General features: G+C 41.6%; 7 protein-coding genes across 20 annotated transcripts; 2 read left to right on the forward strand and 5 right to left on the reverse strand.

Annotated features, from left to right (window-relative positions):
- Nucleotides 1–297: 297 nt before the first annotated feature.
- PAK1IP1 (PAK1 interacting protein 1) lies at nt 298–10,555 on the reverse strand. The gene is given in 13 exon segments (XM_055799889.1): nt 298–850; nt 1,469–1,595; nt 3,186–3,285; nt 4,055–4,152; nt 4,245–4,390; nt 4,876–4,928; nt 5,565–5,639; nt 5,734–5,854; nt 6,863–7,025; nt 7,744–7,994; nt 7,997–8,026; nt 8,029–8,109; nt 10,543–10,555. Coding segments are annotated over 13 exon segments (1,455 nt in total). The 3' UTR covers nt 298–653.
- On the forward strand, nt 7,508–20,818 carry LOC101920873 (tRNA selenocysteine 1-associated protein 1-like). 8 transcript variants are annotated; one of them, XM_055798563.1, is made up of 11 exons: nt 7,951–8,089; nt 8,971–9,156; nt 10,565–10,645; nt 11,631–11,707; nt 11,804–11,934; nt 12,530–12,661; nt 13,553–13,672; nt 15,744–15,939; nt 16,556–16,601; nt 17,387–17,555; nt 20,497–20,818. In XM_055798563.1, the coding sequence occupies exons 4-10, from the start codon at nt 11,678–11,680 to the stop codon at nt 17,521–17,523; spliced, it is 792 nt and encodes a 263-aa protein (XP_055654538.1). In that variant the 5' UTR covers nt 7,951–8,089; nt 8,971–9,156; nt 10,565–10,645; nt 11,631–11,677; the 3' UTR covers nt 17,524–17,555; nt 20,497–20,818. The 8 variants fall into 8 exon arrangements, with proteins under 8 accessions (XP_055654540.1, XP_055654538.1, XP_055654536.1 ...); XM_055798565.1 differs by lacking the exon at nt 7,951–8,089 and adding an exon at nt 7,508–7,655 and having other exon boundaries at nt 17,387–20,818; XM_055798561.1 differs by having other exon boundaries at nt 17,387–20,818.
- Nucleotides 20,819–22,847: 2,029 nt separating this feature from the next.
- Nucleotides 22,848–69,167, forward strand: NUP153 (nucleoporin 153). Of its 6 annotated transcripts, none has more exons than XM_055798443.1 (23): nt 22,848–23,166; nt 38,918–39,134; nt 41,308–41,556; nt 42,831–42,970; nt 43,054–43,182; nt 44,984–45,100; nt 45,223–45,267; nt 45,364–45,417; nt 46,754–46,870; nt 49,797–49,943; nt 50,401–50,453; nt 52,621–52,756; nt 54,333–54,470; nt 55,211–55,303; nt 55,528–55,618; nt 55,889–56,008; nt 57,618–58,232; nt 60,255–60,449; nt 61,057–61,899; nt 63,571–63,939; nt 65,638–65,910; nt 67,407–67,566; nt 68,036–69,167. In XM_055798443.1, exons 1-23 carry the CDS (start codon nt 23,062–23,064, stop codon nt 68,118–68,120), a joined length of 4,491 nt encoding a protein of 1,496 aa, XP_055654418.1. In that variant the 5' UTR covers nt 22,848–23,061; the 3' UTR covers nt 68,121–69,167. The 6 variants fall into 6 exon arrangements, with proteins under 6 accessions (XP_055654418.1, XP_055654421.1, XP_055654419.1 ...); XM_055798446.1 differs by having other exon boundaries at nt 55,531–55,618; XM_055798444.1 differs by having other exon boundaries at nt 52,624–52,756.
- A 1,938-nt stretch (nt 69,168–71,105) lies between these two features.
- FAM8A1 (family with sequence similarity 8 member A1) lies at nt 71,106–79,465 on the reverse strand. The gene is made up of 5 exons (XM_055798449.1): nt 78,861–79,465; nt 75,387–75,507; nt 73,034–73,157; nt 72,684–72,823; nt 71,106–72,373 (listed from the first exon to the last, which is right to left on the reverse strand). The coding sequence occupies exons 1-5, from the start codon at nt 79,432–79,434 to the stop codon at nt 72,229–72,231; spliced, it is 1,104 nt and encodes a 367-aa protein (XP_055654424.1). The 5' UTR covers nt 79,435–79,465; the 3' UTR covers nt 71,106–72,228.
- A 7,780-nt stretch (nt 79,466–87,245) lies between these two features.
- Nucleotides 87,246–155,788, reverse strand: CAP2 (cyclase associated actin cytoskeleton regulatory protein 2). Its single transcript, XM_005235062.3, has 13 exons — nt 155,509–155,788; nt 144,267–144,391; nt 140,861–140,961; nt 123,444–123,521; nt 110,744–110,887; nt 110,425–110,510; nt 108,538–108,643; nt 95,764–95,956; nt 94,717–94,892; nt 93,369–93,492; nt 93,069–93,151; nt 90,357–90,497; nt 87,246–88,791 (listed from the first exon to the last, which is right to left on the reverse strand). The coding sequence occupies exons 2-13, from the start codon at nt 144,388–144,390 to the stop codon at nt 88,708–88,710; spliced, it is 1,440 nt and encodes a 479-aa protein (XP_005235119.1). The 5' UTR covers nt 144,391; nt 155,509–155,788; the 3' UTR covers nt 87,246–88,707.
- A 29,200-nt stretch (nt 155,789–184,988) lies between these two features.
- On the reverse strand, nt 184,989–196,042 carry RBM24 (RNA binding motif protein 24). 2 transcript variants are annotated; one of them, XM_055800213.1, is made up of 5 exons: nt 195,459–196,042; nt 194,656–194,779; nt 193,522–193,576; nt 186,907–187,101; nt 184,989–186,281 (listed from the first exon to the last, which is right to left on the reverse strand). In XM_055800213.1, the coding sequence occupies exons 1-5, from the start codon at nt 195,624–195,626 to the stop codon at nt 186,260–186,262; spliced, it is 564 nt and encodes a 187-aa protein (XP_055656188.1). In that variant the 5' UTR covers nt 195,627–196,042; the 3' UTR covers nt 184,989–186,259. The 2 variants fall into 2 exon arrangements, with proteins under 2 accessions (XP_055656188.1, XP_055656187.1); XM_055800212.1 differs by having other exon boundaries at nt 184,989–187,101.
- Nucleotides 196,043–227,223: 31,181 nt separating this feature from the next.
- On the reverse strand, nt 227,224–235,285 carry STMND1 (stathmin domain containing 1). Its single transcript, XM_055799890.1, is given in 6 exon segments — nt 227,224–227,397; nt 227,399–227,452; nt 227,883–228,005; nt 231,871–232,025; nt 234,189–234,366; nt 235,202–235,285. Coding segments are annotated over 6 exon segments (768 nt in total).
- Nucleotides 235,286–253,872: the final 18,587 nt, after the last annotated feature.

A 253,872-nucleotide genomic window follows, 5' to 3' on the forward strand; every position in this document is an offset into this window, starting at 1 on the left:
CAAGGCTGAAGCACAGCAACACAATTAGCTACATGGATAGAATGCTTATTTTAGTCATGATAATTAGGGGTGTGAGAACCGCACGTGTTTAGAGACTACTAACCAATTATATTTCTGCTTTACGAATATGCATGTGTGTCGGTTCTATATAGTGTTAGAAACTAATAAAGTTGAGCAAGATGCATAATTCATATTGAGCAGACGTCTTCTTGACTCTGGCGAACCCTTCTTCCAACAGCATGACAAAGGCAGATCATATTTTAAGTCAAATGAACAGTAACTTTTCCAACACTAAAATTAAAAGGTGTACGTGTTTTTAATATGCATTCAAGTGAGACAAAAATGTAACTGGAGACATGCAGCTAATTTTATAATTTTGACTGGCTTTTCCAGAGCCAGTTTAAAAGTATATGCTATTGTTAATAGAAAAATATAAACATTACATATTATTATTTTTGCCTTATTCACTTAGGAAAAGTTGCCATCTCTTTTGCTACTTCCCACAGTCATCAGTCAATTTATCAGGGTAAAAACATTCATTACTTTTAAACAGATCAGTTCAGAGGTGTATGTCCTGTCAGAGGTTTACATTCTTGTAAAAACTACAGCAACACCAGCATTTACTTTTTATTCAGGAGAGAAAGTAGCTGCCTTCATGCTGAAATATTCTGTTTCTTTTTCTTCTTTTGCAGTGGAGTTTCCAATTTTTTTTTCTCTGGAATAATCAATGGAGCTTCCAATTTTTGCTTCTCTGGAGTAATTTTTCTCTTTCTTTTTGCTGTTTTATCACTTTTGTCAGTCCAAAAAACTTTGGTTTTCCTAACTATTGATAATTTTTCATCTTCATTTGCTGAAAAAGAGGAAGAAATTATTCACACTGATATTTATTTCCAGTCTTTGTTGTCTAAAATGGCACAGAGACTTGTATTTCATTTTAAATAAGGGGTTGTAAGTTGTTTTTTATTTACAGTGGAATGTGCCATTTATGCTAGTTTAGCCTGTGATACAAAAATATCTAAAGATCAAGTAACGTAAATAGATTACAATACAGGAAAACAAGAGAAAAAAACAACCAACCTGAGCCAGACTGCCTAAGTTCCCACAGCTACAGTCTGCCTGGCTTCAGACCTGATTGTTTATAGGAAAACAAGACATGCAGTTCTATCTGACTGTTTATTCTTTTCTTACGTGTCTCAAAAGCTTCACAGTGGCTTCCTCAGTATGTTACTCCAGGAAAGAGAAACAAAAGTTTCATATAATAGAAGTGAAAAGAGGTTCATGACCTCCAACATACATGCAGGGTTGAGACACTATCAGGTTGGTAAGGATATCCCTATCACTTGCCGGCATCACATGCCCGGTTCTTCAAGATACCAAAACTTTTTCCAGTGCATATAAAAACCTTCCCACTTAGTATATTCCATTTCACAGTCACATTAACAGCCAACGATAAACAGAGTTCTGTTACCTTGAGATGATGTTACAGCTTCATCAGAATTTTCTTTCATTTCTGGAGCCCGGTCAAGCCATACTGCAAGACATGTCAGCCTAGCTTTGGTATTGACTTCACACAGTAAAGATGGCACACCTTCAATCTGAAAATAATATAGAAAAATATTAACTAAACATTATTTTATTTCTGTTTAAATTTACTGAAGTATTTGAAGTGAGAAAGTATCTTACTGCCCACCTTCCACTTCCTTTCTGGTGCCTTACAAAGTTTAGAACTAGAGGCTGCATACCAGTTAATGGTCACGTTGTTACAGTCCTGTCCTGACACCACTCCTCAGTTGTGGTTTTACTAAAAGCTCCCAATGGCTTTAAGAATGTATCTTGACAAGCAAGATCAGTGAGTTTCAGGCACGTGGCAGTAAGTTTAACACGAGGAAAAACTAGATGAGTCATAGCACCCACCAAAAAAACCCGTCAATGGTTTCAGAAGTTTCTCCAGAGTAATAGGTATTTTTTAGTACAGCAAAAATAATTTGAATTAAGTTATTGCATCAGTTTCCTTTTCTCCCTCACAAAGACAAGGCTGCTGATTAAAAGTGATCTCTTCAGAGTGTGTTTCCAATTTCTTAACTGCTTCCCAGTCAGTTCTGGGAATACTTAAGCAAATACCCTATTACAGATACCGGGGGATAAAGCATCACAAACACACATGCACCGTAACACCATCAACCCATCAAAAACTGCTTGTATTAAGATATTCTACCTCCCAGAGCTGAACAGAGCAGCCCCCAGAGATACACAAAATTTCACAAAAGTTTGCCTGCACAGGAAGAAAATCACACATTTGGTCAAAATAAAGACAATGTTACAGCAACTGGCAAAAAGTTCTCTGATCCTATGTCAATTATGCACAAGGGGAACAGAAATTGGAGGTGAAGGGAAAAGAGGGATTTTCAATACTGCACTTAGAAGTATAAAAATATTCAGAGAGGGTGAAATAAAAATGGGCAAATTCAGATAACATCTATAAAGTGTCTAAATGTTTGTATTTATTTGAACTATTCAAGATACTTACAGTGAAATATAGTAGATCCTTTCTTTCTAGCCATTAAATTTTTAAAAAATCTAATTCTGATTTAAAAAAACCAAAAACCCAGAGCAAACAATAAGCAAGAGAAACTTTAAAGATAAGACACGATTCCTTGTTAACTGTGCTACTCAGAACTGTTTGAAAATACAGGAAAGTACTCAGTACATTAATGTGTTTGAATTTTTCAAAAGGACAACCTTTTACCCCCTACATGAACAACCACCACCCACCCCAAACCACAGAGTTTGTGTTTTTAAAAAGAGTAGCAACAGTCATCAACATCACAAAAATTTACAGCAGTTCTTAGAACATATATAACTGATTAGATAGTCATGAAGTTTGGCCAGGTAGGTCTGCAGGGAAGCATGACTTTATGTAAAGAGGAAATGAGATCTTCACCATATCATTAGTTTTTATAGTTTGTTTAAAAAAATTACAAAGATACTAAAATAGACAAATGCATAAAAATACTTGCATAGATATACACATCTGTACTGAACATAACATGGAGGAAGATCAAGCCATCCAGATTTCAAGTAAAATGTACTCAGTGATTTAAAATTAATTTTTATGACAGAACCGTCTGCAATTTTGGTTGTCTGACATTTTTCCATAAATTTAACAAGCAGTTTAATAGACCAACCTTATTAAGAATCAGATTCCACATTTTAATATAACCGTCACTGGATGCAGTAACAATAATATGTTGTCCTTCTCTTTCAAAACTATAGATATCTTTTACTCTGTGAAGAAAATGCACTTTGTTACTTTATAGTACGGCAGCTCATTTCAGAACAGTAAACTAACAGAAATTAAAGATGAACGGGCAACAGTTTGAAAAGAAAACCCACAAATGACAGGCAGGAACTTGGAACAGTAATCTGTTTTGAGTGCTGTCATTTACAGTGGGAACATTTGCCTTTGTTAGGCTTGTTAGGATTCAGTTCAGAACCCTATAATACTTTTAAATACACATTACTAACCACATCAATGACATTATACTTTTGTGTTTTGATTAATTAAAAGCAGCATTTGGATCAATAGTTGATATCAGACAACAACAGAGATGTGACTACTTTCCTGTTGTCGGGACTGAGTACAACTGGTTTGTTGTATTTAAGTGTTCTAAAGAGTCAGAATCTGTAAAGACTGGTTAAACATTCTTTAGATGGTCTTGCAGGAAAATGCTGGTACCCAGTTTCAGAAATGCATAGACCACAGAGAAGTGTGTACTTCTGTGTGTGCGTGCACACACACTCATAAATTTAGAACTGTAACATTTCTAATTTTATACCCTTTTGGTTTTGTAACATGCTTGGACAGCACAGTACTTGTGCTCACACTAAAAACAAACAAGTCTGTCCCAAATTTGGAATTTAGCACATAAACATATTCACTGTCTGCACTAAAACAAAAACAACAGTAAAATATGCTGAACATTACAAGTTATTGAACTTTACTGAGTACTCAGCATTGCCATAAATATTTTAATAGTAAACAAACATAGAATACCTGTTTTCATGAGCTTTAAATTCACATAGGCACTTCTGAGAGTCACAGCTGTACAGCCTTATAATTTCATCATCTCCAGCTATGGCAAGGATAGAATCCTTGGAATGGGAAAAAAAGAAATGCAAGTGTGATTAATTTCATGTGTTTCAAACCAGTTAATTTCTGAGTAACTTTCTTTTTTTGTACTTACTGTAACAAATCTAAGTGAAGAAATTCTCTTCTCTGTTGTGATAGTGCCAGTGATTGAAGCTGTGTCAAGTTTGTAGATATCCACTTTATTTGTTTTCACGGTCACATACCTCTCTCCGTCAGGGGCCCATTTAATTATGTGGGCATCTGTACACATTGATAGATTTGTATGCACATGTACACAGATTTTTTGCACTCTATACTGCATGAGAATCTAAAAGTAAGAACCTTTCACAGCTGATAGACACTGTTTCATACCTAAAGCTGACAACAATTCAAGAAAAAATCAAATAACCTAGAATAAACAAGTAAAACTATGCTCTTACATGTTTATTTCTGGTTATCAGAAGTGTATAAAGAAAAACAAAACACATTTATTTAAATGTCCTGACATCAAATTCCAAGGAAAAAAGATTGACTTTGAGCTCACTATGCTCACTATGTTTTCCTTTTGGTAAATGATTATTATTAAGGACATAAACTTACATATGCTTTCCTGCATGTGTAAAGACATTGTGAATACACTTTTCATTTCACTGACTTGTTGATTAATTCAGTCTACTTTTCTTTACACAAAACCCCAAACTATCTAATTCCACTTTTTTTTAGTGGATTTAGACCAATACACTCACTTTGCTTCAGGTTTTTGATAAAGGCTGATCGTCCTTCTACAAGATTCCAAGTTCTGAAAGACAACAACAGATAACGTGCATTCTGGTTAAAAACAGCACAGTGAAACTGAAGTCCTATCTGCTGACATGAGGCATCCAAAGGAAGCTTTTAAGAATGTTTATGCATTTTACTGCCGCCTTAATGCAAGAGAAAATGATGACTTTATATATTGCTTGCACACCATAAGGTTGAATTTGTGATGTTTGTTTTATAAACCAGTGCTTGCAACGCAAAGCTCAAAAGAAGTCCAATACCAATTCATACTGTTAAAATACCATTTTATATACTTAAAACATGTATATACAGCAACATGTGTACAGAAGTGAAAAATTACTTTTCTCACACTAACCAAAACCTAACAGCTTTCAGAAGTTTAAGGAAATTGTGTTCCAAAATGCAAATGTATTTACACATCTACAAGTGACTATAAAGAGTCAGAGCACAACAAGAAGCTAGGAACAGCCTTTAAAACACTGCTGGTACCCAGAACTTAAATAGACAAACCAATGGATCTTTGAAGCATTTAATGTCCAAACATGTTTTATCAGTGTTGCACCGTCTAGTCCCAACACGGAATTGTTGCTTGTAACAATTTACTAAGAGTTACTGAATTACGATTCTCAGCCTTCCTTCATCAGTTTCGACTCACCTTAATGTTTTATCTGTTCCTACTGACAAAGCTAATTTCCCAGAAGGATGAATAGAAAGAGATGTCACGTGCCCCCTGATAAAAACAAAACAATGTATTAGCCACATATATTATTTACAAGGAAAATCAACATGAAAATGTACATGAATATGCAGATTAAAAAACTCACTTATGTGCCTTAATGGATTTCAGGCATTCCCATCTCTTTGTGTTCCAGATACAAATTAGTCCGTCTTCAGCCCCACTCAGCAGATGCGTAGTACCATAGAACTCCAAACAAGTTATTGTGCCTAGAAATACACACCAGAGCTACTAACAGCGTTGTACATACCCAACAGTTACCACACAGAGAACGCATGAATTAACAGAGAAGCTTCTAGCATTAAAACGTACTATCTACTAGCATTAAAACGTACTATCTACTACCCTACCCTTGGGAAAACCGGAATTATTTCCCATGTTTCTTCACAACCCTCCCAACTTTCTTGTTATATTAAATCACTGATGTGTTCTATCAGCACCTCTATAGCCATACACATCAGAACTCCATCTGGTCCATTCTCTGCAACTGCACTACTCATCCACTGTGGCGCAGGTGACACAGAGCTTCCATCAGGAATGCTCCCACATCAAAACTCTGCTCTTGACACACAGCTGTATTTACTGCACATGCTGGCTTCCCATAAGCACCAGATTTATTGTATGAGTTGAATGCAGGTGCATGTTCAGTCTAGCTCCAGCTACTTCTTGGTTATCAGGAGGAAAAGACAACTGGGATCGAGCTACAAATGACTCAACCACGTTTACTTGGATGGTCATTAACTGATGTATTACACAGCTGTGATTCAGGGGGCACATAAAGTGGAAAACGTACCAGGTTAACTCTTTTGGCAGCAGCAGCCTGCTCTCACACACAAACTCTCTTTTGTGTAGCTCAGGTACATCTGTGACAGGACAAGGACACTGGGAAAGATGGCTGTTGGGAGCAGGCATGGTCTAGATAAAACTGTCCTGGTAGAAGAAAAATGGCTCATGAGCCAACTGTGGGCCATAACTTCTCAAACAGTTAAAACTATAAATAACTGGAAGGAGCAGCTATACCTGTGTGATAATATCCGAAATACTTTTTGGATTTTTATGCACAAAAGCTTACCTTGCTTGTATCCTCAGAACATCATGGCTGCAACACCATCACCATTAAAGACTTAACAAAACAATTTTCAATTTTCTTCTGGCAAGGGCCAGCTTTTCAGCTTTAGATTTCTATCATTAATGCTTTTTACAAAAAGCTTCCTTACCATTGTGCTGCAGCAGTGCCCCATGTTCTATCTTCTTTTTCATGTCATAGATTTGGATCGTCTCATCTCTGCTCCCAGTGACCACATATCTGTTATTCACTGCTACTGCTGACAATGAGGCAGAGTGGGCATGATGTGTAAAATCAGGGACAACCGTCCACGACTGTAGATGAAATACAAGATAAGCAGGTTTCTCTGAAGTAAAGTTTTTCTATTGTAAGCTTCAACTTCATCATCCTGTATTTTTATTTTTTTTTTAAAAAAGCAAAACCTGGAAAAGTCTATGTGTAAAACGTGAAGGAATTATGCCTAGCTGGAAGTATAATGGGATCTTACTGAGTTAATGTGCTCTTCGGAGATTAGTTCGACCGATTTAATTGTGCAAACCACTTCTTGTAATCGCCGTTGGGCTTAGCTGAAACCGTACGTGGAAAAGTATTGGCAGAGGGGTAAACCTCACGGCCGAGGAAGGCGGCTGCTCCCTCCTCCCCCCGCTGCAGGCTGAGGGACACGCCTGCCACCCGGCCCCCCCATGTGGCATCCAGCCCTGGCGCCGCCATTTATTCCCGGCTCCGCGCTGCCAGGCTGAAGGGAACGACCCTTCCCCCCCGCGCCCCGCGGGCCCCGCGCCCCTTCCCGCCCCCCCGGGCAGCGGGGTGTCCCCGGGCCGCTGCCACCCCCCGCGCCAGCGCTGAGGGGCCGAGCCTGCGGCTGCGGGAGGCTGCCCCGCCCCCGCCGCTCTTTAAAAGCCCACCCCGGTGCGCGGCCCCGCGGCCGCGGAGAAACGCAATCGGTGAGTAGCGAGGTCCCGCTCGCGTTGCCCGCCCGCACTGCCCGCCCGCGGCGGGGGAGCGCAGCTGCCGGCCCTCCCGCCCCGTTACCTCAGCGGGCCGCGCGGCGAAGCCGAAGAGGACCTGCTCGTAGCAGCCCGCCACCAGCTCCATCCGCCCGCCACGCGCGGCGCCACCGCGGGGCCCTGCCGCCCTCAGCCGCCGCCCGCCCGCCGCGCTGCCTGCGCCCGCCGCCAAGTGCGCCGCGCCGTGCCGGGCCCGCGGCTGGCGGCCGGCAGCGCTGCCCTGGGGGCGGCCCGCGGGCCCGGGCGGGGGGCGGCGGGGAGCGGGCGGCGCGGGGCAGGCGCTGCGCGGGGCAGCCCGCGCGGAGGGTCCTCGCGGGGCGGAAGCGGGGCGCGCGCTGCTGCTGCTGGCGAGGCGGCGGAGGAGGAGAGGCGTTAGTGCCGGGAGCGGGGCCTGGGGGCCGGGAGGGGGGTCGCGGTGACCGAGGCCGGGGTGGGTTGTGGGGGGTGAGGCAGTGGGGATGGGGGCGCGAACTGATCCGCTGCGCAACGGCACGGGGGGGCGGCCCCCTTCCTCCTTCCCTTCCCCCGGGGCCTCAGAGCCGCCGCCTCACGGGCGGCTGGGCCGCGGGCCTGCGGGGCGGGGAGGGGAGGCCCGGCGGCTGTGGGGCCGAAGCGCCCGCTGGCCCGCCTCCCGCCCTGGGCGCTGCTGGCGGGGCGCCGCGGCCTTCTCAGGGCCCCGTGGGCTTGCTTTATTCCTTAATTTTTTTTTTTTAGTTTGATCGCCTAGCGCGATAAACGGGAAGCGCGGCCTTGGCGCCAGCGGGGCCGCTGCGGAGGGCCGCGGCCGGGCGGGGCGCTCTTCTTGCCGGGCGCCGTGGCCCTTCCCGTCGTGCCGAGTGGCTTTTAAAAATGCGTCACGGCCCGGTGCGGCCCGGCCCGGGCCTGGCCTGGCCTGGCCCGCCTCGGCCGGGGTCACCCTCCTCGCTGCCCTGCCCCAGCTCCCTGGGAGCAAAACCAAGTCGGAGGGGGGCGGCTTGCCTTCTGCTCGGCTGAGCAGCGCTCGCACAGGCGATTTTATGCGTAAATAGCTTCATCCGCCTTTTTGCCGGTGCAAATATAATAATAAGAACGTGGAATCAATGGGCTGGTAAAATAGATATATAGTCCAATTAAGGAAGTGTTTGAATGCTGGAGGTTGAAGCTGCCCCACTGCTTAAATGGAAGCTAGCTGTGACTACAGTTAAGGCAAACGTGTAAAAAAAAAAGTTAATACATGCTGGTTTAACTGCTGTTTAAAATTTTTGCTTTCTAGTGAAAAGATCAAGAGGCGACAACCAAGATCAGACCAGGAACAAGTACAAAAACGCAGTTTTGCATAAAAGTCCGTGATAACTGTGACCGAGGAACAGTTGCATCACTTGGCTTCTGATAGTCTTTTGCAATAAAACAGCTTTATAGCGTGTGCGATCTTCCATTAAATCCACACGAATCAAGAGTGGTAAGTTAAAAAAAAAAAAGTGTTATGCAGCTGTGAATGCAAACATTAGTATTTCAGTGTTTCAAGCATGGAGGAGTTCATGGTTCCATTTATTAGAAAGTAATGCTTGAATTGGTGGAACATAACTGTGTGGATATTTTTATTAATAATGACCTTTAACGAAGCAGTTGCTGTTGATAACTCTTTATAATGAGCACAATTAGGTTTACTGAGAGGGCACACACTAACCTTACTAGTATATGCCTGTATGTAAGGGCTTGTTTGTACTTGACTATTTTTTTGGCTTCAGAATGGGCATGGGGATGAAGTGCCTAGTTACTCTGAATAATGCCCTGCATACGTGCTCTAATTATGTTACATGGCTGTCCTGTGTCAGGTTAGCTTAATCCATTTCCAGAAGTAATGCTCTGAACTGTTCCCCTGTGTGTGGGAAGCCTTTAAGACAATACAATAAATACAGAGTGTTTGTAATACGTGAATGTGGGTTTGACCAGCCAGTATGTTAAACACCACATAAATTCTTGCATGGAGATGGGAATTAAAACTTCAGCAGTGAAGTATCTGCATAGAAGGAGCCACACTGGATGTAAAAAAAATGCTGGTGAATGAACAGCTGTGTATGGAAGTAGGTTCAAAATACTTTGTAAACGTCACTGTTTTCTGCACTGATTTATACTAACAGATGACTAGGGAGAAAAAGCTTTAAAAAAAAGGATATAAAAATCAAAAATACCCCTTCAGAAAGGTGTATATACTGGTTTAGTGATAGCTGTCAAGGGTGATTTGTTGTTGCTGACTGGTAGCGAATGAAACATGTATATGGAGGAGGCAAAAGAGAGAAGACATTGAGAAAAAGTGCAGAGAAAGGTCATGTTTACCTGTACTGTGCCCTTGTCCCTCTCTTATTTTGTTCTTCAGCACATAGGAAGTACCACTGCTCGTTTTCAGCTATATAATTTGTGGTACAAGTCAATCAACTTCTAATGTGGCTGAAAGGGGGCAAAACTCAGCGGTTGTTCAAAGCATTTTGAAACATCTATTTTTGCCTTGTTTGTAACTCTTTTAGAGTATGGATCTTCTGAATTACTATATTACATGTAGGTATTTTAGAAATAAAGGTAAAATATAGGTGACTTAGAAGCTCCCTCTAATTTTCTAGTGCTTTGGACAATGGGAAGACTTGGTGGACTATGACAATTTAAGAAAGTGAACAAGACTTGTAATCATAATCCTGTTGGCCATGTATCTTTTTTTTATCTCCACTGCTTTAGCAGTGACATGTCCAAACTTAAATTTCTACGTTTGGAATTGTGAACATTCAAAATGTAAGGCAGGGTAAAAATCTTTGAAAGTAAGTAATCTCCAGGTTAAGATTCTTTATCTTACTGTTCCTCCACATCTTTTTCAGCTGAAAGAGCGCAATAGACGGAACCTGTGCAGCAGTGTTCTTCGAGAAAGGCAGAGGACAGTTTGAACAATGGCAAGCCAGGTAAGATCATTTGGTCAGGAATTCAGGCTTGCAGTGCCTAAATGGATTCCAGAACCATACTCAGAATTCCTAGTAAATGTAAAGCTGAAATAGCTAGGTTGCTCTGAGTTGGGTGTTCTTTTAGTCCTACCAATTCTTCCGGTACTGTGGAGTTTGGTGGCTGTCCTCTGGACACATAATCGCATCAACTGAAGCAGGTTGGGGGCATAACTTAAGTTTTGCAGTTCGGATTATTTGAGCATGAGTTCTTCTGAAGGACCTTGCGCATAACACCCTCTATATAAGATACATGTAGAGGTGTTCTAGAGGAAGAACATTAAAGCCTGCGTAAGTAAAAAATGCTGCAAAACACCATTCTTATTTTTGGAAGTCCTTGTTCTTCAGAATCTTAAGCGAGGGAGGCAACCTGTGTTAATACGGCTGTTTCCCTCCTCTTTTGTGTAGTCGCCCCACTTTCTTTTTAAACTGTGGGTTTTGGGGTTTTGGTTTTTCTTATTTTTTTTTCCCAAGAGGCACTTTTTTGCCTCTTCCTGGCCTTGCATCTGGGTTTGAGTTTTCCCTCAGCCAAGCTAGTGCCTGTTCCTGGTCTGCTTTCTCCTTACCTTCCATTAATTGGCCTCCTGTTGTTCCTGGCCTGGGAGAGTGACTCACAGCTGGGTAGTGAGGAGAGGCATCTCACATAGGAGAAGAAGAATTCCTAGGTGAGGGGAGATAGGGACAGCTGAGATCCCTTCTAGGCAAGAGTGATGATTTCCCTGCCTCTTCATCGCTCAGACTGTGCTGCTGCAGGGTTTTTTTGAGTCCTGGAGCGCAAGTGGAACAAAGTCCAGTCCTGAAGCTAATGAACATTTAGGATTGGCCAACATCGAAGGGCTACCTGGTTTTTCCCTAATTCCAAGAGGAAGCTGTCAATCCTTTAGCCAGCTTGACAAGTCAGGGGAATATGGCTGTTCATACAATCCTTTGGCTCTGTTATTTTTGCCAGGCGTTTTCCCCAGAGGCTGCTTTCCCTCATGGGAGGCGGAGGGAGAAATGGGACCCCAGGCTTCTTTCAAGGGCAAGGTGAATATGGGGAAATCACCTGTGGTGATGGGGAGTGGGAGGGAGGAATGTAAATAAGGCTAAATACTATAAAGGTGATTTTTTTTCTCCCAACAGGACTTAATGGCGAAAAAAAGAGAATGTCTCCAGGCCTACAGCTGGTGGAGGACGCCGCAGAAGAAACGGAAGAAAAAGAACAAAATAAAACCAGGAAGAATAGAGTTTGTCCCTAGTAGTAGTTCAGCCAGGTAAAGACTTTTTGAAAGGAGAAACTCTGAGCCCCTATTGAAGTTGGTAGTGCTCATTGAATGCCATTACTTAATCTTAAAACTCTGAAATGGCACATCTGGTACCTATACACCAAGTATTGCTTATGGAAATGTATTGCCAACAGAATATTGAAGGTTTTTTTTGTAGTTCATCTCTCTATAGTCACTGAGAAATGATGGAGCAATAGTCATACCTCTCTTGAATTGTGGCTGTAAATTGAGTTAATAGCTTTTCTTGTTGTTTTTGTGCCTTCTCCCTCCCCACCCCAACCCCTTAGACAATTAATACCCTTAAAGCCAGCTTCTAGAAGTTTTTTATAAAATGGGCTTTTGAAATGCTTTTTTTCCAAAAGCAGAGAACGGACCCAGAGAAATTGAGAACTCCATGCTGATGTGATTGCATTGCAGTTCTGTGTAATATCAGAAGAGTTTTGTAATTAATAATCTTTCTCAGATTTTTGTCTCCTTAACTTGTCCAGTGATAACTACCTGCTTATATGTTAGGTACCTTAATCCAGCAATCAGGTACCTTTAGTCTCAAAACTTGACAGTTCTTCTCCTTATCTTTTTAAAGACCGGATTATTCGATATTTGTTGGGGAGCTTACTCCAGAAGTGGATGATTTCCAGCTTTATGACTATTTCCTAAAGAGGTACCCCTCATGTATTGACTGCAAAATAGCAACAGACCTTCTGGGATATTCCAGGTAATGCCTGTGAAAATTTGTAATGCTGTTAGTATGTTTATTTCTAGAGTAATATAGAAGAACTTGCGTCCAACCTGTTCCTGCATTTTCTTCAGAGGCAGGAAGAGAGAGAGTAATCTCTAGAGTTATTTTTTTTAACAGCATAGATCCTTGTGTTTCTTGGTTAGTTTAAGTAGTTAACATGATACGTTTCAATTTAGCTATCTGCATGAATGAAATCAGGTGGTGGGAGAAGGGAGAGTGTGTGCTGAAGTTTGTGCTGCTGTGCTTCCATACAGCAGTGTGTCCGCTTAGCTGTCTGCAGTACTGAAGACAAAACAATGCCCTTTTTACATGTGGGAGAAAAGCGTGAGGCCTGGCAAGTCTTAAGGGGTTGGGGGAACTGAACCTGTTAATACTAGTAAATAAAGCCTAGCAGAAGCTACACTGGCCAGGCAGTGAGTCAGGCAGGGATGAGCGAGTTTGCTGTTCAGACGGTGCTGTCTGTAATAGACTTAACTCAAACTTAAGAGAAAGCAAATTTAAAAAAAGCTAGTGCTGTATAGTGGTAGGAGTGGGTTAACACTAATTGATAAATTAACTGCTGTAAATGCAGAAATATGGAATCTGATTACTTACACAGATAGCAATTAAATTCTATTGTTTTGCTGGCTCTCAGCAAGTTGCATCTTAATGCTAACAAAAACAAGCTTTTTGCTTCTGGCCCAAGTTTTTAATTTGGTGAAACATCTTCTGTGCATGTGCATATGCCAGAGAGATTGCTTAGGTAATAGAAGCTATAGTAGCTGCTATCTTGTCTTTTTTTTTTTTTGTAAAGACAGAAATTGAATTAATTAGCTTTGTAACTGTTATGCATACTAGAATTTATTTTTTCCCTTTTGAAAATTGTAGAGGGTATGCCTTTGTCAGATTTGGTGAGCAAGGTGATCAGATGAGGGCACTGCAAGACTGCCAGAATGCACCAGGTCTGGGGGGAAAACGAATCCGGCTGAGCATAGGAATTTCTAAAAGGTAACGAATGAGTTGTGCATTGATACAGTAATTCTAAATAATCAGATTCTTGTAGCCCTGCTTTTGTAAAGTCTGTGGCCCGTGCTATAATGGCTGTACGCACGATGCAGTCTAAAAACCAAAAATAAAGAAGCATTATGTTTTGACTCCCTGGATTCATCAGCCTCTTTCAGGATTGCTGGGGGAATGCAATTCTTTTAAGTCTAGCCAAACTCTTTGACTTTGTAACCAGCCTTAATTCTTACAAGTAGCAAAACTGAATGTATTCATAAATTTTTCCAGGTTTGGGCCTGATTGTATGCTTGGGAGCTTTTCTTCTAGACATCTCCTTTAGTTCAGGCAGAGTAGCATGTTAGTAGTTCTACAGTAGGCTGGCAGAGAAAGGAACTCTTAAATGGAAAAATCCAGATTATGGGGGGGAAGAAGCCAAAGGAGATGTTGCTGAAAGAGTTTACAGAATACTGTTTGCTTTTCCAAGTGATTGGGGCAGCAGGGAATTTAAAATTGACTGTTTTGAGAGGGTTTTTTACTCTGCCGGTTCAGTTCTGTCAGTTATTCAAGGCAATTCAAATCTCTTAACAGTTAGAGAATTGATAACAAATTTGATAAATTTTGATCCAGGATACAGGCAAACATAGAACTTTATATAAAACCATTCCAGTATATTCATGAAGTTAGCTTGTAGCTTCTGTTGAATAGTGAAAGTAACAGCTTTTATTTCTCTTTACCCTGGATAATTCTGCAAATGTTGACTCTTGGCTTTGGAATGGAAATGCCTTTACCCAAGACTTTGCTGTCCACAATTGCTCAGATCAGAGTATTTTGAAAACAAGAAGAGGTCACAAACATGTTTCCTCACTTGTGCTATCAAGAAGAATGTCAGCAGTATTTTCAGATTTTTCTTTCCTACAGAGATGTATGTAGGAGAGAAGTTGGAAGCAGAAGACTTGGAGACACTGTGTAATCACTTGTTTACTGCAGTAGCAAGACAATAGAATACCTATTTACTAGAATGTATGTGGAGCTCTACAGTATCGAAGCAAACGTTGCATAGGTACTAAAATATGCATCGGTAATCCGTATCTCTTTTTGAATGGCTGAGTGCTATGGTCTCCTAGCATCAAAATATCCAGCTAGCAGAGTAGTTTGTCACTAAGCTTCAGCTTGTGTTCTTGACAGAAAACCTAGATCTGACTTCTCTGTGATGAAGTGGAGGTGTGGAGAATAGGACTCTGCAAACACAGGAGGTTTGCCTATGTATAATCAGTGAGGAAATGTCTAAGCATAGAGGATTCTTTGGAATGTGCAGCTGGGTTGTCTGGATGTATTTCATGTAGTGTACCTCTGGTTTTGTACCTTTGTTTTAGTACAGGCGACACTTGTGTATTGATTCTTGCTATTAGTTGTCCCTGAGAATATCTACTCGGGAGAGGGAAAGTAGTGAAAACTGATCAGCTGGCCCTTCTGGTGTTAAGAACCAATGACTGTTGTCATTTTCCTGCTGCTTTGGCTTCAGACTGGATAGTGATGACACTGACTTCACCTGACGGCTCTACTTTGGCAACTTGTTCATGGACTAAAAATTGAGCAGGTGGAGGTAGACATGGCAAACTGGCAGGCAGTGTCAGGTGGTCCTCTGAAACAGATAATCTGGCTTCACCCCCTTGTTCCTGGAAATAATAAGATTTAGTATTAAGCAAACAGAAGGTAGAAGAGCTAATTAAGACTGGATGCATCTTTAAAGCAGCTGTGCTTGATAAAGGTCTCTGGTCTTCATAAATCAGTTTCTATCAGCAGGTTGCTTACACAGATACTAAGAACACTTCAAGTGTCATGGATTGAGTTAATCCATGAAAACAATTATTTTGGTACTGGTGAAGGTGAGAGCATTTGCTTCTCTATAAAAATGAGATCTTAACACTGTGACTTAGACTGTCGCTTAGGCAACTATTCAGAAAAGCTTCCTTTTAAGCTTTGAAATGTGTAAGCTGGCAAATTGTTTAACTTCACAACTGGGTTTACAGTTCATTGTTCTCAGACTCTTAACTGTATGTAACTTCTCATGTTTCAGACTGAAAGCAGAATTCCAGCGGTACCAGTCCTACAACTATAATGATTATTACCAAGATTATCAGAACTACTACTCGCAGTGGGGTTATGATCCTTATGCTGACTACAACTACAGCTCGTATACTCCCTATGATAACATGCAAGCTGTTGGAGACTGCTCTTTAGGAGATGCTGTTATGGCTCCAGCTGTTTTTGAGGTAAAGATACTACACGCTTCCTTGGAAAAAAAAAAAAATCACAAATAAGTTGTATGAATTATATTAAGTCAGAGCAAAAGAAGTCCTAAAACTGAAATGGTGCTTTTTGCATTGTGTGGAGGTTTGAGTAGCAGGCTTCACTGAGAGGTGTCTTCAAATGCTTTGGTTAGTCTATAGAACTAGAGATTTATACATCACTGTTTGCTCCTGTATGCCAACTGACAGCATAACTCTGTAGGTTTCCTCTCTTCCTGTTTTTCTGATGTACTTCGCTTAAAGCAAATCAAAGAATTACTGTAAGATGGTCTTATCAATTACAACTTTTAGAAGTTCATTCCAACCTGACCTATGCTATTGTTTTTTTTTTTAAAAAAAACAACAAACACCAAACCCACAAGAAACCCACCCCCCTAAAAAAAACACCAACCCAAATAACCAAAACCCCAAACACAAACCCAAACCAAAAAACCCTCAACCCTGCCAACACATACACCACGACCCCCCCCAGCTTATTTTTGTAGTTGTGGGAGGGAGGAGGAGAATGTTTTGGATTAGCAGTACTTTCCCAAATAAATTCTGATTACACTTAAAAGATTTTCTTATTTTTTGTTTCAAGGAAACTTCAGCTATGACTGAAATCAGTGATGACCTTATAACTGAAGGTAATGATGATTCTGTCACTGCAACTTGAATTTAGCTGTACTAGTGCCCTTTAACAATACAAGCCAATGACTGTTGGATGAAGAATGTCTGGGCAATTCAGGTGATGTAGCAGGATTCTGTACAGGTTATAGCTGAGATGAGGTAGGATTTTAAAGCTGATGGTGTGTACCCTGTCAAGTTGAATGGGACATAGTTAACAACGCTTCATAGTAGGTTTCTTAACTTTGCCTTCATTCTTGTTCCAGAATGGTCTAATACAGAATCTGTCATATCTTTGTGTAGATTCTGCTAAGCATATTCTATGTTAAACTCATTAATAGGCAGAAGCTTTGTTTTCCAAGCCCTGAGGTAAAAGCTTATGGGTCCTAAAAGGAGGATTCAACTTGAACTTAAAGATTTGGTACAAAAAATTGTCTGGCCTGGAAGGTTTGTGGACAGTTTCGTACATATAGACATCCTGTGTTCAGAAGCTTTATCGTGCCGAACTCATATTGTAGTAGAAATGAATTAAATGGATTTTGGGAGAGTTTTGTAGTTAATTAAGTCTGCTCTTTATCTTGAAATGCCAATACAGTCCTAGCATTCTAATACACAAATTCCAAAAAGTTAGATGTATCAGGTTTGTTAAATTTCTAGGTGAATAAACATCATACTACATTTACTAGTAAATGTCTGAAATGATGTAATATTAGCTAAAACACACTTCATTAGGCGTTTACTTCAGATTTTTGTATGCATGCCTTCCCAGGTCTGACACTTGTGCTTACCAGGCTTTTATTTTCAGATCCACAGCTTTACTTGGATGTTGATGAAATGAACAGGCAATTTATGGAGACAAGTGAAGAACTCTATGATTCCCTCATGAATTGTCACTGGCAACCTCTGGATACGGTCACTTCTGACATCCCCCCTGCTATTTAAGTGTCTTATATAGCATGACCGTTATGACCAAGGTGCTAAAATTACATTTCTTCTACATTACTCTAGATCATAAGTTTTAAAGCACAATGATAGGTTGGGTTTTTTTGCTATGCTTTTGACAGTTTCTGTAATCTTTTTTTTTGTTCATCACTCAGAGCATCTTGAAATCATGTAAATATTCTAGAAATGTAAAGAGTTCAATGGGGTCTAAAGATAGACTTGCCTGTGTAAATAAAATTTTGTTTCTGCAAACCTGCCAGCAAGGGATTTACTTATGTGAAACACTTTCTCTTCTGGCTTGTGGAATTTAGCTGGAGACAGTAGGGGTATTTCACCTGTCTTTGGTATGGGCATCAGGACACTGGCAAAAAACCCTAGCTCTTGTGTATTCTCAAGTTACCGTGGCAGTCTTTCGCAAGCTCTAATGTGCTTGCTTAGGTTATGTGTGTATTTGGGAGACGCTCCTGGGGCTTTCTGTGGGAATACTTGGCCCACTCTTTCACCGGCAGTCTACTGGTGCTAACTGTACTACTGTTGATCTGCTAGGTCAGTTAGAATTGCTTTATCTTACACTATTTTAAACATACAGAAGGGCAGACTTCTGGCTGCCATAGCTGCAAACATTCCGAAGACTAAGGATGATCCCTACTGACAGTTTTATTCTGCCCTTCTTACCAATAGCCTTCTCAACACTTGACAGCAAAGAAACTGGTGTAACATAATACATGTTCTTAAACCTAAAAATCCTTGGAGAAAACTTTCTGGTTTAAAGGAGGAAAAATAACTTGCTGTGAATAAAAACAACCCCAAACTATCCTAGTAACAGCCATTCAACTAAGTTGCACCCTATTCTAAACATTTCTAATCTGTTCAGTTGTCATCCTCAGGTGTTCTATAGTGACAAGGTTACAAAATTTTAGTAGGATGACAGGGTTTGTTTGTTTTTTTTAGTATTCAGGTCAAAGGAGATGAGGGGAGATGGCAGCAAGGAAGGTTCTGCTTTAGGCTAGTAAATTCTGAGTGGCTTCCTCTAAACTGTCCTCATCTGGAAGGGTATAAACTGTTTTCAAGTTGTAGGGGCTACTTAGGCCCATGTGCATGCAAAAATACTTACTACCAAATGTACAAGGTGGACTGGAAACAGAAGAATGCTTTTCCAAGAAAGAAGGTAGCAGAAATTATCATAGCTAATAGCTGTGGAAGCTACTAAAGCTAGCAGAGACACTTTGGTACTGCCATGTGTGTTGTGGGGGCAACCTAAACCATAATTGCTATGATGGCAGATAGGAATAAAGTGCTCTTGCTTTCGTATGACTTAAATACGTTAAAGTGGTGGTCATAATCTATATGCTATTCTTAAGTCTAAAATGAATACTGTATTGCAGAGTGATGACTCTGCTGGCAGGTCATTTCTAACTGCTGACCAGAATCGCACGCTCTTTCTCTTCACCGTTTAATATCAGCTAGTAGTATTTTCAGAGTCCCACCCATGAAAAACAAATGCTCTAAAACAGGGAAAAGCTTTTGGAGTACTATAGCAAGTTGATTCTTCCTGGATTTTATGCAGATGTACATGTAGGAAGAGACAGCAAAAAAAAAAAAATCCCATTTAGGCAGGGGAGTAGCATCACAGTTCTAAGCAGCTGTTCCCCTGCTTTGGGGAAAGCTAGTTGCAAGGTGGTTGGGAACTTGGATTTCTTGGGTGAGTGTTTCCCTTGTGTGAACTAGTGAGTCTTTAGAGCATGAGGGTAGGGACATGATTAATGAGGGTGTGATGGAAAATGAAAGCGGAGGATCTGGGAGGGAAGGGGGGTGTTTGTGTTTCAGGGGACTGCAGTAGGGAGGAAACTCAGGGTAGTGAATGCAGACCCCTTGAATTTGGATGGCCCATGTAGCTATGTGATTTCACTTAGTTTGGCACTGTATCAGCACAGCACATAAACCTCACTTGAAAAAAGTCCCAGTCTGTAGCCACCTCGTTCATGTAGATTTTACCTGTTGATAGGTCTCTACACTGCATTAGCCACTGTTTTCAGCCATGCATGCACCTTCTGTTCTGGTCTGTAAAGTACCCAGATAGTGAAAATAGTGGTTATGTAATGCAGTGAAGGAAGTTGTTTGGGCCAGTAGTTCTCCAGACCTGAGAAATGTTGGGGGTGTATTTTCTTCCAGTCGACATAGAAGAGAAATGAGGTGAGGAAGAGAGTCTGTTGGTTTGCAGCCCAAGTGATACCGTTCTAAAATAGCTTTCTGACCTCTTCTTCTGTCTCCTGAGCCTTACTAGCCTATTCCGCTTTCCAGTTAGGAGTACATACATGGGATCAAGATGGTGTGCACAGTGCACGTTCTTTACTGTAAAGGCTACTGAATGCAAAATTTCTTCCTGGATTGGTGTGTTACCTGTGAACCTCTAATACAGGAAAAAATGAGTGCATCAGAACTGTCAGAATGCATTGCTGAGACTTCTTACTGAGTAAATTTACACCTGTTCCAAAACTGCGTTAACTATGTTATGCAGAGACCTGAACTCATCATACAGGTGCTTGCCATCAGATCTACAAAGATGTGATTGCAGTGGGAGCATTTAAAAAAAGTCTTCGAAGCATCTTTCTCAACACCATGCTATTTCACTTTTTCCAGTTGTGTTTTGTGTTTTACCCAACTGAAATGTGGTTGGGTTTGTTTTTTTGTTTTTTAAACTTGATGAAGGGTTTTTTTTCTGAGAATATCTAGTATTGGTTTTATGAACTCTTTATTGCACCTGGCTGCAATAGATTGTGCCTTTACTCAAAACTGCTATTTTCTTCAGGAAGAGTAGTGTTTTTGTTTTCTACAGAAAGGATGGTTTGAGGGGCTACTAATCCTGCAGTCAGTGAACAGGGAGAAAGAAACAGGCCAAAAAGGGTAAAAGAGTACTTAAAAGGGTACAAAAAAGTTAAATGGTACTTAAGCCATGAATGTTTCTTTTTGCAGGGGTGCTCTTGGACCAACAGCTTCTTTCTAGCGCTACCTCAAAGTAACTTGCAGATATAACTCACAGGGAAGATTGATCAAATGGTGATGATCCCTATCATTCTGCTGGATATATATATATTTGCCTTTGGTTTTGTCTCATTTTTAATAACATTTATTTAACTTCAGTGACTCATGTCAATAGACGTTGTTTGACTACATCAACAAGTATTTCTGAGTCATGAGTGTCATTAAAGGCATGTCACCATATGGAAATTGTTCTAAATAAGTAAAATGGAAGTAAAATAAGTAAATAAAGCAGCACTTGAATTTACAGAGCAAATATAGTGTAGCTGCCTTTGACACGTACGTGGAAGAGACAATCGTGTTTAAGGTTGCCTTAATATACTTGGTATGCATCAGAAAGAGGGAATCTTGTTTTAAAGTTGCGCAGCTCTTAATGTCTCCAGTGCAGGAGTGATTTTAGTCAGTTCCCTACGCAGGTCCCATTTGAGAAGTCTGTGTTATAACTGATGAATGTCTTACTGGCAAAGGGCATGGTTTACATCCCTTTGTAAATACCCGTAATGCTCTTCCCATAATGGAAATGCATCACGATGCCCTTCCTTCCTCTTCCCCTGAGCTGGAATTTAGCATGATAATTGCTTCCTGGACAAAAAGAGTTACAAATTCAGGCTAAAATACTCTCTTTCTTTTATTTTGACCATTCTATTGGTTAAGATTTTTTTGACAAGCATAATTGTAGAAACAGAACCTCATCCTAAAATTGGTCCGCAGATGTAACACGCCAGCAGTTTACGCAAGATGAGGTGGTTCTTGCCAGGTGACTTCTAAACCCATGTGTTTCATGCCCTGGAAGGGATTATGTCACTGCAAGTCATCCCTACTGCAGTTAAAACTGGATTTGCAGTGGTAGGGTAGGAGAGGAAGAGACTGGAGTTTTGAAAGTGTACTTCATGAGGAGAAATACCTGGAAGGTAATTCCACACTGCTCGTGTTTTGGAAACTGTTCTCTCCTTTAGATAACCATGACAGCAGGACTGAGAAATTGAGGAGGAGCGAGTCATGTAGGAGAGCTGGGATGATACCAGTGAGGTTAAAAAAAAGCTGATAGGAAACAAAGACCCAGCAGTACCAAGCTCCCCATTAACTTTCCTTCTAAAAGCAGTTCCTGCTCTGCTGGCTGCCAGTTGATTTTTTCTTCAAGCCTTCAGAATTGCCCTTGTTGGTTTGAGTGCCCCCAAGCCCCAGAGTCTGGTACGTTCCTTTTTCAGGTGTGTGCTGTGACAAATGCATTTATTTTTGGTGGAAGGGATGCGCACCACATCACAGTTCTTCTCTTTGACTGTCAAGTACCTGTGTCAGTAATCTTTTTAGAATGTTCTGGGCGGTTTTTTGGAGTGAACATTTTTACTGACTCTAGATGGGGAAGGTGCTTGGGATTTTTGGTGCTGCTCCATCATTCCCTGGGCAGATCAGTGCTCTAAATAAGATGTAGACCCGTAGATTTTTCTCCACTTCCAGTCGAATATAAAAATAAACGTATTTCTACATTTTAAAAATCTGTACTAGAAATGCAATCTTCCTTTTGTTTTGAGGAAGGAAAAGCTGTGTCGAAGGGTTTTTTTTCCCCCCACCTGCTCCCACTCCACCACAGAGTGAGGACAGGCCTGCAGGCCTTCAGCCCCGCGGCCTGCGCAAACCCGGCGGCGCCCGGCGGCGGCCCCGGCCCGCTCCGCTCCTCAAGCTCTCCGCGCCCCGGGCGGGGCGGGAGGCCCTGGGCCTGGCTCGTCACCCGGCACGGGGCGGTAACGCCGCCGGGGCTCCCCCCGGTGCGGCCTAAGGCCCTCACCAGCCCGGCTCCGAGCCTGCGGCCCGCCCCGCGCCCATTTGCGGCCCGGGGGCGGGTTCCCGCTCTCCTCCGCGGGGCCCGGCGGGGGGCGGGGGGGGGGAGCTCCCGGCCCCTCCCGCGTCCCTCGGGCGGGCGGTGCCCCGGCGCGCGGGGGCTGCCGGGCGGTCCCGCTCGGTGACGCAATCCCGGCGCGCTCCGGTGACGCGGAGCCGCCCGGGCGGACGCCGTGTGGTTGGTCGGCCGGAGGGGGGAGGGGTGCGGCGGCTCGGCCGCGAGCGGGCGGGCAGCGCGGGGCCGGGCGGCGCGGGGCCGAGGAGCGCTCGGAGGGAGCGCGGCGGGACGTGAGAGGGAGCGCGCGCGCCCGCCCGCCCGCCCGCGCGAGCGAGCACGAGCGAGCGAGGGCGCGCGCGCGCCGGGGGGGGGTTGGTGCGGCGGCGCGGCGCGGCGCGGCGCGGGGGGGCGGGGAGGGGAGGGGAGGGGAGGGGCAGGCCGCGGAGCCCCCGCGCCAGGCCGCGCGGCGCGTGGCGGGCGGGAGCGGTGAGCAGGCCGGGCCGGGCGCATCCCTGCGGGGACGGTGACAGCGCAGCGGGCGGAGCCGCCGCTGGGCCGCAGGGGGGAAGCGCGCCCGCACACGAGGCGGCGGCGGCGGTGGGGGGCCGGGCCCGGCCCGCGCGCGCGGCGGGGCCGGGGCAGCAGAGGGGCCGGATCCCATCATGGCCTCGGGAGGCGGCGGCGGCGGGCTCGGTGGCGGCGGCAAGATCCGGACCCGGCGGTACCACCTGGGCGCCTCGAAGCCTCCCTACGCGAGGAGCAAGCAGGTGAGGCGCGGCGGCGGGGTCACCCCGGGCGGGCCTTTCCCCGTGTCCCCTCAGCGGCGGGGCCTCCCCTCCCCCCCACGTGCGAGGCTTCGGGCCGGGCTTTCCCGGTGGAGCGGCGCGGGGTTTCCCGCCGAGGCCGCGGGGATTGTGGGATTTCCGGGCGCCCGCCCCGCTCCCGCTCCGCCGGCAGCCGCGGGGGCTCCGCGCCTCCCTTTTGTCTGCCGCCGGGCCGGGGCCTCGGCCCGCTCCTCAGGGCGCGAAGGCGGGAGGCGGTGGCCGGCGGGTGGGCGCTCCTTCCCCCGCCGCGCCGCGGCCCCTCGGCTGCGGGGGCCCCCCCGGGGTGGCCGTTTGGTGTGGGGGCTGCGCGGCCCCTCAGCGACCCTGGGGTGCGCAGCAGAGGGACCGAGCGCTGCCTGCTGCCCGCGTGCCCCCGTCCGGGGCCAGCCCCTCCCTGCCTAAACCGCTGCTGCCTTACCGGGTGTAGTTACTTTCCAGATTTCAGCGCATCGCTTCAAATATTTCCCTCTCTTGACAAGTTTCAGATGTGCAAATGAGTTTGTGAGGGTGCTGGGTAGTTAGGCATCATCGATTTATTTTTATTTATTATTATTATTTATTTTTTATTGTCGGATGCTGTGTGCAGAACCCTCAGGTCTGCATCTGGTAGTTTCTTCAGGCTCTTGCCTGTGCCTAAATGTGCTGATGCAGTGCAAGTGAAATGTAATTCATAAGGCGTTTGTTCTCCTTTGTATTGAAGGGCAGAGGAGATGGATAACAAAAAACCAGTTCGTAAATCGGAACGCCAAAGTCCCATGCCGTTTAGAGGGGCTGGAGCCGGGGGAGAAGCAGAGGTCCTTCCCGATTGCTGTTTATTGCTGTTTACCAAGAAATTTCAAGATGCCCAGAGACAGTGCTCTGGAAATGCCCTCCACGTGTATTTGTGAACCCGAAGTTACCTGTGTGGCCAAACCCTCTGCATTATTAAATCCGTAACACGAGCTAGGGGATTAAATAATATGTGCAAAATTGAGGGAGTGTTATGCACGAGCTGTTGCTGAATTAGTTTTTATTATTTGGGAAGTACTAAGTCTTTTACGTATTATACTGATCAGCAGTGTTGTCCTTGTAAAGCTAGCACGGTGAGGCTTCATACAAAGGATCACTGCACTTGCAGAGCAAATGCTGAAAGCTCTTACGTGAATGATAGAATAACGATGAAATTGCCATATCTTGCACGTGTTGATACTGCGTAGATAACTGATAAACCTTACACACAAATTTAAAATAATTAGCATGGATGGTTTTCGGACACTTCTATTGTCTGTGCATTTTCCAGTAGGTTTATTTAAACAATGTGCCAAAGCAAACACGTGCTTCAGGATATCTGTGGGATTCTGCCCAGAGAACAGATGCTACAAATCAAATACACAGATGAAATTAACAGTAATATATTGGGGAAAAAAATTGTAACAATTAAATAAATAGGCAAACTGATAGATGTCAGGTGTGTGCTTTTGTTATAATGGATAGCTTTTTAACCCTACGCAGCTCGCTGACTTGCATTGCATAAGAAGATGAGCTCTGGATAGATAGCTAACTTTAAATTTGAATTAATTGACAAGTGTTTGTGTTTCCAATATAATAACGACTCTGCAGAAGTATTCAGTGGTTTAGTGTCGATTGTCTCAGTAATGAGTTTGGGAAGACATGAAGGTGCTCAATGCAATAATATTGACATGAGGTTGTACTTCAGATACTGATTCCCCTCTCCCCTAACTACTGTCAATAAGTAGGTTCATAGAACCACTGTAATTGAACTGTTCTAGGTGCTTGCAGTCAAAACTGCAGTTCTGAAAACCCTCAGTCTCTTACCATCAGGCTCTGAAGGTGCCTAAACACTGTAGGTGGTATAGCTTTAAAGTCCCTGGGATATCTGTTTGGTTTGGGTTTTTTTCTCACTTGTATGAGAGATGATTAGTGTAATGCCTGGTTCTTGATTGTCTGCTTTCTGGATGTTGTTGTTTTGTCATAGTCTCCTGGGGAGTTCAGTCAGGTGAGAATTCTCCAATTGTGCCCAACATGCGCTGCAGTGTCAGTCTTCTCTAAAGTACCGCAACAGCTTTAGAAGACAGTTGGAAGAGGAGGTGCTGCTGCTGCTTTTTAATGCTAAAGCATTTGTTCAGAATGTGGTAGACCCTTCTTCAGATTCCTTTTTTGCCTGGAGGGATCAACCTACATCTTCCACTCTCTGGGCGAGTGTCCCAGTCACCAGGCTGTGTGTTGTCTTCAGTTCTCCTGGCTGAAGCTGTGTTACTATCCAGAAAAAGAATGCATGATTCACTGAGCCAGAAAGAGGATGTATAAGAAGATGTTGCCCTCCAAGACTGGAGACATGCAGGCTCTGATCCTTGATCTCAGAAGTTAAATGTTTTATGTTAGATGTTCCTTGGAGCAAACATGCAAAGCCTGATATTTCCTGCCTTTTTCTCCGCAAGTGCCTGATAATTACACTTTAGAGCCATGCTTCATTATGTTTGTGTATGTGTTGTTTTTTTTTAAATCTAGAGCCTTCTTTTAAACCAGCCTCAAATAGCAGAGGTGAACAGCTACTGCCTGAAAGAGAAGGCTCTGACTTACAGCTTGTGTATTCTCCTGGAAGGTAGAGATGTGGGTACAGGCCCCCCCATTAGTGAAGGGACTAAACTGTGGTATTTTCCCTTCTGAGCTACCATCCTGCCTTAAAAAAGTATGCAATCAGCAGCTATATTATTAAACAAACTGACAAACGAGAAGTGGCAGCACTGCTAAGTAAAGATGGTATAGAATCACCCACTGTGAAGGTTTGTGGGGTGGGAATTGTATCTCAGAAAGAAAAGAGCCGGTTGGGTGTTCCGGGAGAATGAGGAGTCTCTCCATTGACTGCGCTTTCCTAAGTGTTGACAGGTCCATGCTGAATGCATTGACTTTAGATGATGCTGTGCTCGGCATGCTACCTGTTTACTCCGCCATCTCATGCTGAAATATCCAGCCTCCTTCTGTACCATGTAAGGGGCTTAGGCACTTGAGTTAAAATTATGGCTTCTTTTGAGACCGAAGCACATGCAAGTGAGCAAGTTCTTGTGTCCAACATCTGGGTTTCATCTTCCGGATGTGGCCCCGGTGCTTCTAAATGCGGGTTTGTCCTAGTCATTTACGTAGACTGATGACTGGAATTACTAGTGTGGATGTGTTAATGGGATGAGTGTTTACATTGTTGACTTATTAAACATCTTCTAGTATAGTATGTTCCTGTTGTTAATTTTATGTTTAATTTGGCACACGCATGTGTGTGCGAGTGTGCAGTGGTTTACCTTTTATATATCTACCTATATAAAAGGTAACATAGAGATTTCAAAGATTCTAAATGTGACTTAGAAGAGATGAGACTAAAGTTACCTTTTTGGTTATTTTTTTATTTGATAATTAACCATTCAAATGAAAACATCGGAGAACTTTGACTCTCCTAGACTTTAAAACTCATACAAGCAGATTCAAGCATGAGAAAAGACAATTAGCTGAAAAGTCTTTATAACCTTCCCATAAACATGTATGTTTATGTTAAGCTTCAGCTTAGAGCTGTTTGATAGTACAGATATGTGTAGGTTCTGCTGGGGAGCAATATATTTTTGTTTTCTCTTACATGTGTACGTGCCAGTGCATATTTATAATGTAGATGTGCTGCCCTGATATACAAGAAAACAATCTAAAGATGTTTCCCTTGATGAAACCAACGTAAGTTGCTGCATGTTTGTAGTTGGTCTTGTGCTGATGTTGTTAGGATGTTACCTGGAAGAGGGGACCAAACAGCCACCGAATGGCACATTTGCTGGTCCTGGTCATGAAAGCCCTTCTGGGTTGGTGATTTTAACAAAGTCACTTGAGACATCATGTAAGATTCTTCCCAGATGGAATAGCTACGGGATGGGGAACTTCAGCTATATGCAGCAATGTCTAAATCATGACATTATTGCTTGCTGCCGTCTTGAAGGTAGGCCAGTTGTAAACTATTGTTTGGTGTATGCATGGGATTTTCTTGGTGGGCAGTGACTGCAGGCAGAAGGAATCCTGTAAACCACCAGGTTTATTTTGGAAGGCAATTTTGAAACTCATGCAGAGGGAGTCCCTAGAGTATGAGATTGAGTATTGTAAACTAGATACTGTTTCATAAACCCGAAGCAGGAAAATAGTAATTTAGAAAAATCTTTATTAAGAATGTCTGTAAGGACCTACACAAGTATAATTGTATTGGTTTAACTCCTGTCAATAAGGTTGCACCATGAAGCCTGGTTAGGTGGTTGTATTTATATTTGTATGCATTTCTCTGCTTGTTTTGGTTTAGTAGTAGGCTAGCATACCGAGCTAAAATTTGAACTGCCCCTAGTAGTTAACGACAGAGGTTTTCTCTCTGTCACAGCAATATCAAATTGTATTAGCAAAACAGATGTTTACATGGGGTACTTGGCTTTCTACTTTTACCATACACAAAAATGTGTCCTACTTGGGAAGAACTTTTAAAACTGAGATAGTGACAGTTTTCTCTCCTTTAGGCTAACAGTGCTCTTAGTGGTATAACAAATCATAGACAATTACTGCTGTAGCATTTTATTAATATTTTGGGGTTTGTCTTTCAGTGTGTTGTCATGACAGCCTTGGAGGCTGTGAAGTATTAGAGAAAAACAGTGCTAGTGAGCAGTATCTTAGGAGAAGAAAAAACAGATGAAATAATTGACTGTGTTAGCTGGGACGCTGCAAATTGCCTTTGGTTGCTGGCAGCACATCGCTTCCTCAGAGTTATTTATTCTTCCAGTCAGTAATTAGAACCGGTTCTTGCTCCTCTGCCGCAGAGGAACTGAGCTGCTGCTGATCCTACAGACTGCAGGAGGACAGAGTTCAAAATCTTTTGCGTGCCTAAAAAGTTTGAGCAGAGCTATTTCAGATTGGTGCAGATGCAGACTACCGTGGCATCGTGTAACAGATTCATAACACAGCGGGATGACTGGCTTAGGGGGCACTGGGTGAGCAGTGGATGTCATTTACCTGGACTTCAGTGAGGCTCTCTGCATGATCTCCCCTGTTATCCCTGTAGTCTGGTTGGTGAAATGTGGACTGTAAAGCGATTGGAAAATGAGCGGGACCATTGGCCTCAAAGAGTTGTGATCAGTGGTACAGAGTTCCTGTGGCAGCTGACTGCCAGTAGAGGCTCTCAGGGGTTCATACTGGGGCTGATAATATTATATGTCTTTATTAACAACCGGGGATGGAGGAATGGCATGCATCCTCAGAGGTTCCCAGATGATACCAAACCTGGAGGAACGTCAGCTGTATCATATGATGAGGGGTAGGGCTGCCATTGAGGAATCCCGGCAGAAATGGGCTGCCAGGAGCTTGTTGAGGTTTGGTAAAGGCAAATGGTAAGTCCTGCATCTGGGACAAAACAACCCGCCTGCCTGCTGGACAGCAAGCTGAACCTGAGGCAGTAGCGTGCTCTTGAGGTAAAGAAGGCCAAGTGCATACTGAGCAGTGTTAGTGTGTGGGAAGGACGTTGAGGGAAGTGGTTTTCCCCCTCTATTTAGCACTTCTAGGACTGCATCTGGAGCGTTGTGTCCAATTTTGGCTGCTCCAGTACAAAAAAAGGTGGTGACGTACTGGAGTGAGTCTACTTGAGGGCCAACAAGATGATTAGGGGGCTGTGGCATGTGGCTGAGCAAGCTGAGTGTGTTCAGCTTAAGAAGAGTGGATACCTGACGAGAGTATAGAGAAGGTGTAGAGAGGCTCTTCTGGGAGGTTCATAGCAGTAGGAAAAGAGACAATGAATGCGCTCAAGCTGCAAAAGTAGAAATTTTGATTTCTTTTTAGGAAAAATCTTAACTGTGAGGATAGCCAATGTATTGGAAGAACTGCCCAGAGGGGTTTCCATCCCTGGAGGTGCTCCAAACCCAGGTGGACAAAGCTGTGGGTGACCTGCTGTTCTTGGTCCTCGTCTGAGCAGGGGCTTGGAGTAGGTGGCCTCTGCGGTGCCTTACAGCCTCTGCGTGTGCACAGTTCTCTTAGTGCTGCTGTTGGACCAGAGAGCACGCCCAGACGTGTTGATTCAGTGTAAATGTCAATGTTTCTGTGGGTTGGTAGTTCTTTGTTGGTCCACCCTCTAATGCTGTCTTCAGGACTGTGCTGCTTTTTGAGGGAAGAAAGAACACATCCATCTCGCTGTAGCATTTTATCTAGAGTAAATTGCAGGGTTGCCCTTGAGAATAGCTAAGAGGCTCTTCTCTAGGGTTACGGTTTTCCAGACAGTTTTTTTAAAATGTCTTCTGTTTTTTTAGTGATAGGTCACATGGTGCGCTTTTCCATTTTTCTGCCATGAAACTGCAAAAACTCTGGGTTTTTTGCTTTTTAATGTTCTTTGTAAGCAATCCAGTATTTATTTTGTAGCTCTTGTACATCTACAATATGTTGAATAGTGATATTTATATAGCCTTGATAGAAGGGGGAGGAGTTGTTCCTCAGTATATGATTCTTGGTGTGTACTACTAAGACAGTATAATGAAAACTCTCCTCTGTGCTTTTTGTAGCATACAATATAAGCCCTCAATGCTGAAGAATTAAGTGCCCACAATATTGTTCTAATGAGGAATTCTAGCCACTAGGCAGAATTTTTTAGTACTTGTTAGGGTATTAAATTATTTATCTATGCAGTTTCATGAACAACTGCCCTAAATTTGGACATATTATTGTTTTCCCTTGTACAGATCTCTTGTGCCAGGTATCTTCTCTTTCTGCTGCATTCCTCATTTTACTTATTTTAATTTATAGGGCTGCTTAGAAGTCTTGACTTGCTCTGTCCTTGCCCTTATGCCTAAACGCTACAGGTTTTATTTTCTTCTTGCAACTGTCTGAAAGGTACATTTTAAATGCCCCTTTTAAGCCAAAGAGATGTTAATTTTGCTAAGGGTTGAGCCACTTAAAGGTAGTAGTGTTATTCACAGCTGTTTGTCACCACCTCTGGTGGGAGATGGTTATATCCATCAGTTGTTGGTGGAAGGGACAGGGAAAGTAGTCTCTAAACCCCTTTAAGCCAAATCAGTTGGACCATCTTAAAACTGAGTGAAGACAAGTATGAACTAGCTTGTTTGACTTTGCCTGAAGCTTAAGTAGTTTTGCAACTTGCTGATACAGTATTTGTCATTGTGGTATTCTAGATTACTGTATGAAAATACTTATTAATTAAAAGACCTTCTCTTAACTATGACATTTGATTTTCTTTGCTTTTGTGTGAGAGTGTACAAGTACATTCCCTTTCTTTTGACAAGAAAAGACTTCAAGCCCTAAAACTTTCATATTGGGACAGCAGTACTAATATTTCTGAGGAGGGGAGTTTCCTTTGAGATTCAATAACTCATCTCATAATTGCATGTTGTGTTTAATTACAGTGCCTTTGTGTGTGTTTGGCTTGGCTGTGACCACCATGTTTTTTAAAGTAAACATAAGTTCATCTTTACATTCACCTTTGCTGGCAAAAAATGTGTATGCTAACACATGGGCACCAACATGCACTGAAGTCTTGCCGCTATGGTTTTGGCACACAGGCTAGCTCTGCGAATACCTGTGCCAGCAGAAAGTTTTCTTTCTCCTTGCGGAGGTTATTTCTTGTCTCCGTAAGGTCTGCTCTTGAAAAGAGTTGTGTGAGAGTGTCCTGGAGAGCAGGCTGACTTTGCTTTTAGTTATGGTTGTATTTTGAATCACTTTTTTAATTTTTTTTTTTTTTTTTGGAAGCTGGTGAGTCGCACGACTCCTGCCCCTATTAGAGCTCAAGGACTAGTGACTTCCAAGACTTAAGTAAACCAAGCAAAGAGTTAAATTGTTCAACTGGCATTTTCTTGGAGACTGGATTATGGGTCTGGTGAGGCACTGAAGTATTTACAATAAGGAAACCTTAAATCTGTGAGGAAAAACTATATCAGTATGCGCAAGCCTGTAGTATGGATGCATTTGTAGTTTAAGTCATCCTGTGCTAAGCAGATGTAAACAAGGTTTAAACTGGTTTAAACGTAGCTGTATTGGGGAATTACTGTGGTGCAACTAGATAACATGTTAAATTTAGCTAGAGCAGTGCACCTCTTCTAGTGTCAGCCCTTAGTATTTGTTATTAAACTTACTTTACAGAGTTGTAGAATATATACTGGTTTGTAGATGCCATTACCTTCAATCACTAAAAAAATAATCTTTCTGGACAAGTTGTGTGTCAGTTGAGCTGCAGTGAAAAAATATGGCCAGAAAGACAGTGCTTTATGACTGAAGATTACTGCCCTGCAGTAGAGGTGAGCCTGCCTTGGCTTTACGGTTTCAGAATCTTAAAGTGTCAGAGAATGTAACAGTAGTCACCACTGCTGCAGCTAAAGCAGCTGTGCCGAAGGGTTGGTGTTTTAGTTTCTTGTAGGCCCCAATTTTTAAATTTTTAAATCTAGTCCAGAAGTGTATGCAGCAGGGTTAAATGTATCCTATTTAAAGTAATTACAGGTTCTGCTGGTTTAGATGAATTGTGAGGTTTAACTTTTATATGCTAAACAATGTGAATGATACTCAAAAAGTGGGAAGGCTTTGAGTTTTGCTAAACTAAGCAGTATCACAGAGAATAACTAAAGGTGATTTGTTGGTTACTTCAACTTAACGTGTTCAAAATTGTTAATAAGATAACGTGTTGAATGTGCAACAGGATTGACATGTTACATTTTACAAAACCACTAGCATCTTGTGTTGTCAGCTCAGTTTGTAGATCAGCATGGAAAGGAGGGATACTTCAGAGGGACCATGAAAGTACTTTCCTATCTTTCGCTTACACCACATTTAATTCAAAACATTAATTCCAGTCATCTTGTTTGAAGATTTTGATTTACTTCGAAGTGCACTCCAAAGTGGCAGGAATGAAATTTTGTAGCAGAAAGTACTTTTGTAGAAATATATTTCAAATTATCTATAAAGCCTTGGACACTGGGATGGACATCAGCAAGCTGTGAGTCAGGAGTTGTTGCAGAATTTGGTCTACCCTTGCTTGTGTTTTGCATACATAATGTGTCCTCATTACTACATGCCATAAATTTGCCTGTGGTGCCATGTTTGCTTGTGAGTGCTTTTAGGTAAAGTGGCACTGAAAATGTTTAATTCTTTGCTAGGGGTCTATTTGTTCTATGGGATATGATACATGGAGAGCCTTTGTATGCATAAACTTACTTGCCATAAATGCAGGAAATAGGAAGGGTTTAGCATTTCTATTATCAGTTACATTTGGTGATGTTGAAATACTGTATTGAATTGGGCCTTACTATATAAAGAATACCTATAAATGAAATAGGCAATTTTATGCCTAAATATAAAACGTATGTTACTGTACTTTGCTAAGTCTGGTAACTTGTGCTAATGGCCTTGTAAAAACCATCTAGTGCTATGGGAAATGTATTTCTTGATCATTCTGATTTTGAAAACTTCAAACTTCCTGTCTGTGCAGTTATCACAGAGTTTGTTATCCTGATGCCATGTTTTCTTAGGTGTTGTGGTACTTGTTAAGTAAAAATTAGGGACTCTAGGATTCCCTTACAGGAAAATAAAAATAGCCTGAGCAGCATTTCACTTAATGGAATCCTATGCACTGTCTATGAAATTTAGCTATGCACAGGTGTGCATAAGGTGCGTAAGTGTGGTGGTCTTTCAATAAAAAATACTAACCGTACTTAGAGTCTCATCGTAGATTAAGGAAGAACTCCTTTAGAACTGCTTGTAAGTTGTAAGTGAAAGCAGTCTCCTTAATCTTTTTTTTTTTTTCTTTTTGATGCTGATAGATTTCTGTCTCAAAATGTAACACTGAATGTATGCTCAGTAATTTACAGCGCCCATCACTGATTGCTGCTGAGGGTTAACTAAAGCGAAGGAAGGAAGGTGCCTTATACTTCTTGCTCTCTTTTGTAATGTCACTGTGTCAAATAAAGGTGTGGGCAGAACCTGAGATAAAACGATTCAGCGTCACAAGGATTTAACCTAGCGGGTTAGGCACAGATTTATCTATCGGAGCATACGTTAGCATTTGACACTCAGATGGAAGTGAGAATGATGAGTACAGATGTGCAGGCAGTGCCAGAATGTAAAACAGCACCTGAATTTCTCTGGAATGTTTATTCTAAAGCTAACTAGATTAAGGAAAATAAGGCTCACTTCAAGCAATAAGAAGGAAATACACTGGCATTTGGTATCATAATCCCTTCTTCATGATTTTTAGAAATAAGTCTGAAGTAGTCTGCTTGCCTTTAATAAAATTTGTTTTTCAAATGTTACATAATTAATGGCATTCCTGTAACATATTGTTCATATTAAGTCATAAGTTTTATGTCTTTTTTCTAAATGAAGTATAAAACTGCTGTCCTACGTCCAGATTGAAACCACTCCCTAAACAGCAAAAGCGGAGTTAGTCTAAGCCAGTCTAAGTCTGCTGCTGCAAGAGACAATCGTGTCATGTTTCCATTTCTGCTCCCGCTTTTACATCAGCACCCATGCAGCCACAGCGTGAGCTGGACCAGCGATCTGATGCCCCTGAGGGGTAGTCCTTGTCATCACAGTCTAGACACAAATTTTTGGCTAGATCTATTTGATAGAGCCCTGATACAGTTTGTCACTTGGCTGCATATATGTGCTAGCGGCAGCACAAGAGAAGGGTGGATTGAAGAGGAGAAAGAGACAATCTCTTTAATGTCAGTATGGACACAGGATGGTTAAAAAAAAAAAGAGGGAGAAATTTTGTTTCTTCTTCCTCTCGTCCTGGCTGCCTGATCTTGCTTTCTCTCTTGGGCCAGTTCTGGTGCACTGAGCCAGTTGAACTCATTAGTCCGACAGAGAAACATGTACTTTTTGCCAGATTTATGGATTCAGCTAGTACGGAGAGTAGTCTGCTATGTGCCAGAGCTGACGTGAGGTAACTGTGGGGGATGGAGAGGGCACGGAAATTCCCCATTGATGGTTGGAAGTTGTTAGATTGTTCTGCTCTGTCTAGGTGAACTTCACCATTAGGTACAGGTTTTCTTTTTGAGGACTTACTGCTTTCTGTGTTTTAATAACTTGAACTTTGAAATGGGAAGCAAAGAAATCTCCGAGAGGCCTGGAGGTAAAAACTTGATGCTTTTCAGGGATGAGCATACAGTGAAGTGGAAATTAGCTCTTTTATCCGGTTGTGTGTTTTGCATCGCTGACAAATTCATGTTGGTGTATGACGTTTTCTGTAATTTCGGTATAATTTTTTTAGTACGTCCTGTGTTGTATAGTGGGATTTACTTAAGCCTCTCAGACTGAAATCAACTCAATGAGAAAAATAGATGCTTTCCAGTGATGCGTTATTGCTAAGTACTCCTGCCCACCCCACCCTATGCTATGTGAGAGACCCTTGCGAGGTGGGAAAACTGTCCTGTTCCCTAAATATTTTTGGTCAAGAAATAGCCTGCTTTTAAGTTTGGAATTTGAGCTGTGACTATAACCTATAGATTTTTCTTTCTTTATATTAATCCTTTAAAGAAACAGGATTTTAAAGTAGTAAATTGTGATGTGTTTGTTTACTGATTTGTGGTTCTAACTACATTATCTTTTGCTGAGAGCTGCATCTGAAGGCAATATGCCTTTGAGTAACTGTAGTTACTGTTGCTGTGGTGTTTGTATACATAGACTTAGACACATCTAGCAGAGCTGCCGGCACTTAGGATGATGCACAGAACTTGAAAAACTTCTGTAAATATCTATTCCTAAGCTACTGAATCTTTTTAGTGGTGTGTTGCTTGGGTTTTTTTGTTTTGTTCTGCTTTCCTGCTGATATTTTAGGATGAGCATAGAGTATGAGTGTATTTAAGATTAGCAGACAACTGTTGGTACTGACAGCAGTTCTAAATTCAGCCGGTTAAAGACTGAAACACATTCAGTGACTAAAACACTGCTATGTGTCATTGGAATTGCCCTGTGGCGTCTTCTGCCCTTTCACAATATTAAGTTTGGTGCCCCTGTGGCCTGTAGAAGAGTTTCTGTGCAGTAGTGTGTTTAGTGTAGCTGTAGTGACTGAAGATGTTCAGGAACCAGTCCCTACTTGTGGCATGAGGAGATGGGTTCTGAGCAGTCAGCACCGATTTTGATGGAGGAATAAGCCTGTTAGAATTGTCTTGTGCCATGTCTTTTGTATTTCACCTCTGAAGATCTGTCTGCATCAATGAGATGTGTAGCAGCCTTGTCAGTCTTCTAGAAGGATCTGTGAGGCCTGTGTGGGGAGGTGGTAGCACCAGGGAACCTGAGATAGGCAGAGGGAACCTGGGGTGGACACAGGACAGAGCTGGTGGCACTGGAGCAGTAGAGGGAGAGTGCTCGGCTGCTGACAGGGTAGGCTTCTTGTGTGTGCAGAGGGAGGGAAAGGGTGTTCAAATGCATATGCTGAAGTTGAAGAATAAGAAAACCAATAGTTGGGTGTAGAGGAATTGTAGAGGAATGAAGCTGGGTTAATTAACACTGATAACATACAGCTGTGGGCTGGCTTCAGGGGCGGTGGGTTGGCTGATGTAGATAAGGTGCAGCTGTGGCTGGTTCCTGCTAAGTAGTTAAATAGTTCTAAGGGGTATGGAAGAGAAGGACCAAAGGAAGAGGAGCATGGGATGAAGAGAGACCTGGAAAAAGCAGAGGGAGAAGAGGGAGTGCCCTGGATGTAAGGGGGCTCTGGAGGTGGATGCAGCAGAGGCAAGAAGTAGTGTGGACTGGCCTGAAGAGGATGAAGAAACATCATGGACAGTAGATGAACCTTTGAAACCTTGTGGGAGGATGGGTGGCTGTGCCGGGAAGGCACGGGAACTACTTATTAATCTGGTATGGGGTGGTGAAAGCCTTGCTGCAGTCAGCTAGTTTTGATAGTGCTGTGACAGTTATGTTAAGATTAAAATGCTGGCTTTAAAGACAGTGCAAGGCATGACCCTTTGCTGAAATGTCCTGGCAAGAATATGGAGTGTGCATGTTTCAAAGTGTAGTTGGTCAGTGGTACCTTTACTGCCCAACTTGGACAGGAATCCAGCCATGGTGCTTTATTGATTGGCTTCAGCTGTGATGGGCTGGTAGGAGATGCCATAAGGAGATTTTAATGTCCTTGATATTATTTTTTTTATTTATTTTTTTGTGAGTGGACATATCTGAGGTATGTGGCTTTTAGAGTAGAAGTGTGGTTTTTTTGGTTGGTTGTTTTTTTTTTTTTTTTGTAGTGAGATCTGTGTTTGATGATGGCTCATTCATAATGCCTGCATAGTTCTTTCACAATGCCTTTAATCAATATTTTCATTATGCAGGCAGAAAATGGAGGTGCATTTCCATGTATTTTGCTTTTCCTTGCTTTGTAGTTAAGCCAGCGTGCTGTCTTCTGGAGCACAAACCCATGCTTCTTGTCTTCCACTGTGCCCAAGCCAGATGGAGCAGGCTATTCGTACTTGCTGCAGTACAGCTGCGCTGAGCGAGTTCCAGCTCCTGGGTTGGTTGGGGGAGTCACCCTGTGTTACCCCGCTTAGTATTAAAGCGTTGATAATGTGGAGAATGCTAGCAAGGCCGCCATATGCAAGAAAGAGTCAAACCAGTCTGGTTTTAGATATGGATGCTAAAATGTCGTCCTGGTTAATTATTAGTCTAGCTAGATTCTCCAGTTACTCATTAGGATTACTAATGATTGGGTGTTTACTTTTCTGGATGCCTACAACTTCTTCCATCTTGAGTCTCGGGTAGCTTTCAGTCCTGGGAAGATTTCTTCAGCAAGGGAATCATACAGGCCTGTTATATGGCCATTAATCCCTAGTCTCTGATCGAGAAACTCTCTAGCAATACTACAAGCAGTAGTGCTTAGCTTTTTTGGAAAGAGGATTGCCTTGGATGCAGTTTGTGTCCTGACCATTTGCTCATTTTGGCAAATTCCAACTCATGTGAGTTTCTGATATCTTTTATTCATAGCAGCAAAATATTCTCCGCAAAAAAGGGGGACGGTGTGCCACAGGGAAAAGTGGAAACGAGGGGCTGGGGATAGAGTAGGGACCGTCTCTTCACTGGTACTGTGTGCTGAACTGTTTGTGAACTCTGCTATTACATGCAGTTAGTAGTTTTTGTTGGAAAGCTGAGGCTTAGTATTTATGTAGAATAGCAGCAACATCCTGAGCAGGGCATACTTGTGTGCATCTTAGTGTGGTAATTGTGATGGATGTGTTTATTACGCTGTATTCTATCTGGTGTAAACAGTCTCTGGATATTTATTCTGTCTTTGTGCAAGTACAAGATTAAATTACAAATCATTATGAAAATGTCAGATTGTAAATTAAGACTACTTTCTTTCTGTGAAAAGCCTTTTTGTTTTCTACCTTCCCATCCTCCTCTTACCCCACTCCCTTCTTAACTCCAGATTCAAGGATGTCTAATTTGTTTGTAACTCATGTAAGACTTGAATAAGTGAAATGGGCTACTGTTTTGTCTGTGTGCTAAATTTTTTAAGAAAGTTGAATACAGCAGAGTTCTTGTTTCAGAATTGTTTACTAGACTGAGAATATTCTTTGAACATGTAACAATTTTCTACAACAGAATAATAATTTTGACTTGAAAATTTTGTTGCCTAAATCTGGGAAAATGCCAAAGTACCTTGCCAGGGCCTTTGGTACATGTGTTAGCAAATGACAATGGAGTTCAACAAAAATCTGTTTAACTCATTACTTGTCAGTTTCCAAAGTGTTGCAAGTGTGGAGTTAGCTTTCAGGTTTGCTTGCAGCTTAAGGAGTCTGGCAGCGGGTTCTGTGGCTGTGGTCAGTGCGAGAGGGAGGGAGCTTTGTGCTGCAAGCGATTTGCTGCTGCGCGGGGTTGAGATTTGACAGGAAGGTGTGTTAAAATTTTGAAGGCATGATGGGGAACGAGTGACTGCCTAAAACAAAATGGTAAATAACTATTTCTTAAACACAGGGTGTAAGGATTGCAAATAATTGGTAACTGTCAGAATGGATAGGGCTTTTATGTATTCAGAAATTGCAGAATATTAAAGTTTGGAGATCCAAAGCTTTAACATACCATGAAGTTAAATGTATCAAAATGGATCTAATCGGAGTCCTGTAGTGAGGCATCTGTTATTCAACTGTAGCTGTTTCTGGGATTTCTTTCGGGATACCCAGAGTGTTCAGAGCATAACAGTTTTTTTGATACACAGTAGTCAGCATTAGAAAAATTAGAGTTATTTAAGTTCACTGATTCTAGCAGCTGTTATGGTCAGCACTGTCACTATAGATAATTGCTGAGTTTCTGTTTTTGATGGTTTTTCAAGTGAAGTCATGAAGAGGAGGAGTCCTCAAATAAAGTATGTACATCAGGTGTTAGTTAGAAATAGAATTTCCTGATGACCTTGTGACTTGACAAGCCTCTGCTGTACTTCGGCTGAAATTTCAAAGTTCTGCACATAGCCAAGGTAACCGTGAAGTACAGAAACTGGTAGGTTAGTAGTAAATCAAAGTTAGGTTAATTTGTCATTCATGTCCCAAAAGTACAGAGATCCTATGTCAAGGATCAATCCGCTCTATCTTATTCTTATTCAGAATAATTGCTATAATTGCTATCAGTCTGTCTTCAAGGTCTGTCCAAGGTCGCGTCCCAGCGTATGCTATTGACTGTGTTTCTGTAATTAACAAGTATTTTTCCTTTCAAGCAGGGAATCATTAGCAGAGTGACAGAATCAGTGAAAAACATGGTACCAGGATGGTTACAGAAGTATTTCAATAGAAATGAAGATGAATGTGTAGATGCAAATGAATCTACGAACCAGGAAGAGAATCCAGTAAACTATCACCATGATTATGCAAATGAAGATAACATAGTGATTGATGGGAGAGTGACGCCTGAATCAGCAAGAATTAATTTAGAAGGTATGTGAAAAATCATTTAGTATTCTGGCCATCTGTATTTGTTCACAGATTTCTAGTTTTGAATCTAAATTTCTAAGGGAAACTGGAAGGAGAATTTTGACAAAATTAAAAGAAAAAACCCAAACCCAACCCAAAAACCCCACACACATACCAAAACCAAACTGCTCAAAAAAACCCAAACAAAAAACCTCCAACAACTGTTTGTGAAACCACCTTAGCTTTAAACTGTAAACATATTTGTGAAACGTACTGGAGGTTGTCCCATAGCTCTTGGAAGTCATCAGTTAACTTCAGGTAGTCCATTAACCAGGTGCAAAATACTGATAATATTCATTTGCAAGTGCGCTGGATTACATTTTATTTTCAAAAGGTTTGCAATGAAAGTCTATCTAATTGCCTGAGGTAATAAAAACATTAATTTGTTTTGTTGTCCTCAAAACAGAAGACCAGATGCTAGAATGCCAGAGAAAAATTCCTTCTCATGCCCTGACTTTTTTCCTTTGAGCTTCTTCAATCAATTTAGTAGAGTTCCTTGTTAGTTTAATGGAGAACTTTGTAATTTGGTTTATGACGGTAATCTTTTTGAAATACTTGGTAACATTAAGGTGTGTGCATGGCTAGTGTGGGGTCTTTGAAAACCTGTTTGGACGCTTGGCAAAGAAGTTTGCAACCCCTCACTTTATAAAAGATTAACCTGTTTTATATGTGTGCCTCTCACTGTTTCTGTAGTTCTTCTCTGTAAATTTGATGCTATGTGAGTTTCTCTTAAATTAGCAGTCTTGTGGAACTTGATTTTTAATAAGGAGAGATTTGTCTGAGCACACATACATAACCGTGTGTAGAAATTCAGTTGCTTCTGTTCTTGGCAGAATGAAAAATAATGAGGAAATACCTTTGTCACCGAAGTCTTCTAAGTGTAAATAAGGAGCTGTATTGCTTTCTCTGTAGTTGTAGCTTGAGAATAAGTTTCGATAAAGGAATAGAGGAGGTCTTCATGAATGAGGAACACGTGTTGGCTTCCCTGGAAAACTGTCTGAAAGGACCTTTCAGTAAGAACAGCTGCACAGCAAACTTTCTAGCTCCCAAGAAATCAGGAGCAGATGGACACCCTAGAACCTTTAGTAGCTTGTGTTGCCATCTGTGGATGTTTTAGACCAATCTTTCTTGCTATAATTAATAAGATTTTAAAAATTATTATTATAAATTTAGAAAGCTTGTTTCTTCAGCTCTGTATTCCTTTGCTTGGTCAGCCCCTGATAACACTGTCTTTATCTCAGACAAGACAGTCCTAAAAAATCTACCAGTGCTTTGGAGAACCAATTGTTAATACTGTGGTGGTTATGAAGATCAAACTAGCTAGTTTAAGCTTCAGTGCAAATATCAAGAAGATAGTGACTTAGTCATGTTTATACCCAGAATTCCCAGGAGAGACACTGGACTTACATGGATGTCAGGCAACACATCCATTAATAGCTGTTCTGTTCATGTGACAAGTTGGAGCTGTGAGACCACCCCTTGCAGGACCCTGGCACTGTTTATGGACCCTTTGGTTCGTGAGGGAAAAAATGCCCATTTTGCAACTGAGACTATGATGCTTACTTGTCCTTTGTGCCAAAACCTCAAAAGTTAATGGATAGGAGGTAATATTTTGCCTGTAGCATGACCTAATATGTTAATTTTGGGAGGGGGGGATGACGACACCAAACCAAACAAACTCTCCCAAACTTTCTGCAAATACACATTTTCACATTATGTATTCAGATTAACATTGTCTTTGTTACAAGGTTGTATCAATGGCAGAGTTGTCTGTAATTTGCCATGTAATCTGAAATTTCGGAAAGCTTATTGCAAGCTTTATCTGCAGAAGAAAAGGAATTCATATATGTTTGATTTGCTGAAAGACCCAATGTTAGAGCATTTGAATGTGGGGTCAGAATCTGGTGGTGTTAAACTTTATCGTTTACTACTTTAATATGATGTTAATACTTTGTATTGCAAGCAGTGGTGCTGTTGTAATCAGATGAAACCCTACCGGAGTGAGGAAGAAGTTAAATTTGGCTTCTCTATTTTTGTGCTAAGAGCTTGGCAATAGCGTGACTGTTGATAGAAAACAGCTTTTGGCTTCTGTGAGCTTGCCTATAGGAAAGCTGATTGTCTCCCTGTTCTTGTTTAGAACCATCCACGAGCAGATCTGCATTGAACTTCTCAGATGTGTTAACAAGGCCCTCTCTTCATCGAAGCCATTTGAACTGTACCATATTGGATTCCTCAGTACCACATTGTCAGCCCTCTACATCTTCTTCACTTGGCATTGGCAGTCCTGGACTGTCTCTTGTAAAAGAAATAAAAGATTCTACCTCTCAGCATGACGACGATAACATCTCAACAACCAGTGGCTTCTCCTCTAGAGCATCTGATAAAGGTAACTTTCATCTTCTCTAGTTGATTTTTTGGTAAGATGAAGTACTTTGCAGTCTTTAATATTCCACGTTACCTTAGTAAATAAGTAGGTGAATGTCAGCTGTGGATGTTAGAACGAAATTTAAAGTATTTTAGAAGTATATAGTACTGTCACCTTTTTAATATAACCATGCTTTGGGATACGTTTATGAGACCCTGATCTTACAAAGAGGCGGTGCTGATAAATGCACTTTTAGCTAGGTTGTCTGCAAATCTTGAAATTGGATAGTGGGGACTGAAGATGACTCGCTGTAGCTTGACAGCTAGGTTGATTGGAAGAGTGGCTTGGAATATCTAACTGACAGCAGGTTAAATGTGAATAAATACAGGTGACAAACAGAAACACATGATGTTTTCCTGTGGTTTCACCAGGAGTCGGTAAAGGAACTATTCTGACTGAAAAAGTTTGGGTTGCTTTTTTGGCCTTTCTTCGTAGAAGGCATCAGTTGCCAATACTGCCATGTCTTTTGCTGAGTTCAGTAAGGAATGTACACCATCTTAAAGTAAAAAAACAAACCAAAACCATTATATTGATGTAGATGGGGACCTAGGTGATCTCGCTGAAAAAGGCAAACAGCAGGTTTGCAGCTTTTTCTAGTTCCCCATATAAACGGTGATTGAGGCATGCTCAGGAAGTTCTCTGGAGAACATACTTTTACAATTCAGAGTAGATGTTGCCAGGGTTTAGACTATAACCTGAATTTACTAGAGCTTTCTGGTGTGTCTCCATAAAATATACATGGGAAATAGGTGGTTAACTCTGTTAGTTCATCCTTTGGGGGAATTTTTCAGGTTTAAAAGCTGTGCAATTCTGACTTACGCTGGCCTCCAACCCTTTACCAACATGGGAAGAACTGTGTGTTATAGATGCACCAGTGTTAATGCAGTTCCCTTTTATTTTACCATGAAAGAATCAAAAATAAAATTGCTCTGTATTGGAAGTATACTATTGACTTATTGTGCATGCTTTTGAAAGATTACTGAAAAGTAACGAATCGACAGTTCTGTGAACAGATTTCAAGTTCAGAGTTGATACTTGGTTTTCATGCCATATGTGAAAGGGTCTGTTTGAAGAACTCTGAAGGTTAGGTTGCTGGAGAAATGAGTGTTAGGGGGGACTTCTTAATTCTGTAAGACTTCTTTTTCTGTATTAAGGAACTCAGGAGTTAGTGTGATCTTTGATATTAAAGTTCTCTACACAAGGCATTTACATACAGCATGTTACCATTTTGGCAGATATCACAGTTTCAAAAAATACTTCAGCACCACTACTCTGGTCCACAGAAGCTGAAAGATCTCATTCTCTCTCGCAACATCCTGCAGCTAGCTCTAAAAAACCTGCGTTCAATTTATCTGCTTTTGGATCTCCCTCACCTGTAAGTACTGCACAGTGTTAATTTTTAACAATTTGAATGTGTAGCCATTTTACTAACTACTCTACCATAATACCTTTCTGTAGTCACTTGGAAACACTTCTGTCTTTAAGACAAGCCAGCTTGGGGATTCTCCGTTTTACCCTGGAAAGACCACTTATGGTGGCGCAGCTGCAGCAGCAAGGGAGACAAAAGCGCGAATTGCTCCTTATCAGGTAAGAGGATAGTAGTGTGATGTGAGGGAAAATGTGGTACAGAAAATGAAATACAGAAGGGGTAGCACTGCCAAAAAAACTGTGAGCAGGGAGCTGGAAATGTGGCAACAGTTTCTATTTTGCCCTCTCAGTCTGCAAGAGCAGAAAAGAACAATTCTGTATAAATTTTTTTTAAAACAGCTTATGTAGAAAATACTTGCCATGCACAAGAATGACTATGGCACCTTAGCTTCTGGCTGTTTGTTTTTAGTTGGGATTCCCTCTTTCAAAAAACGCATTTTCTACCATTGTCTGCTTCTGATGGTATTATGTTAAAGCATGTAAATAAAAACAATCGTGGCATAACTTTTAAAATTTGTGTTTAGAGTAGCAAAATCTACCTGCATGATACTTGTCTGTACATCTTACACAAGCATGTCTACGCTCATGCTATGAATATATTGTATGAAACTGCAATCTTTACTAGTATCTAAAAGGCAGCTTTGCTGATCCTTTGCTCTTCTGCTACATGCAATCTCATGATAAACATGAGAGGGAGGCATGCAATCTCAAGATAAACAATAAAATGCTTTCTATTTTAATACCATTCAGGTAGCTCTTGAAGAGAGTTACTTGCCCTTGAGAGTTGTTCATGTTCTAAAATGAACCAGCAAATAAAAATGTTGACAACTCTCGGTAGTTAGGGTTGAATCTAAAAAGTTAGTAAATTCTGCTTCAGTTGGAATGTGTTTAAATCAAAATGGGCTTTATTTATTAAAAAAAAAAATCAAAAGTCAAAATGAACTTTATTTAAGGAACTGGAAGTAAAAAGAGTTTACTATCCTGGCAGTCCATTTCTGCCATGCAACAAGGGGACCTGCAAATTGCTGACTTAGGGGAACCCATGAAAACTTGTGGTTTGTTCTAACTTGGTGTTAAATCAAACTTCTGAACACTCAGAACCTCTTGTAAGCTTGGAGCCCTCTTTGGTCAGCTATTTTTATGTTTTTTATGAAATTTATGAAATGCTGAAAAGAGGAACCAAAATATTAGGCTTTTGAAGGAGAGACTAGCTTGCTTGTTGTTGCATGCTGTAGATTACAGCAAGTCTCGCTTGTGTTTTTACATACTGTGTGGTCTGCTTCCTGACTTCACATAGCAGTGTGGTAAGCATGATGTGGTTCCAGGAGGTGTTTAACATAAGTAAAAAAAAAAAAAAAAAAATTAACACTGAAAGATGCCTTTTCGGATTATATTCAAAGTCATGTGGTACAAATAAAACCGTTTACTCTTTCAGTGTAATGTTTAGAGCTGTTACAGTTCAAATCAGATCTTTATCTTTTTAAACAGTAAAAATCTGCAGTCAGCTAATCTTGGGGGAAGAGAGGAAACAAGAAGCAAAACTAGGAATGCCTGATGGTGATTGTATACGTTGGTTTTAAGATGGTACACATACACAGTCATGAAACTGAGATCTGTTTTGTTACTGAAAGTATTTTCTGCAGTACAAGTCTTTGCTTCTTTTCTGTTTTCCTGGTTACTGCTTCAGAGACCCTACAGGCCTGACATCTTCCCTTTTATGACCTTTTACATCTAAATATTTCTTTTGTTGCTTTATCCCATGTGTAAGACGTGTGGGGCCCCGTTCTGTAGAGTCACCAGAGTATATTTTTTTCTTCATGGCTTGAATGCCCAGTGAGTGCGTTTTTCTCTGTCATCACAGGAGTATTGGTTATATCATCAGTATAGCCATAGGGCATAAAATAAATGCATGTTTAATTCAAAATCAAGAATTGTAACACTTGCAATGCTAATTTTTCAGCCACCAGTAAGGAGACAAATGAAAGCGAAACAAGCAAGTGTGCAATCCTATGGCGTGACAAGTTCCACAGCGCGGCGTATCTTGCAGTCACTGGAGAAGATGTCAAGTCCTTTGGCGGTAAATGGCACTCCTCTTAATCTATTTCATGTGTTTGAGAAACGTAGTAAATGTGCCAGTATAGGATGAAGATCTTCCTTATGTAGCATGCAGTTTAATTTATTGCACTGTTTTTTCAACAGGATGCTAAAAGGATTCCGTCTTCTGTTTCTAGTCCACTGTCTTCTGTAAGTTGATCACAATCCCTCTGTTTTTGTTGGATGGAACCCTCTCTTACAAAAACAAGTCATCCTCTAATATTTAGGCTTTTTTTCCCTCTTTAGCCTGTGGACAGGAACTTGCTGAATATTACTAGCTTCCAATCCAAGCGCAAACAGGTAAGAACCAGTAGCATCTTTATCTAAGAAAGGTAACTTCCTATGATTTATTTTTAATTCAAGTTGATATTAGTATTATGTGAATTACAGTTGTCTTGGCTGTGTGGAGATTGCTAAAAGTGTCTTTTCTACCCACGCTAGATGAAGGACTGTGAAGATTACTCAGGTTGAGAATTACATTATTTTTTTATGTGGTGGTGTCTTGATGTGTCAATCAAGAATGACTTCTTTATAACACACAAATTAGTGTTTTACCTTGTCCTGCAACTTGGGGTTAAGTTGCTTGTTAATGTTTCCGTTTAGGAAAGATTTCTCTTGCAGAAATGATCAGAAATAGGAAAATACTGATTGAGTGATCATACAGACCTTGTGCAGATTTCCACGTTCATTTTGAGCAGAAGAGTAACACTTTTTTTATTACTGCTCAAAAAAGAAGAAGGAAAATTAAGTGTTGTCACTTTAACATCGGTGTTCCTAATTCCTATTTGGAGGCAGCACTGAATTGGTGATAATGCTGTAGTGAATCATTATCTCCTTTGTTAAAAAAAATATTAAAACTAGTAATGTTTTTAAATCACTTCCATTTGTAGTATTACGGAGTTTATTAAATTGTAAAATCCACAAAAGGCCACTTTAAGATGAGGCACATGAAGGAACAAAAGTGTGGGTTTTCTTCTGTGCAAAGTTTTCATCTGCTGTTTTAATGAGAAAATGGACAGAATGTCTCCAGAAGTTTCTATGCTAATTTCTTGATTAGAAGTATAAGTACTTTTGGTCACTTCAAAGTTTACAAACATCTTGGATTTCCTGTACCATCTTTCACCATATGCTAAATTACAAGAATGTTGAAAAGTAGAGCATGTAATTTCTGTACTGTAAATACTATCCAATTAATTGAAAACAAAGCTGGTACGAATTCTCAGTTAAATTGTGGAACTACACCTGTGATGAGGCATTAAGAAAGATCGACCAGATTTGCAGTGTGTACAGCCTGACGTCAGTTAGAAAGCGAATGTTGCGCACAGCTGTCGCTGGATAAAAGTAGAGAAATTGTCTATTCATAATAGTAGAATTCATAAGGTTTGGCAAGGGAAGCCCGTGATGAGAAGGGGAGGAGAGGGTTGTCTGTCTTCCTGCTAAAGCAAATGTATGGTTGACAGAACACTTGAGCATGCAGGCAAAATACTTTTGCAGGTATGTTTGGTTGACTTTTTCTTACTTCAAGGGTCTGCACCAGACAGAATACCTCTTAGTGTATTGAACTTCTAACTGGGTAACTTTTATTTTTTTCACTGTACATTCCTGTCTAACTAATTTGATATCCTTCTACGATAAGGTCACCTGCTTGGTGCATGAAGGGGTGGTGGATATAGTGTTCTGGACTGTAGGAAGGCTTTTGGTACTGTCCCTCACAGCATCCTTCTGGACAAGCTGTCCAGCTGTGGATGAGCAGGTACGTGGTGTGCTGGGTGAAGAACTGACGGAACGGCTGGGTGCAAGGGGGCTACGTCACCAGCAGTGTTCCTCAGGGCTCAGTGGTAGGGCCAGTGCTGGTCAATGTATTTCTCAATGGTCTGGGTGCAGGAATTAAATGCACCATTAGCAAGTTTGCTGATGATATGAAACTGGGAGGTGCTGTTGACTCTGAGGGCCAAGAGGCTTTGCAGAGGGGCCTGAATAGATTGGAGCATTGGATAGTCCATCAATGGCGTGAAATTGAACAAGAGACAATGCTGGATCTTCATCAATAGACAGTGGGATCCAGTGTACCCTCAGCAGGTTTGCAGATGACACCAAGCTGAGTGTTGTGGTTGACATGCCTGAGGAGGGATGGGATGCCATCCAGAAGGTCCTGGACAAGCTTGAGAAGTGAGGCCACATCAGCTTCATGAGGCTCAACAAGGCCAAGTGCAAGGTCCTGCACCTGGGCTGGGGCAACCCCCGGTATCGATACAGGCTGGGGGGTGAAGAGGTGGAGAGCAGCCCTGCAGAGAAGGACTGGAGGGTACTGGTGGACGAAAAGCTGGACATGAGCCGGCAATGCGCGCTTGCAGCCCAGCCAGCCACCCGTGTCCTGGGCTGCATCAGCAGCAGCGTGGCCAGCAGGGCGAGGGAGGGGATTGTGCCCCTCTACTCCGCTCGGGTGAGACCCCACCTGGAGTGGCTGCGTCCAGCTCTGGCGTCCTCAGCACAGGAAACACACGGACCTGTTGGAGCGGGTCCGGAGGAGGGACCACGGAAATGGCCAGAGGGATGGACACCTCTCCTGTGGGGAAAGGCTGAGAGAGCTGGGGCTGTTCAGCCTGGAGAGGAGAAGGCTCCGGGGAGACCGTACTGCAGCCGTTCCGTACTTAATGGGGCTTGTAAGAAGGATGGGGACAGACTTCTTCGTAGGGCCTGCAGCGATAGGACAAGGGGTAATGGCTTTAAACTAAAAGAGGGCAGATTTAGACTAAATGTAAGGAAGAAGCTTTTTATGATGAGGGTGGTGAAACACTGGCACAGGTTGCCCAGAGAGGCGGTAGATGCCCCATCCCTGGAAACATTCAAGGTCAGGCTGGAAAGGGCTGAGCAACCTGGTCTAGCTGAAGATGTCCCTGCTCGCTGCCGGGGTTGGACTAGATGACCTTGAAGGTCCCTTCCAACCCAACCTGTTCTATGATTCTGTGACGTGAGATGGAGTAATGTTGGGCACGGGTATGAACTGGGAGAGGAGTGCTGGAGAGCAGCCCTGCAGCAGGGGGTGGGGGTGCTGGCTGGCAGCAGGCTCAGTGCGAGTCAGCAGTGCCCTGGCAGCCCAGGGGGCAAACCGTGTCCTGGGGTGCAGCCGACACAGCGTAACCAGCCGGTCCGAAGAGGTGGTTCTCCTGCTGTACCCAGCGTCGGTGCGGCCTCGCCTCGGGTGCTGTGGGCAGCTCTGGGCCCCGCAGCATGAGGAGGATGTGAAGGTCCTCGAGTGCATCCAGAGGAGGGCAACAAAGCTGGTGATGGGGCTGGTGATGGGGCTGGAAGGCACGTCCTGTGAGGAGTGGCTGAGGACACTGGGTTCGTCTGGTCTGGAGAGGAGGAGGTTGAGGGGTGACCTCGTTACTCTCTACAGCTTCCTGGGAAGTGGAGAGGGAAGTGCTGATCTCTCCCGGACCCAGTGAGAGGGCACGTGGCTCAAAGCTGCATCAGTCAGAGGAGGGTTCAGACCTGACATAAAGAAGCATTTCATCAGTGAGAGGGTGGTCAGACACTGGAACAGGCTTTCTGGAGAGGTGGTTGATGCCCTGAGCCTGCTGAGTAATTAAGAGGCATTTGGACAATGCCCATATTACCATGCTTTAGCTTTTGGTCAGCCCTGAGCTGGTCAGACAGTTGGACTAGGTGATTGTTGTAGGTCCCTTCCAACTTAACTATTTTATTCTAATTCTACTCTGTTTACATTTAAAAATAGCAGTGCGCTATCTTTTGTTCAAAATGGGTTTGTAAACAAATAAATTGCATTTTACTCAAGGTTTCAAAATGAGTATAACAATTTTTAGCAAGAAATACTTTTATTCCCTTTGTAGATAGTGCAGCATGAATGTTATTGCCAAGATTTGAGAGAGATTGTGACATTAAAGCTATTATAAACATAGTTTTCTGTTGATACTAATTTAAATAATAGCATGCATCCTAAGTCTGATTCTTCTGATCCTTAAGACTGCAGATGGAGCCTTTGGTAAACCTTGTAGCCTTTTGGGGTTTGTCTTGTTTAAGGATTCAGTTACACCAGTTTTACAGAACGTACAGTGCTTTCTGTTAAAAATTAACGCTTGTTTTTGAAAATGCTTTGACAAGGAAAGTCAAACTAGTATTTTTAAGTGCATCTAATGCAAATCTAAAACACTGGAACATAATGAATGAGACTTTTAAAATTATTTTACAACTTTTTTTTTTTCAAGTGTAACTTCAAAGGAGGAAAATGTAGGAAAACTAAAACCCAGAAGCCTGTATGATTGGCTGCTTAACACTTTGAATGGTTAATTGGTGGATGAAGCCAGTAAAAAAAATACCACAATGTGGGCACAGGAGAGGAAGAGATGGAAGTACATTAAGTAACATGAGTTATTGTCATTATAGTAACATGAATGATTTTGTCTGTGAAGTTTACTGCCAAATTTTGAAATGTGATTCAGTCAGACTTCGGCTACTTCTATAGCTTTTTAGATTTCATAAATGGTTTTCTGGTGGTTTCTCTCTGCAAGCTGAATGCAGTCAACACTTCCAAATAATTTTCAGTGGGTGCTGAGACTGATGGGAGGTTTATAGTTCTGTAACTTTTTTTAATCAGTAAATGCTGTGGTAATTAGGGCCAGTGTAAGGATAAATTGATCTCTGCTTCCTTTTCAAAGATGGAATCACAGCACCCACCTGTCCAGAAACTCGTGACACCAAAGGCGATCTCTCTGCCAGGGAGTCGGACCCAGTATTTTAAACCATCTCTGACTCCAGCTACTGATTCCAGCAAAATTCACCAGAGGGTGGATATAAAGCACAAAGTAAGTAAATCTTCTGGTTGTTATCTGCCTGCTTTTTACAAGCTTGGAATGTCTCTAACCAGTTATTCTACTAAGTGGCTCTTTTTTGGCAAAGAGCCAGAAGCTCTGAGTGAGATTTCTGACAATTACCCGTTCTGATCACTTTGGTGCATGTGGAGTCCCTGATAAACTTTACTTAAAACAAGATTGGCATCTCTTTCAGAAAAAAAAATTAAATCTATGGTTTCACTATCAATCTGAATGTAAAAATGGCCAGGTGTTGAATCTGTGGGCTTTTTAGGCCAGAGATCAAAGTGGATAGTCATAGTGGTTGCGGAATAAGCTTAAGTAGATGAGGTGTATTTAGTGGTATAAATAAAAACCAGCACAAAACATGTGTGGCTGGTTGTCTTTGCTTCGTATATAGTTTATAAATACATTCAGGTAAATCTTGTAATAAATCAAACTTAACTTGCAGGGCATGAGAGAGAAGAGTTCTCCTGCAGAACAGAGAATAAAACCATCTGAAAGGTATGACAAATCTATTAATTTAAAATACTTGAAAGAAGAAAGTGCTCTCTGGTGCTACAGTCTGCATGCCTGTCGTCTTTTGAAGGGCAGTAACAGTCTGTGAGTTTGCATGAAAAAATGGGTGCCCTCTAGAAACATTTGAGGCCAAATGCCAACTTGTCTCTCAAACACAAAATTCCAGGAGCGTTAATTGTTTTTCTTCTTGAGGAGATTGTCCTGCGTTACACTGCTTGTTTGGTTTAGGTAGAACAACCCACCTCCAGATAACACTGATGGCTCTCTCTTCTGGGCCACTAGTCTTTTGGGTACTGCTTGAACTTGAATTAAGACACTCTGCATTCAAAGAGTATATTTTCTTGGATGATTTGTCCCTTTCAAAGAACAATACCAGGGAATCATATTTTGTTGTCTCTGTTCATCTTCCAAGCAATTCTTCGGTTGCCTTCGGCATTCTTTGGTTTGCAAAAAAACTCCCAAACCAACCCTTTGTTTTGGCATCTGATAGTTTGACTTCACAGCAGCGACTTTTTCAGGGATGTAAGAGATCGGCTTTAAAGTTTGGGCGTAGGTGCAAGCAGATGTCGGGTTTTAATTGTGGGTTTTCAAACTGTTCTAAATTTTCTTCGGTGGAACTCCTTTCTTCTCCATGTAGAAGGGAGAACCAGAAAACCGCTGCTGCTTTTTATTTGGTTCGCAAGTTTTACTGCTGTGTTTTACTTTTGTCTGTAGAGTAGATGGTCCTTTTAAAAAAATTATTTATAAAGCTAGTCTGTTGACTGTCATGTTCTGGAGCAGGAACACAACACTGGTAAGAGGCAGTTGGCCAGAGTCCCTTCGTGCAGCTAACCTGCAGTACTTTGGTACATCTCTGTTCAGCCTACCAAAGGCTAAATAGTTTTTAAACCTGGGTCAGAATTGTAGGTTGAACATACCTGCTTGAAGACAGAAAACTGTCTTTGCCCCTTAGAAGCTGACAGGTCTTAACAGAAAAGAGGAATATGGACTATAATAGGCAGGCTATAATTGTCAGAATAAAGCTCTGTTTTGACAGAAGGGTTGGTTTTTTTTTCAGAATTTGAATTGATTGTCAGTTTGGATTAGAGAAAATTTTGAGCATATGGCCTTAAGGATCTGGCTTACTCACAGTGGTTACAGTGCTAAGCAGACTGTTTGCAAGTGTCTGACAAGTTTAGACTAATTTTCTTCCTCAGTCTTCTGGAAACTTGACCTGGTATCATCCAGTGTGATCAAATGTACTTTTATAATGACTGGCTGCTTGGCTGCACGATAAGCTTTGATATGGAACTTTTTCCAGGGATACTTCATTTTGATGCCATACTGCTTTTTATTGTTGTTACTCCCTAGTTCACTTGTGTTTTGGGGTGTGATGTGGGTTTGGGATTGGTTGGTTTGTTTGTTATGAAGGTTTTTTTGTTTTTTCTTTTTCTTTTCCCTTCCCACTTGGATTAGGAAATCTTTCTGGTTTGGATCTAGGCTTTTGTAATGAGCAGAGAAATGCCTTTGTATGCCTTACAAAAGGGATCTGTGTTCATGTCTGAAAAGACTTCTGGAATGTTGGCAAACCCAAACACACCTCTGGCCTCAAGATAAGCCAGAGCTGCTTCTGCAGCTTTTGCTGTATTATCTTGCCGCACAAGTTTAAGCCGCTCTATTCCATAAGAGCTGCTGGCAGCATTCCATGTGCGTGCACACACACATGCTCCCCCCCCCCCCCTATATTTTTAGTTGTTCTTCTAGATCCCTGCAAAGATTCATGCTCATCACAGAATCAAAGAACTGGCAGTCAACATTTCCACCGTCTGGGCTATTAAAAGGAAATGTTAGAAAATAAGTCTAAATCAGTTCTTCTATTTCAGGTCTTCTGGCTTAGTCATCATTCCTTTGTGGATGTTGTGACTGTTTCTTATGTATGTCCTTCTCGTTGCTGCTTTTGTTAACGCAGCTTTTGCTGTTTTGGAACATCACGTATTTACCAGCATTAGCAACTCGGGGAACAGGTTTTTTTCAGATTCTGATTAGGTGGTATCAGTTCTAGGACTAAATGTGGCTATAATAGCTTGAAACAATTATTTGATAAGTTGATTTTTTTTATTTTTTTCTTCCCCCCCTCCCCTTTCTCAACCTATGTATTGTTATTCTGTGCCAGCAGTGTGACCCACCCCAAATTCAGTACTCCTGCATCCAATGGTCTGTCTGCAGGAGGAGGAGTTGGTGGTGGCGGTGGCAAGATGAGAAGGGAAAGAGGGGTACACTATGTATCAAAACCTGGACAAGAACAAGAGGTAAGGGACTCTTGCTCTCGCTGAGATTACTGAAGTAACTAGCCATGTATGCCAGTGTTACTGGTTCATAGTGATCTATAATAATGCCCTTTCAGTTTTGTGGGTTTTTTTTGCTGTGGGTTTCAGGGCAGGCTCCAATATTTTTTTATGTATTATTTATATGTTTTATATAAATAATATAAAATGTATATAACAATATTTTTATTATTATTAAACTTTGGGTTTATATTTTTTAAATCTTGAGCCATATTATCTTGGAGTTGCTTCATATTATAAAGTTTCTCATCAGCAGTTGAATGAACAAATTTTGGTGGAGGTTTGTAGGGTTTTTATAAAGGAATGATGTTTGAAACAAGTGCCAAGTAAGTAAAAGTTTATTTAATTTATTATTTCATATTTAAGTCATGTAGAAAGATAGAGGCCAAGAGTCCAAAGCAGAAGAAATTGTTCCGCATGTCTGTTAATGATCATTCACAATTTTTGTCACTTAATCAAACCCATTGTGAGAAGTTTTTTCCCTGTTTCAGTACGAAAAGGCCATTTAATAAAACTATGTTCATGACTATCCTGGAGATTATTTTTCTGATTGGATGTTCCCTACCACTGGATCTTAAATAAAAAATTTACATCAGTCTTCTGGTTGATGCAAAATGAAGAAATAGTAAATACTAGAGAATGTTTCTAATAATACAAATGGCCTGAATACCAAGGTCCAGTAGTCTTCAGATCAAAACTGTAGAAGATGCAAGATGTGGGATACATTAAATTTCTGTAGTAGCAATATATATCTCTGCTTAGTCACTTTTGGGTAGATCTTGGTACTACTGTGCAAATTGTGATTAGATTGCTGTTCCCATTTAAACCCTAACTGATCTAATCTTGGTAATCAAACAGTTTAAGAGGTGAGGATAAGACAGAAGTTTTTAAGGTACAGTGGTTTCTGAGTTGGAAGTGTGTACTCTGATACACGAGATATGACAGGATTTACCAGAATGTGATCTTCTGTGCTGCTAGTCAGGCTTCCTTTTTTGGTGTTTGGTGCTTTGGTTTGGGGTTTTGGGGGGCTGAAGGACCCCGCATACTTCTTTAAACATTATCTTTTTCCAAGTTCACTGCAGTAGTGACTTCAGAAAAGTTGGCAGCTGTCCTACCTAATTTCACAAGAGGAACACTTTCTCATTTGTCATGAGAGTGTACTCTTCATTGAAGAGACGAGAGGGTAATTAGAAAGGATGATGTTTCTTTAGACCTTGAATAACTAAAGTACAGAAAAATAAATCTGATCTGTGCCCCTCCCTGTTCTACACAGGTAACAATGTTGAGCTAATTTTTGGTATTCTTACTGGACATGTTATGAATGTAGTATTGCATAGAAAGAAGTCTACCATAAATTAAAACGACATGGCAGACTGAGGTGGGGAGGTTAGGATTCCTTTTGAAAACGTGCTTTGTCTTAGTCTGTACATACCTCTGTTATATTTAACTTGGATAAGAAATTAAGAGTGGGACAGGGTAGGAAGGTAGTAGGTCTTGTAAAAGCGTAAAATTAAAATTTACAATTAAAATTTCCCCCTAGGAAGTGGAGGAACCGGTACTACCAAAAGTACCCCTACCCATCAGTACTGCATCGCTGCCTTCCTTCAACTTTACTTTCCTTACCAGTAGTAGTGTCTCATCATCACCGAGCACTGTTTCCACAGCAGTGATGAACAAGGTAAATCTTTGGTTGTGTATTGCGAGTACTGTTTTGTGATGAGTGTACATCTACTTTGTTGCGTGTTAACTTCTTCCATGGTGCTCGTGAAACTAACCAACTTTCACTCGGGGTTGTATTCCAATTTGGAAGCGGGGAAAGGCATGTAGTTTTTGATTTGACCTCTGTGCATCTTTTACTTTGCGAAGTTCTAGTTAATGTAATTGTATAACTGCTTCAAATGCTGTGGAGGTTTTGTTGGGATTTTATGCCAAGTTAAGTTATTAAATTAGAGGTAGCATTAATGGTGGTCACAAGCCTAGTGTAGAACGTGAGCCTAGGGTGTGATAATTGGAATATCACTGCAGTAAAATAAACATTCATCTGTTCCAGAGTATTTGAGGTATTTTTGTATGTTTTGAACCAGATTACTTGCTTTAACACGTTGAGGTATTTGCTGAAGCTCTGACTACAATTGAGCTGAGTTAGTTTGACGTTCTTAAGCTGCTTGGTCTGCTCTTCCATATACTTAATATATTCAGATCTAAGTAGCATCTCTGTTCGATGATACTGTACTGTATGCTCACTTGCAAGCTTCATTTTCGTTTATTATAACTCTTACCTGTGGGTTAGAAATATCAAACATCAGGTTTCTTGACTGACTGCAGAATGTCTGTTAGATAGTGAATTCAGGTACCTGCTGTTGTTTCACCAGGATGTTTTTCTTTTACATACAAACCGTAATTCTTTTGAAAATACAGGTACAACCAGCAAGTAATGTTGGCAGTCCTGTGTTCAGATTTTCATCTCCAATTGTGAAATCTACTGAGGCAGAAGTGCTACCTCCATTGTCTGTAAGTGAAGTAAATAAAGTTCAACCTCTTCTCAAGGCTTTAGTAGAATATTGAAGAACAATAAAGCAGAATTGGCCCTGGCAGTGGGGAAAACAAATATATAGGTTTTCTGGCTTATAATTTGTCATCCAGCATGTATACCAAAAGGTTGAACCCTGGATTTCAGATTATTACTTTTGTGTGAAATTTGATTCAAGAATCTGAAAAATATCTCTTTTTCATAGCAGATGGGGTTTACATTTAGTGTTCCTGTTGTAAAATCAGCAGAGCTTTCTGGATCCAGTGATACACCAGTGACGTCCTTCCTTACTCTAGGTAACAGAAACTTTAGTGTTTCAGATCTGAAGTGCTGATTTTCTGGTTTTGTGTATCAAACAGTAAATCCATCCTTTCTGAGCATATTAGCAATTCCAGGCAAAATATGTTTTCAGTGACTGATCTGCTTTTAACCAAATAGTAATTATAAACTGTTGTAAACAAGGTAGAATTATATGAGAAGCATGAAACTTGGAAATCCTAGTTTCTAGCAAATGTAAATATAAGTGGATTTCTTTATGAAGGGTGGTTTTTGTTTTGTTTTTAAAGATACTGCCACTGTAAACAGCATCAGCAATAAGAAGGAAAAAGAAGAAGAATACGATGGCCCCTCCAAACCTGTGAAGGTCTTAAAGGAAGGAAGTGTGTTAGACATTCTAAAAAGCCCTGGTGAGATAACGATCTAAGATATCGCAAAAAATATGTAACCGTGTAACTGCATTGTTTGTTTTTTTTTTTTAAAAAACCCACCACAACAAAAAACCCCACCCACTTTGTCACAGCTAATGCAATATTAGCTGTAAATACAAACACAGGAAAGCATTACATTAAATGCTGCATCTCTTAGGGTTGATCTCCCCTTCTGTCCTAAGTGGCTTTTATTGCTGAAAGGAAAACTGCAGTTTCAAACCAGATGCATTGCTTCAGGATATAATTGTAAATGAAGTATAAAGAGGATTATTTAAATAATCAGTGTTTCATTTTAAATAAAATGTATGGAATTGGAATGGAAATTTTTGTAAAGTGCTTTACATTCCTCTCCCACCCTCACCATCTCTGGAAATTAAGAATAGTAAAGACAGTTTCATTCCTAAATGTGTTTCAAAAACTGCAAATCTTTCCATCTTAAATGATAGCAGTTACTATGGGTTCAAGTGTAAATTTAAAGTGGGCTGTTTCACTTTAAAGACCCTTTTCTAATTTTTAAGTAATTGCAGTTGTTTTCAACTGTTTAATGAAGAGTGTGTGTGTGGATGATGGTTTTTTGTTTTAAGAACAAGGACTATTGAATTTGATCTTTTCCCATAGCCTTGAGTTCCATCAGGACTATTTTTTTTATAAAGTGACAAATCTATATACTTCTTAAGACGATAGTGCCTTTTTATATTGAAAAGAAAGAAGAGAGAAAATATACTGTGTGTTTTGTTTAAGGAAACATCTGTGAGTGAAGTGACATTAATTTGCTTTATCAGTTTTAAAAGAAGCAGATTCTAAATCCACACTGGTCAAAGGCTCCACTTCTGATGTAAAAAAACTCTTAACACCAAAACAACATAATAATTAAAAAAAATAAAATAATAATTTTGGCTTTAAAAGTAACTTGTGCTGCTATTTAAGATGCATCGGTGTAGCATTTATTTTTAGTATTTCCATATTGGTGTTTTTTGTTTTCTGTTAAAATTGGCACCTTTAAATAAGGAGTTGGCCTGCGTCCAGTACGTTTTGAACAAAGATTATAGGTAACAATTGTTCTGTTGTCTTAATTTTTATTACTTAATTCTCAGAATCTGTGGGGAAATACCATGTGGATTGCTGCTCCCAGTATTAACGGCTGTACAGCTACTAAAGTAAATGTGAGTCATGTACTATGGCAGGAGCAGCTTTAGAAATTTGATTCGATCGGGCATGGTGTCTTAAAATGGAATTGGATTATTTCTAGTCTAGGACAGACAGACAGCTTTCAGTACTGTTTGTTCACATTTGTATCTACCAGTGAGGATTTGTATTTAAAACTTTCTTGGAAATGAAGAGTTAAATTGAGCTTTAAATAAATGTGCTTTTGTGTCCTGGTGCAGCATATGAAATTTCATCCCTTTGGATAAGATTTCCAGGGACTTCCTCTTGTGGTTAGTCAGGATGTATAGTTGTAACCATTGGCACTTGGTTTAAATTCATGCAGTTTTGTATTATAAGTAATTTACATGTGGTGAGGGTCCTGCTTCATCAGTAAGATCTCTTCCTATTTATGTTGTTTTGGTTTTTTTTTTTTTTTTACTAGGTTTTACATCTGTGAAAACACACTCTCCAACATCTGCACAGCCTGTTACAAGCACAGTGGTCTATACAAGGCCTGCAATAAGTAGTTTTTCTGCAGTTAAAGACACCTCTAAACAAGTATCCTCATTTTGGCAGTCTGACCTACATGACCCATGTCTGCAGAACAAAACTACAGATGGCAAATGTGTAACATGCGAAGCTGCTAAAGTGTCCACAGTTGAGAGTACGAAACAGACAATAAGCTCAAGTCCATGTGTCGCCTCTAAGGCAGCCGTCCCTACAGCAGGGACACTGGGCTTTGAAGACAAATTTAAAACAGCACCCAACACATGGGATTGTGATACCTGTCTGGTCCAGAACAAACCTGAAGCTACGAAATGTATAGCATGTGAGACACCAAAGCCTGGAACGGGAGTAATGCCTGCTCTGACATTGCCAGTGGTCACAGACAACTCGGTGACAGTGACATCGTCTTCCACCAGCACTGACACAGCAGTCACTTTGGGGTTTGGAGACAAATTTAACAAGCCAAAAGGGTCTTGGGACTGTGCGGTGTGCCTTGTATCAAATAAGGCAGAAGACAGCAAATGTGTAGCTTGTCAGTCCGAGAAACCAGGTTTGTTCTTCTCTTTTCTGTTGTTTCAGTCTCAGCCTCTGTGCATTCTTTACAGAATAAAATATGTTGTGTATATAAAAAAAAAAAACCAACCAAAAAAAACCCAACCAAAAAAACCCACCCAAACCAAACAAACCCCAAAACCAAACGATAAACGTTCAGCAGTGTGGCTGTATGCCAGACAGGATGGGATTAGTGGCTGTCTGCAGGACTGGTTGGGTACAGGCACTTTGGAGGTCTCAGCCCAGATTCCATGTCACATGAATTGAACTGATTGTGAAATGTATTAGTGCAGAGCTGAGCTGAAGCAGATATACCCTGCTCCGCAGCTGGTGGGGAGAGATGACTAAACTGGATGCCTTAATTAACTTAAAACAGATTTACTCATTTTCTTTGGGGAAAAATGTGAACTTTCAGAGTTAAACATTACTGGGGTTTTTTCTCTTTCAAAGCATAAGTAGAAACAGTATTTACAGAACATGCCTGAAAAAAGTCTCCACTCAGAATTTGTGTGTAATTGAGCAGAGGTGAGGTATGAGGCCAGAGTTCAAGACAGTGTAGTTTTAACTGGTCATCTTAAGCTGAAACCGTATGTTCAGCTATGCCTATGGAGGCCAGCGGTAGCCCCAGAACGTGAGTGAGCTTGTTCTGGAATGTCAAGGTCCTTCCAGGCCTTGGGGAGGTGGGTGCCGCCTTCAGTGCATTGCTGACTTGCTTCCCATTATATGTGATTGTTGTAATTGATTAAGAGTGTGGTGAGTTTATTGGTTTTAAAGCACAAATATTTTAATGTTAACTTGCATTGGCTCTTAATATGTCAAAAAACACCTTTGCAAGTATATCTGGGGGGATGGGGGGGGAACAACTATGATGGACTAGACTGGGCTTTTGCAATCATGCTGTACAGTAATGGTGTAATTTCTTGAGATAATGAATTTCAGAGGGAGCTTATTCTCATGGACTTCGAGCCTCAGAGTGATCAGCTGGTGCTTTTGTCTGAGACTCTAGCCACTGCAAGGAGGAATTTTGCAAGTGTGAGGGGTTTGCCATGACCATCGTGGTACAGAGAATTGCACAGTTATATTGCATCTGTCAAGGGGACGAGTGAAGCAACTAAAGTGGGAGGATTAAAATTCTCTGATATGCTGTGGAAGAGAAGGCCCATTCCTGTCTCTACTGTTTTGAATTTGAGGCGTTGTCTTCTGCCTCTTTTAAATGCCACCCTCAGTGGTTTAAAACTGTAGGTAAACATAACAATTATGTGGATGCTTTTGTGTTTTTTGGATGTTCACTTCGGTCCTCACAGTTACAGAGCTGAAGGGTTCTGTCAGGGTGCACCATCAAGTGACAACTTGCCCTTTAAAGGGGAGAAAAATCAGAAGGCGAGCATTATCTTTTGGGCCTCTTCATGGAGGCTGCTGGAGACAGTGTAGCTTGTGTAGCAAACACAGTTGTGGGTTTAAGAGCTATATGTTCTTCTCTGGTGGTTTTTTTTTTTGTTGTTGTTTGGGGGTTTTTTGGCTTTGTCATGATGTAGTTTTGAATGTGTCTGTCTTTGTGATTTTGTGATGAATCTTTCTGGTAAATTCTCAGCCTCATGTCGCTTGACAGTGATTGTTAACTTGAGTGGTGGTAATTTTGACTATGGGTTACTCGTGTCACCAGAAATTCTTTTAGTAGTTTTAGTTGAATACAGTGCCTTTAGTTTACATCTGAAGTAGGCTGCGTTGCTATATTGTATGAACTGCAGTTGCTTTTTAAATGTCATTGGTTCAATTTATGCTTAAAATCATACATAATTATAAAGAAGAATCTTTATATATTATATATATATATAAAGATTATATATAATCTTTATATATTTGTTGTTTACTCTCTCAGATTGAGCTTGACAGAAATGAACTTGTGGTTTGTTTTTTTACTGTTTATCTGCTTTGTGATTTAGTAATAAGAGCTTCTTAAGAAGTTTGTGTTCACTTTCTCATTTAAACAGAATGACTAACTGTCTTGCTTATTTCTAAGGGAGTTCAGTGCCTGTCACCAGTAGCAGTGTTTCTACGTTTTCTGCTTCTTCTGGAGGATTTCTGGATTTAGACAAATTCAAAAAGCCCGAAGGAAGCTGGGACTGTGAGGTCTGCTTGGTCCAAAACAAAGCGGAAGCCACAAAATGTATAGCCTGTGAATGTGCAAAGCCAGGCACCAAAGCAGAGGTCAAAGGTAATATTAAATGAGAAAACCAAAGGTGTGCAGTCTGCAATTTATATTTTTCTTTAGGTTTTGCTTTGTGTGGTGGTGTGTGTTTGTTTTTTTGTTTTTTTTGGTTTTTTTTAAGTGCAGCTATTTTTCCGTTGAGGTATGGCAAAACCATTCATTTTTTGTCTAGGAATATTGCTTGAGTAAGGTGATGTGCCTATGTTTCCACACCCTTTCTGCAGAAAAAGATAATGCTTGTTAGAGGAGAGCTTGGATTAACCACATCTTTCTTTTCAAGCCTTGTGTATTACTCATCTGGAGTTTTGACTAAAAAGCATGATCGGTTACAGAAGTTAGCAGTATACTTTTCAAAGCCAGGTGGAGGACAGAAGAGTACCATTGCGAAAAGGTGTTATGTAGAGAGGGAGTGCGGAGATTTCTTATTTGTTTTGTGTTTGTGTTTTGCTTGGTTTTTTGTATGTGGGTTTGTTTTTGTGTTTTGTTTTTTTTTTTTTTTTAAATGGTTTTCACTCTAGGAAGCTTAGGAGTAGAATCCCAGCCATGTAGCTGAAGCCTGTATTATGTATTACACCGTATATGGCAAATGTAACATTATTGCTTATTTCTGCAGGCTTTGGTACTGCTCCTGTGTCCACAAATGCTGCAATGCCATCATTTACCTTTGGTGTCCAGTCGTCCTCCTCTGAATCTGCTCATACGTTGGGTAGCACAGGAAACTTTAAATTTGGAGAACAGGGGAGCTTCAAGTTTGGCATTGCGTCCGAATCTGCATCCTCCAACACTGTGACTGGGGGATTTAAGTTTCCTGCTAGTTCAGGGGACTTCAAATTTGGACTTTCTTCCTCAGACTCTAAATCAGATGACAGTAAAAAAGAAAATAAAACTAACAGTTTTACCTTTGGACTTCCATCTACAAGCAGTCAGGCTCCTTCAACATTTCAGTTTGGGACAGCGAGCCTGGGACAGCAGGAGAAGAAAGAGGAACCAGTTTTGGGAGGCTTTGGTTTTGGCACAAGTTCGACTTCTTCCATAGCTACCAATGAGAATAAGACTGGAGTCAGTGGCTTCACTTTTGGAACTGTGGCAGAAAAGGAGGGAGCATCACCTGCGTTTCCATTTAAGAAATCAGATGAGAAAAAGGATGACACCCTTTCAACAAAGGGAGGCTTCTCTTTCGGCAGTGTGGAGTCTGCACCTGCCTCACAGTTTGTTTTGGGAAGGACAGAAGAGAAACAGGACTCTGTCACTTCTGCTGCTTCACTAGCATTTGGAAAGAAAGCTGACAATGAAGAGTTAAAGGCACAACCTATCTTTTCAGCTGGGACCGCTGAGCATACCAAAGAGGAGAGCACAGCAAAACCTATGTTCAATTTCAGTTTTGTTAAACCATCAGAGAAGGAAAGTGAGCAGGCAAAGCCATCTTTCGCGTTTGGGGCACAAACCAGTACTTCAGGTAAACAGAACGTCTTTTGTCGTCTTGCCTACTTGTATCCATCAAATAATAACTCTGAGGCCGTACTGGACAAAATCCATGGGATTTGGTGTATATCGTGCCTTAGAGCTTCAGAAAAGACTTAATTACTACCTGCAGCCTGCCTTTAGTTCTGGTTGTTGATGTGCAGACAATATGTAGCAATTCCTTTTTAGACTTCAATGAGTTTTAACAGGAGGTTTAGACAAAAAAAAATGGCCACACCTTATGGAAGCTGGCTTGCTGCTTGTATGAGCACAGAAGCTGGATTGTCTCAGGAGCAGCAGCAAAGCTGGTAACAGAAGCTGTGGTACGGCGCAGTATCGAGGCCTCACACTGGGATCGTTTGTCAGAGTGAAGGGGAATGAGGGGGGGGGGGGGGAATAACTTATTCCCATGTACTTGCGGCTGTGCCACAGGGTGTACTGCTGTTTCTCTACTGCTACAAAGGTATAAAAATCACTTCATAGATATTACACAGATTTGTATTCCTTCAATTTGTTGAAAGTCTGCAGTGGAGGGTTGAATCCACACGATCACGGTGTGGAAAAAATCTGGTTGATAAATTCCATTTGTGTGACTTGGCGACTGTCTTTTAGAGAACAGAATGAGTTTCTAACTTCTGAAGTGATATGGAAAAGGTCGTCAGTTAGTAACCCTGAATAAAAGCAGTATGTATGGTTATACTGGTTTTAATGACAGTATTCTTACAGTGGAACTGCTACTGAACAGACAGGTTTTGGGAGGATTGTGGGCTTTGGGGGAGGGGAGATGGTTGGCAGAGGTTGAGGTTGGATTTGGATTGGGTTTTTTTTACCTGCCAAGTAAAGCTCTGGAGCTTGGTTTAGATACGGAAATGTGATGAAGCACCTTGTGCAAAAGGGAAATTTTAACAAGCATTCTTAGGGATGTTACAGTCCCTTAAAAACGGCATAGGTGAAAAGGGACCGTAACTGCTAGAAAAAAGCACAATGGGGAAATTGAAAACAAAATCACAATAATGAGAATTAGACCAGTAGCTTAGGGAAAGCTGAAGAATGACTGACTTCAAAAAGATAGCTCTATTTTAAGTATGTAGAACTGCATTCAGTACTGTATAACAGTGGTCTTAATGGAGGGTTGCTCTCTGCTACTGCTGAAAGCAGGTCTTGGAGGTGCCTAAGAACAATGAAGCTTGGAAGCATTAGGCTGGGGGATGGGAAGCTTTGCCTGACCTAAAGCTGTAGGCACAGGGCTATGTTTTCCAACAAGCTACACATGAAAGTGTATCACAGCGTTTTTCAATACTCCATTTAGTAAAGCCGTAAAACTGTTACAGGTGATTGATGTTGTTGTTCGAAGAACATCTGAAATCCATTTTGTTTGAAGAGTTTTAGAAGTGCTGGTTAATCCTGGTTCAGGTAACGACAGCCAGGGGTTGGTGTTTGTAACCGGTGAAGCCTTGACTGCGGTGGTGTCCTTGTTCTTTGCAATTCTTCCGTTCCTTTAATTGTGGATGGCAGCAATCAGCACATTAAATCTGGACCTTAGGTAGGCGACAGTAGTTGAGGTGTCACTCAGGATTGCTTTTTGTATGGTCATTGAAACAGGAGCCTCTTTGCTGTAGTTTGTTTGGCATTTCTGTGGTGGTTTATGTACTGTTCTTCCTTTCAGATCAAGGAGCAGCAAAGCCATCCTTCAGCTTCTTGAGCTCTAGTTCCTCCAGCACAGTCGTACCCACCACTTCAGCCAACAGCAGCAGTATGTTTGGCAGCACGCTCTCTTCCTCAAATCCTCTGCCGGTTCCCGCTCCCTTCGTGTTTGGACAACCCAGTAACACTGTGAGCAGCTCTGTTTTTGGCAGTTCCGCAGAATCTGCAGCGTCTCAGTCATTTGGCTTCTCTCAAGAAAACAAACCAGCAACCACATCTTCTAGCACTGGCACGGCTCATGCTTCATTTCTCTTTGGTCCGGGAGCCAGCAGTACCAATGCAGCGAATTCAGGCTTTACCTTTGGAGCCACAACCACATCGAGTTCCACAGGTACGTTTTTAAATAGATGCTCCTCTCATTTTGCTGTTACATCGTGGACCAAGAAAATAGTGTTTCCGGAATATTTTACTTTGGAGAACGTGTAGGCCAAATGCATGGAAATACAGAAAAATACTGAGTATTTATATTCAACAATATAAATTGGGGCTCGGTTTTTCACAATTTGGGAAATACAGTTTAGTAATGAACTGGTGGCAGCATTGTTCTGTACAAAGGACAACCCGTTACTGCTTTTCAGTTTGCATAGGAATTTCTCAGCACGAGAATGATAGTTCCTTTCTTCTCACTATCGGTCCAGTGTTTGCAGTTAAAGTTAGAATTACAACTTTGCTGATTTTTCTCTCCCCTACCTAAAACTGTCAATGGTTGTAAGTAATGTAAAGGTCTGCAAAATCCTTCCTTCACAAGTATATATAAACACCGTACTTCTATGCACAATTGCTACAGCTTAAGGATTGGTTCCTAACAAGCATAATGTTTGTTAATCTTCTGGCAATTTAGAGAAGACAGAGATAAGAATCTTGAAAGTTTCTTCATGTTTTATGTTACCTCACTGTATGAATTTAGCAGTATGACACAAGATGAAATCCACCAAATCATCTGTATTCCTGCTAGCCTAGCAGTATGTTGGAAGTAAGATTGAACCTGTGAGGAAGGGACTTTGTCTGGTTTGATCCGATTGCTTACCTTTGTCATTCACAGAAGTTAAATTTGCACACTTCTTTGGCTATCAGAAACAGAGAAAACGGTCCTAAATTACAATGGCCAGCAGATCAATTTAACTTGCTTACAAATCAGTAACTTTCAGTGTCATTTTGTTAGTGGGCAACGCTGTATTTCACTCATTTTCAGAAAGTATTTTTTTTTTTTTTTAATGCAGAAGCCTGCATTAACTTTTACCATATATCTGTTCATCTTCTTGGAAAGAAAAACTGTCAGCCATTCCAAGTTACGGTGCAACAGAGGGTATTTTCCGTTGCATGAAGGCTGCTTAAATCGCATTAATAGTGCTGTTTCAAATGTCCCTTTTGCGTGGCACATCTGCTGCGTACGTTCAGAGTCACTGTTCAGTCACGTATTTTCATTTTGTTATTTCTGCTGGCTATGCAGAGCCGAAGCAGCTAAACAAATGAGCTGGCTGGCTGTTGCGTAGAGAGCTACGCTGCTAACCCAAGTTCTTGAGTACGGAGAGATGACTGCAAGCTCGATTTAGCCTCTGGAAGTTGGTGATCACTTGGGTAGGGAGGGGTGCAGTTGCTGACAAGAAAGATTCATGTTCTCCTGATCCTAATAAATGAGGAGCTGTGTTTTGCATGTTTGAAAAATTAGTATTCTCCGTGGGTGATAAGAACAGCTTTTAGTAAATACAAATGAAAATGTCGTATCCGTGGCAGTCTGTTTCTGGAACATGAATGCTAACACAGTGATTCAAGTTGAGGCAGCCAGTGTGTTTGAGATTTGTCCGATTCTTGTAAACATGGTGCTTCTCATCTTACTGACAAGAAAAGGTGCAATTCCTGTTGTGGCTGACACGGTATTCGTTTTATTTACTCACACAATTAGTTGGAAATTGAGATGAGTATTCATCTTCCAGACTTGGGAAACATGGGGGTTCAGGACCTTTGTAGATTGATTTTGTGGGAGGAAAAAAACCTGGCATATACTGACATTTCTCTTCTGTTCCCCCAGGGGCGTCCTCTTCGTTTGTGTTTGGCTCTGGGCCTCCAGCGCCTGCTGCTGGCCCAGCATTTGGTGCCACTCAGCCACCGGCGTTTGGCCAGAGCCAGGGGTCCAGCCAGCCCAGCGCCCCAAGTTTTGGATCGCTGTCGACAACGTTGTTTTCAGCTAGTGCTCAGCCTGCTCCTCCTGCCTTCGGCGCGGTGACGAGCAGCACCCAGCCCTCAGTGTTCGGGCAGCAAGCGACCCCGCAGCCGGGTTTTGGCTCTGCTACCCCCAGTACCGGTGAGTGCTGACCATCCCTCCGCCCTTCTGGTCTCAGAGATCCTGTATTTTATTTTAATTATCACAAAGTGCACCTTAAATTACATGGGGAAAGAAGACTTCTGCCTTGTGCGCGTATTGAAGTGTGAGAATTGCCCCCTGTAAAATAACGGGTAGAGAGTTAAGTCACTTGTGTCTCGCTCGGGGCTGCGGAGGATGAGCCCCAGCTGTGCCAGCCGCACAGTAAGTCTGCACAAGGGACTTGGCAGACATGGAGGGCGCAACACTACCACTAAATATTGGGGTTTATTTTCCTGAGAAATCTAGTGATTAAATGAAAAAAATATTTTTCGAATACATGAATAATAATTATCCTCTTATTTAAATAAATATTTTATTTTTAAAATAAAAATATTTATGTAATGAATCCTTTAATGAAATAAAAGAAATCTTGTTCATTTTGAATAAATGAATATGAATAAATGAAAATAAATAGAAAACCGTGGAGTATTCACTGGTAAGATTGTACAAACCAGAACGGCAGAAGCGCTGCAAAATTACTGGTTTTGGATCTGTTGTAGTTCTTAAGTTATCTGACTTCATTACCAGGCTTCCGCAAATTATTTGGATTGGGGGCTCCTCCTGTGTGAGAGTATGGTCAGAATTATTTTTAAGCATTGATGGGCTAAGACTTTAAATAAAGTTCTTTTTGCTAATGAAGTATAAAATACTGTAGGAGGGGAGCAGAGCATGATCCTTAAAATTTATATGTAAGAAAGATAAATACTAGTAATTACTCAAAAAGAAAAACGCTGCCAGTACATACATATTTGATCTCATCACATAAAATACTTAAAGGGAAAAGGCTCCTTTTTTCCTCTCAGAAGTTTTACAAAATGGCCTCCATTAAAAGTAACCGACATTTTTGTCCTGGTCACTAGATTATCTGGTAAACCACATTACTCCGTCAGTCTTTCATTGTACCAGGTAGCAATTTAAAGATAAAAATCTGTGTGTTTCTTAACAATTACTTTGACGATAGGATTTTTTTGTTTGGTTGTTTGGGTTTTTTTTGTTTTAAGATGAGGTGTTGTGTTTGCGTGTTAAATGGGAGGGAGTCCCCGTATCGACTGCATGGACGCAAAGTTTACTTATATAAATCTACATGTTTCAACACTATAATCTAAGACTTTATTAATATAAACTTCAGTATGCACAGGTATAAACTTAATGGTGGTACAGAAGTTAGTGCGCAATTCATTAGGGGTGTGCCAGCAGCATTACTTTAAGAGTCCCTTTAAGATTTTCTATTAAAGTGAATGAATTCTTCTCTGGACTGTTCCTGTAGTAACCTGGCACTTCTGGTGCCCCCCACCTTGTAATCCTGAGTGACCTGTAAAAAAAAAAAATAAAAAAATAAAATCATTAAAGGTAGTGGGAGGAACATGAAGATTTTGCTGGAAAGGATGAGCTCAAATTTTAACTTATTCCCTTCTGCTTCCACCGCGCCTTCCCAGGTTCTGTATTCCAGTTTGGAAGCAATACTTCTAATTTCAACTTTCCAAGTAACCCAAGAATATTTACTTTTGGTGCAAATTCTCCTGCGCTGGCAGCACCGGCCCAGCCTTCTGGCTCTTCGGGATTTCCGTTCAGCCAGCCTGCAGCATTTACAGTGGGGTAAGAGACCGTATCAGAATTTCCCTTGAGCTTCGGGTAGTATCGGTGGACAGTGTCCAGCCTCTGCCGCTGTTAAATCGTGAGGTGTTCAGATGAACCTCGGAGTTTGACGCTAGATTGGGCACCTGCCTTGCGTTAGCCCGGCTGGCGAACTGGGCAGCGGTGCCTGCAAGGAGCCTAGCTGTCAGAAAGGTCACTCGTCAGCGTGACGGGAAATGGTCTGGCTCTTGAAAGGTAAAATCCGTACCTAGCCATTACGCTGCCACTTAACCTTCTGAATAAGAGAGATTTAATTGGTTTTGGTTTCTGGAACTCTCTTCCTTCCTGTTCATCATTATGCCATTTGTTGCCAGCTGGTAACTAGTGAGACAAGACTATGAAACAGTTGTTCTGGAGTATCTACTCAGTGCTGCTACTGAATTGTCAGCTACGCTGTCCTAAACTCTGAACTACTAATTTCTTTTGATAGGACTAATGGGAAAAATGTTTTCTCTGCCTCTGGATCTTCGGTTTCTGGTCGGAAGATAAAGACTGCAGTTAGACGTAGAAAATAATCGCCCGATGGGTAAAGCAACTTTGGAAGCAGCTACTACCCCGCATTGTTCAGTTGTTGGGATCGTACCTCATGCTGGGTTAGCTGAAGTCGGATCTGCCTAAAGATACAAAAGAACTGCTGCCCTTTCCTTCCCTCCCTCCTCCCCCGTTAGGTTTGGGTTTTTTTTTTTTTTTTTTTTTTTTTTTTGGTAACGAATAGAGTTGGCAACAGGGCCGTTCTCAAGCAAAAGTATTTTAGACTCCAGCAAGTTACTTCTTTCACTGACTCGGCATGGTCTGGCTGTAGCCGTGAGTAGAGCCTGCACAGTGAATGGCTTGTACAATACCTCCTCATCTGCACCACTATGTGCGCTCATCTGCGTTTACTGACGCCTCGAAATTGTAATTATATCAGCGAGGGATGCTGTATAGAGTAGAGAATGTTGATAACGAATGATTTCTATGCTGAGTTTGTGCCGGTGTATGTGTGAAGTGAGTGAGTTTGAGTGTATCGTGCACTAAAATTTTCTGATAGAGGAAGACTGATTAAAGGATGATCCATGCTAAGGACTTGTTAGATCTGTAGTTCTTCATTTAATAATTATATGCTATTTCTATATTTTCATTCTTACAGCCCTTTATCACCTGTCTCGCCTTTGTTATTTTATTATGAAATGTGTAAATACAATTTTGTTTCTCTATGTACTTTTTTGGCATAACAAATCTGTGAAATTGAAATTTTAATTTTGTGTGTTACGGCCATTTTTGTTTAGTATTGTCTCAGATTTTATGTAAATCCCATTATTCAAAGTTGCCTAAATCCATTTAGAAAATCTTTAAAATTGGGAATTCTTAAAGTAAGTTTATTGGCTTTTCTGATCCATTTTTGTTTGGACCAAAAACCAGTATTGTACAAAGTATTAAGTATATATTTTTATATTTACTGAAATGGACTGTGGTGACTTTGGATAATAAGGAAAAGTTTAATATTAAAGCCATGTTTATTACAGTATAATTAACATGTTAAACCATGGGATAAATGCCATCAATAAAAACTATGAAATATTGTCTGTCAGTTTTTAACTCTCCAGAAAGGCAGCTGCAGCTGTGAGATAATTCATTCAACCTGAGCGCCATCCTGTGCTTTCTCCAGCTTCTTCTTTTTGCCAGTGACACTGATTTTAGAGACTCTTAAATTAGTCGAAGGTTCCCTGCTCGAAGGATGGGGGAGTTTTACTGTATATTCAGCGTGGAGCCGTTTGTCAGTGGGGCAGGCTGCAGTTAATTTTTACAGCGCTCTTAAAGAAAAAGCTAGTGTTACAAACATTTACCACCATTGTCACTGAAGAGGAAAAAGTACACCGGATTGTAAATGAGTAATTTGTGGGTTTTCCACTTCTGTAGCAGTTGGAGGAGCTTCTTAGAGAACAGGCTTTATTCTAGTAAAAGGAGAGGAAGTGCTCTTGGTTGGCTGGGGACGGCAGCTGAACTTTCACAGTGCTGCGTTTGTGATTGAGATCCCAGTGCTTGCTACAGCTACAACTGGAAAGCCCTGATAATCGCGTCAGCTTTAAATGCCTTCAGAGGCAGTGCTGGGTGCTTTGCGAGCACTTCTGCATCTGCCCCAGTGCTGCTCAGCACTTGCACTGTCCTGTGCAAGGAGATACTTTTCCAACCACCAAGCAGATGTGCCAGGACAAAGGCTAACATCTGTTTACAGGGGCGTCTGCACGTGTAGAGCTCCAATCACTATTAATATAAAAAGAAAATAGCAACTAGGCTTTACAATCACACATAGAAGCTGCTACTCAGCCATATCCTGCCACTGTAGCTGTGGAAGGATGTTCAGTTATGTATTTCCAGATGTCTTAAATCTAAAAATTGCCACCGATTTCACTTTTTCCCCTTAGCTCCATCACCTTCCACGCAGCTTATGTAAGAGACAAAAAACCAGCTTTCCCAGCAGCATGCTGTACACACATTTCCACCGACAGGCTCTCTGTTCATGAACTGTGGTGTCTTTTTTCAGTGGCTGTGGAGGGGGGTGGTGGTTGTAGCTGAACTGGTAGCAATAAAGTTGTAGCCACTGGTGCTGCTTTACCCTTCCCCCATCCTGAGTCTTGGTTTGTAGGTCACTGCTGCAGTAAACAGAACAAAACTCTGGGTTTTTTTAGTCCTACAGAAACTAAATAGGCAAAACTCACCCTAGAAGGGACTTCCCTTAGTTCCGACAGCTCTGGCTGCTGGCAGGCGGATTGCCACAGCTGAACTTTCAACCTCAGTGCTTAAACCAACAGCGCTGTTCTTTGAAGGGACAGGGGAGGTGGCACCGCTGACGTTCTGTTGCTGCTCAACACCTGCAAGTGGCGTAACCACCTCAAACGGGAGCTCGATGCAGGCCTGTCCATTAACATGTATTACCCAGACATTTTTATTTCAGTGACATGCCTCAGTAACACTGCTCTAATGCTAATGGTATATTTAAGATGGCAAAGGCTTTTTTTGTTTGGTCATAAATCATTGGTGTAAAACAGTAGAGTAACCCTCAAAACGATGCGGTACTTTGACACAGATGCACCTTCTGATTACGCAAAGACTTTAAATCAGTTTTCTAGCCAAGACTATTTTTTTTTTTTTTTATTGCAGAAATATCTTTAAAAGGTAGTGGCTTCATGCTGGAGAGGGAAAGATGGGGAAAATGTCATTCTTCCACTAGTAAGCAGTGGATCTGGTCCTGAAACAACATTGTAAATAAGGATCAGAACACATACACACACAGAATGTTGTATTTATACACAGAATAACACCACTTGTCAAACTAAAATAGCGCAGAACATGAACATATTACTGATCAAATTATTTCACCTGAAGAAAAGAAAGAGAGAACCAAGATCTCAAACATTTCTACTGTCAATGGACCCGCTGTCCAAACCTGAAGGTAGGGTGAGACTTTCAGCCACAGAGCAGCAGGTTACGCCAAAGGGAGGAACACGCAATAACTGGGCTCTAGAAGAATTCCAGACTCTTTACTCAAATTTTAATAAAACATTAACACTGTTGCTTATATTCCTTTCCCAAGATACTAATAACATGAGATTAAACAAATTATCAAAGCTATGTAACCATGCAAAATATTAGGCTTTTTTCAGTATTTAAGTTATTCTGAATATACAAACAATTAGAATTGTAAAGTGAAAATAACCAGTACTTGTACTTCCGTGGATTTACACCCATGACACATTTCAGTTAATGTTTCCTGCATGCTCCTGAAACACGTGCAGTTGTTTTGCTCGGTATTATATGCAAGAAGTAGACAGGTGCTTTCTCTCCAAACAGAAGCAGAAAAGTTACCTTTCATCGGCGTGATCTGTACTGCTCATAGCTCAAAAGTTATTTATACACATCGATTCACTAACACTGCAGCGTAACATAACCTTCCCAGAGAAAAAGCAGCCGTTATTTCACCTCTTCGTTAGCTTCGACATGTGAAATAAGTGACAATGCTTGAGACAATCATGCATAAAACTTCACATCAATGTTCTGATAAAATACTTAAAGAGATGAGGGAGTATGATCTGTGAGGCAATAATAAGGGACACGATAACCACTGCTCACCTCTTCCTACACACAGCAATTTAATTAACGTGATTTGCCTTATTGTCTCATACTGCAGTTCTCTTCCCTCTCAGTTTATCGTACAACGTAGGCAAACGACTTGATTTTGCAGTTACCTGCCAACATCCCAAACTGTAGGAGCAACATTTCTTTTTAAGCTGGAGTGAGTTTTAAGATGTCTAGGTATCTGCTCTCCCCAGGCTGATGAACAGAACAGCTCCTTTCTGCAGTTAATACAGCCTCTTCCTCATCAATCGGAGGTTAATACTCCCAGATTCAGCATGGATCGTTTCTCCCAAACTTCTTTGGCATTTGTGAAAAATTCAAGACTTTGAAGGTAGCTGCTGGCATCGTAACGGAGCAAAACATTTTCTTTAGCTTCTGAATCAGTTCCCATTTAATCTGGGCAAGAGATTCTGACAGACACCTCAATTTCAGTTTTAGGGTAGCTCTTTGTTCACTGGGGGTGGGAGGGGATGTTCACAACCAGTCTGGAAATCTCATCGTTCTGTATCATCTGACTCCATGTCTTCTTACCACAATAGTTCCTGCTACAATATCGTAGGCTGTTCTGTTATGCTGGAAAAACAGCAGGGTAATGAACGCAGGGAAAAATGAAGCGATAGAAAAATTCTTGATCAAAGCTCGTATTGTGGACCTGAAATGAGGAAAAAAACCCATTCAGTACCTTATTTTCACTTGGCTGCTTATATTAGCAGTTACTTTCAAGTTTAGTTGCTCAGTTGCACACAGCACAAAAATCAACCTCCGGAGTTCAGAGATTCTTTTACCACCTAAATTCACGACTGAATAATTGCTATTTTATTCTTGGGACACAGAACCTAACAATAGCTCTTGCAATCTAATTATTGCAAAGGCCAATAATGAAGAAATGGTGCATTTCCTTTCTAATCACACGCTTTCCACACTTCACCAGACAGCAACGCGGCTGAGCTAAGCGCACTTACGTTGTCATACTGACATTAGAAGACGGAATGACTAACACACGGCTGGGCGCAATAAGCACCGACGTATCGCATGTCACGACGCGCAGTCCAAGCAAGAACTTCCCTGGGGTTGCTCCACCTGCTCCCCAAATACAGATTATCTGTAAAAGAAAAATTCTTTCAATTCCACACAACACCCTGTTGTTGGCTGGTCCAACAAACTTGGGTTTTCCTCAAAACTACGTGAATGTCGAAAGCTGCAGCGTGATGCAAAATACTGTAAAGAGGATTTATTTTACAGACCAATGGTGACAGACTTGTTTAAAACATTTATTTGAGAACTATTTAATTATAGAAGTTATAGTAGTTACCTCATAGAAGCAGACTAATAACCTGTAGATGAGAGCTACTACCATCATCTTCTGCAAATCTTCCATGGATGTATCCTCATCTATTTCTTCTATGATGTAATGCATGGCAAATTTAGAGATGTCCCTGCACAAAATAAGACTGAACTTTAAAACCATCCTTCTCCCAATACCAACGTTAGCCCTTTAATACTAGAATTCACTCCAGTTCCAGCATTAGTAAAAGAACAAAAGCTCCTTGGCTTCTCTGATACTAAACAAGCCATTAAAATTCAGAACACTAGGTTTCCTTCTGAGTTGCTGCCTAGTTTGTTTTGCCTTTTTCATGAAAAAAAAAATATAAATAAAATCATTCTTTATTGCTACTTTGGCACAATAGCATCCCTGGGTAGTGAGCTGCAGAATTCTGCTGAAAATTCTTACTTCTTGGGAGGATAAACCCCAGAGATTCTGCATGTGACCATCCAACTCCATGTAAATTGAAGGCCTCCACATCTCTGTCTTTGCAAGAACTTGCAAGGAAAAAGAAAAGGCAGCACTCTATAAATGCAAGGGAGAAGTTGCAAGTCTCCCTAAGCAAGCAAGGGAGACCCGTCCTCCCTCGCGTGATCAGGGCTCCTCATTCTCGGTGGTCTTTACAGCTCGCCATGCTCCTCTAGAGGCAGGCACCTTGGCATGCAAGAGGAACTTTTTAACTTCAACCAATTTAAACCTTCAGGTTTTTTACCCTAACAAAGATACGCAAGGCATCGATTTTGAGTCCACTCTGTATTTTCACAAGATAAACTCTACAGATTTAACATTCTTACCTGATGCCCGGGATGAATATACCTGTGACATGCATTTGGGCAAGGACTCACGCATACAAGTGAGAATTCCTACCCACGCAGAAGCGTGCAGCCCCACTTCAACACAATCCACCCAAATTTGTACTACTCGCCCTCTTTTATTTGGACTTAAAAGACTGGAAAAGCTAAGGAACTAAGAAAATAATGTGACGCAACCTGCACTTCCCTTCAATATAACCTTGGCCTGAAGTCTCTGCCTTGAGCCTGTGAGGATGTATTTTTTTTCATGACAACCACATCTCACAAACAGAAAAACCCACCCCAGGATGCTTCTCTGAAGTTACTTGTAAGCAACTTACCGGCTCTTGCAAAAGCAGTAACATTGAAGATACTGTAAATTTATTAAGAAAAATCCCTCCTCTTTCCATCACCTTTACTATTTTACAGACATGTAATTGTCACCCATCTTTCCAGTACTTCGTTTTGTATCATATTCAGCCTACTAAAACCAAAATGGAAATACAAGCTGTCGGGCTAGAACTGGAGGTTTTGGCAACTAAACAGAACTAAGAATTTGGCATTTTAATTGCATCCTTTTACATTAACATATTTATTGTTTTGGATTTGACCCACTTCCACACACCTTTAGAGCAGCAGTTTAAGGTGTCTGAAAGATGTTATCAGTACGGTATCACTTCAGAGTCAGTCAACATTTGGAAAGTTCTTTAGCAGAAAACTTGGATTCTGAAACGTTTCTACAGTAATGGAATTAATGACTACACCAAGTTCTCATCTCTTAATCAGACCAAAATATTCGATTACATCAAGCCAAAGCAGAGGAACTAAATGAGCTGTGGAATAAGATATCTATAGAAACAGATAAAAAAGAAACAGTCTTTGAGGTAAATGGTTACATGTGAGTATAAAAATGTGAAATGAAGAATCTTTCAGTGTAGTGCATAATTGATAGACACGATGCTTAATCTACTTTCTAAGAAACCCAACTTATGACCAGTAAGGACTGCAGCACAGCAGCATTCCTAGCAATCAGGGCGTATTTCAAAATTACACACAGGATCCGAATTATTTATTTTTTTTTTGTTGTGGGTTAGTCCTGTTTTGGTCACAAATCTAAGACACAGCACCACAGGAATTTTCTTTCTATGAAGAAAATTAACTCCATTCCAGCCAGATCCAGTACACTTTTAAAGGCTGTTTAAAAAACCCTCAAGTTTATTTGTCAATGTTTTTTCTCTGAAATTTTAAAGGACTTCTTAAAAATCTTGCTATTGCCCCCCCCCAAAAATATGAATGCAAGTCTGATCTATTCTTAGTAAGGAGTTTGTAAGCCTTTGAAGACACCTGTAAAAATTCTTTCTTTCCATCAGCTGACCCAAAATCAGGAAGCATTTAAAAAGTATGTGAACCTAGCAGTGCTTTTTCCTCAACTCTGGACAGTTACCAAGTGCCATCACGTGCATAAGCACGCCATACAGAGATGAAGACACTTCAAAGATCATGAAGAGCTTAAAGCTGTATATAACAAAGCTTTAAATTGTTCCACTTACTTTATTCCACTGAGGTGCATAACACTTAAAACAATGGTTGCCTTTATAAAGAACAGAATAAAAAAATCCACCATCTCTGCTATGAATCTGTGTGCCAACGAAGGGATGATGAACTCCCGACCTGTAACAGAAGTAGTTAATGTTACCCAGATTTTATTGCACTAACACAAAGCTAACACTATCATCCAACAAACACTGCACATTAACCTCACTACAAAAGCATCATCAAGGCTCTTTATCTCAGCTCACATCTTCCAGAAAACTTCTAGAAGTGTGTGAATAAAAGAAGATCTGAATTGTTTAAATTGAGTTCTAAGAACCTTCTTAAATTAAATCGAACTCTTTTCAAACTCCAAGTCCCCTCTGAATTAGGATTACAGGCAAAATCCCGCCCCATTGAAGAACCAAAGTACATTCAAGTGCATCAATTTTTGTATTCTTTCATTTAGAACAGCTTTCAGTAAACCTGAGAGTTCAGGTAAAAAGAAAATTAGATCTACCACAACTTTTCTATTGCTCAGCAGCAAGGCTTCCTTGTGTGCCAAGAACTAGCTCTCTGAAAGTCAAACATTGCCTATTTTGTCTCCAGTCAGACACACAGAAATAAGAGCAGATGAAAACATTAGTTGTACTTGACATCAACATTCCTACAGACTACTTATAAAACACAGCGTGCTGCCCTACCAGGAGCCAGAACACATTTCCCCTATTTAATTGGCCAAGTGCAAATGGACATGAAGTAAGTAGTCACAGTTAAAAGCTTTTGTTGCTAATGCTACATCAGATGACTAAAGCAAAGAAAACATTGAAGAGTACCTTAGAAAGCTTCCAAGGAATAGCACTGCAAAATAATCACATCTGAACCCATCTACCCCTCTGTTTCCCAAAGGACAAACAATGACGCCCACGTTAAACCAGCAACAGCTCGCATGTAAACTTCATTTAGAAACACTCAAGTACTACTAGATGTAAGCTTGTGGAAAATAGAGACTGGGTTAGTTAGTCTTTCTGAGAATGCCTACCCACACACACAGGGAAAGGGGAAAGGCAAAGAAAAAACATTCTCCAATCTCAAAAAAAACCCATCAAATTTCACTTAGAATAAACCTCCACAGCTCACCTGCTTGACACTGATACTGCCAGCCTCACAAGCTATGCAAGGGAAGCCGAGAGCCCAAGGCACTTGAGTGCTTTTTAAATGGGGTTAAGTATAATCAAGCCGTGACTAGGTAAGAGCCAGCTCTTATTTAACATACCTTAGTTCACGTATCTTTGTTTCCTACCCGTTTCATGGATAACTCTGCATTGATACTACCAAGCAGCGTGATTGTTACATATCTAATACTAAAATGGATTCAATTCTCATTGTCAAAGCATGTCCAAGCTGTCAATTACATTCTAATTAAAGATTCTTCAACTGAGGCAGAAGGGAGTATAGCCAGTCCCCCAATCCTGGCTTGAGCACACAGCACCAGATAAAAATGTTCATTTGCTCAGTCAAAAGGAGCACGTTTGTTGAAGCTTGTGCCACAGTTTCATTTAAATACATCAGATTCAATGACTGAATAAGGAAGATGCCAAGTGGGACTAAGAAAATAAGTACTCAAATTATGTTAAACTCCATTATATTAAGAAGCCTTTGTGAGCCGTAGACTCTGGCATACTTCCCTTGCAGTGACTGGAGATGTTCCTCCTATCAGAAATCCACTATTTTGCCAGGGGTTACTATTTGTGCGGCAGGGATAGCCAAATGCAACACACATCCATCTCAGCTCAAAGTTTAGGATCTTACATTAAGCTAGTAATAAAGATGGGTTTGCACCAGTCAGCCACAGGGCAGACAAGGCTTGGATGCACTTTTTGCTCTTCTGTTGCCAGCAGAAGCGCAGTAATCTGCAGTAAGACAGGGTGGGGCAAGCGGACGAAGCGTCTGAAATCATGACGACCATCCACAAAAAGCCTGCTAGTGCTTGGAGTGCTGTTAATACTGGTGCTCTGACACACTTGCAGGTCGATTGAACTGGAAAAGGCAGTTACCAATTCCACTTTTTGACATCCCAGTTTAAAATCTGCAACATTAACATAAGCTCTCAGTTATTTCAGCTTACGTAAGCACACTGATCTGTAAACTGCAGTGGCGTAGGGCTGGACAGATACACGGCCTGCCCTGCCAAGCCTGCTGTGTAGGCAATAATCTGCAACAGGAAAGAAGGAGCCGTAATCGCTTCAGCTGTTCCAGATACCTCCATTTGCAATCTGGAGGCAAAGCACTGGCACAGGTCTTTGTTTATAATTGTATCGTATCACTGTATCACATACAGAGTTCCCTTAAGAAGGCTAGGTGTTGCAACAACATTTAGCATTCAGAATTGTGACATCCAGCAGCATGAAATAAGATCCATGCCCTAAATTACCTTTAAGATTTGGAATCAGTTTCCGAAGAACTGGGTAAAAATCCAAAAACCATTTCAGCCTAGCCTTTGTCCATACCCCCTTTTTTGGTGGCTGGTAATAGCTGTTTATAAGCAATCTATAACTCAGAATCAGGGCACAATTAAAGAAAATACTACTTTGCGTTATAACCTTGCTTAAAGAACATCTATTTAAAACCACAAGAAAACAGCAAGCTCAGTAGCTAGATTCCCTTCCCTTCACGAGAAAAACACTCTCTGCTCACACCCAGCCACTGAGCTTATAAATAATGCTGCTGATCAGTAATGCTGTACTTTGCCCTGCAGAAAGAAAAGAGCTCTGGGTTTTCTCCAAAGTCCTTCAGCAGCGTTCTGCTCCACAGTTCTCTACCATTACTCAAGGTGCTGCGCAGCACGCAGGGCATGTCACCTAGCTGCTCCCCGATTTGGAAAGCAACATTTTGTGCTCCAGGTTTTATCTCTGACGTGATCAGAGCAAGTTTGTCTTACTCCTGAACAAACACAAACATAAGCACTGCTATGCACATAACAGACTTTTGTTTATCTCTGGTTCTGTCGCTAGCTTGTTGAATGTAAGCAGGTTTTGACGTCTATGCTTCAATTTCATTATTTTATTTGAGCACCAAAAGCCCTCTAAACCCGACGGTTTAGATGTCGTCAGCCAAGCAGGCTACTTGCAAAGCTAGATGCATTACAAGCCTGCGACCACAAGTTGCACTCGAAAAAAATAAAACTCCTTCCTACCCACGAAAACATCTTACGAGCACTTTAGTTACAAGCTGCACACCAGGAGCCAACCCTCTCAAACCGCCCGGGGATTAAGCCCTGGCTTTACCAGCGCGGGATGCGGCCTGTCACCCCTCCCGGGGCACGGCTCAGCAGCCCACGGACGCCGCCCAGCCCCCAGCCCCTGCCCGCCCGCCGCTCCCGAGGGGCCGCCGCACTGCCGGGGGGCGCCCCCAGCCCCTGCCCACCCCTCACGGCCGCTGACCGGGGCCGGGCCGCCCGCCCCTTCCCCCCCGCCGAAGCGGCCCCCGCTCACCTGCCGGCCGCCCCGTGTCCCGTGGGGCGCCGCTGCCGCTGGTGCCGGTGGCGCTGCCGGAGGCCGCCCTGGGCACGGGGGCCAACCTGCCCGCCGCTCCCGGCCAAGCGGGGGCGGGCGCGGCGGCGGCGCGGGGGCTCGGCCCGGCGGCGGCCGTGTGGGCCGGCGGCGGAGCGAAGAGGTAGAAGGGGCTGTAGTAGGCGGCGGCGGCCGCCCCCGGCGGTGGGGAGGGAGCGGGCGGCGTCGCGGCGACGCGAGGGGGGCCGGCGGCGGCGGGCGCGGCGGAGGCGGCGAGGAGCGCGGGCAGGCAGCCCTGCCAGCTGAGGTACCCGCAGTACGAGTCCCACAGCCACTGGTGAACGCGCCGCGCGTACTCCGCCGCGCTCAGCGGCTTCGCCCCGCCGCCCTCGCCCCCGAAGGCCGCCGGAGGGGAGCACGGCGGGGACGACGCAGCGGCGGCCGCCCCTCCGGAGACGCCGTCGCTCCTCTCGTTATCGCCCTTCGCCATCGCCGCCGCCCCAGCGCCGGTCCGGCCCGCGCCCGGCTCCGCGCCGGGCTCCGCCATCTCCTCCATCTCCGCTGACACTGAGCGCCTGCGCTCGGCGCGCCTGCGCGGGGGAGGCGGCCCGCCTGTCCCATTTACCGCGGGGGGGGAGCGCAGGAAGAGTGCAAACGCCAGGCGGAGTCCTCCGCGCACGCAGCCGGGCCCGGAACGCACCACTCGGCAGCAAACCCCTCCCTGCCGTTGCGCCGGGAAGAACCAGGCTTCCCCCCCGTCCCCGCAGTGAGGTGGTATCGCCTAACGTGGAGGCAGGGAGGCGGGCTGCCCGGGGCGGTCCCGAGCGCTCCTGAGGTAAAAGGAAAGGCCCCGGGCGGGGGAAGGGCCGGCGCCTCGGCCGCCCGCCGGGCTGCGGTGTACGCGTAGGGGGTGCGCCATGTCTCCTTAGCACAAAGCAGGTTCCCGGCTCCTCCCGCAGCAGCGCGGCCGTGTCGCGCCGCCCGGAGGTAGCGCGGGGAGTTGCCGTCCCCTCGGCCGTCCCGGCCCGGCCCCCTCAGGGCTGAGCCGTCCGCCCCAGCCCCGGCCCCAGCCCTGGCTCCGTAGCCGGGCAGCAGCTGTGAAAGCCGGGAGCGGGCGGTGGGGTTGCCTGCACCAGCATGTTGTACTGTAGTGTGGAAAGGGAGCCTCCACCTTCGCTTCCACAGCGCTCCCCCTCCGATCGGCGCCGGCGGGCTGGAGCGGGACCTCCCCATCCTGGGATTCTGTCCCTCCCGCCGGCTGAGTGCGGCCCAGGTCACAGCTACGTCCCTCTGAACAGGCTCTGGGGGGTGAGCTGGGGAAGCCGAGTGAGGAACGAGGCACCCTGCCGCTGGGCCGGTGGGGCTGGCTGGGACTGGGCGCTCGGTGCCGCCCGGCGCCACAGCTGCTGTGCCCGGCCTCTGCCTCAGCGCGCTCCCCTTGCCGGTAGGAAGGGGTTTGAACTTGTTCGGAGAGCGAAAAGGTGTTAAACTGCTCTCTCTTGTGTCCTCCTGCAATTTGATTTTCTCGTGCAAGTGTTGCCTTTTTCTCTCTCTTCCCCTTTCTCATCTGTTCCCCTGTCAGATTCATGTCCTGGCGTAAAAACACAGAACGAGGAGCGCTACAGCAAGTTTAAACAAAGTTCTGCAAATTAATTTTTAATATTTAAGGTTCCTATGTACCATTAAGCATCTCAACCAGACCACAAGTTCCTTATACCGCAGATGTTAACATAGCTCCATACTGAATGCACTGGTAATACATACTGTAAGCCTGGGGTGTTCCCTATTTTCAACACCACAGATAGCACAGCTGAAAAAACCAGTCGTTTTTCCCTGTTAGATAGGAACAAATACATTATTTTTCCCATGTAGCCCTAATTAATTTAAAAACTGAAGTAGTTTCTGCGGAACGAGTCTCTCATATAGACAAGCTGAGGTGAATTGATAGAGTGCTTAGCGAATAACCTATACCATCTTAATTAAATGCAGTTATGTTAGGTGCTTTGTGACATAGACTTGGGTGAAATCAGTATGGATAAATTATTTGGGAAATGTGGCAAGTTTTAGCATGATTAGGAAGGACAGTGAAGAATGAAAGAGAGGAAGAAAGGTAGACAAGTGTATAGAAGAAAATACGGTCTTAAACCAGCTATTAACTCCTAATATAACTAGCTATTCTAGTAAAAGTAACATAATAGAGCTTCCTCCTTTATTGCCTGTCTTCATCAGCTACAGTCTGTTTAATTTTTTTTTAATTAGGTTTTCACCACAAACCCTTTACAACCAGTGTCAGGTGCTTTGCACATGTGGCCAGGTTTTGCAAGCCAGATCAGCTCTTAAGGTATGATTACAAGATCTCACAGGCTCCATAGAATACTGTCAGTCACATGTAAATTTTAGAGTCACCAGCAGCATTACGCAGACATAACCAGTTAGAACTCTTTATGTAATTATGCTGGGTACTCAAGGTGAAATGGGATCGCTGACAGCGGAGAGCAAGGGAGTAACAGGTATCACAGACAACACAGTATTTCCTCATTCCCGTATTTTTCAGTTACTAGTTTTTCATTCTTCTACCTTAAAAAAATAACCCACGAAAGACCCACAAATTCTGCAAGCATCCAGATTATTCTAGTCTGGGATGTGTATGATAGAGATGCTGTAACAACAGGGATTGCCAGTGGTGGGGAAGCACAGCTTAGGCTTTTGATGACAAAGGGTCTTGTGTGACACATTGCTGTGTCAGATTGCCACACATGTTACGGGAGTACTTACCGTCTTCTGCAGCACCAATTTCTCCCTACTTTAGTTTGATTTCTCTTGTGAGCAGAGTCAGAGCGAGATAATCTTGTGTAGTTCACTGTACCAGTTGATGAAAACAAATGGCTGAATGCCTTGGCAGTTAAATACACTTCTTTAGAAATGAGATTTAGGCAAGAGGAAATGTTTTGACCTAGATCAAAAGAGGAAGGCAAGCACCTAAAAGCCGATATTGCAGTAGTTAAGGTTTAAGGGGAATCTGGAATCCCATCTGAAGCTCTTTTAGTGTAGGTAATGCTGAAAAGCCTGGTTTGTCACTCCTGAGTGGGGAGTCCTTTATAGTCAATAGGAAGTAACAGAGCACCGGTCTGCTGTACATCTGTTGTTCAGAGCTACAGAGATGTATCCTTGCTCATTTTTGGTACTCATTCTAGCGTTTTGTTTTCAAGGCAGTGTTTTAAACAATTTTTAAAACTAAGGATTTGCTGAAGCATTCACCTGGGTGTATGAAACTGAAATTCAATCCCTTCCTTTGCTTGGGGGATGCAGATCACATCTCCTGCATCATGCTGAAGTGTTCTAATAATAGGAGCTCTTTAAAAGAGTCCTTGGATGGGAGTTGTTGGACATTAATCAACAGCAACCTCTTGTCATTCCAAAGTGGTTAATTATTGTTGTGGCCAGCAGCCTACATATATTCATGCTATTTACATGTTTGTATCAAGTATGTATGTTCATGTACAGAGTGAAATGAAATGCAAATGTTGGTTAAAGAGATTCTTTGTTACTGAAACATACAGACTGAGTCACCAAAGCATGAGAACTTTACCCCTTGTTGGGGCAAGCAGCCAGGTACAGAACATGATACTTGACACCCCCCCCCCCCCTCAAAAAAAAAAAAAAAAGTAGGCATTTACGTAAGTATAAAGTAAAGCATTATATATTACAGTGTAGAAAGATGGCTCAACTGTCTCCCAAATGAAATCAATTTAGCCTTCAACTCTGAAACCGCTCTGCCTGATCCATCTGAGGATTTTGAAGGAGACTTTGGCTCTAAAAGCTTTCATGGTCCACTGAGTAGCATTTTCTTTCTAAGAGATGCAACTTTAAGTGTAATACAGACAGAAAACAGAATCCTAGTGGTCACAGTTGATAAGAAGGACATATCAAATCAGCTGAGAAAAAAATGAACATATGGTACATAGATTTTTAGTGTGGTTGCCTGTTACTAGTACTGTTTTGGGAGTTGCGTGTAAATATCTTTATTTGCCTTTTACCTTGACCTGGTGTGAATGAAGAGTAAGCAGAAAACAGCTTTACTGAGGAGCACGGCACTCAGAAACCCTGCCAGTTACCCAATTCTCTATCACATTCTTTAGTGTTCCCCCAGAGGAGTGTACAGGAACATGCCTCCACTGAAGCAGCACTGGAACTAGGGGTTTGGAGAAGAGTTTGTGGTGGTCAGTGGTGATCAGGTCCTTGGCAGGCAGCAAGACTTAGGGAAGCAGGGTTAAGCCTAGAAGCTCACCACCGAGTGTTGGGTGGTGGAGTAGGGAGCGTTCTCTGCTCTACAAAAATTTGGCACCCAAAAAGATTTTTCAGGGTTATTTCAACTATAAAGAGAGAGCAGGTTCTTGTTCCCTGGTAGTCAGAACGTTCCCTGGGGAGTGTTATTTATGATTTTAATCTAATGACTCGTTCGTATGTCAGGGGCCTGTTTATAGGCACCTTCTGAGGGCAGGAGCTACTGGCAAGTATTTTCACAGCAGTGGACTCAGATCACCTCCAGCAGGGGAACTGAATCTGTCTTTTATGTTCTTGGTAACTGCTCTGTGTGCTAGCATATTGTATAATCAAGTGAATATTACTTCCATTTGTCTGGAGGCAGCTGCTTCCACATCTTAGAAGGAGCTCAGCTGAACATCACATCAGGAGAGTGCACTTTCAACTTGTGTGCATACTGAGATGACTCCCGGAAAGATTTCAAATGGAAACATGCTTGATCTCTGGGAAAGGAATGTGATGCACAGGTTTATGAACTTGTGTATAGTGTATATGAACTTGTGTATAGTACAGTGACATTGAAGGAACTCATGCAGATCCAGATACACTGAAGACTCCGAAAAGAGTAAGAACGAAAAATGGTTTGTCCGGATAATAACTATGGCACTGGAAAGCCTCAGCAGGTGCCTGATTTCCTAGGACATTGAAAAGATTTCTGGTTTTCAAATGCAGACTTGAAATTACTTACTCCTTTATCTTCAATAGCTCTGTCAAATATTACTTTTAAGTTCAATCAGTTTTTAAGTGTGGTGTTAATGGAAACAGGCTTAGCAGTGTTCAAAAAACCAAAAGATCAGATTAATTATTGGTCACAAGTAGCTGGTTTTTCTTCTTCCTTGCCCATCAAACTTTCTTTTACCAAGATTATAATTTCAAAATCAAAGTAATCGTGAAATGTTTTTACAGTGACTTTTAGAGGGTAGAATTTCCCCGTTCTTTGGCAAACGAGACGCATCCTTGGGAGTGCCGTAGCGCCGCGTGTTGTCATTCGGAGCTCCCGAGGGCCTGGGCCTCAGCCGGTTTCTGCCATCTGGTGGTCACACGGAGTCACTACCGCAACGCGTCCCGTTTCCACTAACGGGGTAGCCAACGTTCTAAACTAAACGAGTATCACAGAATCACAGAAGGGTTGTGGTTGGCCGGGACCTCTGGAGGTCACCTGGTCCCACCCCCTGCTCAAGCAGGGCTCCCTAGGTCCAGTTGCCCTGGACTGTGTCCATGTGGCTTTAGAATGTCTCCAAGGCGGGAGACTTCACTGCCTCTCTGGGCAACCCGGGCCAGTGCTCTGTCAACCACACAGTGAAGTGTTTCCTGATGTTTACCAGCAACCTCCTGTGTTTCTGTGCGTGCCCACTGCCTCTGGTCGTGTCACTGGGCACCACTGAGGAGAGCCTGGCTCTGTCCTCTTTGCACTCTCCCTTCAGGTACTTATTACACACATTAACAAAACCCCCCTGAGCCTTCTCTTCTTCAGGCTGAAAAAGTCCCAGCTCTGTCAGCCTTTCCTCCTGGGAGAGATGCTCCAGTCCTGTCATCACCCTCCTGGCCCTTCACTGGACTCTCTCCAGTATGTCCATGTCTCTCTTGTACTGGGGAGCTTGGAACTGGACCCAGCACTCTGGATGTGGCCTCACCAGTGCTAAGTAGAAGGGAAGGATCACCTCCCTCGACCTGCTGGCAATGCCCCCTCCTTATGCATGCCAGGATACCGCCCGTCCCCTTTGCTGCACTGGCTCATGTTTGACTTGGTGTCCACCAGGACTCCCAGGTCCTTTCCTGCCAAGCTGCTCTCCAGCTGGGCAGCCCCCAGCATATACTGGTGCATGGGGTGGTTGTTACCCAGGTGCAGGACTTTGCAGTTCCCCTTGTTGAATTTTATGAGGTACTTGTACAGAGTACTTCATGAGTACTTCTACAGAGGTTCTATTTAAGAAAGTATGAGATCCGTTGAAGCGTTTTGTAGGAAAAAAGCTTTTTACATTTGGACACTTAGTAAAAATCTCCTCTTTTACCTGTATGTTACTGGCTGATTGACAGCACCTGTACTGGTGAATATTTGACCCATGCAGGTTTATAAAAATGAACTGGCTAATTACACCATACACATTTGTTCCGTATCAATATAGGCGCCAGATGCACTGTTTTCTCTTTTGACAGTTGCACTGATTTAAAGCATAACCACAATTTTGGTGCAATGTAGAGCTGAAATCAAGGGGCATACCTTGTGTGATAGTGTGCAGTAAAAAGAAGTGAACAATAGGACCTCAGGGATGCTCGGCGTGTAGCGGTTCATTCCTTGATGGAGTCAACCATTAAACACAGATCAAACTTGCTGCTGAAGACTTGGTGGACACAACTCATCATGGTCAAGATGATTCATCAAACCATCATTCTGCAGCTTGTTGACTATTTCTATCTCAAGATATACTTGATTTTTCAGAAAATGAGTTTTTAACCTTTAATTGTACACAGATTCATGTAGGATAGAATCAGAATATTGGATTTATTTTGTTCATTTAGCACTCCTTTATATTTCTAAATTTAAGGACAGGTTGCAGGGAAAAACCAGTGCAACCTACTGTAAATGTATGACAAGTATATTTTATGAGGACCAGAGTTGACAAAAGCTGGTTATAGATTTTTTTTGTCATGTGGCTTAGTAAGAGTAGTGGATGAAGGCTATCTGCATATTTAAAAAGTTTCTCTTCTATTTTTCTGGTGTCCAATAATACATGGACTTGTTAGTTTTTTCTTCAGTTGAAGCAATTACCTTGAGTCTGTCCATGCAAGGCCTTCCTCCTTATCTTTCAAATGTCTTCCCTCTGGCAAAGTTCTCAGGTGTGCTCAGACTGTCAGGCATATGCTATTATTGCGTAAGACTTCTTCCTGTTAAGAAACCAGTCAAAAAAATGTGCGTGGGTCTTGCATGTTGCAGGAACGTGAGTGTTAGGGAGAAGGACTAGCCAAAAGGGAGTTTGCTTCCATAGAATCATAGAATGGTTTGTGTTGGAAGGGACCTTAAAGAGCATCCAGTTCCAACTCCATCCAACCTGGCCTTGAACACTTCCAGGGATGAAACACCCACAACTTCTTTGGGCAACCTGTTCCAGTGTCTCACCACCCTCACAGCGAAGAATTTCTTCCTAATACCTAATCCAAATCTACCCTCTTTAGGGTTTAGTTTAAAGCTATTACCCCTGGTCCTATCACTACAGGCACTACAAAAAAGTCTGTCCCCTTTCTTATATGACCACATTTAAAAGCAGAATCAGACCAACCTTCACACTGCTTTTGAGGGGAGAGTGAAATCCCTAGGTAGAACTAAAAGAATTTGCCTGTGTAGTGATTCAGAGCTGTCTCGCTGCTTTCTGTTCATCATCAAGCATTCAGTACTTGTTTTGTGTCATACCTCCAAAGGATTAAGTGGCTTCCTGTTGCTGCGTAATGATTTGATCTGTATTGGATGCTAGATGAAAACAAGAGTCAGTATTTCAGGTCAGAATGCTCCATAATGAGATTATTTTACGGAACAAATTATGATTATGATTTAAGGATTAAACAATCCTTCAATAGTCATTTTATCACGACAAGTATGCAATACCCATTTTTCAGATATGAAGCACATCTAAGCGAAATATGGAGTGGACCGCTTGTGGTTTGTTAACGCAGGATGTTAACACATCCAAAGCCATACAGGGCAACAATCGGAAAAGCTAAAAATAGAAGGCAAACCTTATAAACTTGCACCAGGTCATGATCATCTCCCTAGACATAATCTCTGGAAGATACGGGTGCACCTAGAAGTGAGAATCATGAAAAGCTCAATTCTCTGGCTGTCACTACAGTTATACACATGAAACTTCAGTTTTACCTGCTAGCATGCAGAACAGCTGCTATTGACTGTCAGGTGGACGATGGCAGCAAAAGTGATAATGTTTTATGAAATGGGAGGAGGAGCTACTTGTTCTCAATCGAGCTCTTGAAACAGCATTTAAGGAGAAAGCAGGTATGACAAACACCACAATGGAGCAAGCTCTCAACAACTTTGTATTTAAACAAGTACATTTTCCTTTTTATTTCATAAGAAGTTTACTGTTGAAAAAATGGTATGTATTAAAGCAAACACATTATACACATAGATTAAACATCAGATAGCAAAACCTTACGGAATAAGCACTACTGGTTGTATTGTATAGGGTTTGCAATCAAAGATAAACTTTAAAACCCTCAAGAATTAATGTACTTTCAAGATAAATTAGGCACAAAATTTAGCTTGTAACTAGCTCTTCAAGCATCTCACTGTGATTTCACTGTTACAAAGTCTTACAAGTGATCAAAAACATATGATGACTTCTTAAATTTTTAAAATTTTACTCGTTCTATGTGCTGAAATAGTACAAATGTATACAACACTCCACCTTTATTAAAAAAGCATGTACAATAGGGACTATAAAGTAGAATCAAAGGGCTAAACAGGAGATTACCCCTTTATATGGGCTTAGAATTAGTATGACATAAATCTATGGCTTTGCTTTGTGGACGTATTTGAAATTGATTAAGTCCTACAAATGTGAGGAAGAAACAGGAACCTATTTTTAATGACTATGAGCTACAATAGCAATATTTTAAAGGAACATTATCAGTACGGAAACTAGCTGGTATCTGACATATATGCCTCCCTCAGTTTTCTGAATAGGATGCAAGTTACAATGTGAAATTTTAAATAATGAGAGATTGTCTCACCAGAAAAAAAAAAATAAATCCAAGAGCAAAAAATCTTCAAGTGATTAGATGAGGCTTTACCTTAGAAAGAATTACTCATTTTCAAGAAGTGAGAGGGCAATAGCAAGCCTGTAGACCATAATAAAATCTTACCTCGCAGAAAACACAGGGATCTTCTAAATATACGTGTTAGAAAAGTGTTTGATTAAAATACCAGCTTTTTTTTTCTTTCTTTAGCAAAACGTATTGCTGAAAGTTGTCCTTTTTTTGCTTGTTTAAAACAAACCCCATTATGATTGCCACAGAACTACAAGGAATGCATACTTTCTAGGGGTACATTTTTACTGCATCATACAGGAATTGCTTAATAGGTAAAAATAAACATCTTAAAGTCTTAATGCTGTTTTTGATTAGCAGAAAAAAAAGGAATGCACTGAAGCAAGATGATAACAAAGTGTATCATGCAGTATTTTGGCTTAATGTATACAGTATTTCAAACCAAGGATATGACTGGAGGGTGGGGGTTTTAAGCTATTACATTCACATGAAATCATTTAGAATTAAAGTCGTATGTGAAGGCAAACTGTGTGGAAATGTGAAAAGTACTGGGATGCCTAACAAAAGGGTGCCAGATAATGGTCTTGTTCCTAGCATGCAGAGCTAATGCTTGAAGGCCTATCACAGCAGTATGAACTACTGCTACTTCTAGTTCTTTACATTACTGCTTTGTTTCTGCTGGCTGTGGTCTGGTCACGGTCAGCAAGTGCTGTATGGCGTTAGGAAGCTAACCCACAATCTCTGCAGGTTCAGTGACCAACTTAGATCCATCCCATGCTGTCTTGAACTGTTCAGGAACCGGAAATTCTTTCTGGTAAGAAACAAAAGCAACAACGATGGTTAAATAAACAGTGGATATCTCATGAAAACTGGTGGAATACTATTAGTGCTACATGACTGAGAAAGCATTGATAGCTCAGACATGCCAGGATTAGAGAGTAGCCTTCTTCATTACCCTAGGAAGCTATTTTACAATGCCACACAGGAAAAAGCCTTATTGCTACCCAGTTTCAAATAGCCTTGGTATGGCACTACTTTGCAATAATCCCTCTCACACCATTATTTGGAACAACTAAGTAAATAAGCCTCATGTCAGAAATGACTTTAGATTCCATCAGTGTCTGTGTTGGAAGACAGCAGAAAGGCTTTAGGTGTGGACATTTAGCAAGGAGTCTAATTTGAAGGACGAAAGCAATGTTATAGTATGGAAGAATAAAATAAAAACAGCAACGTATCATTTGACATGTGATACACTTCAAAAGACTCAGCACCCCCTGTGGGGTACATGAAACAAAGCAGAACATCAAAGAAAATCTCCTTCCATTCCATGTATTCAGTGAAAAGATGGGAGATGTTGTTGGGTCTTTCTCTGTTTGCAGTAAACAAAACCCGATATGACGAGAAGGGTTTTTTCATTCAAACCTCAAATAGATGTTTTGATAGCCAGTAATTTCAGATGATACGGTGATTTGAGGTCAGACTGATCAAAAGGACCTTTTTCTTTTAAGGGACAGGTGAATATGCACCCACTAAAAATCATTCCCTTTTTAGTTATCTAAAGCTGGGCATCCAGCAGTCACTTTTGGAAATGTGGAGCGTGAGAATTCTCTTGTTACATATTTTCTTTTATAAAGCCTAAACCCCTCTACCAAACAAAATTCCAGCCCAAAAGATTAACAAGAAATTTAAGTTCTGTCTATGGCCATTCAGTGCAATTTCAACACTGCTCTGTTGAGAAAACTAGGTAACTATTACAAGTATCCTTTGCCTGCATGATCCCTTGCTAGTGTGTGAAGTGACATGACTTTACTAGAAATGCTGATGGGCATAGTATGAAAATTTTACTAGAACAGAAAAGGAGCCAGGAAAATGCACCTGTTTAAGTGGCTTTTAAGGACTTATGTTGACAATAATAGAAAGTACTACAGATGCTACCCATGTATCAACAGCTTTAGAAAAAACCAAGTATATTATACTATATTGTTTCATCTGTAGTAGTATTGTATTTATTTTAGTTTTAGCATCATCATCTTCATGCTTGAGTGCTCTTGTGTGAAGTGAGCTTCTTTGGGAGGTCATGTTTGGATATCAAAAAAGAAAATTAAATGAACAGGAGATGAAACCATTATCTATCAAAATGGAAAGTAATAACGTCATGTCTGATCTCTGAAATTACTTTGTGCCGCAGAAGATAAGGAGTTCTTCCTGCACTGATAGCTGAGATGTCGGCACATAGAAAGTCAATTGTTCTGAATAATTTTTTGGTGATGTAATGTATTTGTGGTATGCTAAGTTTCTTTCCTAGCAGTTTAAGTGCTATGAGCTACCAAGACCAGCCAGGAAGAGGGAGGAAAGCTTTAAAAATATCTCACTCACATAATCACCATCTTGAGGGATAAGGATGTTCATCTCGGATGACTTGGCACTCACAATCTCACAATCTAATGATTCCTCACTGAGGTAGATGTGGCAGCCTTCTGTTTTGTTAATAGAAATTGTTGGCACTTTCCCCATCACCTGTAAAATAAAATCTACTTCATATCAAATCTTAAAATGTGCACAAAAATACTGTTAATAAAATCCTCTTTGCCTGCCAGGTCTAATTTTAGCCACCAACATCTGATCTGTGTGTCAGCTGCCTGCATGACACTTATATTTGATTTGGTAGACACTGTGAAAATTCTTGGTAACAAATATATACACAACAGCAAACTTCTAATATACAGCAAGCTTTTAATATACAGTTTGATGAAAATCCCTCCCTGATTCTCTCTAATTTTGGTGATGCTTTTGTGCTGATACTTAGGCAGTGTTGACCTTGTTCATCTTTGAGAACTGGTGAAGAAATCAAACAGGTCAACTCCAACCCAGTAAGGGCAAATGAAAGATCCCAGCATACAGTAGTACTCCACAAGTGATTTCTAATACATTTGGAAGACTTCAAAGCTCTTCCAGGTTTTACAGCATACATTAGGAAGGGGGTTTTATCCCCTTCAGGTAAGCTACGGTTCTAAAAAATTACTGAGATCAAGTTAATTAAATCTCTAAAGGTATTTCTTATGTTAGTTTACAAGCAAGCACAGGATTTACTTTAGGGGAGAAAGGGAAATCGCTCTTGTTTACAGTTCTACAGATTAGAAGATTTCTTCATGGCTATCTGGCTGACTCGCTGGTTGTCAGTAACAACTCCTCCATCTCCTCCTGCCCTCTCTAGCCTGGACAGGAATATGCTCTGGACAAGGCATCCAAAGGGCAGAGGTTGTTCTGAGCCATAGAACAGTAACGGCATGTGATAGGTATGTACTTGTTAATGAAAGACTGGCTCCCATCATTCAAGTTGAGAATATATTTTCAACATTAGTTCCTTAATGCGACAGAAAACAAGAACAAGTGGTCTGTCCTCTTGCATCCCACCCTGATCCTGATGTCTGATCTACACAGAGGATCAATGCATCTTAAATTTTATTTTCTTTAATGGGTTCTCATTTTGCAAATATTTGGAAAGGAAAAAAAAATACCACTGAGAGAGAGCTAAGCAATATGGCTACTTACAGCAAAATCTGTAGGATGAATTAACTGAAATTTGTTCCATTAACCTCTTATGTATTTAGAAATGAAAAGCTTAGGTCTTCAAAATACTGAGAAAATTGAGATGCTCAGCACTTGGCATACTCAAACCCTGCGGAAGCTGCCTGATTCAAGTGGCATATAGCATATAGCCAGGCTCTGCCTGGAGTGGAACTCCACTCTGCCTCATGGCATAGAAGCCGTATACACTATTCATAGAACCTGTTTAATCAAAATAATTTTGATTCTTAGAAAAGATATTTCCCCTTTATTTGTGTATTAACAAGCTGTGGTTTCACTATTCATTACATATGAATTTTTCAGCTTCCATGAGTAGTTCTAGAGGTGATGATAAAAATAATCTAATTGTTTAAAAAAACACTGAAATAAATGCCTGGGATCTTTAACTGTCTCTGCCGTAAGAAGACACGTAGTGATCATGAATAAAATTGCTTGTTACAGTTCAGAAGATACACACAGCTGGTAACAGTATCAGTCACTTGCATGAGGTTCAAAATATATAAAAAAGATTTGCTATTATTCCCTGTGGTGGCTGTGACCAGTATTTCTGAAGCATGGAGCAGGACTGTCTGCATTTAATGTCATACAGCAGGCACAGCCTTTTAGCTCACTTTGAAGACTGGCAGTTAGATATAATGTAATCAACATTTAATTTCTTTTTTCCTTAAAATAATACATCCTGAAGTCCCTTCTTGAGACTAGGTCATGTATATTGGACACAACCCAGTATTAGAGCATGTGTAGTTAGACCCCTCTGCAGTGGGGTGAGTAAGTGCTGTAAATGTCAGGCAGACTGTCTGTATTTTGAACGGGGCAAGTGTCCCCAGTACAGAGGGCAGTGTATGGATTTAAAATAAGTATATTTTCTTTTCATGAGAACCAGAGGCAAGACGATCTCTGATGGAGCTTTGCTTACTGGTTATCAAAGACAAAACCACTAGAGGCTTGTAGCCCCTTTCCAGGCAAGTGACTATGTTACTTGTTCATGTAATGTGTCACGTTGCTAGCAGGGGAGATTCTCAAAATCCTGGTACCTACTTTCACTTGATGTCATTTAGTTTTCCTTTGAAAGTCTATTTGAACATTTACATTGAGAGAACCAGAAAAAAAGAAATAGCCATCTTCTGGGCTTAAAAATCCATTAGCTAACTGCCAGAATTTGTTCCGTAAGCATTGCCGAACATTCAGGTGCTAGGAGCTGTTTAGCCTGAAAGCAAGAAAATCAGGGCCTGAAGTAACAGTTCTTACAGGGTATAGGTCTCAGCTTCACTGGAACCAGAAGGGACTGGGTTAAGGGAGTTTTGTTCAGTGATAGTCAATAGTTTTCATAGGCATTTTCTAAATATATCAGCAGAATTCAGTGTATATAAAGATACATCTGGATGGATCAATCTCTTAATTTTGTGGTGCTCCTGTGAGTTTTTAAAATCTCTTGTAGCTACACGTTGGGCTTTTCTTTCCTGCTTGTTCTCTGTCTTTGTTTCTTAAATAGATATTTACCTGAATCTGAATATCCCTCGAATTGATCACTTCCACGATTCCCACAACGTTGTCAAACACAAGGCCAAACTTTTTACAGTTGTCTAAAATAAAAGCAATCATAAATAAAAAAGGCAAGATAAAAACAAATAGATGCATGCCTAACTACGATAATTCCCAGTCTTGCACCACATAGCTGAGCAACTTTACTCACATGATCAATCCATTAAAGTGAATGGAATGATTCAAATGCATTATTAATCATGTAAGTCAGTTTTTTTCAAGATTGGCATTTAAAGCCCAGCTGAGCTATCCACTCACCAATAGTAATTGAATTGATTTTTCCTTTTATCTGAAGTGTAGATTTGTTACACTTAAAAATGTAGGCCACTTGCTTGAGTTCAGTGTTGTTAATGACCAGGTCATTCTTATCCTCTTGATATTCCTATTTCAAAAGAAAGTTTATTTAATTGTGTTTAACTAGCTAACAGTCAGACAGAGTTTAGTACAACTTATCCTCGAGTCATTGCATCTTCAGTTACAACAGAGCAATATCCTTCCTGTGGCTTAAAAATCTAATCTGCTTAGTGATCGGTTATGTCACCTAATTCACCCTTAGATGACATGTGTATTTTAGAGCTGCAGAACTGAAGAACTTAGCACAGACCATGACAAAACTCATTAATTTTGTAACAAAGGCACTATGCTCACAACAGTTTAAAAATGCGCTTACAAAACGGTTGCCTGGCTCCCATCCAATCTAGACCGGCACCTTGAAGAACAGAGCACGCTTTTGTTCCCCCAGATGTGAAATAATGTTCTACGCAGTATGTTATGAGCAGGTGCAGGTATTACCGTATACAATAGGGAGTAATAGGTGAAGAAATGTCATTATGAAGCATGAAGGGACATTTACACCTCATGGATGTCCAGGACAGACTAGGGATCCACAAGGAAAGTTCCAGGTACTATAACTGTAAGGCAGCATAACACAGACAAATGGTGACTGCACCTTATGTAAACTCAACTCCACCGGAGTAACCGTGTATGTGACTTTCTGCATGACTAAACTGCATATTGTTTCCTTCCTCTTTTAACCAACACAGTCACGTGAATTTTCACTCACAGATTCTTTGGTATATGCCTAAATAAATTAACTCCCAAACTTAAAACAAATCTATCTTTTCCATCTGTAGATTGAGCAAAAGGAAAACTCTTCTCTACTTTTGAGCATGGGAGACATACTTGCATGGAATGGGTGATGAAAAATAAATGTATAATTCTCTTGGTTAACAAAGCTGGAGAAAGTTCTCTGTGATAATACTGTTACCTCTCACTTGCATAAATGGCTTGCAAGAAGGGATTTTAATTGAAGTTCTCCACTGGACTTGTTTCTGGGGGATTGTCTGATCTTGCAAGGAATTTATATGCTGGTTCTGGCATTCTCCAGTTCAGATGAATTAGTATATGATTCTCAGATACAAATGAATTAACCTTAGATGCCACAGAATAGTAAAAGCTAAACTGTAGTGAGGTAGAGCAAGCAAGACTCAGCGCATTTTAGCTGCAGCTTTGAGTTGTTGCACCTTGATGATGGTGCAAATCATTTCAGTGCTCAACCGGGTTTGCAGCGTGCAGGGTGCAAGTCAGAGGTGTGACTGGAACTCACCACTCTCCACTTCTTTCCCTCTAGCTCCAAGACAGGGGCATGGCTCTGCTGCGGGGAATTCTTGGGAGAGGTAGGACTGGGAGTATGGCTTTTTGTCGGAGAACGAACAGATGGACATTGGGCACGTAGGCTGGGATTCTTGTGAGTCTTCTGGTCATCAGAGACATGCCGAAGCCCTAAAAAAAAAAGGGTATTTATGAAAGAGAGTCTGTTTTCCAGTCCTAAGGATGTTCATATTTAAGCAGAAAAGGTTCATACCTAATTGTGTTAAATTATTCTTTGAATTTACATTTTTTATTTTGTCAAGGTTTGCCTTGGTAACAACCTAAGGTGTAACTGCCTACATATTTTTGGCAGTTCATACAAAACCTCTTTTACTGTGGATGGGCTGTCTTAGTGCCTTTAACAGGAAATGCCACAATGTCTTCTGATCCCTCTCTGTCTGTAGTGAGCTCTGACAGCTTGTTATATCGTATTTTTCCATCCATAAAAATGAGATTCTTTTTGTCATTTATGACAGTATTTGACCTATCCCTGCAGCATTAAAGGTAGATGTTTCAATTGTACGTATTCAGGCTTGCAGCCATCCACTTTAATTACACCTATCCAGTATTGACACAAAAAGCTTTATTATTGTACTCCATGCTGATCTGTGAGCCATACCTTTTCACCTAACGTGTAACACGTTTTGACGCAGGTTGGTGTGCTGAATGTGAATTAGAAAGGGGGATACATTTTTATTGGAATTGCAACTTAGAGGTTCACTTGCTGTTGGGAATTGAGGTGTCCAGCTTGGCTGCCTTAAAGTTAAAAGGATATCTCTACATAAATGGTGTGAATTTCTGGTATGCTGAACATATTTGGGTGCTGTTGCTTCTAAAGGAGGTTTTGGTATGCAGTCTAATCCATCAGATTCACTGCAAGCCTCAGAAAGATCTGAGTTGCTTAAATGTAACTTAAAAGCGCAGTGGAAGTTCAGTTAATACATATAGGAGCTCTTGATGTAGTTTGACTCGTGGACCAAAATTCAATTTCATTTCTCCTGACCTTTGGTAATTGCCTCTCCCTGGTTAAGCTGCGCAAACAGAGCTGAGCGAGCTGCAGTTCCTTCATCCTGTACGGTTTCTGTATCGAAGATGGGGGGAGGTCCAGGTGGTGGCGGTGGTGGCGGTGGTGGTGGGGAGAGGCATGATCCGCTTGTTAGAACAGATCGCATAGACATGGGTGATGCAACAGGACCCTGTTTGAGATAGACGGAAATTATTCTACATACAGCGACTGAAGGAACATTGTATTATGGTAATTCCTACTTAGGAACATCCTTGAACGCTGTGAGTTTGAGTGACTCTAGGCAGCCACAGGCTCAGAAGAATTCATGGCACTGTAATTGAATGTAATACTATGAATCTTTCCCTGCACCAAAGCTGGCAAGGCTGGAAAGACTGACAGTCCACACCACTGCCTTACTGCAGAACTACTCCACCTAAAATATTTATCTCAAATACTTGTCAAGACTGATGTTAAAAATCTTCACTAGAAAAGATTCCATCATTTGTTCCAAATGATGTTTAAGGGAAAATGTCTCCTTTTTTTTTCAGATACCAAATTCAGTTAGCCATAGCTTGGTGTGCATTCAGAAACAGAGAAAATGTTTTGATCTAACACAAATAACTGGGAGGGTCTTGAACTGTCAGTTATACATATGCAACATGTTAAATTGTATGCAAGATGTAAAATACTACTCTTCAGACTGTTCAAGTCATCTGCAAAGATACAAATACAGCAGGAGGTAAAACTACGGTGATTCAAGACTCATGTATGAAGTTAATTATTTGAGGTTTTACTTCTATTTCTTAAATTCTTCTTTCTTTTTTTCAATTGCAGGAGATCACAGCGCACAAGTTATGAGTGAGAGGGGCCCTGGTAAAGTAATCCAATCTTTCTTTCAGTTAGCATAACCAAAAGTACACATTTTGGTCTGAATTATAATCTTTACATTGAATATTATCAAACAGACAGAAAATACTACTAATAATCTGATTAAAATTTTATGCATCCTAATAACAGATTAGAATTGGAGAAACTGAGAATCATTTTTTCTGTCTTGCCACTGAGTGTCACTCTGATCCCACCTCTCTGCAGCAGAACAGAGACTGTTTTAAAAGAACAGTTGTGAAAGTTAGATTGGTTCTGATGAATTAGCTAGCTGTACAGACACTGTGCATACTTATTAGGTGGGCAGATACAATGGGGAAATGAAAGCAACTTAGAGAGTCGCAGCTCCTCTAATTGGCTACCTTTGTTAAGAGATACTCTAGGTTGTTAAAAGTGCATCCCTGGTAATCAATACTGGAAATAGATATTGCTTAGCTGGACTCGGAGGATATTTTTAATCATTTGTGAGGCCAGTCCTTTCTGCTTTTCACTAAACTGAAACAGTGAAGTATCCATCTGGTTCATGCATTTCACATGAGTGAAAACTGTAGCTACTTTTTAAAAAGAAAACTTGTTCTGGCCTGTAATCCCCATCTGATAATGGGAAAGGGGCTGAGGTGCACATGCTCTTTTTTTTTTTTCCCCCAACTCTTCAGACATACTTTTTTTTTTTTTTTTTTTTTTTTTTTAAAAAAAAAGAAGCTTGGCACGTTTGAGTAAGTAACTGCATTCAAACCTCTTAGACATCATGACCCTAATTAGAGTAGCATGGAAAGGGAATAATATTAGTCGACCTATTAATGTACACTCCCTATTGGCACATGCGTCTTCAGCATGTAAGTATTATTGGATTTGAAGGAGCTGTTACGGAATATGTTAGTGGTGAATACACAGTGAGATTCTTTGTCACATTAGTGACGTTAAAACTGCATTGCACAAAAAAGACTGCTGAATCCCCGGTACTTGGGTGAGTAATGAAACTGATGTAGTGGTACAGTTTGATTGCTTCTGAAAGGATCCAAGATCTCTTAAGGGAATGAGCCCTCTTCTGTGCTATTAAATATTTTGATCAGATGTAAACAAACGAGAAGAATACCCTTTTGGAATTGATTATCGTTTATTGTCAAGATATACCGGAACTGATGTGGACTGCTTTTAGAGACATTTCATTGTTGCATGGATACATATAAGTCAAAGAGTTTCTCTTACATACTTAGTAGTTATAGCCTATTGGTTTTGGCTGGGGACAACTTCTTCACTGGGTCCTCAATTTATAGTGCCTGTCTTCCTGCATCTGCTAATGCCAGTAACGTTACCTGCAGCAGAGTCAGCACAACTGTGAATTATTATAATAATAAAAAAAGAGAATGTAAGTGGATTTAGTGGCACAATCAGTTGTTTCTGCCTGAGGTGTAACACAGATCTTCCCTATCTGTTGCCTGCAACCATAGCAACTGAATCCACTATGTCCTGGTTATCCAGAATTCTGAACATTGCATTTGCAGGGCTTTTAAAAATACTCAAGATACCCAGAAATGACACTCACCGTTCACAGTGCAGTGTGAACATGCAGTCATGAATTATGTATGCTTTATGAGAGGAGATTAATAGTAGTAGTGATAGTGGTTAATAACTTGTAGGCTGAGATAAAAATTGGATTTCCCAAATTCCAGATTGACATCTGATTTCCCAAACATACCTTATTGCTTCTACCTGCATACAGTGCTGTGATTGTACAGAAACTTGTGTGTGTGAGACTCGTGTTCATTTGGAATTAACACCAATTAAATTCTGCAAAGGCTGCAAAGATGCATTTGAGAAAAAAAGATGTAGAAGCTATCTGGGTATTCTGCATACAACGCAGAATGGTGAGTGACTCTGCCAGTCTGTTTGCCTGAAGTGTCAAACTGAAGGCAGATCATGCAGTAAACTCCAGGCTCAAGTGATGCTGCTGATCGAAGGCAGTTTCCCAAATGTCAGCAAAAGTGTGAGAATGTCTGTGTAACCACGGTAGAAGCAAAACTCAAAGGGATTTTTATCTGTGGAAGTGGATGATCTCTCCCCCGGGACTCTGAAGAACTCTCTTGTGAAAGTACAGACAAAAAGGGAGGATTTTAAATACATCAATCAAGCTTGGACATGTCTTTTTATAACTGTAGAATGTCTAATTTACTTTTCAAGAAAGAGCAGATGTAGAAAAGCATCTGGGAAAATAGCTGCATCTTTCCCTTCTAGAGCAGTAGTGATGGAAAGACAAGTCTAGTCAAAAATATCAATCCTTGACCTGAGGAGTGAAGACATGATTATCATTTGTGTGGGTTTCAAGAATAGGAAAAAAAATTTATCCCTTGCACTCATGCTGTCCATCTGCCTCCTCTTTTCTTTACAAGCCAGTCCCTCCACCAAAGTTGGTGGCTATCTCCACTGAGCTCTAAAGATGATGAGTTAGATCTAATTAAGAACACAGGAACTGTCACAAGGTCTTAGAAGACACCTGGGGCTCGGTCACCCTTCCTACTTTTCCTCTTAATTTTGTGCTGTCACAGAAATAAGAGATGGATTGAACCTTTGTTGTTAACTTTTCTCCAGCATGACAAATTCTTGTCTAGTTTATGACCTGAGTTACTGCTACACAAGCTAACAGATACTGTATCATGACATTTTCAATTATGTCTGAACATCTATCGCTATTCTGGAAACTGCAAACAATTTCAATCCTAAATTAGGCCAGGCAAAACTGAAGGACAAATCAAAGGACAAAATGGTTGCTGAAGTACAGGGAGGGACTAACTGCTCCACTGCAGATCTACCATCTTACAGCATGGAAACACCCAGTAGGGCAATTCCCCATTGAAACAGAATAGCATGGAAAAGACAGACAAGCCTCACTAATGAGGAGGCATACAGAGACCTGCTGTAAAGAGGGGTTCAGTCTCACTCTGGCTTTTGTCTTCTTTTCTTTGCCATTCTGATTTACCTGACTGAAATCAAACAAACATTCAAGTGAGGTGAAATTCTTTGTGGGAAGAGTGGCTCAGGGAAACTCTTAACAAGGGGACAGAAAGCACAAAAGTGAACTGGAAATGCAGAAAACACTTCACATTTCTTGCATTCCCTGCCTGCCAGGAAGGTGGGACCTGTGCTGCACTCAAACACACTGATGCAAAGGGCAGTTTTAAAATCAGCCTGGTGAAGTGGTTCCAGGAACTTTCTTTTTTGATTAGTTTTGACCTCTATTAATATATGGACCTCCAGGTTACCACCTAAGACACTGGCAATTGATTTGCTTTCCTTAGTCACCCTTCTAAGACCGCTTAGACCCTCAGGCTCTAGAATATTTCTGAACCAGACTCAAACTGTTCTGGTATCTGGCAGTACTTGTGTACAGTCCTATCCCATTTCAACTAAAGTGCCCTTCACAAAGTCCATTCATTTCTGTTCTGTATAGGGTGGTGTCTGTGAGATCTGCTGGGAATAAAATAGCATGTTATATGACCACAAAAGTTCATCTATCCTAAAGCAGCAGGTGCTTACCAGCTTTGCTATTTGCAAACAACTCTTCAGATTAACTTCAAGCAGATGTTAGAAACAGTGTATCTTTACACAAAGTATTAAGAGCCATTTTGGACTAGCAAAGGCAGTTACTTGCAAGCCGCCTTTCTTCCTCTTTTATTTCAGCTGTTTGGCTTGGTAACAGCTGCTGTTCTCAGTGCTGTGGTGTCTATAGACATCGTGTCAAGTTATGCTGATAGCTGGCTGTTCCCGTTAACGTGTTGGTGTGGTCATTTTTCCATCATTTGCAAATACATCCCTTTTAAGAATTACCAGGGGAAGAGAGAACTTCAACCTTACTTTGTGAAAATGTAACACAAAAATAAGCCATGGACTTTAACCTGCTAGCTTTGTGTCATAGTGAACTTGACGTGCTTTCTGAAGCTTTCTGAATTGGGGAAAAATATAATTCTCTGAGTAAGGTTCTATCAAGAACAGGAGATGTGGGCCCTGGAGTAACAGCTCTGTAGGGGATGGGACATTCCAGAAACTTCATCCCAGGGAAAAAAGTTGTCTTCAGCCTCCAACTAAACCATTTTCTGAATGGGTTGACAGGAACAGGTCAGGATTTGCTCCTTGCTGGAGAGCCCAGAGCCATCTGCAGAGAGGTCCATGGGCCTCCCGTTGACTGTGGCTCAGTAGCTTCCTCCAGTGACAGTGTCTGAAGCTGCTCACGGAGCCGAGTCTGATGAATGCATATTACTGCTGTGCAAGGAGCTGCAGGACTGCAGCACAGCCTCAGAGTGTGTTGTATTTCTACCTTTATCTTGTGCGACTGGCAGAAGAGGGAGGTACTCTTTCTCCTTGCTGGCTGCCTAGCTGGCTCACTGGAAGAAAGAAATGACTGTTTATATTGAGGCAGTTGGCTGGTTAAAATTCATCTATGTTGAATCTCATTTAATTCCCTTGAAAGTAGAGATGAGTGGAGCCCTTTGCTTCTGCGAAGCTGGGTCTTGTTACAACACATTGCTCCTAAAGGCTTCCCCTGGAGCACAGGGCAACAGCCAGTCTTGTTAGAGAAATAAAATGCTGTTCATACATAATGCAAGTGGTCTGGATGCCATACTGTCAGTAATTTTTGGTGGCCATATGCAGCTTGACATGTCTTTAGGTTTAAACCCAGCTACGAAGAGGCAGCAAGAATTTCTTTTTATATCTTATCACAGATGTTACTATTTCCTGAGCCATTCTTGCTGAACAATTGCCTGGGTTAGCCTTCCATATCACTGTTACTATATTTGTATTATTGTAGCAGCAAGGAGCCCTACTCCGAGGCTTGTATCTCTGGGGATACGAGGGGCTTACGTGCCAGGCCCTGTACAAACACGCGCAACGTTCCTCTGTGTTTATCCAGCTTCAGGCTGACACAGCGCAGCACAGAAGCTGGGGGGAACAAAGTTCTTGTGACGGGATCCTGCTGTGGAGCATTTGAATGAACACACATTTCTTGTAGATGTCATTTTTACTCAGGACAAACAGACTATAAACACCTATATAATGCATATAAATAAATTGCATATGCATGTGTATAATATATAGTACCTATTTTATCAGTCATTCCTATTAAGAGCTAAGTATCTATTTTCAGCTGAGGCAACAGGTGGCTTAGATAGAGGCATAAAATCCTTTTCCTAATTTATTGAAAAGCCTTCTCTTCATGGCAGCAGATAAACAAGAATCCTAATGGGGACTACATTCTTCTCAAAAAAAAAAAAAATAATCCCTGTTTTCTCCCCCTCCCCCTTTACAGTAACCCTAGTTTCACACCTAAAATGATTACAGCATTCTGTATTGTTCTTTACATACATATGCACAGACAAAGATAAGAATCATGAAGCTCAAAATATCACATATCAGCCTCTGGGAACAGGTGGGCTGTGACTCAGGGGCACAGAGCTCTTGTTAAGGTGTTTTTTGTGTAAAAGTAGCTTAGCACAACAGTTCTATTACCTACCATATTTAAGCCACCTGTCTGCAAGGGGTTATGCTGCCCTGAGATCCACAATTTACTAGATGAAACAGCTGACTTACAGGGCTTGTAATCTTTGTGAGTTAAAACACAAAACAACAAAAAGCAGGCCAGGCTCTTTTCTTGTTACAAGGTCTCAGCAGAATCATTTATCTATTGAGTTTTCAAACTTTGAAGCCCCTTTTAATACCCTTCTGCCATTTATCACCTGTTCAGGATTTAAAATGATGCTTACATCTTCACAGTTACCCCACCAGAAATGTTTTACACGGCCAAGGTCTTCGAAATCATTTGAGAACTGTATGCTAATGTAATTGTCAACAAGTAACGCGTTCCAACAGGAACATTAAACCATCTTTCACTTTATTTATTTTTTACATTCAGTTAAAAAGACGACCAACCCCTTTAGCAATGCAGTAAAGTTTCAATAGATGTACCTTTTCCTTTTCTCTCCATTTCACATACTTTCGATTTTCTTTTTCCTTTCCGTTTTTCACTGGAACAAGGTTGCATTATGTTACAGGTCAGGTTGCATGACAGCTGTTGTCAAACAAGCCTCTCCCAGGTTCTCCCTTAACATGTCTAAACAGTGTTTGGTCACTGATGTTAAAAGGACATGGTTGATATCCAGTAAAGGTAAATATTGTCAGCCTCTGTTGGAACAAGGGAGTAAAACTACTTTCTTTCAAAGGGATGTAGAAGTAATTGAGGCAGACTCCACCAAACAGGCAACTATTGTAGAGTTGCCGGAATGGCCAGTTTCTTAATCACCAGTGTACCAAAACCTGAACATTACCTATTCTTGTGAGAAAGAAACACTTGAGACCGAAGGATGCAAATTTCTCACCAAAAAAAAAGTGTAAGGAAATAGAGAAAGGGAAGGGAATAGAAAGGAATGGAAAGGGACAGAAAAGGAGAGGAAATGCTATGACAGAAAAATTGAGCACTCTGAAAATGTCTGCATCTTATCCAAGACAGAGGCATTTATACCAGTATATCCATGTCCCCTTACTTTTGTCTGAATGAGGTCTCTGGGACTGCAGTTGTGGCTGTGGCTGGAATTTGGCACTACAGTTTTGACATTTAGCTTTCCTGCAGCAGCTCAGATGATGGCTGCTTGATAAGCAGATCAAACTGAACCCAGCATAGAAGAGATACTGGAAGGATAATAGGAGGCTTTGCCTGCAAAAGTTGGGTCTTTTGCAGCTAGTTCACCTCAATATGTAAAGAGATGATATATGACAGGAAAATGTTTTGTTAGTACAGGAGAGAGGCAGGACCCTTTTATAAGAAAATGTCTGGAGGTGTTACGTTAGACAAGAACAAAGTGTCCAAAGTCTGTACTGAGACTAGGATAATTGCGCTCAATCAGGCTAATGTAGGGATTGCAATAGTTCTTGGTGTGGGGCCTGTGGAGAATTTCAACTTCTAAAGAGTGTTTGTAGAGTACTATCTAATGAATTATACATGATTTTTTAAGTGATATTTTCGGAAAAAAGACAAAGATACTGTATTGGCTTCAGTGGGAACATGATATAAATAAATCTCAACTGCCTGTAAAGCTGCAGACTTCCTCCTAATAATTTGGTTGGAGTTCTAAAGAGGAGGGGGGGAACATTTGTTGCTTGAGTAAAATTCCGTATTAGAAACTAAATACTATAATGAAATTCACTGCTAGTTTGTAAACAATCCTGCTGGCAAAATGTGCCCTAAATGACTATTGTATACAAAGAGCAAAAACTTAACTGCAGCTCCACCTGCAACTGAAAGAAACATTCACGACAATTATCCTTGAGCAGGATTTCTTTCTTAAAACTTATTTGATGTACAGGAAACTACAGCAACCTCTTGTGATTACTGGTTGTTTTCTTGCTGCAAAGTTCACCTGCAGAAACAGGAGCAGAAGTTTCACTTCCCCCGGCTTACTCATGCAGCCCTTGTAGCAAACAAACTTTCTTAGGCATTCTTGTGAGCTTATATTACAGCTGTTCATTTCTTTGCACCACCAAAAAAAAGTAGAGGGAAGAAAGAGCCATGCTTCAATAGAATCCCTTCTTTAGGGGAAAAATAGAAAAAAAGGCACTTGGTGTTTATCAGTAAGAACTGAAAAACAACACAGGTTACTGTTACAGCTGTAGATTTCATGTTAAAGTCAGAAAGTTGCAGCAAGCCAAAACGACAGTTGCTGCATGGGTAAAATTCTACACTGGGCATTTAAAACATTTCATTATAATAACAGCTTTTGCATAAGACTCACTGACATCTGAGAATGTCATATCTGGTGGCAAATTAAAACTTCCAAATCTCCATTAGGTTGGTAATTGCTTTTGTTCCCATTGTCAAGATAGCTAAATTGAGATGTAGTGAGTATAGTGATCTGCTGCCCACCACAGGGTATGTGTGGCAGAAGGTGCCTCACATTTTACAATCAAAATAATGAACTACAAAATTACACTTAAGGAAATACTGTAGATCCATCTGACTTCCACTGACAAGCATATTTTCTTTGACATATGCACAATCTATTAATGCAAATGAATACTTCAGATCACAGTGAAAATTCAGAGTGGAACATTATACTCTCTGGGACAATCCTGCTCACAAACATATGTACTTGAAATATGTATTCCTCTTCTGTGAGCATGGTACCAACAAATATTCTAACTGTATCCATCATGTCTTGAAATGCCTGCGATTTACGCACGGTCTAGTTCTGTACCACCACTCCACATGGGTAGCAAAACAGGCTCAGACACACAATGTCTCAAGGTCCTTCACTCCGCTGATTTCTTGGCTTTCTCCTCACAGTCCCATGCATTTCAAGAGGATACCCTCAAGGAGTAAAATATTGTCACACATCTTGGCAGAACCAGGGCCAAAGTGAATAAGGAGAAAGGACTGTTAGATCCAAAACATCTGTAAGCAGCTGTTTTAATCACAAGTTTATTATAAGGCTGACAGAGATAACTTATTTATTGTCAGAGCCTGCTGCTTAGTCATTATTTCAACCTTTTGCACCTGTTTTAGTGTCTGTCTTGTAATTTATTAAGACCTTTCTTACTCTTTCCTCTAAAGTGTCTGCCTGTGTGCTTATTGCCAGAGCCAGGAACACTTCAGTGTATGAACTAGTGATCCACTCCAGGGCTGGCTGCAGCCTGATGGAAGGGTACGGGGGGGCTGGAAATGGCACACCCTTGTGATACTGCCGCCAGAAATGCGCACACCACGGTATACAGCACACATAGGTAAAGGGGCCGACTGCCCCCTAAAAATCCTGTCCCCTCCTTTTTGGAAACCCAAGAATAGTCTGATCTAGGCTGATGCTCCTAGTGTTTTGTTGCAGTTCAAGCTATGAGAATACAGCTCTGAAAGAAGCTGTTTTTAATGTTCTCCCTGACTCTTTAGTCTCTTTAGAAATATTCAAATATGTTACTTAATAGCTTTTTATACAAAGCTTTAAGCATTGCATTGTTGACTTCTGCAGATATGAAAGGTAAATTACGGGTATAATGTACTTTTAAATTTGTACTTACACAGGCCAAAAACTTTCTCTCTTTCACTCTCCCTCTATAATAAAATAACATTTCTGCATCAATGTTTCCTTTTCATAAATGTGCCACTTTCTTAACGCCTTGCCAAACTACTGCTTTTTCCTTTTTTCCTTTCATGCATGTAAGTGGAAGCTGCTGTGTCCAACAATTAACAACTGTGCCTGGAATATATCTACAGCTTTTATATATATCATATTTCTGTTTAGACCCTGATTCTGCAGACCTTGCTGCTTAACTTCACACAGCATGAATCTGTGATTTTCATTTTCACTTTAAAATGTATAACAAAAATGAAATTAACACTTGAGTACCTCATTGCTTTCTTGAATGTATTTGTTACCAAGCTTCATAGAAATATTTAACAGTGTTTAAACAACCTGTTTAAACAACCTGCTAACTTACTGGGTTCTAATTTCCTTTTAGTCACACGAAGTAAAACTTTAAAAAATTATACATCCATAAAAATGGGTTTGTAATTTAATCTTTCTGACAAACATTAAATGAATGACAATTTAAATGAGCCATAGTTCTAAGACAACTTCCCGATCTGAGTGATATCCAAAGCAAGTGAAGTCAATACTTCAGATGCAGTAATGGGCTATCACTCATGATGGCATGAGCACTGTTGGCAGGAAACTATGCTTAATATGAATAAAAAAGTCACACCTAGATTTGTATTCAGCAATGTCTTGCACAACTGAAGAGAGGGAAATAGACATGATAGCTGAGATGCTGGTTTTAAGACCAGTCAAATATCATCTGCCACAGCTACACTTCTGAATAAGATTACCGGTATTCAACATGGTACTGGGAGTTCCTTCTGTTTGATCAAATGGCTGTAACAAATCTTTATCTTACAACACTATTTCAATCCTTGTAAAGTTCCATTACAGGTGAAGATGATTCTTTCTCTGTATTAACAAAACTAAAGTTGTCCCAGATTTTCAGGCTAATTCGCCTACAGGGTACTACAATTTCTTTTCCTTATCTAATAATCATTTAAAAATCATCAGCTTTACTCACATTCACTGATTATAATAGAGCAGGATGTATCAAGTGTGAAATTTTGTACTAAATTAAGGAAGAGAATCATATTTGCCATTTTAAGTTTTTACTGCAGAAACCTACAAAGCAGCAGATAATTCCAGTCTCCTAATTTATCATACTTACACACTTTTGCCTTGCTTCAAACTAAGAAATACAAACAGATCATGGTGTCTCCTGGGTTTGAACTTGCACTTGAATACTTGAGTACTGTAAGGCCTTGTACAGTGTCTAATGAGGGTGTGAAGAGACAGTTGCATAGTCTGTTGCTGAGCACAAGTAACGTATGTTCTCTTACATGGTTATCACCTCCATATAGGGGGAGATAAAGTAACTTTTCTAGGTACCATAGAATCACAGAATGGTTTTAGTTGGAAGGAACCTTTAAGGATCGCTTAGTCCAACCCCCCTGCCATGGGCAGGAACACCCTCCACTAAATCAGGTTGCTCGAAGCCCCTCCAGCCTGGCCTGGAACACTTCCAGTGCCCTGGGCAAACTGTTCCGGTGTCTCACCACCCCCACCATAAAAAATGTCTTTGTTATATTCAGTCTAAATCTTTCAGTTTAAAACTGTTGTCCCTTGTCCTGTCACTACAGGCCCTGGTAAAGTCTTTCTCTGTTTTTCTTATAAACCCCCTTTGTATCAGGCTGCATTAAGGTCTCCCTGGAGCCTTCTCTTGTCCCAGCTGAACAACCTCAACTCTCTCAGCCTTTCTTCATAGCAGAGATGTTCCAGCCCTTATTCCATGTTAAAATACATTCCATCAAAAAGCTTTACTTCACTTCCCTATGTTCCTGCGTTCTTACAGTGGTTTGGTCTGGGAATTAAATTATCTGGTGGCCTACATCACTCCTCTGAATAGTCATTTTTTAAAAATTATTTGATTATACAAAAGAAATTCTAAACTTGGTGTGAAAGACTCCATGTGCAAGTCTGTAAGTGCACTGGTAAATTTAGGAGATTATAATAGCAAAGAGCCAGCTGATTATATTTTTAATATACTTCAGCAATTTTCCTAACCTGATAATAAGCATGACCACATTATTAGAATAATCTAGAATAATCAATGTGGACAGTGGACATAAACTCTTACATTTGCACCCAACAGAAAATTAATTCTTCATGTTTATACCTCTCTTAGAAAACAATGCTCATGGCCGTCATCTTTCTACGCATCTCAGATGTAACATACAGAAGATGTTTATATAAATAAATAGAGGGAGCATAAATAGGCATAGTTATATTTATTCTCTCTATATGTATGTGTTTCAGAAATTATTTCTGTGTGTATAAAAGAACAGCTTTATAAAGATAGCTATCTAAGAATTAATAAATTGGTATGTATCCCTTGTGTTTCTTTTCCCTGTTATTAAATCTCTCTTTGTTCAGATTCTTTCCACCATTCTTCTCCTTTCCATGTCATGTTCCCCCAGTTTTTCTTTAGTCTTACATGTCCCTCACATTTCTGGGGTTTGTTTTTGTTCCTGCCTTACTACTGTAGCAGGCCTGGAGAACTGTGTCTGCCTCCCCTCACCATCTGTGGCTGGGTGTTATGGCTGTAATCATCCCAAATAATTCTTCCCTCTTTCCCCAAACCTGTACCACAATAGCCTGACATATCTCTAATTGGTTTGATTGGGAAGCCCATGGACCATAACTTCTGTTCCTGGCCTAGATGTTTACTTTTCCTGAGCTAATGACCTGCATTAAAAGTCAGATGGGTTACTGATATTTTATGGTTCTTCACAAAGAAGGAAACAGTACTTACAGTTTTACTCCAGGTGAGACCTGTGGTATGATGCTCTTTGATATAAGCTTGAAGTTCAGACCAGATGTTCAAATATGACTTCACCCAATCAACATGGCGTGTATCGCTGTAAAAACAGAGACAATATTTATATGTGTGAGGGTACTTAAAATCAGAAAGCATTGCTGCTCTTGCTTAAAGCAGGTAAAACCCAATGTCTGCCTTAAAGCCACAGACAAATCAGTTAGCAGGCAGCCAGCCAGCCCAGTGCTGAAAATACTGAGGCCTAACACACTGCAGTGTCTTTAGACCCTTCTAGAGAACAAACAAGGGCAAAGGATGCCTCCAGCAGAGAGTCCTTCCTGCTGGAAGGGTGTGTCATCATTCTGTTCAGGCTCAAAGTCAACTGAAGAAGCACTAAAGGTATATGGAGCTGTGCAGCAGCTCCCCAGACTCAAGTTCAGGGTGCTAAATTTTAGAAAATTAAATATCAGAGAATCATAGAATGGTTTGGGTTGGAAAGGACCTTGAAGATCATGTAGTTCCAACCCCCTGCCATGGGCAAGGACAAAATAACTATGGGTTCTGCAAGATATTCTAGCTTACAAATTCAAATGTAGCCAGGGTAATACTGGATCATATCATAGTCACCAGACTAAAATATTTATACAACAAGAATTTTTACATTACAAGTCACAAGTTGGCTCTGGAATCATTATTTGGAAGGCTTAGTCTTCCAACAGGACAGTAAGTGAAAACAAGAAATACATAGAGAGAGAAAGAAAAACTGTTTGTAAGATGGAGTCCTTAGTCATGGAGATTTATTTCCAAATAGTGATGGCTATGGACTGGCTGCCTACAAGGATCTGGGATGCTTAATACTGCTGAAGATCTGGGCCGACAGGTTTTATCCAAAACCTACTGAAGTCAAGGGAGAGCCTTCCACTACTTTGGCAGACATTGTGATCTGATTCAGTGTAAAAAGGAAAAAGAATGTAACCTGTTCATACCTTTATGTATATGAGACATTTTCATCTCTAGAATAAGTACTAAAGCTATATTGTAAAATCTTCAGTTACCCCAGTAGGTACTACTTTCAGTAGGTAAACTAAGGCTTCAGGAATAATACATAGTATATATAATACAAAATATTGTATATAGTATATAATGTATATTTATGTATATATACATATACAATAAATAGAAATATATACAAAAAGCTTTTATATATATAAAGTTTTCCTTACTAAAGAGGAAAAACTCATAGCAAATACTGTTCTTCCCTGGGATATAAAAATCAAGAACCACAATCTGGCCTCCAAAAGTACCAAATCAACAGGATTTATACATGACTTTTTTTTAAGAGAGCATAGAATGGACCTGTATTTTTTTCTCTTCCTCTGGCAGGTCACAGATCTCATTCACGGACCTTTCTTGTGAATTCCTTGTGCTCTCTAAGAATAATGTAGTGGTACAGAAAAAAATCAAATTAGGAGCTACAGAATTAGATGCTCAGTTGTATACATCTACCACCTAAATGCACATTTTCAAGTGAAGAGCAAGAACAGCGACAGTATGAGTGCACAAATGAGACAAGGATGCGTAGCAGCTAGCTAGCCACACACTGATATGTAAATATGCATTTGCATATAAGCTTATGATGCTGGAATGCCAGAAAATTAAAAATAATCCTGTAATCTGCAGAGAGTGAAAACCAGCACTGTTAGTGCTGTTGCCATTCTCACTGCAACATGCTGCAGGTCAAAGACGAGGAGGATACTACTGCAAGCAGATTTTATCAAATGCTTTGTAGTTTACAAAATGCTTTCTGTGATGGCATTGTGAACCCTCTCAGTATGGTTAATGCTCTGTTCTCTGGCTAGTAGACACTGGGGCTTGGCAACATACCTGTGCTTGTAGTCCTTTAATACCCTGTTAGTATAAAAGGTAGCAGCATCATTCATCTCCTTGACATAAGGGCCTGGTTTAGGAGACTAGGACCATCAACCCAGGGTAGCAGGAAACAACAGGAGGAGAAAGGAAGTAAAATATTAGTCAGAAACCATCCCTGATGTATTAGGTATATCACAAAACACCTTCTTGGGTGTAGTAGACTGAAGAACTATGCAGATGAGACTGCAGAGTTCTGCAAGATTTGGAACTATTCTGGGCCACACGATCCAGAAGCGCATTTACAGCCCTCCCAGCCATCCTGTGTGTCACTCACCACTGCTATCCACCCAAGAGCAGGTATGCTTTCACTGACGGCTGAGAGGTGGTTGAACATTTTACTTCCTCTGTTCCTTTCTCTGAAGTTCTGGATTTCCTGAATTTTCTCTGATATTGGCTTGAGAAGCATTGCCACCTCATTCTGGGGGAAGGGGGGGGAAGAAAAAAAAAAGGAAAGATAGATGACACTGCTGTTACAATGGGTGGTCCAAAAACACCCTGTGGTTTAACACTGTCCTCCCTGCCCATCGATTTGATAGTTAGAAAGAAAGGTCAGCATATTCTCTACATTAAAGTAACAATTTAATTACCCTCCGCTGGTTGCAGCAGCAAAATGCACAGACATTAAGTATTAATAATGTGTTGCAGCAAAAATAGTTCTCAGCACTGGCAGCATTTTTACATGCTGCCCAGGTTAAGACCCATAGAGATCCCACAGCTCAGAGTAAGCAGAATGCTTGTACTTTTCATTTGATACCCCTGGAATCTTTTGAGAGTTCAAGTTATTAACCAAGTTGTTCTTTCTATAAGAAACACAAACTACTTGTTAGGTTAATGGCCTCTTATCATCTGGCAACAAGACTGAGAAAGTAATACACTGAAGGCAGTATCAATTTTAGTTTCCCCTATTGGTAAGTTTTAATGTTTTAATTTCCTTTGGCTGCAAGTAGTGTGGGAGGATTTCATGGGAAACACATACTGCCTGCAAGCCATGGTTTGGGGAAATTCTCCTGTGTTTATCAGAAACGAATGGTATCCAGGGGAATGACTGCTGAGCGGAAGGAATAGTGTCTGGAGTGAAGAGAAAAGCAGAATGAATGTAGAAGCTGTCCAAGCTCTTTCCTGTGCAAAGTGAATGCTAATCACACTGGCCGAGTGTCTCAGAAAAACTAATTTAGAGCACTGACTTACTGGGAAGAGTTCTTCCACTCAGAAACAGCACAATCAGGGACAAGGAGTCATTAGTTTACAAGAAAACAACTGCTGCACCTTGAAATCCTGTAAAATGCTTCTACAAAAAGAGTCCAATACTTTATGGCAGAAGTATGCCTTGCAGAATCCAATAACGATGTCCCACTGAAGAGAGTGCACCATTCTGATTTTCCCAGGCACTTCACTTGGAAATCACTCAGGATGTAGCAGAACTCCACTTGTTCTCACCTTTTCTCAGGAGTACTTGTTTAATGGAACTAAGTGCTTGCTGGAGACAACTAATCCTCGTATTCTTGAGGACTGATGCTGTCATGACACACACAGGATGATGTGCGCATATGTCCTGCTTTGTCTCTGTCGTCTGTAAGATATTTCTTTTCACCCTTTCACAAGACCTCAGCTTTACTGAATTTTATGTCACCTTAAAATAAGCATGTCTGCTGCGGATCAACATAGATCAAAAGATATGCCAAAAAAACATAATAAAAAGAGGTTCTGCATTTTTAAAAGAATTTTGATCCAGCTATGGAGCCTTAATATTTTAGTGGTAGTGTAATGTTGAAAAAGGCCTATGCGTCTCAAATCTATGGGGATATTTTTCTTCCCCTAAAACAAAGTGGGTTGGGAGAAAACAAATATTTACAGTATTAGTGGGAGATCAAAAGATTTTTTGCTGATGACTTAATGACCAACATAAGTCATTAAGTCTGAAAAAGCCCTGAAACCTCCATGATTTGTAGTTCTTAAAAACTGATTTTGTTGCCATAACATGATAAAGTCTGCAGGAATCCTTCTTTCTAATTTTTGCTTGTTTACAACATGCTGCAGCTGGTTGGTTCTTTCTTATTTTGCAGGGAAATCTTTCAAGTATGACAGTAGTTAACAAAACTGAAATTTAAGAAAGTGCTTGTTCTGCTTTGATATTATGCCAGTTTTCCTCCCATGAAGTCTAAGGGATATTTACAGTTCTTAGCTTACTGTGAATCTTCATGGCCCAGTTCCAGCCAAAGAGAATATCAGGGCTAAAAATACAGCTCCACAGATGCCTGGTGTATCTAGACAGCACTGGGAGGCAGCATGTTTCTGTGGATAGGGCACAGAAGTGGGAGTCCACAAACAAGGGCTCTCTTTGAAACAGCTCTCCCACCAAATCATCGTCAGGTTTCAGGAGAGCTGTGTTACCTTCCTGTGCTTCAACTTTCTATATATGAGATGATGCTAATGAAGCTGTTTGATTTTGTACAACACTTTGATAGCTTCAGATAAGATGGCAAAATTAGGGCCAAACAGTTTCCTGGATGGTACCGTAAGACCCACGCCTCCTCCCCCTCCTCCTAGAAAAACTCCCAACCAGTTTTGTGGGTTTTTTGTCAGTGGTACAAACAGAATATCTATCCCTCAGAACACAGAACTTAACCTGTACACTGAATCAACTGTTTATAAAAACATAGTGGATTTATGTAATTTCACAGAAAAAGTGCCCTGTGGGAGTTTTAAAGGTGAAATATGTACTGCTAAGGAAAGTAGCTCAAAGTAATCATTCACTTGGCACTGTAGTGACACCAGACAGAGCCACAAAGGGCTTGAGGCTTTGCTCAGCTCTGTCCCACGTGAAATGTACTGGGAGAGCAGCACAGCCTCCCTTCCCTTTGCTGTGCACTCATCCTGTTCTGCAATGGCTGCTGGCTGGCTGAACAAAATGTGTGTGTGTGTGCAAGCTTCTTGTGATCCAAGTTTCTGTGTAAGGGTTGGACACAAAGGAACACCGGCTTGCAAGGAATCAATTTGAGTTCTGGCTCCCTGCAGTCAGTTCTAAAATTTTAGTTAGTGATTAAATTGCAGATGAAGTATCATGTATATGGTATGTGGGTAGAGAAAGGCTCATTAATTCTGGCAGTAATCAGTCTTGTTTGGCTCTACAATCTAGAACCAGTTGTGCTGAGGGTTCTAGAAGAATAATCTCTTTATTGCAATTAATATTTAAACAGCTGATAGTTAATAAAATTATTGTCTATACTATATCTCTAAGAAAAAATGAATTCAAGGAGATGAATCAGAGCTGTTGGAAAAATCCTCAGCATGCCTTTGGCATGTGCTAGATAAAACTTCTTGTCATTTAAGACAGCACAGTTGTTTAACAAAAATTTAAGAGTCTTTGTATAAACACCATTCCTATTATAATATCAGTTTTGCTAAAACGTTTAAAAACGCAACAGTGGCACAACTTGGAAATATCAAAAGTAATTCCCAGTCTGCCTTTGTCCTTTTTTAGTAATTATTAAAGACAGATGGTCTTTTTAAGCATTAATACCTAAACAAACAGCCAGCTTTGATCTATGTCTTATAATTCTTACTAGAAAATCAAGACTAGTAAGACTACTGCAGTGATTAGCCAAAACACTCCAAAAAAAGTTACAGCATGTAACAAGAACTGCCTTAGGCTTTGGCTTCAGAGACTTAATAGTCTCAGCCCAGTCTCATAAAATGGCCTGGCATCCCAGTATTCCAACAGACCACACCAAACAGACTTTCTTCTCCTTAACGCTTTTGTAATACTCCCACAAGAAGATCCCCAGTTGACAGGTTTAACAGAACCAGGACACATGGATTTAATTCAGGAAAATGGCCGAACTTTTGGCTTTTGTGATTTTTGTGATTAGCCTGTGAAGTCAACACAAAACTGAGTGGCTTGCTTAAACTTTGGCTGCTTGAGCCAGTGATTACTTGAAAATCTCAGCTTTAATTTGAGAAAACATGTATTTTCTCAGGACTGCTGCTGTCTAGAAACCTGCCAGCACGAATCACAAAGGCGCAAAACCCAGAAGGTAAATAAAAATACAGTTTTAAAAGATATTATGTATTTTTAAGCTAATCTTAAATGGTTTTGAGGGGTGAGATTGTTTAGTGAAGAATTTTTATGTTGATGGGTGGCAACACAATCCAGACCTCACTATTACAATGTTTAAATCAACCTGACCTATTATGAAAAAACCATGGTGAGGGTACAAATAACCTTTCAAGTTATGCTAACTAGGGGGTGGCAACCTTTGGCGTAGAAGCAGTAAAAAAGGACTGAGAGCATTTGGGATCAGCAGCCCCTTCATTTTACTCAGCTGCAACCAGAACTGCGTGACTACAACCTTTATTCCACGGTCTACAGTTGTGTTATTTTCTTCTGTCAGTTCAAAATCTCCATCATACTTACATTGTATTTTTCACAGGCAAGTTTGAAACACAGGGTTGATTTGTATCAGCTGTCTTTGTGTGTGTTGGCAAGTAGGGCAGCTTAATAGGAATGGTTCTGTAGAGCAAAACAGTTGGTGCTGAGGACCTGACATTCATACTATAGCCGTTTGAGGGGGGAAGATGTTTTGGACTAGCTGTAAATTGTGCTTTAGATGCTGTCTGGGAGTGTATCTTCCATTTAACTTCATCGGAAAAATACCCATTTTGTACACCCTAAGACTGCTCTACAATGTGAATTACAGCATAGTAGATGGGGCTGATTTGAAGGAAAAATATAGTCCCACTGTGAACTAAAACATTAACATAGACACAGGCATTATCTCTGCAAACAGCCTAGTACAGCCCTATCCCACATTTCATCCTTTCAAGGGATGAAAGATGTCATGGACAGCATCCGCCACACTCAGTTCTAATAATTTAAAAAGTGAGCATCTGCTCTCAGCTGAGACTTGATTCCCTTTATTGTAAATGAATAAACAGATGTCCCCGAAGAATTCGTTCCACCTATTACTAGATGTTAGAAGACTATATATTAGACGACATTAATAAATGTGAAGAATGCACTCTAGAGGTCCTGACATTTACTGTAAAGAGAGCCTAGAAAGCCAGCTTATGCAACATGCCTACCCTGACAGATAAGCTGGCGAGCAGAATCCCATCCTCTGCCTATAGGAATAAGATACTGGTAGCTTAAGTGATCACCAGTGAGATGCATTTCTGCTATGAGTGGCTATGATTCTAGAACTAAAATAGTTTTAGATAAACTTTAATTTCCCATATTTTGTATTTTGTAAAAGGAAATCTGTAAAGAAGACTTTAAATTTAAGTTAGTCCTTTTTTTGCATATATGTGGCTTAGGAAAGGGTTGTATTTTTTGTCGCAGCTGTGTATCAACAGTTTCAGTGGAATCAGTGTTCATATTAGGCTGAGATATAACCTCTTTCTTAAAGTATATGGAAAATATATTTTTTTTTCCAGAGGTGAGTCTAAGCTAGTTGGTAACTTTGAGGCTCCCAGTGCTGCATCCGGATTCCTCAAATGCTTACTTTTTTTTTTTTCTTTTCATTATTACTTCTGCAGTGAAATACTACCAGCTTTTGTTGGTGGCTGTCAAACTGTTCTTTTAGCATTGCCTGCCTCCACTTCTCCTTGTAGAAAGTGTTTCACATTTGGTACCACAGTTTTGCTCTTCAAATTGCACTATAACCTATTGCACCTTAATCCAATGCTTTCTCTGCAAGCATTTTCTCATTCGCAGTAGAGACCATCAGTGAAATCTTTATGATCACTACATTCATATCCCTGTAGTATTGTGTATTTTCAGGGTTCAAAGGTCTCCCCCTACCTAACTACAGAGACATTTTTTTTTTCTGGTCTCATTTTCTGAGACTGTAAATCTTCAACATAGTGGTGCTACAAGTGTTTCATTTGTCAATAGTCAATAGCACAGGTTTTGCCACTTCAACTCACTGCTGTGCAACAGCAGGACTATGACACAGAGACAGATCTGCAGAAATGTCTGGTCAGCTTCATCAGCACAGAAGCTTAGACACATTTGTGTGCTTCCAAAGTGACTTAATTGGTATTTGGCTTTTATTCTTCTTAGACAGCGCGTAGATTTTCAATCTAACAGCCAATAATAGCTGTAGCAGTTTTGTGCTTTGTGGGAAAAAACCAGGGAAGACTAAACCATAACCCCACATGACAAATTCCAAGTTTAGTCATTTGTGGGTTTATTTTGAAATGTAAACTCTGAGGGAGAGCAAATGGATGGGAACATGAAAGACCAATACCTTCTAACCAGGGGAGAAATCGAGGGCCTGATACAAACTGCACGCTTCAGTTACAGCGGTGTGGAATCACACCCAGTGCTTTTGGGCCAGGACCCTGGCTGGTTTTGAAATGGACTTGAATCCTCTATATATTGTTTTCCTGTCCACTACAGCTCTCTGTGGGCAGTATATTCAACAAGGAAGGGTCCTCCTGCTGTAGGCACACAGGCACCACCATCCCACCCCTAATCAACAAGAACAATTACACTAATGAACTGTTTTCAGCCTTTTGATTTACTACTCAGTCTTTGCTGCTGTTGATCATAGTCCATGTCAGTGGGGCCCAGGGCATTCCAGGTAGCAAAGTTCTGCCAGAAGATGTTCTGGAGCCACAATTGTTTTGTTCACAACATCTGCAATCTGACAAGTCTTTGCTAAGGCCAATCAATTAGGTTTCATGTGGGATGTGTCCCAGAACAGGCATGTTAGATGGTGCAGGCTTCCAGCCTTGGACATTCAAGTAGTTACCCGAGATGTCCCCAGAGACAAATTGTAAGACTACGAGGTTCAATAAGCAGTCCTGAAGTCTGTATAACTTTCAGAACTCAAGAATCATTGGTTGTGGTATGATTTAAACCACAGTAAACTTAGAAAAAATTGAAATAACCCGTGAACTGAAAAGCCCTGCTTTTCAGTCAGCTGTATCCCCAGTACTTTCCCTTTTAGAAGATCAGGCACAGTCCCGAAATCCCGGGAAACAATTGTGCAGCACAAAGAAAGAAGTGTACTGGTTTGAATTTGTGTTTAGTAGAAATAAAGAACGTGATACTTAATGGGAAAGGGAGTGTCACATCAGCATAGCTCAGTGGGATCTCACATGGTACAGTCTGAATATGAATATTGCTACAGGGATTGAAAACAGCAGGGTGATTTCAGGACATTGTTTCGGGACACAGCAGAATTCCAATAAGAGTCTGTAGGATCCCCAGAGCTGCTTGGCAAGTATGTCAGATGAGGAGCTAGAGTATCATCTTTGATAATGTCTTCCTTACGGGGTGATGCTGTTCTTAGTCTAAGTATAGACGTACTGGTGTAAACAAGTGCAGGGAGCCTTTGCTTACTGGAGCCTGGTTCTTGCACAGAACATGAACTGCTGGAGAGTCAGTGCCTGGTGCTGTTGATGTGAGCCAGTCTAGAGGTATGCAGTAATGTGCATCTCTGGCTCTATTTCTCTTCTCTACAGGCTGGGAGATGTAGCACTGATTCCTTCTGTATTCCCTGCATCCCTAGGTGTCTCTGGGCATTCTTATGGCAGAGTGCACTGCCCCTGGGGCAGAGCTGAATCTCAAATGTATCCATCTTTTTATTGCGGGGGCTATTGACCTGGGAGGTTTGGTAAACAAAAATGAGGAAGGTGAAATAGTGCCAGGATACCTACAGAAGTTAACTATGAGAAAGACATTGAGGTGCTGGAGTGTGTCTGAAAAAGAGCAACAAAGCTGATGAGGGGCTGGAGCACCAGGCTGATGGGGAGCGGTTACCGGGGGGTGTTGAGCCTGGAGAGGAGTGGGCTCAGGGGGGACCTTATGGCTCTCTACAACTACCTGACAGGAGGCTGCAGCGAGGTGGCTGTCGATCTGTTCTCGCAAGTAACAAGCAATAGGACAAGAGGAAATGCCCTCAAGTTGCTCCAGGGGACGTTTAGATTGGATATTAGGAAAAATTTCGTCACCAAAAGGGTTGTCAAACCTGGAACAGGCAGCCCAGGGAAGTGGCTGAGTCACCATCCCTGGAGTGATTTAAAAGACTTGTAGATGTGGCACTTAGGGGCATGGTTTCGTGGTGGACTTGGCAGTGTTAGATTTACGGTTGGATCTTTTCCAACCTGAATGATTCTATGATTCTATGATCAGAAAATATAATGAGCTTGAGGCTGCTTTAATGCAGTCGAGTGCCTTTGGGAAAAAATTATGAGATAACAGGTGTCAGGGGGCTATCTGGACCTGAAACTGAGTAGGAGTTTGCAGCAATATCCAAAAATGAGCCTGTAAACACTGTAAGGCAGCAGGCTAGCGACTGAAAACTGTCAGTTGGTCCATCACTGCGGCTGTGACCACATGTCGCATGCAGTTGTAGGCTTGCTGATAACAGAAATATATCAACGGTTTGGCAAGGTTTCAGAGAACAGGAGGGGGGAAGGGGGTGCCCTTGGAGCTTAGGCTCTGTCCGAGTCTCTCTTGGCACCTTCTCTAAGTCTGGGACCTGAGGACCTTAAAAGGACTGAACCAAATTCTTCCTTAAGCTATTTCTAGATACAGAGGTGCAGGTTTGCAACAGACAACCAAGTAGAACAGCAGCAAAACTTGGCTCAGACTCTTTTGCTTAAGTAAGTAATAAGTTAACGAGGAGAGGAGTATCCTGCTCTTCACATTTTTAGAAAACAGTAGGAATGATCCCAGTAGGTATGAGGAAAAGTAGTGAGAAATGGAATGATATAAGCAAGTCAAAGTAATTATAAAACAAATCCTGCTAGGATGCAGAATAAGAAGTCCCTGGAGTCCTGTTATTGAAGTACTTTAAAAATAGAAGGGAGAAAAAAATGAGCAATCCTACACTGACAGAGAGTAGAGAACTGTAAATCTTCATCTTTGATTTCTATATAAAAATTCTGAGAATAAGTCCTTTATTCAAAGAAATTGCCACAACTATTCTACATTTTTTGCTTGAGTATAAAAAACTAAAAACCTCAGGATTCAGTCTCATGTGTCTAAGTCTAACTTCAAATACAGTTTCTTGGGTTTCAGTGGTTTTTCTCCCTTTTCTTGCCAGAAAAGGGAAAACTCTCCTTTAGTTCTCCCTTTCTTCCACCCCTCTCCTCCCACCTGTGTGCAGAATCTGGATGTTTAAACTAGGTGTTTAATTGGAATGTTTGTCTGCACAATGTTAGCAATGAAATCCATGAGCTCTGGCAGTCGTACAAACTCATTTTTTTTTAATGAGAAACTACGTAATCGTTTATAGTCTGAACTGCATCTGTCATTTAAATCTGTTTGTCGTACTTCTTATCACGAGTATGCTCATCCTGGATATGTTTACATTGATTCACAGAATAATTTATTAACTAGTTCCCAGTATGAGAACTCATGGATTACTCATGACCTCAAAGCAACTCTTAAAATTGTTTGAACTCTTAAAGTGAAATAAAACAACTAATAAAGAGATACAAGACAGTATGTAAGTTGCCATTTACAAACAATTCAGTGCAGTGACTTTGAGCAGTGATCTCGTACATTAGTATTCATGATTATAAATTTTTAAAAAATTGTTAAAAAGATAAACTTGCTCAGGAACACTAATAAATTTTAAGATTATTATACAATAAAATAATAATGTTTCAATCAGAATTGTACTTGGCTTAGACTATGGGGAATAGAAAATTCAGATCTAAACTATTTCATAATGCTTTGTGGAGGTTTATCTTAAAAAATATCTTCTGAATTGCCCAAGCAACATGCAAACGTATGGTCTCAAAACACCTTTTTAAACAATTTCTCACAGAATGTAGCAATATGCTTATTTATTTTCCCTTCTCCATCTTCTCTGTACTATTTCATATATAGTAAACAATTTATAATAGATATTTTTTTGCTTTAATGTTTAAAATTTGGCATCAGAAAATAATTTCTAGTAAGTGGATGAACTGAAGAACCCCATCTTGCTGAATAAGCCTGCATCCAGCAGCCATTAGCTAGGACATACACAAACAGGAATATCAACCGGTGGTTTTGTCATGTGATCTCTTCCACTGCACATATAAATATAGAACATGACCATAAAAAGTAACAGAACATGCTCTCTGTGAAGTAATTTATTGCAGTTGATGCTAGCTTGGTATGCCAGCTGGAATTACCTTCCCAGCTCCTACTATTTTCACGTATACAGATAATAAAGACTGTGCACTGCAACAGGTTCCAAATGAAAAAAATATCAACATTAATAACAAGAAGCAAAACCCTGCAAAAGCAACTTCCGCAAGCTTAACTGTTTGAAAATGTTTGCTAGTGACTCACAGCAGGAATTAAAGAGCTAAATGAATACTAGGGCTTCACCATTTTCATAGAGGGGCAAAAATACTGCTTTTTGTACAATATAAATTTCTTTCTTTGCTGAGCACAAAAGATCTAAGGATTATTATACATATAGGAGCTTTCTTTTTGTTTGAATTCCTTATTCATTAGTTTGTAAGCTGCAAGAGCTGAGCTAATTTATTTTTCCAGGGCATTTTCCCCTCCCTCTTTTTTTTTTTTTTTAAGGGCACCATGTATGACATCCCAACATGACAGGAACTCAGTAAATCCCCTCAGTCTCCACACCGCTGTCTCTGAATGTCTACAAAGCTACTATGCCATAATCGCAACTCACTGGCTCATTCACAGCTTTACATTATAAAGCAAACAGTCTAGACAGCTGAATGACAGAATTACTCTCTTTTCTCTTGCATTTATAGATATGCTGTCATCTTCATTTGCTTTTCTCTACTCTGTGCATTCTGATACACTAATGATTAGCTTTCCTGTTTGGATTCCACACTGACTCTGTGGCTCTAGGCTATAAATACAACCAGAGCCCAGATGACATCACATCAACAAGGTCCTGGGGGGCCGGGGGGAGGACCCCTGCTTCTCTCCTGCTCCTGGGTTAGCTGGTGAAAACCAGATTTTTCAAAATGGTTAACCAATGTGGCTTTACAATAATTTTTTTTTCCCCCATCGAGATGGAGATAGAAAAAGCCTAGTGCCTGGAAGCATCACTCTCTGCGGTGGAAAATACTGTTAAGTTCCACAGAATAGGCAGCCTTCAGTTATTTTCAGGTCTGTCTGTAGTATAGATGAAATCTGTGCAAAAAATATGTGCAAAAAAAAGAATGAACTACAACATGTGTTTGGATGCCTATAAAAAATGTGTACCTAACAGGCTTTATGTTAACAAAACTTAAGTAACTGGACTGGGTTTGTTCTCACTGAGAAAGAAACTTAAGTCTGTAATATTCCTGGTATTTTAACTTCAGAATGACATGTACATACATATCATGTGGCATTTGCTTGGTGCTAAAAGATAGTTAAATGATAAAAGCATACTTTCTTGCCTTCAACAAGTTGCAGAAATCTATGCAAGCCTGATAACGTGCAACTAAGACATATGGATACACGTGGCCAGCTCTGGTGATGTTTATGACAAGATTTTTATTATTTGTTACTTTTCTTAATGCCTTTGTGACTGTCATTCCGGACTGCTGGAAAATCTCTTTTAACTTTTTTTTTCCTTGTTTTGTTGCCATTTTTAAGATGAAAATTTCTAAACTTTACAGCTGAAAAAATCTCAGAAGCTTGACTTGAGGTCAGAATGTTGTAAAGGTAAAAGCGGGGAGAAGCTATTGCCATTCTCATGTGAAGGGCAGAGAAAATCATACCTATAGCACATCAGCACAGAAGGCCAAACAGTGAGCCACAGCTTTTATCCTTACCGGAGCTGGGACACCACCACCACTTCAGAACATTGCATTACACGATCGGCCATTGGAAACTGTTCACTGGGGAATACTTTATCTATGAGCATGATGGTTTTGTGGGCCACTGGGTGCGATTGTATTCACAGCCAATATAAATGACTGCTTGAGGCCTGTACCAATGGGAATTTTGCCTGTTCTCTGTGAGTCATGACCCACTTTTACTCTCTGAGATCAGGGACAGCTGGAAAAACAACTGATCTCTTGCTTGGAACTCTATAAATCTAAAGTCTCGCCTGGAATATCTGCGCTTTTTTTTTGCTTTTTTTTTTCTTTACCTTGAGTACCCTTGCTATTAAAACATACTGATCAGAAAAACTTCTAAATGGTGTCTCTAAGAACAATAGCGATGGAAAAAAAATCAATAATTTACAGCAGCGGCAGAGAGTTCTGATTTGAAAATACAGAGTTTAATGAACTATGAAGCAGTGAGCTAGGGGAAAAAGAACTGAAGACCATGGACAGACTGTGCAAGTGAAGTCTTCATTCTCTGCATGCTCCAGAAAGGAAGGTTTGCGGGTGGTCCCACTGAAAAACTACATGACTACTGTACCCAGGAATCATACAGTGCTACTGGCCAAAACCTTGGGACCACTAGAACCTACAAATGAGATCTCATAGCAACTCCACAGCTTCCCTGAGCTTTCTAACTGAGGGGAGAATTTAAATACTTGCCAATAAAATAAGTACGTAAATCAACTTGATATAAATTGGTTTTGCATTTTCTTGACAAAATGCTTTGCCTTTCTTCCAGAATTGGCCTAAGCTGGACCTTAGCTTGGAGAATATTGAGTCTACAGGCTAGTACTGATTTTTCTCTCACTAGCTTATGTGCTGAACTCAAAGTCTGTCATATAGCATCCCTGGGGTCCTAGCAAAAAGCCATTCTATTCCATGGCATTTCCACCTTCCACAGAAACACTGATACCACTTACAGCCATAAAGTGGAAACCTCCTTTCATTTCTTCAATGATCTTATACATATTGGTACAGAAAAAGTTCTTAACTCTGAACCATGGCTTTCTGATTATTGCAGCACCTTGTTGATAAAACTGAAAGCAAGCCTCTAAGTGCACTCTATAAATAAAGTAACAAATAAAAGCAGATGCAGGGATGATAACTCACAGGAACACAGCCTTTTTAATACACTGCTTCTTGAAATGCTAGGTCACTTTTCTTACCTCTTGAGGCTCTTGACATTGAGATGCTAACACCAGGAAAGATCTCTGCGCCTGGAAAGCAGCACGTACCATCTCTGCCTGTAACAAAAGGAGGAATATAAATTAAACTTTAGCCTGCAATCCCCCATACCTCTTCTTGGCAGCTCAAAGTCAAGTGTGACAGCTCAGATCTTTCTTGCTGCTTCTCATCTAAATCACAGCAATGCTGACTAGAAGAAATGTATTACAGTTTTGGCTTAGCTATAAATTTTTTTGAAGTCTAAGGTTAAAGTTCCCTATCTTCAGATAGGGGAGAAATGAGTTGATATGCAGTCTTTTGGTTATCGTTTATAAGATTAGTCACAGGAGGACTTAATTTTAACACTTCAGAGAATGTCTAGGGATTTTAATGGCAATGTTTATACTTGAGCGCATGATAACAACTTATCACTGCTGAGAACAGCAACCTGTAAACTTTCTGTTGAACAGTAACTTAGACTGTAGTGATGTTTAAGAAGAGTTGAGCTTGGCGTATTTGCTGAGGGGCTACGCTGTAATTCATTCCTTGCCTGTCCTCTGTGAGCAGATCCTAAGATTGATGGCTATGAGAGATGGTGGCTGAAGACTTCTGGGCAATTTTCCCCCTCCAGAACTCTAGAATTTGGGTTAAAGCGGCGTCTGACAGCATGTTTACATGCTAACAGTGTGGATGCGAGCTAAATCTCTGCACTCCCAGGTGTTCCCCACTGCTCAAATTTCTGGTCTGTTTGGTGTTTTTGAACACTACACATCTTCTGTACATTATGAACTATGTACCTTGATTAGAATCTAATTGCTATTTCTGTACCACCTATACCTCATTCAAGTGGATGAGCAGTGAGTAGGAGAAAGCATTACTGGTATAGGAAACAACTATTCATAAGTGATTTATATTGCTAAATAAAAACCAAAGCAAACCAAATGCTGCTAAGTTAATCTAATATGAATAGGTACACTTATAATCACTTTGTGAAAGAGTGGGGAAGCTCATGCTGCTTTTCCTTGGGGTTTCTTCAATCTATAAAGAAAACAGTGAAATTTTATACGCAGGCCTATATGGATGCAACTTAAAATACAGAAAAGTCAGGAAAATTGAAATTGTAGCAAAGTAAAACAGCCAAATTGTGTTTACTGATCTTAAAATGTAATGGCATGAATAAAACATAATCTGTTAGGATGAAAATTACTGCAAGGAAGACAGTAAAAGAGCCCAACTTGGACAGTATTTGCGGGGAAGGGGATATTATGGTCTGACAGGCTGAGATTTGGAAGAGGGTAATCATCTCTATAAATAGATGAAGAAATAAGTAATAAGGGAAATTGTATGAGTGTAGGAGACTTAAATTTTCCAGACATAGACGTAAATACCATCAATAATAACAAGGTTTAGATATTTTTAGACATTTCAGAAGACTGACTTTTTGGTTCAGAAATTCATACAACAACAAAATGAGTGCTATTTTTTTTTTTGTGTAAGGAGGATCTTGCAGAACAGCTGACCAAAACCTCATGTTCTAGGAGGAAGTGATTATGGATGGATTTGGTTCTTCTTAAATTGCAAGACTGACAAAAATAAATCTATAGCTAAGGCTTGGTGTCTTAGAATGGCAAACTTCTAGAAAATAGAAAAATCAGTGAATGAAGATGACTGGACTGAGGAATTTAATGATTTGAGTGCAGGAAAGGATGGATTTACATTAAGAATGGAAATAATCTATGCATGCTGGGCAGGAGGGAGAAATTGTAGGGAGGAGCTAGAGTCTCTGAATGAATAAATAACAAAAGAAAGGTACTAGGAAGAGGTACAAAATGCCCAAAGAATGAGAATAGACCTCGATTATCAAGGAGAACTTTCTTTCAGGCATTATAAAATACAGAAGCAAAGGAATGATGGATAAAGGCCTTGTTGAACTGTACCTTGCACAGAAAAGTAAAACAAAGCTGTATCTTTTTAACTACCAGAACAATAAAGAAATAAAGTGATTGAATGAGGCCATGGTAATGACCTGAAGGGTAAGCTGGGCATGCCTTCATTGTTCTTGATGTATAGGTTACCTGTTATTGAATACATGCTTTTCCCTAGTTTCAAGGAAGCTGATGTACATGAAGATATTGAAAGGACAGCTAAGGAGAATGATGATAAATCAATGGGAATTACATCATTTGAAAGGGAAGTCAAATATATGTAGCCTAGTGTGACAAAATCATTAGTCCATATTATTTTCGTTCTAGAGTACTGAAGACACTGGCAGATAGAAGCATAAGTAGAAAAGATTTTAAATATATATCAATTGGAGATAGTACCAGGTGAAAGAAGTATGCAATGATGGATTGGTCAAATATGTCCAAGAAGAGGGAGAAAAAGTGTATCAAGTGATTTCATGGCTGTTAATTTGACTTCAGCACTGTGCACATTTAGAACAGATTTGAAATGAGTGATTAAAAACACATGAAAATTAAAAATGGGAGAAGTTACAATGAGATTATCTGTGGTTAAAATCATTATTTCTGGGGATTATTTAGAGTTTTCTGTTTCTTAGACAAGAATAATGTGTCAGATCTAATATATTTATATATTATATGAAACACTTACTGAGGGTACTCATAGGAAACTATGCAAATTAGTATAAAAACTCTTAAGTTGGATAAGAAGCTGGATAAATGGAGACAACAACAGGGTATATTACAGACGGTGTTATTTGAGAGGAGGAAAGTTGCCAGTTGTATTTGTCAGGGATTAGTTTTAGGAACCACCAATATGTTTATTAGTGTACTAATAGCAAGAATTAGGTGTGCACTCATAAAATTCATGGGCAACACAAAGTTAGGAAGTTTTAATGTTGTCAAGAAGGACTCACTCATCACTTGAGAAGAGTAAGACAACTTTGTTGGCACAGGTCATATGCATAGGATAAAATTTAGCAGTCATCTCCCCCTCCCGCCCCTTTAAAACAACGCGTAATTTGGGATGTAAACACAGATTTAGTTAATTAGAGAAGCTGAAGACTAGAAAATGTAAGTATACAAGCCAGGAAGGTAGCTTTATGAAAAGAGCTTATGCAGTTCTGCAGTGGATGTGGCAAAACATTTTTAGTAGAGCTACGGAAGTTAGTACCATTGGAGAGGACATCCTCCAGAATTCTGTGTAAAGCACTAGTCATCTGTGTTAAATAAAGATGAGCTTAAATCAGAACTCATGCAGAGTAAACCTATTTGGATGTTTAGAGCAATGAGTATCTGTCACAGAAAGATAAATTTTAAGTTTCGCCTGTTTTGCTTAGCAACACATTGGCTAAGGAACATGATTTTTTTCTCATATGGAATGTAAGTAACAGAAGGAAGAGAATGGTAGTGTCAGCAATGATCACACAGATCTGTAAACTGGGTCATGAGTAATCATAGTCTCGAATTTAAAAGACTTCCAGCTATCCAAAAAGTGACATTCAGGAGGGATCTTCCAAATTCCTACAAAGGACCAGCATTATTTTAAGATAGTGCTTTAAATGCTGATCCAACAGATCATAAGCATGAGCAAAATGCTCTTAGACATAGAAAATTAAGATTGTTTTGTGAGTTCTTGTACATATACTGAGCTGGTAGCATCTATGAGGTTTGAAAACTGTGTCTATTTGGCACTTTGTTTACACTGCATTAAATCCATGCCTTTGCGTTCCCACTGGTCATCGTGTAGGCTGAGGAGGAATTTTTTCTCCACTCAAGAGTACAAAATAACAACTGGTTTCTTGTCTGATATTTCACCTCTTTCTGCTGAAGCACTGGAATTTGGTCAGAGCTGGAGACAGACTGTTGGATGATGTACCCTAAAAGACTGACATTCCTTGAGTATGCCTCATACATGTGTCTTGCTCATCTGGCTGATGTTAAAACTACTGTTGGATGTGGAATCAGGATGTACTTCTCTTGTATTACTCTTGTATGTTTATTACTCCTCCTTCTTTACTGCAGTGTGGCCAAGGCCACTTTCTCAAGATGTCTGGGAGCTTCGTTAAGACAACTGCTATTGAGGGCATCCAAACCATTGGTGACACTCTTTGAGTTACTTCTGGTGCATTAAAGGTGTGGCTTTTTGCATTTCATTATTACTCTAAATTTACTATAGGATGTTGGAAATGTTCAGTAGTCAGTGGACTAGATACTGATTGCAAGTCTTGTGCTATATGCCCAAAATTTATCCAGCCCCAAAAGTTTTTAGCTGTGTAGGGATCCGAGCACTCACATCCCTCACCTTTGAATTTAAATCTTAATCAACGGATCACACGAACACAGCTTTTGCATTTTACTAGCAGAATTTTAGAAGACTTCTGCCACATTAACTTTCTTCCTTCCCCAACAGCATTAAAAATGTCTGTCTGAGTTTTACTATTTCTGAGCATGTGGTACTTCTCTCCATGCATCCCATCAAAGTAATAGAAGAGCTTCTTTCTCATTAAGAATGCATTAGTTCAGTCTAACACCATTCCAGTTCTTTCTTTTAGTCTTTGAAATGTGACACTTCATTGCTACCTCCTTGTATTCAGCAGGCAGGCTGTCTAACTAAGCAGACAGCACTGTCTTTTTTATAGGGAGATGACTCTTCCATTAGACCCCCACATGCAGTGAAGATTAATGGGTGAAAATGGACCAGGGAGGGGTGGGTGGGTGGATTTTTGCCAACAAAAAGACTGCCATAGAATGTATCAGCTGAAACTTTTTCAGTTACTATGAATGATAATAATGAAACCTGAGTGTCAAAAATGGAGGGGAATCATGAGTAAATTTATCTGAGTAACCTAGACCATAAACTTGGTCTACCTGCAGGTAGAAATGGGCATATTTTGGAGCAACAGGTAATTGGCATCTAAAAACTTTGGGTAATCCTTTTGGCATTTCTGGGATTATGCACGGACACAGCAATCATCAGACAGATTCCTCAGTTGAGGGGAATTTTTTGAAGGCAGCAAGTTCCTCAAAGCATTTCCTACTTTGCTTTTAGCAGTTCGTTCTAGAGGCTGGAGGAGATTGCCTGTGACTGTGGACCTGCACGCCGGCACTGTGTGGCATTCCGTTCACCACCTCTGTTTCCCCATCAGTAAAGTGTGGAATGAAGTGTTTTAATCTTTTTCTCAGGTGTGTTTGATAGCTGACTTAGGTGACTGACATGGTTGAAAGAGCTCAACTCCGACATCTGTGCAGTGTCAGCCCAATTCCATTGAAACCCGTGGCTGACTGCCGTGAGGGTCCCCTCTGTCGCCATCGCAGTAACGGCACAGAAGACCCCTCTGCAGTTAAGCCTGCAAAAGCTGATGGGGGAATCATACGTATTTAGCAATCATCTTTTTAACAGCAACTTGTTTAACTTGCTGTGTCACAACACAATGCTGATTTTTGATACTTCTCAGAAGCCACTGCCTGAAAAATTGCCAGAGGCTCTGTGAGAGACGTCTTAACAGTGACAATGCCTCTGACCTGTCTGAAGCAGTGTGAGTGTGGATTCCACCCAAACTTGCCCTGTTTCAGATAGAGCAGACATAGATCCACTGAACCCGAAGCTTAAACTACCAGTTTGCTTTGGCAAAGTTCAGTTCTCTACAGCAGATGTGATCTTAGGATCTGTCTCTTTCTCATTTAAAATGTTTTATTCAGTGTAAGTTGTCCATCACTCTGGTATCCAAGCGGTAATAAATATAAATATTATTTATGTGACAACGGTTGAGTGAACTACGAGAAGAAATAGGGACGTGCATTCAGATCTTGAGTTACAAGTAAATTCAGTCTTAAAAAACAATAAAAAACCTAAATAGAAGTAAAACAAAAAAAGGATTCCCTAATGAAATTTAGTCAAGAAAATTACCCTATTGACCTGATAATATTAAATTTGTCGAATGTTATTATATTTAATAACATTCTTCCTCAGAGTCATAGCACTCAAAAGCAAAATGTAAATATCAGAATCCACTGGACTTCTGTAGTTGGAGAGTAATACAAATCTGCATATAAATACATGCTAACATTAACAGTGATAATTTGCAAATCAAAATACAGATCTATATACATTTTGGATTTCTAAAATACACTTTATGACTTACTTCGGAAAAAAAAATAGTGAAGAGGACATGAAGGAAAAAAATTGGCATTTAATGGTCCAGAGTTCTCATCGCAGTTTCTGCAGAAGTAATCTTGGGTCCTTTGGGTTTAGCAAAAGACACCAATGACTGACAGCAAATGACAACTACAGATGGAGCTTCACTGTTATGAGCAAAGACACCCATCTTTCTCTAGAACGGACAGTACTGCCAGAGGAAGAGGAACAGTTTGTCTTTTAAATTTTGCTTTGAAGAGCCTCTTCAAAGTGAAGTGGCAAAGTGGCTGGTGGCTGGAAAGGAGAAGCAAGAAATGGAAAAAGAATAGAGTTTAGATTAAGTATGGGGCTGCCATAGAAACTATCCAGGCCAGCTGAAGAGACTATTTATTTTGTACAGCTAATTGGCTGATAGAGGTTTTTTTAAAACTGGGCCAAATGCTGAAAAGTCTGTGGCAGTTCTCCAAACAGAGCACTTTTTATACTGGAAAAGGAAAAGGAAAGAAAGCAAAAACCTGTCACCTTTCTCTTACTGGTCCACGCAGAAAACAGGGTTGAAATTCTAGTCAAAATTGAAGTAAATGGGAGATTTGCCATTGATTTTGAAGGAGCCAGAAAGCACCCCAGATATTTTCCTTTCTGTTTTCAGACAGATACATTTAACTACCACCAATCAGCTGTCCTCTGTTAGTGTTTTCTTTTAGTGTTTTTCAGCCTCCATGGCTATGTCTATATTAGGGAATTTTTGCTCAAATTTCTCAGCATTGTTACTGTCTGTTCAGTACCAATCTGAGGCTATATCAGTGCTGGTCTCTCCAGCTGTTTATATCTGCCAGTGTATTAAACACTGTGTCATGTAACTGTGCACAGTGCTAGCCAATATTACTTCTTTGTTGTTTCAGAGTAGCATCTGTATCGAGGTGTGGTGGTTTAACCAGGACACCAGATTCATTAACTTTACCTTTTGGTAAGCTTGACTGTGACCTAAACTACTCAGAGCTCTTACCTCTGCTGGAGCTCAAATCACATTGGTCTTAAAGATCTTTCAGTGCTAATGACATAAGACAGACAGAATTGTTTGGGGTAAATCATTGCTGCCGTTTTATCCTCCATATGAAACAAACTGTACAGATGTACTGGAATAAAGGGGTATTTAAAGCCACAACAGCTGTTTTTACATTAATTACAAAATTATTGCCTTAGATAAAAAATACACCGGTTCTGCATCTTTTGAACCAATAAAATTTACCCCAGTGTTCCAGAATTTCCTCTAAGCTGGCCCAGTTTTGGATGACATGAATTGTTCTGATAGATCTCAAGGACTGTTAACTTTTAAACCTAATGAATACTATTCAAATTTCAGCTTTGTTAAATAATTAATTATTAATCTTGGTAGTAGAAGAAGTCTGTCACTGTTTCAAGTAGATATAAATATTTGGCTGCAGGGCCATTGCAGCTACTGATTATTGCCAAGTGAAGCAGCAGGTGATCATGTTCTCCCAAAACTTCTCTAATAACCTCCACCCACCAGAGAAGAAGAGCAAGTCCAGACCAGACCTCTTAACCAGCTGATGCTCTCCTAAAGCTCAGGCTGCTTTTGTCTCTTTCAGATTCACAAATCCTTCATGAATCTCTTTTACAACAGCCAAAAATCTGCATCTCTGTTAACCCCTGTTCATTACAGCTTTTACATGGAAGTTCCATAAACAGATGTAATGTATTGATAGTTAAAGATTCCAGAAGATTCAGCATAGAAAAATACTGAGAATTGTGTGCTAAAAGTCTACACATTACTGAAGATGTGGCCAATTTACAGACTAAAGGGTTTTTTGTTTTCAATACCATTCTTTCCTGAACAGTTCGGAAAATGTTCAAGAATTCAAGTTTGCCATTTACATTGCAGACTGCTGCCTTCTGCAAAGAGTCAGTCACCTGCTGGAGATTTCAAAGCTGCCTCAATGCACAGCACACAGTCATGGATCTGCATTTAAAGGCCTCCACATCAGTAGAAGATGCTATTGGCACATTGCAACACCTGATCTCCTAGTCCCTGGTGCTTATCTATGGACTGGACACCCCCAAAATTGATTGTCAGCTGTGTGGAATTTGTGCTGTCATGTGCTGCCTTTATAATATGGAATTAGCAATAATCATAGAAACAAACAGCTGATAAAAACAGCCAAATATTTTAAGGACAAGCATAAAAACATTTTAAAAATGAATGGCTTCTCTACAGCGCAGAGGATACATCACTAGAATCTATACTACGCCACCATTGTTGGTTGGAGTTTCTAATAACCAAAGACTGTGTCACAGTATATTTTATGAGCTTTAGTAACAGTAAACAGCTTTTAGTAACCTCTTATGAGTAACAGCAAATAGTGATCAGTTGGTTTTGACCTGCCTTCAATTCGTCCCCAGGACTCCCGAGGTGAAAGGCTAACACTGTAAAATAATGACAACTCAGAAAAGTATACAGTTTTCCAGGGGGGAATTACTTTACCTAAGAACGTTAGGGGAATATCCTTTATAGCACATGCCAAAGGTTATGCCATGGCAAAGTTGTAACTGTTTCTGAGTAAGTATTAAGGAGAGTAGATCAAAAGCGCCCCAACCTGCACAGGTGTTTCTGGAAGTTAGCTACAATCTTCCCAAGAGAGCTCTTACAGCTAGCTCTGCATCCTGAGCAGCCTGCAAAAGCAAGCAGGTTTCTCAAAGAGAGATGGGAAAAGAAAACCAACTCACTTCAGGATTTCATTAGAGAACAGATAATGTGTAAACAGAAACAGTAAAGTTTCACAGACTTTCAAAGCTTCTAGTTTCTACTATTCCTCCTCTACTAAGAGCTACATTCTGTACCTCTGAAAGCATCTGAAAGTCCAAACTTTGGCTGTTATCAAGATCAACCGTATTTTAAATTCAGGTTCCTTTCCCCCCCCCCCCCCCCCCCCCCCCCCGGACATCTGAGTTCAGAGTTCTTTGGAGGGCCTGGTTGCCTGTATCAAGGAATTATTTGTGGGGAGACCTCATTTCCCCGTGAAAAGGCAAACCTACATTTCCTACATGGAACAAACACTGTAAACCAGCATCATCAGACAACCACAGAGACCTCAGGGACCTGCAGGTCTCCTTGCCATCTGTACAATCACGGTTTTGCCTGCACTGGCTGCAGGCACTCCAGTCATTTCTCTGATGGGCTGTTTTGCCCTCAAGGTCTGCTGCTAAGCAGCCCCACTCACTATCCTCAGCCATTCCCTCAGAAGCCCTTCTCAGTGAAGGTCCAAATCCGTGCTAAGGGAATTTCAGAACAGGCTTTACAATTTCACAGGCTTTAGGATCTCGTTCATGTGTCCCTGATTTAACAAATACAAGTTCTAGGAAGTTCAGATGCTTATTTCTGTAAATTAAAAAGGTGACAGCACTTGTTGAGGTTATAACTTCATCAATATTCTCCTAACAGTGCTCACTGGGCACCCTGCTGAGCAGCTGATTTGACTTTCCGTGTCCGACAAGTACCAGATGCCCTGATAAAAAGACTGGAGAACCATCGGTTTCTAAGAAATCGCACTATCTTTAGAAAGAGAGCTTGGATAAATAGGTTTTTACATTGAGATGGCTTTGTGTATGTTCTGCCTGTCACGCATTTCAGGACAACTGGTGACAATGCCCAACTCATCCTGCAAGTAGTCCCACTGAACGCCCTGAAAGCAACTCAAAGGCTAAAAGAGCCAGAATTAGTTTCCTCGTAACTTCACTTTTATCACCTTGGAAGAATCACAGAACCTGACTAAAATGTGCTAACGTGGAAGGAAGTTCAAAGCTTAAATCTGACACATCTATAATGATATTTAAGGTTTCTTCCCACCTGAACCATGCTTTACTTTTCAGAGGTGCTAAATACCAAAATGCTACATTTACTTGGAGAGGGGGCCTCAGCCTCTCTGTAAGGCAAAGTTATCTACATGCACAGTAATGACTGAAAAGCAGATCTGACCTAAGGTGGTTTTTTAAACAGAACATGGATTGGGGCAACAAGAAAGAAATTTTTCATCCTCAAAGATCTACTTCAAGATCCTAAGTCAATCTTTTTATTATAGCTCTGGGATTTAGAATAAAACATACAATTAAACTTAAGAAACAAAATAGCAAAAACTAAACTGCTTTGCAGTTCATATTAATTATGGAAATATATAGTTCAATTTATGGATGTCAATAGACTAACAGAAGTTAGCAGTGACATGACATGGTTTAATCTATCCTAATGGACTCTTCAATATTCAGAAATCTGGCCATATTGATCATGCAATTCATACTGAATAGAAAGAGGCAATACACATTTGTGGCCACATTCTACCCTCATCATTCCTGACAGCACTCCCAGCTTATTTAAAACAACATTCAAACCGCACATTGGTTTCCCTTGTGGCTTAATTCTCATTATTCACTGAACTTCTTTTTGCTAGAAACTGACTGAAGAGCCAGATTCTGAGCTCATTGTTTGGTTTTTTGCTGACTGCAGTGAACAGCCTTCTCAGTTTCCAAGCCCAGCATTTCTATACACTCAAAACAGTTGCAACCACCAACTAGCAAAATAAAAGCAGGTCAGGGATGGGGAGGCAGGATGAGTGAAAAGAGTGTGCACGTGCTTTTTAGAAAGAATGAGACTGAAAATTAATAAAAGATTTGCTCATAGCCTGTAGCAACAAATGACATCAATTAAGCATGGGAGATATGTGTCCCAAAACAGAAAAGAATGAAAAAAAAAAAAAAAGAATATTCATGGATGTGCATTTCTCAGCTTGAAATAGATGTGCTTAAACAATGTTACTATTCCAACTTGAAAACTCATAATTCTTCACAAGAGATACAGGAACCATGAGCACTGATGCCAGCAAAGAGAGTTTTCAGTCACAAGAGGTTCATGCTGGTGACAAAAGCAGGGATACTGTCTATCTGCTCCCCTGTCTTGGTCTTCCTGATGGATCAAGATGGTTTAATTTGCCAGTGGTTCACTGGAAATTAGTGTTGTGAGAACCACAGACCTTACTGTTCTGAGGCTGAACGCCTGAGATGACTGCCGCCTGTGCCCTCCCAATCCTGGACTGCTTTGCATCAGTGAGAAAAGTTAAAAGTCTGATTATCTTACCAAGGCTTCCTCATGGGCCTTGGATCTCTGCCAACTCTCCGTCTCCAATCCTTCCTAATAAGTTGCTCCCAATTTTGCACTGACAAGTGTCCTAGGCCATGACTTTGCAACAGGCTCTTTGAGACACTCACACTGTATTTGTGGTGGTGAGTGCAGCTGGTCCACACACTAAAGCTACCTGTCATTTAGCTGGCTAATTTAGCCATGTGATTTTATCACCTTATGATTTTTGGTTAAGATGACACGGTGGTTTTCAACCTGTGGGACACATGCCTCTAGTTCTATACACTACTTCTCCTGGAAAACCACCAAGAAAAACAGGCTTCCTGTCAGTAGACTCAATTTTGCTCTTAAAGGGCTTCAATGAAGAATTTTTAGAGGATAGCAAAATTAGCATGAGCTACAGCATGTGATCAGTTCTGATTTAGACTTCAAATGGCTGAAAATATATTGTATGCCTTGATTAATTGCTCCAATCATTAATTAAATTAATTGGTAAAACATGGACCTTAAATCTAGTCTGAACAGTGATTGAGGAGTATTCTGAATTCATCTGGTCAATTAAAAAAGCCCTTCATGATTGGAATTTTTTCATATGAGCAAGTTATCCTTTAACATTTTCTTGGGCAAACATGATGGAGTTTTCTTTGGTTTCCCATTCCACATAAGGTTACCCACTCAAATCATTCCGATACCTTTTCCCTGGCATTCTTTGGAGATCAGAAAATCCCACCGTACTGAGTGACCACCTTCAGGTATCACCCCTGCTTTCAGGGGCTGAGTTTTAGACCCTTACCCATATAATGGTTCCTGATCAACTGCACCACTCTGAAATCAACACAGGTACTACGGGGTTCAGTCTGGAACTACTCCATATGCAAAAAAGCCCCATGAAAACAGGTTATGAAGAACTGTTGACAGCTTTGACTGTTTGCGTTTCTGATTTCTTATGTTTCTGACTGAGGGAATGCCATATGGAACGTTCTCATATATTCCCGCCCCCACCCCCCTAAATTTACAGGTGCATGTTTCTAATGCCAGCAATACGCAACTAAATGCCCAGTATCGGCCACCACGGCATGTATTTTTCAATAGAGTCTGTTCGACTTTTGTCTCTTCCTTCCTTTTTAAATAAAAAGAAAAGCAAGGGGTATTTCCTGCAATGTCGGTGTCAAGAAACTAACAGCCTCATCCAGCCCCCATCCAAATTAATGGAAAATCTCCCACTCTTTCAGGGGGTGCTGGTCTAGACTTGCAACAGACAGGTTCTTCATACTCAGGAGCCACGTTCGTTCCCAACAAGGTGTCTTACAGTCAGACAGGTGCAACCACGTCTGCACACCACTGAACCTGACCCAGTAAATCCTGCTTGGTTTGGAAGCCAGATCCAATCCCTAGGCCACAAGTGAAGTCATCCTTTGGAACAGAGCAATCAAAAGCTGTAAAGCTCCTAAAAATGCTACCACTTGGCTACATTGTGTATATTACATTTCCATCTCTCTTGTCATATTAAAATAAAATAATGACATATTAAAAAAAGCTAACATTCTTTATTGCTTTTGTTAGGAAGTATCTTGTAGTACACATACAGGTGAGAAATGTAGTTGAATTAGCATTACAAAATCAACATTAATATTGATAGATTTCCAAAGTTGCTTTTTTAGTTGATGATTATTTGTGGTTTTCTTCAGTTTTGGTGGATAGCTGTACTGTTTTCTACAATTAGTCTCTTTCTTTCAGCTGAGTGCACTTTGTATGCTATAAAAAATGTTTGTCTTTTTATTCTTTTTTTTAATGTATTTTGTTTTTCCCAGTCCTGCAGTAGCTACTTGGTTTGGTGTTTATTGCACGTAGCAGAAAATACCTATCACAGAAATGCAAAGGCAGTCTGACAGCAAGCTTCTCTTCGGGCATGTTGACATCATCCTCCCCTCTGAGCTCCAATTCAACTTTCAACACAATGCCTAAAACTGCACAGCCTCTGGGCACAAAAGATGAACACGAGAGTACACTTGTGCATTCTGTTGCCCTGTAAGCAAATTGCCTTGTTAATGAGGAATCAGTCAAATAATGGGTTTGATAGTCTGTTTAGATTAGCTGAGATAAAGTGCAAAAGTGTTTTTTGGTGTATCGCAGACAGCAGCGCATCCTGTTCAGAGTTCAGGGCTATGAAAGTCATTGGCTAATTCTTCAGTGTCTCTCACAAGAAAAGAAAAGACACAGCTATTTCACGTGTAATAACTACTTTTTGGAAAAAATGAGGACACTAGGATTTTTTAACTTTACTGACAGGCCAAACCGGAGCTGCACTTTGCAAAGTGCATGTAACTCCTGCTTTCAGTTGTCTGTCTGTATTTACATGGGCTATGCCTGGAAGGAGGAGAGAAGAATGCCCTTGCTTTCATATACTAGATAAGGAACAGAAACTCTGTGGGTACGTGCATATGACCAACGTTTGTGGGGTGAACCCTGCTTCCCCTGCTCAGGATGATAACAAATCAGTGCATGCACACAAAGAACCCTGCCTACTGGATAACACGCTGTGAATTACTGCTCTGTGCTATCTTGTTCGTGTAGTCATACATGTAATGAATTCTATCTAAATTCTCTTCCAGTAAGGAGCAAGCTAACTGACAGCCATTTTATTTCTGTATGCTCCAAGCTGGTTGTCTGTCTGAGCTCTGCATTGCAGCAGCTGGAAGTTGATGGAAGAGGGAAGGGAAAAGGCACTGTATTTCTACAGTTTTCCTTTCCAAGCTAAAGAGCTTGGATGAGAGAAGAGGGAACATAACCGAATCACTCAGACAATCTGTTCTTTCAACCGGTGGGGTTGAAAGGTTGAAAGACTTTTACAAATAACGATTAAAAAAAAATGGCAAGTATTAGTTTATGTGACAGGAAGGCTGTAATTCTGCTCTGCTCTGTTCCACATAAAATACTAAAATATGGAAATTTTATGTTATCTGTCCTCTCTTGTAGAACGAGTACTTTTTCTTCTTATCATTACGTCTCATCTGGTACGTTATTCAAACTCAAGCCAAAGTATTCCACTGCTTGAGATATCACATAAACAAAAACAACGTGAAGAAGCTCATAATAAACACATCACAAAAACCTGCTTCTTGGTCTTCTAAAATCTTGCTTGCTTTGCTTTGACAGGGCAAACAGCCCATCAAACCTGCTTGACCAGCTTCATCACTGGGACACAATCTGAAGGTAGACTGTTCTTCCACAGGCAGCCTTTTGTCATCCTCAGCACATTTTCTGTAGCGGCGGATGCATCTGGGCATTGACGGGACTCAGGTCTCTGTGATCCAGTGATCAGCCAGTGCTATCCTATCAGCTGGATGTAAGAGAAGTGCCTACAGTCTAGACTCACAGTCCATTTTACACCGCTTTTGAATTTCCCTCATTCTGACAGAAGAATGGTTCAGTGTTGGCACACATGATGAGTCAGCTTGAGGGCTGTTATAACCTGTAATAGTTGGTGACAGCCTCCAAGACACTGGTATGTCAGGCCAGGGACAGCTGGTTGGCAGCAGTCCTGGCCATACTCACTCCTTCACTGACTTCACATGCTCTACAGTTATGACACGGACAGCAGAAAATGGTTTCATCTCTGCCTGTAGGGAACTTTGTATTTCATAGAAATTGCCATATAATGACCAGATTTTTATTCCACTGTGACAGGACAGGAAAAGGATCTCATCTTAGCCATTCAGGATAATTTGTTTTAAATAGGTGAAGTAAAAACCCTAGTCATTCTGTCTTTTTAAAAGTGGTTAGTTTCTTTAATGCAGTTGACCTCGGAGATTCACCACTGCAGGTACTGTAATTGGAATGAGAAATATGCAACTCTCAAGACTGAGTCTAAGCAGAACTCTTCTTTGATAAACTAATCTTTGTAAAATCCACTGTGCTGCTGTGTTTGATGAGCCAGGAGCTAGCTATTTGTTCTTTTTATTTTCTTCTCTTTCAATAGATGATTTAGAGTTCAGTATGCTGAAAAAATAGGAACGGGGCTCCCCAACAGATATTAGTTATGGCTGTATTCTTCCTTTTGCTAGAAAAAACCCCCACACAATCCTTACGGCAATCAGCATGAAACACATCATGTTAAATCCCTCATTTCTTTAGCATAATATGAAGTCTCTCTTTCTCTCATATTACCATTCTGGTCAGTCAGGTATGTGAGGTTTTTCTAGGCAACAGGTGTTTTTTGAAATAAAATACAACCTTCCCTTCAGCTCATTATGTGAAAGAGACAGCAGCTGCAAGTATAATGCTGAGGACACATGGTCTATAAGACACCCAGAAGAAAAATACTCCTTGTTCCACTTGTTAAGGTAAAGCACAGATGTTGCTTCAGTGATAAGCATGAGCATAAGGCAACCACAGTCTGCTTCATGTTGTAAATTCAGAATCTAACATTTCAGAATATTTAGTAGGCTGCGATCAGAATCACTGGTTTCTTTATGTAAGGAAAAGTTGTTTATGGCTAAGCTCATAGACCTAACAAATACTCCTTATCCAGTTTGGATTACACTATCATCAACAATATGCTAGGGACTATCCACAGACTTGGCAGATAAATTATTAATAACCTTTTACATAGACTCAACTATGAGTATCAAATAGTGACAAATGCATAAATTAATACACTTACTGATTTAAACATTGACAGTGTATATTAAAAAGGTTTTAGTCATTTAGAATGTTACATGCAATTTTCTTCCCTGCTTAGTGTTGGTACTAAGGCTATTTCTGTATCGTTCAGATCTAGACTGTTGAGAAATCACCTGCAAAATAATGGTGTCTAATTAATATAATAACCAAAGCTAGAACTGATCCTTTCTGGGGAGCAACTGCCTGTTCAGCTAGGGTGACAATTCCCCCCACCCCAGTTTGTTAATTTTCTCCTAATTTCTTTTAAGAACAATGTACATGTATTGTAGCTTACAGTATAGCTGTTAAGATGAAAAAGCTTTTTCAAATAAAAAGGAAGTACAGTATTTCCTTAGAAACACAAAGATCCTCTAGAATTTCCTGATCGCCCTACTCCCTCCAGTTTTCTAGGCCTAACTAGGTCAGAAACTCTACCCTACCAACAGCAGCATATAACACCACAGAGAAAACAGTTCACAGAATAATCCCGGAGCTCTGGCTCTGGGAGTAGACTGGTTACTTTGGCTGTCTTGCAAAATATTTATGCTGGCCTTGCAACATAAGTCCCAGCAGCTTGTAGGACTGCATGTTTTTCTGGCTACAGTGTTTGTTATGTAGAGCAGCAACTGCAATGAACTGGGAAATGTACACATGGAGAAGGGCCTCACGGCATGGCTCTCCTAGAAAAAGTCAAAAGGTTCACACTCCTCAAACGGACACACAGCTCAAACTGACCCTGGCTCTTTTGTGTGTGGGGTTTTGTGGGGTTTTTTTGCAAAATCTATATTGGTAAGCTGTTGGTAAGATGAGTCCATCCTTTGTCGTTCTATTACCACCAGTTTTAGAGAAGACAGGCTTAAAAAATAAAATGAAACAAACAAGCTCTTATCAAAAGATATTATAAGGTTCCAAAGTAATTTCATCATGAAAATGATAGCGTAGCACTTCCTTTCTGTGCCATAAGTGGAAAAAAAGGGTCATTTAAATGACATACTCATTTTTTAGTTTGCTATGTTGTTCCAAAGGAAAAAGGTGTGAGTAATAAAAACAAGCAATCAAAGAACAAAATCTCTACATTAATTGGAATGATGATACATATGCCTAGAAGACAACCACAAGAAGTTATCACTGCTCGGACCCACCTATTGTTTGCTACTCGTTTGTTGACTCACGTTCTTAATTGTGTCCCTGTCCTGCAAAGGGCTTAGCGGCCAACAGGACAATTCAGATTGCTTGTGACTGAGAATACTTAAATATTTTGTGTACCATGGTCTTCAACCTCTGGTGCTGTAGAAGGGGAGCAGTCTCTTCTTATGAATCCATACAGCTTTTTGCCCTTCCTGAACCAACTATCCTCAGTGTGTCATTCCAGGTTGTTACTACTACAAGAACTAATAATTCAGAATACTGCTATTAAGATTCTCCTCTACTCAGCAATCGGAGATGATCACACAGATTCCAAGACTTGTACACTAATATCACTGTGACAAAGTTTGAGTAAATACTCACATGTGTCTTCACGTCACCTTCAAGAATCTTGCTGTACCTGAGAAACTCAGCAACACTTCCATTCAGCAGCCTATCAAAGGCTTCAACATATGGTGCTATGCCTATAAAAGAAGAGCATTCCATTATAATGAGTTCATAAAGTACATAATGCATAGGACATTCCTTTGCAGCAGATGGAGGAGAAATACCATAGAAACAGGGGAAATTGCTCTAACTTAATTTCTGCCATATTCATTGATTTTTATACCACCCACGCATTCCTGAAGATCTTTGTATTGTTTGGTGGCTTTTAATAGCAAGCAATGCAACTTCCAGTAAGATAAGAGACTTTAGACTGGCTTGACAGTGGATTTATGCAGTGAAACGTGGCTTTGTAATCTCCTTCTTTTGTTGTCTGACCTTGCAAAACTGTCGCTGGATAAAGAAAGCTCAAACGAGTCTTCTAGATGACACATCCCATTTACTATATATATATTCTATACATTCCAACAGAGGAATAAAAATTCTATTTTCTATATGGTATACACAGCAGTTTCCCAATCAAGTGGACAATCAGAAAATGCAGATGAGACTCAGTTTCTTATGCACCTGGCTTCTAAATGGCTTTATGTGGTACCTTTCAAGACAGCAAAAGTAATCTTTCCTTGGACGCTTTCCAGCCCTCCCTTTACTCCCTGACATATCCTCTGGTCTTGTCTATGCCTCAGAACCTTTGCCAGGTCCAGCATGAGTGATGCATGTGTGAATTTATGGCATCTGTAGTATCTGAGAGACCAAGGTTAAAATTCTTCCCAGCCTCTCTCCCTCATTAATGAAGCCTGAAGATTGCTCTGAAGAGGTACAAGGCTTTCCCCAGCGAGTTTGCTTTTAACTTTTTGGCACTATATGACAATTGTGTCCAAATTCATAATCTTGAAAGCCCTCTTTATTCCACAAGAGTCATCTGGCTCCTTGACAGAAAAAAGAAAGGCTCTGGCAATTGGAGTTTGCAATGGCCTGTGTGAAAAAAACATGTAGTTAGTCAGCTAGGCAGGATTTCAAGGCTCCTTTTGTTCTTTTGATGTCACTCACCTCTAATTCTGAGGAATTTCTGGGCTTTCTTCCATATTAAGTGTTTGTGTGTAAACCCCTCAAATGACCAAGTGTACGAAAGGTTTTAGTTGTGGAGATGCTTTCCAAAGCCCATTTATGTTCTTTGTCACAATCTGTGTGTGTCTCCAAGAGAATCATTGTAACCTTTTACTTTAGAGCAGAGTTTTAAATAGCAGTTCGCCAAATGGCAATTGTCCTATGCAAAACTAGAAAGCAACTATGCTATTTTTTGCTATTCAATACAGCTAACTCCCAGGAGCATTTATTAGAATTTGCTGTGGGCCATGCAGAGCAATTGAATGATTAGTTTGCAATCCCGCTGTTGTAATGCCATTTAGGAAAACAGTGAAGGTACAGTTCTCCCATCCTCCTCGTTATTTTGTTGTTTCTGAAAAAGTATTAATTGAAAAGCCAAGGTTATTTTTTGTAATAATTCTATTTATGGAATGGCCTTTTAGGGGGAGGGTCATGGTAGAAGAAAGCAATATATCTCCATTTCCACTAGAGACTTAAAAGGTCACACTCTGGCTGAGTGTCGGTTTTAAAGGAGAGCAAGAAAGAGAGACCCGTTCTGTAAGACTGTCAACTCTGCAGTTGCTGTGGAGGTTGTATGAGCCTCTGCAGAGGCGCAGTAACACAGCCATACAGAACAGTGTTTGTGGCACCACGTGTGTATCAGTTGCCCAAACTGAAGAACTGGTAGAGTCTTTCCTAACTGCATCAGCAAAAGCTAATTCCCGAGCCTCCCCCCATGTGAGACAGTGGCAAGTGCCAGCTCACCTTAGCTTCTTACTGCTGTCTCCCAGTGGCTGTGTTTTACAACCTCGCTCCAACAAGGTTTGCCACTTGACTACTTCTAGGGATCTGTTGGGGTTTTAAGGCTCTGCTTCCCTGTGGGGGGAACCTTTCCACTTAACTGAGCTCTTAGCTCAGGCCATGGATATAGCAGTTTTCATGGAAGCACCTCACGTGTGAGTCCATCTGTTCTGAAAGCAGCCCTGATTCTGCAATACTGACCTGTGGATTAATATAGAGATTCACCTAAATGGATTTATTATAGGATTGAAGCCTGTGTTTTTTAAAAAGACAGATTTCCTAGTAGTGATTGATTTATGTGTCAGTTTGTAAACAGACCGTGTTTCTCCATGACTTCGCCATGGTTTACTAGCTGTCTAGGTTTTCTTTGGACTGTAAGCATTTTATTACTGAAGCTTACTGAAGGCTGCTGGAAGATGCTCCCTTCCTGCCACAGAAACACGCTGCTCTCAGTCAGCTGCTCCACAGCAGCTGCCAGTGTGTAGGCCCATGGCACACACGACTGTGGGGAAGATCCCTCGCATGTGTTGTGTGGTAAGGGCTGGCATACAGGGACAATAAAGCAGCTGACATACACTGACTTGCTTCTGTGTCAGTAAGGAAGCTGCCTGCAACTTTCTGCTTCTTCTGCAGCTTCTCTACAGCAGCTGAGTCCACGCTCAGATGTGCTCTTCTCTGGACAATGCAGGAAAGAGCCAAGGAATACAGAAAGCAAAAGACACAAAGCTAAAAAGAAAGAGATGCATGTCAGGCTTCTGGGTGAAAAAGAAAGTTCTGGAGAAAGGAAAGGGCACCTCTATTCCATCAACATTAGAACTGCCATATTTATGAGGTTATTTACCCTCTAAATTCCAGGAACAACAAAAAAATTAAGGAGTGAAAAAATATGATTTGTCAATATGATGTGAATAAATGAAGACAGATTTTTTTGGTGCTTTGGAGATCCACTTGAGAAGGGGGAGCTCAAGAGGTAGCAGTGTAAGGCCATGGACGTGTGGCAGCCCTTAGTAAGCAAATGCTTATGAACAAACTCGTATTTGTTTAAGGATATTAAACAATTAAATAAAGTAGGTCTGCACTGCAAAATTCAGAGACATAGCAAATTAACTCCGTGTTTAGATTGGTGACTTCTTCAGAAGTATTTATGCTGTAAAATTTGGGGATGTCTCATTTCTTCTGCTAACTGGGCTCAAGCAGACATCTTCATCTGGTGAGTTACCTACAAACAATGTAAGTCCTAAAATGGAAAAGTGATAAAGCTTGAAATATGGATAGTATTTTTAAGAGGCTAGTCAAATTTTGAATTTTCTAGGCTCTATTAATTTAGAATTATGCATATGACTAAGCTTGCCACATGGCATGTCTAAATTGAATTTTTAAAATACCTTTGATACAGACTTCATAAGGGGTGGGATTGCACTCCCTCTTAAAAGACAAACACATGTACTACCTGCAATTTCTTAACAAGAGAATTGGCATTTCAAAAAAACAGACTTACTTCCATTGACTCCATTGATGGCATCACACTCCATTCCACCAGATCCGTGTGAATCTGAAAATAATGATTCAAGTCGAGTCACTGCTTTCTCCAGTCTCTCCATCAAACCATGAGTCTCTGCCATTCTGAAATTAAGGATAGAAACAGCCCATGCTTTACTTCATGTTACAGTTCTGTTCATCTTGTGGCTTTACCTTTCATCAGCCTTTATGGTAAAACTCCTGGGTTTTAAGTATTGTCTTTCTGGCATATAAGCAGTTGCAGCGAAGCAGCTGACATACGGTAACTTGCTTCTTTGTCAACAAGGAATATGATCTGTACTCAGCCCCGTGTTTTCAATATAAACAGCAGACTCAAAGCACTGCTAGCGTAGCTTTGCACAGCCCATATGTGGACAGTTCATGACAAATATATGCATACGGTCCCAATCAGATATTGAGATGACTGAAATATTTATAAACGTAAATGGTAAAAACTACACCTACAACGATTTGCATCAGCCATTTACAGATGCAGAAACAGAGACACAATTAATACTTGACTAAAGCCAGACTTTAAATGCATACCTTCTAATTTTTTAAAAGATACATTCTGAAATTTGCTTCAGTGTTTTAGGCTTTGTAGTAAGACTCAGCCACTTTATTGAAGGCTATAAAAGAAGCCAACAAGGTCTTCTGTTCATTCTTCTAGTATGATTTCCCATCACCTATTTTTTTCTTACAAAAGTACCTGATGTGAATCAGTGTTTCCCCAGCTTTTTAAATCAGGTGCTAATTAACCTTTGGAAAGAAAAAAAAAAAATATCCAGGGGCTGGCTTGTGCAGTACTGCGCCAGTGCTTTTGATTGCAAAAGAAATAGAAATTAGGCTAAATTTTTAAGAACTCACACATTTCTTTCCCCACAATATGATTATCTGCTTTCTTACATGTGAGGAAGTGTAGGCATTGACATTTTTGAATACTGGCCAATGGCTCAGAGAACACAGTGCTATATACATCTCAGACTGAGAAACAGTTATATAAGCAAAGACAAAGTTCTGTTTAAATCTCCTGTCATTTAATATAACACGTTTAAGGCACACGTTCCTCTCTACTCAAGGTTGTGTTTTATTCTGCTAAGTGACATACAGCTGGGGGGGTGTGTGATCTATGGCTCTAGATTAATGTGATCCACGCTAGGCTACGTCCCCCGCCAGCACTGGGGTGTAGGGGCAGATGTAGGGGCAATGGGGGGACTCGCATCCCCAGCTGGGGCAAGCAGGTTGTCAGCAGCTCTCCCGGCATCCCTCCCCTGTGGCACTCTGCCACAAGACATTGATTGCTGTATGGCTTGTAGAGTAGAAAGGTTAGGCATACCTGGAATATAGGTGTAACTGTATTAGTTCCCAATGAACAGCCTGCTAAATGAGCTAGCGTTTCAGAGATACCAAAGCTTAATAGTAGATTCCAATCAACTGTGCAATACTATGCAATATGAGCAACTAAACCAAACCATGCTGCTTCAGTGTCCCCATACTCAGGGGAGAATCCCTAAACTTTATAATTAAAAAGTAAAGTAACATGAAAAGTAAGGTTCGGATTTACAAATCAGTATTAACAAATCTTATTAATAAAATAATAATAGTATTTTAATTTTTAAACTTTAAGTGCGAGAGAAGATTAGCTACTAGGACTGTGGAAACACATGCGGAGCTCTGGTGCTGAGTCAGGCTGTCTATCAAATAAGGTGGGACCTTCAGACTTTACCCTATAAATATAACGAGGTTTGTGTTTGACCTAAAAGTGAGGCAGAAGATTTTACAGTGAGAAACCCTTGGAAGAACCATTCTCATGAGAAAGTTTTGTCTGGAATTTATGGGTTTTTCCTATTTACATTAAATAAAAAAGCAAACCCCCAAAAGAGGATGACATTAGACAGTGTACATATAAGTACTGTCAAAATACAGAGGGGCTCTTTTGGCTTATACTGAAAATGCACACTATTCTGTTTGAAAAATCAATGAATTTTTTAAAAAAAACACCTTAACTTTTTGTACGGTTACAAATATCTTGGCAGGTGTGAGATAAAAGTATCAGGACAGCTTTTGAAATGTTCAAACTTTTGTGAGAATACTAAACCTCTTCTTAAAACAAAGCATTGTTAATCCTCAAAAATACTATGTACACATTATTTTCACAGTTTACCCTGCTACAGAAGAGCCTAAAATGGTGTCTGTTTCAAAAATTATGTATTAAACCAGTCTAAAGTCAGGCTGATCTAATGTGGCATACTGACAGTCAACTTATTTTACCAGTATTTTAAAGTATATTTCCAGTACAGTTCCTGTTTTTCTTTATTTGAAGATACAGTCTGGTAGGTTGGGTTTTTTTCATCTGTCTTAAAATTTTCCTTGATGACATGTACAAATTTCTTTGGAAGACCTGTTACTTTTTGGCCTCTTTAGCCTGATCTTGCCCATGGAAGGACACAAGTGTTTGACTACAAACCCAACGTGTTTGATGGCACACACTTGGAGGTCTAAGGAATCTCAGAAATCAACAGACTTGCAATGTTCTACACAACAAACTTCCCTCTGTAAGTTACTAAGAATATGGACTATGGTATCAGAAGCTCAAGGGAATAAACCAACTCAATAACCCAATGGACCTTTTTTATGCAAAACTTTCCAGATGCAACACAGTCTTTTGCTCACTATATTGTTCACCACTTTATTCAGTTCCCATTAGCTGGAGAACTACGATGTTGTTCTTTCAAAAGCAGGTATCACCAGCGAGGCAGTCACAGAATAATACATTGTTAAAGTATTTTTAGACAGAAGTGGGAACCATTTTAACCATCAAATTAGGGATGCCAGTTTTTTCTTGGTTTTATAAGGAATGTTACACTTAAGAACTCCTCAAATTATTATGTTTACACTGAACCTATCTTTTTATCTGTGTACTGATATATTCATGACTACATGGTATTTGTGTCTATACTTATGTATATGCATGCACATAAGTACACACACAGGTATCGCTGTCATGTATGGATAAAGTGCAAGTATTCTTTTGCCATTACTGTATATAACAATGCAAGAGCAAATCAGTTGTACATACAATAACCTTATGGTTACACTTCATTTTACCATCAATTGGCTAGGCATCTATCTTACCAACAAGATTGGAATTAATGTAATTGTTCTGAAGTGAAGACTCCACTGAACAATAGCATGAAAACTCTCTTCATCCGTTCTCAGTCTAAACATTGACAACTTTGCCTGTATTTAGGGATTCAGGTATTTGGTTCATGTTATGACAACCTTCAGCATTTTCTTGGCCTATATTCAGCTGTTCACCTGATTACTTATAATTCCACACCTCGCTGCATGGTCAAACTGACACCACAAAGCCACAGCTCAAAAGGAGCCAAAACACAAATGGTACAGCTTGACTCTGTGAAGATACGGTTCATGTGATATAGCACCAGAGATTATATTATAAATAAATATAATATGACTGCTCTACTTACAGTGCCAAATAAAATCTTTGCACGTTAATGAAAAGTAAAGAGGATGTAAATACATCTATGGGATGCTTCCACTCCCATAAAGCACGTTTTCACATCAATACAGATTATTTACCTCATCTTTACCAGAATTTTAATTAAAGTTTTGATCTCAAAGTGGGTTATCGGGGTTAATCATATATCCGTTCCTGGAGTTGATGCTGACCACCTATAAGGAGTTAAAAACAACAGTGCTTCAACTCCCACATAATCCTGTATCCAGTTGCTCTCTTGGTAGAGAAGTACACTGACCTTCATTGAAAATAAGGTCAACTAAGAGCCAGGAAAGGTGTTAACCCACATCTACTGACAGTCATTTAAATGTTGGCATTGTTAACTGTCTCTTGTGCACAAAAAATAAGTGGGAGGATCCACAGATCTGTCCTGTTAGTGGTATCTTTTTGGGGAGTGCTAAAGGCATGTGGTAATACTACCATCTGTCGTTTCTTCCCCAAAAGAAGTTAATCCAAAACAGGTAGAACGAGGCGTGCTGAAGACCAACAAGCAAACCTCTCTTTATAGACAGGCCTTTTGAGATCACTGCTTTTCTCCCAGCTGTCTCAAAGCACCATTTATCTATTATCAAGGGGAAAAAAGTTGTCCGTAGACTAAAATTCCCTGACATACTCATCCCAAACAGCAGTCCAACTGGAAGCCAAATCACACAGGTACTATTCCTGTTACCATCATATGTGACTTACGACAGAGGAACATATTGCTCTATCTCAAGAAGAAACAATCTGTAATGAGCCCATAGGGAAAAGCAGTATAGTAGCATAAGGGAAAAAATAATAAACATACAATGACTTATCAGGCATGTAAAAATGGCAGTTCTGAATACAGGAATGGTGCCACCTTGTAAAGTACCGTATTATTCTGACAAACTTCAGCAAGAGGTCGTATAAAGTTCCATGGTCTGTTTTACTTCCTAGGACTCTTAATTTAGAAGGAAAAGAAGTGACTTGTTAATTTCTTTGGTTTCTTTTCTTTCCTAAGTACCAGTCCTTCCAAATCCACCTAGCATCTGCAAAATTATGCCAGGTTTCACTCATGCTCATCATGTGAGATGCTACAGGTCAGATTTTGCTTTTCCACTCTATGCCAGAAAAGGACGGATGCCTAAAACAGAATGCAGGCAGCAGTGTGGCATTTTAATTGTATCTAACATTCTTACCCTGCTTGGAAAATCATAATCTAGAAGTACAGCAGCCTGCACATGTGCTTTCTCTCATAGTCTTAATAAATTGCTACTGAGATACGAAATAAAATATAGAAAAAAACCTAGATTGCCAGCTGGCACTATCACAGAGCCAGTCATGAACGTTTTATAGATCCAAAGTACTGTGTCCTCTGGGAGTTCTTCTGTACAATATACATCAATCTACATGAAGGGAGGGGAAAATGTGTGCACATTCTTGAACATCCCTTCAAATTATAAAAGCACCTTATGGCACTTCATTTCTGAGAAAAAGCCCCCACAGTGAGCTTGAGCCTGAAATGGCTGCCTTTCCTACACTGCCGTTCAGATGTATGCCCGACCCCGAGCTGTGCTGAGCGGGCAGTCTCTTTGCCACCTTTGGCAGCACACCCAAATTCCTGCTGCACCCCATTCTGGTCCGGACAATGAAAACCCCCTGGCTCCGGGCCTCAGGGGTTGCTCATTCCCAGGCAGGGCTCAGAAGCTGCCTGGTTCTGGCTGAGTGGTGATGAGGAGCCCCTGAAGCTATTTGGGTCACTACCATGAAACATTTTGGGTGGAGAATGCAAAGCAAGAGAGTACTAGGTGGAAGAAAGTGTGTGTTGGTAGGCAGACAGAAACATTACCTTGTATGGTTTGTGGTTTGTTTCCCATTAGCTGTATGGGAGGAATGTAAACAGAGGCTTGTCAAACTGATGTCAAATGGGATTAAACCGGAAGACCTCTCAGTAAAGCCCTGCGCAGTTTCAAATCAGAGCTTTTGGTGATCTATTTTCCTTGGTTTGCCTCTACAGCTGCTACTAGCTCCTTTGGAAGCAATGATCTTTTAAATATAAAGAAAGAAATATCTTTTTTTTTTATCCTAATAAAAGATATAGTCATGTATATCTAACAGTATTAGAATTTTGACAACTTTTTTTTGTTGTTAGAATGGACAAATGCTATAAATGGAATAGCAAAAAGACAAAAATGTCTATGTGACTTCTGCTTTTTGTGGATGTGTGCACCATTTTGATTGATAAGTTGGTTTGAAGTCTTGGCTGGCTCTAGTATACTCATCATACAATACTTCTGCCTATAGCTCAATGTGTGTGATAAAACAACTGGTACGCTTCGAATGAGTCCTCTATTGCTGTGCATGTGTGTGCTACCTAAATTATCTTGTCTATGGAATTCTCTCTTTGGCATACCCTCTCTGGTTTCCAAGGGTTATTTTTTATAAGCAGAAAAGATTTTTGTGCAGAAGAGGAAAAAGGGGGTTCATGTGTAACCTCTTCCATTTAACCTAAGTTTTTCCTTTGTCTGGCTTTATGCTGTTGGTACCACAAAGCATACTTTGTTTGCATTCTGGCTCTTCCTCTGCTTCTCTCTCTCTCCCAGTGATCAGGCTGCTGTCTACAAAAACATGCAGGAAAGGAATGGAGGCATTTTTGAATCCCACTGTTTAAAAAATATTACAAAACTGCTTTGTAAAACAATCTCTATTTTGACAAGTACCCCTAAGACTGCTGACGCATTTTAGATTTCTTATCACATCCCAGCTTAGTCCCATAATTATGGGTGAGCAACTGCACACGTCAAGCTGCGTGTCTACAAATCAATGTAATAACAGCATGGACTATGGTTAGGTCTCTAATAATTTAATATTCGTTCTTTAAAATGTGTCATGTTCATGTATGTGCTTAGTATCTCCTGGAATATCAGTTCACTTTCTAATTATATGTAAGTTCTGTGAAGAGCTCCTATCCCTCGCTGAATAACTTTGACTGTCTTACTAATTTTAATATCACAAAGAACAAGTTCATTATTTAATGATATACTGAAGCAGTCAAGTCTTGACAGTCTGTGTAAGCATGATTGACTTAAAATAACCAAGGCAACCCAGTTTCTAAGTGCATTCTCCTATTCTTTTTATGCTCCCTTTTTGTCACCACTGCTCATAGTCTTTTGTCTTGGTTTTATTTTCTTCTCTCCCTCCAATGAAGTGTAAGAGTTTTAGTATCTCTCCAATCAACAGAAACACAATGTTCTTAGCCACCTCATTTACTATGTATTAGTGTGGTGCTCTTCATGTAACCAAGCATCCTAAAGGCCTTACAAGCCATTTAATTACCTGTCACAAGTCCAATTACTGTATGCAAGCAGGCTGCCCTGCTGAACCGAGAAAATACTGCATGCAGGCATCGATATTATTAAAGTGCTTCAGTTTATAATAACTGAACAGTAAGATTCTTTATGCTACGGTTCCAACCAAATTGAATTTGCACTCTCCGAAAGGGTAAACTCCACAAAGTACAAACCCTTATGGAGTGTTTCAGTACTTGTGGGATGTGAAAGGAGAAAAGCAAAGGGGGAAGTTAAAACTAAGCAGATAGCGTTGCAAGCTCTAGAAACACAAGCTGTGAAATGTCTTCTGCAGAAACATGAGACAAGAGTTATTCAGTACCGCGGTTAGTAGGGGTTTTCTTTGCTGTGAGGGAGGCCTCTCACAACACTTCCACACCCTCTCTCTCATGCACATCCCTATCACACCAAAGCCTGAATAGCTGGGCTTGACTTCAGCCAAGTTCGGTAGTGTTCTTGCTCTTACCAGAACATCCTGCTACAATTATGATCTTGGCACTCTCTCTCTGATGGTCCCAGGCTGCCCAGCCCAGGCTGCAGCCCATGGCTCTTCTTCCAGCATGGCAGCAGCCAGGAGGGCTGAAGCAAGCTTTTTGCCATTTGAGTACTCCCTTTGCTCTGCAACTCATTTGTGATCTTCATTGATCCCATCTCCTCCATCTTCGCCCATCTCCCATTATAAAATTCAGCCCACCGGTTCTGCAATTCTGCTAGCATTGCAATGTGTTGTGCCTTTGTTTCTGATTGAAGATGAAGTGGGCCACCTGCTACTAAAAAAGACCTTTCTATTTCCTGCTCTAACCTGCTTACTACTTAGAGGTCCTGGCAATCTATGCAACCTTGCTTACTTACAAGATCTTAGACATTCAGCTATTTATGCCTCCTGTTTCAGTCTGAGGTGTTGTGAAACCCAGAAAGATCAAACTGGACCTACCCTAGGTGATTGTAAAGTTTGCCTTTCCTATAATGGTTGCTTTAGAGGACCCAGAGCTGTTAGGTGAATTATTCTGCTGTTTCTTCTCTCTAAACAATGGCAGATTACACATGGAAATGTAAATAAACCTTTGCATTGCTTCCAAAAAGCAATTAATGTAGTATTTAAACTAATACAAAACATAAAGTCAATGCATAGGATTTGAACATGTCTTCTTGGAAAAATATGACACTATTCAATTATGTACTCGAGGATTTACCTGTTGTGTATATATGCTACAAAAGCATTACACCTTTGATTCCCAGCACACTACTACCGCTATTTTGGATTTTACAAGCAATTTCTTTAGCCTGCTATTCTCTGAAAAATTGTGGGTCAGATAGAGCAATTTCCATTAGCATATACTCAGGAAAGCAGTCTCAATGGGACCTTTTTTAGTAACGAAAAGTCCCTGAAATTTGACATAGTCAGAATACCTTATATACACGGGTAAAATGACAACAGTAGCCAGTATGTGTATAGACTAAGGCCATGTCTATGCCCTAAACTCTTGCTAACATGGTGTCAAAGATCACAGAGGTTTAAGAACCCCCAAAACCCATACCCTTGCTGAACTAGCATAATCTCTGCCATAGATGCAACTGTACTTACGTGTGCTTTTCTCATTTCAATATACAATGCTTAGTAGAGGTGTTGATATTCTGGTATAGTTCTAGTGGTGATATTCTGAAGTATAGCGGAGCCTTTAGAGTTCAAAGAATTTATTTGAAAAGTCAGTAAACCATATCTGCCAAAATTACTGATTTTCAAAAAATATTAGAGTAACTGGAGCCGTTACCCGGTACCTCAGGAAAATGCCTAGTTCCCAGTTGCTCATCCTGTTGCAGAAGATGCACTCAAAATTTTAAAGAAAGAAATTAAAATTATTTCTATATATGAGGGGTGCCTCATCAAGCAAAATCTTTTAACCATTTCATAATAAAACAGCTGTCTGAATAACTGCCAATAATTTGTACCTGATTTATTGCAGGTGTTTTGGTTTTGCCCCAATAAGCATGATAATTAAAGAATGTTCTCTAAAGAATGTAGGCAGCAACTACAACAATTAAGAGTTTGCTGCTGTTGCACATATGTTAAAACTTGTGCAGAACCACAAAGAATATTTCTTCAACATATCTGGCAGTTCAAGATTTTTCTCTCCAGTGTTCAAACCACTTGCAACATTCTTGTCACTGATAGATCACAGATTGAAACATGGAAAGATGATCTGACTTGCTCCAGGTAACGTTGCAAGTCAGTGTCAAGGCTGGGAGCTGAATACAAATAATCTGCTTCCCAGCCCTCCTCACTGCACTATACTTCTCTTCTAATACCTGCTAATTCAGATTCCCAGGAACTTTAGTCCTGGGGGCTTTTTTTTTTTGTAACTTAGGGTCCCCAATGTATTTTACATGGTTAATAACAATTACAGTGGGATTAGAAAATCTAATGGGGTGTGTGTGTGTTAATACATGTAATCAGTACCCTTGCTCCTTATGGTGTATCAAGAAGCCCTTTTCTCCACTGAAGCGTGTGAGTGAGTGCCATAGCTGGCAAAGAATAATGAAAACATGTCATAGGTTGGTTCTGCTGTAATAGTAAATAATGCACAGCCTCTTCATTTTTCTTTAATAGAGAAAACATATTTTATTCATTACATTCGGATTGTGCCTGTCCACCTTCCACAGCTGAGCAGCATTCATTTGAGGGGGAAAGATGCAAATGAATCATAAGAATATTCTGAAGACTAGCATTTTTGTTATGCTGAAGACCAAAAAGGACCATATTGCTGTATGTGCCTGGCTTTTCTGCAGAAGGTGGATTGCCTTTGTTCTTGTGCAAACTTGCTCAAAATAGAATCACTGCTATGAAATCCTTCTGCTGAAGATGTACAGGATCAGAAAAAAAGTTTATTATAATTTGCAAAATAAGTAATTAAAAAGAAATGCTAGCATAAAGTTCACATAAAATTAGGATATTTGACTCAGTCATGTCTTAAAAGGCCAGCTTTGAGAGTGGCATATTGCATTTCTACACATTCAATCGACCACTAAATAATTTTTGAAGTTACATTTCTGAAGTAGGACTGGTTTCCTGATTAGTTTCACAGAACAATGAAACATGCTAGTCCATGAACCGTTGCCACTTTTGCCTGGCTTCGAAATAAATTAATAAAAATTTTCAGTATTGATCCCACCCAGCCCCCCTGTTAAACGGGCTCCTTCCAACTACTTCCTAAAGGCCTCGCCTCTGTGTAGGTTTTTTTTCTGAAAGCATTTTCCATCAGTAGAAAACAACCACATTTAGGCAATGCATGTGAAGATAGCTTTCTTCCCCAGAGGGTCTTTGTTTTTAAGACTGCCCCTATGCATTATGAAATCTGAATTTTACTTGATAAAAATCCTCACTGTTGATCCTGTAACGCCAAGATACAGATCTATAGCAATGCCTGGAGCACAGGGCAGATTGCACATTTTCAGGTGGGGTCACGACAAGCTCTCCTGGGCTGTGGTGCCTGGCCGGGGCAGCGCTCCCTCCAGATGTGAAGTTCCTGCAAAACGCAGCATCTGGGCTCCACGCTGCTGCACTTCTGCCTTCCTCCTGCCCCCTCTGCGCATCGCCTTGCATTTGCGGCATCCCTTACAGATTTTTATATTAAGGTATACATTCTGTCTGCAGATCTGTCACCCTAAGATGCTGTTTAACCCTTATCTCTGGGCTAAACCCGTAGGCTGTGCAGTCACCTCCACACACACGCCTCTGGCTCCGCGGGTAGCGCCCAGCTCCCCGCGGAGCCGGCGCTGCAGCTCCTACCTCACTACTGGATCACCTCACGCAGGTTACGAGAGTTCAAGACCGGCATGGCTGGGCAGGGCCAGCCCTGCAGGAACAACCGGAGGGTATTCTGAGTAACCCGGGGCTGGGGCGCAGCCGAGAGGTGCCCCCGGGGCTCCCTGACGGCTGCGGCCGGCGCTGGCCGCGGGATCGGCCCGAAGAGGCCCCCTCACCCGCCGTGGCGTTGGGCCCGGGTCGTTCCCCCCCTCCGGTTGCTTCCTCCCCGCGGCTCCTCCGCACTCGCCCCCGCGGGCAGCGGCCGGCCGGCCGCGCCTGCCCGCCGCAGGTGACAGGAGGGAGGCTGAGGGGCCGGGCCTGACCCACATCGAGCGCCCGAGGCACAGCCGGCCGCCCCGCAGCCCCCGGCCCCGGCCCGCGGCGCCCCCTCCCCGCTGCCTCCCCCCACAAGATGTCCGCTGCCGCCCGGCCGGGCCCCTCCGCGCCACCGCCGGGAGCGCACCCACGGCCGCGGCCGCGCCGGGCCCGCCCCAGCCTGCTCGGGGCCGGCGGGGTCGGGCCGCTCCCCGCATCCCGCCCCTCCCGCCGCTGCCTGCTCTTGGGTTACCTGCTTTGATGACCCGTGTAGCCTGTTTTTTTTCTCCCCTCCTCTCTGCAACGAAAATCCGTGGCCGGTCACTCGCTCCCCCCCTCCCTCGCCTCGCCTCGCCTTGCCGCTGCTCTCCTTCCTCCTCCTCCTCCTCCTTCTCCTCCTCCTCAGCGGGAGCCGGTGTCAGTCAGTCACATCAGCTGCCCGGGCAGGCAGGGAGAGAAATGCCCGGCAGCTTCCGGGAGTGCCAAATAAAGACAAGTCCAGAAAGGGAGAGAGACGGTGGCAGAGATGGAGAAAGAAAGCAAAAAGTGGGTGGAGTGTGAAAATGGAGGGAGAGGGAGAGGGAGAGGGAGAGGGAGAGGGAGAGGGAGAGGGAGAGGGAGAGGGAGAGGGAGAGGGAGAGGGAGAGGTGTCTCAGCGGTGGCTCAGTGCTGGAGACGAAATGGCAGTGGTGGAGCATCACGGAGGAGCACAGGCAACCAGGGTAGGGGCACCCATGGCCACTGGCGTGGTGGCCCCACTTGCCCACTGGACACAGCTTGGGTGAGCAGGAAACGAGCACCCCGCACCACACAGGACTGGCCCACACTGTGAAGGGAGAGTGGGGTCAGCGTGGAAGCCGTCAGACCCCTCACGTGGCAGGGGAGGCAGAGGGCAGCCCCACATGCACCAAGATAGTTCATCGTGTCCTCCAAGGCAGACTAAACCCTACCAACCCGACCACTGCCATGGCTGGGCCCGCAGTGGGTCACTGCCCTCAGGAGTACGGCCATAAAATCAGGACTTCTCCCAGTAGGCAGACGCTCATGCCCAGGCCCTGTTTGTCAGGCTCTGTGTGCTTCACGCTAGTCTGTACCCCTGGCCAAATGGGAACACACATGGTTTCCAGCCAAGCGGTCTTCGGCACAACGTGGTCCCAAAAGGCATCTGATCATCCGCCTGAAATCTGCTTCATTTCCATGTACCAAATGAGCTGGCTTTCTGCACAGAAGTCTTGGGAGAAGACCATGAATTCACAGCCTTTAAAGGAACAATTTACTCTTGAATGGAAAAACAATTCATTAGTTAGTGATAATGAAAAAGACCACATACAGTTTTCCAGTCAACCATGTGGTTGTGCAGGAATTGGTAGCGCTTTTCCCTATAAAATACATAGCTTATTTTAGAAGACTTTATGTTTCCTTTCTGGTGGTTTGACAACACCACCATAAAAAATGAATGTAAGGATTTGTTTTAATTGTGCAGCAGTTACATGAGGGCTGAGGAAAGTTGTATTTTAACAAGGATGCCATAGTTAACAGCGGCTCATAGACCTCACATGCCTAAAGACAGCATTAAGCAAAAGCAAGCTGACTGCAAGGATCTGTCTGGGATCCAAACTCACTAGTGCAGACCATGTAATTGTCATTGGAAATTGCAAAAAATCACTGCTGCAGCTTCCTGTACGCAGTGAAAAGAACTACTTTGCCTTGGCATGTATAAACAGCCAGATGAAATCAACAGAACAGCACTGGTTTTAAACCAGAGGGTCTTCACAAACCTTCCAAAAGGGAAAAAAGTAATATGGGATTGAAGACCTGATTGCAAAAACACACAGAACACAGAAACTACTTAAGAGAGGTGAGAAACAAGCCCAGAAGATCTCTTTCTGGAAAGAAAACCCAAAAGGATTAAGAAACTGTGAAACTACTAAATTTAGATTAAAGCTCAAGGTCCATATTCCATACAACTCAGAGAGAAGGAAAAAATCCCAGCACCCAGCAGTGTCAGAGTGATAAGTTGAAGGTTTGGTATGTTAAATGCCATTGAATTTCTTTACAACGTCAATTTAATTTGAGAAAAAAGTTATGTACTTGGCTGACAAAAATTTTTACAAGCTTACTGTAAGAGCACAGTCAAGCACTCCACATCATATTTTTACATCATAGGCATGCAGAAAAGAGGGAAAAAAACACTGGGCATTTTCTTTCCATGGAAAGTTTTAAGAGGTTACCAAACTGGCAGATGCCCTACATACCTAAAACAAGCTCCCTGTAACACATCTTCGCTCCCGTCTTCTAGTGTTTTCTTCACAAAACAAGCAAGTTATTTTTCTCTTCCCCAGGAGAATGTTGGCAAACTTAAAAGGCTAAGGCTAAGGTGAAGGGAACAAGAAGTAATAAATTCAGTAAGAAGGGAAAAAAGGGGGATTCAGTAATTGTAAAGTGACCTCATAATACAGAGGCAACCTAGTGGCAAGCAAAGATGTAAGATGTAATGCCTGAAAACATTAGAGAGGAGCGCCTTGTGGTTTCTCTGTAAATGAAGGTAATCATAAAAGGCAGTTCTGTAAAGAACTGTAGTTATTAACTCAGGTCAAGCAACAGCCCCCTAAAGAGAAGAAAGGAATGAGAGGTACAAATTTTGGACTTCGCAAAATATTGTATGTGCAAAAATATTGAGTAGATGACATGCTGTTGTTTCATCCCTTCAAGGAAAAAGAAGGCTTGGACAGCAATAAAAAATACGTTTTGAAAATGCTTGGCATTGGCATCAACTGCAACACTGAGCAAGGAATGACTGGAAGATCAGGCTTTGGTGCTGAGTACTTTGTCCACTGTCTAACAATGCATTCATATATTGGCTTAGATTTATATGCAGAAAGTACATTGATGACAGTAATTGCAACATTAAAAGTTACAGGATTTTATTTGTTTACTTTTTTTTAGTGGGGACAGGGTCACCAGCTTCAGGATGAAAACATCCAAACCCCCTTTACAATTCTAATTTATGCTGTAGTCCTCCTGAAATTATGAGAAACTCTTATGCAAGAAGTGCAGTAATACCCCTGTTGTGGGAAGTTGCCAATTAAAATATAGTAGTTGGTGGAGCATAGTGTATAGCATTTAATATAACTTTATAATTTTTTTTTCATTTTGCTTTCTGACTTTGCTGCTGCAGACAATCAGTGCCAAGGCTGTCATGTTTTATTCCCTTTTATAGAAAAATGTATTTCTAAAGTTGTGCAGGGATCCCAAAGTACATGTCAGAGGCTGTAGAGATAGGCTATCAAAATCTCTATAGAATGACAGCATTGTAACCTACTTAGAAGAAAATACTCTGGTGCATCTTTTATTTGCATATATGCTTTTTCACAGTAGAAAACTGTTGAAAATGTTAATGCTTACCTTCCCAGAATTTGTTGAAAATGGACTTTCCATGTATATGACTGCAAAATTTCCCTATTGATACAAATTGCATCTCAATGAATCATAGATGAGTTTGGAGAAAACCACAAATATTGACGCTCATTTCCTTGATTTCATTAAGTCTGTCTTTGCTGGGGCAATGTGGAATATATTAATAGGAATTAAAATTTCACAAGCACTTACTGATGTGAAAATAAATTCAGATATGTGAAAATCTTGGTAGTGTGGCGTGCTGAATCTGCTTAAATAATATTGGAGTGCATTCAGGACATGTCATATTACCAAATCTACTATTCAGTCATCAGAATTTGAAAACGAGCATATAGCTACTTAACTGAATGGATCTGTGAAGAGCACTTTGTGGTTATCCTGTACAGATCAAGCGTCAAAACACAGAGGAAAAAGCAGGAAAGATTCTGCCAAAGAGGTGGAATATTTCTCCTCTTTCAAACTAGTGTGAAATAAGGCTGAATCTGCCATCATTCAATCTGATCACCTGTAAAATAAGATTAAGGCAGATTCAAATTACATTTAGTTTCACAGATGTCACTCTACTGCTTTTTAATCTTTTCTCTGTATTCTCTTTCATGCAGTAAGCTCTGGGGGTGTGGACTCTCATTTCACTATTCTACATTAATTAGTTGTATGCTTCTCTTTAGGCATGGCAACATAAAAAGTTAAATAATAAGCACGTGCTTATCGTTGTGTATGTGAGTAATGGCATCCCTGAGTAGCAAAGCACTTAGGCATTCCAGTTGTATTTAAGCAGCTTGTCACATAGGGAGGGAATTACTCACTTGTTTATAATTCAGTATATGTTTAACGGCTTTGCTGAATCCAAGGGGAAAATGTCCTGATTTCACAAATACTAATCTTTGTGACTACTTGTACTAATGATAGTTTTGCAGTTTAATGCAGTTCTGTGGAGCTGTTCTTTTGGGAAAGCTATTCGGTGAATATTGTAGGCTTGGGCCTCAGTTCTGCTAAGTATTTACATTGCCCTATCTATTTATTATCATGAGATTCAGGCTTGTGTTGTATTTTTGCTAAAAATCCTGTTTTATACAGTACTGGATTTTGGCATGGATTTCAAGTGAAGTTTCTTGGGTTTTGTTTAGTTATGGGCAGAGAGGAAGTTACTGAGAGAGGAAGGAAAGCAAAATGTTCAAGTGTGCGAGTGTAGTGTTGTCATGTCACCTTGAGCTACTCCTTTGCTCTGTATGAAACCTATGGAAGCAGCAGTCAAACAGAATGAAGTCTTACTCATTGGTCAGTGTTAGTTTTCCTGGTTTAGAACTGTTAACATTTCTGTCTGAGCTTCTTAGTTCTGTTTTCATCTTTCTTTCAATCTAGGCTGTAGGGGATCCTTTAAGAGACTGGCAGTGTCCCCTCGTTATGCATCGGTACAACCAAACGAAGTGAGGTACGGCCTGCGGCTTTGGAGCTGGATATACTCTGCTGTGACAGAGTTTCAGGACTCCGTGCTGCCACTGTTCCAGCCCCAAATGCGAGCCATGAGGCATCTTATGGGATAATTGCAGCTGGTTAAATGTCCGTGCTCTTGACCTTGTCATTGTCAGTGCTTTGTTATCCAGGTGTCTATGGAAAATACAAGTGTACCCAAATACTGCCAAAAGTCAGAAATGACTGAAAATGTTTTGTGGTATTCTTCACGCCACAGCTTCTTTGACTCATTCAAAATGTCCCAGCATCCTTAAGAGCTCCAGTCACTTTCAGAATGCATGAATGGGTCAGATGTGAAAAGTCTGGTGTTTTATTCTGTGTTTTCTTGTGGCTGTAGTTTTCTCTTACTAGACGACATTCTTTTGCTTGTTGTCTGCTGCTCTGTTTCTTTCATCGCCATGTGTATGATGGCATTAACATCATGATCAGAGCTTGTCAAGATTTGCTGTGTCTACATCATCGGTAAAATGCATCAGTCCTCTTCATGTACTCTTCTCCTAGCAGTTAATATCCCTCATCTAGTGTTCGGTAAGAATAATTTCTGCTTATTATCGAGGAGGTTCTGCCATGTCGTACTTTTTTCCCCAGTAAATCCAGATTGCAAATATTTTTTTCAGCCCCTATAGGTAGAAAGTATAGAGTCAGCTCTAACCTTTTTCCTGGAATAACTTACCAATGATTCCCTGAGATCAATGATTTGCTGCATAGGAAAGCCCAGACAGCTGGTGCAGCAGAAGTGCTGAAAAATCCGGACACGAAGAAAATAGGTTGTGTTTTTTGGTTTTTTTTCTAAAAAGCTGGAGATGTTTGAGATTTTTTTTGTTGCTGTTTCTGAGATGTGGAGGAATAATCAAATAATGAATTCAAGGGTAACTATACAACCCGCTGGGCTAGAAACTTAATTTTTGTTTAAAATAATTACACAGTCACCCAAATCTAGGAAATGGTGCTTTAAGGAAAACAACAAATTGTGCAAATTTGTGGTAAGATCACACTGATAACTTGGTGACACCATTTTTTACAGAGAGAACACTTTGTAGGATATAAACAAATAGCAATGTGGGCAGATAACCAATGTGTATTCTGACATATATTTAGTGCTGTTCCAAACACTTAACTAGACTGTGCCCTTATTCGGACAGTGGTTTGTAAGAAGCATAACCCCAATTGCAGTCATTACAAGCCAAGTAAGTTAAAGAAACCCCTTTAGAGACAGAATACCTCTGTTCTTCCACAACAGTTAATTAGCTTTTGGGTGACATTTGCTACCCACTTCTGCCAGTGCTGTACCTAGCTGGTTTTGTCCATCCCTGAGCTCCTTTGTGCTGGATGGATGAGGAGAAAGCAAGATAGCGTTCAGTCTCTGTTAGATCAGTTCACTCAGGCAGGCAGAAAATAAAGACCTTTACCTTGCTATGTTCACGTGCTTGCACTTGTCCTGTAAGAACCCATTTAGCTATTGACGGGTACCTTCTGTCCATACACTTACTACCCTAATATAGAATAAAGGGGGAAAGACCACAAGTTTTGAATGTGGTCTCTGAAATGTTTTACTTAGTTCTTGAAAGGTACTGAGGTTATTTATGCTTTTCTAATACAGAACTGGAATGCCAGGGGCAACAGCAGCATGAATTTTCTTCTGCTCCTCCAACCTCTCCCTCAACCAAGGACTTGAAGAGTGAGGATATCTCAGTTTTATAGCCTCCTGCAAAATGAGAGTGCTGGCAAGGATCCCTAGGTACAGTACATTACTTATAGTAATGTGCAGTTTTGTCAGCCTAAATTATTATTTTACAAATTATGACTACCTAGATTAGGTACAAGGAACTGATCAGGCACAGCAGCACAGTGCCTAGCGCAGTCCCTTACGTTTCATATTCTCCATGGCAAATGGAGTGGCCATCTTTTTATTTTGCAATATTTCGAGAGCATTTTAAAACCAGCCTCCTTTTCTGAAATCTGTCCTTTTTAATACATCTTTTTCCCATACAGCTGCGCCAGAAGGATTTCCTCTGTTGAGTACAAAAGGGTTTGTTCTTTTATAAAAACTTTATAATTTTAAAGCCAAAAAAAAAGCTTTAGTTTAAATCAAGCCAAGTGCTGGAGTAGAATAGACTAGACTAGACTATTTCAGTTGGAAGGGACCTACAACAATCATCTAGTCCAGGTAGCCAGATTATCTTCCTGTCTTCGTATTTTTTTTTCCGAAAAGGGAAGGAAGAAAGAAAAGGCAAACTGTATTTAAATGTAATGCCTAAAATGGATTAGAAGGAACCATAAATATTTCCTACCGATGGGGTGAAATCCTGGTTATCCTCAAGTCACTGAGTGTTTTGTCACTGACTAACAGGGTCAGCCCTTCACCCTACATTTCTGGATTAATGTTTCACTTGAATAAATGTAGGCCAATGATTTCGGTATCAGAAATAATATTTTTGTATCCAAACCAGTCATTTATTTCATTCTTATTTTCATGCTTTCCTATATTTACACAGACTCTGTACATACTGCACTGTATTTCTAAAAGCTATCATTTTCTTTAGAAAAGAACGTTGTTTGCTCTTCTGAATAATTCATCTTGGAGTTCTCCTTTAATCCCCCATCAAATGTGCCGTTCTTGTAAATTCATAAAGGAAAAGAAAGGAAAACAATGCTCTAAGGCTGATTTATGAATTAGACCATGAACATTAAAAATATATGAAGCCTTGGTATAAATAAGAACTTCAATTTAGATTCTGGTTCAGTAATATCAGTACCTCTGAAACAATACTATTGGTTGTATACAGACTTCCACTAATGTAACTGGCTTATCACCGAATATGAGAAAAGGAGCATGAGAGAGAAATATGATGAAGATTTGATGTTTAGCCTTGGGCAAATGTCTGACAATATATGTAGCATTTGAAGGAAACCAGAAATGCTTAGAGTACAATATAAATTCAACAGTATGTACAATGCAATTTATAATATTTGTGAAACAAAGAAATAGTTGGTAAAAGAGCTTTTAATCCAAGTTCCTATCTATCCTATTAGGTTAAAATATAAATATTTTAGATGCAAAGGAAAGAACCCAGAAGCACCTTCACAGAGAATCTTTGGCCCACAGGCACTTGTAAGGTCTTTCATTGGATTACATTTGATGTATGCTCGGATTAGGGAGAGACTTTTCGGCATCCCAGTGAGGTTCAGCTCTATCTCGTCCCTCTGATCTGTAGGAGGTCATCTGTCTCTACTGCCCAGCTGCTGGGCTATCTACAAATCTTTGTTGTAAGCAGCTCCAACTCCTTTTCCCAATATAAGATAGACTCAGGCATTGCAGCTTGTATAAAGTGTTGTTTCAAAGCCGTGTATCTTGTGGTGTTTAAGAAACGTTAAATGGTAACAACAAAAATCATTGTGTATCGCCCTGAAGAATGCATTTACAAAGTCAAACCACTATTAAAGGTGCACATCTATGCCACAGCGTATAAAAAGGTGGTTGTGTGTGTCTAAGCTGACCAATCCTGAAATGTCAGCCTCTTCCAGCCACCAGCTTCATTCCGCCTGTAATGATCAGCCAAACCTGTTTTGCTTATCTCTGCTTGGCTGCCTCAGCATGGTTAAGTGGTTTATCTGCAGCTTCTGTGACCTCCTGGGTACACACCTGAGTGATAAGCGAAGTTAGGAGCTACATCAGGATACCTCAGGGGTTGCATTTCAGCAGCAGCAGGGAATGAATTCTTTTGTCTAGCACTTAATAAAAGGAAAATAAAATGTGTTAGAGGAACAATGGAGTGACATCTTTTGGGGAAGTGAAAGGGAAGATGGTCCCCGCATTAACATTCTTGGTACCATGGGCTGATCTACATCATCAGTTGTGGTGAGAAACACATAATCTCCTCTTCCCCAGTCATCCATCTGTATTTATAATGGTTCACTAGTGTTAATGTGATAATGTCAAAGAAGTTGAAGTATTTCTGAAGTGTAGCTTTCCCAGGAATCCTTGTGGTATTCACAGCAGATTTTCCTTAAACCCCTTTTGGAACAAATTTGGTAGAGAAGCTTATGTACTCCTTATGGAAGTTGTTTGAGGTTGATCTGTTCATTGGTTGTCCTGATTTTTGTGTGGTCCACAGGCAAAGGGTTGTGTGTCTTGTATAATGATTTACTGTTCAATTCATAAAAGCAGAACAGAATTTGTTTGCTTTTACTAGTTATATTTGTTGCTACCTTATTCCACTCTCCTGCTGTCATTTTGGATGTCAGTTTCAGGACCTTAATCACAACCTTTTTAACGTCTTCATTTTCTGAAATGTAAATATTCATATTCAGGAGCACAATCAAAACCTAGATTTGAAGTTACCACATCACATTTCTGGCTGTTGGCTGGGTGCCAACAAATAACAAGCATTAGAACAATTAGTTTCACCTGTCAGTAAAAATACACATATTTATTCATGTTTCCTAATACTGACCAGGAAGAGGATGATGAGCAAAAGCTCAGATCCTCGGTGGTGTTTAGATCTCTCACAAAAATACATTTCAGTGCAGGCATTAAATAGAGGATGGGCAGTGCCATATGCACTTACGTGTCCTGGGGCTGTTTTTAGCAACTGGAAGTTCACACAGGTACCTTTTGGATCAAAACACCTGCTGATTTTAGTCCAGTTTTGTTTGAGGGTGAGCCTCAGGTTTAAAGGTCTGTTTGTTTCAGGTTGGTTAAGTCAGCACAAGTTTAGCCATTGATTTGAAAGAGCAGGTGGCAGTCCTTAGGGGTCCACTCTGGTTCCAGCTGAAGTCAACTGAGTCACTACCTTTATTTAATAGGAGATAGCTGTACTTGAGCAAATAATTAGCAAAAATGTCTGCAAATGTCCTTTACCTTTGTGCAGCTGAATTGGCTCACCTTTGAAGAAAGCTTGTCTCCTTCAGATGTTGGTGCTGTTGACAGGAGCAGCAGTAGCAGCTGCTGTGTGTGGGGGTGTGTGTGTGTCTTGCCCGGCAACCTTACTCACTGACTGTGGATTTCACCTCCTACACTCCACCTGCACGGGGCACGATTACTCAGCTTCTACACAGCAGTGCTGGATGCAGCCTGCTGTTCATATTTGATTAAAAGGCAGTTGCAGTCTCTCGTTTTCAAAATCTTTGGGTGCTAGGAATGCAATTCCAGTCCCATTTATGCAGTATTTGTGAACTTCAGAGTAGCTGGAAAGGTGCAATTGCATGCAGAATGATAAGTACAAATGAATCAGTATTCTAGTAGGTCTGGTTTGTCATGTATGTATATACACATGTATATGCACATAGGAGTGGTCTGTTTTGTGTAAGGAACTGCAGTACTAGTACTCACAGTAGTTGCTTCCCTGTTGTCATCATACACATTGAATTGGAGAGTGTGCTGTTGGAATACGCGCTCAACATAGAAGTATCCCTTTTTCTCTCTTACTGTTTTTCTTTGCTAGTACTTTTTTAGTTTGTAACTTTAAACAAAGTTACATTAACTTGTCTTTGATTATATTTGCACGATATATAAAATACAATATAATCAGTATACAATGTATAACAATTATGTAATGTGAAATATATATGGTATCTATCATACAGTATATAATATATTACATATTTTATATATATATATAAATATCTACCAGAGAATCACAGAATTGTTCATGTTGGAAGGGACCTCTTGAGATTGTCTAGTTCATCCACCCCTAATTTTTTTTCCCCAAATGATTTTTCATTTCAATAAGGGGGTCCTTTCATGCAGTTTCTTCTGACTTACTTAAACCATTTATATGATGTATCCTAACAAAAAAAGAAACCAAAGATGAATATGTAAATTACATAACGTATATAAAATAAATGCACTTTTTAGAAAATGTTAAATTATTTCATCCAAAAGACTGATCACAAAGTTCAACAATGTAAGCAGCTATTGCTCCTTTGAATTAATAATAATATGATGATTTATAGCTTCTACAACTCTATATCTGTGTTATTCTATTATTCTTTAGAATAAACTTTCTAATTATGAGGGTTTTACGTCTTCAAAAACTGGTTTGATCATTCCATGTATGAGCCACACCCTGAAAAAACGAAAGGCTTTGCACACCTAATTTAAGATTTAACCTGGTATCAGTGTTAAACCTGTTTCAGTCTGGCATTCTCTTGCTTAAAATGCTGTAGGACTCGAGTTTGTTTGCTGGTTTAGCAAATCTATTTATTATAATCTGCCATGGCTTAGAACTTGATTCCTGCAGTTCAAGGTATATAATGTGCTTTTCTTCCACTAAAAATAATTGAGAAAAAAAATTCACTGACTTTTTTTTCTTTTCAAGTGCATTGAATGTAACAAAAAGGCCCAGCTTGATAGCACCGTAAGCTAAACTCTGGTAATTGTGCTCAGAGCAGACAACAGACAATCAGACCTCCTCACATAAACCCAGAAACCTTTAGCCTTTCACCTACATGCAGCTGGTTTTGTGTGCTTTTGCTGAGGTTTTCAACAATGGTCACAGTTGCTGATAACCAAGAACCAGACTGATATAATTCCTGATTGCTCCTAGGATTCTGAAAAAGTTTTGTGGGAATTAAAAAAAATGGCTTAATAATTCATGTTGCTTTAGGCTATCGTGACGCTACAGTATAAAAGATCCCTAGCTTTTGAGCTGCAGAATCCCTGGGAAGTTCAGGAACCTGACTCCACGGTGACCTTTTCTGAAAAAAAGGTCAGCATGCCACAGACAGATTTGCCAAGTCAACTGCTTTTCCCTGTAGACTAAAGCTTTGTGGTCTTATCCGCAGATCTGTTAGGAAACTTGGCCAAGCTACTGTTTTTTGTTGTTTCAGGCACAACTTCTGTGTTGAATGGAGTTTCATACTACGTGAAAGTGATTTCAGTACAATGGAAGTAAACTTAGCATTGAAAGTGCTTAAAATTCATCCTGTGGCTCCCTCTACATTGTCTCCAATTTTTTACGGTTTTAATGCAGATTTCCTAGATGCATTCATAGGTTTCATTTCTGTACAAATCTCCCTCTGCCATGTTCATGCTTCTTCTTCTTTTGCTCTCTCAAAGTTGAGGGGGGTGGGACCTATTTGGTATATTAAGGAATGATCTTCCAATGGTTTGAAGTAGCTTGGGATCAAAAAGTAACCTTTTTACCTCATTATTGCTACCTCATTATTTCCTATGCCAAAGAGCTTTTAAGTACAGGGGTTTGTTTTCTTTATTTTAGGGAGCATTTTGGGGGTACAAAATCTGGACATTCCTTTACCAGCTATTTTAAACACAGTCATAGAAGTGTTTTGACAGTTGGAGGTAGCTTGGCGTGGCAGTTTAGCTTTGACAGTGGCTTGGAGTTTTTTGCCTTTAACAGAAGATTAAATTTGGGCCAGAACAAATATGTGCTCTTCACATACCCTTCCTTCAAACTCCTTTTTATGAGAAATGGGCATTAATACTGAAAAGACTGTAAAAGCTGAAGATTTTATTGTATTAAATCTCTCCAGTTATCATCTTTTCCCCTATTTTCCTTTATATCTGTTCATTTGCATCTTGGATTAGGGTACCTGTTTAGGGCAAAAGCTTTGAGTAGTTTTAGTTAATATATCTTTGGAGACAATTATGTGAATTTTTCTGTTAATATTTTAGAAGTAGACTCTTACCTGTAACAGTTATTTTTACCTATTACATGTTTCAGGTCAGATTCTCAGTTCTTCTCAGGTCTCCAGGCCTGTACAGAAACCTGCAGAGATCTGCTGATTTATAGCCACCGCACATCTGACCCGGCGTTCATGCAGTTATTTCACTGAAACATAATCTGAAACTAGGAATGTGTATGCTGCTAATGATCTAAAACTTCATTTATGTGACTACTGTAGCACAAATATATGCCAATCGACAGTGGCCTCTATATTGAATATCGTCAGGTCATTGTCTAGTCATGCCCACCACAGATTCCCTAACAGACCTAGAATTCAGACACTGGACACAGATGCAGTGTTGGAAAGTGGTTGCACTGACAGGGATCGGTGAGTCACGGACTGTTCCAAGTCAAAGATGTTACCCTCTTCATTTTTCATTAACCTCAGAAGCCTTGACCAAGGTACTTACAGCAGAGTAAAATATGAATATGCCAAATTCCTGTGTGAATCGCAGACCAAATGCTGTTGATCAAAAGCTCTGTGGCTAAACTTTGCAGCGAGCTTTTTAAGAATAACTTGCACTTGAGAGTCCCAGTGATACCTGTCACTGCTGCAGGTTCTGTGTCCAGATAGCTCTGCAGTGTTGCAGCTTAGCCACAAATGCATTCACCTAGAATTTGTTATGTGCTCTAAGGAATAACTTGTCATCAAACCTGCATATCAGTAGCTGTCTGTGTAATGAATAAAGATAGATTGTCCTCATCCATGGCAAAAAAGCAGGGGAACATACGTCAGTTGGCTGTTCAGTTGCTTTATGATTCGTTTGGCTCAATTGACTCAAATCAAGTTTTACAATACAACTGACTCTTCAGTTGGCTTATGATACTTTTCCCGCCAAGTTCCATCTGTTTCAGAAGGGTGACAGATCTGAATTTGTGGAACTCCTGTCCTTTGATATTATCCGAAGGACATAGTGAGATATTTTGAGTCTGGCAGCACCGCTGGCTATTTTGGCTGATGTTGTGCAGGATGAGATGGGGATGGCTGTTTCCAGCTCCCTCCATGAGTTGTAGCAGCAAATGTTTGGTTGTCTCTATGGGTTGTATCTACTGACAGTACACTTGTGCTGCTGATCAAAAAAGAGGAGGGATACTAGTGGTAATGCATAATGTAATGTTCAAATTTGTACAACTGCTGTGTTTCAGTAATCGAGGGAATGTTGGCTTTTATAGCATGACCCCTGATGAGCAGTGAAATTCTGATGCAGCTTTATGAAGAACTGAAACTTTCTAGCAATCATTTTGCTTATACACCACAACTTCTTAACACTTTTCCACAACTTCTTAAATAACCATCTTTCAAAAATTATGGGTTTTCTATGACTACTCATTCACCAAATGCCTGCTACCTTCTTTTGGCTGAAGAGAAGCTGTTTAACAAACAGACATTTTCTATTGATGCACTGACTTGGCCAGGTAAAAATGGCCATTAAAATCACAGTAATTCCAGCTCAAGTATTTTGAAAGAACTTGTATAATGCACTCTGCTCTTTCTAATGTGAAAAAATGTCTGTATTTTTCTAGCAGGTGTTTTTTTTTTTTTTTCCCCCAAGAACAGCCACCACAGAATGTCCCAAGGCAAACTCAGGAAAGCTAGGGATAAAACCTGGCCCACTGATCCTGAGTTTATTTGAAACTCCCCTCCTGCATGCAGTTACCTGAGGTGTTTGCAGCTTTGTGGACCCCACCTGTGTTAGTTACGCATCTTTTACATTCCACACATTGTCTGGCTTTCAACCCATGCACGGATGCGTGCATGTATATTCACATTGCAGTGAGCAAAATTTATCGAACTGATATACTGTGCAATAAAACACAGTAGAAATGTTGAGGAAAAGGCTACGTGGAAAAGACTTTTAGACAACTGTGTTCATCTTTGTGTAAGTGGTAACAGGCAAACTTTGTCTCAACACTAAAAGATTTTGTTGATTTAAAAGAAGACAACCAATATGCAAAAGCCACGTGTTGTATGCATAAAATGAATGTGTTACATACGTGTTTGGTATTCCGTAGCATATGTGAGATAAAATTCAATATGCATTTATGTGAAATTGTTTACTATATTTGGTTAATTCTTCCCATTCTTTCATACCTTAGTGTTTGATTACAGGGATTCAAGTCTGTGACATCTGTTCTTGACTTACAGTCTGTGGCTTTTAGAGAGTTACAAATGTTCATTTGCAAAAGCTACATGGAAATATGTATCACATGTAATATAAACGTTGTACAGCATCCACGCTGTGTCAGCTCTGTTAACTAGATCCTGACATTAGATTTATTGGAAGATAAGACTTGAAAATTAACGAAGACAAAAACATAGGCCTTCTCTCCAAGCACTTAGAGGTCCTTGTGTCCTCATAAAAGAACATTTAAAGGGGCTATGTACTTATGAAATTTTGGTATAATGATTTTTTTCCAGAGAAAACTTTGTTTCGAACAGTGAAAAACGTGGTGCAATATGTTCCTTCCATTTTTTATTCCTTCTTAGAAAATTTTTTCCTCTTTAATGAACTATTTAGTGGAGATGCCACTTTTTACAACAGACATTTTGATAATTTCAAATATAAGTTTTCAAAAAATCATTTTGACTTTTCTGATATGGAAACTAGTTTAAATATTTTGTGAACTTTTTCTTCCAGTGGTTTCAAGTGGTCTATCTAAACACAGGCTGTGCTCACTATTACTCTTTACTGCCAATATTTAATATCATAGTTAGGGTTATATCATTCAAGCTGATAGTGATTGTTTGGTGACTTAGTAGCAGAGTATCATTGCTGTCGATACAATACATTCATGATTTACTGTGTTGCCATATTGCTTTTAGAGTTGTCTGTATGAACTATTTTCAGGATTTAGTTCAATCAGAAGAAAAGCCAGGTAATCCCTGACTTATATTTCTATTTGAAAACCAAAAAAACTAGCAAAAACCCTTTTACATGGAAGAAAATAAAACCAGGTGAAGAATCTACAGAAACAAGCTTTACTTTAGGTGAGCTAGTCCTCTTGCATCCTTTTACCAGCAGCAGAAATAGCCTCCTTCTGACAGTAATTTAGACGTTCTGTGTGTCTGTTGAACAAAGAGCAAGACAAGAGAAATTTGTTTTTCTAGAGTAAAATTAGGCCTGTGGAAATGACTTCCAATATCCTCTATTAGGAGCAAGTTCTGTTTTGCACCAGACTACCGTTTTCAGCACTGGTAAAGCACAAGATAGAGAATTACAGTGTTTGGCATCACCAGATAGTGCTTATCTAATTCTCTGCAGGAAAGGGACGACTTAGATCCTATTGTCTTTTTTTTTTTTTGAAGAGGGAAAGTACTTGGAAGTACAATTCGTGCCGTTTAACTTGGTGCAACCCTAGATATAGAAAGTGATTCTGCATTTTGTGTACTGAATATATCATCCCATTCTCATTTCTCACTGTCAAAGATATCTAGTGATCTCATGTGGAAAGTTCAGAGTGCTGTGTCACAGTCGGCATATTTGGTTTCTTTGGAACTAGGCAACCCCAGCTTAGTCTATTCCAAATAACAACATTTCTTATTAATAGGGTTCTTTTTAGAGTATTGATAGTACTTGGCAGGTATGGAGAACTGCATGTGCTAGATAATGGCCTAGTTAATTGTGGAATTTGATTCTCCTTTATTTCATGAGCTGACTTGCAAATTCTTTCTCTTTTTATCAGGGAAGCTTTTTGAAAGCACCAGAATCCAAAGTGGGGAGGAACCTGGGATTTTTCTTCTCAGGTTTGGTAACAATCTCATGACTTGAAAAGATCCCACAGCTGTCCTGACTTGAGGAGTATTTGAAAACATAGAATCATTTAGGTTCTTAAAGGAAAAGACCTTTACGATCATCTGTTAATGCACTTTATTAAAACCGTCTAATCTGAAGACAAGACCTGACCCAAAGGTCTCTGAAGCTATGTGGAGAGCCTTCAGTGATTTCACAGTGCTGTGGAGAAGGCCACTAGGTGCTTTGAGAGGGAAACAGTTTTTAGCCGGTATGAAAATGTCGTGATTTCTGTTTGAAACCTCTGTTCCAGCCTGTCCTCTACTTTATCCTTTTTATGTTCACTTCTCTCCTGACCACTGCAGTGACCAAACTGGTTCTTAAACTCAAACTGCAAGCTTCCTTTGGTGTTTTCCAAAGCTTTGGGATATAGTTCCTTTCTCCTTCTAACAATTTTAGACTGAGCAAGCAGATCCAGAAGTTCTTTTTCCTCTCCCTGTGCCAAGAGTTTCAGAGAGAAGGAAAGAGGATGAGCAGAGGAGCCTTCCTCCACCGTGGTAGAGGAGGGTTCCTTTCTCAGGCATATCTAAACACGTGCCCCATTCTGCAGCCTGGCATGACGTTTATAAATGGATTTTCTGAGTTTGCGACTTATTTCAAAGTAAGTGCTGGATGCCGACACATTTTGTCCTGGCTCCTCTGTGGACAGTGGGCCCCTGTTGCAGAGAAGATTCTTCACCCAGGCCTCTCCAGTGGGTAAGTCTAAGCTTCTATCTGGATAAGAAAAGCTCATGAATAAGAAGGGACAGCCAAGGGTGAATCAGATAGAAACTTATATGATATACTGACACGATCTTTGGGTTCTTTTAAATTATTCTTATTTCTTTCTTGAACCTTCATGCATGTTTATTCAAGTGACACTGTTAAAAGGGAGCTTGTAGGAAAACCTAGTTAGGATTCCATAACTTTAAAGTGTCTCATATGGCCAGATTTCATTTTACTTTTGCCACATATGGGAAAAAGGAAGGCCAATAGCTCTGAAATTTAATTTTGAGTCCATTTAATTAGATGGCAATTAGATTCTCCTATAACCATACAGGTTCAGGGCAAAATTTTAGAAAGCCAATGTAACATGAAGGATTACACATTTCTTAAAGTGCAAAAGAATGCAGGAATATAACCACCAGGTGTGTGTCTGAACTGTCACTTACACAGTTAAGAGGGATCTGTGTATAAAGTTTTTTTCTTGACCACAAAAGTCAAAGGATTCACATGTATCTATGTTTCTTAAACATACCTCGAGCCTCCTCCATGTCAGTTCCAGGGGCGGCAGTCTGCAAGAGTCATGTAAGGCTTGGGGATGCTGTTGGGCTAGTGATTCCAAACCATAAGCTGAAATTTCTTCTAAATTTCTGAGGTTTTGCACACAGTGTGGGAGATTGAGCAGTGCTTAAGGGAAGAGAGAACAAGATACATGAGATCTGTGAAACAGCAAGAGGTGAGATATGATTATCTGATCATGGATCATTGTATTTTTACCACCTTGGTGATTTAGCACCATGCTCTCCTCCTCCTCTCGGCTTCTCAGCATTCACCAATAGGCAAAAGAAATTTTCAGTTTGGTGCATGCAAACCTTGAAAGGACTTGGATGAGATTCCTATTAGGGCAGAAAGAGGCTTTGGAAATCTGCTGTCATCCCATCAGCCCACAGAAGCACTCCAAAATACCATATTCTGGGGGAGGTAATGGAAAGTATCTAGAGCACCAAATGTGGCAGCTGGCAGCTATTTAAAAAAACACACAAGATGGGTAGGGCAGTCATGTTGTGAGGGGTAGGAGAGGCAGCTGGGAGATTCAAAATTGAAGGCCTGAGAGCAGCTGAAAGATGCCTGCTGTTTGTTAGCGAGGGCATCTGAGAGCTAAATGGCTGTGTGTGATGAGGAAACATGCCAAAATGTTACGAAAAACAGCTGGAGAAAAACAAAATTTCAAAGCTTCTGAAACAGGGATGGATATGCAAATACTGCTAACACTATTGAATGAGTAAATGAATTACTTTTTTTTTTCCCCTCTCTGCTTTCATAAATTCCTCTTGTTTTCACAAATGAACTGTTTCTGCAGAATCTGCAAGAGTCCTCTTCTGCTGCTGCGTCCTCCTCCTCTTGATTTTTCAGTTTTTGGTTGTTTCCTCCACAGAAAATAGGTGTCTCTGAACGATACTGTTCACTTGTTAATAGTCTCTTAAGCCAGTATTTTAAGTGTTTATTTTTATATTTCCTGACCTTATCAAGACTCCCTGCTTATCATTCTGAATGTGAAAACACCTGGGTGGAATACCATTCTCTTTGAAGAAAACGCAGAGGCAGCATTTTGATTTTAATAGTTCCAAACCTCATTCTGGGTAGGACCTACAAGATTTACATGGCTTTTTATTCCAGAGGGCTAGCTGGAGGAGCTGGCAGCTTGAAGGGTCTGATGAACAGCCTCTAGAATTTGACAGGGTGTAAAACAAGTTTGTAATAAGAATGCGGTGACTTTGGGAAGTAAACTATAAAAATGCACGGTGGGGCAGATTTTCACAGTTTATGCCTTACAATTACACCTGTATTTTTGCATGTATTATACATACAGCTTACAATTTACTTGCATCTGATCAGATATTTGAGTCTAGTCTGAGTGCATGCATCAGTGGTGTACAGACATATGCCAATATCTGTATACAGTAGCATGTCCTTTACCTTTGAAATGGTGGCTCTGCTCTTTTTCAGCTGTGAAAGCAAGAGACAGTATGTGTGTACTTTTCTTTTTTTCCATAGATCATAAGGAACAAAGAGCTTATGTGAAAAGAACAGTACAGGAGAAGATCTTAATAGATTCTGTCCCATCAAAAACTGAAATACAGCAACATGAAAAGAGCAAACACGCTGTCTAGCTTCTCTGAAGCTGTTCGCTAATGACCTCCAATGAACTAGAAAATGTTAGAGAGCATAGTCTCAGCCTGAAGCCTGAGAGAAGAAAAAACAGCAGAGAGAAGGGTGCAAAGACAGTGAAAGAGGGTGGAGATAGTCAACAATTATTTTCCAACAACAACAAAAAGCTAATCAGGCAGCTAATTTTTGATAGCTTTCATACTGCCTGTCTTAAACTGTTATGTACAGGAGAAGCAGCAGCAGCAACAGCCGTTTTGGAGGGCATGAAATTAGACTCACAGAATATTAAAATAATAGAGCAAATTGAAAGAGTGAGAGTGTATAAAAATGCAGATTAAAATATATTGGATTGAGCATTTTATGAAAGGCATCTGAATGATTGCCACTTATTATTGGTGAAACGTAACTCGTTATGTAGCATATACTAAATATTTTAAATAAAGAAAATAATAGGGTCAGGTCAACAGATTTACAATCCAATCTGGTAAAACACCCAATGAGACAGACAGAACTAGAACATTTGCCACAGAAAGTTCCGCATGTCTGGCATAGGGAAAAATACTTGGACTAACTGGGAAGAAATGTTCATGGTGCAAATTAATTGTTTTTAAATAAAGCATTTAAATTAACTTTTTAGACACCTGAAAGCCTTTGTGGATTTTAAAAGAAGATCTTTTTCTTTGGAAGCCCTTGACATTATACTCCCCTAACAGGAACAATTAAGCTAAAGCATAAACTTACAAGAAATTTTACCTGTAAGATCTAGTGTTGCAATTTTTATGCTCAAGTAAATTTCTCTCTTGGAATAAGAAATTTCAGCTTCCCTTCCTCATTTTCTCCATGATTAGCAGCAGACTAGGCAATTTATTATTCTACATTCTGGTGTAAATATAGATGGCTTCTGGGTTTTTTATAAGTTTATAAGAAATGAGTGCAGGTGCACTTACCTAAAAAGAAGTAAGATAGTGGATTTGAGAAATAATGGGAAAGGCACTGTCCAACTGTTTTTCAGTGCCTTGCCCTTGATAGTTGAATGTCCTGCTTTCCCAGCCTGTAGGTTAAGAAGATCTTTGCCAGTGGCTTTGCATCACCTTGTGATTTAGGAGAATTTCCCCGTAAGAAAGCTGTCTAGGTTCATGTAGCCATAGACCTTGAGAAAGAAGAAGGATTTCAGCTGCAGAAGGAAGAACGGTTTGGTCAGTTGTGTTTTTTTAATTAAAATGAGGCAGTGATGGAGAGACTGAGTTTGCAGGACCTCCTACAGCAGGAGCATGAACCTGTAAATCCAGAAAAGCTGCTATGAAATCTACAAACTAGAGATGTGCCTAGGTGGCTCCATTTAAATGGAGTGCAATACTTCAGTTTCGTGGTTGGAATCATTCCCCCGCATGCTGTTCTTTGAGTGATCTTGCTCCATATCGTTTCTCAAAAAATCCCAAGGTGCGGTGCTTTCTACCACTTCTCAAGAGTGAGAATGGTATGAGAGATTTCACGACTGATAATTTTTTTCAGACGCCTGGAAATAAGCTAAGCATCACTTTAATATTTCTTTTTCCCCTCTTCTCCTCCATACCAAGTCATTATCAGAGGAGGACCCAAAGTTCATCTCAAACAAGAACACAGAATCACAGAATGGTTTGTGTTGGAAGGGACCTTAAAGATCATCTAGTTCCAACACCCTGCCATGGGTAGGGACACCTTCTGCTAGACCAGGCTGCTCAAAGCTCCATCCAACCTGGGCTTGAACACTTCCAGGGATGGGACATCCACAACTGAATGCCAGGTGCCCACCAAAACTGCTCTATCACTCCCCTTTTCAACCAGACAGGGGAGAGGAAATACAACAGAAGAGTCATGGGTTGAGATAAGGACAGGGAGATCACTCAGCAATTATTGTCATGGGCGAAACAGACTCAACTTGGGGAAATCAGTTTATTTTATTACCACTCAAATCAGAAAAACACCTTCCCCCTATCCCTCCCTTCTTCCCAGGCTTAACTTGATTCACAATTTCTCCACCTTCTTCCCCTGAGCAGCACAGGGGTATGGGCAATGGGGGTTATGGTCCGTTCATCACACGTTGTTCCTGCTGCTTCTTCCTCCTCACACTCTTCCCCTGCTCCAGTGTGGTGTCCCTCCCACGGGAGACAGTCTTCCATGAACTTCTCCAATATGAGTCCTTCCCACGGGCTGCAATTCTGTACGCACTGCTCCAGTGTGGGTCCCTCCCACGAGTGTAGTCCTTCAGGAATAGCCTGCTCCAGCATGGGTCCCCATGGGGTCACAAGTCCTGCCAGCAAACCTGCTTCAGTGCAGGCTTCTCACAGGGTTGCAGTCTCCCTTGGGCATCCCTCTGCTCCAGCATGGGGTTCCCATGGGCTGCACGTGGGGATCTGCTCCACTGTGGACCTCCATGGGCTGGGGGCACAGCCTGCCCAGCCAGGGGCTTCACTGCGGGTTGCCAGGGAACCTCTGCTCCAGCGCCTGGAGCCCCCCTGCCTCCTCCTGCCCTGGCCTGGGGGGCTGCAGGGCTGTCGCTCTCACAGTCTCACTCCTCTCTCCCACTGGCACAGATTTTTGGATTTTTTTTTCCTTCTTAACATGCTGTCCCAGAGGTGCTACCACCATCACTGATGGGCTCAGCCTTGGCCAGCGGTGGGTCCGTCTTGGAGCCGGCTGGCACTGGCTCCATTGCACACGGGGGAAGCTTCTGGCAGCTCCTCACAGAAGCCACCCCTGTAGCCCCACTGTGACCAAAGCCTTGCCATGCAAAGCCACTACATGTAGCCACCCTTTTCTTCTTTCTAGCACATCACACTGAACAGCAGAGTTACCTTTTCACTAAACATGCACAGGCGTTGGTGTGCGTTCCCGTACTACAGATTTCAGAGCAAGTCAGTGCCCAGCAGTGTGAAGTGCTGTTTGGAGGATTAACTTGCACCTTGCTCTGCTCAACAAGGCCTTCGTGAATTATTGTCTGAGGTAACCAAATGGTCTTGCAAACACAGATAATCCTCTAAATACCAGGATCTGTGAACAGTGCCGTAAAATAGTTCTTTTCTTGAGAGCATTGCTGAATTAGGAATTCAAAGTCACTTAGTATATTAAATCTTTTAGCTGTATGACTGATGGAACCTGAGACTTTGCAGGTAACCTCGCCTAGATTTAATAACATCCTACTGAGAAACAATTTGTTTCCATGTTGGCGTATTTATGACTTTGTCCCCAGGAGTTACCAAATGGGCAAGAACTCCCCTCGTTCTCAGCCAGTTAAGACCTGGAAGACCTACTCTTCGTTTTTGAATTCCAGACAATCGTGCCATTCTCGTAAGCACATTAAACACCACAGTAAATGTCAAGAATCCATGAAAATCTTTCTATGTTTGCAAGTAACAGCACTTTCACCACCCCTGAGCTGACTGTACTTCTGACCCCTGTAAAGCAACCCTCTCCGGCCGCCAGCAGTTCTCTCAGGGTAGATTCATGTAGATCTTCAATGTTCAACCTTGGCCCTGGCTCCAGTCCCTGGGTATCAAGCTCCTGTTGTTTGTGCCCAGGGCTTTGCTGTTCTGTTCCCGCAGCAGTGACGGCTGTGGCAGTTAGCAACCGAGCTGCCCTGCTGAAACAAAATACCATTAATACAGTGCAGCCGCGTTTCAAACAAGCTATATCTTAAATGCAATAGGAGACAGACTAGAGGCATTACCTGCTTCTCCTTCATACCGCCATTCTCTGAGTTTAGGAAAGCCAGATTCCTTGAGGCTCCTTCATACGCTGTTTGTATCTCTGCCAACCTGTGTTATTAGACAACTGCTGGCAAGTACCACTGCCATTGTCGGGACCAGACCAAGGCACTCCAGACAGTTTGCATTACATTGAAGACAAGATACGAGACCTTTGAAGCCAGCTTCTTTCTTTGAAGTTCCAGTAGGCACCAGGACTTTCTTCCCCAGAAAGACACTAGAGCGCTGCGTTGTTTGCCTGTGCCTAGACCTTACTAAGCTAAACCCACGCTTCCAGCCAAGCAAGCCTTCCAGCCACGCTGTGCCCTGCTCAGGTGCTCACTCAGCTGAGCTTCCGCAGCTCCCTCCTGATGCCAGTCCTCTGTAGGCTGGTGGGCACATTTCTCTTTTCACACTCAGCCGCTGCTTTTGGAGCTTTAGGTTAGATTCTGATTTCTTTTGGCAAGGTCCCAGGTGTTGTTAGACAGGAAAATCACTGTTCTTGATAAGGTCAGAGGAAAAGCAGTTTCAAAATACAGTAGTGCATGTGGAACTGGTGACATTTACAGAAGGATAAAGCCTGGAGATCTTTGTACTCTCTCTTACATGAAAAACAGTATAAATTATGATGGCACTCAGGTTAGTGGAAGGATGCACTTTACAGAAAATGATAAAGGAATTTACTGGATAGAGTAGTTCTATAACGGAAAAAAGCCAACATTAATGAAAATCAGGAAAGAATAATGCATAAACGTGCATACTGTGATACTTAAGACTTGGTTTATGAAGACCAGATTTTCCTTAAATAGTGCTCATAAAATACATTCATGCCAAAGAGTACATACTACTCCATAAACATATATTGAAAAAGAAATTGTGGATGTTCCTTATTGCACTGACGCACTACTTACCAGCTTCCAAAGCTAGGAAGAGAGCATACTGGACAAAAAGAGCAGTCCACTTTTAAGGTCCTTCATTGCTAGTGTGATGAAGAAATAACACTATAATTGAGACTGACCATCACTTAAAAAAGGTTTGGATATACCTTGAAAAAGAGCTTCTGCTTCAATTTGGTTGTGCTTGGGTTGTTCCTCTTCCCTATGTTTGCTTGTCTGCATTAAAAATTCTCAAATTGTCTATCCTCAGTGAAAACAAGATTTGTCTTTCATTATTTCTATCTTCATTCACAAATATTACTAGTGAACAAATTAGGAGACGAATTCCAGTGGTTTGAACAAATAGCCAGGGAATCCCAGTTTTTGGCAACAGTGTGAAATCCACAGCCTTGAGCAAGTAATCAGTTCTCCCTTTGAAGCAGCTGGAGAACATACTGATGTGTTTCTGTTGAAAACCATTCAATTGTCATGGTTCTCATCAGGAAAAAAATCCGTTCTACTCTGGTACTTTCTAAGTGCAGGGATATTTTGTTTTTAAACAATTTATGATATTTTTTAAAATAGTTTTTTGAAAATGATCAAACCACAAAATGTTAAAAAAATTACCTGAATTTTTTCTGGGATGGAATTTTGTTTTAAACTTCAGCTTATTTTTTTAGCTTATTTTTTTCATCACTACAAATCCAGACACACACACACAAAAAAAAGTAGAAAATTTTCACAGGATGGCAAAATCCCTTATCTCCAGTGCTGGCTAAAAACATTCTGTTTTTCAAGTGTATGGTAAAGATTGGTTCATGTCCTTTGGAAGTGCAGTGACAAAACTCCTTTAACAGCTGAATGACAGATGATGGATTTGAGCAACCGGGTCTCGTGGAAGGTGTCCCTGCCCATGGCAGGCCATTGGAACTGGATGATCTTTAAGGTCCTTTCCAACCCAAACCAGTCTATGATTCTGTGATTCACTGAGCTTTGCTTATGATCTGCCTCTGTCACTTTTGGTATTTTGACATCTTTTGCTCTGGTTTAAATGGAACTGGCAAATTCAGAAGAAGGTGAGCTATGGATAGGAAGAACTTTTTTGTAAAGATTTTTCCAGATTTCGTAAAGTTTGAGATGAAAGACTGTGGGGTTTTTCTTAATTCTTAATTCTTCTTAAAAAAAACCAAACAACTGAAACATTTTGCTCAGTTTAAGTCTTAAGTAGGAAGTGAGTGGGCACCTGCAAAAGTCCTTGCTCTGTGTAGAGATGGGGAGCACATCACCCACAATAGCCACATCTGGAGAGGGGAGAAGCAGCAGCAGGCACAGTGAAGTGTGGTCCAAAGGTTAACACAAAGGTACTGAGCTAAAGAATATATCTATCTCAGAGACCTCTCACCAATTAATTTGAATAGCATTTTTTGACTTTCAGATGCTTGGTGGTGAAACAGACTTTGGTGGGTTCCTCCCTACTGCCAGACTGTTTAGGTCAAAAATAATCATAGTGTAAGCTAGCCCAAATTCATGGCTCATCTCAACACATGGAACTGGGAAACATTTGAGACCTAATTTTCTTTATGTTGAGAAAAGCTGGTAATTGTTCTGTGTTCTATGTGCACATCCGCATATTTGAACACAATCATAGTTGTAGTTTTATCCTTATTCTTTGACACTATGTCGAACTTATTTTTTCCCATCATTTTAGACTGGGCTTTGGAGGTAAAAAAAGAATCTGCAAACAAACCCCAAACCCATTCATTGGTCATAGTAAGCATTTTGTAAACTCACACATAACCATGCTATTTTCAAAGTCCTTAAAAATCTTTAGTTGCTGCTACTGTCAGGTTATTTTTTTGGTTTTGCTAAATGGAGTGTATAACAATCTGATGATTATGTTCCTTGGGATCCTTATGCCCAATAATATGGTGGCATGAAAGTAGTAAACTAGCTTAAAAGAGCATTTCTCTGTTGTTTTCAGGGATAGACAAAGAACAGCTGGATATAAACTTCTAGCAAGTGTCTTGTAAGACAGTCTTGCTAGCCAATAGGCTATATTATGTGGTAATAGTAAAATCAGTGTAAGGCTAACTGGTTTTCCTTTTCTTGCATTATCCCATTCCTCCCATTCTTCTTACTGTATCCCAACCACAGTAGTGTGTATTTTGGTGGTAAGTACAAGGCCAAATTCCATCATAATCCTCAGTTTTTACTTGCTCATAAATTTTTCATAAAAAATTTCCCAAGGGCCTGAAATTTTTACAGTTAGACTTTGCCCAGAGCCTGTTTTATTGCTAGTTTGAGGAAGTATAACCTAATAGTTTGAAGTGCAAGCACACAGAAAAACACAAAAGTTACATACTTTGCAATCTGAATACTTGCTTACATGTTTATTTCTACCAAAACCCTGGAAAATAAATTGAAATTGAACTGAAGACAACTAAGATCTTGTGTGCAGGTTCGTTAGAACTGAAACATAGGTTCAGAATAGAATGCTTTTCCTCACAAAGTTTTGAGCACATCTAGTTGAAATGGCTCAGCATCTGATGAACAAGACGAAGAGGTGCTTTTGATGGTTGCTTCATTATTTTAATCCTAATACAGTCCTTTCATCTTGTGCAGATTTTGGCTGGGATAGAGTTAATATGTTTGAAAAATCCAATAAAAATTAGATAAAATGCACTCCAGTAATGCCAAGGTATGTTCACTAGTTAATAGGAAAATACAACTATTACGGAAAAATGACAACTCTAGCAGCCAGGTCATCAATGTAACCTTTGAATGTGTTACACCTTTTTTAATCTACACATTCCTCAGCAATGGTTCCTAGTTTCAGCGCCTCCCTCCTCCCCTTCCCTCTGCAAGGAACTCAGCACTGGTCACTTTTCAGTGTAAAAGAAATCGTATTGTGTGCAATTTCTTGCTGCTTACATATATGCTGTCTCTCAAGTAAAATGCTAACACTTTTGCTGAGTATTCACATATTTCAGAATTAAGTACTGCTATTTCTTAGTTATTTTAATTTGGTCCTGATAATATGAACTATTGGCGTTTCAAGTATGTGAGATGTTGCTGAGGTGTATTTTATGTACAAATGTCTGTTCAGCTGCTCATTTAGCAGAACCAAGAGTTAGTGTTCGTGTTGTATGCCCACAGCTAGGTTTGCTAGTGGAACTTGCACATTTACATTTTTTGCTGAGGTTATTCAATCTGTCAAGTTATAGAGCTAGCATGCAATTGACCTTTTGTAAACTGAATCATAAACTTTTATTGTGTTCCTGTATGTTACTACAACACACTCCCCCTCCAGGGCAGCAAGCATTCCCCTTCACGCCTGACCCTGGGGTGCCTGTCACCTTCAGATGGAGGCAGGAAAAGGTCTGTGTGTAGGGGTGTACGTAAGTACAGGGGTGTATGTAAGTAGAGCAAAGATGCTTTCTTCACCCTGTATCAAATAATACTTAAGAGCCATCAGTGTCCTCTGTCTTCCTCTCAGAGGGATTTTTGATTTGAATTCCTACTTGATACTATGTCTTGTAGGCAGACACTCTCTGCGGAAAACCAGGGTGGGGAAATGGGAGAAGAGAGTAGAAAATGGCATTTATTCAGTGTTTCCTACTCAGCTCCCTGCTGCGTGTTTACATGCTGCTTAGAAGAAAGAACACTATGTTGCACTCTGCAAAGTCACAGATCTTAAGGCCAGCTTGCAAAAGGCAGCTCAGCAACTCTTCTCAGCAGCCAGACTATAAGCGCTTGTTAAAAACAGAACATGACAGCATCAGCCCAGGATGTTCATGGGTGTACCAGTTCTGGACAACTGTCTCATAATCCTCCGTGGTGAAAAAGTCTGACCCCAAGACCAGAAAAAGTCTTTTCTATCACTTCAGTTTTGCTTCTGCTGTCTTCTGCAGATGAAAACCACCACTTTTGTGAATGAAAGGATAGCTCAAATTCTGCAGTCAAGCCTGTGCTTCTACTGAAGTCACTGTAAGAGTGACAGCTGCAGTAAAGATTTTTAATATGAAGAGTATATGAACACCCCCACCACCACCACACCACCCCATTCCTCAAAGAACTGGCCAAGACTGTCATGCATTTCACACAGGCTTCTTCTACGCATCAGGTAGCAACGGCTTTTGGTCATTAGTGGCTTGGACTGATACTGAAATGCTGAATATTCCTGAAGATTACAAATCCATCGTCAGCTGGATCTGAGCAGCTACTTCAATGCTTCCCAGTTAAAGTACTATATGCAAAAAGGTGCCCTGGCCTTTAGGTTTTTAATAACAATGCTTTGTACTTCCAGGAAGGGTTCAAGGACAAAAGAAACTGCCAGGTGTGGAAGGGTATTGATTCACGGACATCCTGAGGAATCTCAATCCACCTAAGTCCATGTGGCCAGGTGGGCTGCACTCAGGGGTGCTAAGAGTGAGGCTGCTCACTATTATCTCTGAAAGATCATGGAGACTGGAGAGGTCTTCCGTGACCGCAGAAAGGCAGATGATGCACCCATCTTCAGAAAGGAGAAGGACGATCTAGGGAAGTACAGAACAATCATGGAGCGAGCAATTTTGGAAGTAATTTCTGTGCACGTGAAGGAGAAGATGATTTGGAGTAGCATGGATTTACAAGGGTAAATCACGCCAGACCAACCTAACTGCCTCCTGTGTTGAGTTCATCTGTCACTAAGGGGAAAGCAAAGAGTATCTACCATGAGTTTAGCACAGCTTTCTATGTAGTCTCCCATGAAATCCTTGTATCCAATTTCAGATGGTCCAATCTAGATAGGTAAAAAACTGACCAGGTCATTGGTCAAAAGGGTTCATGCTCTGTCTGGAGGTGGGTTACAGTGGAGCTCCTCAGAGGTCTGTCCTGTCTGATGCCTTTATCAGTGACCTGGAGGAAAGAACAGGCCGCAGTACTATCAGGTCTGTGGACCGATGGAGGGTGCGGTTGATATACTTGAGATCAGGCCTGCCCCTTGGAGGGATTTACACTTGCTGGAGGACTAGGTCGACAGGTACCTCATGAAACTCAGTGAGGACAAACAGAGAGTCCTTTCTCTTTGATGCACTAACCCCCTGCATACCCCAGGGCATGAGTGGCTTGGTAGCAGCTCTACTGAAAAGGACATGGGAGGCTTGGGGCAGGCTGAGCAGATGTCAGTGGTGAACTCTGGCAGCAGAAGTACATCAACGGGAGCACAGATGGCAGCTCAAGGGAATTGTTGATTCCCTTTTACTTAGCGCTCATTAGACCATAGCTGGCACAGCGGGTCCAGTCTTGAGTCTTCCAGTACATGAAAGCTGTTGATGAACTTGAGTGGCTCCACTGGAGTCATCCAGCAGGATGGCTGGAGGCTGAAGCATGAGCCTTGTGAGGAGAGGCTGAGGCGTCAGGGTTTGCTCAGCCTATGGAAGGGAACAGCAACTTCCCAGCGCCTGAGAGGAGGATACTGAGAAGACAGGGCTGGGCTCTCTGCCAAAGAATGAAAGATGAAGGCTATAATTGAACAGGGGAGGCTTTGGCTAAATAGAAGGGGAAAAAACCGCCACCACTATGGGGATAATTAGGCCGTGGAATAGATTACCCAGGGGGGGTGTACAGTCTTCACATGAAGGATTTTAAGAACTGACTGGACAAAACCATAAGTAACCTGGGACCTCCCAAAGTCCCTTCCGCTGAATGATTTTATGATAACTCTCAGGAGGGATCTTTTCCATCTTCTCTGTAGAATTTCTTCCGTGTAATATAGTTCATGTACGTATGTATGTAAAGCCAGTGCATATGCTGCTATTCACCCCACAGACCAAGGAAAATTATATAAAAGGCTGCCCCCCTAGTTTTAACTAAACAAGATTTGAGACTATTTGAGCAAGAACATCACTAGACGGGATGCTACAACATTTTTTTAATTGTTTTAATACAAGTGAATAGATTAAGAGATCTGAAACGTTGTAAAGCAATATACATACCGAATAAATAATATGCACAGGAGAGTCATGTCTACATTATAACACTGGCTAGTATTCAGAATACTTAAAATAGATCCAGTGACATTGGATAAAGTCCATAAAAATGCTATCCTGTCTTCCCTTGTATGAAATTGTTCAAGTATAAAAAAATCCAATACAGTGTAAAATATTAAATTCCATTTCTGTCAAGAGTAAAAATTGCAAGTATTGTAGTTTCACAGGACAATGTAAAGCAGCATTTTCTAGCAAAGGGAAAAATAGTCAGTCTACATACAGATGAGTGAGAAAACGGCACTAATGTATTTGAGAGGTCTACATGAAAAAGTAGTAGAGGGAAAAGAATGAACTAGCAATGTTTTATGTAAAAACCTAAAAAATGTTAATTTAAGAGTACCCTCATACAGTGCACATACTGAATTTAAATAAATCCAAGTCAACATCCTTAGTTAATTAGGTTAATATTTAATATGCTACATCTAAGCCTACTAAATAATTTATGCCATGAGATGAATACATAATTTTACAGTGTCACATCTAAAGTCGCTTTCTTTAGAGCGCAGCATAGTAAAACTTTCAAAATAAATATTTCTTTTTAAATAGCATAACAATTAAGGCACAGTATAAATCACATACCATTAACCCTTCAAGAACTGCAGTCTTGGTAACAAAAGTCGCCTTGTGTACTGTATGTTTGCTAATAAATATTTTAAATATAATCCTGAAATAGATATTAAAATTGTACAAATGGTTTCAGAAAAGAAAATTCCCTTAAAACAGTTCTTAAAGGTTTTAATTCATTAAGCTTCTTCCTGCCTTTATTCACAAGTTACGAATAGATGCAATAAATAGAAAGAGAAGGCTGTCGTAGTAAAGGGCTGATCCTATTTTAGAATCAGAATAGCTGACACCAGCAGTTAAAGTTTCCCAAAAGTGAAACGGGATGGGGCGAGGGATTAGGATGTGACAAGCTCATCACATGAGCACAAGTGATGTGTTCTGTCCAGAACTGTCTGTGTTATTGATTGTCTCTACAGCTGTTGCACCCCTTACTTCCACATCACTTGCTCCATAGTTCCACTCATCCAGAGGACAGAGAAGAAAATAACTTTGGTGCCTGTCCGCCATCTTACTAGCCGGCCATCTTCCTTGGGTTGTTCGATGCCCATTAGTGAGACAGTGAGAAGGTACTATCTCATGAAGACAACTTCTGAAAGCTAGAAAGGACAATCAGTGCTTTAAGCTTGTATCCTCTTAAAATGGATAAAGATTACATATTGCTGACTCAGGTTTTTTTCCCTGGTTCAAACTTTTCAAATATCATTTTCTTACTTATAAAAGGCAGTTTTGCTTCCCTGATGCTGTAAAAAGTACACCTTTGCTTTTTTTGGTTCTTGTTTGTTTCTTTGAGAACATGAAGTCCCATTGCTACTCCTGCCACTCTTTCATGACAGCACAGTATTTTTTTCCCCCATTTTCTTCTGGCTCAATACTTGAAAGTAGACATGCCGCACTACCCCTCCCCTCTAACAACATGATTTGGATGCATACTGTATGAAGACAGTGGAATAAAAATCTTTAGTTTCGCAATAGCATCGCTTTCCTTAAAGCTCCTTAGTTAATATCACTTGTCTCTGATTAACTACTTATACTGGAAGGCTGAAAAGAGGAAGAGAAAGAGCGAGCTTCCTTCAGGAGTCCATCTGCTATTGCATACGGTCTGTCTGCAGCTGTTGGGGCTGGTACTGGCCAAAAGCCGCAGCGGCCGCAGCAGCCGTCCCAGGCGCTGCGGCGGTGATGGGCTGCTGCACCGCGTAGCCGTAGCCCCCCGCCGCCACGTACCCGGCAGCGGCAGCCGGCGAGGCCGCGTACGGGTACTGCTCATAGGCGGCCGCAGCGGCGGAGTACTGCGCGTACGCGGCTCCGGTGTAATCGATGTAGGGCGTAGTGGAAGCAGCGGCGGCTGCAGGCTGAACGTGGGGAATTACCACTCCGGGCTGCACAAAAGCCTGTGGATAGACATAGTGAGCAGGTATCCTGTTGAAAGATGGGAGAGGGAGTTAGAGTTGGTACGCGAGTCAGCGCCTAAGCGTCATATCCATACTCCGAACTAAAACAAACTCAATTTAGTTGTTGTTATGTGCATAGGGTTGCCACAATAACTAGACTCAATGGACCAATTATCAGTTCACTGGCCCGAGGAGATGCATCGCTCCAAAGCACAGCATTACAGCTGAGTTAAATAGAAGTGTTTAATGTTGCTTGAGGATATTATGTTTAATGCTATTAAAATCTTTAGCAGGACCAGGATTACTGGTGTCAGTTTTAAGACAACTCTAAAGGAGTAAGCTTAATTATTCCATCTGGAAAACCGTGGTATTTGGTTTTCAAATCACCTGTAAGTCATTTTTATTACCTTGCTTCTCACTTAACTACTCGACTCTTAGTAAAATTATTTCCTGTAATGCTTTTATTATTAGTAACTGAGCAGTTTGACAGCATCACTATAATGAGTTTGACAATAGCCAGTAAGGCAACAAAATGCTTGAACCCTGACTTTATGTAAAGTCTTCTCAGGGAGCGGGGCTGCGGGGAAGAGTGTATTGTGGCAACCCTACTTAAGTTGCTATGCAGACTCAGCACACATTAATTTCTCTGCAACCTCAGTCACCCTTATTAAAAATAAGAAAAAAAAAAACCAACACAGGCGACAAAGGAGTTTAAATAAAGTTCACAAGTGTGGTAAACACAGCAAGAATCACACTTTCCAAACGAACGATAGTGCAGCTCACTCCGTCACAAGAGGCCATTGAGGGGAAGCTACATAGATGCTATTAAAATCCATAACAGTGACTCCTAAGTACATGTGCATCACACTTTTATAAAAGTTTGTAAGGACACAAGGGTCAAACCTGTTTGATTATCAGGCCACTGATGTCCTGCTTTGTGCCAGCTTGTTTATTTCTATGCAAGACATACAGCATAGAGTTTTTTGGGAGGTGGGCATAGGATTAAGTCTAAATAGATCTGGTGCTTAACAAAAGCAAAAAATCAAATTTACAGCTTAAGAAATAACCATTCTGAACAGATCAGTACACACTTTCCCATCTTCTCCAAGTCACAAAACTTGCTTCCTTACTCAGCCCTTCAGTTTTGAAAATTGGTCATATCGTTGTCTTAGAACACAAGTATACATACAAGTTAATCTCATAGCTGTATTTTATCATATACTATGATTTTTTAAAATTAATCTACTCAATATAATTCTCATTTTACATTCATAACCCTGTCTGGCATCTGGATTTCCACAGAAAATTCCTTCATATATGCAACTCCTTTCCAGTCAGTGAATCTTTATAAATCCATGAAAAACTGCTTGTGCAGATTTACTACTATTTCACACTGAACTTTACCTTTACAGACAACTCTGAAGACTGCACCAACCTTTTAGCACACTGTAAGCCACAGATGCAAATTGCAATGGTAAAAACTGTCCTCTTTTCTCCAAATTCAAGGTTTAATGGAAAGGGGCTTTTTTTTGTTTGTTTCATTTTTCATTTAACTTCAAGATTTACTTAAGTGGTCAACAAAGAAACATTTCAATCAGAAGGGACATAGTCAACTAGATTAATAGCAAAACAGTTTAAAATAAGCGATTGTCAGGCTTTAGAACAGCCTAGTTTTCTTTTTAAGAAAAAAAGAGCTCAGTTGATTGAATAGGAATATTAGCAGAGAGAAATGTTCAGTTGCCGTGTTTAAGACATGAACACCACAATCATAAAAACCCAACATGTCAATGAAATTAATTTCCTATTACGTGAAGGGAGAAATGGAGAGGGGGAGGAAAAAAAAAAAGAAGAGTGACAAATAGGGATTGGGAAGGGAAAGAAAACATAAAACAAAACCATAAGTTGGGTTTTTAACACTCACCTAATTTATGAAGTGATTAGCCAGAACTGCATTTGAAGCATACTTAAGCTGGCTCTGTGCATTTAAATATACATCATTACCTGAGCTCTCCATACAGAGTGGATGAGCATAAACAAGCATTTTGTATTGGTCACCAATCAAATACAATCCTAATAAATATAACACCACGTTTTTAAAGTATTAAGGAAAGAGGTATAAATCCAAATTTGAAGTCACCGACAGCCTCTTCTGCATCATTAAGAGTCTATTTAACACCACATCAGAGGAATCTTTACATACAGCGTTTATGAAAGAAAGTAATTCTAACAGAAGAGACGCTAAGCAAGCTTGTCTAGCTGCTTGTGTTGACTTGAACTGACGTTACTAAGATTTTTTAGAAGACATTAGGACACTCGGCCATATCCTTGAACAAGACAGAAAGATACATGTGCTCCCACTTAAAACGTGTGACTTGTTTTATTTAAGCCAAGAAACTAACAGGTGGTGAAGTTACGAAACATTATCTGTTTGCCACATCTTATCCTACAATAAACATAAACCCTGTGCAGGCTCCTCACCACCATGCCATTTCACACATGATGATTGACAGCATAAGCTGCAGTAGGGCTATTTTTGATCATCTGTCATGCTACAACTGTTTTGAGTCGAGTAAAATGGCTTTATATGGCCAAAGTAAACGTCTACCTACTGCAGAGGCCAGCACATGTAGATCTCAGCCATTCAGAACCCAACTGCTTTTAATGTTCTGCCAGGTCAAAAGCTGAGAAAGCAATTCCCAGTTACGCTGGATATCCTGAGTATCCTTAACTTTAAATAAAAGCTGCTGCTTTACTTCCGAGAGTAAGAGTGTGAGAATTATACATGGTTTAAGCTTTCTTTCCTGGCAGTAGTTTGTATTTTGGAATGCATGTTTACTGTTTTATGCTTTTGCAATAAAAGGGAAGCCACGTTTAACTTTAGCAGCAACTGCAGCTTGGGGATATTCAAAACCGAATGACATAACACCCCTGCCATGTGCCTTAAGACCTTCATCGTTGTTACAGAAGAATTCTACGAACAGAATTGTTTAAGTAAGACCTCAAAAATAATCCTATAAGCAATAATAAAGTGAAAGCTAATTGTTTCAAAGGAAAGAAAGGACTTTCTAGACTAATGCAGAGAGCTGTGGCATATAGAAATACAGCACTAGTAGCACATCATTGACCCTCAACATTAAATTATTGAGAAAGTAGATAGTCAACTTTGAACTAAATGTTTTGCTTTGGCCCTTGCATGGCATAATCTGGGTTTGTAAGCATAATTAAAGAGTAGATTTCCTTATAGCAGAAACAGGTTATGTAAACATCAAGATGTACAAGACCCTTAACATGCTTCCTTTTAAATTGGTATCTGATGCTGTTAAAAGGACATTTAGCATTCTGCAGGTTAATTTCTGACTGTTCTGGCTTCTTTTCCTCTTTCCAGATTATCCATAGTCTAGTATTATACAGGTCTTTTGATCATAAACTCAAGAGAGGGCTTTTCCTTCTCTCTGAAAAACAGCAGAATTCCCTAACCCTTGGAAGATACTACCTGCTTGGTTATCATCAGCTAACCATTTGATAATGAACTTACTAGCTTTGGATTTAACTCTGGTCTTACTGAAAAGAAGAATGGGACTGTTCCCACTTTGATCAAGGTGCAAGTTCTAGACAGAAAATAAATAGGCAAAAAAAATCTTTCCAACAGAACAAGTCATGTCCTACACCAATACCTCTGTATAACCCCATATTTTCCCACCTATATTAAAGTAAAACTTATATAAGCAAAATGAGAAAAGCTATTTTAGGAGGCAAAGTCATCTTCCCTCTCCAAAAATTCCTACTGAATTCAAAGATATTTTTTTAATAAACAATCCTGACAATAGAGCTGTATAGATAACCAGTCCTGTGATCAAAAGCTTTCTACAAACACACCAACAGTAAGATAGATGCTGAATGTAAAGAGCAGGGAGAAATGTTATTTGGTGGATGAATTGATCTCTGCAGCACTGAATAAAGAAAAATGCCCAGCATTTTAAATGCTTCATGCATTGAAGCTAATCTAGTTTCTGGCTCCCTCCACCACAATAATGTTGTACTTAATTCAGAATATTGTACTTCTGCATCTTCTCAGTAAAAGTAATGTAACATAATCCAATTATTTTCAGTTTCTTGTTTGATACATGGGGAACCCTATCAAAACACTACTGCCCATAACAGAATATGGCAGCACCTCACTAATTAGCACTCCAGTAGGAAAAAAAAACCCCACCATCAACCCCAACATTAAATATTTGGAGCTTTTGTGTATGGATTAGCTGAGTATTGGTAGTGAATCACTGCTATGACCCACTTTACACAGCATATTAGTAAAGTGTACTTTTCAAAAGCCCAACTGCACAGGAGGAAGAAAGGCTTCAAGGTGATCATGTATTTCAGTACAATCCATGTAACGCTCTCCAAGAGTGAACTCTTCCATAAAAGTAGATTCATGTAAGCACTGAAACAACCCCTATTACTGTCAAGGAATATAGTGAGTGAAGATGCTCGTTCATCCTAGTGAATGCTGTTCTTCTTAATCTGAACTACATTCTTTAGAAAAGGTCCAGGTCACCGGAAATTTTGAGGAGGATGTAGGATTAGTTATCTCCTTGGTTTGCACATAGTAAAAGAAAGGCAAAAGCCAAGGATTTAAAATGACCAATTTCATATATACATGACCCTGCAACCACCATTCCTTTTCTTCAGATTTATGTACATTGCATTAGAAATAAAACCCTATTCAGCCTGCTGGAAGAATTTCCCTGACCTAAACAGTATATACATGATCTATTGTTGGCTCTGGGTAAGGAAAGCAAGAAAGAGCCCTACATTTGTACAGTCCTTTAAGCAAGTGATTGCCACAGGTTCTCCTTTTCTGTTGGGCTCAGCAAATAACTCAGTCTTTCCACGGCTGATCCTTGTGCAATCCACTGGTTCCTCTTTGCAGTAAGTGCTTTAACAGGTCTGGAGACAACAGGCTCCGCTTCCTGCCCACCTTAGTACAGGCATCCTCAACTTTTCACTGCATAGACACTGTCATCTCCTCACACTTCAGGGTAGTTGAACAAAATACAGTAGAGGAAAATCATAAGAAGGTAAAAAAAGAAAAAAAGAAGACGACACAAAGTTTTCCACAACCTCCCCATGTGTCTCAGAAGAATCAACACTCTCTTTTAAAAGCACGTGAAGTTTCTAGGAAAACCTTCCTACAGTTTTGAGGACAGGAACTGTTTCCTACCGTTTGGACATATCAAACTACTGAGAAGCTATCGTTGCTGAACAACAGATGTGTACAATATTCTAAAGCTATTCTAGCCAAATAAACAAAATAAATTTGTGACGCATTTTTCCTACTTCATTGTTAGCTTACTCATTAATTAGCAAAATGCATTATTTTGCAATGAGTGTCTCAGTCAGTGTGCATTAGTGAAGTGACACTGTATGGAAAGTTTAAAGCAGACTTCACCTCCTAATTATACGCCAATAAGAAGCAAGAGTTAGGTATACTCAAGTAAAGGAGAAATGTGCTATAGATTAAAGAAAAAAAATCTCAAATTAGAAAGCCCAAATGGACGCACATTGTTAATAAGGAGCTCCACACCCCTCCCAAGAACAAAATCCGCACCCCCTCCCAAATTATGAACATGCAAGCAATACGTTGATTTACTTAAAAATCAAGAAATCACACAATTTAGCACTCACTACAAAATATGGTTAAAAAAGTCACAGGCTACAGCTTGAAAGCAAGGAAAAAAAAAAAAGGCCCTTTGCTCCCCATGGCAAAGTCACTCCTCAACAACAAAAACAAAATTAAAAAGACCCCCCCAAAAAAACTTTCACTACAGCTCTTTCAATTAAATAAAAGCACACAGTTTAGCTATCAACACCACTTCATTACTGTAATAAATAAATAAATGAAAAAAGCACACGGAGGTCTATTGACTATATGAAAAAAAAAACATACATGCATCGTTAATCACCATTTTAGCTTGTTTGTGTTTGAGTCTACTGGTTACAGAGTTTAATTCCAAACAGAACTATTCCACCTCTTATCATCATATCCTTCTGATCAGTTATCTTAACTGTAAACGATCCCTGTCAGATTAGAAAGAGATAAATAACATTGAGTCAAGCTGAAAAAAAAAAAGAGAAATGGGGCACAGCAATCTTGCATCAAGTCATACCTCCTTGTTTTATCATAGGGTCATATGGGACTGGACTGCTTAGGTGGAAGGGACACGTCCCACACAACTTGACTCAGCTGCAGCATTTAGAACATGACCGTCAAGGTGAGCACGTTTACGGGTATGCATTTATAAGTCTGAGGAGTTCAGCATTGCTGGTCAGTTTTAAGGATGCTACTGCAAGAGGCCTTCAAGGATCATACTTTTTCTTTCCTTTTTTTTTTTTTTTTTAAAAAAAAGATCTTTCCTCCCCTGTTTGAGGTCCCACTGAACAGACTTACCCAAAAGGCCTCTGTATGAGAGCTGGATGAAGCTGCTGGACACCAAAGGCAAAACCTACCAACAAAAACACATCACATTCTCTGTATGGGTGTTCTTTTGGCCACTTATTTATGCTATATATACACACGCACACAAAGAGTAACAGCCTTCACTAACAACCTCCAGTGATGATGCCTGAAAGGCTGTAGAACCAAAAATCAGAAAGCAAAATGTATCAATCCACACACACAAGTGCATACAGAACTTAAACCAGTAACGTGCATACTTTCCTAGAGATGTTTAGAAGAACATTTTCTAAACAATGAGCACAAAGTTCTCACACTTCATGTCATGTTCCACTCTCGTCCCTAACTTTAGCATCTGAAGGATTACATGGTACTTTCTACTCATCAGTGCATTTGCATACTTTCTACAGAGTTTAATATGAGCCACCTCTACTCATGAGGACTTAGCGTGGGGGCCAAATCCTCACTTTGTTTCTGTTCGTCAAGCGCCCAAGCATAAACCCCTCCTTTTCTTGATGGGCATTTAATTACTCAGACAGGTGTTCCTGAGGCGAAGCCCACGGGAATTCAGAGCAGCCTCCTTCAGAGCACAACCGTGTACACGCTGCGCTTCTGTCGCTCTTGCTGCAAAGCGGCAGTTGGGGATGCGGCTGGGAGATCGGTTTGGCTCAGATGTGGTCTTAGGAAGAGCCATTTCATTTTAAAGTCTGCGTAATAGCTCCCATCTGCTTGAGGAGTTTGCATTGGGATATCGTTTGTATTAATAAGACTGCACACATTGGAAGCGATTCATTCCTAGGCCAATCTTTCCCTGCAACGCTACTGTAAATGGTCAGCGCCACCACATTCCCGGCAGTGGGAATAACCAGTGAAGTGTTGGAGCTGTGCAAGTCTTCCTGGGGAGCTGCAGAAATCTTATCTCTGATTGCTTTTGGGTTTTAAGTGAGGCACATGTACAGAATAGCCGGGCAGTTGCTACACGCTGCATTTAAAAATCACACCCAAGCACAGGCGGGCAGTGAGCATACTTCAGGAATGCACAGGGCAGCGCTGCCGTTTCGAAAAGTTGTACTCTTTGCAGAAACCTGAGGTACAGAGAGAAAAAGCCATCCAGGGCCGCATCCTCACCTGGCTGCATTATCCGCGGCTTGGCGCCCAGGTAGGCCAGGTTCACGTTGGCTTTCCTGCCATCGATGATGGGGTTGGGGTCTTTACAAGCCCTTTCCGCGGCAGCTCTGTCAGCCATGGTGACCTTAACGGGGCGATGCTGCGCGTTAGATCCCTTCCCGTGGGCAGGGAGCGAAGCCTCTCGCCCCCGGCAGCCACCCAGCGGCGTGGGGCCCGGCCCGCCCCGCCGAGGAGCCGGCACCGGGGGCCGGGGCAGGGCGAGGGGCGCGGGCCGGGCTCCGCCGCCGCTGATAACCGCCGGCGCGGCCCTATCGGGGCGCAACAGGCGCGCTGGCAGCGCTGCGCGGACTGAGGCCATCCCCCCCCTCTCCTTTTTCAGTACCCCCCCGCCTCTGCCAACTGCCCAGCGGGGAGAGCGAAAGGGAAAGGAAAAAAAAAAAAAAGGAGGGAGGGGAAGGAGGGAAAAAAAGGAGGAATGAATAAAAAAGGAGGAATGAATAAAAAAGGAGGAATGAATAAAAAAGGAGGAATGAATAAAAAAGGAGGAATAAAAAAAAGGAGGAATAAAAAAAAGGAGGAATAAAAAAAAAGGAGGAATAAAAAAAAAGGAGGAATAAAAAAAAAGGAGGAATAATGAAAAAAGGAGAAATAATAAAAAAAGGAGGAATATTAATAAAAAAAAAAACCGCCCCCACAAGCCGCCCCCCAGCCCGGGCTGCCTGGCTCCTTCCAGCGGCCCCCGCAGAAGTTTCCCCGCGACGCCGTCGCCCACCTGCCCCGGCCCGGCCGCCCCCGCCACTTACAAAGCCGTATCCCCGGGACTTGCCCGTCTGCCGGTCGGTGATGACCACCGCCTCCTCGATGTCCCCGAAGACCTCGAAGTACTTGCGCAGGCTGGAGTCGGTGGTGTGGTAGGGCAGCCCCCCGACGAAGATCTTGGTATACGTGGTGTCCTTCTGCGTCGTGTGCATCTTCCGCCCGGCCCTGCGCGCCGCGCCGCGCTCTGCACCCACGCGTGGCCGCCGGGGCGTGCGGGTCCTGGGCGGCGAGACCCGCTCCCAGGGTCAGCCCCGTTCCTTCCTCCTTCCTTAGTAGTACTATTATTATTTTTTCCTTCTCTCTGCCCCCCACCCCCGTTTCCCCCCCGCCACCCAGTTACAATGCAATTCCCTTTTGCCTCGGCAAACCCGGCTTCCTCCTCGTCAAGCGCGGCGCCCCGCAGCCCCCGGCGGCGCGGAGGTCGGTACCGGCGGGAGGGGCGGCCGGGCAGCGGCCAGCCTGGTGGCCGTGGCGCTGGCAACAGCAGCAGCTGCGAGAGGAGCGCAGGGCCTGGGCGCTAACAACTGAGTGGCCTCCCCCCCCCCCTAAAAGCCACCGGGTCGGGCACTCTCGGTTCCTCCTCCTCCTCCTCCTCCTCCTCCTCCTCCTCCTGGCAGGGGCGGGGACGGCGGCGGGGCGGACCCCGCGCCCGGCCGCGGCCCAGCCGGGGCTGACACACAGCTGTTGCCAACAGCTGGATGCCCCCCCCGTGCGGCGGGGAGCCGGCCGGCAAAGGGGCCGCTGCTTCACAAGTGCCCCGCGGGGGTCTCGCTGCCCTCCGAGGCAGGTGGGCCCCCGGGTGCAGGGGCTGCGGGGGGCACGGCTGCCCGGCCGGCCGCAGGGCACAGCCGGCTCGCTGGGGGCTGGTGGTCCTCACATGTTGCCACCCCTCCCCGAAGGCTCGTGGTGAAACCCCTGCCACCCTCACCGACCTCTCTCCCCCTGGCTACGCTGCCATTAGTATTGTGGTGGCGGTAGTGGTCGTGATTTTTTTTTTTACTGGTTTGGACACAGGATGAAAAAACGTGGTAAAGCTGCTTCCCTTGTTTTTCTCTTGCTGCCTCTGCCCTGTGCTAGGACTGGGAAGGAGGCAGAGGAACAAAAAGAAAGGAACGTCTGTCTGACACGGAGAGGCAGAGGGCTGTGGGAGTTGGGGGGAAGGGAGACTCACAGGGAGACAGGAAGGATGGGAGGAAGGTTAAAAGATTGGGGAAAACAGATGTGCACATGTGTATAGACTTCTAAACCATTCCCTTGTGGTCCTAAAGTCTTGATAAGTACTGGTGTCTCTTGTTCCTCTTTCTCCTACTTCCCCCATCTGCGAGACTTTTTCCTGCAAAGTCCCTTTCTCCCTTAGAAAAAAGAGCAACGCATCAGTTACAGGAGGGACTTTCATGAAGCTCTTCAGTCCCTCCAGTACCAAACCTTAACCATAATGACAACACTTAGCCCTAAACCTAGGCCCTCCTTGCCCCGTGTCTAACCTTGGCCCCATTTGATTTTTTCAGCAGTCATTGTCCCAGTTCTCATGCCCTCTATGATACTAGGCCATGCTGTCACCTTGATCTTTCAGACTTGATCGACCCTACTTGATCCTTCAGGCTCTCCAGATTAAATCATTTGGTTTAATATGTCAGGACAAACTCAGGCTGAAGCCTAGCAACCCTAGCAGGACCCAGACGTAAACGTTGCTTTTTGGCTGAAGCTATGACAAGCCCTTAACCTTAATCCAGTTAGGTCAGCTAACTCTGCCCCAAAATTTCTCCCAGTATTGCTCGTGTTGGTCTGGAACATTGTGTTAAACCTGACACACCAGCTGCTTCTGATCCAAGGGCAAATCGTAACCTTAAACTCTGGCCCAGTGACCTGAACTTCAGTGCTAGCCCAACTAAAGATGTTCAGCGTTCAGTAGAGTACTGCAGCACACAAACCGCTTAGGTGTACCTTTAACTTCTCAGCCCTTTGTGGACCTGAAAGATGAACTTCACCTAAAACCAGACATAGCCCATCCCATCCCATTTCCTTTCCCTGGCTGTTCCCAGCCACTTCTGCGTGTCTGTGGCATCTACAGGAATGGTGAATTTTGCTAGTTTTGCAGTCATTACCCAAACTCCTGTATTAAGGCCAGAAAAAAACCCCTTGGCTATCCCAGAACTAATTGTAGGTGTATTTAGGAGTTTGCCTCTTTCAACCCAAGTGGACGACGGATGACTTTGACAGACCCAAACCCAAACCCTAGCCTTTTGGTTTAACAGAAACAACAGGTCTTCCAGGATCCAAAACCAAACTGTAACTTTCCACATCTATGTCTCAACAAAGGACAAACTTCTTGCATTTAGATAGGGCTCACCAGGCAGCCCTTGCTCTAGTCTGAGTCATTCTCATAAATCCAAACGCAACCACAATACCGCCGTTAACTTGAGTTCTAGGATGCATTTCTTAATAAAAAACCCTCACACTTATTTACCTCGTATGTCCCTAATTGCTTATTTTTGCAGCCTTTACAGATTCCTGTAATGAACAAGCCTTTTCTGGTCCTTTTCTCTTAAGGCACAAACCTGATTCCAACCGACTGTAGCCTTAAACTAAGCAAGGAAGCCCCTACAGCAATAGACCTAAATTGTGGTACAATGCTGCCTTCATGCTACAAGGCCCACAGACCCTATGAAAACTGAAAGTGTATCTTCAGCCCAAATTGTTGCCCATTAGATTTTCCTGTGTGCCAAACCTCGGCCTATTTCTGTGGTGCCTATGGGATTCATGTAGAATATCAACAGTCCTTGCTTTTTTTTCCTAAACTGGTCCACAACTGTCATTGGTGCCACAGCCATTGCAAACCCCAGCGGTCCTGGAACCACAATTCTGTAATCTCATTTCTCTCACACTCTTATCCCAATCTTCAACCTAACAGTAGTTTAAAGTTGAAAGAGGTGACTCTGCTGTCCTGTAAGTATCCTGCACAATCTCACGACTACGGTCCTCCTTGTTTGATATTCCCTCAAGGATTAAGATGGTCACACAATTCTCCACCCAGTTCTCTCTCAGACCTTAGCTCTGTCCTTAAATCAAACACTAACGGCAGCCTCAGCACAAGAATTGTTACTGCTGTGATCCAAAGCATGTACAGTACAGTTTTCATCCTACTGGGGCAGGATAACACATCCTCGTTTCTAAAACCAGAAGTGACCCTGGCCATTAACAGATCAAAATACATCCTATAAGCTATGCTACAGCCATTCTACTACTGTATTCACATCCTCAAGTTAAGATGGCAACCCCAATAAAATTCAGGAATAAATACAGTTCCCCAGCCCATTCTTTCCTCTAAACCAGCTGTATCACTAGCACTAACACTATCACAAGAAGATAACCTCTACTATCGAGGAGTAACCCCTCAAAACTCGGTTTTACCTTTCATCCCTGCCAACATCAGACCTCTTCCTACTTTGGTGGTCCTGACAGAATCTAGGGTATGATTTTCCAGTCTTGGGATTCCTCGAGAATTGTAACTTAAATCCCAAAGGGGTGATACCTTGCCATAGAAGAACTACCTCTATTCTATTCAGTCCACTGTCAACACAAGCCTTTATTTTTGTGTGGCATATCCTATGAAAAACACACACAAACAAAACCAAACACAGGCTTCCAATTCTTGGATGGATGATCTTCACTATCTTATGACCAAACTGAGGCTGATTTGGTGTTAACCAGCACCAGCCTATATATTACTTCAGCAACCCACAGAAAGAAAAATATCTTCCAGCTGTTTCTCAGTCTTAATCTTCACTTTAGGTTTATCCAAAGAGAGGTAACCTCTGTCATATGGAGACAAATTAAAGACCACTTAAACACTTTAGTGTTCAGGAATATATTTCTCTCCTAAACTTTATGTTAACTCCAAATTTTAGGCTAGTCTTACCCCAAAGGAGGTGACCACAAACACCCCAGGAAGGTAGTTCTTTCAGTTGCCACCCATTTTGGACATTTTCTGGCCTGATTAGAGCTTGTGTTGTTGTGCTAGGGCTAGGGTTCAGTGCAGTGAGGCTTGAAAAGCGTGGTTCATCTGTGGGGCCTGTAGGTACCACAGGAAACTGAGGAAGCTGGATGAACTCTGAGATGAGAATGAGACTAGAGTTAGTTGTTGGTTGGATGGTGTTTACCTGCCTAAGTTTGCAGTCAGACTAATGAGTTTAAAGATTTAAAGGCATGGACTTGATGTACAGCATTTATTGTGCTGCAGAGAACTCAGTAGGCAACTTATCCCGATGTTGTTATCCCAATTGCTTGAGGTAATATGTATTTTGTGTTTGGGAATGGGACAGCAGGATGACTTACTGCTAGGGATTTGGTTGTGGCTTTGGAATGCAACTGTGGAAGAAAGAAATTTACTCCTATATCCTGCAAATTTTGCAGATGCCACTGGTGGAAGTGTGACAGTTCGGGCAAGCGGTGAGGACATGTGGAAAGAGGGGTGTGTAGGTAGGGTGTTCTCCTGGGAAAGATGTGAAACTGAGGTTCCTAAATCCCTAAAGAGATTTGGAAATTGAACCTGGGTCACCCATATTTTGATAAGTACCATGAACCACTGTAAAACCTGAGAGAAGTATCGGTCCTGTAGGCAGCTATTTGGGCATTTTCAGGATTTCAATTGTGCTCTTTTGTATCACTGTGAGTCTCTCCCAGGTATGTAGATACTGTTGCTGAATGCTGTTGTGGCTCACAGTTACCTTCTATGTAATTTTAATGGTTTTAAAAAATGTATCTGAAGCTATACATTAAAAAGTGGTCTAATGTTTCCTTTGGAACCTAGTAACACGACTTAGTGAGAGGAAGCTCCAAAAGCTATCAGTTACGATAAATTGTTACTCAGAGATTTTATATTTTTGCTGTCAAGGTAAGATAGAAGAGACAACTTGCCAGCTTACCAAATGTTACCACTCACTGGTATCAGCATAACTGTAATATCATGCTCTTTATTTATTTATGAGCACCATATGCCTGTCATGTCGGAAACCAGTGAATGCTATGTGTTCATTCATTAGGTTTCTGAAAACAACATAAGACCCCTGATTATGTTGCACACTAGTCAGTCTTGCTAGGACTCTATTTCAGTAAATAATAGTGGTCTTCAGAACATTCAGTACACCATCAATTAAACGTGGTTGGAATTTCTCTATATATTTACATATACATACACACACACATTTTATTTGCTAACACTTTTATTAGAATGCCTAGGGCCTAAAACTCCATGATTTTTAGATAGGGATGAAAATAAAAGTAATGATTTTGCTGTTAACCTACTAAGACCATCAGTTTGGTCAGTGAGACTTACGTTTCTGCTGAAGTTCCATAATGCCATAGCTCCGTGAAAACATCCAGCTAATAACATTTGGCTAGGCACAGCTTTGTTTGCTAATCTGTGCACTTCCACCAACCACATCCCGTTACAGAGAGGAGCAGGACGTCAAACCTCTGCTCTGCTCAGGGTATGTTACAGGGGCTATAGTTTGACTTTGGGGAAGCATAAAGTACAGTAGTAGGTAGCACACTCGTGCTTAAACAGATCACAGTGTAAGAAACTTAGAAACCTCGTTGTCTTCTCACACTTCTTGCTGATGTACAGTCTTTATCTATGATTAGCTCTCGAATTGTCGATTTCTGCCAAAAAGTTGCTAACTGATGAAGCTTCCACCACCTCTCTTCTGATAGCGTCCCCATTATAAGAATTCATAATGTGATTTTTTCCCCCTGAAACCTATTAATCTCATTGTTTTCCAAAGTCCCTTTTACTATGGTATCTGAGCACTAATCCACATGATCTTCACCTATTGCAACCTACTTATTCCCAATTGAATCACCAAATGTAGACCATCGAGGGTAGTTTCTGATGGGAATATTCTTCCCTTTAAAGGGCAGTGAAGGAAGTGACACAAAATTCCAGCGATTCAGCAAACAAAATTCAAAGCTTGTGAAACTGTGGATGCAAGACATATTGCCTATATATAGGAAAGTAATAGGCATGTCAGGTGAAGCAGGGGTGAAGGATAAGCGTACCCAGAAGGTTAAATGCATTCGTAAAGGTTATTTTGAGCACATGATGTCAGTAGGGCAACACATGGAAAGGAATGGTAGAAAATAAAAACAACCAAGGGAAAAGGTTTATGAATACCAGATCATGAGTGCTATACTGAATAGTGCTGGAACAGGTCAGAAGGTAGAATGAGGCTAGTGTCTAGCATGAACTGAAGTTGTCCTATGATGCTGTAATGGAGGGAGTGCTGACACCAGAGGCTGAACCTGCAAAATCACAAAGCTCCCACACCCACCATGTGACACACCGAGAGTCGGGAGAACAATGATTCTTAATGTCGACAACAAGCAAAGCAGTTGTGCAGAGGAAGGAATAAACATGGATTTGCACTAGCTGAAGCTTAGGAAATTGGAGTGTGAAACACCAGACTCTCATATTTACCTGTCCTGGTCACAGGCAACTAAGAGACAGATACCTAACAAATCTGCAAAATCCCATTGATGTTGATTTGTGCGGCGTAATAGCTGTGTGACTCTATTCTAGGCACACTCTTGTGCCTCTTTAAAATGTTGTGCACCCGTGCCCATCGTGATATGTGATGGGAAAACCAGTGCTCAGAGCTGCCTGCTGAGCCATGTACGCGTAGCCAGGACTGATACAACCACATAACTCATTGCTTGCTTGTGTTTTGTATGCAAAACAAGAAGTCCTCCTACAAAGAATATTGTTGAGAAAAGATTCTCTTCTTCACTGCTAAAAGCAAAGAAACTAAACCAAATTACATCAGGCCATCAGTCAATATAAACAGGAAAAAAACCAGAAATACAGGGATACTGGTGAAAGACAGAGCCCCTAAACCCTAGTCAGTTATTATTACGAGGGATTAAACTGATAGTTGACAAGCTGTATGCTAGATGTTAGGCTCATAGAACAGTGCACATCTGTTAGTAGAAGTAGGTGAGTAGAAAAGAAAAAAAAATTGGATAGGTTGATAGAAATGCAGAGAAGAATTAATTCCAACACACTTCAGCCTCTCCAGTTCTTAAGCCACAGTGGAGGAATGCTACTGGGGAAAGTCCTTAGTCAGCAACTAATTACCTGCCACGTGAATATCCTAGCTCTGGACTCAGGAACTGTCTTCTCTGTGGCCTCATGCACTCTCAGCCCTCCAGAGGAGTGACTTGCACTTTTCTGTCAGAGATCTGAAAGGCTCTGATTTATGGCCAGGAGATACCACATCCTCATTTGTCAAGTTCAACCCAACACTTTTTAAAAAGGATTTAGTTCTCCTTGCATTGCTTGTACTGGGGAAACTGAGTTTGCAAGCAATTTGGCCTTCATCTAACTGCTGAGGCAACTAAAACAGCATCCAAAATTGTTCCCTTGCCAACTTTTCATTGTTCCTCAGTCCCTACCCAGGGACATGTCTGCTAATCCCAGCGTGAGCAGAGAAAGAGAAGGGAGAACTGCTCCGCAGAGCTGTCCATTCCCTTGAAGGTCTCTGGGGCATGAAGGCATGCAGAGGAAGAGAGGATGGATGAAATCTGTGCTCTGTCTCCCTCATCCTGTGTCTTTTGCTAGGGCCATGGAGGAGTCCTTTGTGTCATGACTTGGGGACTCAGACTAGACCTACACCTTGAGACTCCCTTTGCAAGTGCTGGAGGAGAGCATTTACGAGGGTAGATGGACTTTAGCCAGAGGTCATCCCATTTACATGCTGTCCTCTCTCTGGAGGTGGATGGACCGTGTATTGCCAGTCTCACCCATAACGTGCTGGTGAGTGCGTTGTAGGAGTATGTAGCTTGTTTACTAGTTCAACCATGTCTTCTGATCCAAAGATATCGTATGTTGCTGTCAAGTATTTTTAGTCTGAGCTTCTTAATATCCAGTTTACTTTGCAGTTTGGTTTCTTCAACTAAAAATAGCTCCAAAACAACAATAGTTTTTAGGTGGTTCCACTTTTTGGATTAAACGTGATTTGTTAAAAAAAGTAGTGTAGTGTGAGGGTAGTTCAGTGCCTTCGTTCCAGAAGGATCTTGGTGAGATCTTCTAGCCTGCACTGAGTCTCACCACCTGCTGCTGTGGTACAGCTAGCTCTCCACTGTGACACAGCATTCCTCTTCAAGGACTGTCAGAGCAGATTATCTTTTCTGTTTCAGAGATTTTTTTTCTGGCTGGGATTTTTTGCTTTTTTTTGGTAGGTAGAACGAGCCAGGTTAAAATTTGGCCCTAACACTGAAGTGGAATAAATCTTCAGCTGAGAAAGATTATGGAGGCTTTCTTCGCACCCCTTTGAAAGGTCAGCATCTCTGTAGTACCTTCGCTTGGTGACACCTGCAGGTATACAGCACTTCTCCCATCTTCCTGCAACATCTGCACCGAGTGACTCGGAAAGGAGGAGCTCTGCCTGCACTGGATCACCGTTGCTTTCTATATTTGTCCTACAAATTTAAAAGTCAAATTCTGCCAAAAATTCTTTTTAACCTGTAAGACCCTAGCCCCAAGGGCTACAGCTTCAAAATTATGCGCCAGGTTGGGGTTTCCTTTGTTTTGTTTTGCAGTACAAGTGGAAATTTGAGCATGTTACTGCTTGATGTTTCGTCAATGTAGCATCTATATACTCATTGCTGCAAGCCGGTAAGGTAATGTGAGGTTTTTAAGCATCCTTACAGGCTTTATTGTCTTCAGTTGGAAGAGACATGACTTTTGCCTCTGAAAAGCAGTAAAAACAACCCCTTTGACTTTGTCATGAGAATAAAAATAGTACTGTTTGGCTGGTTTAGTGATGTTTGTCCCTTAGTCTTAAGTTTCACAGTTCATCTAAGGGGTGAGGTTATGAAGTAGGACACAAAAAGTATGTCGCGCTCTAATACCTCCGTTTTCATCTCTGAAAAGGACCTTTGCTAAGAAACTACAGCTGTGAGTGTGTTAACAGTTAGTGCTGCAGTAAAGATATTGGTTAGCCATGTACAAGGGTCAAATCGGATTTAATTCTACTGAAGAATTCCCATGGCTTTGAAAAATGGACCCTGTCAGCATGAAACAATTAAAATTTTGTATTAATTGCGTATGAGGCTCAGGTATATAGTGCTTAGATTTTCTCAGACACAAAATGCAGACTATCTCTTCAGTCCTAAGATAAGCATCCTGCCTACCCAATTAGCATTTGTCAAGGTCTGTTAATTTTCAGTGAGGTTTACCAACTAATCACTTTTTAAATTTGAGAGTCTGAGCAATAATTTTGCTGAGATCTGATCATTTTACCAAGATCTGTTAAGGGGTTCTGCAAGGTCAGGTAAGCAAGAATGAGTCTGCTTGCTGCCCTGATCTGCCACGTTGCCTTCCCACTGGGACTGCAAGTGTGTTGCAGTGCGATGTCTCCCTAGCGGATCTGGAAAAAGGTAAGGAATGTTGGATGTGCTGCAGGAGTGTGTCAGTGACCTCGGTGAGGTCTGTGCAAACCCAACTTGCTGTCTGCTCTGTACGTATTCTGCCATTTGAATAAGCCTGGACTAGGTAGGATTGCGTCACTTCAAGGCACAATAGTAATTTAAGGGCCTGGAATGCAATATCCTTAAATCAGAATTATAAGAAGAAATTGGATTCCTGCACATTGATTAATAGGATTTTGCTACAGTGGCTTGCTAGCTACTGTCATACACAGACTGACATGCACTCCATATAGAAAGCAGGTGTATTAAAAGAAATAAAGAGGCACCAGAACCTTCATATTAAAGCACAGGTTTTTTTAACCTCCCTGGGAAAAACCTTGGTCATTTCAGCCTATGAGCTCTTTCCTTGGTATTTATTTTTCTCTGTTCATCTTTGAAACTCAATAAGGAAATAAAATACCAACATAAATAAATGAAGGAGAAGGTTTCTCAACACCAATAAGCTAGACAAAAGAAACAGAACCCCAGAGAATGTTTACTTATTCATGATATCTTCATGAATGCCATACTTCGGAGGGAATGGGAGATTTTTTGTTCATGTTTGACTCTCAAGTGTGTTAATCGGGTTTTATTAAAACGAGGGTGCAGGACAGTTAGCTTGAAAAAACTAGAGAAGCTAAATGCAACCAGATTAGAAGTTCATGTGAAATACTAGCGAGTAGGAGGAGTTGTTTAAAGTTGCTGTTCTGTGCAGGGGGATGGGAAAATATTTTCATAATCTTATTTAAGGGGAGGAACTCTTTGTGAAAGTATACAGGGTTGTGCAGCAGGAGTACAGAGTTTGTTCTGGGGGGTTGTTCTGTTCTCTTCCTGGTTCCACAAAAGTCCCCCATGTGTAGTTTTAGTAGTTTTGTCTGTGCTGCCATCCTGTCTCGTGGGCATCTTCTTAAACATGTGCGAAAGCCCCTTGAAAATAATGAAATTCCTTATTCTAAGTTCAGTACACGCATAAGTATTTTCAAGATTTCAGAGTATCTCTGTGGTTCAGACCCATACTGCCTGTCTCTGTGATTGTTTTGTGTTAGCGTGTAGCACAGAGAGTCCTGGCCTGGGGTTTCTCTGTACTGTTGTGACCCTGGAAGTGTCAGGAAAACAGTCCTAAAAGGGAAATCCAGGTATTATGCAACAATTTTCTCATCTGGCTGATTAAGAATCGACAACAAAGTACGAGAAAATAGAAATAGGGAAAAACAACCCCCTGTACTGGCAAGGGTATAAATTAAAATGTCAGATCAGTCCTTATACATGTGAAATTTCTCAGAGCCCCATTTTTGCAATACACTCCGTAATGTCTCTTACCACAGACCTGTAGGGACTCAGGTGGTGTCCAGCCATCTCGAAGTCTACGTGTAGTGAAAACACGCTGCGCCTTTTAGGATCAGATTCATGAGCACAGTCGCTAGAGCCTGCCTGCTGTTTGTATGGTCTGTCTAATGTCATTTCAAGTTATCTGATAGCAGTTCTTAAAATGCTGGCAGTTTCCATGCTGTTAGGCAAATGAGGCTTAGAAGAATTAACATATATATTTGGTCAGTGACACAATACGGAGCAATATGGGTGTTTTTCATTAAGTGGTTTCTTCATAGAACCTCTGTTCCCAGGATTCCTTTGCATTTATTTACATTTTAGTTACTCTTTTTTAAACAGCATGTGCATTAGAAAACAAATGTCAGATAACCCTACATTGCAGTTGTCACCCCATTAACAAACAGCCATGTTGGGGGCGGGGGTGCACTCTCAATGCAGCCGTAAAGGACTTCAGATTTTCACGACCTACTTGCTCGTGGGGAGAAGTGAGGTTATTCTTTAATATAGGACAGGTCTGGCAGTATTGTGTTCTACTAGAAATACTTGCTTTTTTAAAACTGTATTAAGTAAGAGAATATGATGCCAAAAATCCAGCTGTAAGCTCCCAGAGCAGCCTGGGCTAGCACGCTGGTACTGCTGCAGTGGGTGCCGATGTGGGTGAGAGGGCATTAGTTTCCTTTCCTCTCTCTACTGTCCCCAGAAAGTGACTTGTGTCAGGAGGGGCTTGAAAGCTAAAGATTAGAGGGAAAGTAGTCATGTCAGCTCCAGCATTTTGTTACTGATTTTCTAAATGCCTTATTTCAACTACAGCTCCTTTGCCAGCATGAATTTTTTGGGTCGATGCAAGAACAAAAAAAACCACAAAGCCCAAAGTTTGCAAACCAGAGGTTAACCATGTGTTTCTGGCATCTCTGTGCCGCTCTGCTGCAATTTTGGTTGCGTGGGTGGTGTGGCTGGAGCTTTACACACGTAATGCCTCTTTTGCATAAACAGATATATCTTCAAGTCTCCAAAATATACCATGATAATGATCGCAAATAAATAAATAAATGTGCATTGGAGTGTGATCTCAGTCTAAAAGCACATATCTGAACAGGCACAGGTAACTGTGAAGAGATACTTAAAGATGAATATTAACTGTTTAATTGTTCATGTAAGACTGGCAAGGGTCAGGCACACTGGGAGTTGTGAAGGCTGATTTCATACATAGCCCTGATCGATATCAGTGTCTATAAAAGGTGTCAGATCCCACCGAAGCTACTCCCATGACTGGGGCAATCATAACATAAGCATGTGTGCTTCTTTTCCCTCTTGCCCCAGCACTGACATGGATTCTCGGACAGCAAACAAGACTGATCTAACTTTTCTGACAGTCAGAGCATGGAAAGGATCTCTTTTCTCTGCGAGAGAATTATTTTCCTGGAATTTGTACAAACTTCACTGTCTCTGAGAACTGACCTCCTTTGCTGCATTTGGTTGACAATGCCAACGGATTTGCCAGTCATTAAGGGAGGGGAAGGCAATACCTGGACACAGACACTGTGACCGCATACCTTTGAGGCCACTGTTTAAAAAAATACAGGGAAGTAAAACCAGAGAGGAAACACACCTGTCCTAGATATGCCCTCTCATTTGGCAATGGGCAAGACTGGTGTCTGAAACCATTTTAAAAATGTTGGTTTACCTACTCAAGAAAAAAAAGGAAAAAAAAAACCCCAAAAACACCAGAAAAAAGGAAGACAGCTCAGAAAACCCCTTGGTATCTTTGAGCTCTGCTGAAGTGCAGACAGGCTCACAAAAGCCTCTGAGATTATCTACTACCCACCGAAGACTCAGTCCAGAAACCATGGCATTTGCAAAACTCCGAGGAGGTTGTGGCCACGTTTGGCAAGTTCAGAGACTACGCACAGACATGACTTGGATATTTCCACCATGTACTGCACGTAGGGTCACATTTTTGTGATTGACATGGCCAGGAGTGTATTTTGCAGAGGGTCTGGCAAAGTGTCAGCACCTTTTATTTTCTATTTTTGCTTAGTGTGGACACGGGGGTCAGCCAACACTGTCTGTTGAGAACAACAGGTTGGTTTGTGCCCTCATTTTTCTAGTCTTGCTTTCAGCTGATGTTAGTGGTGAAGGGGTCACTAATATCTGAATTCGGAGTCAGAGCCCATGGAATCTCCCAGTGTGGCAGAGGCTTTTGCTGTGCTGGGGTGGCAGGAGGGAGGTAAGAAGAAGGGGAAATGATGGATCCTTGTTTCACATTCTTAATAATTTTTATACTAGTGTAAAATACTACTGAAAAGTGACACTTGTGTAAAATACTTGGACATTACATTTACCGTCTTACTCTGTAGGAAGTTTCAATACAAACAAAGAAAGAGAGAAGAAAAGCCTGACACCTTTTGCTGTGGTTAGGAACATGGGGAGGCCATTGCTGATTAGAAGCAAAACTACATCCAGGAAATATTTGTTGCCATAGTGACCATATTTTGTTGATCCCTTTTTCTGCTGTACAGATCTGACTTAATTAATTCAGATATTTTAAGTAGCTTCCCATGGAGCCAAAACTAATGGTTGCAAAGTAAAGTTGCAAAGACTTTGGAGGTGCAGCTCTGTATGGACAGATGGAGACCCCACTTCAGCAAAGCAATTAATGTGAGCACACAGTTTTAAGCATCACCTCTCATTCAACAGAATTGTGTGTGTGCTTAAACTCATATATATGCTGAAATAGTCGCTGCAAGTGGAAGCAGATAGTGTGCATTTCTATTTTAAACTTTGTGGTTAATTTTGATCTAACTTTCATGAACTCCTGTGGAAATAAGTCCTTAAGTGGTTACACCATTAGTCATACTAGGAGTGGCCAGTTGCTTACTCCGCAGTTGCTGTGAGCATTAGAGGAAATATGGGCATACACACCTTTCATGGTTTCATGTTCCTTCCAGTAATCCCCAGCCTCTGTGAGTCGTCCTCTGCAGCCTTTTTCTTCTTATTTTTGTCTATACTAGTGCTAGGGAAATGGTTGAAACACATGCATTTTACAATTGCCTGAAAGGGACTTTATCTGGAAGTGTGCAAGTGGACCATGATGTGTGTGTAATCTCCAGTAATTCAGGTCCCTTCAGCAGGAAATTCTCTTAAAAGCTTCATCACAGTCAGGTGCCAAAAGTCTTGCAGCTACTTTGCACTATTTGCTTAGAATATGAGTTCCGCATCCTTTGACTCTCTTGTCCCAAGTGTTAATTCTGCCTTGTAAATGCAATCACAGAGTCAGTTTGGGAAAGAGAGGCAAGAGGAAAAGAGATTTTCCATTCCTGCTGCTTTTTGGAGGTTTTATCCCCTCCAGTAAAGTATGGCATATGTCCGCATCTGGCATGTCAGGGGGCATTAGTACGTTGTCCAGCATCAGGACAGCAAGGGACAGCTGTAACTGGAGAAACAGAAAGGAAAAAGTCCAGAAGCAATTTAACCATTACAGTGACACAAATTGCCATCTGCGAAGACAAATAATCGGAAAACTGGTTAACACATCTGGCATCATCTTTATCCATGTTCCTTTCATGTATTTTCAGACCATAGTTTGGACCAGACATTTGACACCTTTCCTAGCCTTCTGCACTCAGGCTTTTCTAAATTCTGGCTTTTGCATTGCAAATCTGTTTTTGTCTAAGAGTCAGAATCTAGGTGGCATCTCTACAAAAAAAGTTGGGATTTTTTGATGCTACTCAGCTTCCCTGAGGTGCCATACTCACTTTCTCCACCCAGAAATTACATGGTGTTTGCCATTTTCTTGGACTTACAGAGACCCAGACTCCAGGTCCCTCAAACTGCATACATCAAGAGGACAAGTGAACTGATCTTCAGAATTCACTCTTTCACCTGCACCATGAATCCACAGGAAAGAGTCAAGACATCCTGATGCTGTATCTGCAAACGTCCCATGGCGACACCTGGTCAGGGAAGCTCGTGGTGCAGAATGTCCCCCTTGAAGCTGTGCTGCTGGATAGGAGCAAGGTCTCTTCCTGCAGCATTTATTTTGGAACATCCATCAGCTGAGGAGGGCTGGTATCTACTTTCCATACTTTACCATGTGTGTTTGTGGGCAGCTTGCCCTCCATTTTACCCCGCTGAAGTATTCCAGGGTGGATTGGAATGGTCCTCTTCCATAGAGGGTCTTTTCAGAGAGGAACGGCAGTCCACCCAGAGCTGGGGTGAAGGCTAGGCAAAGAGGGGTGCCAAAGTGGTCTGTGGTCCTTCTCCTGTCTGATGGGAACAGGGGCCACAGTCTCTCCCACAGCAGGGGGGTTTCTGGGATAATTATTTGATAATTGTGAGCTTTTCTGTTCTGCAGACCTCACTGTAGTTTCCTCTCAGTAGAGTTGCATTGAATTTAGTGGGAGTTTGTTCAAATAAATAAGTGTCTCGGTTTTTAACCCAGTAAATTCATGTCTTAGAGCAACAATGTCACGACAACCAGATGCTTTTGTTCTCAGTGCTGTATGTATCAGAGGCTTGGAACTTTTACACCCCAAACCAATGCAATTAGCACGGAAAGGAAAAGTCGTCTTCTACGCATCTCATCACACCGCTGGGTGAGCAGGGCCATTCTGGGTCAGAAGCTGAAACAGGCAAAATCAAACGAAGGAGGCAGGGACAGGCGTTCCTCTGCCTTGGCAAAACCAGAAAAGGGCATGTGGGAGAACCCCTCAGAGGAGGATGTAGACAATCCCAGAGGGATTAAGCTGTGATATACTGTACACGGTAAGCAGAGCTGAACCTGGCAACACACAGCCCCACGAAGCATGGCTCCAGTGCTCAGTGTGCAAGAGGCTGTTGTCCATCAGCTCCGGCACGACCCTGTGCAGGCTGTTATGACAGCTGTTGGAAACTGTTATGTCAATGTACCCTTTCGGTCTCTTCAGGAATAGAAGATGCTGTGCTCTTTTGGATTTTTTAATGCCCTGCTTAGTCTGGATCACAAGTTAGTGAGACATTGATAATTTTAACTGTGTACTGCACAGGCCTATTTGTTTATATTGCTGGGATGTGCTCTTTGTTTTTGGCAAACACTTCCAGAGGAAGCCTATGCAGAAAGTTGCTGGAATAACTTCTTTTTCCTTACACCTTTATCTTCTCTCCTTCTTCTGCAGAACATTGCTAATGTATCCTTTTAAAAGAAACTTCTCTGTCTGAACTTTCCTTTTGGCACCATCTTATTTCTTTTCCAACAATTTTGTAAGGGACAGTGTCAGTTTGGGTTTACCTTCATAACAAATGCACTACAGTTTGTTTCTGCTCCCAAACTTGCACAAATCCACTGTAATGCCAATTTTGCAATTGCATTCCCTGCTTTTTTACCCCTGCTGCTGTTTGATTTTCAGAGAGAAAGGGAGAAGCTAAATATTTATACAAGGGAAACTGCATTTACATAATAAATAAACAGAAAAAGCAGAGAAATAATCCTCCCCTCTGCTCTTTTAAGTTTCACTAACGCTGCATGTAGGCTGTTTCAAAGAGAAGTGTGCCTCCTGCCCTCATCCCAGCTTCAGCAGACATCCCTTTAACTGCTCATACTCCTTTGTAACTCCTTTGCATAAAAGAAAAAACTCCCATTGTGTCTCAGAAATTCAATATGATATGGAAAGCAGATAGGCTGTTGGGTTTTTTTTTTAAAAAAAAAGAAATGTTTCCTGCCCAACTTTAGTATGGCAAGGAAATTTGATTATCACTTGTTGACAGGCATGCAGGTCATGTCAAATGTTTCTGACATGTCTATTTTAAGTTAAGCTAGAATTTGTATTTTGATTATGGCAGAGTAAAAATACTTGGACAATAGATAGTCTTTGCCTGTGAATGAAAAATGGAATATGCAAGTTACGGTCAGACAGACTTCTATTAGGGAGATGAAGCTTTGATTGGGTCACTGCCCAGATGTCTTAATTTAAAAAAAAAAAAAAAAGAAGAAGAAAGAAATAAAACCCCCATACCACCCTTCCTCCTGTTACTTTGAAAGAGAAAAACATGATCACAGCAACACAGGAGAGAGAACATGAAATTACTTGTGAAAGACAACTGGGGATTTTCCTCCTGCCCATTTCAGTCAAGTGATAAAGTATCCATCCATCTCCTTACGTTTAGCTGCCTGTTTTATTCTACGAGCATGCATGTCTGCAGCATCACAAGGTGTTTTAAGTGTTCAGTACCCTGCAGGTCCTGGCTCCTTTGGCTGGCAGCACTAACTAACTCAGAGTCAACAGCTGAGACCCAGAAGGAAGCTGGTGTGTGGTCAAGAGCAGGGCTGCGAACTGGCTTGCTGACATGCCGAAATCAGTTGCCCCCCTTCATGCCTTTGGGAGCAGGCAGCAGCAGCAGCACTGCGAAGTCCTCTGCAAAGCCCCAGCAGCTGGCTGAAGCAAGCTGAAGTACTCTGCAGCCGTATGTCTGAAACGAGGGGTTGTGTCTCCGTGTGGGGTCTGTAACATTAGGAGCAAAGTAGAAAGCCCAGTTAGAGACCATTTATCTGTGCCAATATTTGGAGTCAAGGGCTCACTACAAGCGGAGTCCCAATTTGCAGTGGGGTCATGATCAGAAAACATTTGGAGATGGCTAACAAGGGCCCTAGGTTTGAGAGTAGTTCTCAGCAGAACAAACTTTAAATGTTGCTTTCCAAGCAGTTGTCATGTAAAGTCTGGGAGCAAGGACTGTGTTGGTCAATGTTCAGCTCACTCCTTTTGGAAGCAGGCTGGTTCTTGGAAGAAAAAAATTGTCAGAGGATGTGAATGTTTCTGAAGAGGGGGATGCTGAAATTTTGCTGGATTCAGTGTCTGTTTGGTCTTTATCCAGCTCTGAGCTCAAAGACAACACTTGTGATAATACATGTTCTTCACCATAGAGACAAATGCACCTCCTGAGGGAGAAACAGTTGCTTTGACATTTCAGGCTGGGAAACCTGTCCTTGACACATGCACAGGCCCTGATACACGGTTCCTTGGCTCCGCACGCTTGCGGCTGGCTGGGAGGCTGGCACCGTCCCCGTTCAAAGGCGGTGACATGCCAGCACTGCAGCGGTGAGTTCCTCAGCAGAAATGTTTGCACTGGGAAGGCAACAGAGCACAGCAAATACCGCCTCTGTCATAGGAGAAGATGATCGCTGCATTAGCCGTGGTGTTGCTCACTTTCTTACACGGGGTAACGTATTTATGTTAGCAAAAGCCCCAGTGGGACAGCGGAAAGCAGAAATGGAGCTCATGTTGTGTTGTGGCTGCCAGCAGTCACAAACTGCACCGTGGCAGGAAGCGGAGTGTAAGAATCAACTGTGTTTACAGACTTCTAGGAGCTGCAGTCTTGATTTGCGGAGCTGCCAAAGACCTGCAGTGCTCCCACTTTCAGCTGGATGGGGGAGCAGTCATTCTGCAAATCCGTCCAAGGGATTTAAAAAGCAAGCCCCTGGCTAGTAACAGTACTGGGCAACTAAATATCGGTGCCCAAAAGACTAGATAGCACAGAAAAAGTGACTGGGCAGAGAGGTGACTATGCTGGAACATAAATCATTGATACAAGTGATAAGGCGAAGCAGAAATACAGGGAACGTTGCTATTCTACAGTGTTACTGCTGTGGTTCTGCATCCATAGTCACCGTTTTGTAACACTGGCAGGCCAAGACTACCTAAAAACTCGACCCTAACAAACATACTCCGGGCTCAGTGAAGGTGATGAGGCTCTGATAGTTATGGCGAATCCAACACAGCCAGCTTTACTGCCTGTTGGAGCTTCTTCACCATTGTATTTCTCCTTCAGCAAATTAAGTGCTTACTGGACTAGCTGATTACAGAGCTGAGAGGTTATGGGCTCATAAAACCAGAGGATACTAAGAGATGATCTCTATATGTGACAGTAACTTGAGCAATCTCATCCAAACACAAACTATGCCATTAGTATTACTTACTTTTAAAGTGCCATTATCCCTGCATTGTTCTCTCACATTAAAAATTAGTCATTCAGGCCCTTGAGAACTTTAATACAATAATCCCTACAAACTCATCAAGCAAATCTCACACAGTTACAACGTTGCATACAAGATTTATAAGACAGAAGTGGCTGGATGTGAATGTGGGAGTAATGGTCCCTAAGCAAATGTGACACAAAAAGAAGTCAGCCAGGAAAGCAGCCTACTGAACTCACAAAGCCGAGCTGTGGTAGGGGCTGTTGTTGTTTCAAAATGTTTTTCAGTTTTTAGGGTGGAAAGGAGTAATTTTGTCGTAGGAGAAGAAGTAACTGCATAATGTCCATGACAATTACATACTGGCCAATGGAAGTCAGTCCCTGGTTTTGAAATCATGTAAGTGTATGCATTTTCCATTTGAATGCTGTATTAGGAGAGCCTGTACTCCATTCCCTCCCCGTTGTTTCCCTTCTACTTTTAGCAAAAAGAGACTTCACCAACAAAGAGAGAATAGATTGAACCCTCTTGCACCCAGATTCTTTGAAGCAAAGCTTGAGAGAGACTTTGGCACATAATGTCTCTAACATTATGTTCACTGCCCTTAGAAAGCAATAACCAAATACATTCTGCTGGCCGTTAGCAAGTGCAGTGATTTCAACACAGATGAGAGAAGAGAGGACAAAGAAAGAATATAGAGCATCCCTTTCACTATGAACCTATGGGCCAGCTGGAGTGTTTACAAAGCTCTAAGGCCAGCCAGCAGGGAGTTGCAATAATCTAATTTTAATTATGTGACAAAAGCATGAAGAATCATTTCAAGGGCTAACAGAGGAAAATGGTTGCAGCCTGCCAATATTCCTTAGATGGTAAAAGAAGACAAGTTAACTCACAGAATTTAGTTGTTTCTCAAAAGACTAAATGGGATCTATCACAACTCCCAGCCTGTTGTTGTTAGAGAACAAATGGGTTGCCAGAAAAAGGCTGTAGATGTTAAAGAAAGTTCCCAAGAGGCATCTAGGCAGAACAGCAATACCTATGCTCCTCTTCTTAAATAAAAGATATATTCTACCAGCAAGAAAACAAGGTCCCATAGTCCTATTAAACTGGCTAATATGAAATGCAGAGTATACAAGTTGCTAGGTATAGATTGACAGACCTTCTGTCTGAGTTCTCCAGCATCACAGCCTTCTGGCAGGATCACAGTAATAAAATAGCTGTTTTGCTGTCCCAAAGCAAAGCACAGTTAATAAAAGGGAAGGAGAGGGAAGGGAAAGGGAAAGGAAGGGAAGGGAAGGGAAGGGAAGGGAAGGGAAGGGAAGGGAAGGGAAGGGAAGGGAAGGGAAGGGAAGGGAAGGGAAGGGAAGGGAAGGGAAGGGAAGGGAAGGGAAGGGAAGGGAAGGGAAGGGAAGGGAAGGGAAGGGAAGGGAAGGGAAGGGAAAGGGAAGGGAAAGGGAAGGAGAGGGAAAAAGACGGGGAAGGAAGGGAAAGGGCAAAGCTCAAGTCCTCCTGCTTTGCACACATGCCAGCCCTTTGGCAGCAAAGAAGTGGTGTCTCCTGTCAGTAAACGGAACAGAGCTCACAGCAGTGAGCCAAATCATTTTGACTCCACTGAGTGGATGGCCATAGTGAAAACATGGGGAAGCAAGCTACACTTCATGCTACCAGAAGATGAATCCATAGGCTCTTATTTTAGGATTTTCTTCATCTTTCTGGATGTACTGAATCCAAACTTCTAGGACAAGATTATCCTTAATTTTATTTTTCAGCAATACTCTATACTATCATGGGTCTCTTTAATCTGCTGTTGCATGGGGATTTCATGCTTTGGTTTTGTTATTGCTTGAGGCGTCTAGTAGTGAACAAAATTTCAGTCTTTTGCAAAGGCATTTTTGGAAATACTGCATTTTCAAGCAATTCACATTCAATAATTCAACAGTCACTGGGGCTTCATGGGAACTTTCACATAATGGCATAGCTTGTTTCAGAGCCTGGTGATGTGCCTGAGCTGCTCTTCTTGCCACAGCATCACTCTGATGACAACACTACATAAGATGCCAAAAAAGTGCAAGTAGTTGGTTTTGCTTTTACTCTACATTATTCCATTAAGTGAAATAACACACTGTTAAATAAGTGCGTGTCTTTCAAGTTCAAGAAATGTTAACCTTGCTCCCCATATATCAAATCTTTAGTTACCGTAATTCAGAGCAATTGTCATATTATCATAATTCAGAGCAATTGTCACTTGAAACAGGAGCACACTACAATAATATGTGTATTGAAACGTGGAGTATGGTGTGTGTAGTCACTGCTTTAACATAGTCCTGTTTACATCTGGGTCTGCAATTTTGCAGAGAGAGTGTGTCATGGAAAGAGGATTTGTCTCCTCTATAGCCAACGGAAAAGCTTGCAGAAGTGGTATAATATTTATTGTGCATGTCCTCAAAATGGGTGTAATTCTCTCCATAGAATCAATTAGGTCTCTCTGTAGAGTGACTTTTTAATGAAAGCCTCTACACAAGTACAAATGATTATTAATAAGGTATTATACAAATCATTATCAATAAAGTAACAAAAACTTTTCTCTGCTAACATCCTATACCGTTCTGTCCTTTAGAATGGTCTCAGTGATAATCATTACTAAACTGAACCTCAGAATAATTATGCTCAGCGATGCTGCCAGCAGATATTGCCATCTGCACATTACTTTTCCCCATTATGTGACAGTAATGTTCTCGGTTTTGATCAACATTTTCATTCAGATTTGCATAACTTGAGGTCTTTTTCTGTGAATTTAGCCATTCTTGCATGGGATTCCTTCCAACACCAAGTGCTTTTGGCTCAGGTTAATAGTGCCTTTTTGCATTTCTCTGGAGTAGGATTTAAGGTGTGATGTTAGCATTCCTGTGCTTATTTTCAAACTTTTCCTGGCCCAGGTTTTAACACAGACATGTTGCATACACTTTGAAAATATGTCTGCTGTCACTTGTTAACATGTACCACCATCACACCTTGAAACAGGGCCAGCTTCAGGCACAGATGAAGAAAGCAATGTCCTGTGTCCTGTAGTCTGTCTTCCTCAGTGACTGCCTCTGGTACCTGTCCTGGGGGAGGTGAAAATGAGCTATTTGATCACTACATGATGCCTGAGCATCAATTCTGGTTACTGGTGATGGAAGGTGTCAGAGCAATAAGGGGAACAAGGTGAGCGAAGCAATGATTACTGTTGTGAGGGCTGGGGATGGTTCTTCCTTGCAGCCAAAGTCACTGATGCCTCTCTTGAGGGATGCTACTGGGGCTGCTGAGAGATGCAGCATGATTCTACAGTGGGTCTTAAAATGTAAAATGAACTGGTTTTGCAGCTAGACAACAACTGTGAGCCTGCTGGTGCTTGAATTCAGCTAACTAACAGTTTTACATGGGTAAATTAAACTTTTCTCTGAGTTCTAACCAAGCTGTAAGCTGCTTCTGCCGCTTCGGAGCATGTGCTAGGCATAAAGTCAGACTGATGAAGCATAAAGTGAGACTAGTGATTCCAGGGCAAATCGTTGTATGGCTTTAGAAAGCATGTTAGAAAAGTGGAGGGTGGGGTAGAAAGTTAAGAATTTGGGGTTGTCACCAGCTTTCTGGTGATACAGCTGTTCATATAAAGTTTATGACTACCTGCTGACTTGAATAATTCTTCAAATAGCTCTCAAGCAAATAATTTATACTCTACTGTTATTTTCTTAGTGCTCTGGTGAGGAACATGTGCAGTTTCTGTAAAACTGAAGCCATTTGCCATGAAATTGGCAAACAAGGGTAGATTTTGATAAGTAGTTCAGAGAGGAAAAAGCAAGGAAGGGTAAGGTCTTAGAACAAGTGTCATTTTTGAAACAATCCAGTTTAACTTTTCATTTTAAAAGTGACCCTCTCTCATTTTTACAATGAAGTTTAAAACATAGCATTCTTGAAGCTAGGTGGAACAACTCCATATCCAACCCACAGGATTTTTTTTCACTTACTTGATGCAGAGCCTGAAGTGAATAGTCCATTATTCAATCAGCTCCAAAGGGTGTGAGGTTCAGAAGCCAGAGCAGGGAACTGAGGTGGGAGAGCAGGGTAGAGTGGGGGGAGTGATAAGCTCAGCACTAGCTGTGCGTTGACATTACAAAGATTGTTTTTGTCAAGGGAAGAGGTGGAAAGATCCTCTCTCCTTTTCTATTTTTTGTTCTGTAAAGAAAGCTGAAGTTCACAATGGCATTCCCAAATGCTTGAAAGCTATATACATCAGCATCGCCCTCTCCCTGCAAGTTACTGTACGAATCATGAGGCAGTTTTCTAACAATATGTTTTTTCCCCTCCAACAGCGTAGCTTTCTCTTCAACTGGGGAAATGCCTGGAACCCAAAACAGGTGCCCTAAGGAAATTTCTCCCCCTCCAAAACAGATGCCTTAAGAAAACTTCTCCCCCTCCATACACATTTTAATTTTTTTAAAGTTAGGGACACTTTACATTGGAAATCTTCAAACACCAAAGAAGCCCCAGAGTCTTTGTGGACTGCCAGCTATGACAAAGCTGAGTATTTCTGCAAGGCAAGGTGCAATGCATCACCCATAGTTAAACAGAAAGGTCTTTTGTTTCATGCTGACTGAGGCCCTCAGCAGTCCAATGACTAGTGGGATACCGTGGAATTATAGATCTTGGTGCAAATCTTCAGAAAGAGTATATATTGGTTAAAACTGTTAGGCAAAGAAGTATATACAAACATCTAAGAATATATTTAAGAATGCAGCCATTACACATCAGCTTTAATTGTGCTGAATCCAAAATGTTGTGTAATATAGCCCAATGTTTCAGCCCTACACAAGGCACACCTGTGTCTTTGCAGAGGACTGACCTGGAGTCAGCTTGACAGCTCAGATCCCAAGTGGGCTATCCGGGAGCTTCGTGGATTGAATAGAAGCAGGGAAAGAGTCCAGAAGTTTGCCCACTGCTCCATCTAGTGCTTGTGTTCAGTATCCTGTAGGTTCACGAAGTACCTTTTTCTTCTGAAGGCTGATACCCTAGGAGAGGCATGGGTATGCCAAGGAGCAGCTGAATTGCTGGAGAGCACTTGTAGTCCACTGGCTTCCTAGCTCGTGGGGGCTATCCATTAGAAAGTCTCTCTTTTACTGGCCTCTTTTCTCCACCTGTCAACCTGCTGCGGTGAGCCAAGTGTTCTGAAAGAGCTGCTGAACCGCCTTTGCAAGGGGGTGATCTTCCAGGAACTCTTACGGGAAAAGGAGCATGTAAAGCACGAGACTTACCAATCGCTTGAGCTGTTGTGATGAAAACACACGACTTGTGTCAAGCAGATTGGGTACTGTTTAATGAACTTTGTATTTAATATGACTGTTCATTAACTGTAATAGCTCATTTCTACCCAGGAAGTATCAAATCAGGGGAGAAGTAAGTATTTTGGCAGTGGACTGAAAGGCACGTAATATGGAGGATAGAAGATGGAATATTATGCTGGTCAGAAAGGTGAGGAAAACATTGTTTCAGGCACACTGTGTCCACCCTAGTAATTTCAACAGTGACCAAGAAGGTTTCTGAACATAAATGAAATTGTCCTAGGTTCAGTTGTCAGAACAGCCTCTGGCAGTTACTGCATTGGCCAGTTAGCACATTCCCAGGGAGCTCCCAGGCACAATTCAGAAAATACTCTGGATCAAGGATCATTTAACAGGATGGATGTTGGTGTCCCGTACCATTTGACTCCAGGCACGTTTAGTCTCCCAGTGTAAAGGAAGTCACAGTGTAACACAGTGTGTTACTGAGAATTTTGATCCCGTGTAGTCCTAACCTGAGAGCTTTGGCTCTGCAACTCCAACGGTAATAACTCATGTTTTTAGCTCTAGGCATCCAGGAGAGGAACAGGAAAGGTAATGGCTTCCACAGCTGGGTGAGAGCACAGCCTCAGAAGGAAGTTTTCAGTGTCTTTGCCAGTTTGCAATTCTGAAGCTCTATCTTACTAATTTGATTTTTAAGTATGACTCTAGTCTGAGCAGCTCTCAGTGTTGCCATTGCCAATAATCATCAACTTCCATCCCACTAGCTGGCTTTAGTGTCTTCCAAAATATAAATAGGCTCAAAATAATGGAAGCAGTCATGTCAGCATGCTATAGTAGCCAGGCATTACATATTGCCACAGCACACTAAATACTCTCATGTGGAGGAGAGAAAATTTTCCTGGTGCTGTTTTTGTAAATCTTTTCCTGAATTTATTTATGTTTGCTTAATTTTCTTTCTCCCACTTTCTTCTCCTCCAAAACAAAACACTTCTTATGCTAAAACTGCCAGAGAGGAAGAATGGGCCCAGCACCTGGCAGGGATGTTCAAAAATTAAAAATATGAGATGACCAGTTAAACACAAACCCCAGAATGATCAAAAGAAAACAGAATATCAGTGGAGTGGGAAAGTTCTGGTAGAGGGCAAATTTATTCTGCTTTATATGTATCAGTCAGGTCTTTATTTTTGAACAAATCACTCTGCAGAATAAAATCCCAGGCAGAAGGGTTAATGGGGGAGCTGTGAGTGAGGACATGCAGAGGTCACACGCCGGGGTAGGACATTCTAACTCTGCTCTCTCCTCACCCTCCCTGAGATAGCGTCTATCAGCTGGAAACACATCTCCAGAGCTGGCTGCCTCATGGCAAGGAGAGGCTGTGACTAGAGCTTATGTATGATATATTGGTATCTTGGCAGGAGAGCTCCAGTAATATCCCTTACAAGATCTCTTTATCCTGTGCCTTTCTAATCCGCAAGATGACAGGAAAAGAGAGGGAATTCACTGTGCTAAATCGAGTCCCAGCTCTGTGTGACTGGTACTGGTTTTACTCTGTAAAAGTTGCCTTTTGTTTTATCAAATGCTTTGTGTTTTGGGTTGGGTTTCTTTCAAGAGGAGGAGGGAAGTGTTTTTGTTATTCCCATTCTTGGAGGGGTTGCACAGCAGAGACTTTTCAATCTTAAAAAATTCCAGTATCCAGCCCTTCCTCCTCATTAATTCTTCCCTCTCCTTATGCCCTCTATCCCCAAACTTTCTGTTGCACATTAAGACCTGGGAGTCTTCTGCCAATTGGGATTTCTTCAGTAGTTGCTTATACAATCACTGAAGTCTTTTTTTCAGTACTTGCTGATCCTGTGCTGGGAAGAGAAATGATGGTTGCTCTTGATGCACTGCCTGAAATAAGAACTTAGGGGCTCAAAGGAAACCAGCACTTCTGACAGCAGTTGAAAAGCAACTGAATTGTTTTGAAATGTAAAATTAATGGAGAAAAACAAAGGGAGATGGAAGGCCCCTGATTCAGTTCTTTCATGTAAGATCCCTCTGTACCCTTAGTACTACACTCAGTAATTAAATGCAGTGTTCTTTATATATAGGAGGTCACATGACATTATTTACTGGCCCTTCCTGGCATGAAGTTTCCTGCACTCATGCCAAAGCATCGCATTGTGTAGCACAATTGTACCCTCACCATTTAGTAATTTGGCTTGGTCTGAGGTACATTGACAGAGGCAGGCAGCTAAAGCCAAGCTTAAGTAAAGCTCTAAGGACTGAATTTACTTTCGTCATTCCAGGTAACATTAAAAGTGTCCACAGAGCAAGTCAGGAAACAAGGCAGCTTCACAAAAGAGTGCTCCCAAGAACGGCTGCCGCACTACACCAGTGTTCAGCACTACAGGCTGTTTATAAAGCAGAGATTTACACAAGATATAGCCATTCAGCTGTCAAGTTCAAACGCCTCAAAATTGGAGGGATCCCTGTTCCTGCCAGTTGCTTCTGCCTGTTGAATATTAGGGGCTTACTTGAGAATGCTCCTTTTGGTCTAGGTGTGTGCTTCACTTCCCCCTGAAGATGCAGGGCATAGTGGTCCACTGTGTCTTGCTTTTTGTGAGAAAGATCTTTGTCCAAGATGTTCACACATTGCCTTGAAATGGGGGAATCTGGGTGGGCCAGCAGCAAGGGCCAATATTTTAAATGGAACGTTTCTTCCTCAGCCTGTAGAGAATGGCAGTGCCGCAAGGGTAAAGACTAGAGACTCCCCTGAATGCTGGAGAGGAGACGAACGGGGTCGGAAAGAAGCATGATGTCAGAGGAACAGATGAACAAACTGAGGAAGGCAAGAGCAAGATACAAAATCAGATGTGAGGGGAGAAGAAACACAGTCCCAGTGAAGGGTGCAGCTCTGACCCTGCCATGTGGGGGGCTCCAGCAGCGCTCTTGCCTGCCTGGCAGTGACCTTGGCAGACGAAGACAGGGGGTCAGCCTCAGGCAAAGGGACCCGACCCTGCGCGTTCGCACCAGCCCAAGCTCCGTGCTACTGCTTTTCCTTCAGACAAATGCAAACCCCCTTCAGAGCAAAACCTGGCTCTGATCCATTGATTTTTTTGGAATGTTTCTTTCCCTTCCTTTGAACTTTTCTTCTCACCATCACAGGGAGCATTGTCCTTCCATAGAGGTGTTTTGTATGGGGAAAGGCTGGCAGCCACAGAGGTGGCCGGTGCTGCTTCGTGGGGTAGAGTTGTCTTTGGTAAGGGAAAAAGCAAGCTGATCGTATATACGTGATTTTACTTCCTTTTAACTTGTCTTTCTGTATCCTTGCAACTCATATTCTGTCCCTTGTTTTTCTTCCTAGTGACAGTGTGAACGAATAGTTATCCTCATCTTTCTTTTAGCTGAGTATCTAAGGAAACTGTGACTGAAAGGGATGGTAGCATAAATACTGCCTGCACGGTATGTTCTCCCTTCCTGTTCAAAAACTCGTGGAAAAAATAAAGGGCAGAAATAAATAGCTAACCTCTGTGGGGGCAGTGGCGGAGCAGGTGGGCCACGGCAGCCCAGAGTGGCTGGTCCCCCCGCTGTGGCTGGGACAGCCGGGCTGGTCCTGGGCTTCTGCGGGTCCCCTCTCCATGGGGACATGGGGAGAGGTGGCTCTTCCCTCAGCTCTGTGCTCCAGCGGGACCAGGAGAGGCGAGGGAAGGTGGAGAAGGCCGACAAGGGCAGTGGTGCCAGGCAGGGAGCCCCGTGGGGCAGGGTGACACCTGTGGGGGGCTGTGGGGGGCTACACCTGACACAGGGTGTCCTGCCGGAGCGGGAGGCTGCCCAGGGACTGAAGGTGCAGATGCTGTGCCAGGGAACAGCTGAGTGAATGACACCTGTGGGGGCACAGCAAAGGGGATCCTTTGATACCCTGGGGGGGCACCGACCTGCGGGTAATGGTTCCCTGCTGGTGAGCTACCCCTGTGCTTCCTCCCTCAGGCCTGGCACGTTTTGTGCTGGAACTCCAGTGAAATGCCCAGGAAAATCCCTGTGGCGGGGAGAGGCAGGAGCAGCGGGCAGGCTGCACAGAGCCCCACGTGCGGCGCATCGTGCTGGCATCGTGCTCTGACCATCTCTTCATCATGTGAGCAGGAGGCTCCAAAAGGCCCCCCGCCCCCCATGTATTACCTGAAGCAAGGGCTCACAGCCTCTCCCAGAGGTGTCTGAGGGGTTTGGAGGGATGAAGAAGTCTCCAAATGGCAAGGGCAGGAATGCCATAGCCTGCACGTAACCTGAGCGCCGGTGGCCCTGATGTTTGCCATGCTCAAATGCCCGTCGCCCCGGCTCTGTTCGCCCAGGTGCTCAGCCAGTTGGGGTTCAGTTTCAGAAAGCGGCTGCCCTCCGGCGAAACTCAAGGGAGCAAATTCAGGCAAACCACTCCTGTGGAAATAGGTCTGTGATGGTTGCAAGTGTCTTAGGTGAGCGAGCCCTGGCTGGTGCTCCTGCCTCCCCTCCTGTCTGTGGCCTAGCATGGGAGAGATGGCATCTTTGCTCAGGTCACCCTTGCTTAGGCTCGTGTGTCTCCCTCTGTTCATGGCTGGCAGAGGGAGATGAGTGCTGGCAGGGAGACTAGTGCTCTCTTGCACAGTTGCTATGGTGCTGCGGGCTCCCGCTGCCTACCTGTTCCCTTTTCCAGGGATTCGCGCAAATGTGGTTGTGACACAAGTCTGTGGTGCTTGGTCATGGCACTACTGGACTGTGCGCCAAGGTCTTTGGTAAGAGATCTACCAGTCAAACAGGAGAAAGTGGAATACTTGAAGGCATTTTAAAAGCAGATACCTAGCACCTACTTGCTGCCCTGCCTTTTTTTTGTGCAAGACTCCATGGCTAGGAGCCCTGCAGTTGTCAGCTGAATCTCAGTGTAATTTTATACACAAGGAACATTCACGTCCTGTTCCTTTGATCTCCATCGAAACAGCAGGCTGTTCCTTTGCTCAGAAATGCAGCTTTGTTCTCCCCACTTAACTATGCTCTTACACATCAAGAGACAAGTCCAGCATCCACTGAAGGTAATGGAAAGACATGGATGGTTTTCAATAGCAGTTAGATCAGTGTTCAGATGAACACACAATTCAGTAAGGCAGGCTTTAAACTCTTCTCTTATTAGTAATACAAACATTAGTTTAGTCAACAGAGAGATTTGATCTTTATTTTTAAATGATTTCCAAGTTCAGAAACCATTTAAGCTGTATGCCCAACCAAGAGTTTGCATCTTCTGTTGGAGGAAAAGGCTTAGAAACTTACTGCGCCAAAAAGTGTGAAACTGTGGGCTTCAGCAGATCCTCCTAACAGAGGCAGTAATTAAAGTTGTTGTGAACATTGTATAAGGAGAAATCCATGCATTCATGCTTTTTTTTCCTGAGATTGCCTTTCACTGCTTGTACACAGTGTTCAGCCTCTTCCAACAAGCATCCTAGAAAGACTCAGAACATTACTTCTGCTGGTCTAACAGGGACAGTCAGACAACACAACAGCCCCTTGAGAAAGCATATACCAGGCTATCTACCTCTAAAACCCACCCTGCCGCATGAGGTGGATGTGGAAAAGTTACGTGCTCTGGGCTTAAACTCTTGGATATGCTTAGGAGGAAGAATTGAGTGTCTCACTTCTGAAACAGGTCTGTGTCCTTCCCATGTAAAGCTGACAAGTTAGCCAGCATCACTTCTGAGCCCACCGGTTGAACTACACTGTGCCACAGCTTCATTGTCAGTCTTTGATTCTATTAAGTTTTTCTAAGTAGACCGTTTATAATGATACTTGCAAAGGCCCTCTTGCTTCTTGTTGTTTTTTCCAAGGTATCTTTGCTGCGTAGCTGATTTGAGAGACTAGCAATTGTGTCTGACGCGCAGATGAGCCAGGCAGAAGCACGTGAGTGGTCCTGTTACAAAAAAGGCACCTTTCCTGGTGCTGTGCTCCTCTTTCTGTACCACAGGGGACAGTGGAAGAAATGGCATTGGCTGCAGACAGACCATCGTTTGTCTTTCTGAAACTATGGGAAGGCACTGGGAGACTATTAGTTACTTGAGTAACTTCTCTGTAAGGGGAGGCAAATTAACATGGTGGAACAGTCCATATGGATATATATGTGCATGCACACACCAGTTTTTATTCCAAGCCTGGCCTGGTAGCCTTGGCTTAAAGTACCTAAGAGACAAAATTCAGTGGACAGCCCGGGTTAACTGTGGTGAGAATGTACCCTCAGATCTCTTCCTCTAGTTGTCAGGTTGTTGGATAATTTTGAAACAGCTGAGTGAAGATTCTCTTTTTCCTATTTTCTTTTTTTCTCTTCTTCCTGTTTTTCTCCTATCCTTTCTGGGAAACACTGGGTGATTGTCAGGTTTTCTTCTCTATTGCTAATAGAGTTTTTTCACAAAACCTGCCAATTTAGCCAGGCCTGGAGCTGAGGTGAAAGAAAGGCTCTTTCTGATGGGTTGCCTTGCTCAGCTCTTCAGGTGGGATCCCAGCTGCTCAGGAAACGAGATGAGCTCTTGCTCCGCCCCTTAGTGATTTAGTACAAGTCTGGCAAGAGCAGAGGAGAAAGCAGGAAAGCTTTTTTCTTCCTGAGAAGGATAAGGGAGAACTATCATGAGACTGTAAAAATAAGGGGCTACCTTTTCATCTGTTCTATGGTGCCAGGCCTGTGCTTTAAGAGAAGAGTGGTCCTGCGTTGCAGCTGAATTTCCTTGGCTTGGAAAGTGAAAAAGAAGAACGTGTCACCTGTAACTGGAGGTAAGAAAGTCAAAAGCCAGGGTAGAAGCAGAGGTAAGTGTGGTGTGGGGTTGATGGGGGAGGGAGGTGGACAGAGCTGGTGGCCCAAATGGAAGTGGTGGTGGATGAGTTTAGAGGTGGACCAGAGGGGAGTGACAGGGCTGGGGGTGGGGAGAGCATGAACAGCACAATTGCTTTACTTGTCTTTGGAAGAACTAGCTATTGTGTGTGTGTTGGAGGTAGGGCATGGGGGTTTCCAAAGTCAAAAGACTGGCCAAACGCATCACTAACAGAAGCAGTCATCTTTTTCCATGTGGACAACTCACCCCTGCTTTGTATATCTCAGCCCATAAATCTCTTTCTCTGTTGTACGCTCAGTGCTTGTCAAATAGATGTTTTGGGGGCCTGTTGTCACCTTGCTGTCTGAAGCTCTCACCTCTTTGCTGGTTACTCCGCACAATAAGTTAAAAGCCTTTTTTCTTACTCTTAGGGTCCCACCATGTTCTACTACCCCAAATCTTTGCTGGTCTCAGTTTTTTTCCTGCACACCTGCTTTTATGTTTTCCCATGTGTATACAATGTCTTTCCAACCTCTTCTTCCCTGCTTCCTAGGAAAAGGGAGTCTTTTCATGAAGCTATCCAAGAAGTGAGCTAAACTTCATAATATAATAAAGTAAACTTGATGGAAAAATGATAATGTGTATGTGCTCAAACTTAGTGACTGGCTAGTTACAAATTTACCTCTTCCTGGCTCTTCTCATTTGGTTTGTTGCTTTCAATTAGTGTGTAACAACTAGGATTAGGTACCACTTTCCCAGGTGAGCAAGGTAGTAACAAGACCCAGCTGTGCCTTGTGATAAATGATTTACTTATGCCCAAAAAGAAGACAGCTGCAGGGAGTTGTTCATTTTTGTAAGACAGCCTAGATCCGTATTGGTTTATTGATGCAGCTGTGAGTTATCAGACTTGATGAAAGTCCTGGAGTAATTGTGGCTTCTGCTGCAGTTGTTTCCTTTGGTGGTACCCTTGGCTCATGTCTGGAGGTGAGGGCTGAGGGGTGTATGTACCCTCTTGACTTTCAGAACTTGGGTGGTCTTGTTCAGTCTGTTTCCCTGTAGTCTGGTGGACAGTTGCTAGAAAAAAATGTGATGTGTTGTGGCATTTTGTTCAGTTCCTCTTCCCTAACCTGGAACAAAACAACAATACCAGCAGTGCTTTATGATAAGGGATGGAAGCACATATGTGTCAAACAACTGCAGCAGCTCGTTCTATCTTTCTACCCAAATGTGATCAGAATGTTACTCCGGCTAGCACTGAACTTAGTCAGTTTATTCTGGTGTCCATGGAAGATGCATTTTTCACTATAGGAAAAGACTGCTCCAGAAGTTTCTTCTCCTGTGCATTTTTTTAGAGTAATCTTCCAGGCTTTCGGCAAAAATAAACCTGGACTTCCAATGTCTATGAGATGAATATAGGGCCTGTTGTGCTGCCGTTAATCAGGTTTTGGTAGTAGAGTATATAAACCATCTGTATTAGCTTGATTTATAAAAAGTAGAGGGATTTAGCTTAGGTGATCAAGCAAACACTGGAAAAATACACAGCAGAATTAGATGACCTGTTTTTTTCACTTCAGCAGAAATCTTCATGTCCTTCACTGTAAAATCACCCACTTCCTTGTTTCCAAACTGAATTTCTTCCAGCCTACCTGGGGATTTCTTCAGTGTCTTTTCCAGGGCATCTCCCTGTAGAGATATTAGAAGCTTTCAGCAGGGTATATTTTGACGTTGGGGTGACACTTTGCTGCTTGCCTTCTGCCTTTTTTTTTTTTCCCCATGCGTAGAGGTGATGGACCCTGATACCAATGAAAGCCTAGAAATAATGATGTGCTAATAACCTCACTGCTCACTCGTGAGTGTTGTCTGCAGTGAGAATTCCCCTTTTCTGCTGAGCGATGTGTCTGTGAAGCTTGCAATGTTGCTGTACACCCAGCAGATGTGGGGATTTTGTAATGAGGCCTGAAGTATTTAGGCAAGTTACTTTATTACTGCTCAAGAGACTTAAGAATAGCTTTGTTAGAGCTTTGTAATTGTGATACTGCTGGCCTCTGCTGCATACAAATGAGCAGCCCAATCTTAGATCTCTGCTGCTGAGGGTAGCACTTCTGGGAAGATGCAGTGATTATTTGATCAGTCAGGAGGCTGGATTCTACCGTCTTCTGTATGATGAGCAGTTTTAGCCATGTTAAACCCACACCAAGGACCTAGGGTTGAAATAATCGCTATCCTGCTACAAGTTTCCTGAGTTATCTGCTCCCCAGACTTCTATTGCCATAAATAACTCTAGAAGCCGGGCCTTGCTGCCAGAAGTGTTAAGTGCTGCAAATAGTATAGAAGATGACTCATGTAGTGAGATGAAGGTGGAGCATGAATCAGTAGGAAGAAAACTGATATACAAAGGAGACAGTTTGAACGCAGATGACACAAAAAAATCTGAACAAAGCAATGTTCAATCATCATAAAAATGAAACAAAAGACTTTTGAAAAAGAGAAAGAAACTCTTCTTTCTAATGACAAAGGCTATCGTAGCAATAGCCTGAAGTGGGAAGGTATTGCATGCTGAGCATGTCATTCCTTACCCAAGATACACTGCAGACTGCATAAGAAGAGATGAATGGAAAATTCTTCCCAATATGTCCAAACTAAACAGATTATTCACCAAGCATGTTGCTTTCCAGATTGTTCTGTGTCTATATAAGCTGAGGAAAGAACTTTTTGCTAAACAGTTTTGGGTGATCAGGAGTCCTTATAGCTTCAATGAACCCACACTGAAAGCTAACAGCAATAGAAATGCTAAAATAATAACTGGTGTGCATCCCTTGTGAATGATAACTCATGATAAATGGATAAAATTTCTGTAGATCGTTCCACTTGAAACTACAGCTTTTGGTCTTTTTGCTTACCCCTCTAGCTCTCACACATAGGAGTGCCTTTAAAGGTAGCCTTGAAAGAAAGTCAACCTGATAGATGATATCCTACAGTTGCTGGTGCATTAATAAGCTAAAGTGTCCCATGCTGCCTATAATTCAACTCCTACTACTTCTTGGGAGTAAGGGTGTTTATTAAGAGCTTAATGTAACTCTTCAGGGGTGAGGATTAAACATTTTCATGTTTGACATCAGCTATGATTCTTTGAACATTGGGAAGAGACTCTTCACTGAGAGAGGGTGGTTGATTGCTGGACCAGGCTCCCCAGGGCAGTGGTCACAGCACCAAGCCTGCCAGCATCTGAGCAATGCCCTTAGCTGTATGGTTTAGTTTTAGGTAGTCCTTTGAGGAGCAGGGAGTTGGACTCTATGATCCTTATGGGTCCCTTCCAACTGGAGATATTCTATATTATCTTTTTGAAGCACTGGAGAGAAAACCGGCATTTATTTATTTTTTTTTCCTTCCCCTCAATGCTGAAGTGTAATTGTGCAAGGAAGCCTGGATACTTGTACCTTAGGTGGAAGTTCTGGCTCTGCTGGCATTTTTAGTAAGAGCCAATGTTAAAGCAGTAGAGGCTGGTTTATCCTGTGGCGTATATGGCTCTTCCTTGTTACGCTAGACCTGTGAAATGCTGGTCTCAAAAGTACCGCTCCTTTAGGGAATGAATACTTAGAAACAGGTATAAAAAAAGCATTTTAACCTGTACTGCTTGGAGTCCCTTTGTTTGGGGTAAAGTGAGGGATGGTCAGAAGACTGAAGGCTTTTAGCACAGCTGTTCCAGTGTCACCAACGCAGGATATCCAGAGAAGACAGGTAATACTGCCAAGGCTTGAGGGATGCAGATACTTAAGTGGAGCAGAACTATGCATGGGAAGGGAAAGCTCTTGCAAAGGTGTCTCATCTCCAGTATTATTAGAAAAATACTCTCAAACCTGGTTGTACTCGTCTTTCACAGTGTTGTGAGGTCTGTGAGCTCAGTTCTTCATTGAAGCTACTGCTGGACTGAAATTTGACATAAAGCTAGTCATGCTTATTCCTGGTCAAATCCAAAATCTCAGACGTGAATTTACCTATGTATTAATACTCAAAATCCAGAGCTGCATGTTGTAACTTGGAATATTTCTGGGCAAGAAACCTTTTCTTCTGCGTCTGTGTTTAGTGCATCTAGTCCCTCTATTCATAGGCAATCTGCTGCATTTGAGTTCTAATGGAGTAAATTATTCTTACAGGAGATAACACAGGCCAAACTTTCTGTTGCTTCTAAAGGACAACTAATAGTTAACAGCTAGTGTCAGATTTGTTTACATTTGTAGGTCACCCAGCAGTGGGCCCAGCTCAAATGTAAAATATCATTTGGAAAAGTTGGCTTTCAGTAAGAAGTATGAGGTTCATTTCTAAAAGCTGTACTGATTCTAAGACAAAAAAAAAAGTGCCTTCCTCATGTTGGGAGGATAGAAATTCTCTAAGGAGAAATAGCACAGACTGAGTTTCTGTCAATAAAAGAGTATGTGTAATTTAATACCAGACAGCTTTTTAATACAGGAGGAAAAAAATACCAAAAAAACCAGCAGACACTTGCATATCTTATGAAGGGAAAAAATATAAAAACCTGCCTGCAGTATGTTACCTAAATTTAACCACAGAGGGGATAATCCTCTCGGATACTCAAAAATTTGTCTGAGGGAAGAAAGTAAAGTCTATGGAGAAGCTGTACTTGGAGACCCTCTAGCCCCGTTTTCCAAAGTGCTGGCAATAGGAAATCTGTTAGGCAGCACCAGTGGCCAGATTGTAAGGTGGCAGTTGCTCCTTTAGTCCTCCTTATGAAAGTTTCTGTTTGATCCTCAATAACATAAGAGTCTGAGGTTAGAGGCTTGCCTCAAATGACAAAGTTACTCAGAATCATCCTTGGTTTGAGCTTGAGTTGTTCCCATGTTCAAGCAGTGGTGAGATCATGCTTTGGACAGCATGTATCCATAGATGTGTTAAACTCCTTACAGACTCCCTGCAGACCTTCTCCCTCCTGACATCTATACTTGAAACCCTATCTGGAGGAGGCACCTGGTCTTTAACGTAATGCTTGAGTTCAGAAGCCAAAATAAACCCCAGGTTATCATTCAGAATGAAAAGAAAATGGATGCTAGCTTCTTAGTAGTCAAATACCAGTTCTGTAACTTTTTTTAAATCCATGTTTTTTTAATGGCTTCTTAATCTGAGATCAAATGTGAATTGTAGATTTCTCAGAAGTGTGAATATTTAGGATTTCTGAGGACTTAAGTGTAATTGTAAGCCCTCCAGTAGTATTTCTTCTCCGTTTGTGGACTTGAGAAACAAGTTTGTGGCATGTAACTTCCAGTGAGTTTTCCAAAGGGCAAGTTCTTAGCACTGTTGTTATCTCCTTTGTCCCCATTTCAAACAAGCCCAGAAGATGCAAAAAACTGGAAACTGCTGCCAGCTTCTGTTGTATTAACATCCCTAGAATGCAGTTCTCTGTTAAACAAACTTGCTTCTGAAGTCTTAAAGGAGGTATGTTTGGATGCTTTGTGTGTGCAGAAACTGAATCTCGGGGTGCTGAAAGCAGGGTCAGAGCTGTAGCAGTGGTCCTGTCCCATATAATGACACTTACCTTGTTTTCATACACTTCTGCTGTCTTGGCAGTGGTACTTTGGCTCTTGATTATTCCCTGCATCCTCAGCTCCTCTAGAATGTCTGATGATTTTTGCCTCCTTGTATCCCGTAAGGACCATGATTTACTGATGAACTCACTGGTGAGCAGTGCATCTTCAAAAGATGAAAACATTAAAGCTTAATACTTGTAGAGCACTTGTCATTCAAACAAAGCTTTATGATGCATTTCCAATGCCAGAGATTTTATTTAAGAGGTTACATACTGAGAACATCCAGTGGAGGAGGCCTGCTCCAGGCTCTCTTCACTGCTTAAACTTTGCAGCAAGCTTTTTAGTGGCTTGAAAAACAGTGCAGGCACCTGGTTCAGTTTCTGACTGCAGTCAGTTACCCCCAGAGTGGCACATTCAGGAAAGTGTGGAAGCATGTGTTGAAGACCCATGAATTCAATTTTTGAGTGTGTTCCCTAATGTCCACAGGGAGCTCTTTGCAGTTCAAGTTCTCAAGGGTTCTGTGATCTGGTCAGAGAAAGCCAGGCTGGGACAAGATAGTACAAGGCTACTAACAGGTAGTCTTGTAAACATCACTCTGTTCTGTTAAATGAACCCAAACGTTCATATGCTGTTGTGGTCTATGATATGTAGCAATGCTGTTGCAACATTTGAGCCTGATCATAAGCATTCCAACACTTAATTATATATTTATAAACAGCAATTAAGAATAAAACCCAAATTATTTTGATAACCCTTCTGAGTGGCTGTCTAGTTTCCGCATATTAGACATGAATAAACAACAAAGACTTGATTGCCAAGACCCATCAGGTTTTTCAACCCTCAGTTGACAGTTCTACCATCTGCCCAACCTCTATTGGCAGAAGTTAGAGCTTTTGTACAAAGACTGCTTGGACCAAATAAAAATTGGTTATTTGACATCCGCCAGTCCCTATAAGCAGTGTGAGTATGACAACGTTGGCTTATGTTTTTAGTTGTAAAACAAAAATAAAGAGTATCTACCACCTTGTAGAAGCTGATTCCATACCTTGCCTAAAATAACTGAACCAGTTACCCAAAAAGTACAAGGGTTCAGCTGTCAGTCAGAACACGTAAATGTCAGAAGCCAGTATACAGCAAAACATATCCTTGTGAAAAATAAAAGCATGATGAGTGGGCAACATTGACAAGTGATGTGAATTTTTATTGGTTTTACTCATCCATTCAGGAGGAAAATGTAGTTGAAGTATCTTGGTATGGTATGGGGTTTTTTTGTGTGTCTCCAAACAGATGATTGAAGCATAATTTCAAAACCTTTCTGTTTAGAAATTTCCTGTGAAGTTATCTTTCAGCGAGTGGGAGGAAAAGGAGTTTGAAATTAATGAAACGCCATTTCAGAGCAAGCAAATAATTTTGTTCAATATGAAATGAAATCCTTTCATCACGTCCTTCTGTGGCATTGGGAGTTAAGTCCTCTTTAATGAATAGCAAACACCAGTAATTATTCCTTTTGTGTTCAATTTGAAATGTTTTATTGCAACCCTTGTTTATTACAAAGAGTAAACAACGACTGTAGATTTTCCATTTAGTGTGTTTGTGAAATGTAAGCTGTTCATAGCACTTTAAAAATACAAGAGTTAAACTACAAAATTAGGAGGTTTAAATGCACCAGAGATGGTGCTGCTTTTCCATTAGCAACTCTTGCTACAATGGTACCCTAAGATTACAGAAAAGTTTGGATTTAAGTGTTCACTTGTACCTAAAAAATACATTTCTTAGCAGACCTTTGCTTATTGTCATGATGACTTCTGGAATCTTTAGTTTTCTCTATATGATAACTGGCCCTGCCACTTTGGATTGCAGACTTAAGGAATAACATGGTGTTTACTTACTGTCTCTACCTGATGGTAGTCAGGGGCATTGCATCGACCATTCTGTTGTAAAAAATGACTAAGAGCAGACTGACAGCTCTCGTGTGGGCAATGCATCCTCCCAGTGTGCTGTAACCCCAGTCAGAGAGGGCTACCCCTGGGGACAAGGCTGAGTTTGTTCTCTTGGTGTGTTCCAGGTGTCTGCCAAGACAAGTACCTACCTACCCTGCTGCCTGTTCTGGTAGTGAGGCTTGAGTCATGCTGCAGAAGATAACCACCAGCTAGGAAGTGCTTTCTGCTACTATAGTATGGTTTTAAATCAATGCTGACAGCTCAATACTTGTGTTGCAGCATGAGCGCTTCTGGGTGTAGAAGCTGACTGTAGCAATAGACTGCCAAGAATAATTCCTCCTAGACCTCCATTTGTGGAGCTGGTATGAACTTCGGTTGCTGTTTACCTGTGTGTTGTGCATTGCTGTTTTTCTGAGGTGTAAATCTTTCTGGTAGGTCGTTGGGGGAGTCTCCCTCACTGGTCTCGCATCCAAGTTTGGCTCTGTCCTTTGAGGTGCCCATTGGCCAAGCTGCCCCATCCTGTGAGGGGGCAGCTTCTGTTCCAGCAGTGCTGTCATTTTTAGTCTACAAGAAAATGAAGAAACAAATGAGAAAAGCTCCTTGGCTTTCTAAAGATTTAAGGTGGTATCTAGAGTAGTACCACAGAACCGGCAGGTTCAGAGTGCAGTGGAAGACAAAGACGTTCCTGGTACTTCTCCATGTTCTGTCACAGGTGGATGTTGATGGTGAGGAGAGGAAAGCAATAACTTCAAGCCTAAACATGTCCATATTATGGTATTGTTTCAGAACTTCAAGTGCCTTCTGTATGTGGATCGTTAGTAAGAAATTTAAACCTGAGTTTTAAATTTAGCACTCAGTAAGGTGTTAACCTATGCACCTTCTAAACAATAGCTTTGAACCTCCAAAGTATGCAGGATGAGACCCTAGATGTCTCTTTGTCTCTTCCCTGTATGTTGGGCTTGAGCCAACTCAATTCTGCAAACACGCAAGTGGCCGTGCACAGGTATATAGGCAAATATTACAGGGTACAAGCCCCCTGCCTCGTAACTCTTTGTGACAAAACCCACCTTGCTGCAGTGTTGTAATTCATTACTGGTGTGGGATGTAGGTGCCTTTAATTGTATCTTTCAGTGAGGCAAGTTGGGTCAGACGGTGGTAAAGCAACTTTTCAGGTGCTGTTTCATCAGCTCATGCACGTGGCCAGATAACCTGCTCTCCCTGTGACAGACGGGTTGTGTTAAGCTGAGTGAGTAGCCCCTCTCTTAAAGAGCTCCCTGACACAGTCAGAGCTCCTGCTAATATCAGCAAAATCATTTCCCTGTGTATGCATATGTCCTTGTACACCTGCACGTCAAGACGTCAAATGTATTTTACAGAGCCCGTTGGAAGAAGGCCCTACCTGGCTTTTGGCTTCCTGGTTCTTCTGTAGCTCTTCAGAAGACAGCTGGGTGACAGCGACCCGGTTAGAAATATTGCAGCCCATGGTGAAACTGTGACCATCTGCTGGCTGCAAGTCCAGGGAGCAGGAATGTCCCAGCCTCTTCCGTGGGAGCTCGGTTGTTCGCTATCACCATGGAGTCTAACTGTTGCCAGGGCCTGTTGCTACAATAAATAACACCACAGAAGGCTTTCTTCTTACATCCTGGCATACAGGCATCGCTGTCTTTGTCCAGGCACCCTCCTCTGAAGTTGAGAGGGAGTGTTTCTTCTTGCACAGCTGGGGTGTTGGTCTGAGAGCAGCAAATCCCTACCGGTCATTCAGGGTGCTGGTGGACCTCCTGTGGGAACTCAAGTGAAGGCGCTTCAGTACCTCCAGTCTTCCCCCTCCTCCCTTTTTTAAGTGAACAAGATAGTTTCATGTAAAATACACACACATTTCACTCTCTGGTTGGATTTCTTAAGTATTCTTCAAAAACATTGGAAAAGACCAGCCCTGAATCTGGGATTCCGAGCAGCAAGGCAAGCTTTTAAATGGGAAGAAATATCATCAGTTGGCAGGGACAGGCTGTGACTAGGGAAAACGTTTTAAATGTCCTTTGAGATCATTGTACAATTCCTTGATTACTGTTTTGAATCTGTTTATATCCTTAGGAGTAGATGTCTGTAGGAGATTTTTTTCTTTTTTTTTTTTTAAAAAGAAAAAAACAGCCATGGTTTATACTTCCAAGAGGTTATTATAGAAGATAGCAGGGAAATGTTAAGGCAGTGCTGTCAGTTGAAGATCCTGTTTTGGGTCATTTGTGCTGAGATAACTAGCGCTGCTAGAAGAAATACATTGTGTTTTCACAACTATTCACATGAAACAGACTCTTTGTATGAAGTCAAAAGATTCAAAACCACCCTGTAATTATTAAAATCTATGAGGAATTGTTTTGTTGGTGGATTGTTGGTTTTTCTAAACTTCCTGAGACCCTGTTAACAAGTGAATATCATCTGGTGACCTTATCCCGATTTGTAGTGGGAAACTTTCTGTAAAACCTGACAAATTTCATTTCCATATATGTGAAAGGGCGATGTGTGCATGACTAATGGGTCTTTCAAGTAGTAAAGCTAGTGGACTTTCAGCATCAAATGAATACTAACATTGAGACAGTGACCCCAGCCTACGAGATCACTGCATGGATGGCTGCAGGCAGCCCTACGTGTTCCTCCTGTCTCCAGTCCAACCCCTCAGCTGGTATGGTTGGAAAGCTCAGTAAGCTCAGTTGCATGGCAGTGAGCCTAAAGTGATCTTCCCTGCCCCAGTGCACCTTACTTCACTGTGTAAAGCACTGCACCAAGGTTATGTATGGCTTCCAGGTTGCAGCTAGCATCTCTACCCAGCTCGGAGTGCGTGCATGTGGCTGCACCTACCTGTGCCGGCATCCTAAGCTGCAAGGAACTCTCCAATGTGCATTTACTGTCTCCTGAGAAAGAAGTGTCCTCCATGAATTTTTGTTCTTTTTTCATCCTTAATCAACAGGGACCTGATTCTTGTGTCCAGTTTGAATTCACACAGAATGCAAGTCAAATAACCTTTTGGGGTGTGTGGGTTTGTTGTTGCTGTTCTATATATTTCTTGGTCTCTTTAGCAGATGTTTGCAGGTTGTATGTGATAATGCTGAAATGCGATTGCTGCTTGATATATGGCAGAACATAACGTACAGGCTGAGCTTCTTGCATGCATTTCTGATTAAAAACTTGCTGTGATGGTGCAGTCCCGAAACTAGTTTATAAGCAAATAGGTGAAATTTTAATCCTTGCAGAAAGGTGATTTTTATTTGTTCCTTCAAACACAGATAAGGTGATAAAATGGAAACTGTGTCAGTTTTCGAAGTAAGAAAATTGATTAAACATAAAATCATAGGCTGTAGCAAAATCAAACAGGTAAGCTTTATGATTTATGCTTTACAAATTGATTATTGGCACATAAAAAGACAAATGATAGTTTGAAGATATAAGAGTACATGGGATGTAACAAGCGCCATGAAATTGGCCCTCATTCATATTTATGAAAAGAACCTTCTTGGAACTCAACAGGATTTGTACACTTAGCCTGATCTTTTAATATCTTGTGCACATGATTAAATTGATGTGGTGAGCAGTATGTTTTTGAACAATCGGAGATGGAGCCTTTCAAGAGCAGACTGCTCTCATGCTGATTGACAATAGAAAATTCCTATTTTAGCAGCTTTTCGTCAATCTGTAAAATTAAAAATGAGCAAGTTTCAGTGCAGTCAAGGCACCAGGATGTGTGGTGTTTGTTGAAAAAATAGAGGTTAATTCTTCATAAATACAAATATAGGATATTCCCCTTTTAAGAAAACCAATGGAACAGAGCCTATGTGAAGCACATCATTGAAACTGGAGAAAAAGAGGAGCTGTGGGAAGGGGAAGAAGGTGCAGGTCTCTTTATGCTTTGTCTTGTGAGAATGAAAACAAAAGCCAGTCGCAGGGATGTGCATGCTGGGGAAAAATCACTACAAAATCAGAAACAGCTGTTTCTGTAATTGTTGGTGTTATGTGGAGGAAATTGAAATGTATGTGTATATTTTTAAAATAAGGAGAGTTGTTCTCAAAACTCCCAAATTCAAAGCTGTTTCGTAGCTTGGAGGATGATTAGAAAAATTGGATGGGAGACATCTCTGTGTCTACAACCTTAGCTGTCTCTGCAGTAGCTCATTAATCTAGGAGCATAAATCAGAGAGGTGAGAAAAGGACTAGCCATGGAATGGCATTCCTGATACACAGCAACATGGACACATTTGCTGGTCTCAGGAACTGAAAGATTCCCACGTGGTGTCACCAGCCTGACAGGTACGTAGATAAAAAGCACTCTCCTAAGGCTTGGAGGCTGGCTGAAGTTATTAACAAAACAAAGCTTGGCTGATTTGAAGGAGAGAGGCAAATTTCTGGCATTTTTAGTCTGACAACATTCCTACTAACTTCAAACAATAGAAAGTGACAGGGTGGATTTTTCAGGGACTCTGAGCAGCAATACTTCCCTTCGAAAATAGGACTGAATGGTTGGGCAGCTACAGATGAAGTGCCCTGACTATTAGTGAGCACAAGTAGCCGTTTGGAGGAGAGTGTGAGACCCAAATGAGTCTGGAAGACTGCAGCCCATACTGTGCCGTGCCTGAAGAGGGAAAAGGGTGCCCGTTTTCCCTGTGCTCGGGTGACTGTCCCCTGGGATGCTGCCACAGTCCAGAGGAGGCGGGTGTCTGCAAGAGACATGGGGGATGGAGTGGAGGGGGAAAATCCACCCCAGGAGATGGGGGCTGCAGCTGCAGTTGACTCTGGAGGCTGGCGGGGTCAGAAGATGAAGAATGAGCTGGGTTGTGGAGTGGGCAGAGGGAGGGGGTAGGCAGAGAGATGAGGAGGTGTGTTTGGCTGCGTAAGGTGACTGGAAAACAGAGATGTTGGACATGGACCAAAACTGAGAATTTTTTGCAACTGAACTCAAAGCCTCTACAGACTCTGCAAGAACTGCTGCACTTTGAAGACTGGCTGCTCAGCTAAATCCAAGCAGACTTTCACAAACAGGCACTATATGATGTTTCTGTCCCTGGGGTTTTCTTCTATTCCCAATTTGAAATCTTAATTGGGTGGTAGTAGATAAATTTGTCAGGGCTTCCATCTCTGGCTCTTCCATGCCAAGCTCTAGGTACCTCCCAGACGGGCTAAACAACTAGCAAAGCTGGCCTTTAATGTGGAGCTGGGTTTTGATATACAGCTTGGTATTTGTGAGACTAGGGAGGGTGGTGTGGCCAGAAGGGGAGCTCCTGGCTGTAGTCGATGGAGAACTGACCGTTGGTTGTGCTTTGCTAAACCAGCTCCATGGCTGGCTTGTGTATGTGTGTGTGTGTTGTATTTCAGTGCTACATGTGATCCAAATGCTGTACGTAATCTCTCCATGGTGACTGCACAGCATTTGTTTCTATTTAAGGAGAGAAAGAAGTTTGGGTTTTCAGCCAGAATTCCCACTCAGGTAATTACACTTCTGCCTGCAGAATTTCCCCGTAGCTTCAATTGTAGCAGTCGTTCTTCACTCCTGCTCCTAAAAAGTTCAAAGGCAGACCTGCTGCTGTGTTTCGGGAACGCAGCGGTGCTTACTCTGCTGAGGCCAGTGGAGTGACCCTGCCATGCAGCATTTGTGCACAATTTGCTCCTAGTAAAGACTGCTGCATCCAGTGATGCTGCTCTGCAGCTCTCATCTTCCTGTGCCTGACTTTGGCATAACAAGTTGGTCTTGCTAGTGATACTGCTAGATGATAGTGAGACAGCCAGCTGGAACCCAATGAAAAGATGATTAAGAGCCAAGAGAAAACCATATGGAGAGAGAGGGATTTCTCTTTACAGAGTTCTAAGTAAAAGTGTTTATGTCTTTGGATGCCGCTAGCTGTTTTTTTTCCCCTTCTTTGCATCAGTTCTATGGGTGGGAAGTGGTTGCAGTTGATTAGCAAATTCTACCAAATCTCTTTAGCTAGAACAAATGTTGTAAACAGCATTTCAGACAGCTCTGTCAATACTAAAAATCAACATGCCAACACTGTAATGGTAATAACAAATATTTCATCATTATTAAGTTAATGTTAACTACAATACTATATATGATACCAACATTATACAAATAGTATTGTTTTACAAAATATGAGAGATACTGAATTAAGAGCCTCTTAAATTTAGATGATGTGGTGATTTAATGGTTTTTTTTTTTCCTGAACTTATGACAGTAGAGCTAACAAAGCTCGGTCTGGAAAACACTTCTGCAGATGCTTAATTCTCTTTGAAGTCAAAGTAAACACGGGCCTTGTTCACTCAAAGCCTTATGCAGAGATTTAAAACTAAGGAAGGTCCAACATTAAGACTGATAAAACATAGTGCAGATAGTAAACAGAATCAAGACAATTGAAACAAATTATTGATTCATGGAATTTAGTCTTCACAGAACGTTCACATGCAGATTGTGTTGCTATCGAATACAGTTCTTATTCAGATTTACTAAATGAATGTTATGGTGAGTGTGTGGGTTCAAAGAAAAAATTCTGTTAACTAATTCTGTATAGTTCACATCCTCAAGACTCAAGCTGTTTCGCATATGTTACTGTTTCAGTTTCCCTGGCTGAATGCTATTCAAGTGAATAGCACTGAATCCCTGCTTGGCTTGGTGTTAGGAGCAGGGGTGCTTGAAGTCTCTCTTTGAGGTTGCAGGTTTCTCATGAACACGGGATAGTTTAAGGAAAGCCTGACAAGTAGGAAATGAGCATCTTTGACAAAAGTCAGTGTTTTCCTTCCTCTCCGGTAAAAGCAAGTTAATTCTACTAGCTACCATTACTAGAAGAGTCAGGCACTGTGCTGCTTAATTGAGGGCAGGGTGTGCTGGTATGTTTTTCTCATACTGCGATATTCAAAGCAGCTTTTGCACAGTGATCTCTCGAACAAGGATTCAGGCTGGCCTTTGGTGGCTTTAATTGCAATATGGTGAAATACTCAGTGTGTGTGTGGGTGGGGAGGCACTGGTATCTGACTATAAGACTGCCCTGATGGTTTTGAAGGACAGATCTTCATGGTGTTCAGAATCTGTGTTGTGTCCCACCTTTGCATCTAGTTCTGCACAGAATTCAGCTTGCCTGAGAGATGCAAGAGCTTTTTCTTTTTCTATTCAGCTGGGAAAACTTCATAAAGTTGAAGGATAGTGCTTATTTGAGGTACGTTTCTTGTTTGCATCCCTCTTTGTTCTTTTTTCCCTCCCAAGAAACAGCAAAAACTTCCTGCTCCTCTGTTAATTTGATCTCAATGGAAGCTACTCATGTGTCCGTCCCAGATCCTTTTGTGCTCTCCCCAAATACACCAGCTTTTTCCTTCGTTGCTGAAGCTGCCTTAGTGTATCTGTTGGTGTCAATGGGATCTGGGTTGTCACCCCTAGCTGAATTGGTGGGTGGTTTGGTCTTCTGAGAAAGCTTGTGTTTCTGCTGCTTGAGGAGTCCTCGTGGATTGTGTGGTACAAGAGTCCTGTGCTCTGCATGGTAACTCACAAGTGGCAGTTGTTCTCCAAGAATATTCGGTGCAGATGAAGGGAAGCTGCTTTATCAGGTGGGCTGGGAATAGTTCAGAAGTCTCCCGTCAGTTTGTTGGGCTGAGCTTGCCTTTTTCCTAGGCCTTTTCAGACCCATACCATTTTACTTGAAATATTTTGAACCCAATACACTAACGACAAAGTTCTCAAAGATACAGTGGAATGCCAGGGGTTCTCCTGCTAAGCTTTTGGGCTAAGCCAAAACATGCTTTCCAAAGGGAATACAGGAACCTGGAAATGTAAACCCTTGTAAAGGGGCAATCCAAAGCTCTATCAGAATAGGGGAACTCATATGTGTGGTCAGAAGGGTGTGCATAAATGAGGATCTCCTGGCAATGGCAATACTTCTCCAACCCTGGGAACAAGCTGCATGAGATGCTGTGCTAATGGAGAAGGAAGCGTGGATGTACAGAGAGCCCCAGCTTGCCCCTAACTGCACTCTTACCCCAGCAATGAGCAGAAGCTGGTGACTCCCCAAGGCATGAAACAAGCCAGGGATCCTATGCACATCTAGTTGCTGGAGCAGCCCGGGAACATTCGAGGCATCAGCCTTGCTCTGTTTGTGAAGTGGTGCTTGAGCTCTTGTTGTGGGACAGGACAGCTCTGCTCCTGGAATAGTGCTGTCCCAGGAAAGCACCACCTAGCTCTGGAGCGCCCTGGGATGGTGGACAGCCCTCCAGACTGGGTCAGCGGGTGTTCTCGCTTGTTCCCGACTGGAGTTTGGGCTTCATGGTGGGGCTCAGGAGAAATGCCGTTGTCTGGAATCTGGATGTCTGGCAGAAATACAGAGTGAGATTTCCCAATTTCCCGAATTGACTGTAACTTTCCCATGCTAGAGGTAAGGGAGATTTGTGAGGTTAATTAGACTCCAGATTTGAACTTTCCTCATGGGTGTTTGAAACTGGCATTCTCCTTTCAGCTTATCTGCATATAGAGCTGCTACACATTGAACTTGGGATGCTCCTGGAACCAGAAATGGAGTGTATAATAAGCTGCTTTCCAGGGACTGCGTCGTCAGTGTCTGTGATTCAGCTCTTTGCCTTATGGATTAAACTTAGAGTATTCATGTACTTTTAAATTTCTTTGAAAACTATTCGCTGAGATGAAGTCTGTGCTTTTAATTAGAGCTCTGCTGCTGTACCTCACAGAACGCTGGCTATGCTGAGCAAAGCTCTTCAGACACCTTTTTCCTGAATTTGAGCAGGCAAAGCACTGGCCTCTCACGCTTCCTTACCAGGCAGTAGAGGTGAGGTGAGGAGCTACTTATTCCTGGTGGCATTTCTGTGCTGCTGGGGGACCGGCCATGCGGTGAGGTGCAGCCAGCGCTGCTTGGCTGGATCTTGTAAGAAGCATGGGGCAGGCTTACCGCATTGCCAAATGCAGTCCATCGTTTCTGTGAGCAGCGCATCATAACCATACATTTTGCATGGTGACGAAATAACATTTTAGCAAATGTTTAATGCAAAGTTGTCAGCTTCTGCAGAAGCTGTGCAAGTTTTGCTCCTCTGCTCAGTAACGGGTTCCTTCAGACTCACAGCCTCTTATCTGTAAGTGGTTCAGAGTCGTATATTTTGTGTTTTATCCTTTTGCGATCGCTTCTTCCATCTCTTGATTCAGTGGGTCCCTTTGTCTGGAAGCATCCCTCCAGCTTCTGCCCCCTTCTGAGTGAGGGATCCTCATGCTTTGCCTATCCTTGCTCAGAGCCTGCATAGAACTGAGGTTGTCCTGCTCAGAGTTTTAGACATTCTTGTGGTGTGTAGTAGTACGTGGGAGCAAACTTTGTATATATGTAGTCTAAGAATCAGCTAAATGTTCTCTCTTATTTAGCTGTTTATGCTCAGTTCCTGAAGTCCTCTGCTATACTTTTACGCAGAGAGCATTTTCAGTCCTAATGCAAAAGCTGTTCAGAAATAGATTGATTCAGTTTTTCTGTCTAAATGTGGAATGGTCCAGATTTGCATGTGAGAGCTGAGATCAAAAACTTGTTGTTTGCTTCTATTTAAACAAAATATGTTTTTTTAAAAAACAAATCCAAAGACGTTCCAAAATTTCTCCTGAAACATTTTTCACTTTCTTATATTTCAAAAAAGATTAGCAGAAACATAGAGCTGCTTCGGCAGTTGTGGAGATGGAATTAAAAAACATGAGTTAAAATACAAGCTGGGGTTTGGGGGGGAGGCTGAAGAGTGTTTACGAGAAGTGTACTAGCTGTGTGGCTGGGATAGCTTTTAGGCTGGGGAAATATTGCAAATCTATTCCCTTTACATATGGACAAGCGGTGATATATCGGCGTGCTGTGTATCATGTGCATGCCCTGAGTATAGAAATGCCTTGCTCTCAGGAAGCCTCCATCTCTGGAGTGGAAGGCAGCAGCTATTTTTAGTAGCGTGCTGCAACGTTGCACAGGATGAGGCTGTTTCCCCAGCTTACTTCATGGGTGACTCTTCTAATTTACTAAAGAAGGACTGATGACAAACCAGGACCACCAGATGAGCACAGACACAGCTTCACGCTTTTTTTGAAAGAAGGCAGCAAGGCTGTGCTGGGGAATAGCACACCAACAAAAATTACTGCAGAGAAGAGCTCTTTAAGCTATGCCTTGAAACTGTAAGCACTTGAAATATCAGCTTTAGAAATAAACATTATAGTGCAGAGCCTGGGCTGTTTGTTGGGTGCCTAGAACAGTGGGCACTGGGATGTAAGAAGCTGGTTTGCCCTGTGTCAGGACAGAAAATGTCCCCTGTGGAAAGAGATAGCAGGAGACTTTCATCTTAACTCCTGTTCAAACCCCATTCCTGAAGATTTAACTGATTCTTAGACTAGGTACTGCTGTCTGTGTACGCATGCGATGTATACTGTGTTCCCAAGTGATAACAAACATGTGATTTTTCTCATGTGTGAGATCAGAGGTGGAATCCTAATGTGAAACCTCTTGATAGAAGTTTGCAGTGGCTTTGCAGAGCCTTTGGTGAGCCTTGCCAGGTTGCTGGAGTTTCTAAGTTAACGTTTTGCTTGGGTGATGATAACGGGACCATCACATTTACTCTTCTGTTGACAGCTGCTCTGCCGGTTTCCCTCTGCAAATGACTTTGGGCTTTGCAAGTGTAACTGGGGAAGAGCCATGTGAGTGCAATCGAACAGTCTGTTACTGCAGTAAATGGAAAAAGCAAAACGCAAACGCAGTTGAAATCTTGCCTCTTGTATTCTGATTGCTCACTTTTAAAACCGGTATGGCTGATGTTTGGTGGAGTTATTTTATGCTTCGTCCTAGTGTGCCTTTGTGTGTTTTTCCCACTCCAGACTAGCTTCGTTATTACATAAAAAATTATGTGCCAGAGAGCCTGCTTTTGCTGAGAGTGATAAGGTGTGGAATTTAGTGGATTAGTTACTAAGGGATGTTATTTCAGTAGTTATCAGAGAATAGATATGTAAAACTGTAGAACTGTCTAAATTCAGCAAGCACCTCCAAGATTTGCATTTTCCTGATTAGCAGAAGAGCCAGAGTTATTGTAAAAGCAAAGCATAATTGCAGGTGTCCTGGTTTCGGCCAGGTGGTTTAAACCATGACAACAGGTTACACTGTTTAGGTAGTTTTCTTCAAGATAATTGAAATATACATACAAAACCATGTTCAAATACAAGGGATTTCAGTGCAGTTTGAAGACTTGTGAAGATCCAGCCTTTATGACTTTTATAAAGCCTTGCAGGAATGTTTTAGCAGTTTGCCCTGGTGCGTTTATAACAATGCACAATGACGATACTGGGAGGGGAAATGTTTTGTGCATTTGTGACCAGGGGCCTTCAACTGTAATCACAACATAAAAATGAAAAATACATTGATAAAATCATTCAGTCATGTTACGAGCTGTGGAATTTGCATTCCTGTAAAGGAAGGCTGCAAATGGATTGAAGTCCATTTGGGACTGTGATTTGGTTTGTATACCTGTCACCATAGATTTTTAATGCTGTGTGTAGTTTAACATATGACCGGCATAATGGTACTAGAGTAATGTTTCTCTTTAGAGTAAAATGAGCAAATGTTCAGCCTTTAAATATCTGTGATAATGTCTCCTGTTGTTTACAAGGGACTCCCATTGTGGCCCTTAAAGAAGAACATATGGCTTATTGATATAATGTTCTCAAAGTATTTCATGCTGTGCCTATTCTAGAAAACTAATACTGATCTGACATGCAGTCTGGAGCACTGAGAAAGGAAAAATATCTGTAGATGTCAAAACCAGTTCCCAGGTAAGAGCCTCACAACCAGGAGGAGTAAAGAGTGCCCTCTGGTCTTCAGCCATCAGTAACCTCCCATGCCCCCATGCTCTTCTAAGATATACTGACTTACATTTAGCTTCCTCTGAAAGGAATTTAAGATTTTAAAACAGTTTGTTTTATGCAAACCTTTACAACACAACTTGCCCTTAGGTACAGAGTGTCTATGCTGGGTGGTAAGAAAATGAGCATTCTGTCCTCCTTAGATTTTATGACAGCTTTTAAAATAATGGTGCTCGAATAAATTTTTAAATGTTCCCATAGTAGTTTTTCCTAAGAGCTCTGACCAGTAAGATCTGGCAGGTTTTGCTGTGATCTTTTGCAGCATTCCATTCCTGCATACAGCCAACATCTTGCCATAAGCTGCCTGTGAAGACTACATAAAAGAACAATGTTTTGCTGTTCTTGTTATGGGAGCAGTGACCTCTGGCTGAAAGCAAGGTGGAGAAGGAAGGGTGGCACTTTAGATTTACCATGGCTAAATTCAGCAGTACCTGTTTAAGAGAGCTTTAAGCTGCTTGTTGGGTCATTCTGGATGTGGATGATTTTTCTGTTTTGTTTCTGCAGTAGTTCTGTTTCCAGTTCTTACCCTAAGTCTGCATTTGCTTACCTAAAGCAATCTTGCTTCTGAAGCCTGGGAAGTTGTTGCAGTCTGAGACTGGAATCCATATTGGCATGCATAATGGAAAATATGCCAGGGCTTTAATTACTGAGCTATAAAGATCATCTTTCTTGCTTGCTTACTCACCCTAACTTAAAAAAAAAAAAAAAAGGGAAGGGGGGGCAAGGAGTTGGGAAGGCTATGCTTTATTTTATTTACATGGGTATTCTGGTGCCAAAGCTGTTTCGTGTGAAGAAGGACCTCTGTTGTATAGCTGGTTCAAACAGTTAAAACTGTCACCTGCCAGGAGTGCAGGCGTTCTGGTATGGGCGATACAAACTAGGTGAGACAGCAGCTTCAACTCCAGTTTCACCACAGAACTGAAATTGTCGGCTGGTGTCGACCATTAGTTTGTCACAGGGCACAAGGCATGGCACGGTCTTGGCAGAAGGGCTGTATTTTGTGTCAGAGGGGCCCCATCGTGTAAGGTGCTTGGCAGCCCGGTGGCACGGGGGTAACCTTGCTTAGCCTCCTGGACCAAATGTTCAATGAAATCAGCCCTAAGGCAGGCTTCAGGTATTTCACAAAAGGAGAGTTGGTTTGGTTTTGATTCGTTGCTTTTTAGGGGCAGTGGGATCTTTTGGTGGATTTTTCGGGTTGTGGTGGGGTTTTCTTAATATTGGGAAATCAAACCAGGTTGGCCCTGTAAATCTCTGTCCTGTCTTGCAGTGAGGTCAATGCATGGGACTTGGAACGGCAGGAAGGTACTGGACTGCTGGTGGGGATCCGGCAAATAGTCTGCACCGAGCAGAAACACTGTTTTCCAGAAGTGCTGGCTCTTCCATCACCCGCTCAAACTTGGTTGTTGCTGTAGAGGACCTGCAGCATAGCTGTCTTGGGGCTGGTCCTTTAACACTGGCAGACTCGGCTGAGCTAAGCATGATGCAACACTTCAGCCTGCATTCCTGTTCCCTGACCCAAGCCTGCTCTGCAGCCACCACATCTAGGGCTAAGAGAAGAGTTTGGCCTGGCCTGGCTTCAATGCATTCATCCTTGGAATATCCCTGTAGGCAAGGAACTGCTGAACCTCTAGCACAGAGTCTGGCAGCTAATCTCCTAAGAAGCCTGCGACAGAGGTAGGACTCAAAGCTAAAGGCAAGCCCCTAGGCACGGAGACAGCCTTCCTGGCTTTGCCAGTTCTTGCTTTTCTTGCCAAAACTGCTGGTGGCAGCTGTTAGATAAAAATGCTCGCTTCTGGAAAGCCCTGCTCACGGTCCCCCTGAACATCAGTTCAAAGCTTGTTTTTGTGTTTAGCGTGTTCCACTCCAGCCTCTTCAGAGATCATGTTAATATTATCAGCTCTCATCAAACATTAATCTGTACATCATCTGCCAATTGAAGCATGAGTAGGTTGCGCAGATTTATTCAGCAAGCAACAATTGCTGCCTAGACTCTGGTCTAGTTGTTAACAGCTGGCTGTTTGGGTTGTGTTTTTCTTAAGTGGAGAGCCTATTTATAGGCAGCAGAACACATGCACATCCTTGTCTCTGCTACTGTGGATCCTGGTTAATCTTTTCTGCTACAAAAGCCTAGTCTACCAGCTAGCATGCTGTGTATTAAAATCAGCGTGGGAGAACCTTACAGGGTTTGTTTTTTTTTTTTTTTCTCTTTCTGTCACTATCTTGAAGCTTTGGAGCAGACTGATAGCACGGGGACAGGCTGCTTGTCTAAAAACTGGGGGCTCATAGCTGGTCCCTTCCAGGATACAGAGGAAGGGATCTGTGGCAGTGGTGTCTGACACAAAATATAATGAAGAAGTGTTCTTCTGATTTTAAACAAGGTGCTTGATGTGTGTGCATCACAGCCTATTCTTCACCCAGCGGAGGGCAGAATTAGGTTTTGTTTGCTTCTTGAAAACCAGATGGCAGGCAAGGTATCTGTGACGATAGGAGGCTGGGAGCTGTCTCATTCCAGCTCAAGGTCTGGGGGAAAGGAGGGTGCTGGCTGACGCCCAGCAGAGGAAAACCTATCTGTATCTGCACACTTGACACCATGAGAGAGATGGGGGAGTATGGCCCCAGTGTCTCTGAAGTCCCCAGTCTGTCTGTGGCACTCTGCTGCTTAGGGGCGCTGCCTGCTTGAGTCATTCTTAACAATGTTTGTGCTTGAAATGAAAACGCTGTGATTCTAGCATAGCACATAATGAAGTACTTCATTACAAAATTGGAGACAAAGTTAAAGAGAAAAATGAGTAGGGCACAATTTCAGATTACGTTAAATAGCATACTTTTTTTCATAGTTGCTTTAGTGCCCCTTCTGTTTCAGGGATTACAAGGGATTATGGAGGAGAGCAGGAAACTAGATTCCCCCCCAGCTTCTTCCAGGATTCACACACCTCTGGGTTGCTTTTCTTCCTTCTTGTTCAAGAAGAATTCCCCTGATCTCGCACCTCTCTCCTCACTGCTCTCTTCCTGACTCACGCTGTTACTTGTTCCACATGTAGGAAGTGCTATCTCCCATTGCTCCTGGCCCTGGGAGCTTCTCTGCTTTTATAGTCACACTGTATTCCTTATTCAGAACTTTTTACACTGCTCGTCACTATTTTCAGGGACTAGTGCAGCATTTTAGGAATCCCCGGCCAAAGGAAACATTTGGTGACCATAAATCTTGCTGTATGCCAAGGCTCTGGCCTCTGTAAATCTGTTTCTAGACTGTAAGGGTTGTCTTCTGATGCACAGTGTGCGACTGGGACAAGCATGGCTTTTCTCCCACTTGTGCACAAGAGCTTTCTAACTGAAAATTAAGTGTGGGTGTGTGGGAGGGTTGGAATATACCTGGATTTTAGCCTGTTGTGGCTAGCACCATGCGCAGACCTTGAGCATCACTCAAGGCTACCCTATAGCCGTAGCCCAGGAGTCATAGTTGAAGAAATTGTAATACAGGCTGGATGATTGGCATTTAGAGAGCTTTTATTATGTCTTCAGTCAGTTTTACATTCTATTACCTGCTCAGCACTTACTAAACAGGGACCGCTGTGTGCCCTGTATTGGCAGATCTTCAGGGACCGGGTTCTGGATGAAGAAATGTGGGAGACCAAAAGAGTTTTTTTGGTGCAGCCTTGAAGTCTCTGCCAATGCTGGGGTCAGGTTCTGAGGGATCTTTCCTTCATCCCAGTGACAGAGTTTGCGATTTGTGGTCCTGAAATAGCAGGTGTTATCTCTTGTGTATTCATCTCTAAATGCATAAGAGAGATTCCTGTAGTGGGAAACTACTGCTTTTGTTTGTGAACAAAGTACAAATTAGCTTTCTAATTTGTAAACGTGCAAGTGTACTTTGCTTGTCCAACTCAAAATGACTTAATGCTGAAACACTTAAGATGGCCAACCATATAAAAAAAGCTGGCAGTAGTTCACTGTGCTTTAGAAAACGTGACTTGTTACTTCATGGGTTGTCATGGTATTTCTCAGGGACTCTTTCCAATGTCCCAGCCAAGCTGTGTGTATGGGGCACATGTGGGCATGAAGTTTCTGCTCCACTGTGTTGTCCAGGAACTGCTTTCCCTTCGGGAAGAGTGGCTATCCTTTCCCAGAAGATGACACACTCTCTGTCTGCAGCAGCAACACGTTCAATTTCTGAACAGAATTTGCATTTTGGTATTATTCTGCTGAACATGTAGGAGCTGAGATAGCAGACGTGCACTGTATAAGGAACTTTTCAAGGAAAAAGCATTTTCAAACTATTAGCCAAGTCTTACATAAATCAGGGTTTGGCTGCAAGGCTGCTGTCTTCAGCCAAAGGGTATTGCTGAGTAACGTGCCCTGACAGAGGGAAGGAGAAAGATGTTCTGTCTGTCCTCTGTGTGAGACAAGTGCTGCAAGCTGCTCAGGCAGAAAGCGCGTGGGTGCTTTGGGACTACCTAGAGAAGGAGCAACACTCTGAGTACGAGGGCAAAGGAAGAGGAAAGCAGTGGACTGCGAAGACTTATATCCAGAGAAATCCAGTTATCCAGTCTTCAAGGAACTGGCTACTATGAACAGGACCTGAAGATGGAAACAAATTGTTACAGCAGTAGAATCACTTTTTTCTGTTTGAAGTTATTTACTTCTGAGATTTCCTTAAGTTACAAGATATTTGTGTGAGGCAAATGGTGACAGTTTTCACATTGTTTGACATTCATGGGTTTTTATTTTAATTCCATCCCAGCAATTATTCTATGTGTCAGGAGGGAAGAAGACAGATGCTGTTCTGTATTGTGCAGAATGTAGAACAACCTGGTTTGTCTGTCCTGTCCTTCTCACCCAGTCCCTTGTCACACGAGTTCCTGCAATAAAGAGTTTGGAAATAGCTTCAATATGTACCTGTGGAGCAGAACGAAGTAGTTCTGCAGGGCACTGGGGTGAGCACAAGTACACGCTGGACTCCAGCTAGAATAATGGGGGCACGCACTTCAGTCTGCAGAACTGCTTCTCACAGCGTGGTCTCACAGGGCATGTGAACAGCCTAAAGAGATGCACATAAACTCCAAACTAATTGTTTCCGTCACTTATCTGTTTATACCTCTCCTAAAGCAGTAGGTACTTTGGTAAGTGTTATATACATCTGCCTGCATTTCATATTCAGGCATACAGGCATGAATATTGATACACTAAGGCAGACATAAATGACTAGCATCCATGACATCACAAGGATTCATTTGCAGAATGACAGTACAACACCCCCTGAGCATCACCTACGAAGATCTCATTAATCTGCCTGGGGTATATTCTGCACTGAATGGCAATCTACTGCTCACAAAGGATGCATGCAGACAGGTGGGTGCTCTGGTGCTTTCTGCAGGGCGCTATGCCAGCATGATGCCCAGATGATGGGAAGAGTTGGCCAGATACTTGACATCTCTGTAAATCCTCCCCATTCTGTCCCAAGAGCATCTCGTATAAATAAATAAAGGGATGCCAGTCACACACACACACACACACACACACACAAAAAGAGTCTGAAGACTCTCTGGCTGCCTGCCTGGTTGTGCTAGGTTCTCCAGCCTAAGAAGCATGTATTTCTGTCTGGGAAAGTATTTAACTTGTGGTCTGTGGACTTCTGAAGGCCTTGGAGTGTTTTCTAAAGGATCTGCTAAATGTAAATAAGAGGAGCAAGATTCTTGTCATGGGGCTTAAATCTACTCTGCAGGAGTCAGCACCTCTGTTAAATGCCGAGGCCTGTAAATTGTAAAAAGTTGACAGCTATGTGGCTGGGTGTTTGTCATTTATCGAAGACTTAAAGATGAAGGAATGCTGTAGGTATCTGGCACTCGATGCCAAGACAGCTGTGCCTACTCTGTCAAACTAACATCAGTGGGACCTGACTTTGGTTATAAAAGGACATCTCTTGGCTATTCACGTGTTGGCATCTGTTTTCCCCTCAAAGTCCTGATGGAGTTCCTGCCTGGGTGTTGATCAAGCTGCCGTCATCCAGTTTTGTATATTGTGCCATTGGATTCCTTAACTTCCCACATCTGAGCAGGCTGCAGCTCTGGTTTTTCCCTGGATGGATAGTTCTTTAGGCTTTTTGGGCTCCTAGTAGTAGTGCTGATATAGTAAGGATCTCCCAGTTAAGCTTAAGTGCAGTGTCCTTCAGGGCTGCAAGGAGGTGGCCACTCTGGATTTACGGTTCTTGGTAGACAAATGGTTGTGAAAGCAAGTAAACCCATAGGCTCTAAGATTTTCAGAACCTGTGTCTTGGCAGTATAAGAAATACACAGATTCAAGTTATATGATACAACATCTGGATGGTTTTTCTCATCTTGGCTTTCTTGCTGCTTTTGAGCGCTCTTTAGAATTCAGAGACTGCAAGTGAGCTCCAAAATGAAGGGGGTATCTACTTTGCCAGATGGGTTTGTCTATAAACAACCTTTGGCTGGCTCTGCACTTAAAAAGGGCCCCTTTGTTATGGCAGGCACGCAAGCAGCACTCCACAGAAAGGGTGCAAAGTAAATTGGGAGTTGGGAAATGGTGGGGTACAGGTATTCTTGAATAGAAAAATTCACAGTTTGATTGATCCTAAGTTGTGCGTAGGCAGATTCTCACACACACGTTCTTTGGGGAGACCTTGAAAAGAGGGGGTGAGGTGGGATTGTTGCACAGGGTCTGTAAGAAGTGAACTTTGCAAACCGGGGGTTGCAGCTGCGGTGCTGAAAGCATGAAATGCAGGCTGGAATCTCCTACCTTGCAGCTGTAAGAACCAGCTCCCTGGTTCTCATGTGATCCTCCAGGGGTGGGGGTGGGAACAGGACCCCCTGTACCCCTTTATAATGGGGTTATATAGGCAGCTTAGCTTGATATGGTTACAACCATGAAAAGAGACTGCTTTAACCAGAGAAATTAAACAGGAGATGCGAACGGTTTTGAAGGATCTCTCTATTTCCTAAGCGAAACAAATACTGTTGGATATTCTGGATATGTTTTCTTGAATCTTGGATCTACAGGAGTGAGGGGGGACTTGGCTTGGCGAGACAAAGATGCTGCCAGAGCAGGAAGCCGAAATGTTTTGGTGCTTGCAGTCCCCTGTGCCGGTTGGAGTGGACTTGTGGTTTTTGTGTGTGTTCCTTTCTCTCCACGTAGGGCTGGTTAACCAGTAACTTTTCCTTCTGTTAAGGGACCTCCTAGGGGTTGGAATTTGGATGTCAATAGAGTTTTTTGTATCAATTTATTCTGCTGTCCTCGAATCTCTTGTAGGAAGTTGGTGTGGCTGAACCATCTCTAGAGTAATCGGTGGGCAAATGTTCAGTGAGGTTTGTGCTTGTTTTTTTAAATTAAATTAAATTGCAGGGAAGCTCTGCTCTCTCACGTAACAGGGGGATGATCATGTTCAGGTTTTACTGGTAGACTCACACCTCCAGCTCCCTGGGAGTCGTTAACAGAAGACAACTAGCTGCAAGATCACAGACAGGCATGTGATGTGACCCGGGGGAGGGGAGAAACACCTTCAGTGCCAAAGTGACCAAACCCCCATCCCTCCCACATATCGAGGCAGGACGTGTGGGGGTCCAACCGAGAAACCCAGCAGGGAGAGAGGAGAAAGCACGGGCAGGTGTGGGAATGGTTCCGCAGCAGAAGCAAGCACCTGGTGGCTTTCAAATGCGCGTAAATATGAAATGATAAACCAGCCCGAGCTGAATTTCAATTATTGAAAGATTAGAGTGGAAGTTTTAGATTGAAGCATTCATTGTGACTATCTGTTTCTAACTTTGTTCCACGAGTTTTCCTGGTGTTTTGATATTGTCAAAGTCACTTTACAGCAACAGGTCCCAGCAGATTATAATGAAATCTTGTAATATTTAGTCTGTTAGATTAAAGCTTTACAGTAGCAGGATAGGGTTGGAGAACCACTCTGCCGGGAGCCTGGGGGTGGGGGAGGGGAGCTGAGGTGTTGGTCCCCGATGGGAGAGGACAGGCAGGTGAACTCGGCTGCCGGGAAGGGGGGGGGGGCTTTAGCGTTGGGGTCTGTGCGGGTCCGACAGGGGGTGCAGCAGCTCTGCTACACCTGCTCCGTCGAACCAGAAAGTAATGCCCCCTCCCCCCGCGCCCGGCCATGCGGGGTGACGCCCCCCCGGGGCTTGGCTCCCCACAGCACCGCTCCGGCG

The sequence above is a fragment of the Falco peregrinus genome, chromosome 3 (assembly GCF_023634155.1).
Source record: "Falco peregrinus isolate bFalPer1 chromosome 3, bFalPer1.pri, whole genome shotgun sequence".
NCBI classification, from domain to species: Eukaryota; Metazoa; Chordata; class Aves; order Falconiformes; family Falconidae; genus Falco; species Falco peregrinus.

Coding starts and splice junctions, on each gene's coding strand:
- LOC101920873 (XM_055798565.1), top strand. CDS start 11,678: ATGGGACCCCAGGCTTCTTTCAAGGGCAAG. Junction 11,935..12,529: donor CCTAGTAGTAGTTCAGCCAG/GTAAAGACTTTT, acceptor ATCTTTTTAAAG/ACCGGATTATTCGATATTTG. Junction 13,673..15,743: donor AGCATAGGAATTTCTAAAAG/GTAACGAATGAG, acceptor CTCATGTTTCAG/ACTGAAAGCAGAATTCCAGC.
- NUP153 (XM_055798443.1), top strand. CDS start 23,062: ATGGCCTCGGGAGGCGGCGGCGGCGGGCTCGGTGGCGGCGGCAAGATC. Junction 39,135..41,307: donor AGCAAGAATTAATTTAGAAG/GTATGTGAAAAA, acceptor GTTCTTGTTTAG/AACCATCCACGAGCAGATCT. Junction 56,009..57,617: donor AGACATTCTAAAAAGCCCTG/GTGAGATAACGA, acceptor TTTTTTTACTAG/GTTTTACATCTGTGAAAACA.
- FAM8A1 (XM_055798449.1), bottom strand. CDS start 79,434: ATGGAGGAGATGGCGGAGCCCGGCGCGGAGCCGGGCGCGGGCCGGACC. Junction 72,824..73,033: donor TATTAGTCTGCTTCTATGAG/GTAACTACTATA, acceptor TTTCTTTTACAG/ATAATCTGTATTTGGGGAGC. Junction 72,374..72,683: donor TCTAATGTCAGTATGACAAC/GTAAGTGCGCTT, acceptor TCCTCATTTCAG/GTCCACAATACGAGCTTTGA.
- CAP2 (XM_005235062.3), bottom strand. CDS start 144,390: ATGGCAGAGACTCATGGTTTGATGGAGAGACTGGAGAAAGCAGTGACT. Junction 123,522..140,860: donor AAGGTGACGTGAAGACACAT/GTGAGTATTTAC, acceptor CTTTTGTTACAG/GCAGAGATGGTACGTGCTGC. Junction 93,493..94,716: donor AGGGAAAGAAGTGGAGAGTG/GTGAGTTCCAGT, acceptor CTTTTGAAATAG/GAATATCAAGAGGATAAGAA.
- RBM24 (XM_055800212.1), bottom strand. CDS start 195,626: ATGCACACGACGCAGAAGGACACCACGTATACCAAGATCTTCGTCGGG. Junction 194,780..195,458: donor AGTCCCGGGGATACGGCTTT/GTAAGTGGCGGG, acceptor CGCCCCGTTAAG/GTCACCATGGCTGACAGAGC. Junction 193,577..194,655: donor GCCGCGGATAATGCAGCCAG/GTGAGGATGCGG, acceptor TTTTGTTGGTAG/GTTTTGCCTTTGGTGTCCAG.